The sequence below is a fragment of the Centruroides vittatus genome, unplaced genomic scaffold (genome assembly GCF_030686945.1).
Source record: "Centruroides vittatus isolate TY-2023 unplaced genomic scaffold, ASM3068694v2 contig_19, whole genome shotgun sequence".
Taxonomy (NCBI): Eukaryota; Metazoa; Arthropoda; class Arachnida; order Scorpiones; family Buthidae; genus Centruroides; species Centruroides vittatus.
In genome coordinates this window covers 5,155,993-5,444,350 of record NW_027121169.1, presented here as the reverse complement: position 1 = coordinate 5,444,350, position 288,358 = coordinate 5,155,993, and the positions used below count along the sequence as shown (strand labels likewise).

The following is a 288,358-nucleotide window of genomic DNA, read 5'->3' as shown; positions in this document are numbered from 1 at the left end:
AAAAGATCAATTCCAAGATCGATTTACGATTTAAAAAGGAACACACATTTTATGAATTAAATAAAAGAATATTTGAGAGATTAATATAAATTAATGATAGGAGATTAGTCTCTAAACAAAATTTGTCGCTTGCAAGATCCAAAAATCATGTGATTCGACCTGAGGTACCCGGATAATTCTCGGAAACGAATTCTACATTTTCAAGCTCGAGTACAAAGTTAAGACGTTGGCTTCTAAGAAATTAAGTGCGAATCGTCGATAAAACAGGAAAAAGGAATCGAAGCCCAGTCGAGTTTTTTAAATGAAAGTCTGTTGTTTATTAGAAAAAATCAAGGATAAAGTGTGCAAGAACAAGATACTTAGCTATTGGAATTGTTACTAAAATGTTTGCTCAATTTTCTTTTAATCGACTAAATTATCGATTTAAACGTTTTCGGATCTTAATTATTACCACGTGACACGTTAACACGTTACTAGTCAACTACAACCACTTAAGTTCCAATACCAAGAAGTTGAACCTCACGTTCACAAGTATATACAGTAACTCAATAGTTAAACAACACAACACACACAGTACAGTAATAATATATTTATATTCTTTTGAAATCAATTTGAAAAACAAATTTTTAAATAGAAAATAAATAATTACATAAAACACATTCACTATGTTACGTTATAATCGATAACACAGACGACATAATATAAATTTTACATCATATGCAAGTTGTTATCGAATTTCTGATAGGTTAAATGTACAGTACCATTCATCTCTCTATCACAGAGTCTGATGGGTTCGTTTATCAAGACGGAGAATCGAGTCGATACTAAATACTACAATTATTAGAAAGTGAAACGAATGTATTCGATTTCGAGACGGGTCGTAATTCATTATCAGAAAAGACACTTTAATTAAAGAAACCAAGTTTGAGAATAAGTAGTGATCAGAATCTTAAACGAATAGGAAAAGAAGTACTGTATATCTTTCTAGATATACAATACTTTTTGTCTATTTATTTAATACATTTAATGTTTAACAAGTTCCTATAGGAAAATACGAAGCAAAACTTTAACTTCTTTAATTTCAGGAAGCAAAATGCGCTTACGCAATATTGTGGCTAGCAATTTATTACGTCTTCGAACCCATACCTATACCCGTTACTTCGCTTCTTCCAGTCCTCCTTTACCCACTGATGGGAATCATGAGCACAGACGAAACTTGCAAGTTGTACTTCAAGGTAATTAATTCTTTTTCATCAACGTTAACTAAAAATTAATTTTAATGGCAATAAAAAAACAAGTTTAATCTAGGACATAATCATGATGTATATGGAAGCGCTCATATTAGCATTAGCTATCGAGTATTGCAATCTGCACAAGAGAATCGCATTGAAAGTGCTGCTGCTACTAGGAACCAGCATCAGGAGGTAAGGATCGGCAATCTATGTCTCTCGAGTTGTGTATTCAACTCGAGAGGCATGAAAATTGAGTGTAATTTTTTTTTATAGATTAATGATTGGCTTTATCTTAGTGAGCGCGCTTCTTTCCATGTGGTTGATCAATACGGCTACGACAGCCATGATGACACCCATCGTGGATGCTCTAATTATCGAACTGAAAAATAAACAGCAGAATCCTTCGCTTCCAGAGAAGAATCGCAGTTAGTATCGCTTATCTCTATATATTGCACTACGTAATTAATTTAAGATTAACCACTTAAATCTTGCACAGAAACCATTGAAAAAACGGAAGAAGAATTTCAAGAAATGTGAGTGACGATAATGAAGACATTCTAACTGGAACCCCACCTGTTTTTTAAAATTATTATATGCTTATTATAGAATCGACGAAGAGAGCAACAACAATATATACTACGAAAGACTGCGTACGTGTTTATTGCTAAGTATCGCTTACGCTTCGACTTGCGGAGGTACCGCGACGGTTATAGGTACCGGTGCAAATTTTGTCCTATTGGGATTATTAGAAGAGTAAGTGATTACCTTTACAGCGCGATTAATTGAAAACACGTTTAAGATATATGATTTCAACAGGAAATACCCGAATTCAAAACTAACCTTCTCTACTTGGTTGATGTATAATGCACCCACCATGGTTATCTGCGTTATCGCCGTCTTTATGGTTCTTCAGACTTTCTATGTTGGATGTCGGTAGGTTTTGCACCGTCCGTTTAAATTCTGTTTTAAAAATTTTGGCGTAAAATTGGCGAAAAAGTGAAGTTTCTAAAACTTAAGATCGTTTCGAGTGATCCTCGTAAATTAATGAAATCACAAAGAAGTACTTTGCGATTTGGTTTATTTGGTTACGATCTGCCGAGGAGAGATGGCTCCTGGGAGAACTTTTATGCAAAACTGGTCCCTATTTAGGTGTTACTAACGTAAAGAAAACCCGGAAACTCCACGCGAACCCATTACCAATGTTCAGTGGTTTTATCCACTCGTTCACTGGGGGCACTTCTGAAGCACTTCTAAGTGCAAAGTATTTGAAGGGAATGTATTACTTTTAACTTTAAAGCTACTCCCAGTAATTATAAATAAATTTAAATTTACTTAGTATGCAAATAAGCAACTTTCTAAGTGTCGTTTTATTATTTTTACCCGTTAAAATTAAAAGAAAAATCAAGAAAAGTTATCCTTCTACATAATACATACACCCAGCACACCAAGATAGACTGTTGGTACAAAGGAACTTAACACAATTAATTTAAGACAATCTCGAATGTTAAAAATATTTTTAAAATATTAAAAATGCGAAATGTTTAAGTGATATGTCCATTATAAATTGGTAATCGTGGTATGACACAGTTACGTTTCCACATTAAAGGAGAAAGATAGGTATGGCGTGTGTGCTCCTCCAACAAAACGAACACATCAATAACGTCTTTATGCGGTTTGTGACTCGTGACAAATTTTGATTCTAGAATTATATTTACATAGATCAATCATTCTTCAATTTTGGCAGTTATTTATTTAATTAATATTAAAATAAAACAGAAACTATATTAAACAAATCAAGAATTAACTACATTAAGTCAGCAAAACGGAACAAAGTGTTGAAGTTCTGTCTTTGGGTATCATTTAATTAAGTATTTTAAAAGAATGAGTTAAGAAAAGTAGTTGAAATAATTTACGAAACTTCGTTTTTTCCACATTCTTACGGAATTTATCGCCATATTAATCAAAGAGCATGAATTTCAATAGTTTTAAGAGTAACAAAGAAGAAGAAAGAAGACTTTCGATCGTTTTAAAGAAGAAGTACGAAGAACTCGGATCCATTTCGTAAGATATTTCTTTTCTTTTTTTTTTGGTGCATATTTATTAATTCGCTTAATTTTAATTATGTTTCGCTCAGATTTCACGAATGTGCCGTTCTCTTCATATTTGCTTCGTTGTTGATTACGTGGTTCTTTAAAAATCCGAAATTTATCGAAGGATGGTCGTCTAAACTCATACCAAATATGTAACAATCCTATTATTTATTGTAAAATTAGCTTCTAAACGTCTAGAATTGTCGATTTTATAATTTGAAAGCTAATTTTCTCGTAGCAACGTAAGCAATGCAACTCCGGGAGTAGCAGCCTGTCTTTTGCTCTTCTTGATCCCTGCAGATCCTAGAAATTTTTCCAGAAGTAAATCACTCATGAATTGGAAAACTGTAGAGAGGAAACTACCTTGGGGAGTATTGCTACTATTCGGTAGTGGTTTAGCTGTCACAGAAGGTGCTCAGGTAACTTTATTTGTCAATTTTTAACACGATGAGAGGGGATAATTTTAGTTGAATCTTAGACTTTTTCATCTAGAAATCTGGCCTATCGATCTGGATCGTCGATCAATTACGATATTTGAATGCCTTATCACCAAATGCAATCCTCGTCATCCTGTGTCTCCTTATCGCAATGATCACCGAAGTCCTGACAAACATGACGACTGCAACTTTATTCCTCCCTGTGGTCAATCAAATGGTAAATAGGACACGAGCTCTTTTAGATTCTTCACTCGAATTCTTACAAACTACTCTTTATTTAAGGCAATTGCAATCGGTGTAGATCCTCTTTTTTTCATGCTTCCGATCACCATTTGCTGCTCTTTCTCCTTCATGCTTCCTATCGGAAATCCTCCGTGCGCCATTGTCTACCAAGCAGGGGATATGAAGACTTCGGACATGGTAAAACCTCATCTAAATAGACTTTTTATGTGTAAAAAGAGTTCCTTAAATTCATAAAATTTTACAAATTAAATTCTAGATGAAACCGGGAATCTTTCTAAATATTATATGCTGTCTGATTGAAATAATAATGGTGAATACCTTAGGGAAAGCGATATTTGGATTCGATATGAAAATAAACAGTAAAGTCGATATTGCTATTTATAATAGTACTGTTGCATAGTAATGCAGTTTTTGTGTGTCCTGTGAAAATTGTTCGTTGTAATTTAAACAGAATAAAGTTTTTTTTTTTTAATTTTTGAAACACATTTATATATATTTTCTGTCTTAAGTCTGACACATTTTAACTGAAAAATACGGATTAAATAGCATAAAACCCAAAATTTCTCTTAAAAGCAATGGGTAGGGTGACGAATCCGGATGTCGACGTTAGGAGCCATTGGGGATAGATTTTTCGTAGATAGGTCTAAAATATCTTTTACTTTTTACTTTAGAAGTATCTGCCTTCTCTGTCCCTCCCGAATTCCCTTCCGCCAGTAGGAACCAAAACGATTGGAAAATATTACCGTCACTGATAATCAATTATTTCAGAAGAGGCTATTACAAAAATTATTATTATTTATTTATATTTACATTAAATGCGGCCCATCGAATGACTAGTCGGTCCTCCGAAAAAGCAATCTTATCCGCATAAAATTCCAAAAAAAAAAACAAATAAAGTAAAGATATAATTACAAAAACAAACGTAACACAACATTGGTAGCAGTGTATAAAGGTCGAACAGGTGATAGGATATATAACAGAAACAATTTTCAAACACTGTAAACATTGAGGGAGAGATAGAGATCGGCTCATAAGACAGAGTCGTTCTTAAGAATTGCGTGTGTTCGGTGGTCGTCCTCCCTAAAAAAACGTGCAATTCAATTTTTACCTCTATAACTTAACACTAGGATCAAATAAGTTATTGTTCTTCTTCGGTGACACTCGATATTAGCGTGTTAAATGTGGGCTGATTTAATTGTAAATGTCGAAAATACTAAACAGGAGAGTAGGTTTAAGAAAACTAGCTGTAGGATATGCCGAAGAAGGTATTGTTATTCATTCATTCATGTTTATTGACTGTAAAATAATTTACAATTCCCTGTACCTGCCAGAGGCGAAACCAGGGAGAAAACGTACAATTGAAATCGTTTACAACAGTGGCATGCCGTGACATTTGATGATAGGGAAGCTGTGTTTCTGTAAGAAGCCGACTTCCAGGGGCAATCAGTTAATTGCGCGTCAGTAACGGTCTAGGGTCCATTCGTACATGGGTGGTGGTTGTAGAGACAAAGACGACAAGTATCTGACAAAATCCGTTTATTTTAATATAAAATAAACATATACTATGTACAAAATAGTTTGCTTTAGGACAATCATCCGTTCGGACGTCCTGAGCGTCGATGTGGTTCTTCGATGGTCGATCGAAGGTGGCCCCGGGACAATGGCGTTGACAAGTCTGTAAGGCACGGGGACACTTCGTCAGCTGGAGTCGGGGACACGGTCTAAGTCCGAAGGGGCACGGGTTACAGGTTGGCACAATAGACGAGAAACTTTTTTTTCCTTTTTTTTTGCGCGTTGACACGCGGCGCGCCGCGTGTCAACGTTCCGAATAACCAAAACTCCGCGGCGTTTTGATTATTCGGAACGTTAACCGAGTGCCAGGTGTCCTTGATTGTCGGAGATTATATCAATCTCCGTTCTTTCTTTCATCCGTTTTGATTGGTCGTTCTCTCTCACGCTTCCGAGTGGTTGGTCCCTCGTTACTAAACGTAACGAGACTCTTACCTGGAGCGCAAGAAAAGTCAAAATCGAAGACGAATTCGATCTTCCACCGATCCTAGGACCACTTCCTTTCGCGATTTATGGTTTCTGCCTGGCAGTTTGATATAAACAATGGGTGTCCGACTACAAACGACTTTTACCTATGTTTTTTTAAACTAATAAATTTTTCTCTAAATTAACCGTTTTTTCGCGTCTTTCGTGACGGGTCAGACCTGTCCGGTACATGACATTTCCATAAAAGTTTTAAACAAATACTGCAAATGACAAAAATAAACAATTTATGTATTTTAGTTCTAAAATACAAATAATACATACATAATACAAATTGATATGATACAAACAACGATAGAAAAACTTGTTTTTTTAATTTTTTTATAAACTAACTCTATTTGGCGATCTTTTCCGCAAAGTCGTTAATTACTTTATCATAAAAGTCGCTGGTCGTCGACTCCATCAACGTATCTAAAGCTCTTTTTCTGCCGAAAGCAACGCTAGCGACCACAATTTTTCCTCCGACCGAGTGTTCCTGGCCAATGTATGAATTTGCTCCGTGGTCGAAAAACTGCGCTCAACAGACCCACCGGTAGATGGTACCGTAAATATTAACCATATCAAATCATATAATTCTTTTAATACGTCTTTGTTCGGATCGACATTAATTATAATACGTTTTATGTTTAAGAGTTACTTGTCAATATATAATAGTCCGGACACAAATATAAATATTGCGATTCACTACGTAATTTAGATAAATTAAAAAATTTCCCATAAAATTGACTTATTTATAGAATTAAAACACTCTTGGAAAAATTGTTAATAATTTTATTATTATGAAAAACATCTAAAAGTGATAAAAATTCTAAAGGTTTTGTCTGAAAATCTGTCAATATTAATTATAATTTTCTTTTAATTATACTGTAATTAAATATAACTTTGCAAAAAAAACAGTACATAAAAATAACATTGGATACTCTACTTTTTAAATCTTAAACAATTTACTTAGTCAGTGGCTAAGGGATAGAATCGTTGGAAGCGTTACACGTGTGTAGCTTCCACCAGCTAAACCGGCTGAGGTTGGTGCTCTGTAAAGCGCATGCGCCAATGCCCTCTGGTTGCTTTACACCATTCAGTTATTCTCGCCGTGGAAGCTGTCTCGGAAGCGCTTCCATTCCGCCACTGACATTCGAATATACAATAGCAATCTTATCGTTTTTTTCACATATAGAATTTTTAATAAGATACATAATGCAGTTATAATAAAATATTAATTTTAATTAATTCAAAGTACGTTAAAATATGAAAATTTATATTTTAGAAAATACAAGGGAAGGTCATTGGAAGGTGGATGCGGCGCTTCCACCGCTTCCAATGACGGCACGCCACTGGTTTACAATAAGTACATGGACGAGTACAGATGCAACAGAGTCTGTAATCACAGAAAAATGAAAGTACAGTATCCGCGCGTCAGCTTGAAGCCAGAAGAGGACGTACTCAAGAGAACAGGAGGGCAGTGCTTATGCCCGAAGTGGGGAGACTTATCCCAGCCTGAGAGGGGAAAGGCGGGCCCGCAGACCCACCTCCAGTACCCTAGGGTTAACCAAAACCCCTTCAAAGGTATCGAAGGGAAGAGAAGGACAATTGGCCCTTACCCAAAAGCCCGTTAGGTAAGTCAATTAGCTTCTCCCAGAAGAAGTTTGCAGTTGGTCATTACAGTTTTCTTTGCTATATTTTTGAAAATACGATAAATTTCCCGGTTCTTCCAAATATCGTGTAGGCCACATGGCCAATTGATGTTTATCTCGTTCAAGAGAAGACAAAGTTCATTCCTTTCACTGCTGGTAATTGGACAATCGTAAAAATAGTGGCTTGCGTCATCCCTGACCAAACAGATTGGGCAGTTCTCGTTGGTGCGATCTGTGAATCAGGCGAGATAACTCGCGAACTTTCCATGGTTGCTCAAGAATTGCGATGTGAAGTGATTAGAGATGTACTGTACCAGTCGCAGGTATTGTTATTGATGGAACTTAGTACGTCCCAAATCAAATACTGTATGCATATTTCAGAGATGATAAATGTTTTAAAGACAGTTCCAGCAAGAGTCGCCGTGTACCACGAAGTAATGCATTTCCCTGTCACCCGATTCGGTCATCACATGATAAAATGGATAAGAGCTGTTATTTTCTATTGCCAATATTTTGAGAAAATCGAAGAATTTGCTCCTGTAAAAGATTCTGATTCTGCTACATTTGGTCAAATTAAGAACTTAGTTATGGACGCTAACGTTCAGGAAGATCAGAAAAAACCAAACACCTTAAGTTGCTGAGAAAAAATTTAATAAATAACGTAGCAATCGTTTTCAGCCAAACCTGTTGGCCATCATCAGGCTAAACATATTCGAATGCAAACAAAATGGAACAAAAATTTAAATACAAATAAAATAACGGATGAAATATACATATAATAAAAAATAATAATAAATAACAAAGAAATATAAAAATATGTATAGGTTAAATAAATAAATATTAAGCCATTACATAATAATAAATTACATGAAATTCTAATAAATGCAAGATATGCAATGATAACAAAATCAAGGCATTAAATTAAGAGCTCTCAAATCTTTTAATTAAATACTTCCAAGCTGCAGGCAACCCTTCGGCATCCCTGGCATTAATGCAGGTATTATGCAATCTGCTCTTAAATATTTCAATTTTCTCGGCGCTAAACGCTAAAGTCGGTGAATGTACAGGTTTAATAATGCCTGCTTCACCCCATTTGACTATCGAGCCTTCAACCTGCCCCATCTGAGATAGAACTGTGGCGTTAGATCTTTTGCTGATGTTGTACCTGTGTTCCTTTAATCTAATCCCTAGGTTTCTATTAGTGACCCCAATGTAGTTTTTGTAAATGCCTAGTTCTTGGTTTTCATAAGGAATTTTGTACACTCCAGCATTAATACCTGCATTAATGCCAGGGATGCTGAAGGGTTGCCTTCAGCCTGGAAGTATTTAATTAAAAGATTTGAGAGCTCTTAATTTAATGCCTTGATTTTGTTATCATTGCATATCTTGCATTTATTAGAATTTCATGTAATTTATTATTATGTAATGGCTTAATATTTATTTATTTAACCTATACATATTTTTTATATTTCTTTGTTATTTATTATTATTTTTTATTATATGTATATTTCATCCGTTATTTTATTTGCATTTATATTTTTGTTCCATTTTGTTTGCATTCGAATATGTTTAGCCTGATGATGGCCAACAGGTTTGGCTGAAAACGATTGCTACGTTATTTATTAAATTTTTTCTCAGCATCATAAGGTGTTTGGTTTTTTCTGATTTACATATTGCTGAATGAGTTCATTTCAATATGTTCAGGAAGATAATATGAAGAATGTCGAATTAAACTCTTAATACAGTAGGATCCGCTTATTACGATCACTTTGGGACTTGCAACTTTTGATAACAATAATCGGCTAATAACATTAAACAGAAGATTAAAAATTTCCTTTATTGAACTCAATTTATTACAAACAATTACCGCATGAATGTCTACAATTTACATTTATCACAAACTGTACACTTAATACATTATAAGAAATATAGCATATATAAACGTGCACATAAACATATATAGCGAGTAAACAACTGTTTTCGACTCAACAGATCACAAAATTAAACTAGAGAAATCGCTACTCTTCAAGTAAAGATAAAAGGTTTGCTTCGGTTACAAGTAAGTTTCGAAGTAAAGGCCCATTTAGTACGAACTATACGGGACCATATAATCGTTTCTCTAAAGTTAATTATTATAATTGATAACGACAGCCGAGTTTGATTATAACATGGAGTTTTCTTCACTTCTATAACACTGAGAGGCCAGTTTCCCCGGGAGTCACTCCTTGGCAGATCGCCCACGTGTTCTTTGCCTTATTGCTTATTCCATCACTCCAATCAGATACGAACGATCTTTCGGAGATTGTGGAACCTTGTGAACTTGAAATTTAAATAAAACTGTGATCACGTGTTCCTCGCTCTTACGCAATCTGATATGGCCCAGTTTGTATATCAATAATCACGGTATCAGAGACGTTCTATTAACGACCTCGGTGTTTTTTTTTGATGATAACTGATTTGTAAACAATGTTTGCTACGTTATTTAATTAGAGTTAGTATAGAATGATTTAATGGATCGACAGATATACTAGTCCTTGAGCTGCCAATAGCTCTAGTGGTGTAATAAATATTTCTGCTACTTCGAGCGCTGCAATCACTTCGTGGCGTAAGTTAGGCTGGAGCATGTTAATGTTTACACATAACAGATTACTTTCCCGTTATAACTAATTCTGAGAGATATTTTGGCAATTACTTTGTTTCTTCACAATAAAATTTCTTTATCATCATGAAAAAATTATTCATATATTGATTTTAAACCCGAATCATAAATCTGTAAAATTTCAGCGATAACAATTTAAATATTTTTAAAAAATAGTTTTTATTTACATTTTGTAATTTAACAAATTGTCATACAAGATGAATTCCCACGTAGCCTAAATTAATGGAATTGTAAAAAATATCTTAGTCTCACATTAGTCTGTCACACAGACACTATTATTCTCTTGGAATTGAGAATACAGTTTTTATTTTCTAGAGAGAATACAGAACAATTTTTTATACTGCCAACATTTTAGTTTGGAATCTACGCTCTCGCGATTGTGCTTTATTTAAATGAGAATTTATAAAAATTGCCTATGATTATATCATATTTCAAAAAATTGCTAAATTTATATACAAAACAGCATGCATAATGTAAAAAATAATAAAATAAAACTTGGCACCAAGTTTACGTATAAAATCAACAAAACAAACTTTAGTTCAAGAATGCCAAAAGCTTATGTTGTCCAGTCTATGTAAATAAGTAAACTACTGTGATCAAAAAGTTTAGGAAATGTCTATCAAAAATAAAAGTTTGAGTGGTACAAGATGTTCGAGGAAGGCAGAGAAAGAATCATGCTTTGGTAGACTGGTGCTTGATGATCGTCGTTTAACAATTAGGGACATTGTTGAACGTATTCTGGCATCATTTGAGCCTTGTCAAACAATTTTGAAAGCTCATTTGGGTTTATGGTGCATCTCCCCTCCGGTAATCCCCAAAACGTTGTTTTCTTTCCAAAAACAAGTGTTCAAGAGGCCGAGGAAATGCTTTCTTGAGGCAAATCGTCTTAAAACGTATCATTACGGGTGACGAAACTTGGATCTATGCTCTTGACACCGAAATGGCTCAACAATGACTGAATCACACGGGAAAGCCGAATAGACCACGTCAAAGACAGTCAAAAATCAAGGTCGTGCCGACTGTTTTCTTCGATTGTCGTGATATTGTGCATCACGAATCCATTCCGACTGGCCAAAGATTATTATTTGAGCATTTTGCATCGTTTGCATGAAGCAATTTGTAGAAAATGACTTGATTTGTGGCGAAATAATTCGTAGATTTTGCGCAAGAACAACACACCTACTCACAATGCTCTTATGTTCTTGAATTTTTGGCCAAAAATCCAACAAATACAAGTTCTGCATTCACTCGATATTGCAGCGTGTGACGTTACCGTTTCCTGGATTATAATTTTCACTTGGTGGTCACTGTTTTGAGCCGATTGACGCCATAAAACAAAATTCGTTGCTAGTCCCGAAGGGGTTTCACAAAAATGATTTTAAAGCACGTTTCGAGGATTGGAAAGAGTATTAGTATGGGTTCATTGCAATGGGAGGAGATTACTTTGAAGCAGACAAAATGAATTTTGACGAATAACTTCAAATTTTGCATTTTATTGGATTATTCCCGAAACTTTTTGAACACGGGTATTTTTGTGAATAGCATTAACAAGTGTGAATTTTACACTAAATAAACATCTGGTAGGACCGAAAAGCTTGTAATCAGTTGGAATAATAATGGACAGTTCTCTGCATTAACAGTGGTCAGTTTATGAACAGGACAGGAATTCTCCAATTGTTTCAAATAAAGAGGACGCATTACTGTACTTCTAAATTCCGGTGGAGGTCCCGACTTTTCGTTTCTCTGTTCTATAATGTTGTTGATGACTCTGTTCAACAGTTTCCGTAGGTCTTCGGTGGCGACGTTACTTCCCTCCAACACATTTTTCAGTTCGTTCACCAACCACGATCCAGGGTGCTTTTGATTTGTGGAAGATTTCCTGAAATGCAAAAGAAAAAGTTAGATTATTAGCTTTTATCACCAAAACAATTACGGCTTTGAGCTCAAGTTCTTTAGAAATACACTGGCTGATCATTTTTAATTTGCAGACTTCTTGTTATTTACTATATCTTTTCCGGATTGTCATGCTTCCTTTACCTAAACACACTTATGCCATTGTTATAGCCACATCACATGATTTCTAAAATCCATTTTTGCAGTAATATCAAATAGTTGTTATTGTTATTCTGCAAGCCTCTTTGTTCGATGTAAACCATTTGTCATTGAAAGGTTTCTTCAGTGGCAGAAAGAAAAAGAAATTACAAGTTGCAGAAGCACAGATCTCAATCATAATATTGATGGTGTATGGTCTAGACTTATTGTGATGGAGAAATCATTTCACATTAGCAAGTTCTACACATTTTTAGAATGGCATGGTGACGTTTCATTCTGAAAATCTTATCATGCTTCCTTATTCAGGGTTGTTTCTTGATGCATGGAATGTGCAAATGCATATTTCAAGCTTTGGTCATAGCAAAATCATTTGTGAACATTAAAACCAAAAAGACTGAAGAGAAACTAGATAAAAATATGCTTTTATTCATTGCAACAAAGAAAATATTTACTTTTTAAATTCCTACTATTAGTTCACACTCTCCATATATATATATATATATATATATATCTTGTTCAAATTTTCAATCGTTAATAAAATACTTTTTATTCATCCACTCAAGTTCAAATACATTTTTTTAAACTTGTAGTGGATGACACTTGATGTTAATACAGTTTTTTCAAATATTAATTCATTAATTAAATTTAATTATTGGTTAATATTACCTGTGGTATTGAAGATGGTGACGGGGAATTTTTTCCCTAGATACTAGATGGCGACGGGGAAATTTTTTCCCCTACATTTGAGATGGTCGTGTTTCTGGTAATCTCGAATCAGATTCTCGAGTGATAATCTGGAAGCAGATTAGCAATGGATAATCTCAAAGTAGAATACCGAGTAATCTAAACGTTAGGGGGTGTACCCGTACTATCTGTCGCATTATGCAAATTAATAAATTTCCCCGTCGCCATCTAGTATCTAGGGAAAAAAATTTCCCCATTGCCATCTTCGATACCATGGGTAACATTAACCTAATTATTAATACTTTAAATAGAGTTTTAGCAGTTTGTAATGAAAATTGAAATCAACAGGCAGTAGCTCAATGGGTAAAATGCAAGGATTTCAGGTGAAGGTGACGAATGTGAGTTCAATTCTTACGAAAATCAATAATTTTTTGATAAATTTTATGCTTTGGGTTCAATTCTGACTTCTCTTTCTATTTTGCCACTTAATATTGTGATTCTGTCATATGTATATACATATTTATATTAATTGTAATTATTAAATAAAAAGTAACTAAAATAAAATTTTTCTTTGTTGACCTAAGTAGGAATTGACTTTAAAAAAATTTTTTTTATATTACTTGTTTATAATAATTATCTGAAAACTAATTTCCTTGAAACGTGCAATGTTGTTGTTCAACTTTTGTATACATTTTTAGGAATGCATTGCCTGTACTTTTTTTTCAGTAAAATGAAAACTACTTTTGTTTCTTAGAATTCATTTCAAAGAAAAAAGGAGTGTATTTATAAAACTATCATTTAAAAATTCTATTTCTTGTTCAGGAAAATAATATGATAATGTTATGAACATTATGAGTATTAGAATTGTTTTTGTAGTAATCATAACTCTAAAATATCAGATTATTTTGAACAATGTCTTGGCTAATTATTAATTAAGACCAAATTATGTTATTAAATATAATTATTAATATTAGTACCAAGATGAATGCCTGTCTGCCTATTTTCAAACCATTCTGTAATAAAAGACTGATCCAAAGTAGGACTCAAACTTTCAATTCCCCCTTTTTTTAACTCTTTCTGCCCTGTGGGCACTAAGACGGTCACTTTTAGCAAACCCATTATGGATTTGGCCAGGCCCACAATAGGGCGGCTGCGTGGCAAGGGAGGAGCCCGACATATCCAGATGGACCACCCCCACTCTAAACTTCTCTTTAAATTAATTGGTGCAGATAGGCAGAATGTCTCAACATTCCACCTATCTGAACCTATTAATTTGAAAATTGTAACAATGCAGGCCACTCATTATACCATCATCATGTCTACAGCTAGCTTCACCCCAGTATGGTATATATACCATATACTGCACATAGACATAAAGTAACTTATCAACTAACAGTGATCTCAGGAGCACAGAGAGCAAGGAATCTGTTGAAAATTTTGCAGGATAAGTACAGAATGACATGTGCTTGTGATAAACAAAAATAGGCATAGAACACATCACAGTTACGATTAATATAACTGTAACTTGAAAATTTCAAATACAAACACAAGAAATTCATAATGTCACAAGATTCTGCATGATAGAAAAACAGTGTAAGCCATTGGAATGTTGTGTGTAGGATGAAAAACAGAAATATTGATGTTTGAACAATGAGAAGTAGACTAATCAATATCCAAGACACATGTTTCTGGATAATGCAGAAAGTGGGAGAACACATGATTTGCTGAATTCTGCTAAACAGATACTTTCATACCCCAAAATTGATGTCACAGTTAGCTTCAGCTACAATGCTGTTGTCTTATCCATGAACTTGTATGGGTTTTCTGTTGCAGGTATTTGCTCACCCTCTTCCCATTGTTCAAACACCAATATCTCTTTAATAATTAAAAACAATGGGATCAGTATACTTAATAAAATACTAAAAAGAAAGATTATTCTTAGTTCTAAAACTGATGAGGTTTACGAGTTAAACGAAATGCATTTGAAATATATCAATCGTAAAGAAAAAAATGGAATAAAAAAGCTGGTAATAATAAAAGTTTAAGAGATTTGTTTCATTATTAGTTTGTCTATTCAACTTGTATTTGTTCCTCGAAGTCGAATCAAGTCAAAGTAGTTTTTACTTGTTTTAGCACTAAGAATAATCTTTGTGTTCAGTATTTTACCAATATCTCTATTGTTTTTTCTCCTACATGTCACTCGAACAGTTTATTCTGTTTTCCGCCATGCAAAATCTCAAGACATCTAATTCCCAGTGTTTGTATTGGAAAGTTTCAAGTTACAGTTACATGAACTGTAAATGTGATCCTTATTTTTGTGTATCACGAGCACATCACCCTGTACTTATCCTGCAAAAGTTTCGATGGATTCCTCACTTTCTGCACTCCTGAGATTGCCATTAGTTGGTCAAGTTATTTTATGACCACCCTGTATATTAGGAATACATAATTTTTAGTTTTGATATTTACTTACAATGGAATGACTGACATGAGAAACATCAGATATAGTTTTGGAGGGACAATGTCAGGCGAATCACTCACTATGTTGTTGTTGTCTCCTCGAGATAAATTTTCTAGAAATAAAAAAATCATTGTGAATAAAACATACATAGATAAACTTTATTTCAAATAGATCTATTTAGAATTTTAGGTTACTACTAAATCCATTCTTAATTTGAATGTCTTTTTTTATTCTTCACAAGATATTTCCTTTAGGTGGGCATTATAAAGCTAAAATAATTATCTCAAAAATAATGTAAGCAAGAGAAACTGCTCCTAGAAAAATTCCCTAGTTGAGGAAAATGAGTCTTGACATCCAGCAGTGCTAATGTTAATGAAATGATTTTTGCAACAAACAACAATAAATCTTGTTGTTCACACCAGATGAAAACCAATTATGATTTGAAATGTATCAACAAAAATATGTACATCTTGAAACTTTTATTCTTTCCAAATTTTATTGTCTTATTAGTTACATTCTTACAATAATTATAATTTTTTTTATTGTTATTTCAACATATAAAATGAAATTGGTATTTATTATAACTTTTGCATGGATTTGTTAATATAAAAATTGACCAAGTGACATATAGGTTAGCAAAATATCATGAAAGTAGATTACCATATTTTTACTCGCATATAAGACAAGATTTTTATTCATTTTTTATTGTTTCAAAAACCTAGGTCATCCTACATGATCAAGCGAAGGATTCTTTGCATTTTTGTGAACTGTATGTTCATTTCACATTTTTTTACCAGATGCTCACCCTCTGGTGTTTAAAAACAAAAGTATTTTATCTAGGTTATTTCAATTGTTCTTGTGTATTGTCAGGAGTAAAGATGAATAGCAATAGAAAAAGCAAGGCTTTTGAATTGAATTGCAAATTGAAATTCCAAAATCATGCACCTGATATAAGTTTTAATTCATTCCCACGTGAAATCAGATGATTATTTGGAAATCAGAATTCGGAGAAACTCGTAAATGTAATTAAATGTTAAGACTGGCAAAAAAGGTTCCCAATTGTATAACTTTACAAATATAACTTAACAAATTGTCGATTTTACAAGATTTTTCCTTAAAGTTTAAAATACCAGTAATTTTTGTGGAACAATGTGTGCATTTACACTCATTTGATATTTTATTTGTGATTAAACAAAATAAAATTAAATTGTATTAATAAATCTAATTTTCTTTATTTTGATCTTTTAAGTCACACCTTGTCCTATATGCGAGTAAATATGGTATTATTTAAATGACTATATTTAAGCAGTAGACAAATGGATTAGTTGAGTTAACATCTGCAAAGATAAATAATAGAGAAGTGAAATTGTTTTCTTTGTTTGATTTCTGAATTTGGTGCTTTCAAATAATATACTCAAGTTTTCAGTTTTGAAAACTTTTTCTCCAGAAAATATAAAAAACTTTATATTTTTAACTATTATAAAATGGCTAAAAGCTTATTTTTGAGGGTAGGGATGAGGTTTATAAAAAATTGTAACAAATAAAGTCATCGTTAAGTCCGACCTTACTGAAGATACAAACAACCCCCATTTGAAATTACATATACAGTAATACCTCGGTTTTTGTTGACTTTGGTTACCGTCAATTTTTTTCACAAAAAATTTGTCTCAGTTTCTGTCAGTTGCCTTGGTTGTCGTCGGCATACCCACGTAACCTCCTGCTAATTTTGCGAAAACATAGGATAGTTCACGCATTTTCCTGCTCAGTGTGGCATTGTTTCTCATTGTGTGAGCATTACTCTGTGCATCTAGCCAAACAATTCCATTGCTTTCCTTTTTTTTTTTTAGCTCCATCATGGGACCAAAGAAAGTTTCCAGAGCCAGCAAAACTTTGAATACCATGTTAAATGTTCATTTATTCTTTACATTAGTCTTTTATATTCATTTTATATTAATTTCTTATTGTTTTTAGTATTAAACATAATATTTATTCTCTATAAAATGGGTAGGTATTTTGGAGTATCTAGAACAAATTAATTGGATTTACATTGATTCATATGGAAATAACTGCCTCAGTTTTTGTCAGTTTTGGTTTTCAGACAGATTATCAACGAAAACCAAGGTATCACTGTATAATCATAGCAGGTCTTAAAACTTATTTCAATTGCAAGAATGTTGCAATCAAATATTTATGTAGAGTTATAAAATTGCACCAAGTACACCACTGCCAAGATCTAGATAAATTTTATTCTTTGAAATCATAACACTAGACAAGTTTATTACTGACACATTCTATAATGATCATTCAACAAGAAATTATAGGAAGAAATTAGGGTAGATGTACCAGTTTTGGCCAGTGTACCAGTTCTGGCCAGAAAACAAATTTAACTTAAAAATATAATCACCACATATTCAAATCTGTCCAACAAAACAAACTTTTATTGTTAACTGTTCATACAGTTAACAATAAAAATTTGTTTCATTTGTGATTATATTTTTAAGTTAAATTTGTTTTCTGGCCAGAACTGGTACTACACTGGCCAAAACTGGTACATCTACCCTATGTTGATATCTATATGTAATTTTTATGACCAGTTACTCTAGTGAAGATAATTTTCTCTTTTGTTAATTATTCAGAAAGTTGATTGAAGTTATCTTCCTTTCAGAACTAATTTTAATTTGGGGAACAGGAAGTGTTCAGTTGGGTGTCTGTTCCTGAAACTAAAATTAGCTCTGGAAGGGATACAACTTCGGCCAATTTTGGAAATATGAGAGGCTGTGCAGAGGAAACTAAACATTCCAAAAAGATTTTTTTGAAGGCATACATAAACTACTAGAGCATGCAGAAATTTGTACAGATGACAGAAAAGTGTATTTTAAAGACTGATACTACATTACATCATTTCTGTCAAAAACTTTTTATAAATTCAGTTCCTGAACTTTGTAGAAACACCTTGTACTTTATGAAGATATTTAAATTTGTATGTTGGTATTTAACTAAATAAAAGTGAAAAAGAAGTATAATCAATTGTGGTGTGTAGATGACGAAAACAAACAAAAACAAATGTTTTTGAACTCCTTCTGAGTTCTTCATCAGGTTTTTTTAACATTTCCTCATTTCCAAGACGAAGATCCTTCGAGGAAATGTTAAAAAACCTGATGAAGTATGATCAATAAGGCACAGAAAAAATATTAAGGCACATATATAACTGAATACCATAAATCACTAACTCACCGTTAATATCTACATTTTCTCGGCAGGCTTGAATAAACAGTAGTTTTGGCTTTTCTTGAAGAACATTGGTGCACATGTTATAGGCAATGTCTCCGTATACATCCAGAGGAATGTTATCCGATGTATAAATCATGTCTTTAAGGGAATAAAAACTAATGAAATTTACTCTTTTGACAAAATCACCTTCTGTTTTGTATGTTTAAGTAACATTATTAGTATGAAAAAGAAAACATTACTACTGTTTCTTCCTCTGTGTGTTAAAATACAAGTTATAAAGACATTGTAGTTGTTATAATGAAATTCCTTAAGTCTTTCAATTACTTCTATCATCTCTGTAGAAGACAGATCTCTAAACACCAATACGTCAAATCCATACTTGTGCCACAGATCAATCAGTATTTCTAGAAAATATTTTAATATTTATAATTCTAATTATATATATAATATATATATATATATATATATATATATATATATATATATATAAAACACAGGGCTGTACTGCATAGTGCCAAATTGTCAGTTGGTAATATTTTCATTAAAGTGGCTATAAAAACCCTAGTCTACTTACTTCAACATTCAGCATGAAATTGAATCACAAAGCATGCTTCAGGAAAAACAGCAAAATGTCAAGCTCTGATGGAATGGGAGTCTTGTGCACCACACACTTAACAATTTCATGACGTCATGCAGCAAGTTTGGGCAGGAAAGGAGAAACAACGTTGACAATCAAAGGCAGTTTTCTTGCAATGTCACCCAGAGTTTGCAGACTGGGAATTTTTTATTGACTGACAGAGAATTTGAGGAATTTTTGAGCGACATTTTTCTCACTTTGATCTTTTCAGTAGACTAAACCATAGAAGTTTTGACATGACAGAACATGTGAAATACTGTCTACGCATTGTGATCAAATGTGTTATTTGGAATTCTTCATTGAAGAATTATTCAAAAATGATTCCTATTTCTAAGTGACAGCTTAACATGTTACAGGAAATCCTCATTACTTCAAAATTCAAGGAACAAAATACAGTCAAACCTGTTTTTATGCGGTGGATAGGGACCGCATAAAAAAAACACATTAAAAAAATCGCATGAAACTTCACGAGTGGCTATAAAAAATAGTTTTCGCAACACAATTAAAAAAATATTTCTTTTATGCGGTCAATAGGGACCGCATAAAAAAAGTCTCACGTAGAAAATAACTCAAAACCGTACGAAATAACTAGGAATTGCTTTTTTAAACGAAATCATGATGAGGCTTGGCAGCTATTTGGAATCTCGCCAAACCTTTTGGAATCTGATTTAGAAAATACGTAAATAATACAGTATATTTACCTTCAATTTACGCTTTGAAATGAATCTTATCTTAATGGTCCAGGAATGTGAAAGCACTTTGAAGGTTTAATTAACGTAATTAAAACAGATGTAGAATTTATTGACAACAGGTGTCAGCACTTGACTGCATCGTCTTGTCTATCGTCTGTTTTACATATTTTTGTTCAGGTGGTGTTTTGTTGACTTAAAAAATAAATTATTTCATTTTTCGCATATTCATGAAATAATATTGCTATAATAAGTTCATTTATGCTATAATAAGTTTATTTAGCTATAATAAGTCAACGTGAGGCATGACAAAACGCATGAGACTAGTCGCCGACTATACCGCACAAATAAAAAATCGCACAAAAAAAGACCACATAAAAACAGGTTTGACTGTACTTGCAAATTTGAATTATTAAGTTTAAAATTATCTGTGATTTACATATATCTGTACAATATGCCAAATACCGTGTAATCAATGTAATTTATTAAGCAAATGGATTATGGATACATATACAGAACACTATTTTTGTTAATTAATAATAATATAAATAAACTGTAGATCAATGCTTCTCAAAGTGGGTGATATTACCCCTGGGGGACATTAGGCTCTGTCCCCTCCTACCTCTGTTTTATGTACACAGAACAGGGAGCATTACTACTAACAGTCACAACCAAGAGGGGCAATGATCTAAAAAGTTGAGAAGCACTGCTGTAGATAAACAGCACATGTCTGGTGAGAACCTTACAAGTTGCCAAATAAGTATTATAAAAAGTAAAGCAGATTTCTTGAAATGTAGCTTGAATTATTTTTAAAGTGGCTCAAAAAGTAGTAATTAACCCCAACATAGTTGCCTAGATCCTTATAAATATCTCAATCTGCTACTCAGCTCAGTCTTTCAACCCTGAAAACCAGTTGTATTTTATGAGATAGGAGATAAAAAGGTTAGTCCATGGACAAGGCAACACCCAAAAATGTGATACTGTAAAACAGTCATATTGACCAGAATAGAATTGTTCTTGGCCTATTATTCTCTTATAGTATGGATACACTTCAATCTAAACAAAATTAACATAGGAATATCACAGTTATCACAGGTCAGAATTTTCACTTCAAATTTCAAATAGCCTTATTTTAAAGTACCCGAATGCCTTAACATGCAAATCTCTATATCTATGGCCAGAACAATAGTAAAGTTACAAACTAACAAAATTTCAAACTATCTGAGTTTGAATTAACAAAGATTTCCTGTACTTTTGCTTTCCAGACTCCAAACTAATAAGGATATGAGCATCTGCATTAAGTAAAACTGGTGGCAATAAAGAATTTGAAGTGGTGAAAAAAATTAAAAGTTGGCAAAATGGCTGGTGATTTTTTAAAAGTTTTCAGAGTGACCCCTCTATACATACATACAAATACTTTTAAATTAATATGATACTACACTAATTCTAACATAAACAATGTTACATTTGTCAAAATGATATGATTTATTATACAGGGTGACAATAATTAACCCGTACAAAGTTTGTAGCAATGCTGCACCTGAACTTTTTTACTGTCACCAATTTACATACTATTGTTTAATTCTCCATGATTTCCTGCTTGTGTAGATGTACTTTCGATGTAATAAGGGTTAGTTCTTTATTTTTTTAATGGTGTTGAACAATGTTGTGCAATTTTGGAGCTATCCCGGCAAGGAAAGCATCAATGTGAAATTGTTCGTCTGCTCGGTGTTCCAAAAATGACAGTCTCAGATGCAGTTCGGCGATTCAAGGAGCTTGGCCACAATGATGACCGTCCCGGACGTGGAAGAAAGCGCACTGTCAACATGTCTAGGAACTGCAAGATCATCACAAAGCGAGTTGACTGACATGCGAAGGTCTCCATGAGAAAAATTGCTCGTGAGATCAGAATCAATCGCGAATCGGTGCGGTTAATGGCGAAAAAGGAACTCGTACTCAAGCCCTACAAGTTCCAAAAAGTTCAGCTCCTCACTGATGAAAACAAGTGCGTGAGACTCCAAAGATCCCGTTAACTCAAGCGTCGGGCCGCAGGTCGACAATGGGAGTGCATTCTCTTCACAGATGAGAAGCTTTTCCCCGTACAACCATCAAAACAACAGGAACTGGTCCATGGGGGCTCCCGGACGCTCAGCCGTCATCGAACATCACAAAATCCAATGTCAATCATGGTTTGGGGCAGAATTTGTGCGAGCGACAAGACACCCCTTGTTTTCATCGATCAAGGGGCCAAAATCAATCAAGATGTGCACCACTGTGACATTCTTGAGGCTGTGGTACTTCTGTGGGCTCAGCAGCATTTTGGCAGTGCGAAATGGACGTTTCAGCAGGACTCGGCGCCGACACACAGGGCGAAGAAGACTCAGGAGTGTGCAAGGCTCATTTTCCCGATTTCATCTTGTCTGCGGAATGGCCACCATACTCGCCGAATCTGAACCCAATGGACTACAGTGTGTGGTCCATTTTGGAGGCCAGGGCCTGTTCTAAGCGCCATGAAAGTTTGGAGTCGCTGAAGCAATCCTTGCGCTGGGAGTAAGACAAACTGTCTCCAGAAGAGCGCGGCCCATCGCTGAGAATTTCAAAACGCGTTTGGGGCTCTGCATCAAAGCAAAAGGGAGCCACTTTGAAACTGGCTGAATATCTGATTAATACGTAAAGTATTGTCACTGTTATATGCTGTTGTTTTGCTAATTTTAATTTCTTTAATAAATTTACGATACAAAAAACTTGTACGGGTTAATTATTGTCACCCTGTAATTTGATTTCTCAATTTTTCAAAGACAAGACCACTCTTAATCTTGGAATAATGCCTGTCCCTAAAATTTTGAGCTGCACTGTAGTCTATTTGCCAAATGAAGCCAAAATATGGACAAAGAAATATGACTGAAACCAAAACAGTTTTTTTTTGATAATCATAATAAGCAATGTTAAATGCTAAAAAATTTAAAAAGGAAGAATGAATGTGTTGTAATTATCACAAGATACAATTTGTTTAATAGAAATTAATGGTATATTTTTTCACATTATAAGCTTTATGTCTATAATCTATTACGAATAATAAATAATTATATAAGTATAATTTGGCAATTTTTCTGGTCTTCTTCACCTGAAAAGGGCTAGAAAAAACACCAAAATGAACAGCAATGCAAATATGCTTCTATAGTTACTTAAGGCCGCCACACACGTTCAGGAAATCCTTTGAGGAATAACTGTGCAGGCCTGGCCTTGAGGAAATTCAGAATTTCCTGTCGCCCACATACGAGGAGGAAAATCTCTCAGTTAAATTGTTTTATTGCCCTGTAAACAAAAGCTCTCTCCCCGATTTTAAGTCGGTGTTGTCATTTTATTGCACTTAGAAGGGTTCGATTCGTGGAAACAGTGCACGTGTTCAAATCAAACTGCCACTTTGTATTCTTTCAATTTGTCGTTCGACATCCGTTTTGTTTCTCCTGTATAAATCTTTTTTACATTATCGCAAGTACAATTTAATCTCTCAGTTCGTCAGTCGACCATGGCATCTGATGACGACGTACTGGCTATTCTTGGGTGCTTATTGGCAACGAATTGCATTAAAACTCGCAAGAAAAAACATGTGCATAGGAGTCTATGGTGTAAAGAGTGGCTTAAAAAAAGAGGATCGTATTCCCATGTGAACCTGATCTCAGAATTGAAGTTAGTACCTAAAGATTGGCACAACTATTTAAGAATGGACGAAGAAACGTATTTAAATCTATTATCATTGGTTACACCAATTATAAAAAAACAAGATACTGTAATGCGAGCAGCAATTTTTAAAAATTTCTCCAAAAATTCACGGGACATTGTTCTCACTACTCAGCGGCCTCACAACTGAACGACACGACTCCACACACGTTCCGGTCGGCCTGCGCAGTCCAAAACTGTGCAGGAAAATCAAATGGTTTTTCGTTTCTACTCCGGTGAACTGTACAGGCCGCCGAAACTGTACAGTTTTCCCCCACACACGTTCAGGAATTCCTCAAGGTCAGGCCTGCACAGACAGGAGAAACAAAACAGATGTCGAACGACAAATTGAAAGAATACAAAGTGGCAGTTTGATTTGAACACGTGCACTGTTTCCACGAATCGAACCCTTCTTTCCACGAATCGAACCCTTCTAAGTGCAATAAAATGACAACACCGACTTAAAATGGGGGAGAGAGCTTTTGTTTACAGGGCAATAAAACAATTTAACTGAGAGATTTTCCTCCTCGTATGTGGGCGACAGGAAATTCTGAATTTCCTCAAGGCCAGGCCTGCACAGTTATTCCTCAAAGAATTTCCTGAACGTGTGTGGCGGCCTTTAGTACTATTGGTATATTTTATGTTTAAATTATGTTATTTTTCTTTTGATACTATAAAGTAGACTTTTAGTTTAAAGTCTTCTAATCCACTTTGATTTTGAGTAGAAAAAAAAATGTATAAACTTACTTTCGTCCATTTTTGTACCAGTCCTTGTATCTAAGTGAGTTTTTCGTAAGATTAGCTTTTTAGGATCATACATTCCTGTCGGCTTATTAAAATTTTCAAAATTAAAGATTATGGCAAGTCCACAGGGATTCCCAACTGATGGTTGTGTTATAGGAAATGGTTCTTCTAAGAAAGAAAAAAATAAAAACAATAATATAATTAGTTTAGTATAGTTCAACTTAATATAAATCCTGCTAATTTATTCTACTTAAGTCAGGAGTGGTTTGAATGTTTTTTAAGATGCAATAATTTAATTTCTGGATTTATTTGAGTCAGAAAATGATAACTTGCAGGTTAGAGATATAGTATTGAAGTCTAATATATATTATAACTATTATATTTATATATATACTAGTGGATAAGCCCAGTGTTGCTTGTGCAAAAAGTAACCATAGCCAAGATTAAGATTATTACATTATAGCTGATTTTACCTGTTTTTACCGAGTGCAAGAATTAGATTACTCCTCTTTCCAAACGTATTAGAGAATTTTTAGATGGGTCTAAAAATATATTTCATTTTCTGCAAAAATCTGCATCTAAAATAGTACAGTAGAAGCTGAGTTTTTTAGGGTAATCCTCTTAGGGTAAATCTCTTCTTAGTGTACATTCTCGTGACGTACCCTAACTGCGTACCAAATTTTAACTTTCAACTCCTAACTGTTTGGGCTTTGTGATTATTAATATTATTATTATTATCAACCCATCTCGATTATAAGATTATATCCCGAGCTGTCCAACCCAGATATATCACATCTGGTTGAATATGCTACATTCTTACGGGAAGGCGTACACCAGTCATAGCGGTTACACTGGTTAATTTTCCACACGCACAGACTCTGGCATCCAATCGGTTACGGTGTAAATAATACTCCATATAAATGAATCTCTTGCTTACGTAAAGAATGAGTTTGCATACCTTTCCAGCCATTAGCTTGGACATAAAGTCGACGTTTGAAAATTCGATGTTTGTTTCTAAATAAAAATGTTTCCGTGGGTTTTCGTAAGCAATAATAAAATTTATCTTTGTAATGATACATAAAATCGAAACATTCTTTTCAGATTCTCGAAGAAGAAATGAACAAAATGGAAATATAAGACATAAAACTAATCACCTATAAAGAAAAAATCTTACGATGGCTGAAATATTAACCCAGATGTAGAGACCGGCTTCCCATCGACTTAACGCGTGACATTTATACTGGATTATATTCAGTCACTGTATCACTTTGACTACTCACACTTCACTGTTTGTTTTTATTCACTCACTGCACTACTTTGGAATTTTCACTTCTTTTTCGGTTCTCTTCATCACTGATAAGAAACTGATGGTCGAACCCATGACGGATCTTGCTTTATATACCCCCACCCATACAAAAAAGGCTTTGAATGGTCCACAATGTTCCAGAACATTCCACAACATTCGAGAGTGTTCTGGAATGTTCCACAATGATCTGGGATGTTCCCAAACATTCCAGAACATCCCGGAACATTCTGGACTGTTCTAGAAATTTCTAGAGGGCAAAACTTCCAGCCCTTATATCTTCAACAGCACACTCTTCAGGTAAAAACGACAACCTTTTTCATGGATGGGGATAGAGGGCTACCACCCCATATAACTCCCTTGATCATACCAGGGCTTGTTTTTGAGTTTTAGCGGCATGCACATTGTACACTTACTTTTATAATATATATTGATTAATCACTGTCTCTACTGATGGTCATCATGGTCAATAAAAATAAAATTTCTACAGTTAGTAGAAATTCTAGTTTTATTGACATGAAAATAACATATTAAAACAAATATCAAGTTAAATTGAAGTGACAAGGGGGAAATAAAAGCTTAGCTTACAAGAGGACAGCATAATGTTAGGATCTCACCAATTTTGATCAAACTTTGTGAAAATATAGTGCATCCCCAATGACTGCTGATATGTGCCAAGCAGTAAGGTGTAACACTCAAAATTAAAAAAAGAAAATTAAAGTTGAAAATTGCACAATCACTTAAAACCTTTAGAATAGCTATTATTTACAGATTGGAAATGTGCTAGTTGATCATGAAGTTGATGTTTCAAATCTTATTGGGCTGCAATTTGAAAAAGTTGTAGACCTATAAATTCCCAATGTCATCTGTCTTTCTATCTTTCCTTAATCTCAAGGACAGTGTTAGATAAATGAAATTCAAGAGCAGATATGAAAAACATAGGGATAGGAGGCCCCAATTAACTATATACAAACCTCCAATGCAAACCAGAAGTTGTGTTATTTCAATTCAAAAATTTTCCCCTGAAAGGAATTAGATAAATGACTGGCACGACTCCCCTGTTAATAGAAAAGTGTGATGTACAGGAATAAGATACTACAGTACTAATTTGAGGTAGAGAGCATATATATTAAATTAAGTAAAATTAAAAATTATAGCACAGCATGTGATGATGTCACAATAAATAATTTCTTTGTTAGTATTAATGTAATCTTTTAAAATAAAAATATATTTTTCACATTATTCTTAGTATTTTTAAATTTATTACACTTATTTAAAATTATTTTTGAATATTCATGCACATATGGGATTCATATGTAATATTTACTGTATTTATAATTTATTTGGGAAGACAATAAAATATAAAATAAAATATCATTATTCAAAACCAATTTTGTTAATAAAAAAAAAAACATTTTTATTAACATTATTCGATCTGTTTGCTCTTTGGGAGCATAATTTTGTGGATGATAATTGTTGTAGATGCATGTGAAACATTTCTTCAGTATGCGCATTGAATCAATACAGCATTTTTACAAAAACATGATTTACGTATGTCCCTGGGAAAGCAAACTTGATTAATGTTTAAAAACACTTCTCTGTCATCAACTAATTTGGAGGAGAATCACACATATATCAAATTTGAATATATTGGAGTGCTTAAGGTTTTCTCCTACCATGTTTGCAACTTTCAAAATTGACAAAGAACATTGGCTGCAATTAGACCTTGATTTTGAAGGATGCTTTCACAATACATAAAAGCATCCTTTAAACAATTTTGCAATATTGTGGTGCAGTGATTCTTCTGCAGAACAAATTTCTATGCTATTAATGTTAGCACAAGACAGTGAAGCAATATTTTCATTCTTCAGCAAATAAAGACACAATTATACACACATTTAGGTTAAACAATGACTTTGTTGCCAGAGTAAGTATGTTTGTACTGTATATGATTATACAGAATAATACTGTTAAGTAGCATTTTTAATTGCATTTAATGCATTTGAATTGTTACTTGAAATGGGTCAATTTTATTGTTTCATTACCCTGTTTTTATTGTACATTTGTAGTTTTCTAAAAATAAATCATAAAGCCTGATAAACATCATAAAGCCTGAAATTTTAGTAATATGATAAAGAACTGCCAGATTAAATTGAGCTACTTTATCACTATTATTTTATTTACAAATTATTTAGAATTTAATTAAAAATAATAGCCATAAAATAGCCCAATTTAATCCAGTAGTCATTTGGCATATTACTACATATCAGTTTTTTTTTGACAATATAATAAATTAAAAAATACCAAGAATAAAGTAAAAAGTATAGATTTTTTAATTTTATCTTTTAATTTTGAGTGTTGTGTTTTACTGCTTGGAACATGTCAGTTGTTGGGGATGCACTATATCCTCACAGAGTTTGGTCAAATCAGTAACCCCAATGCTATGCTGTCTCTATACAGCATTTTTACAAAAACATGATTTACGTATGTCCCTGGGAAAGCAAACTTGATTAATGTTATAAGTATAGTTAAGTCATCAAAATTTTCACATTCCAAAACATATATAATTAGAAGACTGATGGCAATATTTGTGATTAAATAAGCAGATTCTACTGAAAAAAAATATTCATAAAAATTCATTTTAACATGTTAATATTTTTAATTATTTGAAAATTGTTATATTAATGGAAATAATTGAACAATTTCTTAACTTAGTGTTAAATAGTTATAGTCATTTAGCTATCTAAAGAAGAAAGACCAAATGAGAGCAAGATGAGATAAAGCAGGGAAAATAATAGGATGTATTCTTCTTTCATCTTAGTACCTCAAAAGAATCTAATTATCTTTCAATATATGAGGGTGGTTTTTTTTCAAGCTCCAATGGTCCATAAAACAAAGACAAGTGTAAATAACAAAATGAATTTATTACCAAACGTTAGGTACAAACATGGTTACTTTTTGACATAATTACCGTGAAAATTGAGGCATTTCTCATGTCTGTGAACAAGCTTTTCCATCCTCTTGTTATAGAATGTTGCCGCCAGTGAATTGAAATGGCCTTAACAATGTTGTTTTGAAGATTGTCATTAGTCTCAAACCTCTGCCCTGCTAGCCACATTTTCAGTTCAGGAAAGAGGTGGAAGTCTTCACACATTAAGAAGTTCCAAGCTGGGTGAAAGTCTAAAAGGTGGAAGTCTTCATCACCTTTAAACACCCAGCATATAGTCCCGATTTAGCACCAAGCAACTTCCATCTCTTTCCTGAACAAGTGGCTAGGAGGGCAGAGGTTCGAGACTAATGACGATCTTCAAAACAACCTTAGGGACCATCTCAAGTCATTGACGGCAACATTCTATGACAAGAGGATGGAAAAGCTCATCCACAGATATGAGAAATGCCTCAATCTTCATGGTGATTATGTTGAAAAGTAACAGTGTTTGTACCTAACTTTTGGTAATAAATTCCTTTTGTTATTTATACTTGTCTTTTTTTAATGGACCATGGGATCTTAAAGGAAAGACAGCCTACATATATAATTTATAATGTCAACAGTAAAAACTAGCTATTTTATGAAATGCTAAATGCTAAACCTCTTACTTTCCTATTACTACTTCATTTTCACTTTTTACATCATCATCAAAGATTAAATTCCTTAAAAACATTAAAAGAGAAATTCTATTGTAAAAATTCTTTATATCAATAAAGCAAATATCCATAAATGTATGAATGAAAGTTAAAGAAGCATCCCTATTAATATTTTGTAAAAAGGGGGATGTTAGAGTAGTGGAATGTAGATGACTTTGTTAGGTTGAATTGAAAAAATATAAAAGTAGGGTAAAGGAATAATGGAATGAATAGTGATAGCGAATGGTACATTGACATGTGTTATAATGTGTATGCTTACTGGAGAGGACAGTTGTAAAAAAAGCATACTCTGACAACATTTTGTTTATCAAGAAATGAATGTATTTTGTAGAATATTTTGTGAAACAATTGTAAATAAAATGTAGTTTTTATATATATATTTATCTTAGGGTGTTTTAATCACATTTTTTATGTAACACTGTAAAAAATACAAGTTTTAATGGTGTTTTGTGGTTTAAAAAGTAGTAAAATTACAACCAGCTGAAGAGGACAACATTGCTTTTTGTTGTAGAAATGCACACTGGTCATTTACTTATTGTAAGTTTAATTGTTGAATAAACATAGGCTAGTATATGATAAGTTTGTTATTGATTATGTTTGAACCAAATGTTTAATTAATTATCTAAAATACAAACAAAAGGTACTTGATATATGAATATTCCAATCATTTTCATTTCTAAAGTAGAATGTGTTGTGCAGACTAATGTATTTGTATGTCTTTTTGCCAAGCAAAGAAGTATACTTATGCACTGAAACCATATGCCCAATAACTGGACCATCTATAGATATGCAAATAATGTGTGTTTGGAATGTTGTTGATACAAATTGAAAATATGAAAGCATTCTCATTTTCCACTTACATAAAAATTATTTTGTAGTCTATATTCTAAAAAGTGGTTATAATTAATAAAAAAAAAAACCTCACTCGAACACCAATACCAGTTCATATGTTCGCTCATATTACCGATGTAAACCTTGTAATATTGAATGGGTTGGTGTTTAAGTAAATTTTTTAAATTAATTCTCTTGTAAATATAATTATGAATTTTTGCACTTAATTCCAACTTCTAAGAATATTTTTATACATAAAAACATTATCTATTGTTAGTTTTATAAATTAAAAAATTATTCAAATGTCTATATATTAGTAAATTCAATTAGTAATTTATTACCAAAATAGTATCTGAATCCTTCTTCAAATATGTTGATATCTTTGTAATTAATGCTGGGTAAAGCATGTTGCAAATCTGTAATCTTCTGTTTGGTTATGTCTCTGAGCCAGATGCCAAAAAATTCTTCGGCAGCAATGCCATCCCATTCGGGACTGTGTGGAATTTCAGTCTTGTCCAATAAAGTTTTCAGAACTGCCACTTCTGAATCTTTAAGAGCTTCACATAAATTAAATAGCAGCAACCTAATTTTTTTTAAAATTTGTTATGAATTTCAAAAATACTCTGTCCTGTTTATTTTTACAAAAATAATTAATTATAAAAATTTTTACAAAGCTTGACTTAAAATAAACCTCCAATTCCTAAACAAGAGAAAAAAGGGTGATAAGTATACACTATAAAAACCTTAAATCACCAACAAAAATATGTTAATATACTTAATTTTCAGACAAACATTTTTGATCTATTACTAAGATCATCTTTGAGTCTGTTTAATGTTCCAAAAGTGGAATGTAAGAAAGAAAAATGATGTATTACAAGAAGGATAGAAAACATTTGAAACATAAATGTATAAAAATATTATATAAGCCTTACAAACCACATACAACTTAAAAAATTATTTAAATTACAAGGGAAATAGCATATACTATTTGAGTGTATGCTATTTCTTTTGATAATTAACTGTTGTTGATTATATATGTAATATTTTTGGATTTTAAGGAAAAGTCATATTTTTTTGAGTACAATTGAACTCCCAATTTCACAGACATGTTTCAGATCAAGTATGAGTATATTATGTTGAGTATAAATGAAAAGGCTTTTATACGTATTATAAAGTCGTATTTTGGCCGAAATTTTGAGATAGGTCTTTTTTAAACCAAAATATGGTATAATGTCTTTCTTTTTCTAATTTTTTGGGAATTTTGTAGCCTTTTCCATCACATTTTAAAACTGTCAGATTCTTTTCTTTTTAATTTTGTCCACCATTGCCTTGTCACAATACTAGGGGTTGGCTTGACCTCTAGAGTCAGCTTAAAATAATAAAATTTTGGCACATGTTTTTGAAAGGGAGACCTATAAGGATGGAGCCTTCACTTTTACTTTCGATAAATGCTAATTTTTTTTAAATTTTGTGTACCTTCAATTGTATATGCCCACCAGTGGCTGAGTGGATAAAAACTCCGAACACTAGTTGTTGATAGTTGGTTTGTGCCTGATGAATGGGCTGGCCACATCGAGTTTCAGGTTTTCTTCATGTTGGTAACATCTAAATAGCGGCGAGTTTCCCATAAAAGACCTCCTAGGTTGCATTCCCACCTCGGCAGATCCTCCATATGTTGTGTTGCCATGACCGAATAAAATCAAACCAATCAACTGTATACTTTCAGACAGTAACCCAACTATGTGAGAATGGTAACCATACAACTTTTTAGAAAAGTAAATGTTAAATCTCAGTTTGGAAGACTGTCAGCTGCAATTATGCACTTAGAAACTGCGGGGATTCAACTGTGTAATGCCCTCAAGATTATAGATTATACCAGGGACAGCTACATCAAGCCAATGTCCAGTAGCACAGATCACTTCTAGGAAACTTGAAAGATCTCTTTCAATGAACAAGGAGTTTTTGAATATTTACATAGGCACATGGTAATACAGTACAATCCCGAAGTTGAACAATGTTATGTATGAAAGTTTATAATTAAAACATTGTATGAGATTAAAGGAAATCTGAATTAACCTCAGTTAATGCTTATCTTCTAAAATTTTTAGTCTTTTTAGGTCATATTTTCAGTTATTTAGGCTTTAATACCTGCTTATTTTGCTGTTTTTTTGTAATCTAAAGCTTTGATTAAAATAATAGGCTGATGGTTTGGAAGTATTTCATTAAAAAATTCTTTAAAAATCTCAGCCTTAGTAATATGTTATATCTACTGTGTATGGATAACAAAGAACAATAACCTATTAGAATAAAAAGTGGAAAAAATATTGCAACTTGAACACAAACTATATGGTGTATTTTCTCAGACACATGGCAAATTTCATCACTAATTTTTCTTCAGTTGGTTCATTATTCTAAACATAATTATGTATAAAATTATATACCATAGTATGAGGCACCTATAATTTAAAGTATTACATTTTAAAGTGCAAGAGAAATTAGTTTACACCCAAATAACAATGATAACTAACAGCTAAAATTATCAGTGATGTGTTATGTAAGTGCTGATTGTAGGTTATCATAAATGGATTGCTAGATGTACAATAAGTTCTATTCTTCTTTGAAGTTAATACACCCTTTTTTCATCTCAGATTTAAAAATTTCAAGAGCTTCAAGGGTCTTAACCCATATGGACTCACCCTCAAATTAGATCAGCCAAACATACAGTGGGTTATTTTTTAGATCTCAATATTCATTTTAACATCCACATCTAGACTAACATCTACTACAAACCAAGTCACACACCATTATTTTTCTCAGCAAATTCAGGCCACCCATTTATTTATAAAATAGCAGTATTTAAACTCTTACAAGTAGAGCTTTTACTCATTGTACCTATTTTGTTAACACATTAAAAAGACAGAGTGCATTGCAACAACTCACAGTTACAGAAAAAGGCCCATTTGTAGTCTAGTCTTGCCTAAATCAATATAACATTGAAAGTACAACTATAATGACAAGAAGTCAGTTAAAGACAACCAAAGGCTCACCCATAACCTGAAGTGCATCATACTTGATTATGACTAAGATATGAACATCTTGTAGAAAGAAATAGCTGTGAACAGAGAGGCCAAGTTAGCATACAAATGTAATCAACCCCACAATACAAATGTAAGTAACCCTCAATTTACAAATTACTTGGCAATGAAAAGATGCAGTCAGCAAATATATTGGGTTGTTCAGAAAGTAATTTTGTTTTTTTTTTTTGTGGAAAAAAAAACAATTTTCTTATAATATATAAATATTTTATTGAATTATATATTGACCATTTTGGTCAAATACATGTTGCCTGGTAGTAGCATGATTCAATGTTTATAAAAGTTTTGATCTTTGCTTACAAAAAAACTGATCCAAGTGATTTTTGACATCCTCATTTGAAGTAAATGTTTTACTGTTTAAAAAATTTTGTGAAGACCAGAACAAGTAATAATCTAAGGGTGCCAGATCTGGTGAATATGATGGGTGTGGTAGCACATCCCATCCAAGTTATAATGAGTTACCAAAGTTGTATGAGATCTGGCATTACCATGGTGAAACACTATACCTTTTCTGTTGATCAATTCTAACCTTTTCTGTTTGATAGTATAATTCAATTGTCCATTTGATGGCAGTACACTTTCGAATCAATTGTGAAATTGTTTGGTAGAAGCTCAAAAAATTTCTTAAAATCCCACCAAAGAGAGCATCTCTTTCTTTAAGAACACGTGGAACCCATATATTGATCTTTGAAATGAAACCAAGTCATGTCAAGTGATCATAAACGCTTCAATTCGACAAATTTAATCTCAGCAATTTCTTGTGTTGTTATTCAGTGGTTTGCTTCAATCAATACCTTTACTTTGTCTTCATCAGCTTCAGCTGGCCTTTCAGAACATGGTGCATCTTCAATATCAAAACTGCCAGAATGAAATTTTGTGAACGAGTTTTGGCACTGTTGTTCAGTCAACACATCTTCTCCATACATGTCACTCAATTTTTTCTTTCTTGAACAGCATTTTTATATTTTGACAATAAAAAGCAAAATATGCTGAAAATGATGCTTTTGATTTTCCATATTTGATGGGATACCAAAAAAAAAAATTGCACAGAATCAAACAAAATTTTTTACAAATAAGCCATGAAATGTCAGCTGTCAAAATATATAATGACAATATGGTTTAAAATAAAACTGGCAGGAAAAATTACATCTAATTCCTCTGGTGGTAAAAAAACAAAATTACTTTCTGAACAACCCAATACATTACCAAGTACTGTACATAAAGTTCTTACAAGAGATGAGAGATTCCACACAGACTACGAGTACATACATTCAACCAAGTGATCCCATTGTAAAAGACTACCCAAACACAGGTACAAGATAGATAACAGGAAGCTAACCATAGTCCTGGCCACATATGCTTCTAATTCCAATGTACAGTACATGCTAATCTTGAAAATGCCATCCTTATGAGAAAAGCCCAGAAAATACACACATTAAGACCCCTGAAATTCTTGAAATTTTTAAATCTGAAATGAAAGGGGTGTGTTAACTTCAAAGAAAGAAAGGAACATATTGTACATCTAGCAATCCTTTCATGATAATCCAACAATCAGCACTGACATAATATATTACTGGTATTGAGAACTAATATTAAAGTATAGTGTTATGTTTGGAGAAGTTACATTAAAACATAATTAGTGAGGAATTAGCAAAACATGAGAGAAGCTGGAAAAAGTGATGTCACTCTGCTAGATGGTACTATATACATAAGTATGGTTATTTTTTGAAGTGTTTTGTGTTGGTTATATGGTTAGTTAGTCCTAACTATATTGATATGTATTTTTATGGTGGGTCCAACTCTCAACCATCCCTAAAGCCCACCCCTTCTTAACCAGTTGATGACATCTTTGCCTAAGCAAGTTTTGTTTTTTGGAGTTCAATAAATGCATTGTTTGTTCAATAAATGTTCAATAAATGTACTACATTTTAGTTACTAAGACTATAATTTTTATCATCATCTCCTAGTCTCTCAAAAGCCAGACCAGTACTGGACACGTGCAGCTAGTAAGATACAGTGAAATTCTGTTAACCTGGCTTCCAGAATGCTGGCAAACAATGAGCTGGCATGTCAAACTTGTTGTTAAGATTTATTGGTGCATTGGGTTGGTCCAGATTTAAGATTTTCATGTAAAAGTGCTATTTTTGGAAAGGGATGTGGGTTCTACTTTTAGAGTTGACAAATTTCAAGATGACATGATGTTGTGCCAATAAAACTAGTTAGTTTGTGCATGATATTTTAAGCACTTTTCCAAAGACAATAGTGCAAGGGTTTGAGGGAATGAGAAGCAGAAATATTTAGCATACTTGGAATCAACAATTATCAAGGAAACAGCTACAGTACGTTACTGTTCATGTACTTTGATAATTAGAGTATGTCTGTATTTATATGCAATAGAAGTGTACAAAGTACAAAGAAAGAATAGTGTTTTCTTGTTTCAAGCAAACCAAGGATAGGAAGAGCCCTGGAAAAATTGAAATGGTATGTTAAACAATAATAAAAAAATGGATTTGTACAAGTTTTACATGCAAAGATATGTAAAATGTATCCAGGAAATTGGAAAAGCCTGGAAAAACTTCCACTATCCAATAAGGCAGCATATTCAATAACCTGGCACCGTGTTGGTCCCAACAATGCTGGATTAATGGAATGTCACTGTAATATAATTCAAATAGATATCAGTTTCTAATATATTGGAAATAAAAATGATAAGAGATGGTACCTAATGCCTACCTGTAGTACAAAATTACTCAGCATTTCATTATTAATAGTAGCAGTAAGGTAGCCTGATTTATTATCTAACAATCATTGGTTTCATTAAAAAAAAATCATTCCTGGTCCATCATCCAAAATTACATTTACAAAAATATATTTTCACATTTTTATTTTGGATATGCTTAAAAGTCTACAAAAAAACTGGTTAATGTTACCTTAGGATCCAAAATGGCAGCCAGGGAAATTTTTCCCTACTTCGGAGACTGCGACGGGGAAAAAATTTTTACCTAGAGTCGCGACGTCGATGACGTGGAGAATTTTTCCCCGTTAGGTTTCTACCCTGCGTTCGAGGTTGCTGAGTATCCTGTAACCTCGAAACGGAGACGGTAGTGTGTAAATTTGCGACGGTAGAGGGAGCCTTTTCGTGACGTCGTGCAAGAGTAAAATCGGCGGGAAATTCGTAGGTGTGTTACGAATGAATATGCAAATGCATGATCTGTGACGTGATTTCTGGTCATTTCTGGGCAATTTTATGCAAATCGACTAGTTTCCAGTTGGAATCGTTTACTGCTGTGTTGCGACGAATTGCGTATTGGATTAATTGCTGTGTTTTTTTTCGTAACGATATTTCATTCGCACACAAATTGCTATCGTTGAATATTTATTATTATTATTTCCTCCAGTATTAGTAAGTACTGTTATTTCTTTTATAACAATTTAATCCTAAAAGTTAGAGAACCAAGTAATCAAAAATTAAGGAAAAAGCACGTTTTTTCCCTATCCTTACCTCCCCTCGTTTAGTTTATTGCCAATTGTTCGATAATGACTAGTTTTGCTGATTTGAGTTGCAACGACGAATTTTGGTCGAGATGCACTTCCTGTGATTTCTACAAGTTGATGGAAGACGACTTTTTGGAGCTAGGTTTGCCTCCTCGTATCGATAACGCATCGAATTTTGCTGTAAAATTAGGCATACAGCTGACCGAGTCCGTTTGCATTCATTGCGATGAAGATAAGAATTGCTTCATATGTCAGGTGAACGACAGATCAGAAAACACTGTGAATTGGATCGTTTATAAATACGTGAATTCCGGCAGTACGATAATAACGAATGAATGGAAAGGATATATGCATATTGATGACATAGAAGGAGTAGTGGTCGAACATAGAACTGTCAACGATTTGAAAAATTTCGTCGACCCCAAACAGGAGATCATACTCAGAATATCGAACAATCGAAAAGTGAGTAAAAAACTCCTCTTTTTGTTGTTTTTTATTGTTTATTTCGGTGAAAAAATCCGCAGAGTCTGCAGAGAAATTCAAGATGGCGGCCGGAACCGCGGCCATCTTGAATGGAGGGAAAAATTTTTTCCCCGTCGCAGTCTCCGAAGTAGGGAAAAATTTCCCTGGCCGCCATTTTGGATCCTAAGGTAACATTAACCTATAATGGCCTTGTAATTTTTTTATTTGTAGTATTATTAATGTGAACAGTATTATAGAAATGTTTTATTTTATGAATAATCCTAAATAAAATAATTAAAAAAATGCATTTCTGGAATTACTGCAGTGCTTTTTCTTACCGTACTATTTAATAACATATTATATGAAAGTGAACAATCAATGTGAGAAGGTGAACAAGTGAAAAATTTAACTAATGGATTTCATCGTTTGATGCTACATAAATAATTTAACTTACCTTCCTGAATTAATAAAACATGAGCCATTTTTCAAATTTACTTTCATCTGATGACAACATGTCTGTAAATATCTCAACAGTTTATACTTTTTTGTATAAAATAATAATTCCTTCAATAATCTATACATTTTTACAGGTTCTACTTTCAACAATAAAAACAATTCTTCAGCAGTCTGTGGGCATGGTGTCAGTTTAGGTAATATATCAATTAACAAAAAGTAAAATTTCTTAACGTCTTCAGAAATTAAGAAAGAAGAAACCTTTATAAAATTCAATTCTTCATCACAATAAGAATTTGCATCACTTTGAAGATCCATTCTGAAAAATAAAATTAAAAAATTATATGCAAATTAATATTTATAAAATTGAAGAAACTATAAAATGTAATAAGCACATAAATTCAATATATAAAAATTATTCAAAATTAATTTTTCAAAACTATGTACTGTAATTCTACATGGCAACACACAGATGAAATCACTAGCATATACTCATTTTTAGGTAAATTCAGTATATGTCATTTATATCCATATGACTCAATTAAGATGTAATACTGTCTAAAAATCTTTACTTAAAATAATGTATAAATTAGAAAAGAAAACATAGGGTAGATGTACCAGTTTTGGCCAGTGTAGTACCAGTTCTGGCCAGAAAACAAATTTAACTTAAAAATATAATCACAAATGAAACAAACTTTTATTGTTAACTATGTGAACAGTTAACAATAAAAGTTTGTTTCATTGGACATATTTGAATATGTGGTGATTATATTTCTAAGTTAAATTTGTTTTCTGGCCAGAACTGGTACACTGGCCAAAACTGGTACAGTACATCTATCCTACAAGCCATGAAAGTTGATCAGATATTCAAATTATCCACTATGAATAAGTTTGGTTAGTTATATTGGTCCAGTATCATGTTATGGTTAACTTTCCAAGTGCCCTGTGCAAGATTTTATTTTGGCTTCTCCTTTTTTGGAAAAAATAAAAAACAAATACAATGTAAAATTTGACACTGATCATTTTTTGATACCTGATTTCTGAGGCCCTTTTGTTCTTGGCCCTGTGCCTCTACACTATCAAACCTGCCTAGTTATGCCGCTATATTAGTCACTTCAGAATAGGAAACAATCTGTTCAAGAAATTAAGGGAGTAGAGGAAAAAAGTGCATAGCACAATGCATTTTTAAATTACAAATTCCATGTACCCAATGAATGTAGTTGTTATTTAAGTGCCAGTTGCATCAGTTTTAAGTCAATTACATAGCTAATCGTGCAGTTCTCCATCTTACATAAATTATCAAGCAAGCAAAAAAAGACCTTAATTTGTGTATATGTTAGGCTCAAAGACTGAAATCAGAGCGAAAAAAACGACCACAACGCATTGTGATCGTTTCAAAACGGCCACAAAGCAAAATTCATGTCATGGTTGTTTGTAAAAACGGCCACAAAGTGAAATTTGCGTTGTGGCATTTGTAAACACAGCTAAAAAGTGAAATTCACGTGGTGGTAGTTGTAAAAACAGCCACAACGCATTGTGGCTAACTCAAAATGACCACAAAGCGAAATTCGTGTCGTGGCTTTCATGATATTTTACCACTACGCATTGTGGTGATTAAGAAAAGCCATAGCTAATGCAACCACAATACGAAGGATAGGTTGTAACTTATCGACAGGTGCATTGCAAACACTTGCGGAGTTTGTATTGTGTTGATTCTTGACCAGTGCTGCCGTTTCTAGGGAATTACCTTTTCCTAGAGTAATTTCAACCTCTCAGATTAATGTTTCGGGTAGTCTTATATTTAGGGTAAATCTAGGGTAAAACTACCCTGTGTTCTGATGCTATTACTCATCATTCCATAAGTTTCGCTGGAAAAAGTTTTATCCTGAAACTATTCTGTTTCCCTATAACTGGAGGGTTTTAGGATAGGACAACAGAAGCTAAAGAAATAATGCAGATTGATGCTAGGTACATGGGTGTACACTGTACAGCTATACTTTGGTTTTCATCGATAATCCGTCCAAAACAATCGGAACCAACAATAACCAAAGTCAACGAAAACCGAGGTATTCCTGTATATTACACCAGAGTAGGATTTCACTTTTCTCAACCTTCATGCCATTGAGCCATTGGCACTCTCCACATCAGATGTAAATTAATACCTCTGATAAAGCCTAAAAATCCTATGACATTTTAGTTATTAAAATTTTCAAAAACAATAAATTAAGAATTGTTCTGATTATTATTTCACAATGATAAGCTTCTACATTCATGGAACACCAGGGATGTAAACCACACGTACAGGAACCACTTACCGGTGTTGGAAACGAAAAAACGTTAACGTTTTCGAACTTTGGAAGTTCTTCTTCAGACGATAAAAAAATGACGAACGCAGATCCAAAAATAGAATGATTATTTTTAAACCAAAATCAAATACTTCACAATACAGCTGGTTGATCGGACATGTGCATTCGGTGTGGGTAGATGACGATTAAAGATCCGTGTCGATGAGGGTCTGCCAGGTGACAGACAAATTGAGCTCTTCTTTATAGTTTATGCAGGTGGTGGCACGGCTATATTTGATAGCCTCCAACCACCTAAGGTGTTCAGGGTGAGGCGATGTGATGATGAGCCTGGCTTGGTTGAGGGTCGCCTCGATGTCAGGATCGGTCGCGTAAGTTGAGAGAGCCATAGAGTTTCTCCCATGTAGAATATCTGCATTGTGCTCACGTATTCTGATTCCCAATGATTGCTTGGTTGAACCGATATAAACAAGGTTTCTGTCACACCTGTGATCCTTAAGAGGTATAGAGTAAACTCCCGGAAGTCTGTTGGGATTGGGGGAATCCTTCCCATTACGGAGGATGTCTAAGATGGTGGGACATCTTCTGTGTGTGATCTTAATACGGCGTTTGTCGGCAATCGCCTTATATAACAAAACCATGTACGGATTATATGTGACGGGGATCCGTGTCTCATCCTCAGGTTGATTGTCGAGACGTGAGCGGATGGCGGATACACGTGCGGAGCGACAGTGACGATTAACCAATCTATTAATTAGCTTGTGGTACCCATGGATGGTCGCTAGGTGTCTGATATGTTCCAATTCGGTGGCCAGTGCTGCTGGAATGGACGAATGCGAAAACAACCTCTTAATTAACGTGTTGAAAGCGGCGGTCTTGTATTGGAAAGGGTCACATGACCCAACCGGGATGTAAAGGGAGGCCATACCAGGTTTACGGTAGACTGAAGTGTGTATAGACGATCCTTCGATGTTGATGTTTAGATCCAAGAAGTGGACCCCCGTATTGTTAGCCTGTTCTAATTCTACGGTCAAGCCATAAGGGTTGTCATGAACCGATTCTACAAATGCCGACACATCTGGTACATTTCTCCATAAGATGATTATGTCGTCAATATATCTTTTATACAAGATGATAGTAGGAAGATACTGCAGCAAGACCTTTTGCTCCAATTGTCTGATGACCATCTCGCATAAGTCTCCAGCTACTGGGCTTCCCATAGGGACTCCTCTTTTTTGTGTGTAAACTTTGTGTGTATTTACAACTTAGAAAATACTAAGGCTTTCTTTAAGAATTTAAGGGTGCTTATACTTTATTGTGAGAATATATGTATAATAAATAGTACAAAACATCTTTTTTTAAGGATATAACATAATTAACTTGTTAACAACTTGTTTGTAATGAATTACAGACAAGTTGTTAAGTAGATTCTGACAATAATGAAATTCTTTCAAAAATGCTAAAGAAAACCCTGTAATTATCTAATCTTATTGTAAAATATTTCTTACAATATTAGTGCATAGATTACAGATATTACATTTTATTATTTAATAGAAGTTCATGCTGAAATTATAAAATTATAATTTTATAACAGTGGTTCCTAAAGATCCCAAGAGAAAAGTTGTGGGAGTCATGAGAGGTTTTACACAACAAACAAAAAGCTGTATTAATGTACAATTACTTTGTATTTACAACAAAATATTAATGTGATACATGTACTTGTTTTTCAGAAACTACCTTCTCAAATCTGGGTTTTGTATTCAAAGCACACAAAATTAAATCATTTTCCAAGTCAAAGGTGATTTTTCTATTAGCATAAATAAGATATTTTGTGTCACTATTGATGCCGCCCATGCAATGGTTGGAAAGGAAAGAAGGGTTTTTTTTTTTTTTAATTCCTTGAAAATACACCAGGTAAGTTTAGTACTGAAAATCTCATACCAGTGGTTGAATTCTGTAATGGACACTGTTGTTAAGATAATTAATTTCATAGTTTCTTGCTCTTCCTTGACACTCAGGCAATTTAAATTCTGTTTTGAAAAAATGAAAAGTGAATATGAAGATCTGTTATATAGCAATGTCCTTTGGCTTAGTGAAGGTTAGTATCTTGAACAGATTTGTATCATGCCTGGAAGAAATTAAGACATTTCTTAATGAAAAAGAACAATATTTCCTGGAATTGAATGAAGACTGGCTATGCAAATTGATGTTTCTGATTGATGACTACAACACGACTCTACACCTGAATGACTTCAACATGCATTTGCAAAAGATTTCCAAACTCATGCATCCATATTTTCTTTCCTCATCAAACCTGACTTAACAGATCTAAAGATAACTCCATTTGATTTATCTCTTTTTGAGTGGATAGATATTGATAGTTTTGAAATTAAACTTATCGAATTAATATCATCAGAATTGTGGAAAATGCTTGAAGGAAACTGACTGGGAAGGATAGCTGTCATTCTCAATTGTTGGATATCTTTACCTGAAAGATTTACTTGTTTGAAGAAAATCACCTGCTCTGCTTTCAGTATTCGGCTCAACGTACTTATGTAAACAAATTTTCTCACATAGGAAAAATATTTTGAGTACAGAAAGAAGTTGTCTGACATCTGAACATTCAGAAGCCTGTATAAAGTAAAAGTGACCAATTTCACACCTCATATTAAGCAATTGAGCAAAAAGGTACAGCAACAAGATTTGCATTAATTGACCAGAAGCTCTGATTAATAATAAATAATTAATTGTATTAGAATTCTTGATATTTCCTTCTCAGTCAAACTATGTATTTTGTATTGAAAAAAATACTTGTTAAAAACATAGTAATACAATTTTTAATAAATGTGATAAAAATTAAAATTTGACAGAACATTTTCATTTCACATATGATATCTATATGTAAACATCCCAAAGCCCAAAATATTTACAATAAACCAAACAATTGCAGTGATTGATAGCCCGATTAATTATAGCAATTGTTTGATTTGTTATTCATTCTATGTATTGTAAAATATTGAATGACCAATAATATACGATCTGGTTATGAGTTTTAAAAATTTTTATATATTTAGGTAGATCCAAAACAAGTAATATAAAAAAAATTTTTTAAGTCAATTCCTACTTAGGTCAACAAAGAAAAATTTTATTCTAGTTACTTTTTATTAAATAATTACAATTAATATAAATATGTATATACATATGCTAAATATCTTATATAAGAGAAATTTTTTTTCTCATATAAAACTAAAATTAATTAATTAAATTTAATTAATGAATTAATATTTGAAAAAACTGTATTAACATCAAGTGTCATCCACTACAAGTTTAAAAAAATGTATTTGAACTTGAGTGGATGAATAAAAAGTATTTTATTAATGATTGAAAATTTGAACAAGCAAGATATATATATATATAGGGAGAGTGTGAACTAATAGTAGGAATTTAAAAAAAGGTTACAACCAGCAGCATTTGAAAAGTAATTAATGTGAAAGGAATATTTTTTCCCAAGAGTGGAGACAGATGGTACTAGTTGTCTTACAGTGGTTGTGCAAGTTCACCAAGTTCACTAACCTGTTAGAATGATTGAAATGGCCAGACGTTTAGAAAAGTGGTCTCACTTGGAGGTACGAGCTGTGATTTGTTTCTTATGGGCATCTGATGCAAATGCCCTGGCATGTTGAGTGACTGTGTCATCCTCCTGCATGACAATGTCAAGCCATGTACTGCTTGCAAAACTCAACAACTGCTGCAAAAGTTCAAGTGGGAAGTCTGGAGCCACCCAGATTTGGCATTCAGTGACTATTTCCTTTTTCTGAAAATGAAGAAACACTTATCTGAACAAGGTTCTCTTCAGTGATGTGAAAACAGCTGCCGAAAACTGGCTCAATGGGCAGGGACATGATTTCTACCAAGCTGGGTTATACATGTTCCTGCATTCAGATAAATGCCTAAATAGATTTGGTGATTATGTGGAAAAGTGATCTTAATTCCCTTTTGTATTTTCTGTCTATTATTAATAAATAATTTTTTATTACCTTTGTAACTTTTTTTTGGATCCACCCTTGTATAATTTTGAAGTCCTTTATAACCAAACTAATTTTAATACTATATATAACAAAATTGGTAGAATCATGCTAACATGGAACAACACTATAACTTTGATTCAGCACAACATTTCTGAAAAGTTGCTGACCCTTGATCTATACCATCCCACTGAAAAAATAACATTTCAAACAAAGATTTCTCTATGTGGGGTCCCACCACATATAACTGTGAAAAAAAGATCAAACACCAATATACAGTTAACATGAACTTGAACAACACTATCCTAGCAATCTATGCCAAACAACATGGCATACAGTTTGTATGGGAATATGCCAAGATAATTCAACCAACTATAAACAGTAACAATACTTGGAGATGCTGAAAATTTATACAGCACATCAAAAATAGACATATGTTAACTGCAGACAGGGACACTATCATAAGCATGGTGATCTATGTACAAACTTTGATTTTGACTTACTCTATATCAACAACTGTAATGTGTATCATTACATAACATATACATTTTTTTAAATGTTATTTTCTCATTGGTTTGTGTTAAGTTTTAAAATTTCATATTTTATTCTTTTTAACACTAAATATTTGTGTTCAGCAAATGAGTGTGTTCAATTCTGTTAACTAGTTCAATTTCTTAAATATTTCTATTTTGTAATTTAAGAGGACCTATAGAGGTTGAAAGTGTTTTTAATTCATTAAGCTCATTTGCTGCACACAAATAAAGAGTGTTTCTGTTATTTCTGTAATTCTCATCCAGTATCTACATATATCATTTGTTACAGAGTAATTTATTTCTAAGGATGCACCAATTAATTGGTAAGTAATTGGTAATCGGCCAATTCCCCGATTAACTGGTTTTAATAATAAGCCAATCTTGCATTTTAACATTTTTGTTAGAATGTTATGTATAAGGCTAGTAATAAAAAATAATAAATTTCTGTTATATATTTAATATTTATTACAGAAAAACTGAATATTAAAAAATTTTTTAGCAAAAATTATTTCTTTTATCAATACATATAAAGTATAATATAACCTATTCAAAACTATCTCTTTTATTTAAAGTTTAAACTTTAAATATATAAACAAATAAAAATTTAATATTCAAACGTTCGACTCTGTACTGGTGTGAGCAAATAATTCACATTCAACCTTTTAAAAACCAGTAATAAAAATTTGAAAACAAACGTTTTCGACCGTTAACTCAGTCTTCATCAGGTTCTAACTATTGAGATTCAAAACTGTTCCAGAACGTATTCAAATTTTCGAATAGAACCGTTGCGCATTCGTGTTACGTGTTGGCATGCGTAATACGTGTGGCGCAAAACACAACGAAATTACAATCCATATACAAACGAATTAAATGGAGCTATGGGGAACATCACCTTTGTAACAAAACTTCCAAGCTTGAGAAATGTTACACGCATCTTTAGAATTGATGCAGGTTGTGTGCAGTCCAGCCTTGTATATTTCCAGACTTTCCAGGGATCGCAGATGGTCCAATCTATGGGATATTTTAATCAATTCCGCGTTAAGATCAGCACTTATGCCCGGGGTCGAGGCATAAGCAGAGAGGGTAGTGGTGCCTCTGTTGCGGTCGATATCATATTTATGCTCGCGTAGACGCTTGTCGAGCGACCGTTTCGTTGAACCGATGTATACAAGCTCTCTTTGGAATCTGCTATCCCATAATGGATTGGTGCGTGAAGGCTCTTTTTGTAAGGGCACGGAAGGCAGCTACCTTGTAAGAGAAGGGGTCCTCCGAAACGGCAGGGATGAATAATGGAGTGTAGCATGGTTTGTAATGGACTTTAGTGAATATTGTGTTGCCATCTATTTGCATATGGATGTCTAAGAAGTTTGCATTTGTGTTGCTTATTTGGTCAAGCTTGATGTGGAGTCCATATGGGTTGTTGTTCATTGCATCGATGAATCTATTTATATTGGGCTTAGTTTTCCATAAGATAAAGATATCCGTATAAACCACACTCGTACCCAGCAGAATTCAATATACAAAAAACTTAAACCAACACCTTAATGTTCGCTGAGAGATTTATTAATTTAACTAACGTTTTCGGCTTACTCAATAAGCCATCTTCAGGTTTTAACTTTCGAAAAAGAAACAATATCGTTCCATTAATAGAATACAATTGTTTGAAAAAATTCAAATCATTAGTAACGGACAAAAAATAAAAACAGAGGATGAACATGGTAATATAAATAAATAAATATACAAAAATAAATAAAAACAAAAAAGGAAGAAAATGGTAATATAAATAAATAAATATACAAAAATAAATAAAAACAAAAAAAGAAGAACATAGTAATATAAATAAATATACAATAAAATCGTAAAAAGATACAACAAATGTAAGATAAAAAAAACGTTTTACCCGTGCCCATATATAATACTATCTATCCTAACCAGAAATACTTCACCATTAAAATATACTAGAGCTCACGTGCCTCTTATAAATTCTTAACGGCATATTTCCAAGCCGAAGGAAGACCTTCTGCGTCCCTTGCGTTAATACATTTATCTTTTATCTTGCTTCTGTAAATTTCTATCTTTTCAGCCGTTCTTGCCAAAGTTGGGGAGTGTACCTGCTTTATGATTTTCGCCTCATTCCAATGTACCAAGGATCCCTCCGCCTGCCCCATCTGGGCTAGTACTGTTGTGTTGGAACCTTTTCTAATATCGTATTTATGTTCCTTGATCCTTATTCCTAGGTTTCTAGTAGTAACCCCTACATAATCTTTATTAATACCTAATAGCTGGTTCTCGTAGGGAATCTTATACACACCCGCCTTATCTTCTTTTTTTAACTAACCCTTTATCGTTTCTAAGTATTTTATACAAATTCGGAGCTCTTTTTAAGATCACCCTTGTATCCTTAGTGTTTGCTATTTCTTTCATAATCCCTCCCAGATACTTATTGTATGTAAATTTCGTGTATCTGTAAGGCCCGTGCCTAGTGTCTTTATCATTACTGGCCTCAAATTTTCTAATAATTCCCTCAATGACTTTCCTCCTATAACCTAATGTTCCTGCTATCTGTATAATTCTTTCTATCTCTGTATCCCGGTCTATCACATTCTCACAGTATAAAAAGGCCCTTCTAACCAATGCTCTAAATGCCGCTAACTTATATTTATAAGGGTCATTAGAGCTTGCAGGGATATATAGTGGGCTATGCGTTGGTTTAATGAATACGCCAGTGGATATATGCCCTTTGCTAAATATAACATTAATGTCTAAGAAATGTACTATCCTGGAGCTTTTCTGCTCTAGCTTCAGGTTAAGGCCCTCTTCGTTCTCGTTAATTCTATCTACAAAGCTAGCAATTACTCGATTGTTCTTCCATATTATAAAAACGTCGTCTACATATCTCTTGTAGAATACTATATCCCTTTCGAAGCCCCGCAAAACCTTTTCTTCTACTTTACTAACCACAAGCTCGCAGAGGAGCCCCGAAATTGGGCTTCCCATCGGTACTCCCCTTTTTTGCTTATATACTTGGTCTTCGTACGCGAAGAAGGATTCGCAACATACTAGGTTAGCCATTTCTATAACCTCATTTCTGTGTTGTGTTAACGTTGGGTTATCTCTGAACAAGAACTCCATAAGTGCTTCTACACAGGACTCAATCTTAATAGACGGGTACAAACTTTCGTAATCTAACACAGTTCCCACTTCTTCATCCTTCAAAGCGATGCTTTGTAGCTCTTTAACTACCATAACAGGATCCTTTACCACTAATTTATTATTTTCCATCCGTGAGGAGAGGTACTCTTGTAATCTTTTTTCCAGGAAAAATGTAGGTGCTCTTCGTTTTTCCACAATAGGCCTTATTTCTTTTCCCTCTTTATGAGTTTTGGCGAAGGCAAAAGAGGGAAAAGAAATAAGGCCTATTGTGGAAAAACGAAGAGCACCTACATTTTTCCTGGAAAAAAGATTACAAGAGTACCTCTCCTCACGGATGGAAAATAATAAATTAGTGGTAAAGGATCCTGTTATGGTAGTTAAAGAGCTACAAAGCATCGCTTTGAAGGATGAAGAAGTGGGAACTGTGTTAGATTACGAAAGTTTGTACCCGTCTATTAAGATTGAGTCCTGTGTAGAAGCACTTATGGAGTTCTTGTTCAGAGATAACCCAACGTTAACACAACACAGAAATGAGGTTATAGAAATGGCTAACCTAGTATGTTGCGAATCCTTCTTCGCGTACGAAGACCAAGTATATAAGCAAAAAAGGGGAGTACCGATGGGAAGCCCAATTTCGGGGCTCCTCTGCGAGCTTGTGGTTAGTAAAGTAGAAGAAAAGGTTTTGCGGGGCTTCGAAAGGGATATAGTATTCTACAAGAGATATGTAGACGACGTTTTTATAATATGGAAGAACAATCGAGTAATTGCTAGCTTTGTAGATAGAATTAACGAGAACGAAGAGGGCCTTAACCTGAAGCTAGAGCAGAAAAGCTCCAGGATAGTACATTTCTTAGACATTAATGTTATATTTAGCAAAGGGCATATATCCACTGGCGTATTCATTAAACCAACGCATAGCCCACTATATATCCCTGCAAGCTCTAATGACCCTTATAAATATAAGTTAGCGGCATTTAGAGCATTGGTTAGAAGGGCCTTTTTATACTGTGAGAATGTGATAGACCGGGATACAGAGATAGAAAGAATTATACAGATAGCAGGAACATTAGGTTATAGGAGGAAAGTCATTGAGGGAATTATTAGAAAATTTGAGGCCAGTAATGATAAAGACACTAGGCACGGGCCTTACAGATACACGAAATTTACATACAATAAGTATCTGGGAGGGATTATGAAAGAAATAGCAAACACTAAGGATACAAGGGTGATCTTAAAAAGAGCTCCGAATTTGTATAAAATACTTAGAAACGATAAAGGGTTAGTTAAAAAAGAAGATAAGGCGGGTGTGTATAAGATTCCCTACGAGAACCAGCTATTAGGTATTAATAAAGATTATGTAGGGGTTACTACTAGAAACCTAGGAATAAGGATCAAGGAACATAAATACGATATTAGAAAAGGTTCCAACACAACAGTACTAGCCCAGATGGGGCAGGCGGAGGGATCCTTGGTACATTGGAATGAGGCGAAAATCATAAAGCAGGTACACTCCCCAACTTTGGCAAGAACGGCTGAAAAGATAGAAATTTACAGAAGCAAGATAAAAGATAAATGTATTAACGCAAGGGACGCAGAAGGTCTTCCTTCGGCTTGGAAATATGCCGTTAAGAATTTATAAGAGGCACGTGAGCTCTAGTATATTTTAATGGTGAAGTATTTCTGGTTAGGATAGATAGTATTATATATGGGCACGGGTAAAACGTTTTTTTTATCTTACATTTGTTGTATCTTTTTACGATTTTATTGTATATTTATTTATATTACTATGTTCTTCTTTTTTTGTTTTTATTTATTTTTGTATATTTATTTATTTATATTACCATTTTCTTCCTTTTTGTTTTTATTTATTTTTGTATATTTATTTATTTATATTACCATTTTCTTCCTTTTTTGTTTTTATTTATTTTTGTATATTTATTTATTTATATTACCATTTCTTCCTTTTTTGTTTTTATTTATTTTTGTATATTTATTTATTTATATTACCATGTTCATCCTCTTTGTTTTTATTTTTTGTCCGTTACTAATGATTTGAATTTTTTCAAACAATTGTATTCTATTAATGGAACGATATTGTTTCTTTTTCGAAAGTTAAAACCTGAAGATGGCTTATTGAGTAAGCCGAAAACGTTAGTTAAATTAATAAATCTCTCAGCGAACATTAAGGTGTTGGTTTAAGTTTTTTGGATAAAGAATATCATCGACGTACCTCCTATAAATATGTATATCTGAATTAAAGAGGGGTATGATTCTTTGTTCCAGTTTTCTAATGACCAACTCGCATAAATCGCCCGACAGCGGGCTGCCCATCGGAACACCACGTTTCTGCAGATATGTTTTGTCGTCGAAACGGAAAAAGGAAGTGTTGCACAGAATGTCGGCTAGTTCCAGGACTAGTTTACGGTGCGCTCCGTGTGATGTTGGTAAGAGATCTCTAATCACGCAAAAGCACGGTTGGATTTTTATCGACGGGTACAATGAAACGAAATCGAGAACAGTGATGTATGCACGGTCCATTACGTTGAGGGGTCTCAATACGTCTAATAATTCTTGTGGGTTCCTGACTGTCCATGGATAATTGTTTAAGTCGTGAATTATGCACCGCCGTGTGCGTTTGTATATGGATTGTAATTTCGTTGTGTTTTGCGCCACACGTATTACGCATGCCAACACGTAACACGAATGCGCAACGGTTCTATTCGAAAATTTGAATACGTTCTGGAACAGTTTTGAATCTCAATAGTTAGAACCTGATGAAGACCGAGTTAACGGTCGAAAACGTTTGTTTTCAAATTTTTATTACTGGTTTTTAAAAGGTTGAATGTGAATTATTTGCTCACACCAGTACAGAAGTCGAACCTTTAATAGAAGCTATGCCGGCTAAGTTATACAAAAAGATGGTTCTAGCCCTAACTAGGGCTAGGGCTAAACTGAGATTCCTTACGATGTGCAAAAACGAAGGGCTGTTCCCCATGTCCATCCAACGTATACGCCTTCCAGATGGATGTGAGTCGTTGTTACCTAAGCTTAGAATATTATGTTTAAGAAAGGCGATACGCTCAACACGCAAGACTGTATTCTCTAAGCTCAATAGCGTAATCAACGTGGAAAATCAAATACACAACCAGGATCCTGAATTACTACAGGAGATCCATACTAGGATTGTTACTTTCCAATGTAAGCTTGAAAGAAACCTCTCCAGACGTTATGAAAAGAAATTCCAGTGGATTCTTAACAAACAAAGACCGCGTGGATCACTACAACATTCATCCTTGATATGCTGGGACAACATCTCACCACCTGATTTCCTCCTCCATTCCTTAACGTATGGTCCTATGTGTGCACCACCTGGTTCCTACATACGACCGGAAAAGATCATGCCTGACGTCGAAAACCTCATTTCTGGAATGAATGACGTACACAAGGAATATTACCGATGGAAATCTGCCTTCAAGATAATAGCTGCTAACAACCGGAAACAAAAGGATACGATTTGGAAGCAGGTCACCAAATCCAAAAAATGGTTGGAAGACCATAACATAATCGTCCTCAAGGCGGACAAAAGCAAGGCTCTCGTGTTATTGAAGAAAGAAACATACACTTCCATGATGCAAACATACATCAACGACACAGAATGTGAACGCATCGATGATGGATTTGTCAACAAGCTACAAGCACGTGTGAAAAGATTTACACAAACTTGTTTAGCCAGAGAGCTGAACCTTAGCAGAGCAGTGGTACCTTCACCTGATACCCCCAGGCTATTCGCGTTCGCTAAAACGCACAAAGATACGCCATCCTTAAGACCTGTCCTTGACAAGGCAAGATCCCCCACTAGAGAGCTGGATGCGGCGGTGCACAAGCGCATAATTCACGACTTAAACAATTATCCATGGACAGTCAGGAACCCACAAGAATTATTAGACGTATTGAGACCCCTCAACGTAACGGACCGTGCATACATCACTGTTCTCGATTTCGTTTCATTGTACCCGTCGATAAAAAATCCAACCGTGCTTTTGCGCGATTAGAGATCTCTTACTAACATCGCACGGAGCGCACCGTAAACTAGTCCTGGAACTAGCCGACATTCTGTGCAACACTTCCTTTTTCCGTTTCGACGACAAAACATATCTGCAGAAACGTGGTGTTCCGATGGGCAGCCCGCTGTCGGGCGATTTATGCGAGTTGGTCATTAGAAAACTGGAACAAAGAATCATACCCCTCTTTAATTCAGATATACATATTTATAGGAGGTACGTCGATGATATCTTTATCTTATGGAAAACTAAGCCCAATATAAATAGATTCATCGATGCAATGAACAACAACCCATATGGACTCCACATCAAGCTTGACCAAATAAGCAACACAAATGCAAACTTCTTAGACATCCATATGCAAATAGATGGCAACACAATATCCACTAAAGTCCATTACAAACCATGCTACACTCCATTATTCATCCCTGCCGTTTCGGAGGACCCCTTCTCTTACAAGGTAGCTGCCTTCCGTGCCCTTACGAAAAGAGCCTTCACGCACCACTCCAGAATCGAGGACACCATATCTGCAATTAGAGAGCTTCGTATACATCGGTTCAACGAAACGGCTCGCTCGACAAGCGTCTACGCAAGCATAAATATGATATCGACCGCAACAGAGGCACCACTACCCTCTCTGCTTATGCCTCTGACCCCGGGCATAAGTGCTGATCTGCAAAACGCGGAATTGATTAAAATATCCCACCAATTGGACCATCTGCGATCCCTGGAAAGTCTGGAAATATACAAGGCTGGACTGCACACAACCTGCATCAATTCTAAAGATGCGTGTAACATTTCTCAAACTTGGAAGTTTTGTTACGAAGGTGATGTTCCCCATAGCTCCATTTTAATTTCCATTTGTATATGGATTGTAATTTTGTTGTGTTTTGCGCCACACGTATTACGCATGCCAACACGTAACACGAATGCGCAACGGTTCTATTCGAAAATTTGAATACGTTCTGGAACAGTTTTGAATCTCAATAGTTAGAACCTGATGAAGACCGAGTTAACGGTCGAAAACGTTTGTTTTCAAATTTTTATTACTGGTTTTTAAAAGGTTGAATGTGAATTAATATTTAAACTTTAAAACTCTTAAACTGTAATACAAAAACATGAAAATTTCCTCATTTTCAGGGCATAGTCTATTTCTTGCCAGCTCATAAATGTTACTTCCAGTGCTGAAAATTCTTCCACTTTCAATGGAAGATGCTGGGGCACTTAGATATTTCATAGCTATTTTGCTAAAATTAGGAAAAAGTTCTTTTGAACTTCACCACAAAAATGGATCACTTTGTATCAGGTCAGTCCATAAGTTCATGCATATTTTTATCTACAAAAAAAAGCAGCAAAAAATTTTAATTAAATTTTATTTCAATCTATAATGTATTCACCATTATTTTGTACAATTTCTTGCCATCTTAATGGTAGCTTTTTAATCCAGTCTTCGTAAAATGATTTCGGTTTTGAATCAAAATATTCAGAAATAGCCTTTTTTACATCGTTCTCATCCTCAAAAGCTTTCCCTTTTAAAAAATTCTGCAAACTGCGAAAAAAATGATAATCACTGGGAGCAATATCTGGCGAATATGGTGGATGAGGTAAAATTTCCCAGTTGTAGCTTTCAAGTTTCTGTACAGTTATTTTTGCAGCGTGTGGTCTAGCATTGTTATGCTGCAAGAGAACCTGCTTTCTGTTCACTAACAGACGGTCGATTTTTTTTCAATTTTTCATTTAAACGCTCTTAATTGCTCATAATACATTTGAGCTGTAATTGTTTGATTAGGTTCTAACAGCTCAAAGTGAATTACACCTGACATATCCCACCAAACAGACAAAAGAATTTTTTTTGGATGCAACCCACCTTTTGCAGTCGGTTTTGGCTGCTTGTCACAATCCATCCATTGTCTTTTTCTCGTCACATTATTATAGAGGATCCATTTTTTGTCTCCAGTAACCAGCCTACCAAGAAAAGGTTCTAAAGCAATGCGGGATAAAAGAGACGTGCAAATGTTTACACGTTGTTGTCGGTTAGCTATTGACAGTTCATGTGGTATCCATTTTCCTAGCTTTGAAACTTTTCTGATTTGTTGTAGGTGTCTATGAACAGTTCCATGAGATGAATTTAAACGTTCCACAATTTCATCAACTGTTAAAGATAGTTCTGCTTCAACTAGTGCAGAGAGAGCATCATCATCAAAGTCAACGGGTCTTCCAGTACAAGCCTTATCCTCCACACTAAAATCATTGTTTCTAAATCTTTCAAACCACTTCTGCACAGTCCTTGCACTAATTACAATTTGATTATGTACAGTATTTATTTTTTTGGCTGCATTTGTAGCATTCTCACCACTTAAAAATAAAAAGTATAAAACATGTCTTTTATATTCATCAGTTAAGAAAATAAACAACTGAAATGTTCACAATTCTGAACAGTATTATATGAATGAGATCCAATTCAACACTTCAGTGTAAAAATTATCACATTAGGCTGACATTTTTAACAGCAAAACAAGATTTTTCTCAAGGTCATAAAAATGTGCATGCACTTATGGACTGACCTGATATAAGAGGTAAATGTAAATATTTTTCTAATTCTTGATCAAAACGTTTGTTTGTTTGTTTCGTTTTTTCTTCCTTTTTAAAAACGTGTTCTTATTCATTTTTTTGTTTACCAGAAGCTAATTCATCAAACAAATTAGAAAAACTTACCATTAGATCCATAAACTCTTTTCTAACCTTTGTATCAGGTACTTCCTTTACTGTCCAAAAACAAACGTTTTCGGCCTCACTCGAGGTCTGCTTCAGGTTAATTGAACAAAAGAACAAATGAGAATTGGCTTCCAAATTATTTGAATTAATTCTCGAGGAACTTTCAGTTTTAAAATATATTCGAATCTAATTTTGAATATATGCATGCGCTATGTAGTGTTGCCGTTTTCGTATTCTTCGCATACATAACGCCATGCGTATGAAAGGGTGTTGCCGTCCTTAAAGTTTATGCATTTCCCTACTCGGCCGGCCCTGTATATTTCCAGGGCTTTGAGGGCCCTGATGTCATCCGTCTGAAAGGCTCTATTTATCCATCTGGCATTGGATAGGTCTACGTGAACTTCTGGATCGGTGGCGTAGGTGGATAAGGCAGTGGTGCAACGAGCATGATTTATATCGTATCTGTGCTCCTTGACTCCCTGCTGGATGGAACATTTAGTGGAGCCAATGTATACCAATTCACGCCCAAATCTGGATTAAATAAACTGACTACCCAATCTATTAGTCTGACTACTGGATTAAATAAACTGGTAGTCAGACTAGTAGATTGGGTAGCTTACCATTAGATATTATCCTCCATCTTGATCATCTCCAAAAGTAGAAGCTTCAGAATTTAATTCTTGAGATTTTGAATTATCATCTAAGCTATTGATTGTCCATCTTTTTATTTCCTTTACCATATTTTCTTTTTTTGAAATTTCATTTTGAATCTTGGATTTAATAAAGATGACAAACATTAAAGACTTGTTTTCTATATATGTTGAAAATCTTTTTTATTGAATTTTCTAGTCCTTCTATTGTGATATTAATGCCACTAAAGAAACTACTGCTCTTTGCTTTTGATAATAAGAATAATTTCAGTTTCTCTATTGTGTGAATTATTAAAGATGAGGTGGTTTCTCAGTTGCTGGCTTCCACAGTAATTTCTTTGACTGGTTTTAAAAGTAGAACAATTTTTTCAACGAGAGACCATTGATATGTGCTCAATGTAGGAATTTTATTATCCATAACATATGTGACAAGGGCTTTTTGCTGTTCCAAGTTGTGAGTAGGAACATCTTGAATTAACTTGTGTTTCTACATACCTAACTTGTCTTGCAAATCTTCCAATTTGCTTACAGCTACAGCAGAATGATTAAAATGTGTGACAATATTTCTATTAACTGTGATTATAGTCTTCACATCTTGTTGAGAAAATGTGCATTCATTTAGTGTCAGCTGCAGTGTATGTGTAAAGCATGATAATGCCTCTAAGTCGCAATTCCTGATTCCAGCTACCATATTTGCTCCAGAATCTCTCAGTACTAAGAATAATCTTATGACTTTTGTCAACTTATACTGTTCAAGAACAATGTTTATCTGTTCACTGATTTGTGTAGTTGTGTGGGAGCCTTCAAAGGAAACAATTCACAAAACAGCTCTTTCTTGATGAAAATCATCCTTCAACCAGTGAGGATGTTACATTTAAAGAAAAATTATTTGTAGTTGCTGTCCAAATATCAGCAATTACAGAAATATATTTTGCATCATCAATAGCTTTCTGAATTTTTGACTGAACTTTTTGAAATATATCAGTGATGATATTTTAAGAAAAATATTTTCTGCTGGAAATATTTTAATTAGGAAAAAATTTTTTTTAGTAATCTTTGAAATCCTAAATCTGATACAACAGAGTATGGCTGTATATCTATACTTATCATTTATCCAATCAAATAATGAACTTCTTTGGATCATTGATCACTTATATCCCACAATTTTTTCTTCTCTATTAATTGAGTTAAAGTGGCTTGTCTTTGGATATGAGTTTCTGTTGTTACTGATGAACATCCAGCTTCTTTCGTTTTGGAACTTTCTCTTTTCATCTTTTAAGTTTATTTGAAAAAGTTTTTGTGACAACATTTTTTCAGATGATTTACCATGTTTTTGATGGTAAAAGTTTAAGCATTTTTTCCACCTCTCGATATTGAAGACTGGCATAAATTAAACTTGGAAAACCTCTCATTTTTATCTTTCTTAAAAAATTCCCACGCAATGCTGGAAGCCATGAGGGATTTGGATTTGGCTACTAATTAAAATTAAAAAGTTTATCAAATTAATAATTTATCATTTTAATTTAATACATGAATCTGAAAAAGAAAAAAATAGCTTCATATTGAAAATTATTTTTATAACAAATTGTTATAAAATTATTTTTATCATATGAAATTTTATATTTTTATTAAGAAACTAGCAGGTAGGCCTGGCGTTGCTCAGGCAAAAGTAATGATAGCAAAAATTAAGATTATTACATTATAGTTAACCTTACCTGTTTTCACAGAATGGAAGAATTGGGTCCCCCTGTTTCTAGACTAATTAGAGAATTGTTAGATGGGTCTAAAAATATGTTTGATTTCCCACAAAAACTAAAAAAACTGCATCTGCATCTTGCACGTTGCTTTCTCTTAACAATTTCATTGTTACTTAACACTTCCATTGTTGATGGAAGTGTTCAGACTTAATCCTGTCCCTCTCCCCTGTCGGGAGGAATTTCGAAAAATCCCTTCTTAGTGTGCATCCTTGTGACGTACCGTAACTGTGTACCAAATTTCAACTTTCAACTCCTTACCATTTGGACTCTGCACTGATTATTATTATGTTGGGTTAAGTGAGATATACTCGGTTAACACCGGTGGCTGTGTACTATGCCGGACCAAAGTCAAGGCATAGTAACCAAAACAGAAATTAAAGAAGTGTATCAGTGTGTGTGTCTGTATTCAGGAATTTTCTCACAATATGACATGTATTCAATATGGTGGCCTTCTGTAGTGTGATGTATGTGTTTCTATTCAATTGTAATGTGCCCAGGCTTTTGTGTAGTGTGTGTGGTATCACACCTGTAGAGGAGAGAACAACAGGTACAATAAGCACCCTATCCATCCTCCACAGATGCCTTATTTCCTGGGCGAGTTCTGTGTACTTGCTAATTTTTTCAGTGCATGCGTTTTGTATATTGTGAGTGTTTGGAACGGATATGTCTATAATGTATGTGATTTTATTGTGTTTGTCAATGAGTGTGATGTCTGGTCTGTTGTGGTAAATTGTTTTATCTGTGATTATGGCTCTGTCATAGTACATTTTGTGCGTGTTGTTTTCCAATACTGTCTGTGGAATGTATTTGTAGTATGGTTCGTGGATGTCTACTAATTTGTGTTTCTTTGAAAGGTCTTGGTGTATTATATTTGCTACTTAATTATGTCTGTGCCAAGAGCTTGCAACCAGAGGTGATGTGTTGTATAGTTTCTGGCATGACGTGACATTTTCTGCATGTGTCATTCGTGAGTGTTGCATCTTTGAGTATGTGTTTTCTGTAGTTTCTAGTATTTATGACCTGATCCTGTATGGCAATCATGAATCCTTCCGTCTCCCCAAAGAGGCATCCCCAAGCTAACCAGCTGTTTGAAGTAGTTTTGTCAACAAAATCCTGGGCCAGATCATAAGGCTGCCTGCCATGGAGTGCCTTTCGAGCCCACGATTGCTTAATGATGTCTATGCTTTTTATATGTTGTGTTGTGTCCATATGATGTGAGTGTAAGTTTAATGGTGTGTTATTTGAGTCTGCTAGAGTTACTGCTTTATGTAATTGTGATGTTTCTTGTTTTTTGTAGAAAAACTCTCGCAGTGACTGTATTTGTTTGTAGTGAAGGTTAACTATGTCAATCAGGCCACGTCCGCCATCTTTACGTGGAAGGGTTAATCTTTCTGTGGCGGATTTAGGATGATGTTGTTTATGCTTAGTAAGTGTTGTTCTTGTTTTCCTTTGGAGTTGCTCAAGATCTGTGTGAGTCCAATGTATAACTCCAAAAGAATATGTGAGTACTGGGATGACATATGTGTTTATTGCTTTAACTGTGTGTTTTGCATTTAATTGTGTTCTGAGAATAGCATTTAACCTACTTTGGTATTCTTTAATTAATCTTTGCTTTATTTGTGCATGTTCTGTTAGTTTGGCCTGTTGGAATCCTAAATACTTGTAGAACTCGCCCTCTTCCATGGATTCAATAACGTCTCCATTTCCAAGTGCAAAATCTTCTTTCTTCAGGATTCCTTTTTCTATGTGAACTGTTTTGCATTTATCTAGGCCAAATTCCATTTGTATGTCCTTGGTGTATGAATGTGTGATTTGTAGGAGTTGATGAAGTTGTTTTTGTGTGGATGCATAAAGTTTTATGTCATCCATGTACATGAGATGTGACAGTGTAAACTGTGTTGTTTTTTTGTGTCTAATATTGTAACCATATTGCGTGTTGTTTAACATGTTGGATAATGGGTTCAGGGCTAAGCAGAACCAGAGAGGACTCAAGGAATCTCCTTGAAAAATTCCTCGCCTAATAAAAATTTGGTTTGTTTGTATGGAAGTGTTACTAACCCTGAGATGTAGTGTTGTTCTCCAGTGCTGCATAGTGTTTTGAAAGAATGCAATGAGTGATGGATGTATTTTGTACATGTGTAAAATATGTAGCAGCCAACTGTGTGGAACACTGTCGAATGCTTTTCTGTAGTCTATATATGCCATGTGTATGTTTCTGTGTTGTCTGTGTGCTTGCCGTAGAATGACTGAATCTATGAGTAACTGTTCTTTGCATCCCCTGTGGTTTCTACGACAACCTTTTTGTTGTTCTGTTAGAATGTCGTGTTCTTCAACATGTTTGTATATTTTGTTTGCAATACAGGATGTCAATAATTTGTAGAGTGTTGGAAGACATGTAATTGGTCTGTATTGTGTGGGGTCTGTGGTATTGTTGTTTTTAGCTTTCATGTAGGTGATGCCCTGAGTAAGAAAATTTGGCATGTCTTGTGGATTGATGATGATGCGTGTTAGATGTTTAGCTAGTTCCTGGTGCAGTGATCTAAACTTTTTGTACCAGAAATTGTGAATGTTGTCTACACCAGGTGTCTTCCAGTTGTGTGTTCTGTTAACAGTATATTGGAAATCATGTATGTTTATTTCAACACAGGGCATAGTTGGTATGTTGTGCAAGTTTCTGTTCTCCTCCTCGATCCAGCCTGCATTAGCATTGTGCGTGACAGCACTGGACCAAAGAGAAGACCAATATGTTGTGAGTTCTTCTTCTGTTGGTGTGCCACTGTGCTGTGTATCAGTGTTTGCTTTGTTATTAATTTGTCTGTAAAAGAGTTTTTCATTGTTTGTAAATAATTTATTTTGTTGTTTTCGTAGTGTACATGTTTTGTATCGTTTGAGTCTACGTGCTTTGGCAGCAAGTTTTTGTTTTAGTGTATCAATGTATTCTGTAATGCGTGTGTTGTGATGTTCATGTTTTGTGTGTGTTTTTATTTTCTTGAAAATGTTTTTGAGCTGTTTCCTTAATTTGGGTGTTATGTTGTTTTTAGTGTATTGTGTTAGCCTGCCTAATTGCTGTCTAATGTCATTTATTTGTGTTTCTATTCTTCTCTGCCAGGCAGGCTTGTGATAGAATTGTGTTTTCTGTGTATTTGTCTGTGATTGTACTTTCAGTCCATGGTGTGTCACTACTGTGACTGCCCCAGCATAAACTAATGTATGAATGTCTGCGAGTGTAGAAATTGAATGAATGTAGTCTGGTAGTAAGTGAGTGTTTACATAATTTAGTGTTTTTCCTACTTTCTTTGACGTGTTGATTTTTGGTATTCGTGGTTGTTGTGTGGGATCTGTACCTGTATATTTAGTGAGTGTTTCCTGAAATATAAGTGAGAGCGTATTAACTAAATCCAAGTCTATGTTATCAGTGATGGATGAGGAAGTGTCTGTAGTATCATTAGTGGTAATTGTTGTATGTGTGTTATTATCAATGCTTGTTGCTGGATTATCCTGACAAGTTACATGATCTTCATTAATGTTAGATGTTTCTGTCTGTTGATGTATTTGATCAGCAACCTGTTGTTTGATAAGTTCAAGTGTTGTTTGTGGAATAAGGTTGTTGTGTATAATTGTTCTTTTTTGATCAACAACCCTTTGTTCGGTGACAGTGAGATGAGGATACTGTTGTATGAATCTATGGTGTAGTTGTTGTCTGTATGCTGTCATGTTTGTTTCGAGTTTTGTGATGGTGTAATAAGTACGGATGATAAACTCGTTCATTTCTACTGTCCATTTCATCCGCTGGCGTGGTTTTCCAGCCTTTGTGGTCTGTGGATGCATTGCCACAGAAACACCAAGGCTGGGTTGGTTCCTCACATCTGTTGAGGGCATTGCAGTAGCCATGCTTGGGCCGGTGCTGCTTTCGCCACCGGTAACCAAGGGAGACTGTGACCTATTTTTCAAACGTGAGCCTCTGCCTAACCCACGAACGCGGACCTTGTTAACCCGGGTGACGTCCGAGCCGGTATCACACTTTGATCTAGTTATTACCATGATGAATATCTCCACAGAATGTGGGTGTGGTCACTCTTAGCTTCATTTCTCCCCATAGACCTTACTGGCATGGGTGTCCCTACCAGGAGCTTATGCTCCAGCCTGCATTGCCCTATGGATCAGTAAAATTACTGGGCTCTCCCACCACGACCAGGTGGTGACCACGGGAGAGTTATTATTATTATTATTATTATGTTGGGTTAAGTTAGATATACTCGGTTAACACCGGTGGCTAAGTACTATGCCGGACCAAAGTCAAGGCATAGTAACCAAAACAGAAATTAAAGAAGTGTATCAGTGTGTGTGTCTGTATTCAGGAATTTTCTCACAATATGACATGTATTCAATATAGTGGCCTTCTGTAGAGTGATGTATGTGTTTCTATTCAATTCTAATGTGCCCAGGCTTTTGTGTAGTGTGTGTGGTATGACACCTGTAGAGGAGAGAACAACAGGTACAATAAGCACCCTATCCATCCTCCACAGATGCCTTATTTCCTGGGCGAGTTCTGTGTACTTGCTAATTTTTTCAGTGCATGCGTTTTGTATATTGTGAGTGTTTGGAATGGATATGTCTATAATGTATGTGATTTTATTGTGTTTGTCAATGAGTGTGATGTCTGGTCTGTTGTGGTAAATTGTTTTATCTGTGATTATGGCTCTGTCGTAGTACATTTTGTGCGTGTTGTTTTCCAATACTGTCTGTGGAATGTATTTGTAGTATGGTTCGTGGATGTCTGCTAATTTGTGTTTCTTTGCAAGCTCTTGGTGTATTATATTTGCTACTTGGTTATGTCTGTGTAAATAATCTGTCTGTGCCAAGAGCTTGCAACCAGAGGTGATGTGTTGTATAGTTTCTGGCATGATGTGACATTTTCTGCATGTGTCATTTGTGAGTGTTGCATCTTTGAGTATGTGTTTTCTGTAGTTTTTAGTATTTATGACCTGATCCTGTATGGCAATCATGAATCCTTCCGTCTCCCCAAAGAGGCATCCCCGAGCTAACCAGCTGTTTGACGCAGTTTTGTCAACAAAATCCTGGGCCAGATCGTAAGGATGCCTGCCATGGAGTGCCTTTCGAGCCCACGATTGCTTAATGGTGTCTATGCTTTTTATATGTTGTGTTGTGTCCATATGATGTGAGTGTAAGTTTAATGGTGTGTTATTCGAGTCTGCTAGAGTTACTGCTTTATGTAATTGTGATGTTTCTTGTTTTTTGTAGAAAAACTCTCGCAGTGACTGTATTTGTTTGTAGTGAAGGTTAACTATGTCAATCAGGCCACGTCCGCCATCTTTACGTGGAAGGGTTAATCTTTCTGTGGCGGATTTAGGATGATGTTGTTTATGCTTAGTAAGTGTTGTTCTTGTTTTCCTTTGGAGTTGCTCAAGATCAGTGTGAGTCCAATGTATAACTCCAAAAGAATATGTGAGTACTGGGATGACATATGTGTTTATTGCTTTAACTGTGTGTTTTGCATTTAATTGTGTTCTGAGAATAGCATTTAACCTACTTTGGTATTCTTTAATTAATCTTTGCTTTATTTGTGTATGTTCTGTTAGTTTGGCCTGTTGGAATCCTAAATACTTGTAGAACTCGCCCTCTTCCATGGATTCAATAATGTCTCCATTTCCAAGTGCAAAATCTTCTTTCTTCAGGATTCCTTTTTCTATGTGAAGTGTTTTGCATTTATCTAGGCCAAATTTCATTTGTATGTCCTTGGTGTATGAATGTGTGATTTGTAGGAGTTGATGAAGTTGTTTTTGTGTGGATGCATAAAGTTTTATGTCATCCATGTACATGAGATGTGACAGTGTAAACTGTGTTGTTTTTTCGTGTCTGATATTGTAACCATATTGCGTGTTGTTTAACATGTTGGATAATGGGTTCAGGGCTAAGCAGAACCAGAGAGGACTCAAGGAATCTCCTTGAAAAATTCCTCGCCTAATAAAAATTTGGTTTGTTTGTATGGAAGTGTTACTAACCCTGAGATGTAGTGTTGTTCTCCAGTGCTGCATAGTGTTTTGAAAGAATGCAATGAGTGATGGATGTATTTTGTACATGTGTAGAATATGTAGCAGCCAACTGTGTGGAACACTGTCGAATGCTTTTCTGTAGTCTATATATGCCATGTGTATGTTTCTGTGTTGTCTGTGTGCTTGCCGTAGAATGACTGAATCTATGAGTAACTGTTCTTTGCATCCCCTGTGGTTTCTACGACAACCTTTTTGCTGTTCTGTTAGAATGTTGTGTTCTTCAACGTGTTTGTATATTTTGTTTGCGATACAGGATGTCAATAATTTGTAGAGTGTTGGAAGACATGTAATTGGTCTGTATTGTGTGGGGTCTGTGGTATTGTTGTTTTTAGGTTTCATGTAGGTGATGCCCTGGGTAAGAAAATTTGGCATGTCTTGTGGATTGATGATGATGTGTGTTAGATGTTTAGCTAGTTCCTGGTGCAGTGATGTAAACTTTTTGTACCAGAAATTGTGAATGTTGTCTACACCAGGTGTCTTCCAGTTGTGTGTTCTGTTAACAGTGTATTGGAAATCATGTATGTTTATTTCAGCACAGGGCATAGTTGGTATGTTGTGCAAGTTTCTGTTCTCCTCCTCAATCCAGCCTGCATCAGCATTATGCGTGACAGCACTGGACCAAAGAGAAGACCAATATGTTGTGAGTTCTTCTTCTGTTGGTGTGCCACTGTGCTGTGTAACAGTGTTTGCTTTGTTATTGATTTGTCTGTAAAAGAGTTTTTCATTGTTTGTAAATAATTTATTTTGTTGTTTTCGTAGTGTACATGTTTTGTATCGTTTGAGTCTACGTGCTTTGGCAGCAAGTTTTTGTTTTAGTGTATCAATGTATTCTGTAATGTGTGTGTTGTGATGTTCATGTTTTGTGTGTGTTTTTATTTTCTTGAAAATGTTTTTGAGCTGTTTCCTTAATTTGGGTGTTATGTTGTTTTTAGCGTATTGTGTCAGCTTGCCTAATTGCTGTCTAATGTCATTTATTTGTATTTCTATTCTTCTCTGCCAGGCAGGCTTGTGATAGAATTTTGTTTTCTGTGTGTTTGTCTGTGATTGTACTTTCAGCCCATGGTGTGTCACTACTGTGACTGCTCCAGCATAAACTAATGTATGAATGTCTGCGAGTGTAGAAATTGAATGAATGTAGTGTGGTAGTAAGTGAGTGTTTACGTAATTTAGTGTTTTTCCTACTTCCTTTGACGTGTTGATTTTTGGTATTCGTGGTCGTTGTGTGGGATCTGTGCCTGTATATTTAGTGAGTGTTTCCTGAAATATATGTGAGAGTGTATTAACTAAATCCATGTCTATGTTATCAGTGATGGATGAGGAAATGTCTGTAGTATCATTAGTGGTAATTGTTGTGTGTGTGTTATTATCAATGCTTGTTGCTGGATTATCCTGACAGGTTACATGATCTTCATTAATGTTAGATGTTTCTGTCTGTTGATGTATTTGATCAGCAACCTGTTGTTTGATAAGTTCAAGTGTTGTTTGTGGAATAAGGTTGTTGTGTATAATTGTTCTTTTTTGATCAACAACCCTTTGTTCGGTGACAGTGAGGTGAGGATACTGTTGTGTGAATCTATGGTGTAGTTGTTGTCTGTATGCTGTCATGTTTGTTTCGAGTTTTGTGATGGTGTAATAAGTACGGATGATAAACTCGTTCATTTCTACTGTCCATTTCATCCGTTGGCGTGGTTTTCCAGCCTTTGTGGTCTGTGGATGCATTGCCACAGAAACACCAAGGCTGGGTTGGTTCCTCACATCTGTTGAGGGCATTGCAGTAGCCATGCTTGGGCCGGTGCTGCTTTCGCCACCGGTAACCAAGGGAGACTGTGACCTATTTTTCGAACGTGAGCCTCTGCCTAACCCACGAACGCGGACCTTGTTAACCCGGGCGACGTCCGAGCCGGTATCACACTTTGATCTAGTTATTACCATGATGAATATCTCCACAGAATGTGGGCGTGGTCACTCTTAGCTTCATTTCTCCCCATAGACCTTACTGGCATGGGTGTCCCTACCAGGAGCTTATGCTCCAGCCTGCATTGCCCTATGGATCAGTAAAATTACTGGGCTCTCCCACCACGACCAGGTGGTGACCACGGGAGAGTTATTATTATTATTATTATTATTATTATGATCATCATCATCATCATCAACTATTCTTGATTATATATATAGATACATAATTACATGCGATAATAATCATAATATAATTAACTATTAACACTAATTGGCCGATAATGTGTGACCGATTAATCAGTAATTGGTCATTTTGCTTATCGGTGCATCCTTATTTATTTCCCATTGATTGTTAACTTTGATACGTGCGATATGTTTCATACGTTGAGGTTTAGACACATGAAACAGTGTTCTTCCTAGATCCTTTTGGCTGGCACTTTATCTGATTTTACCGATTGCCCAGTTAGTTATCTGGTGAATTGCCACATGAAAATAACAACCTTCAAAAATTATAAAGTTTCATTTCCATCTGTGAAAAAATAATGCAGAAACAAAAATCAAATACTTTCCATCCATAGCACAAGAAGAATCCAGAAAAGCAAATGAAAAAATTTTTAACTTCTGTTTTTGTGAACAGAAACAGGAAGATGATAACCAATGGATAATATATAATTCTGACGTCTGTAGATCAGTGTGGTAGACATAACAAAAGAAAGTGTTGATCACTTACATCAGTGGTTCCCAAGTGGGTGCTACCGGCCCCTGTGGGCGGTGAGTAAATCTAGGGGGCGCTGGAGGCAAGGTACTGAACGGTGACCAAAGGCAAAAGTTGGGGTCACTGACAGCCGTTCCCTTTCCTCTGTTAAATGAATAAGAGGAAACATTGCATTTAATGGTTTCGAGATGTTGAGAACAATGTACGGTAAGGGCACAAAGTGTGAGATTCATAGAAAAGTTTTCCTAAGAATATTTCCAATCCTTTCTCACACAAGAGAAAATAGGTTAAGGGCGTTAGGTATAACTTTATGGAACAAAGGGGGTGGTGGATCGAAAAAGTTTGGGAATCACTAACTTACACGAATGAGCTGTTATATACAATTATGTGTTATAAAAAATATGCATCCAAATAGTCAGTTTTCATCAAAAATCTAAAGACAACACTACACAATATTAAAATAATCTTAAAATCATTTATCATAAATCTCTAACACAGCACTATTCTTCAGTCAGAATGCCATCCGGTAGATAGTGTAAAAAGTATCAACAGCCAATATGTATTACCAGCGGTTGCTCCAAAAAAAAAAAAAAAAAAAAATTCTGTATTTTTGGGCCAAAAAGTCTTGTCACAGGCACAATAAAAACAAAGAAAACAAACCTAGCCACTCTATTGACCACGACAAACGTCACTAATCAACTGGAACCAACATAAAAAGTAAGGGTGTCGATGCATCGGAGACCATCTTCCAAGGAACAGACAACACAGTCTATCCCCACCACATTCTCGTCAAAAAGCAAGATACAGAGAAACACTAATGATACTTTGAAAAGAAAAGATAAAAACATGGTTACTAAAAGAGCAACGTTTAACAATGAACACTACATCCAAAACAAGAAACGGAAGAAAATGCAGACGGAGATATAAAAAATTTGGAAAATGCTATAAATGCTACAATATAAATGTGTATATTTATAAAGAAAACATAAATAACTAGTAGTATTAAACAGGTTTGGTTTTATTCATTTATTGCAACACAACACACGAGCAATCTGCCAACAGGGAATGCCTCACGGGCAGTATCTTATGGGAAACCGGCTCCTATTTAGGTGTTACTAATGTGAAGAAAACCTAGGAAACTCCACACAGTCAGCTTGGTGACGAGGTGCGAACCCACAATCAACTACCAGCATTCAGTGGTTTTATCCATTTGGCCACTAACGGGCATAGTGTCAAATAGTGTTGTTAAGTTATTGTCACAACATAATAACATAAGTTATAACATAATAACCATTTCTCTAACACACAACTTTATTTTTAGTCACCAAAATATTTATAAGCAGTAATTTTCTTAGAAAAAGAGCACTGCTCTGAAAAACCATAATTTAGAAGCCGTTCTTATATACACTTCAATGTTACATTTTTAATTCAAAGTAAATGAAGAAATATGTTTTTAATCAACGTCTATGATCATCACATGATAGCATCTGTTACTAAAATAAATGTATATGGTCAATATAGTAAAACTATAGTTAATTACCAATACGGCTCACGAAATGTGTCATGTGACGTTCTTTGACGTAACATCTCTGACGTATTTCCAGAGGACTTTTTGGATTGCAAAGAGTCCGAGGGCCACAGTTTGATAAACGTTACATTTGTTACAAAAATGTAAGTGAAGCAATGCTTATCAACCTGTGGTCCGCAGGCTGTTCAGAGTCATAACAGGCAGAGCCGTAACTAGGGTATGGCCAACGTAGCACCTGCCATAGGCACCAACGTGAAGGTTTCCGAATAATATGTATTCGAAATTAATAACACAAAAAAACTTCTATATTTATATAGTATTTATTATCTGTAATTTCTAGGAACATATATTTCAAAAATAAACCACCACTTTTATTTTTTTTAATAACAAAAATTAAAAAGGCGCCATTTTTATTCTTGGCCATAGGCATCCAAAATCCTAGTTACGGCACTGACAACAGATAATTGCGTTTGTAGTAATAAGACGTCGTTCCTATATCGCGTCCGGAAACGCCAAATGTAGTCACGTGACACATTTCGTATGCCTCCACCGTGCTGCTCCACGACGAAAACGAGCTTAAGTACTCCTATTGGTTTTTGCTTATACTGCTATTTATATGGGTACCAAGTAATTCTATGTGTATTGGAAATTTTTATCCAATTTGTGTCTGTTAAAACAAAAGTTAAGAAGAAAATCCGTAACGGAAAGAAACTATAGTTTATCCATAAAGATTTAATTGACAAGAATCTAGCATTAACAAATAAGTAATTTTCAAGTATTTGTCACTTAATTATAATTTAAAAAAAATACTTACTTAATAGTATATACCACTATATTAGTAAATTATACGTTAAGATGGATATTGGATCATAAAATGCAGAATAGCATTAAACTGCGATAAACGTGCAACTACTCACACATATGACAAACCGATAACCGCGACTCTGAGCCACCTAACGGTCAGCGCACATTTCTCTGTCTTTGTATTTTGGTTTTATTCCGAAAACATAAGGCCAAACTTTGTATTACAAAGCAAGAAGGCATTACATGTTTTAAATTCCCTATATGTAACGATAGATAGGAATTTTTGAAAGAAACAAGTAAGGAAAAAGAAGCTTCTGAGAAGCTTTCACATCAACATTAAAAGATTTGCAAAGTAAGGAACACATGCTGTATGAAATTTTGCTATTTCAATTTGTTTTTGTCTTCCGCTAGATTTGTTTGTTTGTTAAGTTAGGGCAACGCAACACTTGGGCGATCTGCCTATAGGGGAATACCTTCCGGGAGGTCTTTTAAGGAAAACTGGCCCTATTTAGGCGTTACAGACGGAGAAAACCCGGAAAACTCCACGTGGCCAGCCCGTCCAAACGATGGCTGAGCGGTCAAGGTTCGCAGCCTGCCGCCTTGGGGGACCCGGGATCGAATCCAGACGGGTCGAAAAAATCCTCAGGAATTTTTCGGGGGGTGGTGCATCCGGATACGTCGGTTTCCGTCCCTCACCACCCGGCCGCCCCATTGTGGGCCTGGCCGAACCCATAATGGGCTTGCTATAAGAGGCCCTCTTAGTGCCCACTGGGCGGAAAGAGTTACAAAAAAAAAAAAAAAAAAAAAAAAAAAAAAAAAAAAAAAAGGTGCGAACCCACGAACCGAACTCCCAGTGTGCAGGGTACGAAGACCGCTTGGCCACTGGTGGGCGCCGCTAGATTTGTCTGAAGTAAAGTCTTGAATACAGCCAGGGGCGTATCTACGTAGGGACTAGTAGGGCTGAAGCCCTGGAACCCTAAGTGTCAATGGCCCACAAAAATTGAATTATTATCATAAATTTTTAATACTTTTCCATTACAACGAGCACTTATCGTATAGCAAAAAATAGTTAATATTAATATAATAATAATAATAAAATAATTTATAGTATTATTTGTATTAACAAAAAATGAGCCCCATTGGACTTCAATAAGCCCTAGGCCAACGGCCGGATGGCCGAGCGGTCAAAATGGCAGCATACCACTCTGGGGGACCCGAGATCGAATCCGAACGGGTCGAATAATCCCAGGAATTTTTCGAGGGGTGGTCCGTTCGGATATGTCGGGCCCCGTCCCTCACCACCCGGTCGCCCCATTGTGGGCCCGGCCGAACCCATAATGGGCCTTCTAAAGGAGGCCCTCTTAGTGCCCACAGGGCGGAAAGAGTTAAAAAATAAAAATAAAAATAATAAGCCCTAGGCCCCGAAAAATCTAGATCTGCCCCTGAATACAGCATTCTGCATGTGATGACCCATCAGAGGAAATGTTTTGAAGGTAATAAATTTTACTACTTTTTGGGATGAGACATTGCTTCAAGTTTTGCCGATTTTTACAGAGGAAAACATCGTAGAAAGTGAAGCAGGTAGTACATCTGCAGAACTTCAAAGGACACCACTACGACAAAAGAATAAGGAAAATTGCTGGCATTCAGGCAAGCCAGAGCCCAGCTATTGTTTCTTTTAACACTCTAAGAAAAATAGTGGTGAGAAAAAACTGAGGTATTAAAAAGCAGAATATAAAGTACCAACGTAAGGCTACATCTTTCACAAAACATTTAGAAAGCCTAATGAAGAGCTATTTGAAATTACAACTGACTATCTAATGCAGAACATTCGTGGCTCAATGAAACATTTTATCTCGAGGCAGCTATTTTCAGAAGGCGAGGCAAAAAACATTTGACAGATGAGATGAAAACATTTGCAATATGCCGTGTTTCCAACTATACCATGGCGGTCCAAAATGTTACAGAATTTTATCTTCTCTGTGCCAAATGCCATCTGTCAGGACACTGAAACGGTTCCTTTCCAAATTACATGTTTAACCTGGATGTGCGGTATTTCTCAGGTACGTGAAAGCCTGAAAACAAGGCTGGACAAACTGCCAATTGCAGAAAGATATGCTACATTAGCATTTGATGAAATGAAAATTAAGGGATTTATTCGGTTTAATTCCACAAGGGATGAGTTTGATTGTTTTGAAGATTTGGGTATCTTTGGAAAGGGGTGTAAACTTGCATCGCACGCTTTACTTTTTATGCTGTCTGGTATTAAATCACGTTAGAGGCAACTAGTTGCATACTTTTTAACCACGGGTACATTGAGTCCGAAAAGGGGTCCACCTACGTTGAGGAAATCCCTTGAAAAATAACTGCAGGCCTGGCCATGAGGAATTCCTGTTATTGTGTGGGGAAAACTGTACAATTTGGGCGAACTATACAAGCCACCGGAGTAGAAACGAAAATCCATTTGATTTTCCTGCACAGTTTTAGACTGCGCAGGCCGACCGTAACATGGTGTGCTGTCGTTTCCGTTCAGTTGTGAGGCCGCTGAGTGAAAACAATGTCCCGTGAATGTTTAGAAGAATTTTTAAAGATTTACGAAAGTAAATCATATCTTTGGCATGTTAAAAGTAAAGATTATCATGACAGAAGCAAAAAAGAAGTTGCCTATTTACGTTTAATTAATTTGAATAGTTGAATAGTTTAATTAATTGAAAAATTGAAGGACATTGAGCCAAATGCTAACAAAGAAAGTGTTGTAAAAAATTAACATCAGAAGTGCATATAGGAAGGAAATTAAGAAAATCAAAACATTAGTCAAGTCAGGATCAAGAACTGATGAATTATATGAACCAAAGTTGTTGTATTTCAGATGATTAAAGTAAGCTTAAATTTTAACAATAGAATATTACGTAAAATTAAGTAATTTATTTAGTTGTCTGTATTTTAAATTTAAATTAGGTTTTTAGATGACCAAGACACTCCTCGAAGCAGTCGCTCTAACATAGATAATGATGATGATACTGACATTGGGGTATTTAATAATTTGTTTTTTAATATAATACTTATATTTGTATCTTTTGTGTCATAAGAAAAAGAAAAACAAATTGAAACATAAATATTGTTAAATAAATTAGTATGCCATTATTCATATAAGTACCGGTATATATGCTGAGTTAAAAGTACAATGTTTTTATTATTTTAATGGTAATACAGTTTTCAGTTCAATTACAACGTTGATAATGTTTAAACAAATTTCAATTGCCGTGGAATTTGGTCATTTACAAAATAATCCATAAGTTCTCTCACTTTTTTGCCAAAAAACTCGTGTTTCCTGGGATTACTTCGGATAATCGCACCATTTTTGAATCTTCTGTATTATATCCTAAAATAGTAGTTTCAACATCAGTATTTTTGTGATCGGAACATTCTGGAAGAGAAAAAGACTGGCACTGATTTCATTAAAAAGTTGTGAAAAACGCAAGTAGCCATTACAACTGATTCAACTTTATGTGGCTGTAAATTAATTGCCGTGTGAAATACAGTAGAGCATCGATTATCCGACTTAATTGGGGACTGGGGTTGGTCGGATAACTGAAAAGTCGGATAACCGAAAAGTCTGAAAAAAATACATTATTAGTATAGTGTATTAGGCCTGGTTTAAATACTAGCCTCTCTTTAATGGTCGAGCCAGTGCTGCCAGCTAAAACATGCAAAAATTTAACAAAAATAATATTAAAGTAGCCAAGACATAACCAAATATTGTAGCGCCACATCACTAGCGGACATTTGAATTTGCCGACTAGAACGCGGTCGGTTAACCGATAAGTCGTTAACCGTTAATCGGAAGTCGGATAATCGATGCTCTACTGTATTCGAAATCGTGATGCAAATATACCAAACGCGTTCTCAACAATGCGTCTTGCTTTATCTTTATGAAGGACTTCGTAAATGGCATCACATCTTTCAGGTATGATGTATCCAAGGGTTGAGGTAATATTACTATTGAAAATTTGAGACCTTCAAAACTTCTGCCTGTTCCAAATACCTTAAGGTCGCTGTAAGGCTCTCAAGGGGTAAAATTTCTGCTCGCATTACAGTATCTTGTTTTTTTTTTTTATGATTGATGTAACCAATGATAGCAGATTTAAATACTTTTCTTCGTCCATTCTCAAATAGTTGTGCCAATCTTTAGGCACTAACTTCAATTTTGAGATCAGATTCACATGGGAATACGATCGTCTTTTTTTAGCCACTCTACGACATAGACTTCTAAGCACATGTTTTTTCCCGCGAGTTTCAATACAATTTGTTGACAATGAACATCCAAGACAGCCGTTGTCATCAGATGCCATGGCCGATTTTCCTCCTTGTGTATGGGCGATAGGAAATTCTGAATTTCCTCAAGGCCAGGCCTGCGCAGTTATTCCTCAAAGGATTTCCTCAACGTGTGTGGGCCTCTTAACAAGGTCCAGTTTTCCATTCAAATTCCTTCCTGGAGAGCTCTTCTTTGGCAGATTGCCTATGTGCTGCATTGCCACATCCCATATCCCTAAACCAACAAACTAACCATCTGGATCGATTGTCTTTTTTCTATACTATTATTCTAAGTCCCGAAGCAGCTTCTAGATTAAAATTTGGCCATTAGTTACTTATTAATTATGTTGTGTAATCGATTATTACATGTATCCAGTTGTGTTCGTTGACACATTTGAAATCGACGAAACGTGATTGTGATTATTATTCGTGACATTGGCCCAGGACGGAAACGTATCGAAATTAAACAAATAAGAACCCAGTGTGTTAATAAAGGCATATTCGATACCACAACAGATGAAGTTCAGAAAGAATCCGGCTTTCATCTGGAAGATAAAAGAAATTTATTAAAATATAAAATAATTTTCAGTATATTTTTATATACTTCTGTTCGGTTCGCAGCCATATGAAATAACTTCTCTGTATACACGCTATCTCGATTACACGATAGTAATAGTCAATAGTTAGGGTAGGCAGAATATGGTAGTTGCCCTATATCGTGGGTTCGACCAGGTCCACAATGTAGGCAGTCGAGTACCGAGGTACATAGCGCTACGTATACAGAACGGATCGCCTATAAAACATTATATACAATTTTTACTAATACAGTAGAGCATTGTTTGTCCGAATCGATTGGGGACTGGGGTTGTTCGGATAACCGATTATGTACGAAAAAATATATTAACCTATCCCATGTTGGAATTCTCTGTTGTGTGTCGCTTCGCGTTGGATTTTCGTCGATTTTAAACCTAACGAAAATTTTTATAATAATAGTCGAGGCTATCGTATCGTTAAAAATTATTTATTTATTTTGTACAAACAAAATAAATATATTGAAAAATATAAAAACAAAAAAAATATAGTTTAGAAATTAATCTAGTATCAAAAAACGTTCGATTCAGCACGACACATCCGACTGGATAGCTTTCGGTTAACCGACGTTTTCGGTTAATTGACTTTCGGATAAACGACGCTCTACTGTATTTTATATTTGGCGGTCGGATAACCTAGCAGGGAGTTAAGCAAAGGGAACTCCATCGCTCCAGCGGATCCAGGATCGAATCTGGACATGCCGAACAACCCGGGAATTTTTCGGAGGTGATCAATCCGGATATATCAGGACATCCATCCGTCCATTGTTGCTCTGGCCAACCCATAAAGGACTTGCTAAAAACTTCTTAGTGCCCACAGGTCGGAAATAATTAAGAAAATTTATATTTACACAAGGGAATCATAGTTACCATATCGAAAGTGGTCATGGTGCTGCTATCAAAGACGATGGCATTGGAGGGATTTCCGACGGGTAACATAAAGGCAAAAGAACACACGATGGTCACGGGTAGTAAGAAATATAAAGGATGAATGACAAACGCCACTGCCTGAAAATACACAGAATTATACCCAGTTAATTCTCAGCTAGTTAAAATAAAAACTTAATTATGCCTGAAAATCACAGGACTGTAGATTGTATCTAAATTCAGATTCTCACAGAAAGTACAGTACGTACAAATACTTCTCTAAATAAATGAGTATTGATATATATAAACTAGCTTTCTGAACGTATTAAATTAACTTAGTATAAAGCAAAATCTATTCGATGGAATATAAATTAAATGTTATTTAAATAACATGTATCCAAACTTTAGTGTCAGCATTTGTTCTGCCTCTAAATTTGACACTAAATCGAGAGTCGCGCTAAAACTGAAGTACTTCGGTTTGAAAGTCACTCGATTTGCTGAAAGTAATGTTACTTGCAATACAAAATCATAACTCATTAAGTAATTCACATCATAAAGTCTGTTCACACTCATCTGAAACTGAATCATGGGGATATTTGCACATCTTCAATCGGATTCAGCAGCCGTTGCTACAGGTTAAAAAATCATTTTTTAAAAAGGTAAAATGTTTGAATTATCAAACGCTAGACGAATTTCAATATTAATATAGGGATAAATTTCCTTACCATCTCATTGATAACCGGAAGAACTATCGTGGTAATAGACATATTGCTGACAACTTCCGTTAAAATCGATACTATAAACATTAATATAAGTAGTATCAGTTTAGGAGAAAGAAAATTTAGATGGCTGAGCTGGCTTCCAATCCATGAAGATAATCCTGATTTCTTGAAAAATAATGTGCATTATTAAAATTATTTAATTCGAATTTGTGATGTACTGAAATCAAAATACTTTAGATGCTTCGGCCACTGCAAATCCACTTCCTAACAACAAAAGAATACCCCAAGGTATCTTCTTTTGAGCGGTTTTCCAGTCCAAGAGTGGAGGACTGGTCATATCTCTTGGATTTGATGGTATTACGAACAGGAAAAGACAAATAGCAATGGCTGGTGTAGCGCTTCTAATTCCTCTATAAAATTATATTAGGATTTAAAGACTAATTATTAATGATATAGTCAGTAAAGTCTAGTGTATCAACTTACGATCCGTAAGGAAAGAAATAAGACCATCCTGTTATGAATTGCGGTTTACGAAAGAACCATAAAAATACTAATATTATAAATAGACTAAGAACTGCAATTTCGTGAAATCTAAAAGACAAATCATTATAATCTTTAAAATATTCAATATTATTTAAATTAAAATAATATTTGTAAGGTTCATTAACGATACATACGTAATACTTCCCAATTCCTCGTATGATTTTTGAATCACGTTTTTGATGATACTTCTCGCGGCTTTATCAGTAATCTTACTATTAAAGAAACTAATTGTTAAACAAGAAAATGACAAATAGATTTTTAATAATTATTTATTTACCAACATCCAACGAACATAATTTGTAGAATAATCCAAGATAAAATGACGCATACGATCATGGCGGGTGCATTGTAGAACAACCAAGATGCAAACGTCAATTCGATTGATGTGGGGTAGGTACTGTGGCATTGACAAATCAATACATTAAATTATGTTAACAGTCGATAATTTATAATGGAACTTACTCTTCCATGAATCCTTTAAGAACTAAATTTGGGCCGGAACCTATAAGAGATCCCGTTCCTCCACAATTTGCTGCATACGCTACGCTCAAGAATAACGCTTTGCTCAACGTTTCATAATTCATATTTTTGTTATTATCAATTGAATTTTCGGAGCTGGGAACAAAGAAACATATTTAAAATAATTAAAAAATATTAGAAATTGTTTTAATTTCCAAAGAATGTACAGTACCTTTGATTTAATGTGTTAGGAATCGCAACTGTAATTGAAGATTCATTCCTGTTCTGCATTTGAATGCAAATCGCTAGAATATTTATACAAAAATTGTACTTTATGGTAAATTTCATATAATATTTTACAATTAATTCAATATACTCGCAGATCTGTAATACGAAAGGACAAAATATTACCTAATGAAGCTAAATAAATTTAATTCACACGTGCATTACAGAGTCATTCCGTTGCTCTATAAAATCAAATTATAGAGAAATTTAGATTTGCTTAAATACAGGATAATCCAAGACATACATAGTTTGAGATAATCTTCGATATCTAGTTCTATAAACAAATAAATAACATCTTATCTTTGCCGAGAAACGCATTTATTTTAATAACAAACGTTTTCAGCCAGATTTACAGGCCATCCTCAGGTTTCGAACGCAATTGGAACTAAAACATTCCATTAATAGAATACGAAATTCAAATTACAAAATTAAATAACCAACGGAATAACATAAAAACAAAATTAAAATTAAAAATAAAATAATACAGGGAGTAACATAAAAACAGAACAAAAAATATGTACATAGAATTAAGAAATTCAATTAATATAACTTCTCTAATGAAATCATTAACTTAAACTTCACTCGTGACTACCGGTACATATAAAGTCTAATCCAGCAACTTCAACCTTTAAATTTCCGGTACAAACGACGAAAATTAACAGAAGTTGGTTATACGGCAATTAGAGAGGGATGTCGTTCCCATGTTTACACCTGACATTATTTTGTACCGTAGGTACGTGGATGACGTGATTATCATATGGAAGGGCGAGCCGAAGGTCGATGATTTTTTGCACATCGTAAATAACAACCCGTTTGGTCTAACGCTCAAGCTTGATCAAATATCGGACACCAGAGTGCATTTTTTAGACGTCTCCATTCAGCTCGATATAAACAATATTGAAACGCGGGTGTACTACAAACCCGGCTACCTACCTATGTACATACCCGCTAGGTCGGAGGATCCGTACCCTTATAAAATTGCGGCGTTCAGGGCGTTAGTAAATAGGGCATTCACCCATAATACTAAAAGGGAAGACACGATCGCAGAGCTAAAACACATTGAAGACATTGCCACTAGCCATGGATACAAAAGTAGCCTTATCCGCAATTTAGCTCGTAAGTGTTGTAATATAAACACAGCGCATCACACCTCCGCAGGGCGAAGTGATCCTAACTCGAGCCCCGACCAGCACACGGTTGTACTATACAACAAAGACCTCCATTCCTTGTACAGGGAAATAGCGCTAAGGAAGGGCACCAAGTTAGCGTACACGAGAACGCCATCTATCTATTCGCTTCTCAGAAACGCCAAGGACAAACCGAGCATTTTAAGGGCACCGGGCGTTTATAGTATCCCGTTAAGAGACCACAGATTCCAAAGGGACCTAGTATATATTGGTTCTACCAAGAGATCCCTCCAAAAAAGGGTTTCTGAACATAAGAATGACGTTGCCAAAAAAAGGCACACCACCGCCCTGTCGACGTATGCCACGGACCCCGATGTAAAAGCGGACTTCGATAACGCCACCCTCATTAAGAAGTCGTTCAAAACGGACCACATTAGGGCATTGGAGACCCTGGAGATTTACAGAGCTACCAAATCGGGGAAATGCATTAATTACAAAGACAGCAACGTTTTATCGTACGCGTGGCGATACATCTCGGAGGTCAATCCACGATGGTAGACATGGTTTTATTTCCTGCATTGATATTTTGCGACGTTACGTTAGTAGACTCAGGTCTATTATATCAATCTTATGTTTTGCATCGTCATCGCACGCTGGAGATGTTCGATTTTTGAACTTCAAAAGAGTTCTATTCTCATGACATTCCATTAACGAACCTGAAGAAGATCTCGATGGAGATTCGAAAACGTTAGTTTTTTCTGTTAATTTTCGTCGTTTGTACCGGAAATTTAAAGGTTGAAGTTGCTGGATTAGATCATTAACTTAACTGGTTAGAGCTCTTAGTGATTTTTAGCCATAAATTTCCATGCAGAGGGAAGACTTTCTGCATCCCTCGCATTTAAACATTCTTCCTGTAGTTTACTCCTATAAATCTGAATATTTTCAGCTGTCATCGCCAAAGATGGGGAATATAAAGATGTGATGGGCTGCGTCATTCCATTTGACTACGGAACCTTGTGTTTGCGCCATTTGGGACAAGATTGTAGTATTAGATTGCATTATTATTATATGATACTATAAAATAATGCATGTATATCAATGAATATATTTTTGTATTGTTTATATACCTAACAAATAATTTTTAAGTTGGTTCAGTGTGTAGAGGTGCTGTCCATAAATTACATAGCTCAGATAAGGTTGGGTGATTATGCAGGTAATTATCATGATGCGTTACAACGAGATGGGGTGCTTACAGAAACATTATGTAATACTATGGTGGCAATCCTTGGATAGATTCATTTTTGTTTTTGAAGTGTTGCATAAAGAATCATACTATTTATGCCACTGCTTTGTATGTTATACACGTAACGTTCCGTAAAATTAATAAAATACCGTAACGCTCAGTACTCCATACCGCGTATTATTTCTTACTATAGTAGTTTACAACCGAAGTGTTGCGAAATATTGCCGAGTAGCGCCATAACACTACTTATGTAATACTAAAAAGTACGAAAAGTGCAGTAACTCTACATTAATAAAGTGGGAGCTGCATGAAACGAATTGCCGAGTTGGAGGTGCCGCTATTAAAATTACTTATTGTGAAGCTCCACACAGGTACAGTACTTTAAACAGAGTTATCTAGTGGTAGATATTGGCGGCCGGATGGCCGAGCGGTCAAGGTTAGCAGCCTACCGCCCTGGGGGACCCGGGATCGAATCCGGACGGGTCGAGAAATCCCCAGGAATTTTTCGGGGGGTGGTCCGTCCGGATATGTCAGTCCCCATCCCTCACCACCCGGCCGCCCCATTGTGGGCCTGGCCGAACCCATAATGGGCTTGCTATAAGAGGCCCTCTTAGTGCTCACTGGGCGGAAAGAGTTACAAAAAAAAAAAAAGTGGTAGATATTGTAAATAAAATTTTTCTTACAATGTTTGTATTTTAAAAGAAATTCCAATGTCATTCTGAATGAATCTTATCCGTTCCAAGTGAAAATTTACTGAAATTTTGTGCTTGAAGTTTGGATCATTCCGAAGAATTAATAAATGTTTAAAATTATTTTTTAAATTTGTTTACTGAATTAATTATCTATTTAAACGAATAAAAAGGTGTCTCTGAAATAGGAACACGAAAATTATTCCTCAAGCTATTCTTAGAAGAAGAAATTCTTGAGCAGTAATTTCAAGAAATATAACTTGGTAATCTTTCCGATATTAGAATTATTTCTAAAGATTTATCAAATGATTCGTGGATCTTTCCGCATTAAACTTATCTTTTTAGAAATTTTCTTTTGGGAAGATCCACGAATAGTCGTTATTTAAAAATTTTTATATTACTTATTAATAATACCGAACAGGGCCGGATTTACATAAGGGCATTTGGGGCCTGTGCCCAGGGCCCTCACAAAATAGAAGCCCCCACAAAACTAAAAAAAAAATTATGTTTAAACATAATTTTTTTTCTATTACCGCGACAGCCTAGTGTGGCCTAATCATGAGGGCAACAGGCAGAGAAAACGAAACCCGGGAAAAAAACCTATGAAACATTGGAAAATTTCGGAAAAAATTTCACATAGGTATTTTTCAGTTAAATTACAATAATTAGTTTTACGCAATAAAATATATGTATGTTTACAATAACCTTATTTTAAAATGAAATTTACAACTTCCTAGTTCGAATCTAATTGAAAGTACAGTATTTTGTGTAAACTTTCTAAATCATCAAATTTGCCTACTCTTAAAGGGGAGACCCCCACCGAATTTGTGCCCAGGGCCCCTGGATTGGTAAATCCGGCCCTGATACCGAATACAAAAATTACTTGAATTTTCCTCTTTATCTTGATGATAGCTTTCGTTTTTCGCGTAATTTTCCAATTCAGCCATAACAGCTTCAACGATAAGCACCATCATAGCGGTTGTTGCGGTATTGGAGATCCACATGGATAGGAACATGGTCGTTATCATGAATCCCAACATTAGCCTGAAAGATTCATTTATTATTGCATATTTATCAAGATTTGTACTCCAATACTCACCAAACACTTACCATCTGACTCCGGTGCCCACAGTTAGAAGGACTTTCAGAGCAATCCTCTTATGTAAATTGCAGTGTTCTACGGCAGATGCGATAGTTAGACCACCGAGATACATCATGATTGTATCCTAATTTGTTTAAATAATTAGTTAACGACACATTAGTATTATATTTATAAAATTAGAAAGCATATCTAGATATTAATAAAATTTATACTTTCATGTAGGGTGTACATGTTTCCGGTGTACTTAACACTCCTAAAAGAGGGAAGAGAACAACCGGTATGAGGGCCGTTACGGTGAGAGGGAGAACTTCTGTCATATAATACATTGCCATGACAGCGATGACGTAACCACATTTCGCTTCCTGTAAAATTATAGTTTAAAATATTCCATGCTATTAATATAGCAGTAAGATAGCTCGAGAAAACTATAAAAATTTGTATGACTACAACTGGTCTCACGATAGATATAACAAAAAACACTTAATAGATTCTATAATGTTCGACGAAAATTGTTCTTCGTTAGTCTGTCTTAACGGCGATTGGTTGAAAAAATAAATTTACGCTGCGATCTAATTCAAATTTTCTTTTGAAAATAATTATTATTTAATAACTCAATAAAATAGCTTACTTTATTCAATTTTTATTTATTTATTTTTCTAACGAACATAGTAATAGTGTTAAATTATTTTTATGATATTTACATTTTAATATTTTATGATAAAATGTTTTTGTCAATAAACCCGATTGTTTGTCTACGTAAAATTGTTGCGTTCTATATATACGAGTTTATACTCTGCCAGCTTTTCATATACGAGGGGTGTTCAAAAAGTATCGGACCTTTATTTTACCCGTGTAAACCAATGACGCGCGGGAGGCCTCCTTCGGTGGAGATGTGGAGGGGACAGTCATGCGCAGTCCTGAATTTTTTCCCGCCCGCAGGAAGCGTCAGTCGCTGGCAGTCGGCCTATGAGTGAGGACATGTAGTGATCGCTCGTCGGATTCCATTAAGTTGGAAAATGACTGAACAACATGAGCAGCGATATTGCATTAAATTTTGCCAAAAGCTTGGCGATACCCAAGCGGAAACCATTCGCAAGATTCAACACGCTTTCGGGGACGATGCCATGAGCAACACACGGATAAAGGAATGGTACAACCACTTCAAAGATGACCGCACATCTGTGGACAGCGAACCGCATTCAGGCAGACCCTCAACAAGCCGAAATGAGACTGTCATTGAGCAAGTGCGGACTTTGGTCATGGTGGACCGTCGTATCACAGTCAGAGAACTTGCGAATGAGACAGGAGCACATCAGTGGACAGAAGCACTGATGTGCGGCCATCTTTGAAGCGGTTGTGCCATTCTTTATCCGTGTGTTGCTCATGGCATCGTCCCCGAAAGCGTGTTGAATCTTGCGAATGGTTTTCGCTTGGGTATCGCCAAGCTTTTGGCAAAATTTGATGCAATATCGCTGCTCATGTTGTTCAGTCATTTTCCAACTTAATGGAATCCGACGAGCGATCACTACACGTCCTCACTCATAGGCCGACTGCCAGCGACTGACGCTTCCTGCGGGCGAGGAAAAAATTCAGGACTGCGCATGACTGTCTCCTCCACATCTCCACCGAAGGAAGCCTCCCGCGCGTCATTGGTTTACGCGGGAAAAATAAAGTTCCGATACTTTTTGAATACCCCTCGTATACCACTGTACCTCAATTAAAAGAGCTTTGAAAGACATATTTAAGGAGTTGACAACGACAAGAGCGAAGAAAGGAAACAGTAAAATCACTATACAGTGCTTGAAATTCAAATGCAAAGTGAAACATGAAAAATGTAATTAAACAATGTAGCGGAGTGTAGATGTTACAGTGAAAACCAGTTTTTAGTTAGAACGCGTTTTAACTAGTTGAAACTAGTTTATACTGGATGTCTTTGTTATAACTAGAATTTACTGCTAGTCAAAAATGAATTTGAGTTAAAACTAGTTTTAACTAGACAAAACGGGTTTTAACAAAGACATCCAGTATAAACTAGTTTCAACTAAAAACGGGTAATACAGTATAAACTAGTTTCAACTAAAAACGGGTTTTGATTGTATCATAGATAACAATATGACGCTAATGATAGCAGGCGAAGACTGAAGAAATGGGTTTCTGTCTTATTATGAATTAAGATTTAACTCCTGTACGAATGCATCAACAGTTCCCAGGAAAACAAATAAAGGGAGAAGAAGATCAAGAAAGAAGGAGCACAAATACTTTACGTAATCATACACGATTATATCTTTTTTCATAAACAACGTTTTGTATGATGTCGTATGCCCATCAAGTTTTATTTTATCAAATTAATACAGAAACTGCATATTTTAATTGCAAAATCAACAACCCACAAGTAATTATAATCTATTTTTAATCAAATGAATTCTCAATATTGTTTGACTGACACGGATGTAGCAAAAATGAAATTTCTGAGAACAATTTGTTTAAAGTCACCTTCGAAATAAAGCATTTTTGTTCCTTTCATTAAGAAACAAAAAGAAGTAAAAGAAAATTTTAATGTTTCTAATGAATTTATAATAATAAAAAAATTTAACGAAGAGTTGCGTAACTTTTTCGGCAACACTATTTAAAAACTTCATATTTTACTAAAACATTAGAAATTCCTAGTAAACCAAAATTGGGGTCGTAATGCGACATCGCTTACGTTAAAACACAACTCGGTCGCATCTAAAAATAGAATCGATTGTTATAAAGTTTGTTGACTTATTTAGTAATTTATAACGCAAATTGTAATTGTTCTGTAGTTGTAAATTTAATATATGACGTTGTTGTAAGGGAAAGTTTCTTTTGTACCAGGAAATTTGTCTAGAAAAAGAATAAGCTATTTCTATTGTAGTATTTCACAAGGTTTTCCAACTAGGAGCGAGTCGTATTTATTTACTTCCCCTTCATAAGTGAAGTTTTCATTAATTTTTTCGAGAATCATTACTAAACACGCGACATCATTTTATCAAACTCGAGATTGCTGAATAATAACAATTAAAAAGAGATTTAATTTACATAATAATAAACTTTTTTAAAGTTTCGAATTCATTTTTATTATAAATTTCCTTCTAAGTTTTCTATGAACGGAGGTTTTTTCTGATGGACCGGTATCATACTTTGAGAAATCCTTCTTTACACAAATTCTAAGAAAGTTTTTCCAGTTTTAAAGGTCAAATTTAAAATAAATGCGCAGGAAAATACGTCTAAATATTCTGTAAATTATTTTTTACTGCAGTTAATCGTACACAATTTAAATCTGTACTTCCGTTATTCGTTTTTCTAATTTTAAGAGTAAAAATAGTAAATGCAATTTTTTAGTTGTTAAATTTCTTATCATTTAGAACATTGGATTGCATAACGAATTGCAAACTTTAGAAAATCCAGGTGAGTAAATTAATAAATAGGCTAACTTGCATCTCTCTCGCCCTTAATGGCGAGGATTCATTATATAAATTCTATGTAATGAAATTGGTATATGCTCTCGTACGAGATAAAATGACATATCAAGTAATTAAATGCAATTATTGTATACATAAATTACTGAGAATTTTATATGATAAATCCAAAAAAATCCTGCAACCAGCTGCATAACTTTCCCAGCAAGAAAATTTAAAAATTGTGGTGAAGCTATGTGTTACGATATTTTATTTAAAAGTTTATATTATTAATTATTATAAAATGACAAAAAGCTTTATTTTCTGGGTGAAGATGGGTTTTATAAAAAAATTGTAAATGTTAATAACCAGTAAAATTGTCATTAAGTCTGACCATACTAATGACATGTACTCATGACCTTCTCTATCTTCCCACCCGATTGACCTTTAACTATCAAAATTTAACAGCATCGATCCCCTAATACAGCGGTTCCCAATCTTTTTTTTTTTTTTTTTTTTTTTTTGACCAGGGACCACTTTGATTTCATTGTTGTTAGCAAGGACCACAAGGTTTAAGAAAAATAAACCGTGTCAATCTAAAAATAAACTTTAATCAAAACTGTTAACATAAGTAATCGTTAAACGCAAGAGTAACATGCTTTAACAGTACTATTATAATAGAAAACATAACATTTTTAGTAAAAATTAAATTCAGTTTGTATCAATGTGGGAATAATAATTTAAAACGAATAAAAGTTTTAAATCTTTCGCGGACCATATTTTAGCTCTTGCGGACCACTGATGGTCCGCGGACCACTGGTTCGGAACCGCTGCCCTAATACATAAAGCTCCTTGCAAAATTTCAGAAATTTTTGAAAAAAACACACAGGAATTATTAAGCTTTAAAGTGGATGAACAAAATTGTGCTCTTCACAGACAAACATCCATACATACAGTAAATACGTCCAATTTTTTGCATTTTTCGACGTTTCCCAACATTTTTCGACATTTTTCGTTTCAAAAATGTGAAACTCTTGGGAATGGTCATTTTTTGACCGATCGCATTTTTTGACCGATCGATTCCTCTGTTGTATATAACAGCCAGGAAAGTAAAAATAATAGTTATATTTCAGTAATTTCCGCAACTATTGAACTATTTAAAAAGTTCGTTCAACTCACTTTAGTTCCAGCGAGGAGAGGAAGAGGAAGGAAAATGAAAGGAGTTATCAACACCAGCATTCTCCACGGGATAGTTTTCAACAAAAAACGGACAGAGTCGAGCATTTTGTCTCTTGTGTCTAACTATTCTTAAACAATACAAGTCAGTCGCTATCGCTGCGTGCCTACTAAATACAACAAAACCGGTTCGTTCTATTGCAAATACATGTGCAATATTACTTAACACGTAAAGAATATTACGATGATAATTATTAAGCTTTATATAATATAATATGTAATTAATTTATGCATCGAATTATATAGGTCAAAGTGGAATGGTTGGTCTTCGAGTAAGAGTGAAAGACAGTTTATTTAATACCTTAGAGTTTATCAAACCGATCCTCTGCTTTTCCTCAAAGATAAACTCTAATCTTTTCATTTTGTGCTAAGCTTATTTTTTCGCATTTATGGATGTTAATGTGTGTGTATGTGTGTGTGGAGGGGGCACGCTTTTGTTCACCCACTTTGAAGCTTAATGAAAAAAAGATTAATTAAACGGGATTCATACACAAGAGCGGAGAAATTTGGCGTGTTGTATGTCTCATACAATATGCAAAAATTTTGAAAATTTAAAATGATTTCCGGAAATTAGCGCTGTTTTGCCGCAGCGGCATAATTTATAACTAATGCTCGCTTTCGCATACGAACCGCTGCGAATGAACAAAACGAACACTTAATTGTTGTTTGCATTGTATTATGAGACACAAACTAAGATAGAACGTAATTGATCAAAAAGATTTAGTTTACATTCCTCAAACATACATGGTATTTTTATGACATGGAGGAAATTTTACTCGTCGTTATTAAACAATTGATCTTTCTTATCCGATTCGTTGGATCGCAATCCAGTTGATCCTAGATGGTGTTTGTATATGCGGATAGAGATTGAACAGATCGCTGTAGTTCGTTTGTATACGCAATTTGAAGCATATTCTTCGGTCAGTTTGATTTCAAAAGTATAGAGGAGAGCGGGGCTAGTTGTCACAGTGCAAATATCGTCTACCTGGTATATAATCAAAACTGAATGGTCACATTATCTAAGAATAGGTTCATTTACCACTCGCCTACATCATTATAAAATCCGAATAATATCCGTTGCATTGTTCTCCGTTAATTAGCGGTTAAAAGATTTTCAGCAAGTCGCGTAAATTTTGATACATTACGTCTTGTGCAGTTTGAAAACTTGCAATTAGAAAAAGGTGAGTAACAACTGTATTTCCTATTAGATGGGTCTTAATGTATATATACTGTACATTATGAGCAATCGAATTTTCTATTTTGAAATTAGAAACTATGAACCTATTTGTTAAGGAAGTTCATTTGGGGCAAATTGTCACACATCGAACGGGGTAACTTGTCACTAAGACTGACTCATCAGAAGAGAAAGAAAAGACTTTCTGTTTGGTTTGTGGTGAGAGTTTGGTCTCACGATCTATGTAGAGATGTAAATCCATATTATGTTTGTCACAACTGTGACTCTGAAGACAATATGTAAAAATTCGAGTTACTTGCCTTTCGCAGAATAAATAATAGTAAATTAGTAATCTATTATTATTATTATTTTTTTTTTTTTATAGAATTGGCACGAGTAAATGTCATATTACGCATAATTTAACATAAGCAAAACAAACTCATAAAATGTGAGAACTTAGACTACATATACCCTGTGACAATATACCCCTTACTCTTTGACAACATACCCCGTCTAGGGGTATGTTGTCACAGGGTAACACAGTTTCTAAAATAATTAATAACTATGACAAAAATTATTGAATGTTTATATATTTATAGATATAAACCAAATCAAAAGATATGTAGGTGTATACATTTTCAATTAAAACTAAATAAATTGATATTACAGACCCTAAAACTAGAAATGACTAAAAATTGTGACAAGTAGCCCCGGTCTCCTCTATGGCAACCTCAGAAGTTAAGGTATTTTCGACTCCTAACAAATTGGCAGTTTGTATGCCAATGTAAAATTATTTATACAAATGAGAAGAAAAACTGGAAAACTACCTTTGGCAAGGGGTGAACGCGCAACTAATGACCGGTGTTCGGAGGCTTTATCTATTCGGCTACTGGCAGTACCTGCGATACATGGATAAATGATATTGTAATCTTCTACGTCCGTAAGATTCTGTTAGCATAAGTGTATTCTTTTTGGATTAGTCTTGTTCTTTGGAATGTTTGTTTAGAAGAGCAATAAAGGCCGGACATTTTGCAAACATTTCATTTTTTTATTTTGTGACAAAGAGTAGGCGTACTTTTTTTATTACATAAATACTTAATATAGAATTTATGCCATTTCGTCATTTTTCATCATCATCGTCATGTCATTAATTTAAAATATGAAAATATATTCCAAATTTTTATCATTCAACCGTATCAATGCTGCTCTTATTTAAAAGATTAAATACTTAAATCGTTACATAACTCATCTATTGGGTCATCTAAGAACAGAACTTTGGGATAGACCAGGGGTTCCCAATCTTTTTTATACTGCGACTCCCTTTACAGGCTGTAATTTTTTTGTGACGCCCTTCTAAAAGAAGATACTTACGTGTAGCTCTAGCAGATATTAAAATTACTTTATTATTCAAAGAAAACTCCAAAGAATATAGAATCTTAATAATTATTATTTATTAGAAAACATAACAGTACAATTAATGAGAAGGATGAGCTTGCTTTTCTGAGCATAATTTTTTAAATTGAGGCTGAAGTTTTAAAATGGCTACTCTTCTTTGTACTCTTTCCTGAGTCTTCGACACGTTTTCTATTTATTTGAATAAAGTTGTCCATTTTACGATGCATAAATTAAATACAACACACTTGAAATTAAAACACTGATTTATGAACGCTTATAATCGACGAAAACAAAAGACTGAACGAAAGAACAAGAAAATGGAAGAACGGGGTGATGAGACGCACGCGCCGTGCACTCACTCATTACGTCGCGTGCAGGCGACCTGTGGGTATCATCTCCCCTACGATAGCGCCGCGACGCCCCAGGGCGTCGCGTCGCACAGTTTGGGAAGCCCTGGGATAGATAATAAACAACTACCAGGAAGCGGTTAATACAGAATATATCGGCTTAATATTGTGCTTAATATATAGAAGATAATAAACGAGAGAGACAAAAGATGGGCTTGGATCGTTGCCGCGGCGACCTTTGTTACTAGCTTCACTTCTGTCAGATTTGTCAGATCGAAGGGTGTTTTATACGTTTACTTTATGCTTAATCTGGGACTGGATAGAACGCATTCGGCATTGCCACTCAGCATAATGTCAGCAATAATGAATTTATCAGGTAATTTTTATTTCGATTATACTTCATAAGAATGTTTTCAAATTACAGCGTTCTGTAATTTACGCCAGTGCTTTGCTTCTGGTGATCGCGAGTAAAAACTTGCGCGAATGAAGATTGTTCCACAGAAATATACGCCTACAGTTTACAGCTACAGGATAAAGATAAGTATAGACATTGGCGTGCCGTGACATTTGATGATAGGGAAGCTGTGTTTCTGTAAGAAGCCGATTTCCAGGGGCAATCAGTTAATTGCGCGTCAGTGATGGCCTAGGGTCCATTCGTATGTGCGTGGTGGCGGAAGAGAAAGACGACAAGTATCTGATAAAAACCGTTTATTTTAACATAAAATAAACACACTATGTACAAAATAGTTTGCTTTAGGACAATCAGCCGTTCGGACATTCTGGGCGTCGATGTGGTTCTTCGATGGTCGATCGAAGGTGGCCCCGGGACAGTGGCGTTGACAAGTCTGTAAGGCACGGGAAGACTTCGTTCGTTGGAGTCGGGGACACAGTCTAAGTCCGAAGTGGCACGGGTTACAGATTGGCACAATAGACGAGAAACTGTTTTTTTTTTGTTATTTTTTGCGCGTTGACACACGGCGTTTTGGTTATTCGGAACGTTAACCGAGTGCCAGGTGTCCTCGATTATCAGAGATTATATCAATCTCCGTTCTTTCTTTCATCCATTTTGATTGAAGGAGAACGTCCTTCAATCACGCTTCCCGGGTCGCAATCTTAACCCGCCGCTCTGAGAAGAGGGCGTCGTGTCGCGATTTGAACAAGTGTCGTTTTTTTCTGCTCCTGCTTGAATAGTGTTTATTCAGTAAATGTTGTGAGTACAGTGAAACTATTTATATCATCGGATGCGTCTCGACAAGAAGAGTCGATTGGTCCCAAATTTCGGGCCCTAGCTCCTTGAGTCCGAAGGTTACGACCGGAAGAAAAGTGACTCTTCCGAGATCGGTTATCCGGAAGACGTGACACGCTAAACCGGAAAGGAAACCGGATTCAGTTACTTCTGCACCACGTGAGTACTGTGTGAAAATTTGGGTGTTCTAGGCCCACCAGTTTTAGTGTAATAACACGGTCGTTGAACTCAGCGGATCTAACGGTTATTCCAACAGATTTAAAGCCGTTACTGGAGTGACGTCATCGATTCTAACTTTGTAATTGCTTCTTCTGTCAACTACTGTGTAATCTTCTGTATTAGTGTTAAGTTAATTTTAGATAATTTTAGTACTATCTTTTCCTTCTGTGCTGCTGGGTGTTTTACCTGACAGTACAGAAATTGTGGAACATAAGTTCAACTGTCCAGTACTTCCCTTCAGTTTGGGAGGCATTAGGTATACACAAACACACTTCTGGGGTTTTCAATGGTGGAAAAGCAGTGTAATAAGGTGTCAGTTGTTTTAGGACCCATTCCTGAAGAGGAGTTGAGGAAGGATTTCGCTCTGGAGACAGCACATTCGGAGACCACATCCTCTTTTCCCATAGAATATGATCTTCTTAAACAGGCAGATGATTTTCTGAGGAAGGTGTTAGATCTTTGCCCAGCGCATACCAGTAGTACTATCAAGGTACAACACCGGGCAGAAATAAGAGAGTATGTTGCGAAAATGCATGGTCACCTGTACCAAATGCACGGAATTCTTGGAGAACTGAGAAGAAATAGAGAAAAAATTGGAGGAAATGCAGAATACAGCAAGTTGCGGAAAACAATGGGCTATCTGGTAGACTTTATAAATCCTATGCTCAAGTGGTTAAATCTAATAACAATGCAAGCAATACGACTAAGACAATTACACAATCGCTTTCCACTAAGCTTCTTAATGAAGGGGTTGGTGGCAGTCATGCTGTCTTAGTTTATCCGGCATCAGGTGAACAAGACGAACAAACAGACATCCATCCCATAGTTACTACCATTCTGTCGGAAATCCGGCCGTCAGATATAGGCATTAAAGTAAAGGGTGTGAGAAGAATTCGAAATGAAGGGGCCTGCTTCCAGGTGGGAGATGACAAGGATGGTGAAAAATTACGTGCGGCAATCGAAAATATAACAACAATCAAAGACAAGATTAGATGCCATGTCTCAGAGGGTAGACGACCACGTATGATTCTCTTAAATGTACCATATTCTGTAGAGTCAGAACAACTTATGAACACAATGTTCAACCAAAACGACATATGGGAAGGTATCAGTAAAGACGAACTTCTAAATTCTTGTCGAATTAGTACATCAATAGAGAAAGGCAAGGTCAGAGATAACTGTCGCCATATAGTGTTGTCGGTAAAACCCTCCATCAGAAACTTACTGATTCAGCATAAACATATCGCCTTGGAATGGGCTAATGTTAAAGTAGATGATTACGTACCTATTATTAGGTGTTTCCGATGCGCAGGATATAACCACATGGCTAAGGACTGCACTGAACATACCCATTGCAGTCATTGTACTAAGGACCATAAATTCGCAGAATGCAGCGAGAAACAAAATACTCCTTGCTGCATAAATTGCATGCGTTTCAATAGAGGACAGCCAATGGCAAAGAGAATTCCAACGAATCATAACGCCTATGATAGAAAATGCCCCACACTACAGAAATTAAGGAATCAAAGAATTAGACAGACAAACTATGGGGTCTAATACAACAGGAAATCATACTCAGAATTCATATCCATCTGTTACTAATGCTCCCTTCAATCAAAACAATAATATCACCGTTGTTCAATTGAATGCAGAAAAATGCAAGGCAGCCTCTTCCTTGCTGATTAAGACTGTGGAGGAAAAAAGGGCAGATATAATAGTTCTACAAGAACCGTACACAATTTCTGGCTGCATTGTTCGCTTTGGAGGCTGGAAAGTCTTCCCTCCTAACAATTTGTATGATAGGCCTAAAACTGGGATTTTATCCCCGAACAAAGATATAAATATGGACTTCTGCCCATTATTCAGCACTGACTGTATTACGACTGTTCAGATAACTTATATGAATAGACACTTATTCATTACTTCAGCTTACAGCTCTCCTTATGAAGATATTCAAGACATTCTGCAAAAACTAGACAACATTAGTCACAAAATTAATAACTCTCCTTGGATTCTTGCGGGAGACTTCAATGCTAAGTCGCCTACGTGGTTCAGTCCGATTGAAGATATAAGAGGCAGAATTCTAATAGATTTCCTATCAAGCCATGACATGGTTTCATGTAACTCGAGCGACCTGCCAACTTTCTTCACAGACAGAGGAGAGAGTTGGGTGGACATTTGTGCGGCTAATAGACTTGCTCTCAGCCACATGAACAGCTGCGAAACTCTCGAGGAAGTTAGTGCTAGCGATCATCGCTACATTGTGTGGAAACTTGTCAACACCCCACTATTAAGATCTGAAAAGTATATTAAAGGTCACACTGACTGGGATGTATTCAAAAATTGGTTTAGCGATCTGTGGGCATCTCAAGAGATTTATGACATTACGGACATTGATTCTTTGGCCGAGCACCTTAATACTTCCATTATCGAAGCGTACCACTTATCTACGAAATTTAAGCAGATTAACAGGAAAGGGGCTCATTGGTGGAATGAGGACCTCGCCGAACAGAGACGGAAAACACGTAAATTACAAAAGAGGTTCCGGATAGAGACAGACCCAGACAGGAAAGCGCAAAAAAGACAAGAATACCTAAGTAGCTTTAACAAGTATAAAACGGATATAAATAAAGCACGCACCAAAGCATGGCAAGATTTCTGCACCAGAGTCAGTAAACAAAATGTGTGGAGCGAGCCCTATTATGTTGTACGCAAACAGAAATCTGGCAACGAAATACCGGCCAACATAGTGAAAACGGATGGTACTTACACACAAGACTACAATGAAACTATGAACTATATGTTAGACACACACTTCCCTATTGATTGTGAGGAAGAGGACAATAGTAACCAAGAAAGGATTAGGAATGAAACCTCTAACCCTCCTACCACGGACGAGGATCGACGATTCACCTTTAACGAAGTTCAGAGGGCGATCAAGACTATTAAAAAGAAGAAGGCACCTGGGATTGATGGGGTGACCCCAGAGATGCTTAAGCATGCATTCAACTCTGTGCCAATGGCATTTGTGTACACATTCAACAAGTGTCTGGAAAAGGGACACTTCCCGAAAATATGGAAACAAGCGTCTATTAAATTCATACCCAAACCGGGTTCTGACTCGCATTTTAAACCGAACCATTATAGGCCCATAAGTCTTTTGTCTGTACCCGGAAAGGTTCTGGATGGGTTACTTATGGATAGAATTAATTATTACCTATACCAAAATAAATGGATGCATAATGGTCAATTTGGATTTGTCAAGGGCCGCTCTACCTATCATGCAATCCACTCTCTTATACATTTCATCAAACAGGCCTGGAGTCGCAACGAACATGCTCTCATCATTTCAATAGACTACCGCAATGCATTTAACACCATATGGTGGCCATCGATTTTCAATCAGTTAAAAGAAGCTAAATGCCCTAGAAATCTTTATGTAACTCTTCAGAGCTATTTGTCGGAAAGAACTGCGGGTGTGTATCACAAAAGGGCAGATATTATCCGTTCAATTAATAGAGGATGTCCACAGGGCTCGAAGTCAGGCCCGGGCCTGTGGAACATAGTTTATAATGACTTACTTAAGTTGAATGAGAATAACTGCAATCAATGGAAGTTACAGGGTTATGCCGATGATACGGTGCTTATGATCTCAAATAAGAACGGCAAAAGACTCCAAGAAAAGGCCAATGCAATACTAAACAAGATATATGCATGGAGTAAAGAAAACAAACTCGAAATAAACTACGATAAATGCGAGAACATGGTCCTCACAAAAGGGAAACAGCTGCAAAAAGCCTTTAATATTACTATGAATGGTAACAGAATTAAAAATGTAAAAGTTATAAAGTACCTAGGACTAATGATCGATCAAAGCCTCACTTGGACGAAACATATTGACTATGTTGCAGGCAAAGTTAGAAAAACCACTAACGCTTTGCTTAGTTTGGCCCACAGAGATTGGGGCTTTAACGAGAGGGCAATAAGGATGCTTAACAAGGCCTGTATTGAGCCTGTCATTTTATATGGTGCCCCGTTCTGGGGGGAGAGAGTAGACATAATAAATATTAAACGTAAGTTACAGGCAATGCATAGACCATTATTGCTTCGGCTCTGCAGAGCGTATAGGACCACTTCAAATGCAGCACTGCAGGTTTTAGCGGGTATCATGCCCTTACATCTCAAAGTCAAAATACTGACATGGACCTGGACTTTAGACAACATTTTGATCACAACAGAAAATCTTAACAAACTGACTAAATATGCCGACATTGGTTGCCTGCCCAACCTTGATTGGGATCTCCTCAATACCTTCGAGCAAGAAGGAAATTTCAAAGAAAAGACCAATTATGCTCACCCTGCAAGGAACAAGAATGTGTTTATCACAGATATGTATGATAATCCATTCCCTATGCACTTTATTTTCACAGACGGGTCGAAGAGTGGGGAGAATGTTGGAGCTTCCTTTGTCCACTCAATTCATGGCAATGCCGACTTTAAGTACACAGCTGGTTTTAAATTGGCCAACTATTGTACCGTGCCTGAAGCAGAGTTGTTTGCCATATATCGGGCGCTGGTATATATTCGAGACCTTAAAAATCATAAGGGACACGTACGAATTTGCACCGATAGTCAAACTGCATTACAAAAGATTATTGGGTATAAGAAACAGTGCCATACGACCAATCTTATACATGAAGTCTTACAAGATGTGAGGAACTTCAAGGTAAGCTTCTCTTGGATTAGGGGACATAGCGGAGTGCAAGGGAACGAACAGGCCGATAGAATAGCAAAACAACATGCCAAGAAAACAGGGGAGATCATCTATCCTCAGCTTACTTACAACAATATCAGGACTTTGATTGAGAACACTGCTACGCTTCTTTGGCAGGCCGAATGGTGCAAGGGTGAAACAGGAAGAGTCACGTTTGAATTTCTTCCTAATGTTCTGGAGAGACTTCGCACGAAACACTTAGAGTTAAATAGTGCCATAACGCAAACACTCACCGGCCACGGAAACTTTAAATACTATTTACATAGGTTCGGGCACAGCGAGGATGACATTTGTGAGTGCGATGGATCTTCTGTTCAAAACGTGGAACATTTCATTTTTCAGTGCAATATGTACGACAGGAACAGAACAAGGCTCATCTACAAGACTCTGAAACATGGTCATAATTGGCCATGCCCTTTAAGGTGCCTAGTATCTAATGGTGAACTATTTAAGGAACTTACTACATTCATTACAGAAACAAGAGCATTGGAGCCAAGCTTCACATGAAAGAACTGCTTCAACTTTCGTTGTGTTTTAAGTACTGTTTTGTGCTTCAACCTTCGTGCACACATTATAATTGTATCGTGTACTGTTCATTTTCAATAACTCCTAGTCAGAGTTAAGCGGTGCCTTGTTTTCTTTTGTATACAACACTGTATGTACAATTTATTATTGTTTCTCTTAGAGTGTATCTGCAATGTGTAACAGCAAGCAGTCGTTTATCCTTGCTTTGTATGTAATTGCTGTGTGATCTATGACTGCAAATGACTGTAAATATCTGTATCATATTTACTGCAGGCATAAGTTTGTAGGGTTATATTTTGTGTATTTTTAGGATTTGTTCAAACGGCCCAGTGCCGCATGTACATAATTTATGTTTTTTTTTTATAAAATCGGCAAGGCGCCCATGTAACCTTCCCTTTTCACCCACTTTCCTATCCCCTTTCTTTCCCCTTCGTCTTCGTCTTTACTCAACTTTTCTTCATTTTCACACTCAGGCAATACCCATGAGTAGTCCTGAGTTTTCACCCATCTTTATTTAAAATAAAAATAAAAATAAAATCACGCTTCCCGAGTGGTTGGTCCCTGGTTACTAAACGTAACGAGACTCTTATCTGGAGAGTGAGAAAAGTCAAAATCGAAGACGAATTCGATCTTCCACCGATCATAGGACGACTTCCTTCCGCGATTTATGGTTTCTGCCTGGCAGTTTGATATAAACAATGGGTGTCCGTCTACAAACGACTTTTACCTATGTTTTTTTAAACTAATAAATTTTTTCTAAATTAACCGTTTTTTCGCGTCTTTCGTGACGGGTTAGACCTGTCCGGTACATCACATTTCCATAAAAGTTTTAAACAAATACTGGAAATGATAAAAATAAACAATTTATGTATTTTAGTTCTAAAATACAAATAATACATACATAATACAAATTTATATGATACAAACAATGATAGAAAAACTTGTTTTTTTAATTTTTTATAAACTAACTCTATTCGACGATTTTTTCCGCAAAGTCGTTAATTACTTTATCATAAAAGTCGTTGGTCGTCGATTCCATCAACGTATTTAAAAGCACTTTTTCTATCGAAAGCAACGCTAGCGACGACAATTTTTCCTCCGACCGAGTGTTCCTGGCCAATGTATGAATTCGCTCCGTGGTCGAAAAACTGCGCTCAACAGATCCATGGTAGATGGTACCGTAAAAATTAATGATATTAAATTATATAATTCTTTTAGTACGTCTTTGTTCGGATCGACATTAATTATAATACTTTTTATGTCTAAGAGTTACTTGTCAACTTGTCAGTTACTTGCCACAGTAACCGTAATCGAGTAAAATTTATGAGAAATTAATGCACCAACAAGAAAAATCTTTCGTTCGACTAGAACTTGAATCACTTTTAATTTCATTACTGGCCTTGGCCATGGGCAGCCACAGAAAATTTTCCAGGAGGACTTGAAGTCAAGTAATTACATCAATAAATTTAATATTTTAATTTTTGGGTTTTTTTACAAGTAGAATATACAATACAGTATTGTATCAATATAAAAAGACAGACAAAGCGTTCCATGGTTCAGGGTGTAAGGTTACACACGATCATTTTTACGAGTATAATTTGTGGAATATTTTACTCAATTCCAGGAGTGGGCAGATGCCCCCTTTTCCCCTCTGTGGATGTCCATTGTCTTGGTCCATTGGTTCTGTAAATATGCAACATTCTGTAAGTTAAATAATAACGGATTGCCGCAACCAATAAATAATAATAATTATTGGTTACGGCAACCCGACAAGTGGACGATCTTCTGAGGGGATGTCTCCCGGGAGGACTTCTATAGAAAAGTGATTCTATTTAGGTGTTACAAACGCGAAGAAACCCAGAAAACTCTTGGTTGGTCAGGTACAAATCTATGACCAACTACCAGTGTTCAGTGCTTTTATTCACTCAGCCATTGGTGGCACAACACACGATTGTGTCATACGATTGTCTATTAACGAAATGATTTTTCGTTTCAAGTTTATATCTCGTTTAACTAACTCATTGCTAAAATTTTAGTTGTAATTCGTTTGCATTTGTATAGTAATCCACCAGTAAATGTTTCGCATTTTTAAAATAAATATTTTTTATATAAAAATTCTATATGACACATTTTTCACATTCCCGATAGATTGTGATGTTATATTCACCGAAGAAACCCTGTTATAGTCAGGGCGAAATGCATTTGGTTTTATTTTTCTCAATTACTAGGAGTTCTTGACTGCATTTTGATTGTTTTGCATGTTAATTAGTACAATAACAAACTAATTTATTCCTTCGGTGATTTAAATCCTTTAGCACGTTCATATTTAATTTTTCCGTGCCTGTAATTGTTTAAATGTGAATAAAGTATTTATAAGTACGTTTTTATATCTACTTATCACGAAAATAACTTTACCAGAAACAAAATATCTTAAATAAGATTTTTTATTAAAAATCTCTCTAATATACAACCGAATTAAGATAAACTGGACGTGGAATTCGTTAGCGTTGACATCGAGAAATAAATGGAAGATCGAGTTTCGTTGGCCCACGAAGGAAAAGTGTCGAAGTAGAATAAATAAGATCCTAAAGTGTTAATAAAAGCGAATTCGATAGCGCAACACAAGAATTTCAAAAGAACTCCGGCTTTCATCTATAAAATAAAAATTAAATTGTTAATATTTTGCGAGTTGTATTTCAAGTTATCAATGTAATACGACTGTCACAAATTTATATTTTAATAATTGAAACAATAGAAATACACAGCGTGTTTCGTGAAATCCGCAGTTACCACGTTGCTTAAGTTAATTGAACATTTTGAGAAAAGCATCGGCATTCAACAATAGGGGCAGGATTCTTAAACTAAAAATGTCGACGGATTAACCTGCCGTGTTATATTATTTTGTTTTCTGGTCACATTTGCATTTAAAACGCAGTATTCATATCCTCTTGGGATGCCGAGTGTCGTATATGACACACAATTTTCCTTCCAAAGAATGAAAAGCAGTTCTTCTTTTTTGCTTGCTAAACATTTATGTTAGTTATTCCTTTCTTCACTAGAGTTTAATGAATCTTATTAGACCACATGCATCCCACTGTGATAGAGATGAAGGAAAATATAAGTGATTGTCTGAGCACATGGTTTTGGAAGTGATCACAAGTATGACTGTTTCATGTAAGTATTCATTTTTCTCTATTACTATCTATTATAATCTTACAATCTAAACGTATTTTTGTTCAGGAGACTTTTAAGATTATATAAGAGTATTGTTTAAAACTTATATTAATAACAGTATTTCATAAGATGAGCTAACTTTCGAATGTGTAGTATATGACACATTGGTTCTTAGTGTTACAATAATTACATTACAGCCTATGAACTGTTTTCATATTGGCAAGTTATTTACTTTTATAGTTATTTTGTCATTTAGTCAGCAATATGTATTCTATCATTTATTTTAATTTTTTATTAAATTAATTTATTAATAAAAATGATTATTTATTTTTATTAATAAATTAATAAATTAATTTCTGTGATTTGTTTTTGTATAGTTATTTATGTGGTCTGCAGGATTCTGTTTGTTAAGAATTTATAAATTATTAATATCATAAATCTATATTAAAACTAAATCATTGACATTTATTATAAATTTTTCAGTGACAACAAATGAAATAAGGGAGGAACATGATAGGACACTTGATATTGATAGAAATTTGTGTGGACTGGAAGGCTGGTCCAGTGATGAAGACAGTGACCAAACATTTAAACCAGTCAGAACATTTATCAACCAAACTGTCCTGAAGAATGTAAGTCATTAGATGATATATTTGACGATGATGAAAATGATGCTTCAGCTATGTAAATAGAGGAAGATTTCTTGACATCAGTGCAGTAACAAACTTCACCATGGCTCCATACAAATAGATTTAAGCCCTTGCTACCAGCTGCTGAATTTCAGGAAGAACCCTGAAAGGGTAAGAAGTGTGAGTCTAAAGAATATTTCTTGAATTATATTCCTGAGAATCTCTTTGATGTCATTGCTTGATGATGACATGCACAAATCAAATATCACTGATTCACCTGGAAAAACTTTTGAACTTTACTGCTGATGAAATGAAAACAATTTTTGGATAGCCTGCAGAAGAGATAGCAGAGCAATAAAAAAAGAGGAAGAAAAACACACTTCAATATTTAAAATTTAAAGTAAAAGTGTCAAAATGGCTATTACATTCAGATAGTACAGAAAATAAAAAAATGAACAGTGAAGATGACAAAGAAAAGGAAAATAATAAAAAATACTCCAACTTTACATCCCAGAAAAATACAATGCAAAAGTGGAGCAAAACACATACCAGAAATCATTGCAAATGGCAAAAATCACTGCTGCCAAATGCACTGATATAAAAGTGTATGAGCTACAGTGTACTGTATCAAATGCAAAATCCATCTGTGCCTTGTGACAAATAAAAATTGCTTCAAAGCATGTCATATGTAAATATAAAATGTCAATTATTGTACAAAAACAGTCAAATAAACCATTTTTACATGAACAGGACAGTTTGCATTTTGTACAGGTAGAGATCCATTGTGTCATATATGACACATACCATTTTTTAATGACCGAAAACAAAAAAATTTAAAAAATGATAATTTAATAACAAGTGACACCCAAAGGTCAATAATATAACAAAACTTCAATTAAAAAAAAGTTTTTTTTAGTAGTGGATCTCAAGAGGATATATGCAATAGCTGCTTTGGGTATGAGAATCTTGCCCCATTTGTTGAGGGCTGACGCTTCTACTCAAGACGAAAGAACACGCTGTACATACTAGGATTAAATTATAATGAAATTAATGAATAAAATGAAGAGACGAATGCAGATTAATCAAGTGAATATTGAGATTCTTCTCATTTTTATCTAATTTCAAAGTTCAAACTGTCAAGTGAAAGTCACGACGTGGTCCTCACGGATTTCAATAAGCCTCGCTAAAAACCTTAATTAAACAAAGTAAGAAAAAGTGCTTCTGAGATGTTTGCAAGAAAAGCAAAGTTAAATATCCGGAACAACGTGTGAATAAAGTTTCTCAGAATCTTTCATCGAAGATCACGTGGTTCGACAGCAGAGTGCTATACTTACACTTGCTGGTTCACTTCTCGATGAATACATTATTTTTCAAATCAATGCCATTTTTATATAAAATAATTGTAAATTATATGGTTAATAGAAAATAATAAAACCAAGAATAATAAAAATCGCAGACTAAATACAGATTAATAAATTCTAACATGAATTCATTGAAGAATGTTGAATAAACTGAATTCAGTGAAAAATTTTAAAAAACTGGATTGAATGAAATATAATTAAAGAATAATGATGAAAAGATAATTAAATCGAATAAATACATTAATATGAAATATAAATTAATTCGAATAAAAACTAATGAAACATCATAAAGTGAGTGGAGGCGGCAGCGCCGCTAGCTGTTTGAGCGCCCGTGTGCAATACCGATTATGCCGCCCGTTTAACTACTACTACTTACGCTGAGCTTGCCAGCAATACCAATTTGCCGCCCGCGTGCGGTGCACGCCTTGCACGCCCGCTTACGGCGGGCCTGAGTGGAGGGCAGAGGCGTAGCGTGGGTGTCAGCCACTCGGGGCGGAGGAAAATTTCGCCCCCTTAAATAAAATATTGGGAATCCCTACAAGTCAGTACAGACGGTGTTGTCAATCGCTACAACGAGCAAGATGTCATTATTATACATTCATTTAAAGAAAGGGGATTCCGCAGAATAAGTAATCAGTAAAATAAGTAATCAGTAAAGAAAGGGGATTCGTCACAGAATAAGTAATAAAAATTCCGTGCTCATTTCAATCGGTCCGAATCGTAGGTGTGACAAAAATATGAAATGAAATGGTTCAAATTTTGACAAGATATTATTATTATTTATTATGAAAAAATACCGCCCCTTAAGAACGCCACCCCTGCCGCCCCCACTACGCTGCGACACTGGTGGAGGGAAATGAACTGAATCAAAAATAACGAAATACTGTACACTAAAATCATCACTCAACACTTTCGGCTGCTAAGACAGATTTATTTGCTTATAAACTAATATTTTCACAGCCTAATGTATAGGTGATATATTCTGGACCATCATTACAAACTGTTTCAAAATCAAATACAATAAATATTGAATATTATAACATCAACTTTTAAATATTTAAACATAAACATCAATTTCCAATGATTCCAACATAAAATTAACATAAAAATTTATTGATGAATATTTTAAAAATTATGTTATCTCAAAATCTTGTAGCTTGATTATTAAGCATATTTGTAATTTTGGTTGTCGGAACGTAGTGACGACTAATACTTGACACTTCGTGCATTCCTTGTCAACAAAATAACTCTGGAATGAGTTGTCCGATCTTGATGAAATTTTCTTGGACGACTCATCATCACTCAAGGACGAACAGATCAAAATTTCAACTTTCAAAAATGATCCGTTTTTGTAAAACTGAAGATAGGGGTTTTTCTTCAGTATGGATCATTTTTGAGAGTTGAAATTTTAATCAGTTCGTCCCTGAGTTATGGTGAGTCGTCCTAGAAAATTTCATCAAGATCGGACAACTCATTCTAGAGTTATAATGTTGACAATGAATGCATGAAGTCAAGTGTTAGTCGCTTCCTGCACGCACGTGTAGAAGCGTCATCTAGTGGTCAGAAAATATGACAAGCATTAAAACAGTAATTTTGAAAGGTAAATATTATCGCTAACTAGATACACAACAAATATAAAGAATATTTATAGAATAATAAGTTTTAAAAAGTTTTCTTTTTAAAACGTGGAGCAGCAGCGAGCAATATTGATGGCTTTACGATCCATTCTCTCCTTCGTCTACCTATCGTTAGTACGAAATTTCGATCTCTAAATGAAGAAGCTGCACAGAAATTCCAGATTGAGATGAAGTCGCTCAAATTCATCATCATCGATGAAATGTCAATGATTGGTGCAAGAATGTTTTCCATGATCGAGAGAAGATTGAGGAAGATGAGCCCCGAGAAAGATGAGCCGTTTGGTGGATTCTTTATCTATTTGTTTGGTGATTTTCGTCAGCTTCCTCCTGTTAAAAATACTCCTCTCTACTCGAGTGTTTTTTACAATGTAATGTCCCAACAAGGTAGGGACCCTATTGGGACATTACATTACATTCGCATTTGATTCTTTTGAGAAGTTCATTGAACTTAGTAATTCTCATAGACAAAATAGCGCAGATAGTTCCTTCACAGATGTCTTACAACATCTAGCTTCGGGTAATTTCTCTGATACAGAGCTGAACATTCTGACGACAAGAAATCGAGCCTCTTTATCTAGAGATGAACTTGATCAGTTCCAAACGGCAGTAGAGCTATATCCAACAAACCAGCAAGTTAAACAAAGCAACGAAGACTATTTACAGTCAACTGGATGCCCTCTTGCTTATATAGCATCCGAAAACACTCCAGATATTGCCCCGCCTTCGTCCAAAGATGACTCAGCTCTCGGTCTCTCCAAATATTTGAATCTCTCAGTTAATGCCAGAATCATGCTGAGAGTCAACGTATGGGTGCAAGGAGGTCTCGTCAATGGTTCACTAGGAACTATACGCTACATTATATATGCTCCTAATGCTCGCCCTCCAGCTCTTCCTCTGTTTATTTTAGTAGAATTCGATAGCTATCAGGGACCTTTCATCTATGGTAATCTGTTTCCAATAATCCCCATAACACGCTCTTCGAACGATGGCAGTATATTGCGATTTCGTAGAGTTTCCACTTACCTTAGCATACTCTATGACTATACATAAATTACAGGGATTAACTCTTCCAAAAATCAAAATAGATATAGGGAAAAAAGAGACAGCTATCGGCAGTGGCATAGCGTGGGTGTCAGCCGCCCGGGGTGGAGGAAAATTTCGCCGCCCCCCTTATTTAGGTATTTCAATTTAAAAGACTAAAATATACAGTAATTCTAAAGAACCTTTCGGCAAGAACAATCATCATTTTTGTGTATTGTACATGTTACAAATAAAAACATCATGTATATATGTTTTAGAACATAATAATCACATTTATTACAAAAATTTTTACAAGATATTATTATTATTTATTGTGAAATTTTGCCGCCCCCTAAAAGTGCCGCCCGGGGCGGGCCGCCCTGCCGCCCCCACTACGCTACGCCACTGGCTATCGGTCTTACCTACGTCACATTGAGTCGAGTGAAAAAAATAACTGCCTCAGTATTTTTAAAGAGTCATAATAAAGATCGCTACGAGTCAATCTGTAAATCCAAGGCCCGTAACGATAGTCAGAATTTCATGAGACGTTGGCATAGCAATTAATTAATGGCTTATTTTGACCTTATATTTGTACCTTTAAATGATCCAATAGAAATCAAATATATTGTTGAGAACGAATGATTCTTTGTTTCCCCCCCTGATAATCTAGAAAATAAAGATGCGAGCAGCTTCGTTCCGACTACACGCTGATACAACGTTACTTAACTAGTTAAATTATGTCTTACCATATCAAAAGACGTCATGGCACCGCTGTCGAAAATGATGGCATTGGAGGGGTTTCCAACCGGGAGCATGAAAGCAAAGGAACATACGATCGTCACGGGTAATAAAAAATACAGAGGATGAATAGAGATGGCCACAGCCTGTAAATACGTTATTCTATTTTAAGAAAATTTTCTCCAGAGAAATATTATATGAACTTTCAATATATTAACAAATATAATATAATTTGATAATAATAATTGTCATTGTACTTCTTCGTCCAGATATATAGAGTAGCACCTTCCTTTATAGCCAGACATTTGCCAACAATATCGAATCGTCATTGATTCACGTGACTGGCATCCGTCTTGGCACTTACGAAACCTTCATTTCACTTTGTAAGCATGTTAGGTATTGAGAATATCACACTGTTGGCATAATATATATGGCTGCCGTAATCAGCGAACCAACGATAAATTATTTGGCGGAATAACAACAAGAGAAAAAGAAACATTTAGTTTCACGTAATAGGAAGAAAACATTGGATAATTTATGCTTATTCAGAAATTTGTGAGGCAACGTTACGTGTAATTGAGTTTTCATTTAGTGCTATGTGATTTCGTTAAATTAATTCTTACCATAAAAAGAATTGATTTAGTGTAAAAATTAATGGCCCGCACTATTGCTAATACGGCTCTTAATTATCCTGCATACCCACTTTTATAACTTTTTCCGCTTTGTCGACACTGTTTTAACAAGCCCACTATGGGTTCGACAGGCCCACAATGGGACGGCCGGGTGGTAAGGGACGGTGCCCGACATATTTCGGGGATGGTCCGTCCCTGAAAAATTCCTGGGGATTTTTCGATCCGTCCGGATTCGATCCCGGGTCTCCCAAAGTGGTAGGCTGCCGCCTTGACTGCTCGGCTATCCGGCATACCCACTAATGTAATTGCCTACGCGTTTCCGTTAGTTATGTCATTATCCCGTTTCGACATTTACTCTGATTTTATTTTGTGCACAGGTTTATTCGTATACGGCAACGCCACACATGAACGATCTTCCGAGGGAAATGCCTCCCGGGAGGTCTTTCATTGGCCCCTATTTAGGTGTTACAAACGTGAAAAAACCCGGATAACTCCACGAGGCCAGCCCGTTGGCGAAGTACGAACCCACGACTAACTACTAGTGTTGCGTTAAAGCCTGTCTAAAGGCAATGGATAAGTCCATACATTCGGTAATCTGGTATTCTCGCTAATCTAGTGTATTTGTAATTAAATTTTGCATAACCATTTCGAATTCTTTCGTAGTATATGATGTATGTATGTCAGATTTTATTTAACATAAAATTGATGTCAATCATTCTCTTCTTCATTTAAAAATTCATAAATTTAATAAAAATACTTTTCTAAAACTTTATATCAATAGTACGATATACACGAAATGGTAACAATTAATTACTGAATCTTTTGAAATTTTTCTGTGCAAACATAAAATTTAACACAAAACTTACTGCATAAATTAAGTAGTCTTATACGTTACTCATAAAGTGACCGTAAGCAAAATTTCCTTATGAGCGACTTTAGAAGAATGGTTTGAAGGAATACGGCATTGCAACATGTGGGCAATCTGTCAACGGGAAACTCCCGAGAGGACTTTCTATTGTAAATTGGTGTCGACTTGACCAATGAAATTGTGCCATTTCGTACCGTCCGACTTCGTTCGTACATTGCACGATAAACGTGACAATGGTAGGCTGAAATAACCACTCTTTATATGGTTTTCAGTTTAATGTTCTTATAGTATAGTATTTGATTTATATAACTACGAAGGTTATCTTACGTAAGAGTTTATCACTCCAAGTAACTAAAGATAATCTTTGTAGTTACATAAATCAAGTGCTATAATGTAATATTATAGATCAGGGGTGGGCAAGCAAGAGTTCAGTGGGAGCCTAAATGTAAGTTTTGCAAAATGCATGGGAGCCGCAGTCCTGTACTGTCATGGCGGATAGTATGGTAAGGCGCGCGATTTTATTATATAATATAAATATAATATAAAACAAATATTGAATTATTTTTAATAAACATATTTTCACAAAATTATAAAAATAAAATTGTAAAAACAATAATAAAAAACAGAAATTAACACTTTCAGCAAGAGCTGCATGTAACTCAAAAAGAGCCGCATTTGCCCATGTCTGTTATAGATGGTTAGAAGTACGAAATAATCTATTAGATCATTTCGTACTTTCAATCTTAATAGTGTTGTTTTTTGCCCTGGCAACGCAGGGCTCATCTGCTAGTAATAAAACAAAATTTTAAAAAATATATATTTTAAAACGTTTATATTTGTTTTTGTAAGTCTCAACGCTTGGAAGAAATAATTTAAAAAAATTAAAACAGTTTCGAGTCGGAATGAATTGTAGCGATGTTACTAATGCCGTCGATTCCTAAATAATTCGATACAATACTAAAAAATAAATGTAAAAATTTAAATATTTCGTTGACGTTTTGAAGAGTATTTCTTTTGTTCGTTTGTATTTTACTGTGAAATAACAAAGGTGTGACAAAATTCAATGCGTAAGAAATATAACGACGTTGACGTTAGCGCCATCTGCCGAGAAGTTACTAACATTTTCTTACTTAACGCTTGGAAAAAGTTAAAATACTCATTCTTTCATATCTTTAAGAAATATTCGATAACTCGGCGTATTATTTCGAATGGCTTTACAGTTTACGAAACTGTTTAAAACTTTTGCGAAGAGAGAAATATAACTACAATGACACCAGAGAGACGAAAGCATTACTGTCAAAATGATGACCTTATTGGAAGTATTTTTATACCAGGTCTACGGAGAAAGTTAAGTTTTTAAGCCATGCTGACGATGTTAGTTTTTTTGCTACAAACAACTACTCTTTAGAGAGAATAAATGGGATACTAAATGTTTTTAATATATTGACCGGTATGAAAATCAATTTGAGTAAAAGTAAATTATTAAAACTCTATGGTAATGTAGATAGTGTCAACCTGAATTATGAAAGGGTAGAAAGTATGAAGATTCTCGGTATATGGATTGGGAAAAATGCAGATAGTAAAAACGTTGAATTGATGTATGGTAAAATCGAAAGTGCGTTAAGTGAATGGGGAAATAAATGGCTATATCTGCCTGAAAGAGTAGCAGTTGTAAATAGATTGGTAATTCCCAGAATTATATACTTATTATATGCTACTTATCTGAAAACGGAAGACACTAAGAAGCTGGAAAAACCGATTTTTAACTTTATTTGGAAAAATACTTTCGAACCCGTTAGTAGGAAGATAATGAAAAGTTATATTGTAAACGGTGGTTGGAATGTTAAAGATTTAAAGACGTTCGAATGCTCTTTAAGAATGTCAATGTTTATAAATAGCTTAAGGCAAAAAGACCACCCTTTGTTTCATGTATTGATATATATTCTAGGCCCAATGACAAAAAGAATAACGAAAATGGAAGGACAACATCCCTTCATTGTTAATAATAATAAGAGGTATCGAAAATGGAGGGGGAGATAAAAAATATTCTAGATGAAAATGATAAAATAGATGAAAATAATTGTAAAATAGGACCAAATATAATATATAAATATCTGTTCAAACAATGCATTAGCGAAAGTGTGAAAGATAAGTATGTAAACTGGATTGCTATATGGAAAAATATTAATATACTACCATCTGAATGGAGAGAGACTTCGTGGAGAATTCTACTGAATGTAGTAATGACGGGAGATTATCTACGGAGATACCATAGGCGTCGTAATGCTCGATGCTCTATTTGTGGAAGGGATGAAACAATTATCCATGCTTTTTATGAATGTAACCCTGCGAGATCGGTGTGGTCATGGGTAAATCGTATCTGTAAGGTAAAACTAGAGTGGACCAATATTAAGTATCAAATTAATTATAAAATAAGAAACCAAAGTTCTTATCTGATAAATTGGATAGTTGGGCTGACGAAAAGACATTTATGGAAAGCCAGATGTCTGGCAATTTTCGATAAAAGAAAAATTAGCTCTAGGATAATAATTAAAAAAATAAGAGAAGAAGCGAAGCTAAAACTTAAGTATGATAATGAGACCTTAAGCGAAAATGAGTGGAAGAAATATTACAAGGGGACGGAAGATTATATATGGAGACGTGATGGTGAGGAGTTCATCTTTAATGATGAATGACAAAAAGTCTCATGACTATCTGCTTTTCTTAGGGTTAACCCTAGCACTCCACGATGGAGTTTGTTAGCTTGGGTTATGTAAATGTTAATAATGCAATACTAATGTACAGACCTTTTACCTTATAACGGTAAATGTAAATAGTTATTATGAATAAGAATGTATAGACCTAATCGATGTATATGTGTTTCTTATGCTGTCGGATATGCTATGTATGAAAATAGATGATTGTTATCATCTAAATGATGTATATATTTAAACTTTAATAAAACTTTACTAAAGATTACCGTGGAGGGGAGCACTACAATGAGCCTATAGGTAATTTTTGAAATCCTGCTTTATGCGGGATGATTTATAAGTCAAAAAGCAGTTCAGTTAACGTAGAAGCAGAATTTAACGAGTCACGCTATGGGCAGGTTTCTTTATGCAGCGCTCGAGAAGCGCTTTATAGTGAACACTCCTTACCCCGTTTCTAAATGCAGCGCTGCAATGTAGCGAACCGCTTCTAAACGTTTGCTGCAAGAGGTCGCTGCAGCAAAGATAAAGCAGCTTTTACGTCCGCTACACGTGTAAGGCCGCGACTCCACTAGCCGTAAAACAGCCGTAAAACCTCTCTCCGTAAAAGCTTTTAATCACGTGACCTATTTGCGTTTGCGCTCGGATTGCGGTGGAGGTCCGGCTAGCGAAGCTTTTTACGGCGACAGTACTATTACGGTGTATACGTGATATATCGATATAAAGACAATAATTATATTCTACGAGTTTTCTCTATACTATAATTACAAATATAGTAAAAGTAATATCTTTACTTTCATATATTGACTTTTATTATTACATTATTAAGATAATATACAGCATTTATAAGCTTAGCTTTTTTATTATATACTCCTCTAAATTGAAGGATTTTCCTTTGACCGTTCATATCGCGTGTTTTAGGCATCCATTATTATAATCGGGATACCTCTTGTCGTAGATACATAAATACTTTCGGATGTTTTCGATAAATCTTTCCAGATCTTCTAGAGTACCCACGAGAGAACGTACACAAAAGCTCGTTTTCCGCCATTTTCGCAGCGTGTCATGATGACCTAGATTCAACTGACTTCTGATTGGTGGATGGTACCGGTTTACGGTCGTATTCACTTCGAAAGTTGAACACTGCTCAACTCGCTTTTACGTTGGTTTTACGACCTGCTCAGGCGTAAAATATCATGGTCACGTGATTAAAAGCTTTTACGGCGAGGGGTTTACGGCCCTTTTACGGCTAGTGGAGTCGCGGCCTAACGCAAAATCAAAACGGACGCTTGTGTGTATAACAGTGGCGTAGAGTAGTGGGGGAGGCAGGGGCGGCATTTTTTCACAATAAATAATAATATCTTGTAAAAATTTGAACCATTTCATTTCATACTTTTGTCACATTTACGATTCGGACCGATTGAAACGAGCACGGAATTTTTCATTATTTATTCTGTAACGAAACTGGGGAATCCCCTTTCTTTAAATGAATATATAATAATGACATCTTGCTCATTGTAGCGACTGACAACACCGTCTGTACTGACTTGTAGGGATTCCCCGTATTTTATTTAAGGGGGCGGCGAAATTTTCCTTTGCCCCGGGCGGCTGACATCCACGCTACGCCACTGGTGTATAATACGATATTATGCTGTGAAAATAAAAAAGTCGAAGTGACTGTTGATAAAAATATTATGGAAACATTAAGAAGGATTAAATTTTATAAAATGACTCTGAAAGTTATCTAAAGAATAATTATATTTAAAATATAGTATTTTCTTAATAATTATGCAACGAATATTCGGTTAGTATTCGGTATTCGGCCATTTTTCGCTATTCGGCCGAATACCTAAAAACTGGAGTAAGAAATAACAAAAACACAGTAAATTAAATCTAAATATCAAAATGATTAATGTTATCAGGTTAGTGTTGTTTGTTTATATTTATTTATAACTTATAACCTGCACAAAATAAAAAACATGTATTCACAATTTATAATTACAAAGATCAGCATACGTACACACCTATTCGTTCGAGAATCGTCGCACATCTGAGGGTCTGACCCTGCCTATTCTTCTTTTTAAGCGCTCGTCTTTCCTCTTCCCTTTCTCTTTCCTCTGTCGCTCTAGTCAGGACCGGATTTACATAAGGGCATTTGGGGCCTGTGCCCAGGGCCCCCACAAAATAGGGGCCCCCACAAAACTAAAAAAATTATGTTTAAACATAATTTTTTTTTCTATTACCGCGACAGTCTAGTGTGGCCTAATCATGAGGTCCACAGGCAGAGAAAACCAAACCCGGGAAAAAAATTTCACATAGGTATTTTTCAGTTAAATTAAAATAATTAGTTTTACACAATAAAATATATGTATGTTTACAATAACCTTATTTTTAAATGAAATTTACAACTTCCTAGTTGAAATCTATTTGAAAGTGCAGTATTTTGTGTACATTTTCTAAATCATCAAATTTGCTTACTCTTAAAGGGGGCCCCCACCGTATTTGTGCCCAGGGCCCCTTGATTGTTAAATCTGGCACTGGCTCTAGTCCACGTATGCCTATGCATATATCATAATGTGCGCGCACGATACTTTCGATTCGTCACTTTTCTGTCGTAGATTTCCCATTTTACAATTACGTGACTCATAGCCTGGTGATAACGGAGAAAAGAGGCAGATAACTGTGACTTATACCGGCGTCCTATGATTTAACAGATTCGAGACAGCTTGGCAGCCTGAACGGCCTCAGGCTTTCGCCCATTCACGCTAAGTGACTTTCATTACAAGCATTTAGCTTTCCGAAGTCTATGAGAACAATTATTTGGCATTGACGGCCACGAATTTCGCGCCAATAAGCTGCCTCGACTTGTTCGATTATGTTATCAACTCAATTTCATATTTATTTTCAAATTTTCACTTCGCGGTCCTTCTCTATTCTTTTTCCGTTATTTACATGTGTAGGTCATTTCATTGTTATCCACATTTGATATCATCACTTATCACATACTGCCATGACGCTCTTGTCTGTCCGCTACGACTATCAAGAATTAACGCGATTGGCGAAGCGTAGTGACAGCCGGCCAATAAAGAGCAGGGTCCTTGCCATAATGCGGTTTGCGCGCCAATTTTCGTACCTGCGTTAATCAAGCCGAATATTTGGTATTCGGTCTGAGGACGAATATACTAATCGTCGCAACACTAATAATTATACATCTCCTATCTCTACTTTGTTCACATTTTCGGAAAGAGAAATGTTCAATTTTTTATATCTCTTTATTTAAATATTATAGTTCTTTAACTAAAGCGCTACTTTCAGCTGTAACTCTGAAATTAAAGAATAGATTATGGCATCCATGTTTAGCTCGAGAGGAAAGCGTTTCTAAACTATGATGCAGCGACGTGTAGCCATAGCTGCTCTTGACGTCATTTTCGCTACACTCTCGCTACATAAAGAAACGCGGCCTATTGCTTATTTTATTTAACTGTTACCTACGTCATAGCTCTGGCAATGACAAACAAAATGTCCAACATCTGCAGTGGGATTACGAGCGATATAGTTCTCGCAGAAGAAAACGTGCACAAGCGAGAAGCGAGAAATCTCGCTGGCGTGAGGGAATTTCTGGTTCTCGCACATATCTGACAGGGTTTGATATTTATCGCGTCTCGCCATATATTTTCGCTCGCTCGCGTGCGACGTGAACTGTTTCCCGGGATCCCGGGATATAATTAATTATTTTTAAGATATAAAATATATCTTGAAATCGAATAATATAATTATTTTTCATTTTTTAAAGTAATTTAATACGTTTTACAACCTCCAAAATCATAATATTAATACAGTAATACTGTGTAAAATATATATTAAAAACTACCTTTGAATTATGTAGAAATTTTCACAAATAGAAAAAATTTATTAAAGTTTGTTGGAAACTGCTCACAAAAACACAAATGCCTTTGAATCGGGTTGAAAATTTAAAGAAAAAAAAATAAACTTCGATCGAACTTCTAATTTAGAAGGTAATTTTCATTTTTTAAATAAAACATATTATAAAAATTTACAATAATATTCTGTCTTAAGATTTCAAAAGGCAAAGATGCTCCGATCACTCGATCTGCTTCTTATTGTAGTTATAAAAAGTCCTGTTACCAAGAATGCCCTTTCCTATTCAATTGAAGTGGGTGGAATCGTCTTTAATGAATTTAAGAGAAGACGGATGTTGTGCGTTTTTCACCCGTAGCCTCGAAGATTTCTAGTCCGTTTTCGCGATGCATTGCAGTATTTTTTTTTTTTTTTTTTTTGCTCTCTAGTTTTCTTGATTTGTCTTCCTCGGCTGCTTTAATAGACACATCAAGCTTACAGCCCGATAATTCGGCAGTTCGTTTCGCTTTAATAATCAGGTTTATGAAGAAAAACTTCATACTTGCATACTTCGTACTCGTTTGTATCCTTGCCCAATTTTCACAACCTGGCATAATGCAGTTATTGAAGCTACTGCGCATGGTTAAAAATTAAGACAGCATAAGCACAATTATTCCAGATATTACAGGTTCTGACAAGTAAAGAATTTTACAGTCCTGCCACAAATAGGCTACATATTGATTATTGACAATCTGCTAAACGGCCGGATGGCCGAGCGGTCAAGGTGGCAGCCTACCGCTCTGGGGGACCCGGGATCGAATCCGAACGGGTCGAAAATCCCCAGGAATTTTTCGGGGGTGGTCCGTTCGGATATGTCGGGCCCCGTCCCTCACCACCCGGTCGCCCCATTGTGGGCCTGGCCGAACCCATAATGGGCCTTCTAAAAGATGCCCTCTTAGTGCCCACAGGGCGGAAAGAGTTAAAAAAAACAAAAAAAGACAATCTGCTATTATTGACAATCTGCTCAAGCAAAAATTTAAAAAACTAATAAACAGGCTCAAAATGTATTCTTAAGAACACTGAGAGAGGTTTTTTTTAATTATTATATTAAGCCCGCTATTGAATTCGGCCGGGTCGCCATTTTAAAAAAATATAAATCTACAATTTCTTCAAATTGCAGCTCAATAATTTTCTTATAAACACGCTATTTACGAGAATATATTTCCCACATAGTTTATACAATCTGTTGCAAAAATATAAACACTTTATTATTACATACAAAAATGCGAGAATTGCTTTTAAGATTTTTTTAATTTAAACAAGTCATACGAAGTCTTTCGGATGTTAAGGTTAGCAACTTCAATTTCGAGCCTGTCTAACACGGATCACTTTTCAAATATTAAGAGTAGACGGGTATTAATTAGTAGTCGTTGATTATCCTCTCTTCGGGAGAAGGTCAATAACTACTTTTGGTCAAATTACTTCAACTCCCTTATGCAAGAGTCTTCTTATCGGACGTGCGGTATGGTGACATTCGAATAGGAAAATTACATAATATAAAGGTTACCAGCCAGCACAAAATATGTTTTAAGCAGTTTTTGAGGGTGCCGAGTTTAAATATTGGGTCTGGTTTTTGTGAAATTTGATTGGTTGGCAAATTACCATTTGATATTCGGCTGTGAATGCTATAGTTTCGTAGAGTTAAATTTTTTCAGATATATTTTTTCCTAATGTTAAGATATATTTTCAATTGGTGTCTATTTGACCAATGAATTTGTACCATTTCATACCATCCCGAGTATCGTGATAAACGTGATTGTAGGCTAAAGTAACCAAACTGTTTATTCAATTCAATTTCAATTCAATTATTTATTTTAAGGTGCAAACGCACATACCCTGGCCCCGCTTTATAGTATTACCAAACTGTTTATATGGTTTTCGTTTTAATGTTTGTTACATTATAGTCAGTGGCGTAGCGTGGGTGTCAGCCGCCCGGGGCGGAAGAAAATTTCGCCGCCCCCTTATTTAGGTATCTCAATTTAAAAGACTAAAATATACAGTAATTCTAAAGAACTTTTCAGCAATAACAATCATCATTATTGTGTATTGTACAGGTTCAAATTTTTACAAGATATTATTTATTGTGAAATTTTGCCGCTCCCTAAAAGTGCCGCCCGGGGCGGGCCGCCCCTGCTGCCCCCACTACGCTACACTACTGATTATAGTGTTTGATTTATTTAACAGCGAAGGTTACGTTACATAACGGTTTATCGCACCGAGTTACCATTTTAAAATTCTTTATTCCTTTACCGTATACAATTTAAAGAATTTTTAAAATGTGTTAGAGTGGGCACTCTGTGTGAGAAACTTCTACATAAGATAACGTTTGTACATATAAATCAAATACTATAATGTAATATAATAGATGGGTTAGAAGTATGAAATCCAATTATCTTAATCTTTGCTGTTGTTATTTTTTGCCCGGGCAACGCCGGGTTCATCTGCTAGTTTCGAATATTTTATTTGAAAGATAATTGTTTTCCTAGTTAGTGCTCAAAATTTCAAGATTTTCTATAATACGGTTGCCGAAATAACCTGTAAGCAATCAAAAATCGCCAAAAAAAGCTATATTTTCTTTTCTTTATCCGGTACTGCAGATGCTCCCAGAGAAAAAACTACAGGGTCTAGAAAGCTTAAATTTTAAACTTCTCTCATTATCAGTGAGGTGCCGAGGAAACTTCCGGGTCGATGGATCAAAGTCCACAGGGGTTTCCCATAAACCTATTTCAGTTTTATGGCTTAACCTAACATGATGATAATTTAAAATATATTTAGACAAACATAGACGACGTCATTGTTTCTATGTTCTCGTCATCAACCATTATTCTTTCTAAACATCAAAGTTCACTACGATTTTCTCCACGGTGATTTTGCAAAATTTTATGATTATAGGCCTAAAGTAACAGATAAATTGATTATCTATATTCATGCCGTTTTTTTCAAGAAGACTTTGTAGATTGCTATTTTCTCTGGGTATTTTGGTCGATGCAGTTCCGGTGTAGGTCTATTAGTCACAAACGACAAGACCTTCTGTTCCATCTATATGGAGGTAGCCCAATGTAGTAATCACGGAAGAAACCGTACGATTTTCTCATTGCTTAGAAATGAAAAAGACCCCATTGAGTGCCTTGGCAAAAACACCTGGAAAGAGTAGAAATCTACAAAGCCTTCGGGAGAGGAAAGGCAGTTCGAAGAGACAGTCTCTATTTCATCAGCCTGGAGAGCGCTATTTGAGCTAGCCTAATCCAATGCATGGTATCTGACAGGCGCAACTTTGCGCGTTCGATCTAAATTTTTAAAAAGATTTTGTTCTAAGATTTTAAATTTTAACTTTTTGTTCTACCGTTCATGTTCTATCATCAATCAAACCTGTAGATGTTAATTGCAAAGTGGGCATTACACTTGTCTGTTCAAAAAAATAAGGAATGATATTCAAACGAAACAATGTAAAAAATTGCGCCAAGTAAAAATTTATGACAATTGAGACGACAAATCAAAATTTTTCTTAGAAGTTTTTCTTTGGTAAAGATAAGTTTGGTGCTTTGAGGAGAAATGTAGAAAAGAATAATACAAACAAAAAATCTTGTGGGTACCGCATGGAAGTTTTCCTATGGGAAGCTTAGCTTCACCATGGGAAAACTCCTAAGTAAAATTGTGACTGTCCTCTAAATTGTCATAAGTTTTTACTTGGCACAATTTTTTACATTTCAGTTGGTTTTGTTTGAATTACTAACTTCTTGAGAAACTTTAACTGCAAATGTACAGTACGTATGATAGAAATGCAAATACACACGGTACGTAAAATCTTAATTCTTAAATTTGAAAATGTATTGTTAATTAGTTTTTAATTGATTTTCAGATATTATAAGCAATTAAAAATAGTTAGCCTTTTCTTTAATTGTCGCTATTTGTTATGGCTTTCAGAATTGAAAGCTCTATAAAATCTGAGTGTCAGTGAAGTTATAGTGAAGATTTAGGTTTTATATTGTTTTTTTCTATTACGTAATTTTGTTAAGAGGGAGGAAAATTTTTCTTACCATTTCATTAATAACAGGAAGAACTATTGTAGTAATGGACATGTTGCTTACTATCTCTGTTAAAGCTGACGTTACAAAAACTAATATGAGTAACACAACTTGAGGAGACAGAGAACGAAGATAGATAAGTTGACTTCCTAACCAAGTGGAAAGTCCCGATTTCTTAAAAAAAAATTACCAGGCTCTATAATATTATAACAAAATTGACATGTTTTAACGATTTTAAAAATTGAAATTACCTTAGAAGCTTCGGCCACAGTAAATCCACTTCCTAGCAGCAGCAGAATGCCCCAAGGTATCTTCTTTTGAGCAGTTTTCCAGTCTAAAAGTGAAGGGCTGGTCTTCATACTACTTGGTTTTGCTGGTATTACGAACAGAAAAAGGCACACGGCAATGGCTGGAGTAGCATCTCTTATTCCTCTATAAAAAGCATGATCACATATAATGAATCATCTAATGAATAATATATCTTATGAAATAGAAATTAAGAAATTATCTTGCTTACGATCCATAGGGAAATAAAGAAGACCATCCGGTGATAAACTGTGGTTCTCTCAAGAACCACAAAAATACTAATATTGTAAAGAGACTAAGAACTGCAATTTCGTGAAAACTGAAAGATAAATTTGTTACAGATTTAAAACACTGTAATCTAATTAAAACAACTCATTTGCAAAAGAGATCTCGTATATTTACCTAATACTTCCTAATTCTTTATACGATTTTTGAATTACATTTTTAATTACATTCTGTGCATCTTTATCGGTAGTGGTACTATCAAATAAAGTAAATGAACATGAAAATTTAAATTTAATGTCTAGACCAGAGGTGAGCAACCCTTGGTACACGTGCCATTGAAAAACTCCAAGAAAATTTTTTTATCACAGATATGGAGATTTTGACACGCACACTTAAAGAGCCCTGTTGCCCACTCCTGTTATAGACTTTAATTTGACTTACCAACATCCAACGAACATAATTTGTAGAATAATCCAAGATAAAATGACGCATACAATCATGGCGGGTGCATTGTAGAACAACCAAGATGCGAACGTCAGTTCGATTGATTTGGGATAGGTACTGCGGCATTGACAAATCAATACATTAAATTATGTTAACGGTAGATAATTTATAATGGAACTTACTCTTCCATGAATCCTTTAAGAACTAAGTTTGGTCCAGAACCAATAAGAGATCCCGTTCCTCCACAATTTGCTGCGTAAGCTACGCTCAAGAGCAATGCCTTGTTTAATGTTTTGTAATTAATTTCTTTTCTGTTTGTGGGAGAATCTTCTGAACTAAAAATTCTATTTTTAGTTATAACTAATTGAAATAATTTTCATGTTTCATTTTCCAAAAAAAAAAAAATTACCTTTGAACTAATGTGTTAGGAATGATAGCTATTGTATTTACAGATTCTTTCCTGTTCTGTGTTGGAATGTTAAGCACTAGAATATTGAATTAAGAAAGATTAACATACAAAATATTACTTTTGGAATTAAGAACTTTTAAAAAATTGGACAAGTAAAGACTAGTTTTCCATAGGAAGTCCCTAATCTAATCAAAATTATGTACAGGTTCTTATTCCTAAATTTTGAATCTATTTATTGGCTATTGTTAAAGTAAGGTAATTCTTATATGTAAACTTAATAACTTGCGAACAGATTCAACGATTAAAATTGAAATTAATGTAAGGCATATATTATGCATTGAACAACATGTAACATACATTGTTATTTCGAATTTCAATTAACATCTGAAATCAATCATTCCTGTTGAAAGTACCTAAACTGACAATGGTGCTTTTTCATTCTTTATCGATAAAGCGAACATTCTTAATCTTGTGGATTTTTAAGCACACTTTTTGCAAGTATGTATTTAAATGAATATCAAAATATTAAAACGTATAACTTTCATAACAATTTTAATATCAATAAATATCAATAACTTGTAATACATTCCGCAAATTCTACATTTATCATTTTATAATTATTTAATTACAAAAAATTAAAGAACCTACCAACATTCTCGTCTTTACTGCGAAAGCACTTTTCGTTTTCTGCGTGTTTTCTCAGTTCGTCCATAACAGCTTCGACAATGGGTACCATCATGGCAGTTGTTGCGGTATTCGATATCCACATGGATAGAAACATAGTCGTTATCATGAATCCCAACATTAGCCTGGAAGATTTTATTCGATTATTTAGTTCTAAGTACCGCCTCTTACTCGAATATACCTACCATCTGACACCGGTTCCTATTGTTAAAAGAACTTTTAGAGCAATTCTTTTATGCAAATTGCAATGTTCTACTGCTGCTGCTATAGTTAAGCCCCCGACATACATCATGATTGTGTCCTTGAAAATGTTAATAAAAATGTATTAAGAATATTTAAAATCACAGTTCGTAATTTAGAATCGTATACAAATAGTTATTTTTAAGTAAAAAAAATCAAATAATTGTGAAATAAATATTCAAAAGTGTTTATGTATAGTACGTATATTTTATTATTGGGAATTTTTATAATATACTTATGAAATTATAATTATTTTCTCGTAAACATCAATAGGATACATCACATTTTAATTACTCTTTTTAGCTATTTCAGTTTATATCTACAGCTATGTAACCGAACAATTCTTTATGATAATTTGTTACGCTTCGTTTGGTCAATGTATCAAACAATGACATCGAATTCTGTGAGCTGTGACGTATTACAAAAGATTGCATGTGATTCAGATAGTTGAAAATTTATATAAGTGGATTAACATGTAAAGTATGAAATTATAGGGTAGCATCATGCATATGTACACCTATCCCTCGATTTACACGGAAGATAGGTTCCTGAGAAAAACGTGTAAATCGAATTTGTATCTTTTTGAATGTAAAATCGTGTAAATCGAAAAGTATGCAAAAATCGCATAATTTCGTTGTTTATTAATTATGAATTTTTTTCAATTTTTTAAAGGTACATAAATCAAACAAAAATATTGAAAGGCAAAAAAATATATTCTTTTATTAATTAAATACAAAGTACAAAGGAACAAAAAATAAAATCGGAAAGATTCATAAAAATGTAATGTAATTGTGTAATGTAATGTAATGTAATGTAATGTAAAAAATGTAATTAAAAATAATGTAATCGTTTGTTACTTATGAATATGAAAAATTAAAATTTTCTGGTTTAAAACTATGTGCAACGAATGCAACTTCGTGCGTATGGGGGAGTACCCTATATCGGTTTATCGGTTACTATTTGACGAATTGAAATAAAACTGTCACCTAGTATCCTAAATATCAACTATAACATATAATTAAGGTGGATTGGAATATAGATGTAGATTAGAGTTAAAAATTGTTCTTTTTGATCATAGCCAGTTTATTTTCTACATATATTTTTTAAACCGTGTAAAAGCGAAAACGTGTAAAAAAAGTACCGTGTAAAACGAGGGATAGGTGTACTATATTTGTTTAATTATCAGTGTACAAGTAGCATCCTACTGGTAATTTGAATCTGTCACAGCAACTAGGCGACACTGATCTTGCAGTCGCATGATGTAGAAAATTACAGTGTGACATCAATGGGGGAGAGAAAGGAGGGTAAACGGTGGTTCGGATAATTGAACTTAGGTTAATCGGCGTTCGGATTATTGGACATACTAAGAAATATAAAACATGATCATGTACTTCATAGACAGGGTAAAAGCAAAGATTTCTTCTGTAAATTAGAGTGTTTTTGAAACATGACAACGAGTTTTTATAAAAGTTTATCAAAGAAAATATAAATGTATGTGTAATTTATCTAGAAGATGGCCACGAATTCAGAAAAGTGTACCTAGTAATTACAATGCTGTAAAATGCTGTAATGCTGTAAAATGTGAATAAATGTTCAAAAATCTCATGCTTATAGTGAGAAATCTTATGCTAAAATATTTATACTTTCATGTAAGGTGTGCACGTTTCTGCAGTAGTAAGCACTCCCAGAAGAGGAAAGAGAACCACTGGAATAAGAGCAGTTACAGCCAACGGAAGAGGCTCTGTCATAAAATAAATCGCCATAATACTGATGACATATCCACATTTTGATTCCTAAAAACAATTAAAAATTGAAATATTTATACTTTAAGTTTACAATTGCATATTTTATATTCGAAGCATTTCAAGAAATGAATTAATTGCATATTTTATATTCGAAGCATTTTATGAATTAATTAAATATTTAATTAAAAGTTTTAGTTTATGATATTATTTAATAAACTAATTTTTGAAATAAAAGTTATTCCTATTAAATCTTATTCTTATAATTTTTCAGTAAAAGTTATACATTTTATATTATATTTTATAGATAACAATTAATCTGAGGATTACTCGTATCTTAAAAAATATTATATATATATATATAATATGATTAATATTTTAAAAAATCAAGCGAGTTGCCTAACGTTCCCTGCTGTTATGAGATTTTATTTAAAAAATAACTTTTATATAATTAATTATAATAAATAAATAAAATTGTTTATGGCACTATCTGTTGTGAGATTTTGTTATAAAAAACTTTTTATATATTGATTATTATAAAATGACAAAAACTTAATTTTGAGGGTAAGTGACAAGTTTTATTTTTAAAAAAATTGTAAATGCTAATGACGCGTACAACCTTTATTAATTTCGACTCCTCTGGAGATATGACCCCCTTCATCCCTCCACTCTCTCGACCTTTAACCATCAAATTTAATAACATCAATGTTAATATTTACAAATGCAAAATTTCATTTTTTAATATTCACCCCATTCATGTGTTAAACAAAATAGACCCCAAACACTTACACATACATACACCCATGAATTTTTTTTCCTATTGTTTTGAGTTTTCTGGGGTTCAGGGGTCTGAAAACATGGAGAAAAGCAAAAATCCGGAAGGCCAAATTTGACACGATTCCAATACTTTCAGTTGTTACGTATGTATAACAGCCTAGAAGTAAAACAGTGTAACTTAATAAATAATTCATTTTCGTGATAGTAAACGCTTCGTGTGTATGTAACCTCTCCAGTGTATGTAACAATTATTCTTACCTTTAATATATTTATTTAAAATGAATGAAATACAGTTAATGAAAAATTTTATTTATTTCCGTCATCGATCGCTTACAATGATCATTTAGCTCATTGTAATATATATATTGTAGTGCTCCTCAACTAATGTATCTATTATATTACGTCAATAACAATACAATCAATACAATCAATAACGTCGCAACTTGACAAATCAAATACAGTAATTTCAGTTTTTGTGGACCTCTCAAAGGCATTCGACGGCTTGAATCTAGCACTTTTGGAACGTAAACTACAAACTGTCGGTCTAAGAGGAATTCCTCTAAGCTGGTTAAAATCATATTTGTTAAACAGAACTTACTTCGTTAAAATTGGACAGACTATTTCTAGCTCTTTTAAGACGAATAAGGGCGTTCTTCAGGGTTCAATTTTGGGTCCACTACTTTTTAATATATATATTAACGATTTGTTCTAATCATATATCAAATGATAATATACTGATGTTCGCAGACGATTTAGTGATAACTTATTCTCATTCGAAATATTAAAATCCTTCAGAAGGATTTAAATCGTATTTTAAAAATTCTAAATAGTTATATGGAAAATAATGGCTTAGTAATTAACAAAAATAAAACAAAGTTCCTCTGTTTTGCAAATAGGAACAAAATAATCAATTTACACCACCTAAAAATTGAAATAAACGATAAAAATATAGAAAAAGTAAACGCCATCAAGTTCTTAGGAATAACTTTTGACGACAATCTGCGCTGGAACAAACATATAGATGACGTTTCTCTATCCTTGGCAAAATATACTGGGTTAATTAAGAAAATTCAAGTCTTTTTAAGTACAGTACATCACTATTAAAACGGTTGTACCATACTTGTATTGAATCCAGAATTTTATATGGTATTGTTATATGGGGAACCGCATCTTTATACGCAGTTAATTAACTCCAGATGGCACAAAATCGATACATGCGTTCAATTCACAATTTAAATTTTAAGGAATTAGTATCTGAACTTTATCGTACCGACAACATTAACAGGATTAATGAAATTTATAATAATCAAGTTCTCTTGGAGGGCTATAAATATATAAAAGGCATTAAGAAAAACAGCTTTCTTGGAATTGGTATATAAGAATGTGGTAGATCAACACGAAACGCTCGTACAATTTGTGAATATTGCCTTCCAATTATTAAACTAGAGGTGGGGAGATCTGCTCCGATCTTTCAACTAATCTTTTATTGTAATGGTCTGCGTAATAATTTACAAAACACATTAAGTTATGAAATCTTCAAAAAAAAAAAAAATGTAAAAAAAAAGAAAAAACTTTAAGCCACGGTGATAATTTGTATTCTATTAATTCTTTAGACTTGAGAGATAGAACCTATCTTACTTCTCCTCTCAGCTCGCGACTTGTTTTTGTTTTACCTTTTCTTTTGTTGGTTTTGTTTTTAGATGCTTGTAAAAGGCCAATTTGGCCTTAGCGTCTTTTTGAAATATATAAAAATAAAAATAAATAAATAAATATTATCCTGTAATTGTAACATAGATTTCGGTTAATCCGCATCGCATTTTCTAAATCGTCGGGTTATCGTGTTTGTTTGTAAACATTCTGTTTGTCTCGTACCACTTGGATAGTAGTGTCCCATGACTCGTGATTAGGGAACCGGCGTCACGTATTCGTCATATGGAGCCTCGAATGGCGGGAAAGTATAAAGGTAACCTCGCACCAAGTGAGGACAACGTTTTTTGCCTGCTTTCCTAAATGACCAAGAACTTGGGATCACCGGAGCAATTAGGAAGAAGAGGTAAGAGTCGGAAAGGAAGGGTGAAGGAAATAGAAGAAGCGACCCACTATGGAGTTTGAAATCCACTTGCATCGACATCAGAACGTTAAGAAATTGAGCGAATTAATCGATATTAAGGAAGGACATAACCAGATTAACCTACATATTAGATTATTTTCTTGAGAATCAAAAGGTGGACTCTTAACGGGAACGTCGCACACAGTACTGCTATAATAATCATTGGGGTTGTCATTAACTCATGTCCTTAAGTGGATCAGCATATGTCGATCGACCTAGTACATATTTGTAATTAATTTCTTATTGATATGTTGTTAGCTTGTACTCGTGTATTAGATACCCTTGAGATTAAGCGTCAGTAACCTCCGAATTGTCGCGTAACAGTAACAATTAAGTTAATTCACGTGAGTTTCTATGTGTATATGATCATTAGTATTATAAAGTTTGTTGATAACCATTCAGTAAGGTGTGTTCTAATTGTAAGGTGTGTTCTAATTGTAAGGTTCCTCGTATATCCTTACCGCAAACCTAAGTCTGTATACTTCGGTAGTCACACAGGCACTACAAAATATTACAATGAGCTAAATGTGATCTGATGCCAATCATTAACGAATACGTATAATTAACATACTGTAGTAAATTATTGGTTGTAATTGCTCACATTATTGGGATGCTTTAAAGATTACATGCGCTTAGTTCATTGATTGGCTGAACTCGAAAAACGTAACTAAGTATTTTGAAAACGTGAATAGGCGTTACATTTCTTCTCGATTATAATTACGTAATCAACATTTCCGCCAATTACGCACGGTGTTTGTTTTCGGCTTCCAACCAATCAGTGATAAGAATGTAATTCATTATTATCGTGTTCATACTTGACATAATTATCCGCTCTGACTAGAAAAAATTGTGTCAAGTATGTTTCTAATGCATTCGTGTCTAAGTAATTTGTACATATCTTTTAAAAGGTCTGAACAAATTGTACAAAAAGCTGTAATTTGAGAAACTAGGAACTCCTTTTATAGAAAATAATGATCTTGTTAGATTGGTGCTCTGTAATGGCGAATTCATCCAGTGATTCTTCAGGGAAGAAGACTTCAAATTCCTGATGATTTCCGAATTACAAAAAGACATACTTCAAGTTATTTTTTATGCTAATCTTCCACTTTCGCTCTCTAGATTCAGCAGAATATTAATTCGTTCAAGGGCTTTGGAACGTCCAACTAGAAAATGTCTTCCTCGATACGGAAACACTCGATGATTCGCTTATTGTATACAAAATAGTGGAATATGTCATCGAATAACATTGATTACGATGCCACTTAATGTCACATTATACAATTGAACTGGTTGGAACAAACTTTCAAGGATTTTTCTTGAATATTCTTAAAGTTTTTATTCTAGTGGATGGAATATTTCGGGCATTATTCTAATGAGCACGAGAAAAGTACGATAAATATTACTTTCCATGCTGTTATATTTTAATATATAACAGAGGAAAAGTAAGGCGATCGGTCAAAAAAAGACCCCCTCCCTAAGATTTTTGCATTTTTGGACTTAGAAACGTCGAGAAATGAAAAAAATGTGTTTTTTTTTTTGTATGTATGGATGTTAGTGTATGGGGGGCACGATTTTGTTCAACCTCTTTGAAGCTTGATAACTCTTGTGCTTTTTGTCGAAAATTTCTGAAATTTTGCAGGATGGTTTGTGTATTTGGGCGATTGATGCTGTTAAATTTTGGTAGTTAAAGATCGAGAGGATGTGGAGATATAGGGAATCGTGTGTCGTATCGCGAGCGAGTCGGACTTAATGAAGAGGTTATACGTTATTAGCATTTGCATTTTTTTTATTCTGCTTTCAATAATACCTTATGCTCTATGTTTGTATTTAAGAATGTTACACGCCACTTCATTTAATACCTCTGTTCAAATACTCATAAAAGCATAATTTCGATTGTTTTAATTTTTAAAATATTACAATATATAGTAGTACATAAATTATTTTTATTTCTTTTTATAACTATGTAAAAGACTTATTGTTATTTCTAATGGATTTATTATCACAAATAGAAAGTATTTGAATAGAAATTTAGATATAAAATATTAAAAATTTTCCTTGTGTAAGAGAACAAGTTCTATTTAATGATGCTGTTTGGAAAGAGAACATGCACCCTGTAGTTCGTGAGATCCTCCTATTGGATGATTTTTAATTGATAGAAATACGTCAATATGACGCAAATTTTGCATTTTTACTACTCCGGCTATTATATAACAAAGAGGAAAAGTATGGCAATAGATCAAAAAGTGGTCCCCAACATTTTTACATCTTTGGACTTAGAAAGCCTTGAAACGTCGAGAAATGCCAAAAAAAAGAAAAAAAAATTCTATTTGGATGTTTGTGTGAGGGGCACGATTTTTTTCACCCAATTTGGAGTTTCATAACTCCTGTGCTTTTTGTCAAAAATTTCTAAAATTTTGCAAATTTTGCTCGATCTTTAACACCAGAATGTTATTCAATTCTGGTGTTAAAGATCGAGTCTTGTGAAAGTTGAGGAGAGGTCTTGTGTCATATCTCGAGTGGATTCGGACTTATTGAAGATTTTACTCGTTATTTATAATGATTAATAATATAAAAGTTTTCTTTAGTAAAATAAATATAACAGATGGCGCCATACGCAATTTTAAGTGTTTTTGCCGGGAAATTTACGCAACTCGTTGCTGGAGTTTTTTTGTAAGAGCATGAAAATGACGTTAAACTGACGTCATTTTCACGCTCTCTTAAAAAAATATACATAATGGACATGCCTGTAGCCAGCAAAACAGATACAGTAAACAGCAAACGACATTTAAATTTAAAATAAATCGATAGACAAAAGGTAATGGAGGTCTGTCCGTTTTATAACTAGTTCACAGAAGTAATAATTTTCATTCTAAAAAAAAGTAATTTCCTTTCAGCTATTCACATAATTCTATAACCTTGAATAACTTATATTAAAATTCTCTTAACATATTCATTTATATTTCTTTCCTAATTATTATAATTGTGGTATAGGTGTCGAAAATTTGAATTTTAACGACCTACGAGAGTTTCTCAACAGGTGGATCGCGACTTTCCTGTGTTTTTTTCTATATTGTCGCGGCCTTCTGGTATACTAAAACGGGGTTGTCGATTTAAAATATTATGAAATATTGACCTAGGCCATAAATCATTCTTGTCAACGTGCAGTTTGTATAAGTAGACAATATGGCAAATTTTAATGATTAGGAATTTATACTGTTTTTAAATTATTTATTTTGATTTTAAGTCTATTTATAATAATAGAAGAATTTAAATATATATTAAAATAAACAATAGACCTGCTCGTAGAAATATTACCCGTAATAATAATAATACAGTAACTATCCCTAAGTTCCAAATTTCTGTAATAAATTCGGCATTATGAAAGAGTTGTTTACGGAAAATCTATGTTGTACACTGTGGTTTCTACTCCTCTTCCTCTTCCTCTGTGTCTCAGATACAGAGAAAGAGGAAAATTATATGGGTATTGCAAATTTTAAAGCAATTCCTTTTATTAGAGGTACTGAAATTAAAGAGTTTTACTGTATATATTTGCCTTCTATATCCACTAATTTCTTAGAATTTTCAATACAGATATTGTTATATATATATAATTAAATTGTTACATAATATAATATTTAATTGTATTAATTATAAGGCAGTCTAATCATGCATACGACTTACCTTAGTTTCTATGCAAAGAACAAGAGGAAGAAGAGCCAAAGGAACAATTATCAGCACTAAAGTTCTCCAAGGAACAGCTTTACGGTCGAACATTCTAGCGAAAATAATATTCTTAACCATTACAATGTAGTACCTGTCTGGCAACTAACCACTCACGGACGTCGACTCATACCAAAGCAATTGTTACGACGAATCGTAAATATTATATAGGCTACTTTTCAATATTATTCAATGACGCGGTCTAATGTTAATTCGATAACTTTAGTATTTTTACGTAAATTTTAATGCGTTGCCTCATCCAAAACAGAAATAAATTTTACGTGTTCGGAATTAAATTAAAAAATTAAATATAAATATTAAGCAGAAAAACAATACAAAAGCATTGTACGTAACTCGGAATTTACTTCATAATCGAATTTTAATTCTTACCATTTTAGAATATTTGATGTTTGATCTCTCAGAATTCAGATTAAGTTTAAAACTACCGCTTTGTACTAATGTAAAAAACGTTTTATATTATTAATTAGTATAATATGGAAGAAAAAGCGTTACTATGAGGATAAAGATGAGTTTTATAGAAATTTGTAAATGCTAATAACGAGTAGTCATTTATAAGTCCTCACTCACTCGATCTTTAACTAACCAAATTTAATAGCATCGACTCCCCAATATACAAACTCCCTGCAAAATTTCAGGAGTTTTCACAGAAAGCACAGGAGTCATTAAGTTTCAGATTGAGAGAACAAAATCGTGCCTTCCTCCACACAAACATCCATAAATACAGAGAAAACCTGAAATTTTATATAACAGCAGGAAAAGTAATAACTTGGAAGCACACATTTTTATATTTAAAAACATTTAAAAGTGATTTGATGAGATACGACAAAGCAACACATGGTGATCTGTCAAGAGGAGGATGTCTCCCAGGAGGACTTTCAGTGGCAGACTGGCCTGTATTTAGGTGTTAAACATATGAAAAAAACCCGGAAAACTCCACGTTTGTCAAGCGCGAACAAGTACCAGTAATTTTGTTCTAGCGTTCAAACTGTTCGGTGGTTTTATCCATCCGGTCCAATTTACCAACACCTTTGTAATAGATGGACACCCATAAATTTAATTAAATAATTTTGATAATTATTTATTACTCGTGGGGCTCGCAGCTGCTGATACGGAGAAGACTCCGTATCAACAGCTGCGAGGTGAACATTTACTTGCTTAATGAATGACTAAGAGAAATACAGTATAAAGCAAAGTACTTAACAGATTTAAAGTATTCTAAAATTGAAATCCTGTTACTGGAATGCAATTAAATATTGAAAATGATAGAGAGAATCGTGTGAAGATCCTCAACTTAAAACCAGATTAAATTCGAGTGCCTTCAAAGAAAAAGCGTTACTCTGAGGTTCAAAGAGATGCACTAGAGAAATATGAGAGACCATCGCGAATTTATACATTTTTACTTTCCTGGATGTTATATATCAGAGGGAAAGTATAGCATCAAATGATCAAGAGACCTCGAAACGTCAAAAAATGCAAAAAAAAAAAAAAAAATTCGATTTTTTCGGTATGAATGGATGTTTTTTCCGTATGTATGGATTCTGTGTGTGTGGGGGCACCATTATATCCACCCAGTTTGAAATTTAATAACTCTTATGCATTTTATCGAAAATTTCTAAAATTTTTCAGGGAGGTTTGCGTGTTAAGCGGAAACGTTTCTAGCAATTTTCAGGAAAATCGGACCATTGATTCGGGAGATATTAAGCGGGTAAAACCATATCTGAAGAAAGCTTCCGAGTTATGAAATTTGTTTTACTCGTACAAATTTTTAGTTTACCTAAAAGTAAATGTATCTGTTTCGAAAATCTTTTCAAAAATCGCCTCAATCCCAATATTAGCGTTTTTCTTTTTATAACTTTTGTTAGAACAAACAAATTAAGTTATAACTTTTCAATACCATATATATTAATAAAATAGCTTTAAGATATTGATATTGGCGGTGTAACTCAATCCCCTACCTAGTTCCAGGGTAAATATATATATATATATTTTAAAAAAACTAATTTTTTATGAAATACTTTGAGATAAACTTTTTGTTATTAACCCCTAGAAAATCTTCCCGGAAGACGTCGGATTGTCATAAACAATAAACCAAATCATTTGGACCAAAGTTTCGTTTTTAAAAAGATTACAGAGAAGGAATTCAACGTATATCTTCCTCCCTTGCTTGCCATACACCTGTTTACACTTCATTAACGGGTCAACTACTCAATCATTTTACAAAACTATAAATTAAATGTTCACCTTATTTTGACCTAAATCGATTTTAATTCCAACCATTTTTAACTCCTTACATTATTCGTGTCGAGGTCGAATATTACGAAATTTTTTAAATATCATTTATCACTTTTATATTTACCGTTCGATGAATTTTGTTTTAGAAAAGAATAAATAAATATTATTATTATTTTAATTCAAAATTTATATTTGTCATAAGTGTATATTTTAATCTTTTTATTTATTTCGGTAAAAACATGTACTGTCAGCAGAATTTGAAAATTTTGCCAAGTAATTTCATTTCTTGGTGATGACGAAACTGTTTCGTAAGTTGAAATTTGAATTTCTATTAGTTTACTTATTATAATTTATTTTAATTATTTCTTTCAAGTACATTGTTTGAAGTAAAATCAATACAAAGATGAAGGTGAATTGAAAGAAAAAAATTTAATTTAATTTAATGGAAGACGTCGAGTACTATAGGAACACTCATACGTTTTTATTGCAGCATTGACTACTCAGGAAGGTCTTCTGAATACCCTCCTTTCAGAGAATCCAAAGTTTTTAAGTATAAATTTATGCAGTTGGAATATAAAGACAGAATATATTGGTTTATTTGTTTACGGCAACACGACATATGGGCGATCTGCCGAGGAGGGGTACCACCAGAGAGGACTTTCTATCGAAAACTGGCTCCTGTTTAGGTGTTACAAACGTATCTAAATTAACTATCAGTGTTCGGTGGTTTTATCCATTCGCCACTGGCGAGAAAAATATAAACAAGGACACTCGTACATTGGGACACTTTGGGCACCCCTTTGTCGTCGGATTGCCCTTCAATCTCCAATGGAGCTCTGAGGTTTCATTTTACTTTAAAATTTGTTACACATTTTTATCACAGAAAATCTTTTTAATCAATTAACCGAAAATTTGTTTTAAAGGATCGTGATTGTTCGGTCGAGTACCGAGGTACAGTTCCATTGTATTGATTATATAGACTATTTTGATATACGCGGTAGCATCGAAGATTTAATTAACTTGCATTTATATATATATTATATACAGTATATTTTATAAAACGTACTGTACATGTATTCTTCTTTTTTAGTTGTGCCTCTAATAGTCTGCTGACGCCGCTGGCAAGATAAGATATAAATATAACATTTTAGTATAAAGTAGGAATATAACAGATATTATGGCGAGATAATATTATCAAATCATGCAGGCTTGACTACTCATTCACTAGTCTTTATGTTAAGTGATATATTTACAAGGTGGAAACAGACTATTGCACACTTTTATACTAGCAACGATGGTTCTGTTTTAAAAAATATAATTCTTGATATTGTCGGAACGAAGTGACGACTAATATTTGACTTCATGCATTCCTTCAGCTCGCACCTTTATTTTCTAGATTATGAGGGAAAAAAGAAACAAAGAATCATTCGTTCTCAACAATATATTTGATTTCTATTGGATCATTTAAAGGTACAAATATAAGGTCAGAATAAGCCATTAATTAATTGCTATGCCAACGTCTCACGAAATTCTGTCTATCACTATGGGCCTTGGACTTACAGATTGACTCGTAGCGATCTTTATTGTAACTCTTTAAAAATACTGAGTCAGTTATTTTTTTCACTCGACTCAATGTAACATAGGTAAGACCGATAGCTGTCTCTTTTTTCCCTATATCTATTTTGATTTTTGGAAGAGTTAATCCCTGTGATTTATGTATAGTCATCGAGTATGCTAAGGTAAGGGGAAACTGTCTACGAGATCGCAATATACTGCCATCGTTCGAAGAGCGTGTTATGGGGATTATTGGAAACAGATTACCATAGATGAAAGGTCCCTGATAGCTATCGAATTCCACTAAAATAAACAGAGGAAGAGCTGGAGGGCGAGCATTAGGAGCATATATAATGTAGCGTATAGTTCCTAGTGAACCATTGACGAGACCTCCTTGCACCCATAAGTTGACTCTCAGCATGATTCTGGCATTAACTGAGAGATTCAAATACTTGGAGAGACCAAGAGCTGAGTCATCTTTGGACGAAGGCGGGGCAATATCTGGAGTGTTTTCAGATGCTATATAAGCAAGAGGGCATCCAGTTGACTGCAAGTAGTCTTCGTTGCTTTGTTTAACTTGCTCGTTTGTTGGATATAGCTCTACTGCCGTTTGGAACTGATCAAGTTCATCTCTGGATAAATAGGCTCGATTTCTTGTCGTCAGAATGTTCAGATCTGTATCAGAGAAATCACCCGAAGCTAGATGTTGTAAGACATCTGTGAAGGAACTATCTGCGCTATTTTGTCTATGAGAATTACTAAGTTCAATGAACTTCTCAAAAGAATCAAATGCAAATGTAATGTAATGTCCCAACAGGGTCCCTACCTTGTTGGGACATTACATTGTAAAAAACACTCGAGTAGAGAGGAGTATCTTTAACAGGAGGAAGCTGACGAAAATCACCAAACAAATAGATAAAGAATCCACCAAACGGCTCATCTTTCTCGGGGTTTATCTCCCTCAATCTTCTCTCGATCATGTAAAGCATTCTTGCACCAATCATTGACATTTCATCGATGATGATGAATTTGAGCGACTTCATCTCAATCTGGAATCTCTGTGCAGCTTCTCCATTTAGAGATCGAAATTTCGTACTAACGATAGGAAGACGAAGGAGAGAATGGATCGTAAAGCCATCAATATTGATCGCTGCTGCTCCACGTTTTAAAAAGAAAACTTTTTTAAACTTATTATTCTATAAAGATTCTTTATATTTGTTGTGTATCTAGTTAGCGATAACATTTACCTTTCAAAATTACCGTTTTAATGCTTGTCATATTTTCCGACCACTAGATGACGCTTCTACACGTGCGTGCAGGAAGCGACTAACACTTGACTTCATGCATTCCTTGTCAACATAATAACTCTAGAATGAGTTGTCCGATCTTGATGAAATTTTCTAGGACGACTCACCATCACTCAAGGATGAACTGATTAAAATTTCAACTCTCAAAAATGATCCATACTGAAGAAAAACCCCTATCTCCAGTTCTACAAAAACGGATCATTTTTGAAAGTTGAAATTTTAATCAGTTCATCCTTGAGTGATGGTGAGTCGTCGTAGAAAATTTCATCAAGATCGGACAACTCATTCCAGAGTTATTTTGTTGACAAGGAATGCACGAAGTCAAGTATTAGTCGTCACTACGTTCCGACAATTTATACCTGATCGTACTGAAATGTTTGCTTTCTCTCGATAATCTGGAGCACTGGCAACAAGGCTGGCATGAATTTAATTTGTTTTCCTGGTATGGACGCACCTGCCAGGATGACCAAAGAGTAGAATGCAGACAAAATTTTCAATGATAACTGTAAAATGGTAAAGTTTAACAGATTGTACCACATCCGTCGCGTGGATTACCAAGAGTATATACTTTTATAATAGGTAGAGTTCGAAAAGGCTACTTGAATACGCGTTAATACCGATGTGAATGTTGGCCGGATGGCCGAGCGGTCAAGGTGGCAGCCTATCGCTTCGGAGGACCCAGAATCGAATCCGAACGGATGGAAAAATTCTCAGGAATTTTTTGGGAGTTGGTCCGTCCGGATATGTCGGACCACGTCACTCACTAGCCAGCCACCCCATTGTGAGTCCGGCCGAATCCATAATGGGCTTTCTAAAAGAATTCAATGGGTTTCCTAAAAGAGACTACCTTAATGCCCACAGGGTGGAAAGAGATTTTAAAAAAAGCTACTTGAATGTCATACAAGAAAATATGTCCTTTTCTTCTCCAACCATACCATAAAACTCTTTGATTACACCAGGACACGTAACTGTAAGAAAGTCACCATAAAAAATATTTTAAGAATGTAGCGTTCTGTTTTTGGGGTGCTCTTGGATTCTGTAACACATTGAAGCACTTCACACGTACTTTACCGAAGAAAAGCAAGAGTAAATGTTTCATTATTTTGTCGAAATAAATTGTTTTGCTATCGGAAGTGGTTGCGATATAAACATATAATTAAAATGTCTTTAGTTTCTTAATTTTCTTTGCAGAATATTTAAGCCAAGGCCTATGATAAAGTCGTAACGCAATTGCATGTCATCATTGTTTTATGCAAGAGCTGTTATACTCTCCTACACTGTAAAGATTTTATTTAAACGTAATTTATATAGCGATTATACTAAAATAATTCTATTAAAGTTTATTATGTTTTTTAAAAGCGATCAAACGAAATTGCTAAAATGACATATTGCTGTATTAACAAGCAATCGCGCCAAGATAAGCGCTATAATAAAATAAAGATAATAAAATTGTCATATAATATAAATTAATTTTTATTTTTAAATTTGAAATTAGATTATTTACAAATTATAATTATAAACAATAACAAACTTTGCAGTTTGTTAGAAATTCAAAACGATGTTAATTCGAATTTAATTATCACGTTGTCTACCGTCGAGAATCAGTAAAATATTTTTGATTGTCCGATAAAATTTATAATAAATCAATAATAATTAAAAGCTTTTAAATGTTTATACTTTTATAAAAAAAAAATTCAGCAACAATGAAAAAAAAACAAAAACAAAAATAAACAAAACAAAAAAATCAATATATTGTATGTTTTTAACCCCTAGAGGGCAGTATAATAGCAAATGCAACTGTACCGCCATCTAGAGATAAAAATATTAAATTATATTTCCAAAATTAAATTTTAATATAAAGTACTGTAATAACAACAACAATAAAAATATATTATAATATAAAATTTTATTTAAATTATATAATAACAAAAATTAGTTCAAATGTTACTGATAAAATGATGAAAATTAAGAACGAAATAGACAAATTAATTTTTAAATTAAAAAAAAAAAAAATTAAAATAATAGCAATAGTAAAAGTAAAAATGAATTAACTGTTTCTATTCAAACATTTAATTGTTGGCAACGTAATTATTTGTGCAAGTTTCTATAAAAAAAGAGGAAGTAATAAAAAGAAAACCTTATAAAAATTCGAGTCTTTGAAACTTTCCAATAAAACTTGTGTAGCGAATCTTATAAATTACTTTACATTTTCACGGTCTGATAATGTCAAAGAAAAGATTTATTGTTGTTATTTGTTTCTTTTCGACATTTGAAAATTATCATTTCTAAACAAATTACATTCTAAAAATATTTTTACATGTTTAATTACAAATTTTAGATATTTTTAAACTATAAAAATTGTCACATTTCATACATAAATATGTATTAAATAATTTAAAATAAATATAAAAATGTAAGCATTATATTTTTAAAAAAATTTTTATATAAAAATCTTTAATAAAAGCCCTTTTTTTAGGTTTTTATGCAGCTGCTTACGTTAAATTTACATTTAAAAATTATAATGCATTACATTAATGTGATTTACTGAGAAACGTTTTAATTTTTTCTTATTTAATCAGAAATTTTAAGTATTTTTCTGCATAGATGCGCTTAACAACTGCTCTAGATTTATGTGATATAAATTGATCTTTCAGTGCAATTTATATTCTTAATGTACAGAATAGAATTTTAATTTACGGTTTACACTTTTATTTATTTATAAAATTCTCTCAAATTATTTTAAATTTATAAAAATAAGGGAAGCTATCGCCTGACATAGTTAAGATATAGTCCTATATGATGATTACGTGATGTTAATTCGAACTTAATGTAGCCTCTTATAGCTTGGAGAAGTTTATAACTAATTTTTCGGCCAAATTACTAATCAAAAATGACGAAAATATTGTTATGATTCTTTATATCGCTCTAGAATTAATCGAGCAATGCTTAAAGAAGTGAGTATCAGCAACACTAGACACATATTTGCGGAGCGAAGAGGAGTTTGAACCAGTTTTTCCGACCAAAAACTGAGAGTAAAATATATTAAAACATTCAAATTTTATCAAAATTTCTTCGTATTAACGTTTTTAAAACTTCAAAACAACGTATTTACATTTTAAAAATAAGATAATTGCTCGGTATTTCCGGCATTGAGAAAGTCACGATCTCGGTTCGTAATGCTTTTAATTACTCGAAAAGTAGTTTAAAAAATAAATTTACTCGGAAATAAAATAGAAAATAAAAGAAATTTTCTAAAAATTTACTCGAATTAAGTCTTATTTTATTTTATTTTTTTTATTCTTCTGTTTAAAGAAAGTTGTAAAACTTCCGTTCGGACTCGTTTTTCTAGTTATTTTCTACTTTTCTCACAGCTCCGAAGGAATGCAGAAAAACAAAACAAGAAGAAAATCAACATAGGTAAATACAACAGATTAAGATTAAACCAATTTAATTAAGCTTTATATTTAATTTTACTCGATTTAAACCATTAATTCGAATTAAAAGTCGCTGTTAGTTGAAAAAAATGGCTGCAATGACGTGAAAAAATCGATTTATTTCGGCATAAGAGAGCCGTTTAGGGAATTAGAAACTGTTAAACGAAGTTAATTGTATTATTTAATCGGCGAATAAAAGCGTTATTTCGAGGGTGAAAATAACTCGTCCCCGTTTATTGTGAAAATGCTATCAAACCCGTTTAAAACCAAAACATTACTCCTACTGACGTCACGTTCGGAGCATGCGCAACGAGTTAAAAGGATAAGAAAACAAAATGGCGACGTGTTGACTGTTGAGAAATCTCTCTCGGACTACTTAGAGCGTCTAAAAGAATGTATATTTGTTGCTGTTAAGTAATTATCAGCAATTATTTGTAGTTTAAGCTACGTTATTTGTGTATAAGAAGCGGTCAATTCGACGTACAGTACATGGCTCTTGTTACAGTACAAAGGACTCAAGCGGTAAGTTGTACTTGTCAACATTGAACTCGATAGAGGGCAGATTTTATGCCCCTTTCTATTATTTCTTTATCGATTTTAAGCCAATGAAATAAACAAATGGAGTTTACGTCACCAATTACAACGTTAAAACCTCACTCTTAATTACAAATAATATTTATAACCCAGTTTATGCTGATTTGATTTAATGCCAAATTCTCTGGAATTTGCCTTGAAATTTTCACCTTTATCTTAATTTCCTTACTTTTTTTTATGCAGAAATTACATTATAAGTGTCTTTTATGTACATATTTTAATGTTTGAGTTTCAGTTAACTTTTTAAGTGATGATTATTGATTGGGGGATTGCTGATCTGTTGAATGTGTGAATTTGATGTGCCAAATGTCTTGCGTCTGTGTTAATTTGTCTATGGCGTGTTCGGCAATGGACAAATCAGAATGGGCAACGCTGAGCTGCGACGCACGACGTTTGTAGAAAATGTTGATGCAAAAGGCCATTTATGCAGCGAATAACAAAATATGCAATGTGTAGGAGTATGCAAAGCTGTGTAACGAATGTTATTGAGATACACAATGGCTGCGTTCGACAGTTCCAAAGCCGTTGAGTATTTTTCTGTCAAACGCCCTCTATGGTAGCATTCTTTCAGAACGTGTTTGGTATTTTGACATCACATTTGGTAGTGTCTTTTGTTTACTCTATCTATTGCTACCCGAAACTGATCGATGAGGCTTTTTGTTTTGATGCGACATCACTTATCGTTCGGCAGATCCGGGACGGCTACATAACGGTTACTGATTTTCTCAGTTACAACTGTTGAATCTGCTAAATGCAACCAATGTCCTGTGGTCTGATGAAATTTTTCTCAGAACAGTGTTTTTCAATCATCGGTCTGAGTAAAAATTTCATCAGACCGCAGAAAAATTGACCGTACTGAGGCCGATGCAATTGATTATGGATGGCATTTAAATAGTAATCTAGAGTTACTGTATATAACAATGTATAGTAACTCTAGATAAACACATTTAAGCCTAATGAATAAGCATAATTCATACTCTCATATGATCCACATAAAATTATCCATAATTTAACCGGTCCGTGATGAGAAAAAGGTCGAAAAACACTGATTTAGAATACAGAGTGGAGTTTTCTTATGGTTTGTGATACAATGTAGTGGTTATTTTGAATATGTGAAGTTATATAGTCAAATATAGCTATGGTGCATAGATAAAATATTAATGGTAAATATGTACGACTCAGATATAACAGATTTAAATCATACGAGGGTATATATATATAACTTAAAACTTATAAAATGTTGGATTTTTAAATATTCAGAATCTTTAATATTGCATTTTGCTACACTTGTTAAATGAATAAGATTAATAAAATGCTAAAAAATATGTTAAAACTTAACTGTTAATTAGAAGAATATAAATATGATTTGTAATATTTGATATATGCCAAATATTTTTTACATTCGTAACTTTGTTTACACTTTTCATTGTATAGCTGAGTACTATAATTTGTAGATGAAATGTTAAAGGTGATAGAAGTTGTATGTTGTTAAGTAGAATTGAAAAGTCTTTTTATAAATAGGTTTGGCCACTTATAGAGTGCAGTTTAATTTATTTGTTTATTCTGTATGAAAAATTGTCAAAATTTTATTCATTTTGTTAATTTTAAAAGGGATTTATAATTACTGAGTGCTAGAGTCATAAAGGTTTGGAATAACTTGAGTTTCCTAATTGGAAAGTTATGTTTAGATTGATTCAGTCATTTCCATATTATATATCTTTTTCTATTTGAAATGTATTGATTTTGAATAATGCTTTGCTTTTTTTCTATTTTAACTTCGATTAATTCTTTGTGTCATGATGGATACTTTTAAATAATTAATTTTTTATGTATTCATGTAGGTAGATGATACAAGAGTCCATAAATCACTTTTTATTATAAAATTTATACATTGTATTCATGATTAACTTCAGCAAAGAGACAGCTTTACATGAGATAACAGATTAATTATGTACAATTAGCTCCTCTTATTTTTATTTATATTCTAAGTTGTTCAAATTTAGATTTAGAAATCTGATACAAATACAATAAAAAAGTCAACAGAAATTAAAACTTAATGTTTAAAAATTATCTGTTTTATATCATTGATTACTTATATTTGCATAAGTTCCAGGCCTGACTTAAATAGCTTTCAAAAGGAAGAAATTATTTTTAGAAGTCACTTTTTATTATTTAAAAGTTTTATTGGCAATACTCATGCTCATTTTTTAATTTGCAGTTAGTCGTTTTTATTTAGACAATATATCAAAACGTATTTACAATAAGTGAATAATTCTTGACCTTTTATCATTTGCACAATGTTGATTTGAGGTTACACATATATACTAGATTATATATACTTCAAGAACTTTGACATTATTTAAAATAGCATCATTGCTTTGCAGTATATAATTCATTCTTATTTTTATTGATTATTAAAATTAAAATAGGTTCAAAGATAGGCTACAAAAATGTGAGAGAAATTTCTACAACAAAAAATAGTTTGGAAAATAGATTAATAATCTGGAAAAATGTTTAATAATTTGTTTTCCCCCTGAAAAATGATTTTTTATGTCACTAAATGGCACGAATACCGCACTTTGATAAATGCCGACTTAACCGATTCTAGTTCCGCCAGATCAAACTATTGTCAGTTATTATTACCACTTTTTAATTTTGTATAAGAAGAAAAGCAAAATAATTATAATTTTTTTGAATGGTATAAAAATAACTCTAATTTGATAAAGTATTTATTTGGAAAAATCTTTTACTTTATTGATGTATTTTTGTTTTTTTGTTGCTGTAATGTAAAGTTGATAACATGAAGCTGATTGATATTATATGAATTTTAATCTCTGTTAATATAAGTTTTTAAAGTTTTTAGGTGAAAATATTTAAATATAAATGTTTGTTTGCCTTTGTTTCTCTATTTCTCTTTAGAAAATTGTCAATGAACTAAATTCTATGTTACTACTATAAAATTTTGTTAATTTGCTTGGATTTGAGCAATTAGCATTTTTTAATTAATAAATTCATTATTAATTATGAGATTCTGAGTTAATATATTTTGAAGTGAAACTTCAAGCTGAATATTGCATACAAATCAAAAAAGTTATATTTATTGACTTTTCACATGAAAAGTAATTTATTTATAAATGTAGTGATGCCATAAATGCATATTTATTCATTTTTATTATAAACTGGGCAGAAGTATGCTTGTTTATCTTACTTAAAATGCATTTATATATTTAAAACTTGAAGCTCATTTAATGTATAGTAGAAAATTCAGAATTAGCTGTATAAATTATAGTATAAAATATATGTAAATTACTATTAACTTATTCACAAAAAAAGTGAAATATCATTAAATACAAATTAATAAATTAAATTTTTATGAATCAGGTGATATAAATTTTTAAATGATGATGATAATTAATACTTTACTATTTACTTTATAACAAGATAAAATTAAATCATAAAAGTAAAATTTCCTGTCTGTATTTACTTGTCTCATTTTTTTTAACCTGTTGGTTGTATTGATTTTTCTCTTTACAGATAATTTTCTTATTTATTTTAAAATGCAAATTAATCTAAAATTTATGGCATTTTAGGAATTAAACATACATTTTTTACTTCCTCTTTGAATTTTAAAAAATGTGGAGTTATTTTTTAAGTATGTAAATTGATTTCTGTATATTCTTACTTGAAATAAAATAGAAAAATTGTACACTGTATAATTTTTAGATTTATTGAGATGTTTACACTTCTGAACTTCCTATTGGATGTTCAAATATAAATTTTTTTGGGTATATTTACAAGTTTGAAGGAAAAGTTAAAGAATTTTTGCAACTATTCTCTATTTTATTGATTGATTGGGAAACTTACCAATAATTTATTAGAGTAATTTGATACTACAGATACTATGCACAATCTTTTTCGATAAGATTTATATTATAATGTAACTAAATTTAATTAAATTTCAAAAATTCAATAAAAGAATGGCTGGAAGTAAGTTTTGAAGTTGCAGTCCTTGCATACTGGATTATTACGTTACCATTTACTCAATCCAAACACCCCAAATTAGACGTTTCCAAAGTTTAAGAATTTAGACTAACATTATGGTACTATTGCAGTTAATTATTTTTGTTGTAGTTACAAATCTGATGAAATACAAACAGAATAGAACTTATAAATTCACATTGGAAAATTTGAAAGATTTTAAAAGAAATTTTAATACATTTTTTTCTTTGTATGCTTTGGAGATGTTTACAGAATTTTTTTCTGTTATTTAATTTAATGTTGTTGACGAAGATTTCAGGTTTATGTACTAAAACTCATTATAAAATGAAAACATTAGTACAAATTTGTTAATACTTATTAAATTAATTGTTTTTGTGCAAATCTAAATTTAGATGTAAATTTGATATGCTGTTAATATGGTAACACAATATGTTGCATTTTAATAAAATGATGAATCTGCATCTGCTTAAGCAAACTGGTTGGGTTGATGTGAATTCCTTCATGCCAGCATCCAGGTAATAACACATTTAAGATATATAAACTTTTTAATACGTTGTTATTTTCTTAATTTTGTTATTTTATGAAACTATTTTTAAACCGTATTGTGTCACAGATTTATTTATTTACATTTAAAGCATTTTATACATTAGATGTGCCAGTTTCTCTCTGACTTATTGGTTTCTGTTTTGGTATCATACCAAAATATACAAATATTTATGTTAAATATTTAAATGTAGGTAAAACAGGTAATATTTTTATTTGTTTAAGTAAAAGTATTACCTGTTTTATCTTTAAAAACTTGAGTTTTTTGTTTTTTTAATATTATGCAGTTTTATGTAGTTACTAGTCAAATTTAGTTCTGCATTATTTGTATTATATAATATTTTAAGTAAATATTTTTGATGAGTATACTTGCATAGATCCATAGACATAATAAACAATAATTGTTTAGTTTCAAGGATAAAAATTGCATGATCAAATTACATACTTTTGTTAAAAATTGTGAGAGACAGGAAAAAAATTTAATAATCAATAGCTTGTATGCAGATAAATATTTGCTGTTATTTTCTTTATGATTTATTATAAGATTTAAGATGCAAAATAAAAAAAAATTAGCTGAAATTATATTTTATTTGTTTATTGTAATTTTAACTATCAAATTTTATTTGTAATGTCAAATTCTATCAGAGTAATATTTCTCAAATGACATTTTTTAATTATTTTTTTGAATTTTAGTACAATACTTGTTTTGGAATTTGAATTAAATAAAATTCTATACAAAATAATAATCTCTAAAGTTTTAATTTTAAAAATTTAAATAAGTAATAAATCTATTAAATAATTTCAAAAAACAAATTGTTATATTTTCTTATTATTCCAAAATTCTGTCAATAAGTTGTTATAACAATAGAAACTGTACTGTGTTTTTGATGTATCTTGTTGAATTTAAGGACAATTGCTAAAGTGAGTTTAAGTTTTGATTGTAGTTGATAGGTAGATAGATAAAGCTGCAGATTAGAGGAAATGTTTTGTTCCAAAATGTCTCATGATATATGGTCTAATAACATATGTAAGAGGAAGACAAATTAAAAGCACATTGTAAAGGGTTTTCTGCTAGGAGTGCTCGAAGTTTGACAGTGTATAGTGGCCATGTTAGTGAAGCTACAGCTGTCAAATTTGGAGGTTATAGTAATTAATGTTGGACAAATCGTAATGGAAAATTACAGTGTTGAGCAACCTGTGCAAATCATTAAACTTTACTATCAAAAGGAGTGCTCAGTTCGAGCTTTATGATTTTTACGGTGCACACAATTGTTGTGTTGAGTCGACTATTCATCATTTGATGGACAAATTTGAATCAACTGGTTCAGTAAACAAACAACAATCGTATGTCATTGAAACATGAGGTCTGCAGGAAACATTGCTGCAGTGAATGAGTGTGCAGGATAACGCAAGACAATCACTTCCTTGTCATGCCCAAGAACTTGGCCTTTCGCAGACCTCAACTTAATGAATTTTGCATCGGGACTTGGGCCTGTTACTGTATAAAATTCAATTGACCCAGGAACTGAAGGTAAATGACCATAGGCAGCATTGAGCATTCGCTGACTGGGCTCTGGAGCAGTTGAAAGTGGACCCCAATTTTGGATGGAAAATTATCTTCAGTGATGAGGTCCATTCTTGGATGAATGACTATGTCAACAAGCAAAATTGTCACATTTGGGGAGATAACAATCCACATGAGAGCCATCAGTTGCAAATGCATCCAGAAAAAGTCACTGTTTAGTGTAGATTTTGGTCTGGCAGAGTCATTGGCCCGTACTTCTTCTAAAATGAAGCTGGCATCACCATAACTGTCACGGCAAGAGGTACAGGTCGATAACCAATTTTTTGTGGCCTAAATTGGAAGATATGGATCTCAACGACATGTGGTTTCAATAAGACGTCACTACCTGCCATACAGCACAAATTCGACAGCATGGTTATCTCGTGTTTTGGTGACATCAACTGGCGACTGAGATTGTGTGATTTAACACCATTAGACTTTTTCTTGTAGGGCTCTGTTAAATCATGGATCTATGCAAATAAGCTGCAGATCACTGATGCCTTAGAAGTCAACATAACAATGCCATCAATGATAATAAGCCTGATTTATGCAGTCGAGTCATCAAAAATTGGACCTCTCAGATACATGCCACCCAGTGAAGCCATGGTGACCATTTGGCTGATATTATATTCTGTACATAATGTAATCAAATACTCTTTCAAGTAAAAAAATAAAATTAATGATATCTCATACATGACTTGTTTTATTTAAAGTTTGATTTATTTAAAATTTGAAGTTTGAGCACACTTAATGGAAAACCCTACAGAAGAATTCTAATTTGTTTTAATTGAATTTAGCAATAATTTTAAATGATAGTTTCTGGGATTGTTGATGAGATTGTTTGTAGGAAAAAAGAATTGCTGTTTTTTCAGAATTAGTAAAGATTTCTAATGGAGTGGCAACTAGTAATTGTATAGATCAAGGGTCACTAAGCTTTTTTCACAGATGGCCACATAGCTAAGAGTATGATGAGTGCAAGCCATATAATCATTTTGTTCAATACAGCACACTGAATACACAAACACGATTGCTGCAGCAAGCTTGTAATCACTTTCCTTAGAAACTTTATTGAAGGTACTTATAGAAAAAGTGCTCTGATATCCAAAGTTGCAAAAAGTCACCAAATTTTTTATTTCTCTAATTTATCTAAAAATTTTATTACTGTCAGATATAAAAATCAGATTGGACCAATTTTGGCATTTTTACTTACACTTATTTTAATTTTTTTACATAGTAAGTTTATCTACAATCTATGATATAAATCAGGAATGGGCAACCTGCGGCCCTCGGGCCGCATGGGCCCGCATTCATATGTTTTGCGGCCCGCGACGCATAAAATGTGAATAAATATATCAATTTCCCAGCTTAAGGAAGTATACAACAAAATTCAAACGTTATTTTTACAACTTATGTATGTGAATAGTTTTTCCCGCAATGAATTTAGTAAAAATTAAAACAAGAAACCGGCTAACAGACACATCGAAACTAATTTAAAACTAGCAGTGACGAATATTTAACCAAATATTTTTAATATATTACGTTTACATCAGTTCCAGAAGATAAATTAAGTATACCTATGCTAATTTATAATTATATACGAATAAATAATTCTGATTTACCAACATTTTTTTTTCTCTCTCTCTCTTGTATGCGACCTGCATCAGTTTAAAAGGCTTAAAATGCGGCCCTTACATAGAAAAAGGTTGCCCATCCTCGATATAAATAATTATATTTTAGCTCATTTGTGGCACAGTACGGCAATGGACCAGATAAACTGACCTCATGGGCTGTAGTTTGATGACCCCTGGTATGGATCAATAAGATATTTACTTCACCTAGAAAGATTATAATGCATAATGAATTTCTTAACTCTTTTATCTTGATGAAACTATTGATAGAAATGATGATAATTTTCTTTTCATGAGTCATCATATGTTTGTTTCTTTTTAACATTGCATTGCATAGTTTGAGAATCAAGTTTATACAGTGAAACTCATTTATCTTGACATCAGTAGGATCAAGTCATTTATGTTGACATAATTGGTCTATCAAACTCATTTTTGCTACTTTAAAAAATTATATCAGATGTTTCCAATGTAATTTTTATGATTATTTTGTAATAAATAGTACACAAAGTTAACAAAAATTTTTTTATTTTAAAAAGAAAAAAATCAGACATAATTAAAATATATTTTGAATACCGTATTTTACAGTAATTAAGAAGCATTTTTTGTTAAAATGGACTAAGAAATTTGCCGTATGTTTTATATATGAAGCTGAAATTTCCCAATTTTCCATAGGCTAATGAATTCCCCAAACTTCAGCAGACTAGAATTTACTGAATTTGTGATATTGAAATTCTGAAGTTAGTCTTGTTTTAGTTTCTTCTTTCTCAATACAATCTGCTAGTCATTTTCATTTCTGTCGAAAAACTCTTAATGAAATACCTTAAGGATGAACTAGCTGTGGTTACTCAACCCTATTAATCAATGCACCTTAAAAATGGGTAAATTTTTAAAAACATTGACATTTTTGACCCCTTTCCTTCTGTCTTACAAGCTTTCATTATTTTTATTTCATCCACTGCTGTCATAGCCTACCTCCCTTTCATGTTTATTCTGCTGGAATCTATTCAATCTTCATTACTTACCAACACTGAAACTTTCAGCTTTCAAGGTGTAAAGATGGCCCATTAACCAAGTCAAAAACATTAGGTTAAAGGGTGAACAGCATATTGATTAATTTGGCTGAAATTCCTTAATCAGGGGTTGTGCTGCATAGTACCAAAATTGCCAGTTGGTGATAAAAATGTAATACTGGTGATAGCAATGGCAATAAAAACTCTAGTTTGCTTATTTTGACATTCAGCATGAAATTGAATCACAAAGCACCCTCTTCTTACTGCTAACAAGAAGAGAGCCAAACATTTGGGTCTCTGATTCAAACAAAACCTGGTGAGCACGTAGCCTTAAACACAAACAGCTCCTTCTCCAAATAATAGGATCCACTTCTCAAGCATTTCCGAAAAATGGGCCTCTGAAAATTTAGTGTTTAGCTTATAAGTCTGAAAGTTTCATGTCTCTAAGTGATGATAGCTGAGTGGTCTGGTGATGTAACAAATGATTTTAGTCTGTAGTTCTTTAGTTTAGTCTGTCTAGGTTCAAGAAATGCACCTTTATAAACTTAAATATTTCATTGTTTATTTGTTTTGTTACTTTTAAATATATTTATTGAAAATGTATGAAACAAACCATACAAATAATAATGATCATTTCGGTGATGTGCAACAATGGTCTGGTAATACCCACTTTAATATTGAGATTATACAAGAACCCATCATCATGGTCTATTCTCCCCTTACTCCTATCACTAATTGTAAGTATATCTGTCCTATTTGTTCTATGTCCATTTTTCCTTCTCTTCCTTATTCTGATTGCTTACTCTTGCTCATATGTACCCTGTCGTCATTATGATTTATCTTTCTCTTTTTGGCTTCTGAGGAAGTGGGCTTGCATCTCTATCTTCCAGGCTCTAGAATGGATGTAATATTCTAAGATAGTATTTCTAAGCAGGGCTGCTACTAATCACTGCAAGGATCATAATAAACTACTAAAAATGGCAGCAAATTACTAAAAATTAAGCCACAAACTGAGAACAAATGAGTTTCTCATGTCTGAAAATTTATGTAATTTTTTGTTTGTATTTTTTCTATATGGAAAACTTAAAAGCTTAGCTTGTAGCGCTTTTAGTTTGTATTTATGCAGAAATATTGATTTTTCTAACATTTAAAATTAACAACATAGTAAAAATATCAGTGAAATTTTAAATAATTGTATTGGATCAATATATTTTGTATAATTAATTAAATGTGAATATTTCATATGCACTTAGATCAAATAGATTCAGATAATGCTGATAAACTAGAATATATCTCTGAACTGACTTTTGTATGTTTCTTATCCATAATCTTTGTTAACTAATAGATAAAAATTGATCAAAAGCCACTGTTTTATATAAAAAAAACTGTCAGTAAATAAATTAACAAATTATTTAACACTGTTTATATAGAAATGTCACACTGTCCCACTTGCACTATTCCTGTATCACCAAATTATCATCAGCAAGGTTGTTTCAAATCTTAAATTTAATCATTACCTAATGATTAGATGAATCTACTGTACATCATTAACACTCCCTAATGTTATTTTTATTTTATCTCTAGCAGAAAACTGATATTTTACCATGATAAATGATTTGCATAATATTGATATAAATAATAAAATGTAATTGGATACTCATTAATGAATTAATATTTCATTACTAATAATATAATTACATTCTTTATCAGCAGTAATTATATTACTTACAGCTTATTAAAATATCATATAAAACATTTTCTAAAAATGAATTTTATATGTTACAAAACAATTGTAACTATATTAAATATCTTATATTTTTTAATTTTTCTATTTAAATGTTATTTTATTTTACTTAGATCAGTATAATAATGCAAAAAAATAGCTTTGATTAATTAATTCTGTTTGGGTTCATTGTGATTTATGATTATCTGTGTGAAGTAATTAAGAAAATCTGATTGCACAAGTATTAATTAATTAATTAATTTTATCTGTATTATTGTATCTACTTAGTGAATGATTATCTTGTAATGAATATTCTTCATTCTGTAACAGTGATGAAACTATAAGAATTAATTTCTTAAATTTCATTCAGGACATTCATGAATGAATTATGAGTGTAATTCATTCAATTTTATTGATTAAAGATTATTAATATGCTTTCATATAGAGCTACATGTTTACCTGTGTGGGAATGCCGGGAGGTAGGACGGAGTCGGACCTCCTTTTTTTCGGCAAACAGGTCAGCAAGACCCACCCTGCTGTCAAGGATGGCAAAATTTTTATGATATCCCGACTCGTCGGGATTGGGTAATTAATTGTCAGGTCGAGTGGAGGAAGTGTGTGGGTTCGTCGATAAGGTTAAGGTGATATTCGAAATAACGAGCCAGGATAAAACAGATAACGAGTTATTTGGATAGATAACCTAATACAGAGAATCTACACATCCCATCCCTAATTGCGTGGGAGAGAGAGTTCACAAATGTTGGGGGAATCATACCTCATCTTCTGATGTATTGACAACAATCGTAGGACTGATCGGTCGGTGAAAGGAGGGTCGGTCGTTCTTCGGCTCTGGCGGTGGGCGGAAGGATCGGGCTTGGCGGCTCGTGGTCGGTGGCTCCGGCGTCTTCAGGTTGGCCTTCAATTTGGATTCGGATTTGCTGGAACGTTTATCGTCTTCGGACGTTTAGTTACTACCGTTCTTAGATATCTCCCCCCTTTATATACTCCCAGTCTCGTCCGCTGCGATCACCAATTGCGACGGAGGATGATGAGTCGATCTCCATGACTCAGAAGTCGAATCCGGAGAGGAGGGAAGCGAGTTCGACGGCGGAAGGCTGCACATCCTTTGAATCTTGATCGCTATCTCCCGAGGGGGTTTGAACAATAAAATTTTGAAAATCGGACTGGCCGGTTTAACCCGGTCCTCACACTTGTAATGTGGATTTCCCAACTCTGAAATTACTTAGGTATGCCACTGCAAATTAGATAAGTGATAAGATATGTATTGCAAAGTTCTGAAATGCATTCTACTAAAATAAGAAAACATAAATTAAAATTCCAGAATACAGGTATCCCTCATACAACATGGCATTCCTACAACATGGTTTGAGAATTGGGGAAATCTTCCAAACAACATGGTTTTGCTCTAACACAGTTTTTCATATAGCATGGATTTGCATAACATGGCACATTTTTGGAACCTAACTACTGTGTTATTTGGGGTACTGTGTTACTGTAATTACCATATTTTTGTGCATATACTCTGCAGAAAATTGCTAAAACAAAAATAAAACCTTTTCATAACCCACCCTACCTATGTATATTATCTATGAAGGCAGCCATTGCTTTGTAGATATGGCTGCACTTTAAAATTGGTATATAACCTGCCTAATTGCACAACACACACACTTTTCAATTGTGTTTTAAGTACAGATAAACTATGGATTATATGTATCAAAATACAATAGTTTGGTTCTGAAGAAGAAAAATTGTCACTAGTAATTCTTCCATCAACTGTCTCTTGACATTGTCAACTCCATTAATGTTATATTCAGTCACTTATATATAATATTTTGTTTATTTCCAGTTGTATTTTTATTTTCATTTTATTTTTACCTTTAGCCAATGATTAAAAGTTAAAATATCATTAATTTTCAAACCTCATTATATATTCTAATAAATTTCTGAAACTTGTTCTATGTTCAGATCCGTTTAGTTTTCGAATTTGCTATATTTGATCTGATGATGAGACGGGACAATCTCAATTAAATGTTTTATTTTATTGGAATTAGAACAGATTTACTCCTTAAATTACATATCCCATATCTAAGTATATTCTTCTATCAATATGTCAATAATTCTGTAAGTTCAGATAATTAGTTAGGTTTATTTTATAACTTAATTTATAATAATAAACAAGAATATTTTTCCTTTAGAAATATTTGTGTAAAGGTAGTATTCACAATTCTACAAAGCTGGTGATAATCTTCAAATGTAAGTTTGATGATGATCAGTTTCTGTGAGTAATTTAATTATATGGAATCAGTTTTTTTGTATCCATTAATTTTCACATTTGCTTGATCTGTTGCATAGACCCTTTAAATTTAAGAATTTTTTAGCATATTTTCTACAATCTAATATTAAACTTTAAAAGAACATTAAAAGATAGTTTACAGTTGTCATTTATATAGTGGAAAGATAAAAATGGTTGTTTCACATTTTATATTTACTCTTGGTACAAGAAATTAGAAATTAGTATCAATATACAGTAAAAATTCTCTAACTCAAACATATGTAACATGAATATTTCTTTAACTTAAAGAAAATGAGGCACTTGGTAGGTCTCAATGGAATAACATGAGGATTTAACATCTTCAACTTGAATTTCTTAAATCAAATTTTCTCAAAGTCATAGTTTTTCATGGTCTCTGACACTGATTTGTTACATTTGACTTTCCCAACTCAAATTTTAATATTTATTCTATCCAAAGTGATCCTAATTATTGGATTTCATGAAATTTTCAAACAGTTAGTTCTATCTACTCCCCAGCATCAATTTTCAGACAACATTCCAGTCCAAAGTGAAAGTCCTCTCATTCTATCTCAACAAGATGTACCTGCAAAACTGTTCAAATCCATTAGTTACATTGAACATTTTGCTGAAAGGTATTACCCAGACTGTTTAAAACAAACAAAAAAAAACTATCAAAAATTCTTTATATAATGCAAAAGAGGTAAAAGTACAAATCTATTCAGAAATGTCATTTTTTACTCTATTGTTTTCTGACTTGAATCATCCGTAACTCAAAGTTTTTCTTGCTTCTTGGAGCTTCGAGTTAGAGAAGTTTTATTGTAGTACCTTGACTTTTTTACTGATTGACAATTAGTAAACACACAGTTACTTTTACATGTTGTTTCTAGCAGTGATATTTAATAAACATTAGATAAATGGAAGAAAACAAATGCTTTTGGTTGCTTTAGTGGCCCAGTATTAGAAGTAGCAAATAAAAGCATCTGTGTGTTTGTGTGTGTGTTGAACTGTTCCAGCTTTTAGGAGTTATCTTTGACAATTAGTAAGCTGATAGACTGTCCTGGGATGCAAAATAAGGTAACTCAATGTAGATTATATATGAATTAATTTTTTTTCTAATTTATACTGTGCATATTTTTATAGTTCTTTTAAAGAGGGGTGGAAATCTTTTGTCTCAATCAGACTTTTCCTAATGTAGCTAAGATAATTAAATAGTTGTATATTGTAAAAAGTAATTGAAGAATAAAATAATAAAACAACATACCTAAAACAATGTAAATTATGCTTTTATAATAATAATTTTTTTTGTTATTCAACAAACATTTCACTTTTTATTTATGGAAATTCATAGTTACTTTTGAGCTAGCTTACATACAACTATGTTCATTATCACTTTTAAATTCATTCTTCTACTTTAAAATTGTTATTATCTGTTAGAAATTCTTTTTGCTAAACAAGAATTTCTATAAATTGCTTTTATGAATATTTCTGGTATTTTCACTGTCACTCTATGAGAAATTTATTACTGACATTATTATTCCTTGATGCTTTTATCTAATGGAGTGCCTATGTTTAAATAGAATTGAATTCCTGTAGAGTTTAATAACAAAATGTGACGTAACATCTTTGCCAGATTTTAGGTGTATTTTATTTATTGAAATTTTTTTAAGTGTCCGAAATTCCAGTTAAAGCTCAGAATTACAAGTTAAATGCTACTAGAAACCTTAAATTAGCAGTTTTTGGTAAGCAAATAATTTTAGCTGCTTTAAGCAGTCATTGATATGACTTCTTACAATGTCTTCTGCATGTATGATTGTTTAAATTTTTGAATTGAAACAATCATGTCTGCATTATTGAATATAAGTTTCATTTATTCAGTTTTGTTAAATTTATAAAGCACCATGTGTCTGAAGATGATCTAGAAAGTGTAACCTTTCATATCAATTTTATGACAACTACTTAAAGTAGCTGAAGCATTTATTTATGAAAAACTGCTGACGATTAAATGAATTTTCTAGAATTCATTACTTTCAGATTAATATTAAAAATTATAAGAAAACTTATGCTTTATTGGAATGAAATGCTTAAATGTTTCCAAGCCTTGCTAACACCTTTTCATAAATGTTAATTATTCTAAAATACATTTTTATGTTTTGGAACAGTAAAGAGTTTTGGAATAAATAATGATGCTAAAGATTAGCTCGCAAGGCTCAAAAGAGCTTGAGTTATAAATATTTAAAGATTTTGTTTTAGTAAAATATAGTTTTCTTAAATGTTTCTGATTTCATGAAATTCATCTTGCATTTTGACCCACATTCATATTATTTTTTTTATAGGGCATGCTTATCTTACATTTGCTTTGTTTTAATATAGTTTGAAAATTGAAATGTAAAATGATATGAAAATTTAGAAAATTTATTGACTTGCTACTTAATATAAATGGAAGTTTGAATATACTTTATATTTACCTGACTTCATACTTTTTGCTTTTGCAATATTTAAATTGACATCTTACATTTTTATCATTATAATTACGGCAATCAGGACTTCATTACTTCTTTCTCCACTTCTCATTTCTGACATTAAGGAAAATGAATTGCATAAAGTTGGCAAATTTCATTTAATAAAATTATTAGTTTTATAACTATACTAAAGACTTTGGTTCCAATTATTTCCAGAATATTTAAAAAATAATTTTTTAATATCTGCTAGCTAAAGGATTTAATAGTTTAAACAACAATGGATATTTAACTAATGAATAAGTTTACAATGATAACTGATATGCAAGTTTTTAAGTGTGAAATCATAAAGAACTTTGGTAAATTGAAGATTATTCATATATATTTTTATTTTAAAAATTTTAATCTCAACACTTTGCAATATTATTTCTGTTGAAGTCTAAAATAACAGATTTACATATTTGAAACTTTTAATATATTTAATATATATAAGTTTCCTCTTTTAGTTTCTATCATACTGTTAAAAGTTGAAGTCTGGTACAGTATTACAGATTCTGCTTTATTTTTTAAAAAAGTTCATTTCATTTAATTTTTGTTGTGTAAATCTATTGTTTGTATAAGGGTGGATCAAATGAAAACAGAATACAGTCATACCTCGGTACTTGAACGTTTCGGAGCCCGAACAAATCGGTACTCGACCAAAAATTTCGAAAAAAAAAATGCCCCTGTTCCCGAACAAAATTTTGGTACTCAAACGGGAAAGCCCGCCAAGTCGACGCCGACGCCACGGCGGCGGCGTCAGTTACGAGACAGTCCAGTTAGGCCTAAATTTATTTAAATTATTTAATTAAAATTCCAATTATTAAATTTAGCAAGAGATGGCGCTTAACGCCTAACTCTAGTACCAAATTATCTTAAATTATTAATATTACTATAGCCATTTGCTAGCCCGATAATACGGCAGTTGTTGGTCGTTACGAGACAGTCATTGTTTGGCATGCACATTAACTTACGCTGTGCTATATTTTTTGAATTAGCATCCTTTTCTTTTGATTTATTAGCCCTTAAACATGGGTCCCAAGAAGAATAAAAGTGAAAGTGGTCAAGTGAAAAGGAAAACAGTGAGAACAACAATCGAACTGAAAAAAGAAATCATTGCTAAACACGAAAATGGAGTGCGTGTTTCGGATCTTGCTGTCAAATATTCTATGGCTAAGTCGACGATATCGACTATTTTAAAGAATAAAGAAACAATAAAAAACATACTAGCGAATCAACTGGGGATTGGAACGCATTAATCTATTTTACATTATTTGTAATGGGAAAAAATGATTTGGAGTTCGAACATATTGGTACTCGAACCTCTTTCTGGAACGGATTATGTTAGAGTACCAAGGTACCACTGTAGTAGCCATTATTTATTTTCAAATGCAATCACCAAAATTACACAAGCATTTGTCTCACAGTTGCACCAAGCGGTGAATATCTCGTTCATAGAAAGAGTTTGGCTGAGATTGAAACCAGTTTCAAACAGTGTCCATGACTTCACTGTCCAATTGAAAATGCTTTTTTTAATGGACCAAAGATGTGAAAGTCACATGGTGAAAGGTCGGGGCTGTATTATAGTGGGTGTTCCAACACACTCCACCGAAACTTCGCAAGCATGCTCAGTGTGCAAGTGGCTGTATGTTGCCGCGCATTGTCATGGAGCAAAAGCACTCCAGAGAACGACATTCTTGGCCGCTTGGCTTTGATTGCTGCACACAAACGTTCCAGGGTACCACGTTGCTCTTCTTTAGTTGCAAACATGGCACAGACTGATTGCCTGCTGGATGACACTCTTGGCTGACTGCCAGCTAATACCACGTGGTTGCGCGCACTTACCAAGGGTGAGTCCATTCCTCAATAGGATTTCTCCTTTTTAATCTTCTGAAACTGTGTTGTCTTAAATTCTTTGATTCACTAACAGAAGTTGTGTTACCATTTCAACACTTGGCGGTATTTCATCTTTATTTAGTTGAAATACTGCAAGTGTTGAAATGGTAACACACCTTGTGTTAGTGAATCAAAGGGTTTCTCCTCTTTCACCTTCCGCTCTACATCTACACACAGTTTTGTTACACTTGCACACATACACCGAATTACACCGTTTTCATTTGATCCATCCATATAATATCCAGGAGGAATGGCATTGGACAGAGTTAATTTTGTCAAGTTCTATAGAGGAAGGTCAACATTAATATGCATGTACTTTTTGTCACCGTGAAAGTTGAAGGCCAACATTTTTGAGATATTTCGTTTTTTTACTTTATGTGATTTAAATATTTTAGAATGATCATTAATACAAAATGTGAATAACATTAATTTGTTTTATATCGAGATATTTTGTAATTACTGAAGAAATTTGTAAGATATTGAGAAAATTTGTTTATTTCTTGCTAAAATTTAATTAATCTGATACAGTATATATTTTAGATTTGTGTAATATTTCATGTAAAGTTTGTCTTTTTTTTTTGTTTTAGATGTTGATAGTTCTTTTATATAAACTGGTATTTTAAATTTTTTAAATCAATATGCATGCATAATTAGTAGAATTTATTGTTAATATAGAATCATGGAAGTTAAAAATAATATTTTCACTTCCAAAATCACATACTAAAGTACTAGTTTACAACTGTAAAAACATATTCTTGAAATATAGGTTGAGCATCATTTATAAGTATAGATTTTTAATTTTTTCACATATGAACAAATTATATAATAAATTTTTCTCAGGAGGAAATTTGATCTTTATCTGATTGTTTGTTGATTATGATCTTGTAGCCTATAATGACTTTTCTCTATTACAGACTATAAGGAATCAAAAATTATAATTAATGAATAATTATAATGAAATTACAATTACAAGTATTTTCAATATTTGGAAATCCTTTGTTGTACATTGCTATATGCAACTATCCCTTGCTTAATGTGGGATTTAATTAAACACAAAATTAATTGCTAGAATCCCTTTATATACGTGGCAGATGTTTTAATTAATGTGGCTATACCGGCTGTCTTTACTTAACATGGATACTCTATTTGATTAACCTGATTTTGATATATATGGTAGCATCGAGGGATTAATTAACCACATTAATCAAGGGATACCTGTACTATACTGTATTTTGAGCTCATTTTCTGTAATAATAAATTTAGCAGTTTAACCTACTAAAGCTCTGTAAAACTTCTGGTTAGAGTTGATCATAATAAATTACTGTACTATATATTTATCGTGTTCACATTATCAGAAAAAACATCCTGCTCAGATTTTTGTAAACTCAAATAAGTTTCATCCCTTTGGTCTCATTTAGTTAGAGTTTTTACTATAAACAAGTAATTGCTATTGTTTAAAAAACTTCTGCAGAGTAGGCTAGGTGCTGGGAATGAATTTATAGAATAAAGGGGGAAGTAGCTGAAAAAGTTTTGGAACCACTGATATATAAAATACTTCTTTTGACAATATTGTTTGATGTTTTACTATCCTTCATCAATAGTTGTTCAAATGCTGTGATATGAAAGATGACATCTTGCTACAAAAGGAAAGAAACTTAAACTTATAGACTATTTTTATTAATTAACAGTTAAAATGAAAGAATATATTGAGGTACTATAACTAGTTAAATAAGTGTATAAAATCAAATCTGATTTCTTAGGGATTTAATTTTTTTCTTTGAACTCAAATATTTTCATTTATTTGATTTTATTAGAGACTGCTGTTTATTTGAATCTTAGTTTTATCTTTAGAACAACAGGTGGTTTGTGCATTAAATTTATTATTTGAATTTAGTTTTTATTAATATCAAGTAATTATGTGGTTATAAAATTCTATGTTCTATCTCCATAACCTCTCTTATTGTATATAAACTACATCAAAAAACCAATAAGTTAGCTTTTTCTTTCTTCTGCTTTTATATTAGACATTTTTATAGAATTAATATATTTTATGGTTTGACTTTTGTATTAGTTACAAGACACTACAAATATGCTCTAGCAGTGCAGAAAACATTTGTAATTTTAAAATCAAATGCTTATCAGAAGTTTTTATGCTGATCAAATTTAATATTTTTGAATATATTAACTTTTAATGTTAAGAATTTTATGTAATAAATTCATTTAAATAAATTACTTTTGTATAATTAAATACACAATTTCTATACTACATGTCTATTTTTAAAAATGTATTATTGTTTTTAAATTGTTTAACTAATAGTTATATACAAAATTTCTTTCAATTGTAAATATTCATAAAAAATAAAAAGTATTAAAAGAATTTAATAAGAAAAATTTCTGTGAAGTTGTTATTTAAGTAGTTAGTTCAATAACACATCAAGGACAAATTTCAGAAAATAATCATGTTTGCTGTTTTCTTTTTTCCATTCTGTTGAACATATATTTGAAGTATTAAGGTCATATTTAAAAAGGTAAAAGTTTTCACATTTAATATCAACTGTTAACTTTCCTTTATTTGAACTCTCTGTCCTCATTGCTTAAAGGAAAGATTTTTTTTTTTTTTTTTTTTGCTATCGATCATCATTTTCAGAATATAAACAAATATATACTGAATATTAAATCATTCCTTTTATTTAGTAATTTGATATATTGCAGTATTTAGTATTTTAAGTTTTAAAATTTTATTTATTATTGTTTTAACTTTTGTTTAGTGAAGCTATTGACTTTAAAGTGATTAGTAAATTAATAGTTGAATTGAATTACTATTTAAAGGCTCTTTAGTGTTTGTGTAATCTTAAATTTTAAGCATTTTATAATTTTATGTCATTTGAAATTATCTATTATGGAGAAAAATTTAGTTAATACATTTTTATTTTTATTTAAATAACCTCTATAAAAGTACACATATAAACATACATAGTTAATTTGACAGTCAGATAGTTGAAATGGCAAATTGTATGCCTATTACTCTGAGGGATTTATGATCAAATTCATGTCATAAACTCAGGTTGATGTTGCTTGGATGTGTCTGGTCCATTTTCTGCTATTGGGCATGCTGTTGTGAAGCTGAAAGAAGCTGTAATAAATATGATAAATATATCCTACAAGCACTAAAAAGTTCTTTTTATGTTTGTAGGATATAGTAAGATAAAAAATAAGTTATGTTGAAATGCTTTAAAATTATATACTTCATCATATGTTTACATATTTACTTGCAACTGAAGATAAACTATAAGATTTAAATCTACAAAATTAATAAATAAATAAATTATGAACATTCAAAAATCATCAATAAATAATAACTTTTGAATGTTCATAATTTATTTATTTAGTAATTTTGTAGATTTAAATCTTATAGTTTATCTTCACAATAAAAACTTTGTCAAAATTAAAAAATTGGACATTTTCAAGAATTCTCATTTTTTTTAGTATAAACATTTTTGAAATATTTTTATGGCTTCATTGTTGACATATGCTTTGTTTCCTAAGAATTTATCTAAAGATGAAATTTAAAGAACTTAAAATTTTAGAATTAAAAATTATAATGAAAAATAAAATTAGGGATAATAACAAAATCGTTGGAAATCAAATTATTGTTTGTGTCAGAATTTATAAAATTCTGACACAAACAATAATTTCAATTCTTAGAACAATTGAAGTACATAGCCTCATGTTTGAACTCAAAAATCTGTGCTATTAAAACTTAATATTAAAACCTGTGTTTCTTGTTTTTAAGCAATAATTTTAAAAGTTACTTTAAATTGATATAGTGGTGAAATAATTTTGGAACAACTCAAATACAATCAATAAAATTTACATAATTACATTAGTTTACAAATTTAATAAACTTATAATGATCAGATATATACTACACTTTCATGCATATAACCCATGAGTTACCTGTGTTTAAAACAATTTGACAGAAGGATGTGGGTTATACAGTGGGTGGGTTATATGCCAATTTTAAATTGCAATTACAAACTTGCACCTATGATGCAATAACTACTTGTATAGGCACATAGTATATGGTGGATGGATTATATGAAGGTTTTATTTTTAGTTTAGCAATTTTCTGTGAGGTATATGCCATCATTAGTTACATGTATGAAAATATGGTAATTGATAAAATGTTTAGATGAGTTATGGGTAAATTTTAAAATTATCGATACAGAGATTTACATAAATTAAGTCAACTACTTTTATAAAATTACAATATACTGAACATAAAATTTTGAAAAGCAACAGAATTTTCATAGTTGTTTTAATTAATGTGGAATTTGTACAGTAGATTTGTTTACGACCACCTGCTTTTACAGTCAGTTTAAATTTGCTGTTATTGACTATGTGAAATGCTGCATTTTTTCTTGGCCATCTCTATATAGTATATTTAAAACTATATTTTCAAAAATGTAATTCAGTTTATGGTTCTTGAACTCATGGGAAATAGGACAGTTTATTTTATTACAACGTGCTTAATGACAATTTTTAAGAACCAGCCAGGTAATAAAGACAGAAGGAACTACTGTGTACTTTTTATTGTTCAATTTTATTAATACTGAATGCCACAAGTTTAATTTATCTATTTTGCTTCTATATATTATTAAATGAGTAGCACTATAGGCTAGTTTCTTACAGAACATGTATGAAAAAATCCTAAGTTAATATGAATTACATTAGCTAATCCTTTTCATTTAAAATAGTTTTCACTTTTTGAACTAGCTTAGTTTAAAAAATTAAAACAATTTTAATTTTTTAAACTAAGCTAGAAGGAATTGAGTAACAGTTTTTAAACTAACTTAGAAGGAATTGAGTAATAGTTCGTTTTTCTTGAAACTGTAGTTATTTGCAGTTAGTTTGATTCTACTCATCAGTGGCCAAATGGATAAAACCATTGAATGCTGGTAGTTCGTTGTAAATTTGCATTTCATCAATGGACTGGCTGCATGGAGTTTTCGCATAGAAATCCCTTCCAGGTGGTATTCCTCTTCCAGACTACTCGTATATTGTATAGCTTTATCCCATCAACCAAATCCAGTTTATTTTTTAACTTGAATTGTTTGCTTGTGATAAATCTGATGGTGGAAAGCAATATTCTGAAAACATTTGTCCTAATTAAAAGTATTTTAATCTAGTATTAAAAACACTAAACGTATAAATCAGCAAAAGAACTACACACACAGAACCATTCATAGTGTGATAACGAAACATCAAAAAAACAGAAAAAAAAAACAAAACGTTTCAAACCCCTTCTGGGCTCTGCATCAGGTTCTTAACCATTCCTAGATGGATATTTGATTAACGAATGCTGTTTAAATAACAGTTCAATCGTAAGTTCAAAATGATTTTAAAATTTTTAATCGTTTCAAATTTTTATAATGAATGCAAACATAATAAATACCTTCTATAACCGATAACCGGAATGAAATATTTATAAACTGGCAAACGTTTTTGCTGCCCCTCCTGGGCTCTTCCTCAGGCCAATTTTTGCTGTAACTGGATCCGCACCACCCAACATCAAGAACATCTGAGAACTTTGGAAACGATGGAAATTTTCAAGGCTAATCGCACAACAACATGCGTCAATTTCAAAGAGGAAATGAATCTCTCTACAGCTTGGCAATTTTTATTGGAAGAAATGAAAATTGGAATAAATAGTTAAATGTTACACATAATTAGCATAGGATGCGCACATCGTTTTCCCAACGAAAAAAAGAAATTTTAAAGGTTTAGAATGGCACGCAGTTGCCGCACGTACTCGAACTTTTAGAAGCGGAACATGTTCCATTTATTCAAAGCATTCGATTATCGAATCCAGTTACAGCAAAAATTGGCCTGAGAAGAGCCCAGGAGGGGCAGTGAAAATGTTTGCCAGTTTATAAATATTTCACGCCGGTTATCGGTTATAGAAGGTATTTATTTTGTTTATACAACCCGGTGTGGGAGAAGCTTTAGAATGCAAACATTTTTGCTCGTGTTGAACTGGGCATCATCAGAAAAACTAATCACCAAATGCCAAAACAAATGGGGGCACATCAGTTGACAACTGATGTGCCCCCATTTGTTTCGGCATTTGGTGATTAGTTTTTCTGATGATGCCCAGTCCAACACGGGCAAAAATATTTGCACTTGTTAAAAAATTTGCTGATTTATACATTTAGTGTTTTTAATTCTAATTTAACTAATTCTAAGTGGCAATTTTCTTTTAATCTAGTATTTTATAAGATGGATTTTTTCCCATTCTAATGATTTATTTTTCAACTACCATATTTTCAATTATACGAGCGCTAAGGTGGCTTTTCTTTTTCGCTAGACTTATTATACCATCAATAAAAAAAAGAGGACAAACTTTAGAAAAACTTTTTATTTCTTTGAGTATGCATTTCAGAAAATTATGTCCCTTTTCAATTTTTGTGTTACAACTATATAGGGAAAATTACATACAGGTTAGCATAAATTTATTGTAATGTTACAAAATTGTAAAGATTATTAGAAAACTTACATGGTTTATGAGGAATTGCAGGAATTGTGCAGGAATTGTGACAATAGATAAAATATGGATGGCGATTATTGATTAACATGTATAAGCTAAAATAATGATTAAATTGGAAATGATTTACAAAAAGGAAAAACAAACAACATAGATGTAAAAAGTTTTGAACTTACTGCAAACATGACAGCATGGTACCCTAATATACATGACACAGTGCTGAGTTAAGATAATAAAATTTGGGAAACCTTGATCTTGGTTACGGTAAGAACAATAGGAAAAACCCTTTGGAACAACCAGTATGATGAAGTGAAGGTGTTAAAATACTGTTAAAATAGGAACATAAGAAAATTGTTTTAATTTACAGTAGAGTTTTACACGATGGAATGGTCTACAAATTGTAAGTGGTAGAGTTAACAGGATGCATCAGAAAGGCGTCATCTTGAGGTGGGGGAGATAGTGGGTGGGATGGTCTTAAGGGAAGGCAGGGTCGAAAAAAGGGGTTTTTTGAGGGATTTGGGAAATGTAGAAGAGTGAAGAGTGAAGGGGGAAGTGGAAGTGAGACGTATGAGCACCCTGCTGGGTACCGTTCGGAAACGATGCACAGAGTTAACGAGAATCTGCCGTACTTTAACACATTATTTAACCACTATCGCCATCCCCTTCTTGGCTTCTCTTGGTCAGGTATGGGTACCAAGTTTCACGTAGCTTTTTGACCAATATTATTATTCATCACACTGTTTTTGTTTTTAAGTATCTCAAGATGTCTATACCATCTTCTTTTTGCATATGTAATTACTTTTTGACAATTTTTACAGGTTCCTTTATGATTTGGCAACCTTCGTTGTTACAATGAACAGTAACAACTGAGTTACAATTATTATATTTAATTGCGGATATGTGTTCTTTAAACTGGGTCTTCAGATTTCTGCCAGTTTCACCTATATAAGATTTGGAAATAGTGCAGTTGCAACTGAGTTTATAAATTATGTTATTTTGGTCACATATATTATTATTATTATGTTGGTTTATCTTGTAATTCAAGTTATCTTGTGTTTGCAGTAAGTTCAAAACTTTTTACATCTATGTTGTTTGTTTTTCCCTTTTGTAAATCATTTCCAACTTAATCATTATTTTAGTTTATACGTGTTAATCAATAATTGCCATCCCTATTTTATCTATTGTTACAACTCCTGCATTTCTCATAATCCATGTAAGTTTTCTAATGATTCTTTTATAATTTTGTAACATTACAATAAATTTATGCTAACCTGTATGTAATTTTCCCTATATAGTTGTGACACAAGAATTGAAAAGGGACATAATTGTCTGAAATGCATACTCAAAGAAATGAGAAGTTTTTCTAAAGTTTGTCCTCTTTTTTATTGATGGTATAAGTCTAGTGAAAAAGAAAAGCTACCTTAGCGCTTGTATAATTGAACACAAGACTAGACAATAAAGCGTATCGCATAATACCATATGTTTGTGCTTATAATCTATGGGTTATCTGTGATTAAAAGACAGATTTAAAGTAGTGTGGGCTGTATGTTAATTGTAATTAGGAACTTGTACCTATGAAATAATAGCTGATTTTGTAAGTATGGCGTGTAGAAGAGTAAGTTATGTGAAGGTTTTATTTTTGTTTCAGTAACTTTGTGGGCTATGTGCATTAAAATATTGTAGTTTCAAAATTTATTAAAATTATAAAATTTCTAAAATGAGATATTATGGCATAAACTCAAGAAATAGATATAATTAAATATTTGGAAGAATTGATATAATCATAAGTTTTAGATGTGGTTAAATTAACATTTAATCATTTCAAATTAAAATGGAAAATTGTTTAGTATATGAAGAATACTATATTATTGGTTACAGATGAAAGCATTGTTATATTGTTTCATTTAATGATGTCAACCTGGAATTGATATTACATAATATAACTGAATATTGCTGAATTAATTTGTAATTCATAAATAGCACAGAAAAAATTTTGATAATGTTCAATTAGTTGAAAATCTTCATGAAGTTTCTAACTATATCTACAAATAAGACAAATATTATGAAAATAAAGAAAATTTTATTGAAGGCAACTGAATATTTGATATGATTTAAGCATTGTGAATATTTTAAATGATTAACTTTAGTTTAAATAATTTAAATACTTAAACTAAAATGGATTAATTGGTTCCAACATAAAATAGGTTTATACCTATTTGTTATTGTTTACTCTAGTAAATGTTCTTTTTGATGGTTTTGTACTGTAAATTCTTGCCAAACTGTACTGTAATTGCACAATCAGCAGTCATCATCTCAAGTTTTATGAGTTGGCAAAAGGAAGGTATTTTCTATTTCCTTTCATTTATTACTTTAGGGTAAAGACCAGACAAAAGATCTCCTCCCGTTCTGTCAGATTCATTGAAAATTATGGATTTCTTCTTTTTGAGATCAAGAATGTTAATTTTTATTACAAAAGTTACAAAAAAATATTATTAGTATGAATACTTTTAATTAGATGAGTAAATCAGTTCTGAAATGTGATTAAAAAATTTGACTATAATATGAATTGACAAACATTAATTTGTTGTCCGTAAGAAATTATGTGCATTTTAATTCTAGAAGAAAACTTTATCTCTAAGTTAGAAAACAAAGATATCCTTTATTAATTTTTATTCAGAAAACCAAGATTATATAAGAAAAAAGAGATATTTTCATTCTAGATTAGATTATCATCGACTTAATTCAAATTTGAAGATCATTCTAAAATGAAAAACAAGATCAAACTTAAAATTTAAATGATTAAAGTTAAAAATAGTGCACACATCCCATTTAGTAAATGCTTATCTGAAGTGTATTGCACATGTATGAATTTTATCTTATTTCTTGTCACAACTTTTTAATAATTTTAAAAAGTTATGACAAGAAATTAAACATTTAATCACTTTAATCACTATTGTGATTAAACTAACATTTAATCACAATAGGTCTGTCCCACCTTACTTTGACATTTTTCTTTAAGACTCACTGGGTGAGCACTGTGTTGTTATGTGAATATTTAGTGCAGGAATCATAATGCTCTTTAACTGTAGTAGTTAGTGATCTATACATTTATCCAACATATACAAAATTTTATTGTCCCTTGTCTATTAGTGTAATTGCATATACTCCTGTTTTCTTTATACATTTATCTTACTCTGCATAATGATAGTCAGTTTCTTTGTGGTGATGTGTATGTCCTAGCAAATAGCAAAATTACTAGTGGCATCCTAGCAAATAGCAAAATTACTGTGACTATGGCCTTTCCTGTAACTACAAGCCTAGAAGTTAAATTCATCAGTTTTACTTATTTCACTTTTCACACAACTTCTAACTAGTCTATTTACCATCTTTTTTGGGAAGCCATGAAATAATGCCAATTAGTCCACTAAATTTTTTCCTGTCTTTCATGTGCCAGCAAAGATGAGTGCAAAGACTGCCTTGGCTATTATGTTCTGAAGGCAGCTAATTTGTGGCTGAGTCAGTCAACTTCCAGTGTATATATGAATTTACACTTTCATATTTTCCGAAAACTTTAATGTGATAATTGGCTTCTGATATAAATATGACAAGGTATAGGAAATTAACACTATTATCATTCATTTGGTCTATTTCTATTACTATTCCTACAGCATTGTTTTTTATGAGATCTAAGAAACAACTGAGTGAACTACCATCTTTTAAAATAATTAGTAAATCATCAATGTACAGTACCTTCATATAAATTTGATATTATGTATAAACTTGTTGATTACATGAGCTTCCACACATGAAATCTCCCACTGCTATAATCTCTACAGATGGATGAATCCATAGTTATATTTATTTCTTGCATATAACACTTACCATACCACTTGAAGTGTAGTTAGAAAGGATTAGATCAATATAGTCTGCCATTATTTTGTATTTATCAATACTTAATAATGACCAAAATTAAAAATTGCACATGTGCCATTTTTAACTTCGGTCATTACTTTGGTTATTGGTCATTATCCTTGTTTTTGATTTTAGCAAATTCAATAAACTACCATACAAGATCTTTGCAATTTGCACATTTCTACACAGCATACAATTTAGGATTTCTGCCTATTTCTTTGTAAGGAGCAAGGCGAAATCCTAAATCATATGCTGTGTAGAAATTTAGTGAATTCAGTCTAAGTCTAAGGTGCTGATTATCTAACCCATAATGAGAACATTTTCCTTTTTGGCTGCAATTTGAAAACATTGTATACCTATAAATTCCCACTGTTGTCTTTTCTTAATCTCAAGAACGAAATTAGATAGATGAAATTAGATAGATGAAATTCGAGACCAGATACAGAAACCTTAGGGGCAGGAGGCCTCAATTAACTATATACAAACTTCTGATACAAACTGGAAATCAGTTATTTAAATTCAAAACTTTTCCCTGAAAGCAGATAATAGACGACCAGAATGACTCTATTTTTAAAGGAAAAGTATGATGTACAGGGGCAATATGCTACTGATTTGAGATGGAGGGCATATATTTTAAATTAAATTAATTAAAAATATGATCAAAATTGCAGCCCGGCATTGTGACGAACTCACAATAAATAATTGTTTGTTTTTAATTCTTATGTAATCTTGATTTCCTGAATAAGTAATAATAAAAGATATTTTTGTTTTATTAATATAGAGCCATATGTTTGGAATTTAGTTGAGCTCTAAATTACAGTTTTGTAATTCTGTTTCAGATTAATGCTTTGAAATTTCAAATTTTGAGAATGAATTACCAAAAACTTTGATAGAGAGGATGTAAATTACAAAACTGGCAAAGATGGATAAAAATAGTAGTAGTAATTTATATCAGATTAATATTATATTTTTTAAATTTTAAACTATTTTCAGATTTGCAAATTTGTGTCTAAATTTAAATTTTAACTATGTTGTCATTGTTTTGAAAATTCTTAATTTCTGCTGTCAATTCATAAAACAGAATGGTTTTCATTTCTAAAATTTTTATTATTAATGGAAATTGGATTTAAAAAAAAATGCAATATAGACAATTTATCTAAAGCAGCAGTCACCACTGTGGAGATATTTGGACATTGATCAATTCAAAGTTATGCAAAGTATTATGAAAGAAATGCAAAATGCTCATTGGGGTTTTCTTTATTCAAATCTAAAATTAAATATGAAATGACTGTCATCAATAAATAATAATGTCAATAAATCAATAAATAATCAACAATAAATAATGTGAGTGTGATTGTAATCCTTTGTGGAAATGAGCCTAGAATTCATAGACTTATTTCAAATAAGCAGCAACAAACTTCACACTAATTTGTTATAGTTTTAAACAAGTGCATTTCATATTGATAAAGTAAAAAAATTTTTATGATCATTATTCTATAGATGTTTGTATCATTTAAAAAAATTCATGATAGAGGTCCTCGGGATTCAAAATTGTGAGTTTAGTGGTCCATGAAGTCAGAAAGGTTGGCGGCCATTGCTTTAAAGGAAGGTTTGTGAGACAAGAGCCACTCCATGAAGAACTCTTGACTTCAGAGAATGAAGGAATTTCTATTCTGCAAGCATATTATCATTGCCAAAACAATGTTGATATGCTTACAGTGGGAGAAGTGTCACTGTATGGAGAGATACCACATAGAGAAAACAGGACATAAATTGGGACTATATAACACACAGTTCTATTGTCATTACTGAAATTCCAGATAGAAGTTGAACCACCCTTGCATATATGTGATTAATTTTAGTATGATAACAAAGATACTAAAAAGTAAATAACCAGCTGTGCTTTCTTGAGTTGCAAAAAATTGTAATGAGAAATCAATACTAACATTTACTATTACCCCACTCAATTGTATATCTAAAAAATTGTTACACTTCAAAATCCATTAATATTATATTCTAAGTGTCTAAATTATAGAATAGATAATAAATTAATATCGATAATTCAAATTTACAATGAATAATAAAAAGTTTATAAAATACAAGAAATTTGATTGTAAAGAATGCCACATTTATCATTTATATATTAAAAGTTACTGTGTTGACAAAGTTGATCTGGTATCCTTATAGCTAATTTTGCAATATGTAGGTCTAACACAGGGGTCTCAAACTCAAATGCAGCAAAGGGCACATTCAAATAAATGTATGTCAGATGCAGGCTGTATTCATTATTATTTGGTAAACCAAAACATAGTGTAAACTAAAAAAAGGCTTTAACAAAGTTCCTTTTGTTACCAGGCCTTTACAACTTATGTAAACAGAAGTTTGAATTGTTTGTTTTAATCCTAACAAGATGTTTTTCACTTTTTATTTCATTTAATGGTCATCATTTCCCCATACAGGGATCACAGTCATCCTTGTTTTGCTAATGCACCACAAGGAGAACGTTTTATTTATTTAAACTTCAATAAAATCAAACATACATAATAGCTCACATAGTAAAATTAAATATAAACACTTAGGAATATTTATAAGATTCATGTCTTAATTATACATGACATTTCTGACAACTTGTCGGTATATGGACAAAAGAAGATGACCAGTCTCTTTAGCCCTTACATCGGGAATCTCTTTGTGGAGTTCTTTAACTCCTTACTGAGATTTTTGTCACATATTAGCTAGATTATAGAGTTTAGAAAACATTGATTTTTAGGAAAGAAATCATCAAGGCTGAGGGCTGGATAGGAAGCCTTAATGGGCCTTATCCGACTTGCAAGCCGCCAGTTTGCAACCCCTGGTCTAACATCTCGGTGAAATTTTATTTTCTCTTCCAATAGGATGTTTTCTTAGTTCACTGATGTTCATTGTTACTGTTTTTTTTTTAATGACTTGAAACCGTGTTGCGCTTGATTCTTGTTGACTACGAACACAATATAGTGCTTTCGACGATCACTTGGCTTTTCTTCTCCCTGTTATTTAGTTGAACTAAATAAACAGGGAGAAGAAAAGCCAAGTGATCATCGAAAGCACTATATTGTGTTCGTAGTTAACTGTTCTTTTTCCTATCTGTTGATATCTCACCCTTCTTGTTTCTTATTTTCTCTTAGTGTCACTATATTTTTTTAAATCTATTTCCATGCCAGTAACAAACTTCTGCAACTTCCTTATTTAACATTTTATTTTCACAAATTTATATTATTTTAATTTTTTTCTGTATTTTCTGATTTTTAACCTTTCTAAAATCTTCACATAACTCTATTTTACTCTGTCATTTATTTTCCATTTCTCTTTTGCTAACAATATAAATCTTATCTTCTGTTTTTTTAACTAATTGTATGTTTCTTGATTCTATCTCATAAAGCTCATATTTTGCTACTTATGTTCTTATAAAGCATTATTTTTATCAGAAAAAGATGAAGAGATTCTGAGTTTAGGCATTCCATTTTGGAAGGATATGCAAGTTAAAAGCAAAATATTTGGTTTTAAATGAGAATTAAAACTGTATACATAACTCTATTTCCTAAATTTAAATTTTTGAAAATATTCCGTGCCCCAGATTTCAGTGTTCTTAGGCCTCTGTGGATTGGCTACTTACCAGTTTACTTGGACTTGTCTAAATGTTTCAGTGTGAAAATTTATAGGGATATATCTACATTTCATTTTCAGTTTTATTTTCATATTTACAAATACTTTGTTTGCTAATTGTTATGTACAAATATTCTTCAATGAATTTTAAAAATACTCCAAAAATTGTTCGCAAGCTTTTGGGCCCTGCCCTAATAAATAGTAAACTACGTTGTCACCAACAGGTCAGAAACAGTAAACTAAACAAACTGGTTAATCAAGATGCAAAGAGGGTGAATTACAGAATAGGAGATACTTTGGTACAACTGGTTCTGTTACATGAAAGAGTTAAATTACTTTTTGAAACTGTCTGACTGTTTAAGTTTCTAAGAGATATATATTCTACAGGCTTCTAATTTAGTTGAGATGTTTAAATTAATTTTTGCTCAGACCATTTTTATAATTGTGAAATTTCATGATCTATATATGAGTTTTTTCACAAGTTACAAATGAAAAATAACAATAAACTCCATATAAGTTAAAACAAAATAATATGATTATAACAAACAAATATTTCATTTAATCGAAATCTGTTGTTTATTTGATGATGATTTTTCTTTATAACATTTGTAATTAGAGGCATTGAAGACTTTTCATGACAGCTGTAGGATCCTGCTTTCACATGCAAAGTTTTTAAATCTATCAAAATGTTTTTTATAATTTACAAAAAGCCAATACTTTTTAAACATTCAATGTGGCTACCTTGAATTTGTTGCACTAACACACAGGTTTGCCATTGCTGATATATCATATAAAATATAAATGATGATAAATTTAACATATAGTTCAAAAGTGGAAGTTGGATTGGTTGTTTATTGTTATGCATTTTAACTGAAAATAGTTGCTTGAAATTGTAAATGAATACATCTTACACATTTTTCCAGCAATTAAATTTAATTAAAAGTAATGTTTTTAGCCTGATTGACAAGCATTCTTCAAGTTTTTAAATAGATATTCTGTTTTTAAGATATTTCATGGTGGTGTATTCATTGTCTTCATATACTGTGGAAGTTCCAGCTTTGACTATTAATGTTTTTTTATATACAGGGTGGGCCAATGAAAATGAAACGGCAGAGTGTTCGTGTTCGTCCAAGCAAATCGCTCGGACAGGTCGATTTTATTCTCGAGGGGACATCTTATGCAATAAAGTTTTTGCAAATCTGAATATTAACTAAACAAACATTTTTTTTCAAAATAAATGTTTTTTAGTTAATACAAAATAAATGAGTTTTTAAAATTTATTGTTGTCTGTTGTATTCAGAATCGCAAAAACTTTATTGCAAAAGATGTCCCCTCAAGAATAAAATCGACCTGTCTGAGCGATTTGCTTGGACGAACACGAACACTCTGCCGTTTCGTTTTTGTTGGCCCACCCTGTATAACAACTGTATTTTAATGTTTAAAGTCATAAAACCACATACCTTAAATGTTTTTAGAGTACTCTTTTCATCATTAGATGATATATTTGAACAAGATTTTTGCTACTTGTTTGAATGTAGCTTCTGTTGATGTAGCAAAAGCATCTTAAAAAACATTTACTTTATGTATTTTGTGGTTTCAGACTTTGAGAATAACCTTTAATTGATGTTTAATGATATGTTTTTGGTTTAGTCAGACAGATATTACTTAGGGAGTAAACTTCTTTAATTTCCTATTTAAACATTTTTTAAGTTATAACATTTGTTTTTAGAATAACAATTTGACAAAGCTTATTAATGATGATATTAAAATAAGAGATGTAAGACAATCTTCCTTTATTTAAGAAGTGTATGTGTAACTCTAAATTCAATCCTTGATTTCTTTGATGTTAATTATCTTTTCCAGCAGGTTTTATTGTTGCTGTTTTTTATTGAGATGAAGGAAATCTCTCATTTGAATAGATAATTAAAAGAGTTTTTTCAAGCATTTTCAATTTTATTTTGTGTAAAACTAGCAAAGAATGTCCAGCATTGCTTAGGAATTCAGGGAGGGGGTTAAGTGGTTCTTGTTATAGAGTAGCATGTTTCCTACAGGGTGGCAGAGAGTAACTATGCAAAATTTGGTACAAATTCAAAGGGTTTAGCAATTTGTGAGGATGAAATCAGGGACTCCATTTTATGGTTCAAATTATACAAAATATTCTTCACTTAAATAGTAAATGATCAGTCTGTTTGTATCATTTGTTTTTCTGTTTGTTGCTATGAATAAACCAGACAAATCATAGTATCAACTAAGAATGGCTAGGAATAAAAAGTATTTTATTTTTTTAAGATAATGAAAAATATTAGGGATATAGTTATGATGTTCAGTTTTCCTAATTCAATTGGATTTTAGCAGCTTTCTCTATTCTTTATTTCTTTATTCTTTATTCAACTTTGTTCCAGTCACATAAGTTAAGAAACACTTGTGTGACTGGAATAAAAAAACATCTAATGACACTATAGATACTTACAAAGTTTTAATCTGAAATTTAACTGTAAAATATTTATTTATGATGTATTTAGTGGTAAATATATGTTATATTAAAAACACATAGTATATGCTTATAAGTATGCTGCCATGGACCATAAGCTTGTGTCAGCATTCACTTGCAAGTTTGTGACTGGCTCATAACTTGAATTCATAGAATTTTATTTTAGTAGAAACCATCAGAAGAAATAAAAGATTCTTGCCTCTTAATATGTAAATGTTTAAAAGTAGAATTATAAATTTGACCAGTTTTACATTTGAAAAAAAAATCAACTGTATGTACGAACATGCCATAAAGAACAAATCAGTTATTCTTCTATCAATACATGTAGCATGTGAAGTAGAGCAAACTGTTACTGTAAAACCAATAATTATAAAATACAGGCACTCCTCACTTTATGACCTATCTGCTTAACGACCAATCGAGTTTCGACCTGCAATTCGGGGAATGCCCTTTCTCAGCTTGAGTGTTGGTCAGTGGCGAATGGTGACATGCGCACTAAGTGTACTATAAAAGGGAAATAGTGTACTGTAATAGTCTTTTTATAAATAAATTTGAAGTTTGTTGCATAATTTGTATAATTTTACAACGATCCTATATTCCCGGCGCAAGCTCCTCGCTTATCAACCAATTTGCTTAACGATGTAGTTGTCGAAACGGAACTCGGTCGTAAAGTGAGGAGTATCTGTACTACAAACAAGCCAAAAGAGGCATCAACACAATGGTTGTTAGCTGAATATACAGTAAAGCTTAAAACAAATTGTTGGCCCTTAGCATTTTTTTTACAATAAGATTGATGTAGCTGCTTTGTGTGCATATATAATACATATGGAGCACAATCCAAAACTTTGATTGATCAATAATGAAGATATATTTCAACATTGAAATAGCATATTGTGTAAAAGATATTTCAATATTGAAATATATCCTCTCCACAAACATTGAAATATATATGTTGTTAAAGTTTCAATGTTTATTTTTTTTACATATAATTTACTTGAATTAGAATAAAGATTTATGAATAGAAAATAAGTTTGTATTGAATCTAACTCTGAATTTTGCTTAAATATTTTAAAAAATTTCCTTTATTTGAAACTGTATAATGATGATGCATAATGAGAAGACACACTTAAGAATATTTTTGTCATTCGTTATTTTGAAAATTCCTGATAACAGTTTAATGCTGAAGAATTAATAACATACTTAGCATCTTCAACATGGACCTACATACAGATAAAAATATAAATATCTGCATATTTATCACAGATAATTGGTGATTTCTTTAAGAGAGAATTTGTTTGATTAATTTTCAATATTTTTATTTTTAATAAAAAGTTTTTTAGAAATAAGAATATTTATGACAAATAAGTTTTCACTTTTGACAGTGAGTTTATGTAAAATCATGACTATCGAGCACACATTTATCATAATAATGCAAGGAAAATAATTATGCCATCTAATGATAAAAATTAGAGTAATTCTAATTAAATGTAAATATGTTTCATGTTGCAGTTGTAGCAACTGATTTTATTACTTTGATTATAGTAATATGCTGTATTTACTCGCTTATAAGACGACTTTGCAAATAGGATGAGGTGTGACTTTAAAGATCAAAACAAAGGAAATTAGATTTATTAATACGAAATAAATTTGTTTAATCACAAGTAAAATATCAAATGAATGTAAATGCACACATTGTCTGCAAAAATTACTGGCATTTTAAACTTTAAGGGAAAATCTTGTAAAATCGACAACATAATGTGTTTGTGTAAAACTGGATAATCGGAAATTTTTTTGCCAATTCTTAACAGTCGAATCCACTCTCCATCAATTACACTGATGAGTTTCTCTGAATTCTGATTTGTGAATATCTGTTTTCATGTGGGAATGGATTAAAACTTATATTGGGCTCCCATGTGATTTTGGAATTTCAATCTGGAATTCAATTCAAAAGCTTTGCTTAATAATAAATTAAGAAATAAACAAATTTGAAAGATTACTGAAACAAACATTTTAACCTCATGTCATTTTTATTTAATTATAGTTTAAGAATTATCTCTAGTTAAAGGAATGTTTCAAGTGTTTGTCAAAATGAACCTATCTTGATCACTTTCTGTGGCAGAGATTAACAAATTTTCAATTGAGTTAAGCTGTTTTGAATTTGATGAATATTCCTAAGTTAATATTAGTTCATACTAATGAATATTGAATGGAAAGCTAGTGTTCTTGCAAAGCTATGAAAGAAAATTTAATGGAAAAAACTCATCATAATAGATTCCAAATATCATTTCTGAAAAATCAAAGAATCCTCAACAGTGTTAATACAAGTCAAATTTCAATAACAACATATTGAGCATATAAACATTTTATAACAAGAAAATTCTAGAATAATGAACAATTTTTTTGTCTTTGGACAAACTTAATAAATTGCATAAGTCAAATCTCATTTTAATGACATCAATAATCCAGTATAAAGAACATTATTTTAATTTTAAGCAAAAATTTAACTGTTTTAAGAAGAAAAACTCAAATAAGTTATATTTGTTTTACAGCTATGTACGAGGTTAATGAATTATATTCCATTGTTTTCAAATACAATAGATTCTATATAATTGTTTCTAACAGGACAATATTTGTTTTTTATTTCACAGATTTTGTCATAAATTATATAAGATTTAAATAGAATAAAATGTAAAACTATTGAATAGATATGTATGAAATATAGTTAATACTAAAAAATAATTTTTATTTGTTAAATCATAAAGTAAATTTGCAAAATTAAGTAATCATTTGAGTATTTCTGCTTTAAATCAATGTTGTTTAGAAAAAGTTTAACTTAACACAAAATAAATGCTTTAAATCCTTTTTAATGCATTGCTTTTGGAAATATTAGATTTAAATTCATTTTAGAAAAATAGGATATATTTATTGCTTATTCATTTACCTCATGATGACCATTTAAGACAGTTGAAAATGTTTGTTTGCCTATTAAAGTGTTTTTTTTTAATTTATTTGAAATGCATCCAGTTGTATGAGCTGTTTATTTTTTTATTCATTTACATTATAGAAAAATAACTAAAATTTTGAAAAATAACAGTTCTGTTCTATTCTTACGGCAACATACATTGGATATAAACTTTAAACCAAGTAAATGAATTAGATGCTGAAAATGTTTCTAAATTTTATCTTAATTTGATTTCATATCATGATGTCATTTATACATTATCATAACCAAATGAACTCTTCTTGATAGGCTATAATGAGATGGAATCTGTGTGAGAAGTTTGAGCATAGTTTTTGACATAATTATCATCAAAATATATTACTGAAAAAAAATCTATGTATAAATCTAATATATAATAAAAATATCTATCTATACATGGTTATAAATGTATAAAATTGATTTTGGGTATTTAAGATATTTATAAACAAACAGCATGTACAGTATATTTTAAATAATTTATTAATAAATGTGTAAAAATACAATATTTATATTAATTTAAAATATTGAAATTTAAAAGCTGAATAATAACTTTTTAAATCATTACAATCAGATTGAATTGCAGCTTTTTTTTTTTTTTTTTTTTTTTTTTTTCGAATTATTTAAGATCAATTTAAAACACAGAATGATGATAATAACACTCATACTAATGATAAATAACTTGCATTAGGAAATTGCAAAGTCACCTTACAAAATATTATGTATTTTATTTGAAAATGTCTGTGATGAAAATTAACAGCTAAAGAAATAATCTGATTTAAACAGAAAAATCTATTTGAGATTTTACTTTTATTGTCAAACTGAACTTTATATAAACACACATTTTTATGTTTAAACTTAAAAGTGTGAATGAAAATGTTTTAAGAGCTTATAGTTTAGCTTAGTTGAGCATTTTTGGATTTGTTTACCTACATTCATGGATGAATTCTTCAAAACAATATATAACTACAGACTAAAACTTGAAAATGCAATATTGAAAATGTATACTATTCTGAAAATTCCAATTTTGTGAATAATTATAATTGTTGTAGAATTTACTACTAATGATGGGCAAGTTGAAAGAGCTTAGGTTCTAAAATATTGTAAAGTCTGTTAAAAACAGTACTTTAAACAATATGTATGAATTAATATTAATATGTTCTGTATATTACTTTATCTAAATCAGGGCTTCTTAAACTATGGGTTGTGACCCCATTTGGGGTTGCAAGATTTTAATGCAAAATATTGAAAATAATTTGTGAGAGTTTGAAAATGGCGTGCTTTAATTTTATATTTTTGTATGTTTTTAAACAAATTCTAAAACTATATTTTTTCATATGTATATATATTGTTACCTAATCAATAAATCATCACAAAATATTTATATATCTTTATTTTATATTTTTTTTTTTGGGTTGCAAAAAAAATCACAATCGTAAATGGGGTCGTGAATTAAAAAAGTTTAAGAAGCCCTGATCTAAATAATGCAACATATAGGATTTAAAATAAAGAAATGTATAAAAAATAAAATAAAACAAAGTAATATTAATGTAAACAATGTAATAGTATATTTAAAATAAATGTTTAACAATATCACACAAAGGTGCAAGTACTTTTTAACAAGAAACAGTTCCATTATCTTCAGGCATAGAACTTCAAAATTAGAATGATTTTTCTGGACAGTTAAGCAGATGACATCAAATAGAATTATATTCTATGTTGTATGGGTGCTGTATAATATTGATAGATTCAAAACTCACTTTAATCCTAATAGGTTGAAGTATCTTGTAAAAAACTTTTTTCTGACTAAAGCTTATCTGAAAACTTCTGTTTTTTTTAACAGTAAGAGTTTTTTAAATGTTACAATTCAAATTTTTTGCTATTATTTTATTTATTAAATTTTAAAATATTTTTGAATTATAATGTCAATCTACTGTTAAAGCAAATATCTCATTTAACTGATTAATAATTTTAAACATTTTCAAAAATATATAACATTGTTTTTATAAACTTCATTTAGAATTTTGAATATTAAATGAGTTGTAAAGTTTATTTAGGAATGAGATTTGATTTTATTTAAAAATTAAATTATTTATTATACATGAATCGAAAATAAGAGTGAAAGTTTAAGTCAGTTTTATAGTAGAAGATTTAATATTTATGAAAATCAATACCTGAATGGATTTTTCTTGTTATTTATTTTATACTTAAAATACAATGCAAAGTGTTTCATTACGACAATATTCATCCATCCATTCACCTTTGTATGGGCACTTTGCTTCCATATAGGAGTGCTGTATTTGGCAAAGGAAAAAACAAGGGCAAGAGCTGATGTTTTTATGGTGTTACTTTCCATACAATTAAATAAATAAATATGTAGAATGGAAAAGTTTATTTTATAGAATTTATAAGGAACAAAAAAAATGGTCTTCACTCGTAATATTTCTGAGAATTTACTTATACAGCCTGTAAAATATACCATGCTCCTTCAAGTTATGTATTTAAGAAATCACTATATCAGTACTTTTTTTTGGAGTTAACTAATTTTAACAGTTATTTTATATTTAACATTTTCAGTCTTGGCCATAATGAAAGGTTTTCAATTTTTAGCAGTATTTTATTTTCTCTTAGCAAACTTAATGTAACTGTTCTAAAGAACATAAAGTTGATTATTTTTGATATAAATTCATTCTCCAGATAGAACAGTACTAAAAATTGAAAATCTTGGAAATGTGAAAATGTTTAAATTAATATTGAAGTTAAGTAGTCTTGGAAAATGTTGATAAAATAATTTATGATAAATTCATAATACAAATATACTCTTTATTAAAGATAATGATATTATCTGCAGCAATAAAATTGTGAAAACTTGAGGAGTATGTAATAAGTCATTCTTAAAAACAGGAAGTTTCTAATCATCATAAAATTACAAATTAAATGATTTGACATAAATTGCTTAATGGAGCTTTAGTAAGATTTTAATAATAATGCAAATATTTTATATTGTTACAAGGACGTCACTGGGAATCCCTGAAGAAAACCTTGAGAAAAGTTGAAAAGCCTGATTTATTATTATAATATACCTAAAGCTCTTTTAAGTAGTTTTTGTTGAATTTTTTTTATTTGAAGTGTATGATTTTTTTTGGTTGAATGACTCTTTAAAATCTGCCTGGTGTTGGCAATTATTACAGTAGATATTCTTGTTGTGTTGTACTAATAAGATTAGTAAGATGTCAGAGAACTCAAATATTTAAAATATTAAATTTAATAAAGATTTTTTTTGACCCAGAAATTGCTAAAATTGTATATTTGGATATAATTATATTTGATGACTTTTTGGTATTTAATTAATTTTACATTTGATTTTAAAATCATTAAGTAAAGATATTATTATTTTAATATTTGATATAATTTTATTACTCAAGAATAATAGTAATATAAATTTGAATTAGAGTTAATGTCAAAACATTAATTTCACTTATTGTAAAATAAAAAGTACTAAAATGATCATCAAAAAGTCATATGGATAAAATTGATAATGTATACAAAGGAAATTTAGAATTCTAATGGATTCTTAATGACCATATTTGTAATGAAAGACATCAAAAGTAATTTCTAAAATTTTGAAAGTTGCAAAGGAAATGAATTTAGTTTTAATGAAAGAAATTCATTCTTTTTTACAAACTGTAGGGATGTTTTTGTGTCTCAACCAGTTTTCATTTAACAAAAACAATTTCTGTTACAGCATTTTTATGTCCTTTCATCTTCTGGTTTTGTTATCTAAACAAAACAACTTGTCATTTAGCATCTTGGTCAAAGAAATTAATATGTTGTTGATAATGTAATCTTTTAAACAAAGCATTCATCATGAAATATTATAAACTGGAAATGATGACATAAAATATAACCAAAGAACCTGCATCTGATCAGCTACAGAAAACATACCTTATGCTTATGCACTATTATATATCACAAATAATAGTAATTAAACAAATTCAATGCAATTTTAAATTTCTTAATGGAAAAACTTATTTTGAATGTAAAAAATTGAATTTAGAATATAAATATATATCAATCAATAAATAAATCTTTTAATAATAATAAATTGGTTAAACAAATTTTGTTTATTATTTGCATTTGTAATATTCCATTAAAACTTCATTCACTAATTAGTTGGTTGCATTATAGAATTGTTTACAATTTTATTAAAATGAAAAACACCAGTTTGTTGGTTTTTTTTCAGTTTTAGTCATTTTTCAGTAATGCAGTGAAATATGGTTTTATTCTGTTTTGCATAATTATAGTCTATTGAATTGTAACTTTCAGTATAAGAAATGCATCAAAGCCGTCAGTAGAAATTGTGTGCCATTTGTAAGGTTATTTTTATCACCATCATAGATTTCTGGTTTTATAGTCAATTGAATGATGATTATTCTGTAAAAGTGTGAATTTTTGAAACTAGAATTGATTTTATCATTGTTCAGTATGTAGCCTTCAGTGGATAAAAGAGAGACTCTCACTAGAATATATAATATAGTTCACATATTACCATACAACAAATTTTCATATCCACCTTATTCTCGCTGAGAAATGTTTATATCATCGCAAACATTTTCAACCTAAATTTTATAGGTCATCAGATTTAATACTGTATTTGAACATTTTTTAAATGGAATATTTTACAATGGAACATTCAAACACACATAATTTAAATATATAAATTTAAAATACATAAGGTGAATACGAAAATTTGTTAACTAGTTCTAACTGCTGAGTATGATTTTGATTGTTACTATACAATATTACAAATTAAAGAGAAACAAATTCAAACTGAAAAAATGTAAATATAAATCTGGTGTTCCATTCTAAGTGGAACACACATAACTGACCTGAAGCAGGACAGTCAAGCTGTTTGAAAGCATTTGTTGTTTTTAAGATATTACTGGAATAAAACAAAGGTTACTGAAGTGATTTATAACATTACAAATTTTGAAAATTGAAAAATTTTTTTTCTCGTTTTCTTCCTTCGTGCTATAGCAGAAATCTCTGTTGGGACTAGCTATTTATTCTGTTTAGCATCTTTATATTTCTTTCTTGATCACTCTCTTTAAAGTTATAACTTTTAATTAGTAAGAATGTGAAAGAGGATGACCAGTTGAAAATAATGATAAAATATGTTTAAAAGTATTGAGAGAAAATAATATAAAATTATTTTAATATTTTTGTAATTTTGACTTATAAAATTATTTAAAAATATATTTGAAAAGTGTGGACCTATAATATTATGACAAAAATTAGAATGTTATAGTTTTTAATTAATTTATTTATTTAATTATATTTTTTCTGATTAGAATGTCATTCATTATCATGTGCTTAATACAAAAATGTGTGTAATTATAACAACTGTGATACAGATGTGGAGAAATGTAAAATCATCAATTGGATATACTGTGTGTGTTTTTACTTGCATAATCATCCACATTTGAGAAATAATTGTGTGGTTTCTGTAGCATTTACAATATGAATTTTATTGTCATTTATTAAATTAAACATGCAAAATAATGCCAAAATGCAATATTAATGAAGAATGAACACAATTAACAATAAAGAGAAAAACTTCTACATCAGGAAAACAAAAAAAATTGGATCAAATTTCCAATGATCAAAAATTTCACTAAACTTTACAAAACTAGCCCCAAATATGCTGCTAGGTGAACTAAATTGAGTCAATAGCTGCTGAAAATTTTGAAACGTGCTGTACTTATAGTAGCAACAATTTAAAATTATATGTTTTCAAACATCATTTCTTAGAAAGTGCTCAATAACAAATTTAATAAAACAAATTTTGAAGTTTTAATAACTTATATAAAACATAATTATTAAACAGAGAGAAAACATCCATAAACCAAATATAACAAATATAACTAAGTTGTTGAATTGTAATAAAATGATAATTACTGGTAGATGGCACAAATCATTGACCTTTGGAAAATTGATCAAAGGTCAGCAGTTCAAATCCATCATTTGACAGTTGCCATTTTTGTATTTTTTATAGTTTTCTTGTACTTTTTATATTTGACTGATTAGACAATCATCATTTTTATTATATATAATTATTACATAAATTTAGATTTATTGATCATTTTTGACAGTTTTTTTTATTTAAAGAAGTTTTAAATAGTTGTTGTTGTTGTTATAAATAAGTTTCATATAACATTTTATTAGTTTTGAAAGTTGATTTATTAAAAATTTTTATTTGTATCCATACATATTACATATAAGATATGATGAAATCTTGTACTAAGTTAAAAATAATAATAATAATAGTAATAATAAAATGATCTTAATGTAGAATACTAATGTGTTGTTAAATATAATAATATACCCTGAAAAGAATGACAAAGTTTATTCTTTTAGTTGTTATATTTTTATTTATGTTGGTTCTTTAAGAATTTTAAATTATAAAAATGTAATATTTGCATTTATAACAGCTGTTCTGTTAGAAGAGTGGATAATAATTTCAAATTTATTCATTTATTTTCAAATTTACTTACAGGAGCATTCTACAAGAACTTTTGGTAAATGCCTCCTTAACAGTAACTCCTGTTAAAAACTAAGAAATTAGAACTATTAATACAAACACTAAAATTACAATTTTTGTTTTTTCTACTCTACTTATTGAGACTATAATCCACATGAAATTTTAAATATAGTATATTGTTACAAAACAGAAGTTAGTTTACGTTTATCTTTTCTTTGTAAAATAAACAACCATTCAAACTTCAGCATAAATTCTTTAATATTAAGAACGTTTTCAAACGCATTAAGCGTCCATCATCAGTTACTTCTTTAAATCAAATATGAAATTCGAACAAATATTACGTAAATTAACGATACGATTACAGTAAACAAATAAAATAAAATAATCCAGGATTATCGTAATTTACAAATTATGCCAATATTTCATAAAATAAAATAAAAATAAAACAAAAAATAAATAAAACAAAAAACCAACACTAGGTTTAAATCAATGCCGGATTATCGCAGTATTTTACAATTACTCTCCCAGTTACTTACCAATTACAAGTACCACACCCAGATCTTGGAATTAGCGGACTTGATATGTCACACATCTTTCTTTGGCTTCGAGGACAAAACTTATATACAGGGGTGGGGAGTACCGATGGGTAGCCCTATGTCTTATATACTCTGCGAATTGGTACTCCGCAATCTAGAAAGCAGTATTCTCCCGGTAGTAGAGCATGATATTTTATTATACTTGAGATACGTGGACGACATCTTTATCTTGTGGAAGGACAATCGCAACATCAAACATTTTATAGATTTAATGAATTGTAACCCTTATGGTTTAACTCTAGAGTTGGAACAGCAAAGTTATAACAGTGTTAATTTCTTGGATCTCACTATAACATGTGTAGGAGGGGAAATCTGCACCAATGTTTATTGCAAACCGACATCAATCCCAATCGTTATCCCTAGGAACTCCGCAGACCCTGGGCATACCAAGATGGCGATATTTCGCTCTTGGATACAGAGGGCATGCACACATTGCACAGATGTTTCTGATACAATTAAAGAACTACAATACATCTGAACAACGGCTTTGCAGCATGGCTACAGAGGAGAAAAAATAGATGCTCTCATCAAGAAAGATCATAACCGAACGCATGGGAGGAATAGAAACCAACCAAGAGAAAAAGTGATCCTCGATTACATTCCTTTTCTTAAGCTGTTGGTTAAGAGGATTTCCAAAAGTAAGAATTTGCAAATCGTTTATCAACGCAATCCCACTATATACAAGCTTTTAAGAAATGATAAGATGAAGTATGAGCGTAACTCCCTAACAGGAATATACTCGATACCATTAAGGGATCATAGGTTCGATTCTAAATTAGTATATATAGGGGCAACATTGAGGAATTTAAAAAAGAAGATTAATGAACACAAGCAGTCGGTGGAAAAATCGGTTGATAGTACAGTCCAACACTAAAACCAACACTAGGTTTAAATCTAGTTTGTTGAAATGCCAATTATGCCAAGCAGCAGGGCATTGCGGTCTTTTGGGACCTATCATCAGGTCTACTAGATCGAAACACGCGATAAAGTTTTTTGAAAATTGGAAATCCACAGAGCGCAGAGAAGTACACAATGCATCAATTATAGGGACGCTGATGGGCTTTCCACCACTTGGAAATCTGTGTGTGACAGTTTGGACTAATTGTAGAATTAAGATAATCCTAGAACTGTTGTTGGTCTTGTTTTATGTTTTTGGGCTTTCTAGCCCTTGGAAGTCTTAAGTGACAGATGAGAGCAATTGTAAAATACTGCAATAATCCGGGATTGATTTAAACCTAGTGTTGGTTTTTTGTTTTATTTATTTTTTTGTTTTATTTTTATTTTTTGTTTTATTTTTATTTTATGAAATATTGGCATAATTTGTAAATTACGATAATCCTGGATTATTTTATTTTATTTGTTTACTGTAATCGTATCGTTAATTTACGTAATATTTGTTCGAATTTCATATTTGATTTAAAGAAGTAACTGATGATGGACGCTTAATGCGTTTGAAAACGTTCTTAATATTAAAGAATTTATGCTGAAGTTTGAATGGTTGTTTATTTTATGATATTGTCTCTTCAGTAAGCAAGTATATTTTTATCTTTTCTTTGATTTCTTAGTAAGACTTTGAGTCGTTTTTAAAATAACTAAAATGTTATCTCAACCCATCTCAAGTCCTCTATATGAATACAGGTGACCTCTCAATTATACAACTCTAATGGAACCAATGAAAAAAGTCGTATAAGCGAGAGAGTTGTACAAAAGAAAGATTAACCAACTTGAATGAAAAATGTTAAAAATATAACTGTAATCTTTCAGTATTGATTACCACAGTTAAAAGCATTATTTCTTTTAAATTCAAAATATAAGTTAAATCTGACAACATTGGTACCTATATCACCCAGAAATTAATGTGCATATCCAAGTTTTACCTCAAAAGTCAGCCTGCGGAGCCAAAAGTACAATACTGTATTTTTCTTTGTTAAAAACTCCATAGGTCAGAAACTGGAAATAGGTGGATTTTGGAAATTTCATTGGCCACCCAAAGGTTAGTTTGACATAGATAGAATACATGTCAGAGAAGGTCAGTGTCAAAATTTGAAAAATATCCATGTAAATAATTGTGGACTGACACAAAATTCTTACCAAAGTTATTAGTCAGTACATACCCAATAACAGCTTTAGGGGAATTAATAATTGTCTGGACATACATGACAATGGTTGCTAAAAAGTTATGACATTGTTTTATCCAAACATATAACCATGTGTTTTATCCAAACATATTCTCTTTCTAAAAACAGATATTATGTCCAGTATAATAATCCTTGTTGCTATCTTATCTTCCTGGGCACCTGTTTGACTTGTTGCAAAATGACCCCGCTCTGTTCTTGTGATTGACGATCATAACAGTAAAGTGAGGAACAAATACATTAGTCTGAAACATTTGTAGAGTGTAGAACCAAGAGTCATTCAAATGAGAGATTTTAGACATTATATTCCATAGGCTTAAGCCAGGAACAGTGAAAAACATCTCATAACTTAGATAGTTGCTTAAATAAGAAGTATAAGTGAGAGGTCACTGTAAATACAAATTTTAAAGACAGTTAATAAAATTGTAATTGTAGGTTTACATTTATTGTACTTTGATTAGTAAATACAGTTTTAAAAGAATTTAAAATGTTTTATTATATAATGTTAAAAGTATATTCAATAAATAGGTCTAACTTGAAAATATTACATGTTAACCTAATCTATATATATATAATCGTGACAAGTTGATGATGAGGATGATGATGATGATAATCTCTCCCGTGGTCACCACCTGGTCGTGGTGGGAAAGCCCAGTAGTTTTACTGATCCATAGGACAATGCAGGCTGGAGCACAAGCTCCTGGTAGGGACACCCATGCCAGTAAGGTCTATGGGGAGAAATGAAGCTAAGAGTGACCATGCCCGCATTCCATGGAGATATTTATTATGGTAATAACCAGATCAAAGTGTGATATCGGCTCGGACGTCGCCTGGGTTAACAAGGTCGCGTTCGTGGGTTAGGCAGAGGCTCACGTTCGAAAAATAGGCCACAGTCTCCCTTGGTTACCGGTGGCGAAAGCAGCACCGGCCCAAGCATGGCTACTGCAATGCCTTCAACAGATGAGAGGAACCAACCCAGCCTTGGTGTTTCTGTGGCAATGCATCCACAGACCACAAAGGCTGGAAAACTACGCCAACGGATGAAATGGACAGTAGAAATGAACGAGTTTATCATCCATACTTACTACACCATCACAAAACTCGAAACAAACATGACAGCATACAGACAACTACACCATAGATTCACACAACAGTATCCTCATCTCACTGTCACCGAACAAAGGGTTGTTGATCAAAAAAGAACAATTATACATAGCAACCTTATTCCACAAACAACACTTGAACTTATCAAACAACAGGTTGCTGATCAAATACATCAACAGACAGAAACATCTAACATTAATGAAGATCATGTAACCTGTCAGGATAATCCAGCAACAAGCATTGATAATAATACACATACAACAATTACCACTAATGATACTCAGACACTTCCTCCTCCATCACTGATAACATAGACATGGATTTAGTTAATACGCTCTCACTTATATTTCAGGAAACACTCACTAAATATACAGGCACAGATCCCACACAACGACCACGAATACCAAAAATCAACACGTCAAAAGAAGTAGGAAAAACACTAAATTATGTAAACACTCACTTACTACCAGACTACATTCATTCAATTTCTACACTCGCAGACATTCATACATTAGTTTATGCTGGGGCAGTCACAGTAGTGACACACCATGGACTGAAAGTACAATCACAGACAAATACACAGAAAACAAAATTCTATCACAAGCCTGCCTGGCAGAGAAGAATAGAAATACAAATAAATAACATTAGACAGCAATTAGGCAGGCTGACACAATACACTAAAAACAACATAACACCCAAATTAAGGAATCAGCTCAAAAACATTTTCAAGAAAATAAAAACACACACAAAACACGAACATCACAACACACGCATTACAGAATACATCAATACACTAAAACAAAAACTTGCTGCCAAAGCACGTAGACTCAAACGATACAAAACATGTACACTACGAAAACAACAAAATAAATTATTTACAAACAATGAAAAACTCTTTTACAGACAAATTAATAACAAAGCAAACACTGATATACAGCACAGTGGCACACCAACAGAAGAAGAACTCACAACATATTGGTCTTCTCTTTGGTCCAGTGCTGTCACGCACAATGCTTATGCAGGCTGGATCGAGGAGGAGAACAGAAACTTGCACAACATACCAACTATGCCCTGTGCTGAAATAAACATACATGATTTCCAATACACTGTTAACAGAACACACAACTGGAAGACACCTGGTGTAGACAACATTCACAATTTCTGGTACAAAAAGTTTACATCACTGCACCAGAACTAGCTAAATACCTAACACACATCATCATCAATCCACAAGACATGCCAAATTTTCTTACTCAGGGCATCACCTACATGAAACCTAAAAACAACAATACCACAGACCCCACACAATACAGACCAATTACATGTCTTCTAACACTCTACAAATTATTGACATCCTGTATCGCAAACAAAATATACAAACATGTTGAAGAACACGACATTCTAACAGAACAACAAAAAGGTTGCCGTAGAAATCACAGGGGATGCAAAGAACAGTTACTCATAGATTCAGTCATTCTACGGCAAGCACACAAACAACACAGAAACATACACATGGCATATATAGACTACAGAAAAGCATTCGACAGTGTTCCACACAGTTGGCTGCTACATATTCTACACATGTACAAAATACATCCATCACTCATTGCATTCTTTCAAAACACTATGCAGCACTGGAGAACAACACTACATCTCAGGGTTAGTAACACTTGCATACAAACAAACCAAATTTTTATTAGGCGAGGAATTTTTCAAGGAGATTCCTTGAGTCCTCTCTGGTTCTGCTTAGCCCTGAACCCATTATCCAACATGTTAAACAACACGCAATATGGTTACAATATCAGACACGAAAAAACAACACAGTTTACACTGTCACATCTCATGTACATGGATGACATAAAACTTTATGCATCCACACAAAAACAACTTCATCAACTCCTACAAATCACACATTCATACACCAAGGACATACAAATGGAATTTGGCCTAGATAAATGCAAAACACTTCACATAGAAAAAGGAATCCTGAAGAAGGAAAATTTTGCACTTGGAAATGGAGACATTATTGAATCCATGGAAGAAGGCGAGTTCTACAAGTATTTAGGATTCCAACAGGCCAAACTAACAGAACATGCACAAATAAAGCAAAGATTAATTAAAGAATACCAAAGGAAAACAAGAACAACACTTACTAAGCATAAACATCATCATCCTAAATCCGCCACAGAAAGATTAACCCTTCCACGTAAAGATGGCGGACGTGGCCTGATTGACATAGTTAACCTTCACTACAAACAAATACAGTCACTGCGAGAGTTTTTCTACAAAAAACAAGAAACATCACAATTACATAAAGCAATAACTCTAGCAGACTCAAATAACACACCATTAAACTTACACTCACATCATATGGACACAACACAACATATAAAAAGCATAGACATCATTAAGCAATCGTAGGCTCGAAAGGCACTCCATGGCAGGCATCCTTATGATCTGGCCCAGGATTTTGTTGACAAAACTGCGTCAAACAGCTGGTTAGCTTGGGGATGCCTCTTTGGGGAGACGGAAGGATTCATGATTGCCATACAGGATCAGGTCATAAATACTAAAAACTACAGAAAACACATACTCAAAGATGCAACACTCACGAATGACACATGCAGAAAATGTCACGTCATGCCAGAAACTATACAACACATCACCTCTGGTTGCAAGCTCTTGGCACAGACATAATTAAGTAGCAAATATAATACACCAAGACCTTTCAAAGAAACACAAATTAGTAGACATCCACGAACCATACTACAAATACATTCCACAGACAGTATTGGAAAACAACACGCACAAAATGTACTATGACAGAGCCATAATCACAGATAAAACAATTTACCACAACAGACCAGACATCACACTCATTGACAAACACAATAAAATCACATACATTATAGACATATCCGTTCCAAACACTCACAATATACAAAACGCATGCACTGAAAAAATTAGCAAGTACACAGAACTCGCCCAGGAAATAAGGCATCTGTGGAGGATGGATAGGGTGCTTATTGTACCTGTTGTTCTCTCCTCTACAGGTGTCATACCACACACACTACACAAAAGCCTGGGCACATTACAATTGAATAGAAACACATACATCACACTACCAGAAGGCCACTATATCGAATACATGTCATATTGCGAGAAAATTCCTGAATACAGACCCACACACTGATACACTTTTTTAATTTCTGTTTTGGTTACTATGCCTTGACTTTGGTCCGGCATAGTACACAGCCACCGGTGTTAACTGAGTATATCTCACTTAACCCAACATAATAATAATAATAATAATCAGCGCAGAGCCCAAACGGTTAGGAGTTGAACATTGAAATTTGGTACACAGTTAGGGTATGTCACGAGAATGCACACTAAGAAGGGATTTTTCGAAATTCCTCTCCACGGGGGAGGGACGGGATTAAGTCTTAACACTTCCATCGTTGATGGAAGTGTTAAGAGAAAGTGATGTGCAAGACGCAGATGCAGTTTTTTTCATTTTTGTGGAAAATCGAAATATCTTTAGACCCACCTAAAAATTCTCTGATTAGTCTGGAAACAGGGGAACCCAACTCTTGCATTCTGTGAAAAGGTTGACTATAACGTAATAATCTTAATCTTCACTATCGTTACTTTTGCCCGAGCAACTCCGGGCCTATCTGCTAGTATATTAATAAATCTAAATTGAATTTTCATCTATATGACTTTTTGTCTGTTTGAGTATCACATGAGAATGACTGAACTGATTTCTGTACATATATTCAGGATAGTCCTGGGAAGAATATAGGCTACTTTTAAATTCACATTTCTGTTCGAGTATCACATGAGATCAGCTGACTCCTACTCAAACTACAGAATGTAATTAGGGTAAATTTTAATGTAAAATTGTTTTTTGGACTTATATCATAATTTTATTATAAGTACTGTACATATTTTTCCTGATTAGCAGATATGGAAATTCACATTTATAAAGTGTTATAATAGATTTTTTAATATGCATAAATTATTCTTTTTATTGAACCTTAAACTGTAATTATGTTGTTGTATTGTGAAGTTGTTTGCTTGGCTATTTTTGTTTTAATTTCTAATTATTCTCTTTACAGTTTGTTATTCTATTACTATTATTAATCATTATTATATCCATCATTTTTGTTTTATTATCATTTACTATACAATACCAGAGAGGTCAAATTGTTTCAATGTTGCTGTGACATTTTAATTTGTTTTGTAGCTTTTATTTTTGTTTAAAATCTCTTGGAAGTTTGTTACTATATCATTATTACATGGTATAATAATGTATTCATTATTTCATAACACATTTAAATTTTTTTATATGTTGAGAGTTTGAACTGTTGTTATTTGATTATGGTTTGAGGAGATTCAGATAACAAATTTATTTGAAAATATGTATTTTTTAATGTAATTTATAATGATTTAAATAGTGTATAATCATTGTAAATTATATATATATATATATATATATATGTACTTTTAATGCAATTTTTATATAATTTTTTTTATTATCTTAATAATAATATTACCTCTGTTATATGAAATATTTCAAATTAATTTTTGAATTATTTACGTCACATGGACAATGAAATTGTTAGACTAATTTCTTGAAATATTGATTATAAAACTAATTTGTTTTAAATTTGGCTATATGTTGGAATGGATTCTACAATTAAAATCCAGATCTGATTTTCATTAAAAGTTTAATTTGTTGCTGTAATTAACTCAATCAAATATTTATTATTTTGTAACACATTATCTCTTTGTTAAGAGTGTAACTTACTGAATTGCAGTTGTATATAATAATAGTTTCCAAAGAATTTGTAATATTACAACATTTCTCTTCTTTCAATTTATTAATTTAATTGTCATCAAAGTTTTTGAATGAATATCATTTTACGAAGGCTATTTTTTAAATAAGGTTCGTTTTTTAATAAGAAGAAAAATACTGTAAATATCGTTAAAATATATTTTTTTCTATATTCTACATACTTTTTGTTTAAACATTTGTCATACCGCTCAACAATTTTTTGAATTCCGACTTCAAAGAAATCTTCCGCCTGTCAAGAAGCCCAATCCACGACTGCAGTTTTCACTTCTTCTTCGTCATTGAAATGTTGACCACCAAGGAACTCCTTTAAGTATCGAAACAAGTGAAAATCACTGGATGCAAGGTCTGGACTGTGTGGATGATCGTATAGAGTCAAAACGATAAAGCACTGTTTAATCTTTTTGTTTTGTGATCGTCAGAAAGCAGTCTTGGAACGCACCGAGAAAACAATTTTCGATAATTCAGTTTCTCCGAAACAATGGTATACAAAACTGATCTTGAAATTTGTGGAAATTCAATTGATAACGTTGAAATCGTGAATCGTCGGTCCTCTCGAATTTTGTTATCCACATCACGAATCAAATCTTCAGAAATCAGAGAAGGTCGGCCAGGGCGTGGCTCATCATGCACATTAACTCGCCCATCCTTGAACATTCTTACCCATTTTCGAACTTTACTGTCACTCATAGCATTATCACCGTAAACTTCACAAATCTGATGGTGAATTTCCGCTGCTGCCAAGTTTCTTGCATTCAAGAATCGAATAACAGATCGTATCTCACAGTCGGCGGAAGACTCAATTTTCTTAAACATTTTAAACTTCTACAGCTCAGCATACAGACAGACGATATGGCTGCAAATGGCATCAAAACGCGCACCAAGCTCGCTCGGAGCAGAAGTGTATGCATACTGCCGTGATTGCGCATTATTCTCACTTTCATTCACAAACGGACCTTATTTAAAAAATAGCCCTCGTATATATATTTGTTTTTTTTTATGTTTGAACTTTATTTCTTCATCGAAAATAATAGAATGCAAAATTACACAAATGTATTGGAAAAATGCATTCTTATTATGATGATATTATCTATTAAATAATTAAACAATAAAAAAATCTTAAAATAACATATATGTTAGAATATTATATGCGTTATTTTTTATATTTTGTGATAATTAGCTTAATAAAAGATTTCTACAGTTTTGTTCTGTTACTATATCTCTCTCATCTAATTAAATTTGTAATATCTTAATGAAATTGTTTGTAATGGGCTGACACATAATTCTTAGAATTTGCTTTTATATTCATATGCAGACGCAAATAATTTTTATGTTTATTTTCTACTATTTTGTTTTTATAGTTAATCAAAAATTTAAATAGATAACTTGTATTTCAATAGCATAATTTAGAATTATGTTTTTTCTTAAATTTAATCAGTTCAATGTAATAAAAATAATTTAACATTCTGCTGAATTTAAGAAAGAAATAGTTAATGTTGTGAATAAAAACGACTGAAATACTGAAAAATTAACATAGTTCTATCATTATTTTTATCTTTACAATTTTATAGCAATACATAATCTACATGTCATTAGTTATTCTTCTTCATACCCTGTATTAGTTAAATGATCTCAAGCTTTAAACAAAATTCTACTTCTGTAATTATTAATATTTTGTTACATTGATGTAATTTAATTCTAATATAGGAACTGATTCTTGGAAATGAAATTCCCACATATAGCATTATATCAACATTCTAACAGCACTCAGTATTAATATAATTATCATTAGTCTAATTATTGACTTTAATAAATTATGTAATACCTATTTTTGTGCTTTAAGAATGTTCTCTTAATTATAAAATTTTATTTCCTTCTGGTGATAATTATATTACTAGCAATCTTTATCTGTATTTGGGATATTTTGAAAGTTTTTATAACCTACTGTTTAAAAATTCCAAATTTAATTTTGTATTGCTAATGATCTACTTATAAATATATAACTAAACCAGAAGTTTAATATATTCCAAGATAGGTTAATGAAAAATAAATGTACTGTACTTATTTATTTGTTTAAATGACTTTCGGTTTCTTCAAATTGCTAGGTTTTCTGAGAATATCCATGGATTCTTATCTTGTTACTCTGGTTTGAAGGGCAAAAATTAGGCATTTGTTTTTTTAATAAACAGTATATGTTATAGTTTGTAGCAGTTTGAATTTTGATATTATTTATTTTACTTGTATCATATTACAGATTACTATAAATAAAAAATTAAAAAACAAATAACAATGTAAATTAAAACATAGTTTAGAGAATTTGTTTAGTCTGTATTGTAGATAAAATTACAAAAATTTTTGTATGTAAATCTAAATTTTGTTGTAGTTCGTAGTAAAATTCTTTTGAGTAAACATGATTTGGATTATAAGAAAATTTACTCTTGTAATTTTTCTTAAAGATATAAAAAAATTAAAGCATCTTGCTGTTCTTTAAAATTAAAAAGAATGCTTCAAACTAGATTTATTACTAGGATTTTATATAATCTAAATGACAGAAAGTATGTGATGGATTGATGCAATTGAACTTTGGCAAATAAACTTTACAAATTAGAAAAACTCTTAAGACATGTTCCTTCAACGAGTTCATAAATGAAGGAAGAATATATAGGGTACTTATAAAGTCAAAGAACTTCATATTCTCTACCTTTTGTGTGCACCTTACAGTAGTCAAACCAGCCTTACTAGTATTCAGACAATATCTTCATGTACTAGAGTAACTTTTTTACTTCCCAAATCATTTTGTTTTAAAATTTTAATCATTTTCAAAAGGCAAGAAAGCAACATTTCAAATGCTGGCGTAAGAGTAAATCTGACAATTTTTTTAATATTGAATTAAATTTTTTACATTTAATATTGCATTATTTGTATAAGTTATTAAATATCATTTTATAGTTATATATGATATATAAATAAACTGTCTTCAGGGCATAGTTTATTTCATGTATAAACGTTGACATTCTCATTGTGTTGATGCTAGCTAGTAATGTCACTGGTTTCTAATTTGTTTTTAGTAGTAGATGTAGGAAATCGTTCAGAACTGTTATGGTTATTGTGATTTGTGAATAATTTTCTATTACCTTTTGTATCAATGTTATATAAAATACATATATATATCTAATATTGATAAATATAAATAAATTATTTATAAATGTTTTTATCAATATCTTTTCTCTTATTTTTAGATTCATTTTTTTAAATGAAGAAATTACAGATTTATATCATTCTTAACTTGTATACCTATCTGAGAATATATAAATAAGTATCTAAAAATAAATGTAACATATAAAACTGCATTAAACTTATCATAAAAACAAGTTCAATTTTAGTTTATCGGCTACAAACATTTTTTTCCCTCTCTAGTCTTGCTTTCATTAGTGTGTTTGAAAATAAAATATACTTAAGACAGCTATATTTGAAATTATAAACAAAAATTCATCATTACAACTAATGTGAAGTTATATTTAAAAAAGTTAGAGTATAGTTTTATGATTAATGATAGAATTATATTTATAAAGGTAAGGTACACTAACATTATCATGATCATAAAGAATATATAGATCTATGTTCACACCTATCAATGATTTATCAATCTGCCATATAATATCACATACAGCTTTTTATAGTTAAGGTTGGTATGGTGCTAATAAAAAGTGGTCAGGTGTCATTTGTGTTTCTTGGTAAGAGATTATACAGTCCATTAGCCTATCTGAAAACGTGTAGGTTAAGTTAACTCATATTTGACCATATATTCTGTTCAGAATTAAATTCTAGAAGTGTTTCAAATATTTAGAATCTGAGAAATTTCTTTTAAAAAGATGTTACTACAAAAAACCAAATCTGCTAATATGTAGTTTTCTAGTACTTAGTATGGTATTAATGTAATGAAGACAAGACCCATTTTTAGATCTTGAACTATTACAATTTAGGTCACAAGATCAAAATGTGTGTTTAACAAGCATAAAGTTTACTTTGTTATAGTGTAATTTGTTTGATACCTTTAAGTAGTTTAATTGGGCTTTAAGTCAAATTTTTCAATAAAACAATAAAGAAATGTTGCAGATCATTAAATTCACACACAAATCTTGAGTTTCTCACCTCTCTAACTTCACATTTATAGAAAATGTGCACACACAAGTGCTGTAAAAACATCATTTACAAGTATTTAATATGTTATACTTGTAAGTAATGTTCTTACAATTAATATCAAAAATAACAATTTAAACACGTTTGATGTGTGTGAAATTAAAACATAACAACATTAAATCCACTTATTTCATAATCATAAACTCTCTTATCAACCTGTTTTGGAACTATAATTGTTCCATTTTAAGATATACAATTAAAGTATTTACCATTAAAGTGTAAAAACAAAAATTATATATTTAATTAGTAAAAAATTAAATTAAAAAACTAATTTAGGAAGGCGGATACTTCACGTTTTAGTTAAATGCTTCGGTGAGAAAATATCTTGGAAATTCTGGAGTAACCTTGAACTCTGTTCACCTGTTAAATATAAATCCTACAAAACAATTAAGTTAATTAGATTATATTAATTTTCTAGATCGATTTATTAAACCAGATTTAAGATTATTTAGCATGTATATATATATATATATACTAATAAACTGGATGCGATTCATTTCAAATGTTATACTATCAGCATTCTGAAAATAGAACAAGTTTGGCAAGTGTGATTACCACCAACATGCAGTACATATAAAAGTGAAGTGTTTTTCTAATTTTGATTTTTGAATATTTTGTCTTAAAGCATGAATTTTCTCATTTGATGAATTACTTAATTTGTTAAATCAAGTTTACCATATATGACTTAAAAAATGATGTACTGTACTATACATTGAATTTTTTTGACAGTTTGTTCCAGTTTTATCTTGTTTATTTTTAAAATAATAATTTAGAATATTCGATTTGGCTATTGCTGCAGAAATATTATATAAAACATTTCTGCGGCAGTAGGAATTTGTTCCTATTTGTTAGGAAATGCCGTTGCACCATTTTTTTTCTTCCTCTGTTTAAAATGTTAATAGCCTTTAAATCAGGAAATAGGTAAATATCAGTTTTTAACATCAGTAGAAAATAAAATTTATCTTTTATGCTCGGTTGGGTTAGTTTCTACTCTTTTCTTTCCAAACCTTTTTTTTCCCCTTCTTTTATCTTCACAGATAATCAGTCAAGAAACAGGACTTTTAATAATGAGAAAATTGGATGAACTTTCCTTATTTAATGGTACACGGAATTAAATAATTGTCTAGATTATAAGAGATCAAACCGGAGCAGCCTTTATTTTTATTTATTTATTTTTTTGTCTTGAGATAAGTGTCATGTACTGGCAGCATGAATGACAGCTCTCTGTTGGCATTTTATTTCTCCATGTTTGTAGGTTGGACTGGCTGGATGTGCTTAGTTTGCAAAATAAGTGCGTGGGGATGATTCTATATTTATACATATTGTTCTTTTAAGTGGGTAGATTTGGTCGTCTGGCATGTACATATATTTATATATAGTATATATATGTATGTGTTTTTTTTAAAGGTGGGATTGTCTTATTAGGGCAGTGGAACTGTGTCATGTTTTTTAAAAGTTCTAGAAATGTTTATGCAAGAGGGAGGATAAGACTGGAGATGAATTTTAAAAAAAATCTGTAAAGTACCTGCCAAAATTTTAAAGTGTACAGTACTTGCTACAGATAAGTGGGGGAGATTGTTCTAGGTGATTATTTATTTATAATTTATTTTTTAATATAAATTCGCGGTGATGGACTGTTTGCTTATATAATTTATCTAGTCTTATCACATTATGAAATAAGATACAATGTTTGTTTCGCGAGTTAACACGATACTTCTGATGATATAATTTTATCCCCGTATATAGTAAAGCTAACGAGAGTGGGCGATACCATGTTATTTTATACATATATATATATATATACACACACACATTAGTGTTTTTATAGCATAACTGTGATAATTACAATCGCGTAAACGTTAAATAAAGTGTGTAATAACATCTGTCTTGACACAAAGAACATTTACACAAGATACGTTTACTTCCTGGCTGGTGGAAGTCGCACATCTTCCTATTTCCTGTTTGATATGATGTTACTCCCTCCCAATGACTCCAAAATTGGAAGAAAAATCACTTAAGCGTGATGTTTTTTTCGGTCGCTAGAAGTTTTTATTCGTTCCTTTTTCCCGAGTTATACGACTTTTATCAGATTTAAATACGAAAACTCGACCTTTTATGGCGCACAATTTTGTAGCCGTGTATAAATATAACAGTTAGGAATGTTATATAAATTTAAAAAGAATTCTGTAAGATAATGATCTTACAGAATTCTTTCGAGATGCAAACCGTATAGATGCATACCGAAATGTAGAAGCCCGTTAGACGAGAATTTGAAGGGAAGTCGTCACAGAAGTACTTGTTACTAAATTAGGAAAAATGCTTTATCGAAATAATCTCTTAACAAATTGCGTGATATTCGAGCGTAAAGACGTAAATGCAAACAATCTAAATCGGGTTCTTAACGTAGGACACACGTGTGAATTATGTAATTAGGTTACTCCCGTATACTTAAAACCTTGATTCGTGATGATGTAGAAAACAATATTAATGGGTTAGAAGTTATCATTAAGGTTTTTTTCGAGTCGTGTTTTTAATTACGAACCTAATAATATAGTTTTATTATTATTATTATGAGTTCGACTGGTTTTTCACGTATTCTGTTCGCATGACGTATTTTTCCACTCGCTGCTGCTGCTGCAGATTGCGGCTTCTGTATGTGATGACAATAGTTGCGAGGGAATTTCGACTGCAGTGTGTTGGCTCTTTGCCATCTTACTTATGTTAACGGTGGGATAACTAACTTAAGGTGTTGGGAGTCGAGTAGCATCGGTGGAGAGGATGAAAAATGTCATTTAAAAATTACTATCTAGCCAGTAGTTCGCGAAGGTTCTGTTTACAAAATTCGTGCTGCTCCAAAATACGATTTCGGGTGTTTTTTCCTTTTCCCTACGATTGCTGCCGATTAGTCGAACAGATGTTTTGGAAGTTTATTGGTTTTAGAATTTTGTTTAAAGAGAGATTCCAATTTATGATCCCTCTTCCTTTCAGAAAGGATTTAAAAAAATCGCGAAGATTCAGACTGCGATTTATTGTAAAGAATCGTTTCGATTATTTGTTTTTATAATCTACATTTAGAAAGCTCTCTTTTTGAATTCTTCTGTTGGAAATCGTTTGTTCTTTTTCATCTGTACGGAATCGTCACAGTAACTTGCCTTAAAGTGTCTCGCTTTCTACACTTTGTAGGAGATTCTAGTTGATAAAGATCATAAAAAAGAGGGCAATACAATATGGAATGGTGCATGACTCATAATGATTCATCCGTCTTTAGTTAACCGTGACTTAAATTAAATTGTATAAGTGTGTGATATAATTTCCATTAATTTAACCGCAACCTCGGGACTTCCCTCCCCCCTCTGTTTAGTCTGTTTTTATGAAATTCTTGTTACGAAAGAATTAATTTCGGTGGCGAAACACTGCAGAGATTTCTATCTTATAAATTGGTTTTTCTCTTATTTTCAAGTTTAGCTTCCCTGATCTTTGATTTTTCTGCAAGTTAATGTTTTATTTTCCACCCTGATGCATCATCAGATGAGAATCTTCGCGTTGGAGACATAGTTCGTCGGTCATAAAATTTAATTAAATATTATTACATAAATTATCTTCAATTCTCAATAATTGGTACTACATTTAACTCGAATATATGCGGCAGTTGAAATAAATTAAGTTGTTCTTTTGTTATTCAGCGATGGAATGAGATTTACACACGTTTTTATGCAAATTAATCCGCTCTTTGTGACGTTTTCGCATACGTTTCACTTTTGTCGAGACCTAAAATTCACGGTTTAACATTGGACGAGAGACACATTCGAAACGAAGGAACGAGAACAATTTTAAAATTAGGTCGTTCAGAGTAGTTGATCGCTAAGTACTTTCCGTCATTCTTAAATGTGTTTAAAATGATTGTAATGCTCTCACTCTTCTGTCTTAGTCGAGCGAATCAGTTTCGCTACCCATTCATCTGGCCGAATTTCACCTTCATTATTTTCAAAACCGTTACACCACGACCGATCTCGACAATCGTTCAGACAGATAAAAATCCAAGTCTTCAGACAATGGTAGACAATACCGGAGAAGTTTCCTCGTTTCAGGGTTATCCCAGGGCGTAGTCGGAGCGATCGCTTTTATATGAAGCGAATCTGAACCCTTAAGCGACTCCACCCCAACGACGAGACGATAAATTTGCACTGTCTTCCGCTCCTCTCGACCCTTCCGCGCTGTGTACTAAGTAGGAAATCTAATATTAGTGTTTATCCGAGATGGGTCAGTCTAGTTTATCAATCTTTTCGCCTCCTCTCGGAACTTCGTACCATACTAGAATGGGAGGGCCGAACGTGATGAAATTAAAGATAATAGCCGGAGGCCATCTTCTCCATTCACCCTTTTATAGTTCGACTACTTAAAGGGTAATTCTATAACAGCTCTGTCTTGGAAGTGTATTATGTATCGGATGCGTAGGCCCCTACGTAACAAACTCGTTCCGTGGGTGGTTACCCTCCAAAACTGGACAGTTCACTCGTCCGTAACAATTAACACGTAGTGCGGATTGCTTTTCTTTGTTTAATAAGTGTCATTATGATTTTCTAGGGGGCGGAGACTAGAAAATTGTGCAAAGAAGTCGATGCCCTCGACTGGCATTCGCTATCTGCTAATAAATAACCACGACTTCGCGCTTTAAGAACCTCCGGACCGACTGGTTTCGCGCGTTAGTGCCATCTAGTAACGCGTAACGTCATTACCGTAACATTTCTCGAAACGTTCCTAATGTCACGCCGTACGTAACTTTCTCGCTTTTAATAATACGCAAGAATTAATGAAGGTGTTTTTTTTTTTATTATTGCAATTCGTGAAAATTTCCCGAGGTGTGCCACAGTTGGAAGGACCTAATTCTCGAACTTAAACGGAATTAAATAGTTACAATTCCCCTGAGCTACATACACAATAAGCCTCGAGAACCACCGGAAGTGGAGTTTGCCCCAAAATTTGGATCCTTCGAGTTACGTAGTTCTCCGACGCGAAGAAAGTACGCGATTTCTGAACGTCTCGAACTTCCTTACTTTTGCTCGATTTATGTGAAAATTTGGGTCACCTCCAGTTTTGATATATAAATAATTTTACGAGTGCATCCGAGCCTTTTGTTGTGTTCATCCAAGTATGATTATTGTTTTCTTTTTTTTATTTTTCTTTTCTGACGGTTGCATGACCGGTCATGCCGGTCAACACGCTACGATCCGAAAGAAATCTAGTAATTAGCGATGCTCTTATTAGTCTCACCTAAATTGCAAATTTCTGACATAGATATTGACCTCGAGTGTATTATTTCTTTTTTCCCCCTTGGTCCATCCCATTAGCGCGTTTTTACCGATAATTAAAAGATGTTTGCGGTTGTTTGCAGAAGTGCAGCCTTTGTGCGAGGATTGAAAACGCGGATAGGTGCAGAGGTGGTAGTTAATTCCTATTAGAAACGTTTAGTTTTGTACAGGAGTGTACGGAAGAGTACAATAAGTTCATTCTCGTGTAGAATCGCAACCTCTTACGCGTTATCTCCAAATGTGACAATGTAGTGTTTTTGGAATCGCATCAAAAACCGAATTTGGCAATATTTTTTTCGTTACGATTTCTCGGTGTGACATTTTTAGTCTATTTTGGATCGACCATTCCGGTGTTTAGTCGAGTTCGCTCGTATTTGTTTCTGGCAAAATCTCTCTCTCTCGACCTAAATATCATAATCTCTTCCACTTCTTTTTTATTATTATTTTAATCGTGCCTTTGTTACGAAATGCGCTTACAGAACATTTCAATCATTACGTATTGCATTATTTACCATATTTTGGCTCATTAGAAACGTTTGGAACCTATTAAAGGCGTGGAAAACTACGATAAGTCGCTGAATCGGACTGCGTAGTGTGTTTATAAAAGCCTATTTTTTCGGTTAGGAAAACATCGAAACGATTGAATTCTGTTTACCGTGCGTAACCCAGTGTAAACTTTCATTTTCTGGCAATAATTCAGAGATTCGGTATCGGCTTTTTGTTCTGCTTTGAACGACGGGGACGAGCACCTTCGACACAAAAGCAATATCTTCGGTTCTCGCGCACGTTCCATTTTTTTGTTTCTCACCGGAAGTGACGCCGGTTTAGACACCGCTTTTAAACAAAACAAGCGAAGGTAAGAAGGTACTGCGGGAAAACAAAAGAGAAAAGAAAAAAAAAGAAGAAGGGGGAAAAAATGGAGCAGAACCGTCCCACTCTCTCCGTAACGGATGGCCGATTTTTACGTTAATTCGGGTAAAAACGGTTCGAGTAGTATTCCGAACTTTATTGTTTCGGGCCATTACGGTCGACGGTAACAAAGGAAAGAATAGATGATGGTGTTCGGCGTAGGCATGGCCGAGTTTACGTCGTCATTTTCGACGCTTTTAAGGGTTATCCGCCTAAGGAAAGGGATCGAACGAGCGACCGAAACGTGGGGGTGACAGATTCGAAATCCTACACTGGCCGCGACCTTCGACCCCCTCGCTACGTAAATAAATCCGTAGCGAATTATAAATAAATTCCAAGCTACCAGGTTACGTCGGAAAGGATAGTTTGCAGCTTTTGTTAAAAGGTGGTTGGGAGAAATCCTAACTGCGCACCTTTCGCAGGAAGTTTGATTCCTTAACCTTAATGCGACAGACCTTCATAATTCGCGCGTGACTAGAAAGAAAGAAATAAAGGGGAAAGCGACGTCGTCGATCGAACTAAATTTAGTTTGGAGGAAAGTGAACTACTGTTTATTATGATTTTAACAGTTTCTTTGTTGCTTTACACTCCATTCTATTTATAAACATTAATTTATAAGTTGCGCAAGATCCAGTCGTAAGTCGAAGTCTTCTAGGAATTCGGTTCTCTCCGCGTGGAAGTCTATCGCGACGCGACACTAAAAGAAAACCTGTTAGACGCGTGCGAAAACAATACAAAGACAAGACTGCGCGTGAATTGTTTGAAAAAAGAAGTGCCAACTCGCTGTCGGTTATCGTTCCGATTACGAAGATCTCACTTAGCTGGGATCTTCGCGTTTTAATTAGGAACCCAGGGGGGAGGATTTTGCGGCGGAGACGCAAATACAAAGGAGAAAGGCGGCGAGTGCGTGCCGATTCGGTAACGTCGACCTTCCAGTCAGAAAGGGAAGGACCCGGGTTCGACGCCGTCGGACGCTACCTCGGGAGGTGCCGCTCGAAAGGTGCCACCGGCCGAACGACGGCGCAGTCTCCGTGACGTCACGCCAGTACCGGTCCCGCGCGCCGGCGAAGAGCTTACCGTTAAACCCCGTTCGACCGCCGAGACGCGTCGACGGGAGGAGAATCGCGCGCCATGCTGATCGTTCTGACACCGAGCGCGCCGTCGTCTCCGTCCAAACGCCGCGCACCCCGATGGAAAAGGCGAAAGAGGAGCGTCGGTGCCCTTCCCCTCCGTTCCCTCAGGGACAGGAGGAAGTGCCGGACAAAGGTAAGAGGTCCCTTCCGTCTGTGGCCGGGGTCGCGAGTCGCGCCCGGTCCTCCGATTAATTAAATAATACGGGGTCGCGCGTCCCGAACGGCTGGAAATCCGTCGACCACCGACGGAAATTTCTGTCCGTTTTAGAATGGACTAATTCCGATCGACGGGTTTGGGGGCCAGCGAGTGGGCCGGGTCCGAGAGATAAGTTGCGGGAGGGAAGGGAGGAGAAGGGCCGACAAGGTGGAGGCCAAGCGCGAGAAACTTTCCCATGGTCGGACGAAAGAGACGGGAGAAGTCCGGAAAAGGAAGCGGTGTGTCGCGTGTCCGATATTCGGACCAAACTACGGCGGTAAAACGGGTGGTCTCCCTGTCCGTCGGAAGAAGGGACCGAGTGTCGGGCATTTAGCAAAAGTGATGGACGTTTGTCTCGTTGCAGGACGAGACCGAAGGATCAGACAACAAAGAGGAAGGAGAAGCGAAGAATTGCTCCGTGGTGCAACGAAGGTGAGTCCTCCGACGACGCGTTCCTTCCCGCTCCGTCGTCGTTGCTTCCCCCCCGTTTTTCTGCTCCCGAAACGACGACGCCGACGAGAGCGTAATACTTTTCTTACTCGCGTTTGTAATCGCTTCCGCCGCCGGATGGCGGGCTTTTGGCCTTCGATTCCGTCGTCTCCCTACCTTAATTAACTGTCGTTATTGTTTTTCTTCGCGCCGCGGCCCCGAGCGTGGGGGGATTCCGGAAGTTACTTCGATCCGCATTTTCTCGTTTTCCTCGGCCCGGATCGCGGCGTTTCGGGTCGTGTGCCGTAACGTCCGGGGTTAAGGACGAAATTGGCCGACGCGGGTGGAAAAACGTAACTAGATCGCGACCCGACGAATGTGGGTCGAATGGTTTCTTTCTTTCATTTATTAATAGACGAAATATCGACGGGATTTCTCGGTATTTTCTTCCGTTTACGCGGTATTTTCGGCGCCGCCGAGCGCCAGCGAAAGAGAGCGGATTAGCGCGCGCACTTCTCTTCGGCCCGCGAGGGGGCGGAAGTTCGGAGCCCGTAACGACGGGATGGGAAGAGAAAGTAAACCGGATCCTCCGCTCCCGGCCCCGATTTCGACGACACGGAAAACGACGGCCGCGTAACGAAAGGAAATTTCTGCGCCCGGGGTCGTCGACCCTCTCGCACGCCATCACGCGGCTTCGCGCTCTTCCTGCGTATGGCGGTGGGGAAGAATGGGAGGAGTAAAGTGCCCGAATCGAACGTGTGGTTTACGTACGAACGGAATTAAAAGACGGCACCGCATCGGGTCCGTCGTTCGCCGCTTTCGCGCGCCCAACCGGCGACGGAGGGTCTGCGACCGAGTTCTTTCCGCCGCCGACCGGTCCGACTTCCGGTCGCGTTGCCCGGGCGACCGCGTCGACGGTATTGGCAAACTCGGGGCGTGCCCGAAGGGCCGGATGTCCCCGGCATTTCTACCCGTTTTCCGGGAATTTCCAAGTAATCGATTCGTCGGCGATTAATCGAGACGGCCCCTCCCCTTCGACCGTCTTCCCATCGGGAAATCTATAAACGTCGGAGGGAGACGGGTCGATCCGTCTGCCGCCGACTTCCGGGTATCGATTCGGGTGTTAAAATTCCCGTCGATCTCTCCCCAACGGCTAGTAGTCCCATCGACGAGATCAGCCAATCACCTTGCGGATCGAAGTTTGTGGTGAGACCGAGTTACGTTTTATCCCGTAATTCGTCTCTAATGGAAAGTATTTAAATCTTCTTTCCGAAATGTCGATTGGAAAACCCTTGCCGATCGACGTTAATGCGTATCTACTCCTAAAGGTCGATTCGTATTAACAAAAAGAAATAATTTATGTTGGTTTGAAATAATAAAATACGTGAAAGATCGACGATTATAAGCAATTTTGAAAGTGGAACCTTTGGTATATACGTACTAAAGGTTTTGCCTAGCTGATGACGTATATGCTGTGTTAATAAAATCTTTGTTTACATATACCATATGGCACGTGAACGCAAGTACTGTCTTGTTAATTTATGATGATTCTTACTTAAGTTATTTTTTTCCTGCCTTGGTGTTTTATCGTTACGTGGCAGGTCCCCGGCACTCCGGGTGCTTCCCGGTTTGTGTCGGAGGCTATCAAGACATTTAACGCATTGGGCCTGGTGAAATCCGCGCTGTGTTACTTTGTCAAGTGGCCGTCGTGTTTGTATTTGTGTTATTTTGTCCGTAAAAAATGGATGGCCCAGGATGACATTTTGTGCCCCTCTATTGTGGCACTTAATGTGTTAAAACGACCTTGGATGTTAAATTGGAATGGTTAAGTTCGGAAACTATTGTGTGGTGCGACCATTCCTGCTAGTGTTTTGTCTTATCTATGCACGTTTGTAGCTTTTACTGTACCTTACACCAAATCGAACGAATGGTACTAAACATTTTTGCCTTCTGTCTTCAGAACAGCTTATGGTCACCAATCTTTTGCATATTTTATTTCAAACCACTGTAAACTTAAAATATTATTATGAGTTATTTTGTTATGTAGAAATATTCGTAGTGGGCATTTGAGAATCTATATGTTAAAATTCAGACTTTTCCATTTGCTTGTATAAATAAATAAATAAATAAATAAATTTTGTTTGTATGATGGAATCCTGCTTGTCCAGATAAATTGAAATTAATGGGGCATTGAAATTAAAGTCTAAAATTCCATACCGAAAATGCTTTTTAATGGCTGAAAATAAACTTATGAGCTTTACTGACTCGGAAATGGTAATGATGTTAAAATTACATATGTAAGAACATAAAATTTACTTGGTACATACATTATGTATTTTTATTCTTATAAATGTAAGATTGCTGTATAGATATAGTATGTATTAAAGTCATAAACAATGTTTTGATGACCTCGTAAATGTCACAAAAAGTAATTTTTCCACAAGTCTGTAAGAATTTGAATAGAAATGACTATCCGAACTGACCCAGATATTCCACAAATCTAGTTAAATGGGTTTTGATTCGATTAAAAATGAATTATTGAATAAATTGTTGCATTACTCTTAAAATGTAATGCAAATAACTACTTACGTTGGTCCTGCCTCTTAAACTTTCATTTGTAAAGTGATTGGCTTGTGTTGTTCGGAAGCTAGCCGTCCGTGCTGCAGAGCGGGTGATGACATGGTAATTTAAAGTTTTCTTAAAAATTTTATTTATTGTTTTTTCAGCTTCAATGAATGCTACTTTGTGGTCAAAGGTGCCGCCATAGTCTTGCCTCACGACGAGTGCATGCACGTTTATAGGAAGAATAGAAACAACGGAGGTAAGTGCGTTTGTTTTCTAGAGGTTTTGGGGAAGGTTAAACTCTTAACTAGTGAATATCTTTTGCAGCTGGTGACATACAGCGGCATCTCCAGTCCATGTTCTACCTTTTACGCTCTTCGGACACGCTGAGAATGGTACGCATCCCCCTTGATTTCTCTTCTTACTTTCTCAGAAGTGTTTTTAAATGTAATTTAACTCTGACAGGCAGTGAAGCTGGAGAGTGTGCATGCCGGAAGAACGAGGTATCTGGTAGTGGTGTCCTGCGTGGGTCGTCAGGACACCGAGGAGAGCTGTCTTCTGGGTGTTGACTGCAATGTCGAGACCACTGTTGGCCTGGTGCTGCCCGTCTGGGCTGACACTTCCATCACGCTGGACGGAGATGGGTAAGTACATTCTTCACGTGGGCGCCGGTTTCAAATTCCAGGTGAGAATTAAAATTTTGCTTTTTATTTTTTATTTTTTAGTGGCTTCAGCATCAGTTCCACTGGAAGACACCACATCTTTAAGCCAGTGTCAGTCCAGGCCATGTGGTACGTATTTTTCTATTGCTTTCTGGTTTCTGGAGGGAGGAAAGAAAGAACCAGAGACGATTGGGTCCATGCATGCTTCTGTTTGTCTGTCTTCACATGCTGGGGCCAACATCATCCAGATCCAGAGCAGATTGAGATTGTGTGCACCGTCTGGTGGAGGTCTGCTCAAAATCAATTGGCAGTCATTTTATCACCGTCAAGAAAATTGCTCTGAAATGGGGAAGGCAGCAAGAGAAGAGCTCGTCCTCCAGTTTGTCAGTTCAGCTAGATGTGCTGAACAGTCCTGGGATATTTGTGGAACATTGCAAGAACTGTGTGGCCTCTGCAGCAGAGCTCAAAATTCCCAGGGCTAAAGATCTGATTGGTTTTTCTACCATTTCTGTGCCTGTGAGAATCTCATCTTGTGTTCTTACCTGATTGTATCATTCTTCTGCTTGTTTCTGCTCTCTTGCTGCTTTCCAGACTCACTGCAATGTGACTTGGTTGAATACTCCATCTTAGTGGATGGTGCAGGCAAAACTTCTCATTAGGTAAATGAAATGGATATGTCACAATTACCTGAATGTTTATGGAAGGTTTATTTTTTGACCAGGTAAAAGGAGAAAGTAATGGCTACAGGTAGTAAGTATCTTGCAGAAGTTTGAACATTTCACCTGTGGTGCCCATGTTGCTTGGTTTCAGAGTGTGACTCGATAGGGACACTGCTAAGTGGTTTTCAACTTCTTCCAGTCTGAGTCCAAGTTTGTGGCAGCTGTCCAGTCTCCATGGGCATTTGCTCTTTTTATTTTCTCAGAACCTTTGGTTTAATGATACCCAATAAATTAAGCCATTTACTTTCAAGACACACTGAGAATGAAGGTAATTTATTAGATGATGATCGGTATCGATTCTTTGGCATTTCTGTGGGATGTTTTTATGCTTTCCAGGGAATTGTTCCATTTGTTGAGAATGACATAGACCTTTGATTTTGTGCATTTAGTTTCAAAATACAGTAGAAACTTGTCATTCTGACACCCAATAATCTGAAATGTTTGGTAATCTAGCATTCTCTAAAAAGTAGCTGATAATCCAGAATTATTTGATGATAATCTGGCACACTAGTATTTTGCAAATTAGAATTTGTATGAATGCATAATGTGCTAAAGAGTTCAATCAGTAATGCTTTCCTTGATGTTTTTGCAGGTTTTAAATTGTTAAATGTTATAGTTATGCATTGTATTGACTTTGAACTAATCAAATGTAAAGAGATTCAGCATATAATATAAAATGTATGATGTCTGTGACATTCAGATCATGTATAATGTATACTTTATCAAATTTTGGGAAAATATAAAAATATCTGATTTATATACTATTTTTGATTACCTGGATTTCTAGTTCCATAGCTGCTGGATTAATTAGCTTTTATGTATAAATTTAAAATTTGATAGAGACACGTGCATCTCATAAACATTTTCCTTTGATTTCAGGTCTGCCCTCCAGACATTGCACAAGGCCAGTGCTAGGGCTCGAGAGTACAACTATTATGCTGGAGGAGGAACTCACCAGTGGATTGAAAACTATGAGAAGCGAATCGAGTCTGACCGCTCTTGCCTTAATGAATGGCATGTGACTGTTTTTATTGTCTTCCCCTATTTTTATTGTTTTGTAAAGCCCAAATTGTTTTTTAGGCATGCCATGGATGATCTGGTATCCCGAAGGCCCCTCTCTCCTGACACCGTGCGTTCGGAGTGAGTATCAAAATCTTGTGTGCAATAAAGGATAATTATGCTAATCAGAACAGAAATTATGAAAATCTGAATTTTGATATAATTTAAATTTAATTTATATTTGATAAATTAAAAGCAATTTTCAAATGTAAAGCATTTTAATTTGATAGAATAATTAAGAGATAATTTTTGAATTTAAATGTTGCATCATTTTTATAAAATGAAATCATAAACATATATATATTTTTTTCTATGAAGACCAACAGAGAGGGACAACACAGAGAAGCTTATCCGTACAAAACTTAAAGAGTTGATGATGTCTGTAGATTTAGACGAAGTGACTAGTAAATATGTAAGTGATGCCATCTTTTCATTTATGTCATTGTTTACGAGCTCTAAAAACTAAAACGAAAATTTTTTAAAGATTCGTAACAGATTAGAAGAAGAACTGGACATGAATCTCAATGAATACAAATCGTTTATTGATCAAGAAATGCTAACCATACTCGGACAGATGGATGCTCCCACGGAAATCTTTGAATATCTTTATTTGGGATCTGAGTGGAATGCATCCAATCTAGAAGAATTAAAATTCAATGGGTGAGCAAGCATTATTAGATATTCAGAAAGTTTTACTTATAAAAGTTGTCAAGTGTGAGAGAGTGCTAAATTATGCAATAAATTATAGAAGATTGCAGAATTTAGGAAAATTAGCTTCTAAATTAAGAGATTTATTGAATGTCCATGCATGTAATCCACAGAAAAACTTGTTAGAACAAAAATAAAACCTCTGCATGGCCCACCTCACCATAAACCCTACTTCTATGGGAGTGGGCATTGCTTCACAGGCACGAATTCATAATTGCAATTTAAAATTGGCATCTAACGCTCATCCTTTAAAAAGGACGAGAGTTAGATGCCAAGTTTAAATTGCCCCTCTTAAATACAGATAACCCACAGGTTATAAATACAACAATAGGATGATTATCAGAACAGGAGTGTTTGGTCTATATTGTATTGCACAGTAAAGTATTAAGTGTGCATAATAATACAGACTAAATCTACTTATAATATTCCAAATGTTATTTGTCTTGGAATTTGTTTTAAGTGCTTGATATAAGTCTTATAAGTTGTTTTTTTTTAGGAATGTAACTAACATGTTGGACATCATTTCCCATTGAACTAATATGTTACATGGAAAATATGTTCCAGATTGACTAAAAAATTCAAATTTATTTGGATATGTTTAGTAAATACTTATTGTATTGCAAAGTAAGCTGTAATATAGTAGAGTCCTGGCAACTGTATTCTCAATAACTTGACATTCCATAAAATATACCATGTCATCCAAAACAAAGTACACGTAATTTAATTTTTACATCTATAACTTCTTAACCTTAGGGTCAAATAAGTTATTTGACAACACACAAGTGAAACTTGATGATAACATAAATTCTACATGTTAACAAAGAACATAACCCTTTCTCCAAGGTGCCACTCCAAAATTCCATGATGCAAATGTCACTAACTCAAAAGAAACCACTAAATAACCAATATTTTTATAAATTAAAATTTAACTATGAATAGAAATAGTCACTAATGGTATATAGTTAATGTGTATATGAATTTGCACATATATGAAAATATATGTGCAAATTCTTTATGAAAATTTTGCATCTAGACTAGCATCATCACTACATTGTTGTACATTAAACAAATTTGTTAATTTAGTGGAATTCCGCTATGGTTGGCAATATGCTTCCACCAATGAAAAGATGGTCAAATTTGATCTGCGTTTTAACACAATCTCATTTCTCTCACTTACCATTAACACGGAGATCTGTAAAACTCATCATTTTCTGTATCTCGTCACCTTCTTAGTCCACATTAAGTCAAGTTTGCAGGACTCTACAGTATAATTTATTGTAACTGCACTATGAAAGCGTTAATGAAACATAAAAAGTAATAAAAATTAAATCTTGTAAGAAAATAGTGTGGTCCATAAATTTTGAGATAGTAATTATAAAAAAACCAAAACAGACAAAAGATGTTGCATATTTTTTTAATTCAAAGTACAATCTGTTAGGGTGTATGCAGGATTTAGTGCAGTCATACAATTTTTGATAGGATAAAATAACTGATAACTGTAACGAAATGAATATTGCATATTTATTATGTTGTAACATACCACACGATCAAACTGAGTAAATGGGTCACACTGAGTAATTCCTGTGATTTAATGAAAGAGAGAGAATTACAAAAAAAAAAAAAAATTGAAAAATAACACTTATGTACACAAAAATCCACAACAATATTTATTAGAGTAAAAAATTACAAAAAACATGGCTGGCGTTATTACATTTAATAATATAAAAAAATATAATACGACGTGACAAAGTTAAAACTTTGTTTCTTGTCCTTCTTTTCGCCGTTTTACACTATCAACAGTCCTCAAGTCCTCACAGTCCCTCGGAGACGACCTTTCTTTTGAGGCTACTGCCTCCGTGAGAAAATGCAGAGTAGGTAAAGCGTCCTCTGGTGTTGTCGCCACAGTAATAATATTAGCATTTTCGCACGGAAGGCAGTACCTCAAAAGAAAGGTCGTCTCCGAGGGACTGTGAGGACTTGAGGACTGTTGATGGTGTAAAACGGCGGAAAGAAGGACAAGAAACAAAGTTTTAACTTTGTCACGTCGTATTATATTTTTTTATATTATTAAATATTTATTAGGTTGAATTATATATATATATTTCAAATATTCAAACAAGTCAAAATCAGTTTTGTACAAGAAAGAAAAACAATCAATAAAAAGAAATTATTTTTCTCAACTCAGAATGTACAATTAATTAAATCTCCACCAGTATTAACTAAATTCAAAAAGAATACACCTCTTACGAGTTAATTGCTTTATCAAAAACAATGCCAGACAATTCAGTCCAAAGCAGATGGCCTTCACTCTTCGGGAGCTACATACTTCTCTGTTGAATGGGTGTGTTGTCTTTTATCTTGCTTACAAGTGTAATGTTGCACTATTCTATTTACATATTTTCAGCATTACAGGATCAGACATGTATGCAAGTGAACATTTCAATTTTGAATTTAGTTTATCGTTGGGGTTTTGGGAGTTTTCCTTCTTTAAAAATGTAATAAAATGTCCCCAATAAACAAAATAATAATCACTAAAAATAACACCTAAAACGTAAAATAATGATTGGACTTCGACTTTTTACACCACTATAGTTTTATGTTATTTTAATTTACATTGCAACAGCAAATATTTTTGTTTCTAATGTCACAAAACAAATTTATTCGGTAGAAAGATTTTCAAATTCCTTGACACTACTAAAACTCGATGGGACTATTCTTGAAATTCTGCATTTTATGTGATGATTCTAAATTATGTAACTTCATAATGTATCCAACTGATACCCAAACATTTCAGAAATAAATAATTAAAATTCAATTGTGATTATTTAAAAACCAACAAGATGACAATACCACCTATTGCTAGTCTAAATTATGTAATTAATTAATTAATTACATAATTTAGACTAGCAATAGGTGGTATTGTCATCTTGTTGGTTTAATTAATTAGTACTAAATTACCTAATCTTGTTGAAATTTTCTGGCCTATCTTGAATAAGTGCCAGCGTGGTCTTTTGAATTTATTTGCAAGTAGAACTATTTTCTGCCATTTTACTCTTGTATTTTGCCCTATTTTCCTCGTCTGGTCGTATTTCCTGGCTACAAAGCAACTTATTTCTTTATTCTGTCTCCAAAGATTCCCGGTGTCATTCTGGTTTATTTCACCTGTTTAGTTTCAGAAACTGAATCGTTAACATTTTAACTGTCAGTTGGTGCTACATTGTCCCAATATGTCACTGATGCAATTTTGTGTCTTTCAGACACTGGACGTTTTTGATAAATTGACCATACATTATTTTTTGAATGTCATTTATTACTACCCGGAAGTAATAAAAAAATTCCCTAACTTTATTTTTAGAGTGGGACATATTTTGAATGTGACCAGAGAAATAGATAATTTCTTCCCTGGCATGTTTGACTATTCAAACATTCGCGTCTACGACGACGAGACGACACAGATGCTGCAGTACTGGGACAAAACTTACAAATATATTGCCAAAGTCAAGTGAGTTAAAGATTTAAATTATAAAATTATTTTGATGTTAAATGCAAACTCAATTATTTGTTTATTTTTATTTACAGGAATAAAGGTTCTAAAGTATTGGTTCACTGCAAGATGGGTATCAGCAGGTCTGCATCTGTGGTGATAGCGTATGTCATGAAGGCCTACGACTGGAATTTAGACAAAGCTCTAGAGTTCGTCAAAAATAAAAGAAATTGCATTAAGCCAAATTCTGGATTTTTAAAACAGTTAGAAATATATCAAGGAATTTTAGATGCCAGGTATGTTTGTTTTTAATAATTAATATATTTACCGAACCAGTTAAAATAGAACAATTTGTTCATTTGATAGCAAACAGAGACATAACAGTCTCTGGCGTTCTAAATCCGAAACAAATCTGAAATCTCCTGAGAAACCAAAAAAGGGTAGAAGAAAAGAAGAGAAAAAATTCAGAAATTGTAAAAAAGACGAGTGTACGTACTTAGTTATTCCCGGAGGTGCCACTAGACCCAAATCCTGGTCTCCGGATGATGCCACTGCTGACATGCTGTTTTCCATTCAGACACCCATGAGGGAATTTCATACAGGTAAGAAAAGTGCTTTAATGTAATTATTAATATTCAGATAAACAAATAAATTGCAGTATAGTCTTAAGCATAGTCCAAAAGCCTTTTTTTTTTTTTTTTCCATTAAAAGGTTTTATCATCACTAACTTAAAAACGTCCTTGCCATCTTTTATCAATACCCTATTAACTTGGAACCAGTCTGATTAAACACATTCTGATGCCAGAAGCAACAGAGTTAGTCTTTTTGTTTTTCCTGATGTATAATACTACTGAATGTGATTCACATAACATGAATAAGCTTAAGTAGCATATAACCCCCATCACTACATACTGTATGCTTAGAATGTGTTGTCTCAAATATTCTGTTGTTTCTTCAAATGTTTTGTTTTGTTTCCTTTGCATTCATTGTGAATTTAAAGATAAAATAATTAAGACATTACAAACAGTAAAAATGGAATATTTGAGACAGAACCTCTTAACATCTTATTCTATGGTGATATGGTGTTTTAATGCCCCCCTTAGGAGCTTAATATAAAGTACATAGTAAAAAAGTCGGAAGCAAATTTGTCACTAGTGGAATCGGTGGATGTTGGAGTTGTCCATTCTTACCAACTCCGACATCCACCGATTCCACTAGTGACAAATTTGCTTCTGACCCCACGACCTCAATGGTGTTGGATCCAATGTTAGATATCGCTAAAATATATTTTGAGATTTTTCCAAAATTCCAAATGACATTAGTTTTAATTTGAAGTTTCAAGAGCTTTTGACAATAGATATATTCACCAATTAACCTAATCGTTTTCTGTGGCCTTGAAATGTGTGTGTTAATTCTGCAAAAAACAAAACCCTATTGTATTTCCATCTTTTGCATATAAAATAGGCTTCTCATTTTACAACTGATATAAATTTTTGTTGCTTTAACAAAATGCCACATTTAGGTGCCATATCTATTGTTGGTCGTCTCAACATAAAGTTATGTTATATTTTCTGTGTGGAATCTGTGTTAATGCCAGATGTATAGGAAATTGGAATTCAGTTGAAGAGGATTTCCAGAAATTGATTTTCACTGGTATGCAAGTTGTTTTAGAAAAATGGGAATACTTAAAGATAAATCTAAGCTCCTTACCTTACCTTAGAGTTGATATCACAGCATTGGGTAAAAAACATATTTCTTATGAATGGTCTATATAAAAAACTTTACTGATAACCAAACTGGAAAATTGAAAGTAAACCCAAAAAAGTTTGACTTATTCATAAATCTGCTTATATAGTATGACAATTTTCCTTTTACCTAGACCTTTGGCATATCTGGTCTGCTTTGTCTTCGCCTGGCCCTCATTCCCTTCTTTCAGGGCATTGTTCTCCATTCCTCGTTAATTTAATTCACAAATCGAACTTCGTTCTTTCCAGTAACTTCCAGTTTTATGTGGAACATAGAATCCTGCTATGAAGATTAATGGAATTTATTTTTATGGATGGGTATAGGCTTTGAAAATCCATAACAGACCCAACTTCTTCATCAAGTAAACTTAATTCCTGTAACTCTTCTACTACATTCATTGGGTTTTTGTGAGTGGGTCAATGAAAAAATTGGTAAAAATGTAGACAGAAGGGTTAAAAAAACTTGTAAGAACTCCATTAAACTCCATATTAACCTTAAAGGAGCCCATAACCAGGAATGCCAAGATTATTTACATTTGCAAAAATATATAAGGAAAGAGGTTAGACCTGTAGTTGAGAAATGTAGAGGACCCACATACATTTTCGAAAAACGTTTATAGATTCATTTCGGATGAACTAGGCAACAATGTTCTCATTGCACAAAACCTGACGAATGTAGTAAAAGAATTACAGGAATTTAGTTTACTTGATGAAGAAGTTGGGTCTGTTACGGATTTTGAAAACCTATACCCATCTGTAAAAATAGAATTCTTTCTTTCCTTTTCCAATCATGGTCTATTTGTCTCATTCTGGTTGGCAGACTCATCTAGCAGACTGAAGGTGCTTGAGCATGGCCCACAAACGTGTTTGGTGCATCACTTATAAACTATAAAAATGGCCTGCTTTTAGTACATGTGGAATATATAAAAAGTATCCATGATTCATCTACCCAGGAGTCTGGGTACTGCAACTCTAAATGGTGACACTTAGAGGAGACGGTTAAGCAAGATGGAGATCGCAAAGGGTAACCAAGGCAAAACAAAACTGTAGCAACAGTTGACGGTTGATCCTAGACTTCTGGCAGAAAAATGCTCAAATGCCAAAATTATCAAATTTTCCAAGTGCAACAGATGACATTCCTTGGACATTAAAATATTTGTAGTTAATTTTGTTGTATTCGATTGTACAATATTAGAGTATGCAAAGCCATCACTTTTGAATTGCATATGTAGGAAGTATGCCCGATAGCATAGATTAAAATCATACATTTGGAAGGAAAGAAGACACCCATGGCATCACTGATTCTGATTTTTAATCTTGTGTTTTTAAGGAAAGTTTTAATTTTGACCACCAAGTAGCCTACAGAAATGTTGGTTGTCAAAAGTTTGTATTCTGGAACATTGTTAAAAAAAAGGGATCACCATTTATTCACTTTCAGGCTATTTTAAAATTGATAATTGTCTATAACAGAGTAGATTTTTAAACCAAAAATTCATTTCACAAAAAATGTTAGTGTAATTTAGTCAACTCTGCTAGAGTGTTTGGTTTTAAAATGTAAATACATTTGTATGTTATGTGTATTTTTTGGATATGGTTAAACAACATTTAAATATATCATTTGGGTCATTTTAGGTAATTAAAAGATGAGGTGATTTTTGTAATCAATCTGTTAGGTCCTTCTTTAAAAAAATTCTCACTTGTTCTTTTTTTTGATACAACAGAATAGTCTTATTCTGACATTGTAACATTTAACACAATTGATATCTATAATCATATGACTGATATTTATTTCTTTTTTATTTTAGATGATTATTATAAAGGCAACAGAAAAGAGAGATATGTGAGAAGATACGGTACAGATTTGGAATTTTATAACGGTGCGGAGAACAAGATGATGAGTGCTGAAGAGTGTCTGCAAGGCTCTCCGAAGTCTGACTCTGATGTCACGGAGTTGGCTCTCGGAGCAGAAAATGGCATGGCGCCTGGAGCAGATGGAGGAATCCACAGGGTGTCTTCCATCAAAGACAGAATTAACAAATTGGAGTCGCAGGTGCACACTCTTCCCGCTGTTTCGAAAGTACTTAAACCAGAACCCATCAACAAATGCGGTCTGGTGTTAAATCTGGCCAATCATTTCGAATGTGGAAATTCTAAACCCGGAACGCCTTCTCCAGTGGACGAGGGACTGACCATGAAGAGTGTCGAAAATAGTTTGGAACAGGACGTCCAGGGCGTGGAACCGATAGTGTCTCAGATGAAACCGCCCATCGCAAAACATCAGGCCGTGCTGATCAAACCGGGTCCCTGGCCTGACGGCAGTGGCGAAAAGTCCATTCCAACGGACGGCACCTCTCAGGTTTCCGAACTGGAAAGTGGCCGACAGCAAGACGAGAATCGGTCCGAAGCAAAAGAAAACTTAATGAGTTCGTCCTTAATACATTCTTTCCTGGAAAAGAATCCTGATCAATTAGATGGTGTCGCTTCCGACAATTTAATGCAAAAATCTTTTGCCCCTATTAGCAATGCAGTTAAATCAAATGCTTTAGAAATAAATCAAGACATGAACATTCATGCATCCAAGCATTCTAGTCATTTGGGTGCAAACATATTAAAGAAAAATAGTAGTGTCGTTGAAGCACCGGTTTCCAATGTCATCCACTCTGACTCGTTCTGTTATAGTGGAGAAACAAAAACTACGGTAAATACGTGCCACGTTCCGCATCAAATATCCCAGATGTCAGTACAGTACCCTCTTATGCAAGAAACTGTATCGAGTAAATGTACTTGCAGCGAACCGGTTGGTATTATTTCCCAAACAAAGTATGTAGAAACATCCCAGATTACTTTATCCACTGATAACTGTTCACCACAGAATGAAATCTATAACAAGGAAGCTATACCATGGACACCCGGAACTGTTCTAAGAACAAAGCAGCAATTAGAAGAACAGAATATGAAAAAAACTTGTGACTCAAGTTTTCCCATGCTTTCTCAGTCCACACCATCGACACCCCCCGAAGTCTGTCCAGAGACGGACGAAACAGTTAAGTGCGTTCAGAGATCGAACAGTTTACGTAGCGAACACAGGCCTTCTTCCTTGTACAGTGGTAAATATTATCCGTTACCAGCTCTGGCGGGCCCCAGACCCTTTAAGACTCCCAAGGGAAGAGTTACATCGCCGGAACCGAATAACAGAACTGGAATTATTCACAGTGTCAGTTCGCCATCAGTCGTCGAAGCAGTCAACGATGTGATCTGTGGAACACAAGAAATTCTTAACAGTGCCATTCAGTCTCTACCGTCGGAGAGATGTAGCGTCTCTCTGGCAGGTAAAACTAATACTAAATTGCAATCTGATATAGATATATTGGAATTTAGTAACATTAATATAAATAATAATTACAGTACAAATCAAAGAACGGATAAAGGATTGACCGATAATCCTTTACCGGGAACTGTTAAGCAACAAAAAGAACTATTAGAAAATTTGCATGTGAAGTCAATGACTGGAGAGGAATATAAAACAAGTAAAGAACAAATGAAATTAATCAAAGAATACGGGAAGAGTCTAGTCAGTGGGATTCAATCTTTGGAAACGGAAGAGAAAGATTCAGGAATGGTAAAACGTCTGACGAAAGAATTAGAAGCTAAGTCTGGATCCTCTTCCCACAAGAGAGAGCGGATCGTCATACTGAATAAAGACGGAGAAGAAATAGATGCGGTACCCAAAGGAGAAGATCCGTGCGAACGCATATCCACCAGTACTCCGTCGTCACCCACCATAGACTGCAGGTCCAGGCTATGTACGGTGGGTTGTGATGCAAAATTTCGTTCGAAACCCACATTTGTAAGTACACACAAATATCATGTAAACAGTTCGGATAGGGTGCAAGCTGAAGACAAACAGTTGCCACCTCCTCCCGCTCCTCACCGGAAGGCTAGTTTGGATTTAGAACGGTTAAAAATTCCCCTCTGGGGCCACTCGGGTCGGCCAAGCAATCGGACGGTTTTGCCAAATTCCAGACTCTTTCCTGAGATGCTGGCCAACATACAAAATCTTCCAAAACTGCCGAGATCGCTCTCCTCGAATGGTCTCCAGAAGAGCATGATACAGATCACTCGGCAATTGACCCGAACCACTTCTAGCGAGAATGTGTCTAACCTAGAAGACGTTAAGATGCTTTCACCTGCAGGATCGCCACCTCTGTTAAAATCCATCCCCGTTTCAGTTCCACCTCCGCCACCCGGTCCACCCAGAAAAGTGCGAAAACAGCAGGGAAAGAGTCACCCCCTAACAAAACTTTCGGCCAAACAGAGGCACGCTAATCCCCTATACAATACCATGTGATGTAAATGGATAAATATTTAGAATTTAAAGAATGTCACGTTGGCTTGTTATCTATCCACTGCTTCACTATTCCGTTGCAAGTGGTGGTTAATTTGATATAAGAAATGCCTAGCATGTGTTAAGGTAATAATGTTGACAATATCTTTTTTGGCCAGAAATATATAAAGAAAAGCAATGTTCCTTGTTTCACCTAAACATCGTGTATAGGATAACTTTCCAGTTGCCATTAAAAGACTGTAACGCGTTACGCTATTGACACGCACAAGCAATTGGACAGTGGCATTGTCTTCTCGTACAACAGATTATTGCTGACTGACCTTCTTGTTTTGTACATGAAAAAAAATCAAACGGTTACTGTCTACACGATTTCTGTATACTTTATTTTAATTATGTAAAAAAAAAACATACTATTTAATAAATGTAATTTTTATAATGTGATTCCGGGTTAGCAATTCTCTACTTGTACAGCACGTGTACAGAAGTAATTTTTGCCAGTCGTCAGACGACAGTGCCACTGCCATTTTTAGTTGAAGTTTTTGCCGGAAGCGTGTGCAATTTTCGGCTGCAACCTTCATTCCTCCACTCTCGTATGAAATTTAGCTGTTTGCCAGAGCAGTCCAGTTTTTGTAGCCTTAGAAACGAGGGACCAGCCATTCTACGTAATAAATAAATCTAGTCCGTAGGGGAAGCAGTCTCTGTTATATAAACTCTATTCCAAACACCAGTCTATCAGTTAACCGGCAGCTGGAAATTGGACACAAGTACGTCAAAAAATGCCTACGCGCATCAAGCTTCATCGTAACTGAAAACACGCTGCATCGGTTTACTTTAAAATGCCGGGCTTCTAAGTTTAGAGGAAATAATCTTAGAATCCCACTACTTTCTTTATTAGTGCCGAAAATGGACCCGAGCTCTGGCAGGCGACATCCCACAGAGCATCTAGACTCTCTGGGGAAGACAACCGGAATCGGTTACATATTGCCTTAAAAGAAAGCATTTTTCGTTTTGAGTACAATTGTAAATACATGGCACGGGACGCCAAGTCTCGCCAACCCGTTAAAAATGCCTTTGTCGTCAACATAATTTGGCAGTGTCAAATATACTGCACAATACAGGTGATTATGCATGAAAATAAAGGTTTCCATAGAACTTTTTGCCGTAAATTTTTTATATAACAAAAGTGCTCACTTTACAATTTAATTTATGTACAAATTATCATTTCTTTTCAAAGGACAGATGAGCGGCATGGGTTTGGGTCAGATAAATCTTGCAGGATATAGAGAGCCTAAAATAAAGAAAAATTGCTACTGTAAATAGGAAAAGACAAACATCTTAAATCAAAAATAATTCTAATGTAGGAAACAAGTAGTGCCACATTTATTACAGTTAACAAGTTTTGACCTAGCCATTATTCTTTTCCTACAAAGGATCAAGTTTACCTTGCTGCACGCATTGATAACCAAAACCAAATGGCTGATGAATTTACACTTTAAAATGATGTTTGATCTTATGTGTTTTAAGCAGAAATAGTATCAAAGAATATTTGATTATTTGGAATGTATACATTATGGCTGTTTCTATAAAACCTTAAAGAGAATGCCAAGACAGTTTGTGGTCACTTTTTTAACAGTCACAATACAATGCTTTAAGGTTGTTTTCAGTTTAAGAAATTCAAGGTGAGTAAATATGCATAATTAAATTAGTTTTGCAATTCTTGTGTTTGTAAGAACTATTAGTGATGCACAATTATACAAAGCCCTACTTGCTTCTAGACATCGTAGCCAGGGGCGGATCTAGGTTTTTTGGGGCCTAGGGCTTACTGAAGTCCAATGGAGTCCCATTTTTTAATAATAATAATTTATAGTAATATTATTTGTATTATAACTATTTTTTACTATATGATAAGTGCTCATTGTTCATAAATTTTTAATACTTTTTCATTATGATAATTCAATTTTTGTGGGACTTGAGCCCATTATAATTCCTATGTAGATCTGCCCCTAATTTTAGTGAATTATAGTTGACTTCTTGCTAATTCTTGTCCAAGCAAATGCCCACATTCTAGTCTTCCTTGATGTGTGTGTTTTATCACACACACATTTGCCATTTTAGCCAATTGCTTGCATGATGCATTGTAGTATGTAAATAACTCTGAAATGCATTCTGGTCATTTTTTATTCTGCTCACAGAGACTAACAGAGATTAATTATAAGGCATCAATTGTGATGGCTACATGTCAAAAATCTACAAGAAAATGCCATGTTGTGATGCATCAGTTTTCAGACATTGGTAAATGCACAGATACCTGATATAATATGGCATTTACTTAGCATTGAAACCTTTTGCTTCATTGTGATGTTGAGACTGAACTTTGCTGTGATCCCTTCAAATAACAAAAATTTCTGTACTTGTTATTTAAACATCAGACAAAGTAGGGATATAACTTCACTGATTTGTTAATGACCAAATATAGAAGTGATGTATCTTTTTATTTTACCGTGTGTTATTTAAGTCTAATTCGGCTTAAAACAGCTGCTTTTGACAACCTGGGGAATTAAAATACAGTCTAGAGACCAGATTGACGAGTGTCATTAGTATCAGATTGTTAAAATATCTTCTATAAATTTTCAACAAACTGTGTAATTTGTGAATTGAGATAGTTAAATATTCATCGATAACCTGAACTATCTTTATCTAAAGAGAATCCACTCTGTTGTATATAATGATGCCTGGTTATGACAAATTTTGTTATATGATAAGTGGCAATACAATGCTTTCATGAATCCAGACACAGATTCCCATCCTGATATATCTGCTAATGTTCAAATTACGTTAGAGAATAGAACATGCATTCATGAAAATTGTTCTATGTATATCATTACACAAAGATGTGTCTATATCCTTGCACAATAGGTGATTCTCATAGAGAACAAAACATCATGATTTCAAAAATCACTTTCAAAATTAACTTTTTTTTTATACCTCTGTCATTAAAATAATTTTGTTGGATATTGTTATTTTTATTTGTTACATACACACCTAAGGAACAGATTAATCAGAATATTTACTTCCAATATCAATGTTGTTGAATATATTCTTATTTGAAATAACTTTGCTTCTTCAATATTGTATTCCAAGATAACTTGTCAGTTTCTTGATGATTCTGTTCTTTTATCAAATTCAACCATTCCAACAGCTGTAAAATTTTGTTGATAAGGAAGATATGAAGTAAAAATGGCAACACGTCAGATGTCAGCCATGATTTGGAATCTGGCTTGCCATTTATAAAGAATCTGTCAATCTAAAGAAAATAACTGATAATCCTAACTGTGCAAATTCTGCCTTTGGTTTTTATGTTACATCAGTGCTTTTTGCATCATCTCCTTAATACAGTTGTCACATTAACAAAGTAAGATGACCAAATTACAGTAAAACTCCAAATATTCAAATAATTCAAATCTTGGGATGTCTGCATTAAAGGATTTTTATTGGGATAGAAACAAATAACTAACAGGCTGTTTAAAATAGTCATGTGCAAATAAACACAATTTATTTTATACATGGTTGGAGGAATGTTCTTAATTTTGAACAAAATGAAAATAATGATTTATCACCACAAATACTCTTCATTTTTGGCAGGAAAAGTGGAAAGTTTGGAAATATGACAAATCATGAAATATCTAATATACCATTCTACTCTAATGGGTTAAAAATATTGTATTAATTGGTATCTGTAATTGAAAAATTGAATAATACCCCTATTGGATATTAGGCAATTCACCTAAACAGATAAAACTGTATATAATTATCACTACAACTACTTAAAATCCATAATTTTGGAGATAACATTTCTGTCACAAAACTTCTACCAAAGACAAAAGGATGTATTTTTTCCTTTCTATTACCATTTGTTTAACAAGGAAGCAGGTATGTCTTGTTTCAAAAACTATTGAAATTTTATTCATTAGATACCTGAAACTCTATACTTAATAATCAACTAGTTAAAGTGTTTTAAATGAATTAGAATAGAAAAACTAACAAGGAAAGCCAATGAAATATTTAAATTAATGAAAACAGATAATACAAGTTTTTTCTTCCTTGTCATTGTTTTTGGATTTTAGCTTTTAAGATTGTCACCATGTTTTGTTTTTTAGGTTAATCTTTGTATTTAGTAAAGTTTAATAACACTTATATAAAAAAAATGTTTAAATAAACTTTTTTAACTGCAGGTAAGTAATCATTCATAAAAATGACGAAGTAAATACAGCAGTATTTCTTCCAAACTGGAAAAAATCACTTGGTACTTGAGTGAACAAATGCAACTCACTAGAACAAATTACAGTAGAGCATCATTTATCCGAAAGTCAATCAACCGAAAGCTTTCCAGTCGGATTGTGTCGTGTTGAATTGAATGTTTTTGATACTAGATCAACTTCTAAAGTATAATTTTGTTTGTACAAAATAATTTTTAATGATACAATAGCCATGATTATTATTATAAAAATTTTTGTTAGACTTAAAATCGACGAAAATTCAATGCAAAGCGTCACGCAACGGAGAAAAATTTCAACATCAGATAGGTTAATATATTTTTTCATACATAATCAGTTATCTGAAAAATAAGTTATCCGGATAAACGACGCTCTATGTATTGATTAATAATCTATGGATGATAAAAATATTAAAAAATGGAGACATTACTGAAATTTCTGGTCAAGATTAACAAACAGCCAGACATTGTCCTCTTCAATTCAAACAAAACTTGGCAAACACAAAAAGTTTTCCTTGTTCAAATAATAGGACCCATTTCTCAAGCATTTCCAAAAACCGGGCCTCTGAAAATTGAGTTGTCAACTGGAGAGACTTCCATCTGGCAATAGTCAAAAATAAGATTGACTGTACATAGCCGAGCTTTATGAAATAACTAAGATGCATAAGAACTCCAGAGTACAATACAAGATTGATGAAGAGGCTACATCTGGAGGCCATACAGTTATTCGCTTGCCTTCCTATCGTTGCGAATTTAATCCCGTTGAATTAATATGGGCTTGGTTAAAAGCATACATCGTTTGACATAGAACCACATTCAAATTGATGGATGTAAAAAGTTAGTGGACAATGCTTTTGCATTCACAATTGATGAATTGTTGCTATCCAATTTTCTTTATCGCATAGAAAAACTATGGAAGAATATAGGGAATCCACTGGCCAACTGGACAACACTGGAAAAAACTAGTAATTAATACATCAGAAAGCGATGACGATGATCCTAGTCCACTATTGGATAACATTTATTATATTAAATATATTGCCATATAAAAAAATTTTACTACTGTTTTATGAAAAATTAACACAATTAATGGAAAAGTCATGCTGCCATCTAGTGAGAGAAAATAAAATTCACATATTGCCTGACATTAAGTGAAAAGTGCCAAGATCATTGGGGAGTGTGCTGATTGGTTTAACTGAATCATCATCATGCATGACGTTGCTCTCAAGCTAATTCTTTCTATAGACATTATTATATAATACACACAATGATTTTTCATTTCAAAAGACAAAAATACTTCAAGTTGTTAGCTAGTAATGATTAACTCAACTCAAAACAGAAAACTGCGACATATCCAGCTCTTAAGAATTAGTGTCTATGCTATTGAGAATGTTACAGTATACTTTTATTACATTTTTGCAAGTTAAATGAGAAGGCAAAGAGAATAAAAAAATATATTTTAATTATGTTCCATGAGCAAACTACTAAAATCAATGGAATAGTGGATTACATTTTTCCATTTAAGATGAAATTTTTAAAAAATCAAGATTTAAACCCAAAGGATATGCATTTGTAGACTGGAATGTAGCTACTATGCTAACTACTCTTGTGAAAACGTTTGTGCTAGACTGTGTAAACCCATAATTTAAAATTGGATCTTTCAAGAAGGAAAAAACTGTTTAGATTTAAGAATTTTTGACTATTACATACAGTAGTATAATTTCATATCAACTTTTGTCTTTCATCAGGTTTACTTTTAAAACAAATTGAAAATTTCAATATTTAAATCTGTGGGCAAATTTTGGACAACATGCATGCTTACTTGAATTTAAAAAAATATAGAATAATGGAGATGACACTGCTTAAATATTGTGTACAGGATTTTGTTTTAACACTGTGGAAATCCTATGTTTTACAAGGGATGCTCGTGTGCATATCATCTGAAATTCTTCTTAGAAAAAACAAACAAATCAGCTACAGAGGGTATCAATGATAATTTCTCTTACTTGGAAATAGTATTCTCTCATCTATTGTTGGAACAAATGTATCAAACCCTTTGATAGCCAACTGTACCCTCTATTCTCCTTCAACTTCATTTTGAAGAAAACTTAGCAAATGATCACAATGAGTTTGTGGACATTACTCAGTTACAAGAATGGTCTTGAATTGTTACTTCTCTAGACCTATGATGAGGTGACCAAAGTCTTTCCCAAGCACAAAGTGTCTTGTCTGGTAAAGATGAGTCAACAAGTAGATATAACATTGCTGCATACTTATCTCTTGCAACTCTTAACGTTTCTAATGTTCATTATTTTGTTTTCTTAGAACATTTTCTTTAGCTGAATTTCTTTTCTGTAATAGTAGAGAAAGATGATCTCAAACATAATTTCAGAACTTCAATAAGTAATTCTTCTCTCCCAAAATGGACTTGCAATTGACTTACAGCCTTGCTGTAGCTCTCTCCATTAGAGGGAAAAGTTTTAATTAATTCATCAGCTGATGTTCCCTTCTCCATAGCTTGAGATAAACAGGCAATTTTATCGACTGTCAAAATTTCTATTTTTATCAATTTTCTGGAACTGTGCCCACATTTGATGGTAATATGAAGAAATGATTAGGATTCTGGGGAATTTTAACTTTTGCAAAATTCATTATTGTGTTATCCAAACTGATGTGTTACTTGTCTGTAGCAATGAAGGAACAGGCATATTAAATTGAATGGAATTCAATTTAGTATGCCTGTTCCTGTTTTTGTTTTGAGTGTAAAATGAGTAGTCTTAAACTTTCCACCTATCAATGTGTTTCCAATTCATCTATTTCTTGCTCAATAATATCATCATCATCCTCAGTTTCTGTGAACAGTATTTCTCTAATTTGGTCTTCAATCATTAGGCCTAATCAAACAAAAATCAAAATTGATGCTAACTTTATAATTTTTTCACTATCCAATAACTCAGCTTCTTTCTGACACTCATTGCATGCTTTTGTAAACAACCTTCTATGCTACTTCTGAACCACTTTTAATCTCTCCATGTTTAAAATAAATAAAACTCATTTTTGCAGCCAAATCCTGTCATAGATGCCAGTTGTTAGATTTTACTATCACCTTTTGATCAGCTCTCAAAATTTGAACACACCAAAAAAAAACTTATTTGTTTTAAAGAAAAAAGTATATTAATCAGAAACATAAAATGGAAGAATACATCCACATTCACACAGTTAACAAAAGATCAGTCCTCAACTCTCAAGAAAAAATTTTGTTTTACACAACACTGTTCTTGACTTTTTTTTTTTTATCATCTGCTCCTTTCTTCTGACAAGTTAATCATATATATTTATATATGTATATATCTATATATATGTCCAAACGTGCTATTAAATTAAGAATCAAGGAAATTAATATTGCTATACAAAATTTATGACATCCAGTGAATTCAGTGTTGCTGGCACTTTGATATTTCTGACCCTACTTGCTAAAGTATGTTGCATTTCACTTTTAACTACTAGATTAGACTAAATAGTAAACAGTGATCAAACTGTTGAGAGTCAAGGATTATGATAACATAATCTCATGCCAAGGATGGATGCCCCAGGCTACAAACCAATAATTTGGCTTATGAACTTGTCTTTGTTAATATGTGATCATATGCAGTAGCTGCAATTTTCACTAAAATAACTTATTTAGCAGTGCTTCCATGATATCCACATGTTATCCATCTTTACTGTAAAAATTTCAATCAAATTTTTTTTTTCTTTCAAAGGCTCTCAAAAAAACTGCTGCCTTAAACATGTGATCACATCCAATTTTTACTTGTTGTCACATGCATTAGATGACACCAGAGTGGAAAATTACCATCAAATGATGTCATGGAGGTTTCTCATGATTGCTGCAAGATATAGGCATGACATAATGATGTGGTCTGCAAGTCACTGTGACCTTACAACAATTTAAATATTTTCATGGCTTTATTTTGTGTCAGAAAAATAATTTTCTGGGCCTGAGAAACACCTTAGCCTCTCATCATTTATTTTCAGCTGAACTCATTCACATTAGCCTACGCCACCACAAAATTTAAGGGTTCCTATAGGACAGCGGTTCCCAACCTTTTTTTTTTGACCAGGGACCATAAGGTTTAAGAAAAATAAACTTTAATCAAAACTTTTAACATAAGTAATCGTTAAACTCAAGAGTAACATGCATTAACAGTACTATTATAATAGAAAACGTAATATTTTTAGTAAAAATTAAATTCAGTTTGTATCAATGTGGGAATAATAATTTAAAATGAATAAAAGTTTTAAATCTTATGTGGACCACTGGTGGGGAACCGCTGCTATAGGAGAAGGATCATGTATATTCTGTAAACAAAACAACATATGACAGGATTTTTCAGAATCAACAAATTTGGGGAATGGCAGTTACATGTGAATAATCAGTAGAAAATTGTTGCCTTTTGCATATATGATACACTAAATGTATTTGATTTTGTCTCTGTTAATAATACTACAAATAATGACAATTGCATATTTATTGAAGTTCTCTCATATGCATACCACATCATAAATACATTTATGAGCAGACTTATGTAAGAAAAAAAAATACAAAAACTCACCTCATTTGCAGAATCATCCCTATGATGCAGTAATAAAAGAGTGTTGATTAACGAAGGCACATTAATATTACTCCATATGAATTTTCTGTTACATGATGCTAGAAATTAAAAGTAGAGTTCCATTCAAAGTTTAATGTCATAATTACATATGTCTAAGGACTGTATTTTGCTTACCAAAAACATTCCGTAAAAGCCATAAAATTTCTTTTCTGATATGACGAAATGAAGAAGTAAGTAATTCAGAGAGACAATCTTCAAAATATTTATGACTGAGAATTTCAGTAGAAAAAGTGTCATCAGAAGACGTTAAATTTCCCAAGATTCTCACGATTGTAGTAATAATCTAAAAAAGTAAAATTTGTAGTTTAAAGAAAGTAATAACTTTTTAGAAATTAATAACTTTTGTTAATTACTTACTGATACATTTTTGAACTGATCTAAACAGAAGAACTTCAAATGATTCAGAGCAATTAGATGAATGGCTTCTTTATGAAAATATTGTTTGCAGGACTCAATGCTATAACAGTTAGCAAAAGTTTTTGATAACTGTAAAACTTATGTAATAAAATTGATAATTTTACTTACTGTGCTGTGAAATGAAAAAGTATGTTGTAGATATCGTGAAGTAAACTTTGACTGGATAATTTACTTAATAGTAGTTTTGAAATAATGGTTAAAATGCCCTCCTTAGTCAGTTTTCTAAAAATATTAAAAACACATAACTGATTTATATTAATTCCAATAATGACTTATTTTTTGAAGATTTCTGAGATTTTACTCTGCATTTTCTTAAATAATTATTGTATTATTTTACAATTAATACACAAATGAGACAAATATTAATAACATCAGAAAAGTATAATGAATTAAAGAAAGAAAACATTCAAAATCAATATTCTGTGAGTATGAGAAAACAAAAGTTTTTTTTTTGTAAGCTTTTATAATTATCAATTGATCTACTAAATATCTTTTTTAAAAGAACAATTTGCATTATAAAGATGATGTTAAATAAGATTTATCTACACTTTTTTGTGACTGCAGAATAACATATCAGAGACCTTAGCATTTGACTGTAGATGTTACCAAGACTCTTATATGTTCTCTTAGAGCTAAAAAATCAATGTTATGTAGCAGACAAATGCTTTTTCAATGAAGTCCTATAATAAGTCAGAATAATTATTAGATTTGAATTGCTACCATTCTGTATGAAAACATTCAAATATGCATTTCATGGAAGAGGAAAATTAAAGATTTATGAGCACAAAAATGATCTATATGTAAGAATTCTACATTGCGATATTCATATTCTTAAGGTTCTGAAATGAGGAATTTATTTGATTCTTGTGAAACCATGTTGTAGTTTATGTTGTTCTATACTGACACAATGAAGTGACTTCTTTCAAACACTCGGCAGGTTATTCATCTTTTTATTCAGTTAGAACACTAGTTACAAATTGCGTTTCAGGCATTCGCCCCTCTTCAGCTAATATGATAAATTTACATGTGCATACGTGAATTAAACATATGAAACATCACATAATTAAAAGAAACATACCTTAAAAGTACAAATTATGAACCTACAGACAGCAAGGTAAGAGACTGACAGGTAGCGAACTTGGTGACAGGACATTCGAACTTGACGAACTTCAAGTTCGTCAAGTTCCAATAGATACAGAGATGAGGAAAAATAATATGAAACTTGCCCCAAAATATAAAAATTTATTCTCTAGATTGAAGGCTAAACAAAGTAAGGGAAAACAAAAAATAAATAAAGAGGAAATGAAAAATATTGCATATAAAATACCTTGTACATGCAAAAACAATAGTTTTTATATAGGCGAGACTAAACAAACTTAAAATACATGTTAAAGAGCATATATCTGATTTGAAATATCACAGACTAAATTCAGTATTCCATGACCACTGCGTAATGAATAACTGCAACATTGACAGATCGAATATACAGATCTTACACAAAGAAAAGAAGGCATATCATAGAAAGTTTAAAGAGTGTGTCGAGATAATTAAAAATAATCATCAGAATTGTATAAACAAAAATTTAAGTATTAAAATTTGCGAAAACTGGATAAAAATATTATAAATATGTTAAGAGATTACTGGATATTATTGTACATTAATTACAAGTGCTTAATGTTTTTTATATTTCAATATATTAATTGTAAAAATATGGATGTATTTTAGGTGATGATTAATATTATAAAAAATTAAGCATGTATCCAAAATATTCTATTGCTGTATACCAATATATATGCAAATTGGCAGACTGGATTGTGCTGTTGGGATTGTTGTGTACGAGACCTATCTGAACGAACCACAACACTCATTGTGTAAATCTGAATCACGATTTAAGATATAAATCATAGGTTAACTAAATCTCATCATGTTTAAATGTTATGCCGTCAAGCTCGCTACATGTCAAATCACCTTACTCTTCACTCGTTCCATAGAATTGGATATAGTTTACTACGTTTCTTGCCTGTATGTTCATATTTACAATTTTAAGGTATGTTCCTTTTAATTATGTAATATCTAAGGGATGTTTAATTCGTGTATGCATATTTCTCAGGTCAATCATCAGTGTTAACTATCAATGTTCAATGTTTGGAATATCAAAATTATAAATATCTTAATGTATTATAGGGGAATATTAATTTGGTATCAATTTTTTGTGTTTGTGGATAATTTTATTGTATATTTGGATCTGTTTACCGATATTTATATAAATTAGTGAACCAGATTGCGTTGTTGTAACAGATGTACGGGAGCTGTGTCTGTAAATACTACAATAGTTATTGTGCAATGTTAGATGGCGAATTAGGATATAAATTACAGGTAAAACACTAGCTGTTATAATTTGTTTATAAAACTGCCTTTTTTTTTATATGAATATCACTGTTATAAAATTAAAGTTCATCAAGTTCAAATGTCCTGTCACCAAGTTCGCTACCTGTCAGTCTCTTACCTTGCTGTCTGTAGGTTCGTAATTTGTACTTTTAAGGTATGTTTCTTTTAATTATGTGATGTTTCATATGTTTAATTCACGTATGCACATGTAAATTTTTTCATATTTGTTTTTAATGTTTAGTTAGCTGAAGAGGGGCGAATGCCTGAAACGCAATTTGTAACTAGCATTTAACTGAATAAAAAGATAAATAACTTGCCAAGTGTTTGAAAGAAGTCACTTCATTGTATCAGTACAGGAATTTATTTACAAATGTTTGAAGAAAAAGATTTGACTTGTGATTTTCAAAAAGCATAAGACCAATATTTTACTTTATATTCAGAGTGCAATCAAATCTCTTAAAATATGAAGATTTTCAGTAACTGTTGGGAATGCAAAACTAAAGTGAGTATCGATGTCGTAAACTGTATGTGGACTGGCAACACCCTGCTAAGAAAGCACGAGGCAGGAAGAAACCTGTTGTTCGGTTGGCGCCAAATTATGGATGTATCAACAAGTTTATATATAGTCTTAGATTAAAATAAAATTCAGTTCTAAGTTAAAGGATTGCCTCATTATTGTCCCAACAGTATCCAAATTCTAAAATTTTAAATAACTTAAAAATACCCTTGTGTCTTCTAAAAAATTATTCATTGCCCACTTCTATTCATACAGATTGGTGACAGTTATAACTGTAGAGTAAGCAGATTCTTAATTATTAGGTTGCAATTTAAAAAAATTTTAAAACTAAATTCCCACTGTCATCTGTCTGTCTTTCTTAACCTTGAGAACAGAGTTTGTTAGATGAAAGACAAGACCAGATATGGAAATCTTAGGGACAGGAAGTTGATTAACTAAACGTGACTTCCAGTTTGCATTGGAAGTTTGTATTTCAATTTAAAAATTTTTCCCTGAAAGGTGTTAGATAGATGATTGGCACAACTATTGTTAAAGGAAAAGTATGATGTACAGAAGCAAGCCACTACTAATTTGAGGTGGAGAGCATATATTTTAAGTTAAATAAATCAAAAATATGATTAAAATTGCAACCCGACATTGTCACAATGCCAGGCTGCTTGTTATACATACAAAATTTGTCTGAAAGATTGAACAATTATTTATGTGCTATATAAAATAAATTCAAATGCTATACAATGTCTAAGTGACTAAGTTATTTTATCAGCAATTAATTATATATTAACTCTACTTTTAACAAGTGAAAACATTACTATCATACATTACATAAAAATAACAAAGTTATAGGAATTTGTTTTGTTTTTGTATATTTATGTCCTCTGAGCATTTAAGGTCTTTCCATTTCTGGATCCTTTTTCCATGATCATTGTGGGAGCAACCAAATGGTGAGGGATAGGGCCCGATGCATTCAGGAGAACTGCTCATGAAAAATTCCTGGATTGCTTGTTCCAGGTCTCCCAGGGTGGCAGGCTGATGCCTTAAGAGACAGCCATACGGCCGTTACTTATATGATGAAAATCAGCTGTTTTTAAGTACAGTTATAAGGATTTTTAAGACAAATTTTTGATACAGAATTCAAGTTCTAATTATTACTTTTTCAAAATTATGTAAACAAATACATCAGAATAGCTGTGAATGTTAATAATTAATACTATATACTGTGTATTTCATTTAATAATTTCAGAGGCGTAAGTGAGAAAATATTCTTATCATTATCATCATCATGTAACTCAATGTAAATGTATTAAAATTTACAAACTGTGGATATATCTCAGAACTATAAAATATAAACTATTAATAATAATGGTTTATATTTTATAATTCTGACCACAACAATAAATATACTTTCCATTTTATAATAATAATAAAGATATAAAGTAAAAAGTATATTTGTTATTGCATTTAATAAAAAGATAAATAAAATTAATATTTTGTAAGTTAATAAAACTTACTCTATGTCATTTTTATTAAGATATCTACTGAAGTTTTGAAGAACAAATAAACATGATCTTACAATTTGCTGATGGGATGACTGTAATAAATGAAAAAAACCAAACATTAATATATCATAAAAAATTTCGTTTCTGATAAATCAAAAATAGTAAATTATTTATATTTGTATTGACAAAATACTAACATCTTAAATGATAGAAAAATAATGCAAGATATTACTTCTATTTTATTAGATTGTGAGTTCAAATCTTGCTTTGGACATGGATATTGTTGTTTGGGATATTCTAAAGCTATTATGGCACTGCACACAAAAGAAACTAAAAATAACTATACAGTTTATTACACCATCTAAATAACTCTTACATCTTTATCTATATTATTTTATACATATGATAGTTATCATAACATCCTTAATATTATGTTTTATGCAAATTATACTTTCGGTGTCAAAAAAATGGTTCCAAAAAGTTGAAATAGGGTAAAAATTAATGTATCTGCTGGTATTATGGTTTAAATTATATTTTAAATAACAACTTATTTCTGAAAATATTAAATTTTAAATCAAATATAAATTACATTAAACTGCAACAAAAATCTACATTATTAACACTTCTAATTTTAAACTATGGAATTAAAATTGATTTAATTTTAACAGTAAATTTTCAAAATATTGAGTTTAAAATTAAAACAATTAATAGATTAATATATATATAGGTATTTTAACTTTCATTGAATTAACTGTTGATCAAGTATATCATTTCAATATGAATAAGAACATTAGAACAAAACTTTCAATAATTTGATTATTTGCTATTATTTTGATTTAGTTACAAGTTATTTTTTAAGCATACTAAAGAGATATTAATAAAATTAACAGTTTGACAGATGATAAAGGAAGCAGAAAATTAAAATTTAAAATTGTAATGTAACAAATATATTAAGAATATGAAATATCAACAAAATTTTCATTTCACCAATATATTAAGATATTTATAAAATTAGAACTGATATATTATCCTATTCCTGCAGCTTAATCTACCATTATTGATAGTCCATACAATGTTCTAGAAGTTTGTTTCAAAATTTTATGTATTATCTGCCCTTGCATACTGTCTGTAGACTAGACAGTCAGTCAAATAATCTTTATTCTGTGGCACCGCTGAGCACAGCCAGGCAGAAATACAAAAAGTACATAGTAGATACATGCCGTTAGTCATACAAGGGATACAATAAAATGGCAGAGAAAAGGGAAATAAAATAAAATAAAATAAATAACATAAATGAATTAAAATAAAAAAGAATAAAAATTAAATAAATGATTAAAAAAAAATAAAAGTGCACTATAACTAAAATAAAATTACTGTACATCAAAGTCTAAATGCTGTAATAGCAGAGCAAGGCATGTAAAAACATTGGCATCAAGGCTAGAGTGAATCGGATCACAAGAGAGCAGGTCAACGGATCCCACATCTAATGGAGTAGAGTGCAACAAATTTCTTTAACAAGTTAAAGTTGCTGTTGTTTTGTAGAAAAAAATCAGGCTTTACTGGCCAGTCTAGATTGCTTATATTGGCATGCTGCATGCACTGATGCCTAATGTCATCCAGCATAGGACAGTTGTATAAATAGTGCATGACACCGTCCCGCACCCCACAGAGCTGACAGCAGTCAGAATTAGAATGGTGAAACCTTTTCAGGTAAGCACGAAAGCGCCCGTGTTCAGTCAAAAATTGGACTAAATCATGTGTGGGTTGAATCCATTTGCTTTGAATACGTTCCTTGACCTTTGGGATAAAACGTCTTGTTATGTGTTGTTCTGGGATCTTGTCCCAATCCAGTTGCCAGGTCTCCAAGGCATTGTCCCAGATAAGGTATTTAAGTCTTGACTTAGGAATGAGATTGTAGGCAGGAGGGGTATCAGGATTAGGCGTTGCGTTTCGTGCCAGAAAGTCAGCCCGTTCATTACCCGGAATGCCGCTGTGTCCTTTGATCCAATTGATGGCATATTTGTTAAAAGACGTAGAAGCTGCAGCGAAGATGTCGTTCGCAACAGGGTGAGTGTTATCTTTATTCCCCAAAACAGCAACAGTCGCAGCACTGTCTGTGAAGATGTTTATCAGTTTGTTCACAAAGTTAGTGTTGCACCAGTTGATTGCCATCAGCACAGCAAAGATCTGTAGACTAGACAGAAAGATCAGTTGCTGGTGATGACATAACTCAATTTCACTGTCCCCCAGTAACTGGAAATTCTAAAAAGACCTGTGTCTCATTAGCATGTGACAAGTTACTGGAATCAATGTTGTCAATGTTATAAAATTTTTGAATCTTGATCTTAGACAAAAATCTCACAAGAAAAAAAAAAAAAGAGACTTATTTTTTCAATCAATTGGAATTTACATTTTAAGGAATATTTATTATTAGGTAAATTATAATTGCTGTTTTATGATGAGTTCTGAAATGCTGAAATGCTTATATGAAGCTGTTACTAAAAGTCTAGTTGTTAGCAAACTTGAAGAAAATGCACTATGAGGATGCTGATGAAGGGATTCTTTAACAACAGATGCATCACAACCAGACAACAACAGTAATGAATCTGATGATTCCAACTGTTCTTAAAAAATGTAAAATGAATGTAAAAGTGATTTCAAATAAAATAGTTGTTGGTATCAGAAAGAGTTTTCAATTTAATTTTTTTGTATATCTTGACAATACAGTTTTGTAACAAATATTCCATCACCTTGGGAATAAGCTATATATGTTCTTTATTTTAATTTATATTAGATTATGAGTTCTGATATGTATAAGTAAAATCTAAATAGCTCTGTTACATTGTAAAATGAATTTGTGAGGATTTTCAATGAACTGACCATTTTTTTAAAATTAAATGCAATGTAGACAATTGCTCTAAAGCAGCAGTCACCAACCAGTGGTCTGTGGAGAAATCTTGATATTGATCAACTCATGGTATTACAAAATAAATGTAAAATGCTTGGTTGCTTCTTCTCACTCATTGGAGCGTTATTTATTCAAATCTAAAACTAAACACAAAATGACTGTCATCAATAAATAATAATGTCAATAAATCAACAAATAATCAACAATAAATAATGTTGTGTGTGATTGTGTCCTTTGTGGAAAAGATCCAAGAATCCATAAACTTATTTCAAACAAGAAGCAACAAACTTTACACTAATTTGTTATAATTAAACAAGTGAATTTAAAATTAATACAGTAAAATGGAACTTTTGTGATCATTCTCCCATAGATGTTTATATCATTTTAAATTTTAAAAAAAATTCACGAGTAGTCTGCAGGATTCAAAATTGAGTTTAGTGGTCCATGAGGTCAGAAAAGTTGGCAACTGCTGATCTAAAGCTTGAAATCTTCAAATCAACTAATGTATAAATATTATTATATTTAGTGATCAAATAAAAAGTTTTCTCCTCACAAGTAGACTGGGAGCATAAACTAACCATACTTGTTATTGATCTGCTAGTCTGTAAGAAATATTTAAATCTCAAATACAAATACTTGAGTCTATATTTATTATACTCAAGTATAACATTTTAAACTCTAAATAGATAACTGGGTTATTGTATGCCATCAGTTTATCTTTGCAAGAAAAGTTTTCATTTGATCATTATATAGAAATGACAGTTATAAAATGTAAAAACACTAGCCACCATGTAATGTTATAAAATTAACAACATAACTGTCTTTTGAGCATTGAACACAAGACCGTGCTATTTATCAAACACCTGGCTTTTGCCATCTTTATTAGTCGAGACGAGGTCTTATTTCACTCGTTTCGGACATTTTGCCCCTCTTCAGCCAACTAATAGAAAATAATATACAGTATTCTAAATCATACAATATACACCAATAAATTGTATAGAAATTATCTTGAGACATACCGTTAATTCCTTGAACTCAAGGGTGCGCGTGTACAGCACAAGTTCGCATGTCAAATTTACTGTGACAAATGTACAGAATCTATGTACAGCTGATTAAAATATAAAATTTTTTAAAAAGTATATAAACATACAAGCTTATTCTGCTATAAATTTCGGTGTATTAAACATATCTGATATTAGGTCTTACTTTTTGAATTGAACGCAACAAATCTCTTATCTTCTTATTGACGAACTTCATTTTAATTCTGTCTTGATATAACACTAAATTCAGAAACTTATTACTTTAATCAAGAAACTTATTTTTTATGTGGTACGTCACTCATTATTGCACTACTGTTTGTTAACTATTTGCATATTCGGTTGGTTGTGAAGATCTGAATTTACATAATTATCTTCATAGCCAAAAGTAGCTAAACTAATCCAAAAATTCTTCCGTAGCCAAAATTAGCCAAACAAACTTCAAATTTTTCACAAAATTCTTAAAAAATGTTTTATATTTTATAACTATAATATTCACAACCAGTTCTCGTTTATATTTACACTTAAATTTTTATTTAGACAATTCTTGGAATTTATGATAGCTACGCTCTCTTCAAATTTCCTATTATAAGCATTCTTTTCTTTATATAAAATTTTTGCACCATCTTGGTTTATGTTACAATTGTTAAGTAGGCAGTGATCATGAAATACAGAATGTAAATGATTATATTTTAAGTCAGCAACATGTTCTTTTAATCTGATATTTAGCTTACGTTTTGTTTCTCCAATGTAAATACTAGCATTATTACAAGTGCATAGAATTTCATAAACAACATTCTTTGTTTCTTTTACCTCTCTTCTATTTTGCTGTATACCGTTTTAATTTTTTAACCGGAATTTCAGTTTTTCATATTTGGGTGCGAGTTTTATGTCGACTTTTCACAATTCTTTATTAATCTCTTCATATAAGCCTTTCACATATGGGAAACTAATATATCTTATACTTGAGCCTTGTTTTTCTTTTCGTTGTTCGTCATCATTACTATTTATTTTATCACTTATTTCCTTTTCCCATTTTGTAATTATGTGATTTGGGTATCCATTTAATATAAATTTGTTTTTTAGTTCCTGTATATGTTTGGACATATTACTTGACTTGCTAATTCTATTTTTGATTTTATCATATTACATTGTAAAGACGTTTTGTTTAATATGTGAGGGTATATTGGAGTTGTATTTAATAGTCGTGCTAACGGTACAAGGTTTTTTAAAAGGTTCAAATTCAACACTGTTTGCATTCCTTGTGATTTTAACGTCCAATGTATCAACTAATAAAGGTGGAAAAAGCCAGGTGTTTGATAAATAACACGGTCTTGTGTTCAATGCTCAATATACAGTAAAAACACGGTTTCAAGAACATTTAAACATAACTGTCTATTGACATTATGGTTTCTGTAATGATAGTCAGTTGTGTTGTTAATTTTGTGTAGAAATGACTTTTTGATACTTTTACATTAAACAACAATCAAATAGATTGTATCTTAATTAGAAAGTTAATTGAATATTAATGATTAATTAATTGAAATTAATTGAACTCTCACTTGTAATAATGGAATTATAGTAAATAATAGACCCTGACGTTTAAGTAGTGTGCAGCAAATTTCACAATCATATGCCATATTTCCAATACATATAGATGAATATTCCTAAAATGAAAAAAAAGCAAATTTATTACTTATATATTAAATATTAATATATAAGTGATATATATATTACTTACATATTATTACTTATATATAAAATACTTTCATTTCAATTATATAAAAATATTTTCATAATGATTTTAATATATAATTAAGTATTTTAGTAGTTTGATAAAGTTAAAAACTTAATTGATAAATTCAATCATCTTACAATCCAAAACAAATTACAGAATTTCATTTAAAAATGGTATTGATCTCCAATAAATTGTAATTAAATTATAGTATCTCCTCATTATATTGCACATATTTCCAATCTCCGTGACAGCTTGCTTTTTTGTGGGTTATATTTCATACAATGGTAGTTTTTTAGGTAATATTTCTTTGCCAGTAAAAATTTAATGGCAACCAATTTTTAAAAAATTATTAGCTAAAATGCTTTTATATTTGGAAGACCAAAGAAATGCACGATACAGGTATCCTTTGTACAACACAGCACTTCTACAATATGATTTTGCTCTAACACAGTTCAAGAATTTGGGAAATCTTCTGTTCAGAATTTCATAACTTTTAAGTGCAAACTCCATTATTCAATATTTTTTATTCAAATAAGCATGCATGTTATTTCAAATTTGCCCATACATTTTAAAATATTGAAATTTTCAATTTATTTTATGCCTTTCATCTGGTTTAATGAAAACTGAGAGGAAAGCAAGACAAGGAAGAAAAAACTTGCATTATCAATCAAGTGTCGTTGTTGCTTTCAGACTTTAGCCCTTAAGACTGTCACTGTGTTTTGTTTTTATAGATTAATCTTCATATTTAGTAAAGGTTTTTTTAACATTTTTAGATAAGTGTTATTAACCTTTGACTGTAGGTAAGCAATCATCCATAAAAATGACAAATGAAATACAGTGGTATCTTGGTATTCGAACTGTCCCCAACACAAACAATTTGGTATTCAAACACAAATTCTGAAAAAAAAATTTGCTCATTCCTCAATTAAACAAACATGACCATCTAGAACAAATTATTGATTAATAACTTATTTTTATTTCATCATACATAAAAATTTTTTATGGTAAAAATAAAAAAGTGAAGATGTTGCTGATATTTCTGATCAAGATCAACAGTAAAGCTCAGATGATGACAATACTTTGTAAAAAGAATAATCTAAAGCAGCAGTTGACAACCAGTGTGGAGAAATTTGGACATTGACCAACTCAAGGTTACATGAAGTATTATCAAAGAAATACAAAATGCTTGGTTGCTTTTTGTTTAACCAAAATTAATATTAATACATAATACAGTATTTTTAATTACAATTGTTATGTTGTTATTGATTGGAAAGAAATTATTGATTGCTTTAATAAACATATTTCTCTTAATAATGAAAAACAATAATATACAGTAGAGTGTCGTTTATCCGAATCAATGGGGACTGGAGTTGTTCAGATAACTTATTTTTCTGTTAACCAATTATGTATGAAAAAATATATTAACCTATCTGATGTTGAAACTTTTCTCCGTTGCTTGTCGCTTTGCGTTGAATTTTCGTTGATTTTAAGCCTGACGAAAATTTTTATAATAATAATCATGGCTACTGTATCATTCAAAATTATTTCTTTATTTTGTACAAACGAAATAAATATATTGAAAAATATAAAAACAAAAAATTATACTTTAGAAGTTAATCTAGTATCAAAAACGTTCAATTCGGCATGACACCAACTGGAAAGCTTTTGATTAACTGACATTTTGATTGATCGGCTTTCGGATAAACGACACTCTACTGTACTTTTGTTAACTTTTGGAACCTAACTCCATGTTTTGTATTAGTCCTTTGTTTCGCATAGCACAGATTTGCATAACATGCACTTTTTCAGAATGTAGCAACAATGTTATACAAGGGATACCTGTATATCCAAATGAAAAATATAGCAAGGAGTTACTCTAATCATCAATAAAGTTAAATACAATAATTTCTTACCATCAATAAAATGTTCACATTATTAAACACTGTTGAAAACTCCATTGTACGAATCTTAAAATCTACGACTTAAAACATAACTGAACAACCAGTATTTGATTAGCTACACTAAAGGATATCTTATGCTAACATAGTATAAGAATATACAGATAAATAAAAATATATGCACTTTTATGCCAATAATTATAAAAACATAAATGATACTGTCTTTCAGTGTTAAGATATTTTAATGATAACAAAAATTAGCAGGTACTTTTAACATTGCATTGATGTCTTCCTTAGGCAATATAGAATGTATTAAGAATACTGTTAGAATGTTACAAATGATAAGGAACATGCATTTGAATGTAAAAATAATGGAAATAATACTGATATTACAATGACATAAAAAGGGCAAATAGTGTTGATGTATTGAATACATTATGTATACAGTACAAAAACAATTACAATTAAAAAGGTAATAAAAGTAAAGTAGATAATTGTAGGCAATTGTTATTGTAAATACAATAAATAATTGTACTATAATAGTAGATATTTAGTAGAAAATAGTAGATAACCTATTTTGAAAATGCCTCCGAGAAAAGGAGTGTTAATTGTCCAAAAGTGTGCAGAAGCAAACAGAAAAAATATTATCAAAAAACTCCACAAAATTAATAGGCATAAATGTATTATATATAAGCTAATAGAAATCTAAATGTAATAGTTGATTATGTATAAGTATTTTTAAATATAAAAATAAATTCAAAGTTACACAAAAATCTTTTATCTTTGTCCTATTTTACTTAAGTAACACTGAGTACATAAGCTAGTTATTTATAAAAGAAAAAAAATTTTTGTTTTAAAAGATAAATAACAAAAACATATTCTTAAATTATGCTTAATTAACCAATTTTTATCTTTCTTTTATTTAGAATCAAATGCAATTACAGTAGAGAGTCGTTAATCGGAACGCCGGTAATTGGCATGATTTTCAGTCGGACTGTGTCATGCTGAATCAAACGTTTTTGATACTAGATTTACTTCTAAAGTATAATTTTCATGTTTTTATATTCTTCAATATATTTATTTTGTTTGTACAAAATGCAGAAATAATTTTTAACGATACGATAGCCTCGATTATTATTATAAAAATTTTCGTTAGGCTTAAAATCGACGAAAATTCAACACGAAGCGACACGCAACGGAGAAAAATTCAACACGAAGCGACACACAACTGAGAAAAATTTGAACATCGGACAGGTTAATATATTTTTTCGTACATAATTGGTAATTGGAACAAATGACTAATCGGAACCACCCCAGTCCCAATTGATTCCGATTTTCAACTCTCTACTGTATATCAGTTAAAAAATTATTCATTCATAATACATTTTTATTACATGTAGAAATTCTATAAATTTAAACAAAAATAATTATGAATATAAGAAACAAATTTATTGGCAATATGTTTCCAAAATAAAACTTATTTTGCATTAATAATTTTAAACTGAAAAATCACACTGTATTATAATAAGAAAATTATAAATGAATTTAGTGTAAAATAGAATTTTTTGAAAAATATTGGATTTTGACTATTCCATTGATTTTATTTCATAAAGATCTGATTTATTTTTGTACTGAAAGAAAACATATTGTTAGAAAATCTACAGTTCTAATCAGGGTCAACGTTCTCTTAAAACAAAGCCCTGATGTAAATAATTTTTCTGAGACCACAAAAAATTTCTGATGATAAAAAAAGCTCAACATATTTTCACTAAAAATAACAACAAAGTAAATAAACAATAAACAAAAATTGTATTCCAGGAGACTTATCATTGTATTATTTCTAATATTGTGTAATCAATTGCTCAAAACTGGGTTTAATTAATAAACAAAATGGCTGATATCAATTTCCAACACAAATTTATCAAAGTAAATGTTTTCAACTGTATTAAACTGGCATTAAAGCTGTGAGAAAAAAATGCTGCTATAAACTTTCAAGATATAGATTCCTTTCCCCCACTTGGAAGTCATTCTACAATATTTAATCTTACAACCCTCTCCGCTTCCCTCTCTCTTTCTTACGTCACCCCTCTTACCACGTGAACAACAGTACCCTTGTTAACAGCAGGGAAAGTCAGTTAGGATAAAGATGCCTTTAACACAGTCAAAAACATTTGATTTCTGATAAATTTTTGCTGGAAATCAGTTTCAGTCATTTTATTTATTCCAATATTGTATTTTGAGTTTGAATGGGCAAATTGATGAGTATTATTATTATAATTTATAAATATGCTCATCCAAAATATAAAACAGGAATTAACTTTAAATTAGTAATAAATTTTTCTAATAAAATGATATCTACAGAGTTTTTATACAAACTTACTTGAACAATAATATTATTTCCATTTAAGAATGTTATCAGATAGGGTGCAATTTTGTTAATTACTTTTACTGTCACTTCATGAGAAGAAAAACAAAGATTAGTACAACAACCAATAGCTTCCAGCAATTTCTCAACATCTGGTCCAATCAGAAATTCTTTTAGCATATGTAGTGATCCCTCGATACTGTAAAAAATATTTACTATATTTATAATTTTATAAAACATACCATAAAACAACGAACAAAATTATTTATGTCAAATTTTAATTCTATTATGAATTTTATGTAATTATATCTGATTTACTCAATAATAAACTTATTATAAGAAAATAGACTTGTATCTTAATATATTTCTAATATCTTAAACTTTCTTTTAATTTACTTTTTATATTTCTTTAAATTATATAATATTTTTTATATTATATAATTTAATAAAATTAATACAAACTTCCTTTATTTTAAATAATTATATATAATATTGTAATAAAATAGCAAATATCATAACAACAATAAAATTTATAATAATTGTATCATAAACTTAAATAATAAAAAAGCAGTTTAAAGTTATAAATAAAGCTCAAATCATCTAAAAACCTAGATGTCTTAGCTCTAATTATAAGATAATTATTCTAATTCAAATAATGACATTTTAAGTTTATTTAATAATACTTGTTTAATTCACTTCTCTTCTTATATTCAATAACCTAAGTATGCTTCTTAGGTTATTCAATCGGTTATTTATCGGGTTTAGTGGATGTTTATTTTGACAAATAAACATCCACTAAACCCGATAAAATATAATATAATATGAATACACAGCCACTGCTGTTAAGAACGGGTTACAACTAGTAGTGCCATCTCTTGCACCAACCAGTAATTAAATTTAATTCTAGCTATTAATTTAGAATAAACTGGAAGAAAAGAATTGGCCCGAAGTGGGACTCAAACCTGCAACTCCCGCTTACCGTGCGGACATGTTGCCAGTTACGCTGCCCGGACCTTCGTTCCATTCTCCTCTCCCAGCACATACAAGCCGTTATAACCCATTCTTAACGGCAGTGAGTGTGTATTTATATTGTTTTTGAATTAATCAACTTCATTTATAGTTTCACTCTATATTATTCTGATAGAAATGAAGTTTCTATTAACATGTACAGTGAACATCACGCTGACAACTGTACCAACACAAGGAGAAAAACTCACATAAAAGGCGTATAGGAATGTTTTATTTTCCTGCGAGCGTTTTCGACACAGTGATGAATGTCGTCTTTAGGCAGATAAGGAACAAAACATTTTTTCGAATGGATTTTTAAATTAGAACATAAATGTTTAGAATATTAATAACTTTTAGAATAGACAGTTTTAAAAGCTTAAATTTGAAAAATTGCATAACATCTATGTGCATGTGCTTTAATACACGGAGAAGGTGGAGGATGTGGGGACAGTGGAGAAATGCAGTTAATTATAATGTTTTAATAGCTTATACAAGCTGATCCAAATTCCAGGAAACTCAAGGATGGGAGAGTTGTATGGGATAATAAATGGTGAAAATGGCCTCCCAAATGCATATCAGACCCCTTTCACCATAGTACCTAAGCAACTCCATACAGTCCCAAAGCAGGGTTGGGTGATGCTGTAACACCATCTTGAACAACTCTGTGTCACACCTTCCCATCGCAACAGAATGTTGGTGTTCAGATATATGGCTAGACAGCATTCTGGTGGTAGCCCCTATGTAGCAGGTGGGTACCCCAGTTGCTGTATTCTCTAATGGATAGAATACACATCCAACTTTTCCAAGATCGAAATTGCATCCGTGTCATTGCACAAGAACTCCGTAAACTTGGGTGTGGAGCAATCTGAAGACGACGTTTATAACTGCATCAAAAGCGCTTGCAGGAAAATAAAACATTCCTTAATGCCTTTTATGTGAGTTTTTCTCCTTGTGTTAGAAGTTTTGATTATATCATTGTATATAAGTTCCATTTTTTCTATTAAAATTCAAAATCTGTTCTCATTGCACATTCAGATAAGATTAGAGATTCTACTTATACAAATATTTATTGTGTTTTTTGGATATTAATTTTTGTAGTTCTTTATATAATACTTCCTATGTAATATTTCTTGATTTTCTTCATCTAACAAGAATAATGCCTACTGTTTTAAAATTTATGTAGCATTTTACTTTTGGAACATTTTTCAGCCATCTAAGTTTAAAATTCCTAACAATGATCTTTCTATATTTTACTTTATGATCTACTTGGTTCACTTTCTTCTAAATCTTGCTACAGACTAGTTTTAATTTTACACTGCAGTTCCATTAAAAGACTAGTCACTCAAACAAAAAACAGATTGAAAAAATGTTTATACAAAAGAATCTGACCTATCCTCAATTGTTTCTTTTACATCTATATAATGTATCATATAGATATTAAAGAAAAGCAAAAAATCTTAATGAATCATCAAATAAAAAAGTGAATTTAGGAATGCATATAATTTTCTTTCTAATATGTCTTAATGTCATCAACAAAAAAAATCCTCAATATAACTTTCCACTAAATAAAAATATCAGAAAAGGTTGAAGAGGCTGTATTGGACTTTATATGTACCAGTAATCACGGGTGAAGATTGTCTTTATATCAGAAAACATCAAATATTGAATAGAAAATAGTAAAAGAATAGTAGAAATGCAGAGTAGGCCTATATGTTAAAAGAGAAGAAATAAAATATGTGCACAAAGATCAAGATTATATACTCTTATCAGAGTTACAGAATACAGACATCCTCTACTTAAAAATGTTCAACTTATGAACTTTCAGACTTACAAATAATTTGACCATACATCTAAAATCTAAATTTCACACATATTCTGAAGTTCTCTTGCCAGTTATGGGGTGACATTGAAGTCAGCCTTTGGCCAGTAATAAATAATTAATGTGAATTTATTTCTACTGCATATCATCATTTTTTTGTTTTTACATGAATTTTGACATTCCATCATCACAAGTAATGAGGTGGTGTTAAAGTAAAAGCATTTTTCACTTTTGAAATTTTTATAAAATTTGGCAATTAGTGCTTCAAAAATGCATCCAAAACATAATAGTAAATCTAATAGTGGAGATAAATGCAAGAAGTGTGGCTCTATGACCATGGAAAATAAACTTTTCATTATAAAACTAATTATGTTAGGAGAAAAAAAAACAGTGTTCAAAACACCCGCTAATAAGCAGTAGCGAGCAGGTAAATGGGCATAATGTATTCTATTAAGTACATTAAAGGATTGAACACTAACAATACATGATTACTCTGTGTACAAAGGTACTTTCTAGGTTAGTTTTTGACTCACAATAAAACCTCAGAAACCTAACCTGTTCATACATAGAGCATCTATGGTTATATTTAATAAAAACTTTATAATTCAGGAAAGTTGCTAATTCAAAGACAAAAAAAAAATTAATTACAATAATTCACATCATTATTTGAATAGTAATATATTTTACTGAAATTAAAACAGATAGTTTATGTCCACTGTGTTGTAAGAATCTATGTAATCTACTGAATGCAAACTTCAAAAATTTCCTTAAGAGACGTAAAACTTATAGTATTTACAAAAATTCAAAATCATTAAATTTACATCAATTGACCATTTGGTATATTATTGTACATTAAATATTATATTAAGTATCTGTACTCTTAATTACATATTTTGTTGGTCATTTCGTTATTTATTTATATAAGATCTGAAGAGAGACAACATCCTCAAAAATTTTAAACATGTAAATAAGTTTATGACTTCTTAGAAAGAGCTTTTTTTTATATAAAAAAAAAAAGTCAAATCTAGAAAGTTATAAGAATTTTAATAGTTACCAAGTAAACTATAGCAAATTAAATCTTATTAATCTAAAATTAAAAACTGAATAACTTAACTACAGGAACAAGAAATATGCCAAATTCATTATTTTTTCTTTTTTTTTCAAAGTAAAAAATTTTTAAATAATGAAGATATTTGCAGAAAAAAAACTTCTATAAATGTTCTAAAAACACCTTCACATTTTTATTCTTTTATATATTATGTTGTAATTTCTCATGTTTAAAAACAGGAAAGTATTTCATAAAATTGAAAAATTCAATTAAATCTGACTTATTACTTTTTCCTTCCAATAATATACCATATTTTACAGCATACAAGATGTAACTTTTGCTTACAAAGAAATAGAAAAAAAATAGCCCTGTGCCTTACAAGTGGTGATCGCCTACAAGTTAATGAATTTCCCTAACAGCCTTCAGTAGGCTACAGTTAAACACACTAAAATACTTTTTCCTAAGTATTCTGTGCTGAAATGAAAGTGAATCTTATATGCTATAAAATACAATACATAACAATTATTAGCACCAGTAGATTTATAAATAAATCATTTAAAGAAATATTAAAAAATTATTACACCTCATAAAGGCTTGGATATATTTTTCACCTCTTTCAAGATTTCTTTTTATAACTCTTAAAACATTTACATCAATGTTAGATGAATTCATCATTTCAATTATTTGTATAAACTGCAAAAATCAAAATAAAAACTGCATTATATAACCAACTCAAAATTTCCCTTAACATAAAAATTATAAATAAAGATATCAATAACAATTTTGTTTTCATTTAAATTATTATTATTTATTTAAATTAAATTTCTTATTATGCTACATTAAAAATTTTATATGCAATATAATGGATTAAATCAAATATTGCAAAATGAATAAAATTATTTTGTACAACAAATATAATTTGATTAATTTATTTAAAATTTTACATGAACATATCAGGCCTACTTTGAAAACTTTTACTTGATATAACAACAGAAATATGTTTAAGAGGTTTCAAATAATTTTAAATAAATTTTATAACTAAGATTAACATAGTTCATATTTGTAAACAGTATAAATTTACATATTTTTATATATCATTTCATATTTTTAAAATATTTTATTTACTTGAAACAAAATTTTATTGCTTTCTGAAATACTTGGCAACTAATCATTTTTTTATAAAACAAATAAAAATAAATGACCTTGTTTCCTTTATTCTTCTTTCTAAAAGTAATCATTCTTGTTTAAAGAGAGTTGTAATAATAAACAACTTTCATGTCTGATTCCATATATATTATAAAGAACTCATTTTTATTAAATCAAACTGAACTACAAAAAACATTTTGAATGCTAAAATTTAAGAAATCATGAAAGTTTTCACATTGCAATTATATAAACTGTTTTATAAGCAAAAATCTAAATGAAAAAATAACAACTATGCAGAAAATGAAAGGAACAAGATTAAAACTGTTCTAGTAACTATAAATAAATATTCTCAATTTGCAAATAAAATTTTTCAAGCAATTATTATATGCATATGTAACTTATCTATATATAAAAAATACCATATAATGTTCTGTTAAGAATAAACAAAAGCAATAAAGAAGCAAGAGTAAAATTCATCAGTTATACATATCAGAAAATATGAAACAAGAAATGAATTTATTTATTTTTAAAAAGGTATATGTCATATTGAATAAATTTTCAAGAAAATGCAATAGACCGTTTAGCACCCAAACCATATAATTTTTTTAAAAAATCTTATTGGCCAACTATAAACTGATATAACATTGAAAAGTGAATAAGTTAGATGCAAATCTAACTTTTTATTGTGTTTCAATAAAAATAAAAAAATTAGATTTGCATCTAACTTATACATCATACTTTTCCGTTAGCAATGGAGTCAAGCTGGTCATCTAGCTAACTCCTTTCAGGGAAAAAGTTTTAAATTAAAATAAAGTTTTCCATATCTGGTCTTGACATTCATCTATCTAACTCCACTTTCAAAATTAAGGAAAAACAGTGGGAATTTACAGGTCCACAATTTTTTCAAATTGCAGCCCAAAAAACTGTACAAAATTTTGAAAAATTAAAAATTTGCAAGATAAATTTCCAATAAGAGTAAAAATTCATTTCCAGGCAAGCACTGATGGGCAAGCTAAATTTAATGGTGAAATTGTGGCTATTAATGAAGAAGACTGCAATCAATGAAGGAATGGAACATTGAAATGGATTTGCAGTTGAAACTGGTTTATTCTTTAAGTGTACACCCAATAGAACACTTATTTTAAAAAATGATCAATGCTTTGGTAAAAAACAGAGCAAAGAAACAATTACTGTATTAATTAGAGCAAATATGACAGGAAGTGAAAAGTTGAAACTGTTAATATTTGGAAAAAGCAAAACTCCATGATGTTTCAAACGGATGAAGTCTGTTGAAGTGGAGTATCATTTTAATAAGAAAGCATGGATGACTAGTCAGATTTTTGATTATTTGTTATTAAAACTAGACAAACAAATGAGAAGAGAATGTAGAAAAATTACATTAGTTGTAGATAACTGTCTAGTATATCTTTCTTTAGTCGCAAAAAGTCTTAAAAGTATGGAGTTGTTCTTTTTCCTCCAAATTTAACATCTAAATTTCAGCCAATGGATCATGGCATAATCAAAAACCTTAAATTCCATTATTGTAAGATAGTTTTAATGACAATCAATAGAGTTGAAAACAATATGGCTGACAAAATTAATTTAAAAGAATGCATTTCTAAGATATCAAAAGTCATGACTCATAAAGTGACTGAAACCACTATGAAAAAATTGTTTTTCCAAAGCAGAATTTAATGAAAAATGGTGAATGGGATGAAACAAATGAATTACCACTATCAAATTTATAAAAATCATGGAAAGCATTATGCCAATTCAATAAAATTATCACCAATACTACGCTGGATGATTATCTCAACATTGACAAAGACTTCATTATCACTAAGTATCCTACTGATGAAGAAATTTTATGAGTTAAAAAGTAACCAAACAATCCAAGATAAGAAAGTTTATAGTGAAAAATCCATAAAAAAACCAACAAATGTATATTTGTATATTAAAACCAAACAATTGCCAAATTATATTAGGCCTTATTACTACTACTACTACTATTAATTAAATGCTAAGTAATTTGGAACTAATGCAGGCATTAAGCACCATCTCTTGAAATTATTCTTATTAAATTCAGCAAGATACAGTGCCTAACTCCTGCCTCTAATGCCAAATTACTTGGTAATTACTGTAATTAATAATAGTAGTAGTAATATAACCCAATATAATTTGGCAATTGTTTGGCATTTCAAATTATTTGTAGTGGACTACAACATTATGAAAATGTGCCCAGGAGTATTTTTAATACTCTAATAAGTATGAAGCGTATTACAAAGACAGAACACTTGAATTGTTTAGTGCAATAAAAATTTTTTATGAAAATATAGTTAAACTAACTTGTATTTTAACACACAAATGTAAAATTACATAAAATTAACATTATGTTTATAGTAAATTATCACTGTATATTACATTTATACTAATTTAAATTATGTAAAATAATGAAAAAATTGTATTAAAATAATGCTCTATTTACCAAAAAGTATTATTTCTGTATAACAGAATTTTCCTATAGCAAATTTTTTTTCATGATTTAGTGACTGTTAGGCCTACATATCAGTTTGACTGTTTTTATATTATCCAATTTCTTTCAAAATACAATATATACAGTAGAACCTTGTTAAGAAGTTTTCAAAGCGACCACTCTAAAAACAACTTAGGTGAGAAAACCTTTTATGCAGGATTTGTAAAAAAATGATTTTTTATCTGTATTAATTTTATTTCAATATCAAGGTAACATAACATAGCATAGTGTAACATAGTAGGATAGTAAGATGCAATGACTACAGCAGAGGATGAAGTAACTGGTATCAATATAAAATGTCAATAGTTAATGGACAGCACCAAATAGAGAGTATGATCAAAACAATAAAACTCCAGTCAATTTAGCAACCACCTCAGGTGTACAAGTGTTTGATATATAATATGGGGTGAACATCTGGAGTTACTTTACTAAAAATTTAATCTATATATATATATAATACTACTTGTCCTGACTGACTGATTCATCATTGCCCAGAGCAAACCGCTGAACCTAAAGAGGTGAAATTTGGTACACAGTTACATCATGGAAATGCACACTAAGAATGGATTTTTCGAAATTCCCTGAGGGGGGGAGAGCATTAGGTCTTAACCAGAAAAATGGCTTTTACTCTGCTATTTTAGATGAGATTTTTTGTTTTTAACTGCATTTTAGTAGGGTACGCCATGGAAATGCACACTAAGAAGGGATTTTTCAAAATTCCCCCACGGGGAGAGAGAGAGAGCATTAAGTCTTAACCGGAAGAACGACTTCTACTGTACTATTTCAGATGCAATTTTTTGTTTCTGATGGTAATAACTTAATTTCCAAACGTACAATATTTATGTATTACAATTTTTTAACCAAATATTCAAACCATTTAAATTTGAATTTGTTATTACATATTTGTTCAATTATAGTGTGGCCGTCTAAACCTTTTGCCTTTGGGTAGGATTATCTTTTCCTCGAAAATAAGTAGAACAAAAGACGGTGGGGGGCCCTGGGGCCAAACGGACAGAGAAAGAGTCACTTTTGGTGAAAACCTCAAAGAAGCAGGGAGAGAAAAAGAGTGCTCCAGACCTCAAGAAAGACGATCTGAAACTGAGAGGTGCCAAAGAAGTTAGAAAGAAAAAACAGACTATGGACAGAAAACCTTGAGGACAAATGACAAAGTCAGGAATAGCTGAAAGGTCTACAATAAGAAGAGGGTCACAAATAAAGGAGAGTTTCGAAGTGGTGTCCTATCCAAGAGTACGTCGCTATGAAAAACCGCGGGTATTTCTATTCCTTTTGCTTTTTTTCCATTTTCCTTAATTGTAGAAAGTTATTAGTATAAGCTGACACCCGCATTTGATTGTCACACGTGTGAGAATTTTATATATTTAGATTGTTATAAATTAAATAATTACTATGGTGTCTGAAATAACGTCGGCCACGATTTTACTTTGTTTTTTTAAAAAGTACAGTGGACCCCAATATAATGCGCATGTCGGGCGGAAAACAACAGCCACGTTATACCGAGCAACACACTGTAACGCGGTTCAACTCTTTACTTTAGCAATAATTCAAGCTTTTCTTTCACACTGTAAGCTTTTCTTTTACTCATCATGCATACAATAATTAAACACTATTCAAAATACATGCAGGAACTCAATACATACACAATTACTCAATGTGCAGTAACAATAAAATGCGCTACTCACTAACATTGCACGGACCTGTATAAACGTGTTTGAGCTTATCGCGTCGTGAACATCGCCCACACTATAACCGAGTGCGCGGTATAGTGAGCAGCGTATAACAAGGGTCCACTGTATTATTGTGATAGTGGCGAAAACACCAGAGGACGTCTTACCATTTTTGCATGTTTGTTGCGGAGGCAGTTGCCTAAAAGGGAAGGTCATCTCCATAATTTTTGTAATTTCTGATGGACTACTGATGGTGTGCAACAACAAAGGTTTTATCTTTGTGAATGCTCCATATTTTTACATTTTATTATTTATTTAAATTTAGGGAGTTTCAGATAACGTCATTTATGTTTCAAAAAAAATTAAATTCAGATTTATCGTATCTCAGAATCCCATATTTGAAACTTGAATTTAGGTGCATTAGCAGTCCATAGTTTAAAACACACAAAAATCAGTAATTTTACCAAATTAGTAACAACTAATAATTGAGAACCTTAGTGAAGTACTGAGGGAGAGTTATTTCTATCAAATTGCAAAATCCAAGTGGGTGAAGCCGACGGTAACAGCTAGTGGTTTTATAAGTGATAAAGTTATGGTGAGGAAAAAAATTATGATTTGTCTCCACACAAACTCTTTAAATGGGTATATTTACCCATTTAAGGAGTTTATGTTGGAGACAAATCATAATTGGTCCCATCAATGATATTTCATTGATGGGACCAATATTTTGGAATTTCTTATATAAAAAAAGTTGTTATGCAGGGAATTTTAACACACAACTTATGATGTAAATGCCAGGACCAGAGAAATTGGACTTCTTATGAAAAAGAATCTCTTCGGCAAGAACTTCTTAAAGAGGTTCTACTGTATTTTTTTATAATTAGTAAAAGTAACTTTTAATCATAACTAAAAATTTATAAAGTAACAGTTGAGTTAGTAATGATGTTTAAAAATACAGTGGGTGATTGGTTAATGAACATAATCCATTCCATGACTTTGTTTGCTATCCGAATTGCTTGTTAACCGATTATCAATTTACCGTAGGTTTGTGTGGGAATTTGATTAATTCATTCTGGAGACTCCAAAAAATAAAAAATATATACTTTCTTACTATGTTTATTTATATGTAATGATAAAAATACATATATACACAGTCTTGCATTTTTATTAGTTATGTTTTTTTCTGTTTATGGGGGTTAAGGAATCTATCCAATGTCAATTGCTTTTCTCTCTTCTTCAGGATTTTCATAAGTAATTAATAGCATTGTAATTGTAGAGATCCCCAAGCCTATAAACCTCAACCTGGTTTGTATGCCATTCTAAGACCATTGATCTGACCTCCCCCACTTCTTCAAAAGATCTTAGTTAATAGCAGATATCGGCATTAATCCTCTTTTTCATAATAAAACATATCTTGCCGAGTTTCTTGGTGTTCTTCATTCAAGTGTTCTTGGCGTTCTTCTGTCGTCAGATCTGTTTCAGTTCCATTATGAGCTCTTCAATGTTCTTTATTTCTCAGATGTAATTTTTGTTATTCCTTTAGCTGCTCGAGTCTTCTTGATTATATTGTATCTTTCTTAGATAAGATTGAACTTCGCCCTACTGTAGATTTGTTCAAGCCATACTGCCCAGCAACGTCAGACATCTTCTGCCCACATCTACCTCTGCTATTATACTCTCACCTTTCGAAAATAAAAACCGACGCAAAACTTAACGAGTGCTCGCCAACAGTCTCGCGAATACTATAAAAGAATTGTTTCTGTCAGAAAAATAAAAGACTAGAATTATAAGGGAGTATTTCAAAGTTTGAGGAATACTATCTGATCAGTATATACTGGGTTGAGCACTGATGTTGACGTCTCCTGCGCTCCAAAAAGTTTCGAATTGTTACCTGAAGACAAGGGAAAATCAATCGGTATTTGCTATTTTCGTTGCTTTTTTTTATGTTTGTTCAGTGAAGTGTTTGTTATCTGAACATGTGTTCATTGTCTGATCATAAAAATCATTTGCAAAAGTGTTTATCATCTGATCTGTTCATTAACTGATCACCCACCGTATTAGAACAATTTAGCTGTTGTTCAACTGAATTGTTTAATTCTAAATAAATATAGGCTGCGTTCTTTATGCAGCGAGAGTGTAGTGAAAATAATGTCATGAGCAGCTGTTGCTACACGTCGCTGCAACATAATTTAGAAATGCTTTCCGCTCGAGCTAAACGTGAATGCCGTAATCTATCCTTCGATTCCACAGTTATAGCCAAAAGTAGTGTTTTAGTTAAGGAACTACAATATTTAAATAAAAAGAGATAAAAAGTTAAGCATTTCTCTTTCTGAAAATGTGAACGAAGTAGAGAGATTGGAGATATATAATTATATTTAAAATATAGTATTTTCTTATTCTTTAGACAACTTTCAGAGTCATTTTATAAAATTTAATCCTTCTTAATGTTTCCATAATATTTTTATCAAGTCACTTCGACTTTTTTATTTTCGCAGCATAATATTGTATTACACACACACGCGTCCATTTTGCTTTAAACGTGTAGTGGATGTAAAAGCTGCTTTATCTTTGCTGCAGTGACCTCTTGCAGCAAACGTTTAGAAATGGTTTACTACATTGCAGCGCTGCATTTAGAAACAGATTTCAGAGTGTTCGCTGTAAAGCACTTCTCGAGTGCTGCATAAAGAAAAAAAAAACAAATTTCTGTTATTACTATGGCACGGCCATAGTAATAACAGAAATTTGTTTTTTGAACAAGCAATTTTGTGACATCATCACAATGCCGGGCTGCAATTTTTAATATTTTTATAACTGATTTAATTTAAAATATATGCTCTCCACCCCAAATTAGTAGTGGCTTGCCCATGTACATCATACTTTTCCTTTAACAACATGCCAGTCATCTATCTAACACCTTTCAAGGAAAAATTTTGAATTGAAATAACATCACTTCTGGGTTTACATCAGAAGTTCATATAAAGTTAATCGAGGCCTCCTGCCCCTAAGGTTTCCATATCTGGTCTCATCTTTGTAGATTAATGAAAAAAAGACAGACTGATGGACTACAGTGGGAATTTATGTCTACAAGTTTTTAAAATTGCAGCCCAATTATTAACTCATGAAAAATATAAAAATTTATTTTCTAAAATTTTAACTGTCTATAATAAATGAAAAGTGAAATATAAATGAGTTATTCCTTGAAATATTAATAATAACTAATTAAATTTATTATACTTAAAAATATTAAATTGTTAATTGTAAAAATGTAAAAATTAAATGTTTATATTCTCACTCTTCCAACTGACATCTATACAGCTAATTTGCATCCATTCTGCTTCTTCAAGGATTAAATTTGGTCTTCTTTTTCTGTGTATCTCATGTCTTCTTTGTCGGCGTATATCTTTTAAGAAAAACAAATATATGCAGCTACAATATTTTTATGCTCCACTAATATAAAAATGTAATATCTTTCACAAACTGTTATAAACATAAAGACATATTCAAAAAATCATCTTTCAACACAAAATTTCAATTCAAGCAGTTTATTTGCTTGTTGCTATCTTGAAAAATAGAATATTTCAAAACACCATCTTTGAAAAAATTCTAATAATCTCTGAAGATAATCATTAATATGTTTATTACAGTTAATGATGACTAGGGCCTGTATGTATATGTATATATTTATATATAATATTAAAAATTACAAAAATATGTATATTCACATTTTTCTCAAAATAGTGATCTTGCAATGCATATACCAGATATGGGCAAATGCGGCTCTTTTTGAGTTACATGCGGCTCTTGCTGAAAGTGTTAATTTCTTTTTTTTTATTATTTTTATTACAATTTTATTTTTATAATTTTGTGAAAATATGTTTATTAAAAAAATTCAATATTTGTTTTATATTATATAATAAAATCGCGTGCCTTACCATACTATTCGCCACCACAGTACAGAACTGCGGCTCCCATGCATTTTGCAAAACGTACATTTCAGCTCCCACTGAACTCTTGCTTGCCCACCCCTGACATATGCCATGGAAACCAATACAAAGCAGCTGCAGGACAAACTACAGCTGTGCTACAATCCACCAAATAAAAAACTGGCCAGTTTTGTGGAAGCTGGATAATTGGTCTGTTACTGTACTATTTTTTAATTAAAAAATTTTTTTGATTCTTCCCTCTGTGGGCACTAAGAAAACTTTTTATCAAGGCCATTATGAGGGTTCAATCAGGCACACAATGGATCAGCCTGGTGGTAAAGGATAGGGCCAGACCTCCCCTGAAAAATTCCTGGGGTTTTCAACCCATCCATATTCAATTCCAGGTCCCACTTAAAAAAAAATTAAAGAATTTTAATCTAATTTATAACATCAAAACAAAAAATTTAACAAAAGAAATATTCTATCTTGAGGAAACCGTGTTTTGTATTTTCGTTTCTTTTCTTTTCTTTCGAAGACACAATGTAGTGACGTAAACTTAAACACTGGGCGAATTTTTCATCCTTTTTATTCGGTTGGCCAAACCAACCGAATAAAAAGGATGAAAAATTCGCCAGTGTTTAAGTTTACGTCACTACATTGTGTCTTCGAAAGAAAAGAAAAGAAAAGAAATATTACTACTATAAGTAACACAAAAAAACCTTTCAAACTTTGTTTCTAGCAATTTAATCACTAAGTACAAACGTTTTTGGCTGTTTTGAATGGCCTTCTTCAAGTACAATAAGGTCGGTTTACCGACCTTATTGTATCAGGTCAGTCCATAAGTCCATGAGCATTTTTATGACCTTGAGAAAAATCTTGTTTTGCTGTTAAAAATGTCAGTCTAATGTGATAATTTTTACACTGAAGTGTTAAATTGGATCTCATTCATATAATATTGGGTTGTTGGGAAAGTTCGTAGCAATTTTTAAGAGAAATAAAAGAAATTGTTTTAAAACTAAAAATATACTTTTATTCCATTATGTATGCACCATTGTTTTTAATGACGTGTTGCCATCTATGGGGCAGCTTCATGATACCCTCTTCATAGAACTTTCCAGTTTTTCCCGCGAAAAACTGATCCACGTGGTTTTTGCAAGCTTCCAAAGTATCAAAGTTTTTATCATGAAGGGAATTTTGTAGAGAATGGAACAAATGGTAGTCCGACGGGGCAAGGTCGGGTGAGTAAGGGGGTGGGGTAAAACATCCCAGCCTAGTTCCAATAATTTTTGGCGTGTTCGTAAAGACGTGTGAGGTCTGGCATTATCTTGGTGAAATACAATGCCTTTTCTATTGGCCAGTTCTAGACGTTTTTCTTTAATTGCCATGTTCAGCTTATCCAATTGGGAACAATACTTATCAGAATCAATTGTTTGATTCTGTGGAAGCAGCTTGTAGTACAGGATTCCTTTCCAATCCCACCATACAGTGAACATGACCTTCTTTGGATGAAGACCGGCCTTTGGAGTTTTTAATGGTGATTCATTTTTCTTACACCATGATCATTTTCGGCTGATGTTATAAATGATCCACTTTTCATCACCTGTCACTAAACGCTTCAGAAAAGGGTAATTTTCATTTCGTCTTTCAAGAGAATCACAAATGGAGATGCGATCCAGTAAGTTTTTTCCGTTAACCTGTCAGCTGCGCACTCGATAATCCGAAACAACACCGCTGTTGCGTACAGGTTTTGTGGTTTTTAAAGTGGTTTTTCAATTTGCGATATCGCGCTTAAAAAATGTAGTAGGTATAATCTGTTTTCAGTTTTCTATTACGTACATATTATACTTTACGATTGTTAACTTTAAAATATTATGTACGTTTAAAAAAATTAATAAAATTTTAGATTTTAAAATATTTAAAAAATCGTTTTTTTTATAAATTTTCCATTGATTTCTTACATACGTTACTTAGACATGTATATTTTCTGTCAAATAAAAAAACTGCAGCTTTCTAAATCAACGTAGAGAAATAATACGGTCTATAGATTATAACGCCGATCGGCGTGGGGGGTGGTTGCCTTTCTAAATTTAGGTTAATACACTTTTATTACTGATGATGTGTATTTGATTCTATTTATACATTATTTAATTTATTGTTCTAATAGCAGACTATAATAAGCGATTATTACTTTATTATATTAACGACTATACATGTATATCTTATGTATTACAGAAGTACCATTATAACCAGAAGTACTTTGTTTTTTGAAAGATTTATGGTTGAATGGCTTAAAAAACAAGCTTATTTGTTAAATAGGATAAATATACATAAAAATTTATTAAATTCATGCTAAAAATAGATAAGAATAACGATTTATAATTCTTTGTTTACGTTTGTAGCTGACAATGTAGCTCAAAGTTGGTATAACTTTTCCCAAGAAAGTTCCCATCCCACAAACCCAAGTCAATGCTTATTGGTCAAAGGATAGTCATTTAGCTATAGTATACCAATTAGAACTTAACGGGCATGCTAACTAGGATTATATTGTCAAATGAACAAAAGAAAGGTCTTCCATAGACTTAACATGGAATGGAGGAGTTTTGTGTTTAAATTTAAAAATACGGGGTAGTAACAAATATCTTTTTCGTTGAAACAAACTTAGTCTATGTAGATAAAAGCTAATCAGTGCTTAAATCGCCACCAACTAGTTAATTACGAAAGTAAATTGACAGTTACTCCAACTGGAGTACTCCGCAACAGTTTAATGAAAACCGGTTACTCCAATAGCAGTACTCCGCAAACAACTGGTTAAGTCGTGAGGTATCCAAATGTCATAACGATTCACATATCCAAGCTTCTTTAGATGTTGAAATACAGTACTGTTTGATGACTTCACTATGTCTGCAATCTCTCGAGTTGTGTAATGAGGGTTTTCATCCAATAATGCTTTGATTTGGTCCTCTTCAATAACAGGAGGTCTTCCTGAGCGAGGAGCATCTTCAAGGCTGAAATTACCCGTTTTAAACTTTGCAAACCACTTTCGAACAGTTGATTCTGATACAGCACTCCCACCATAAACATCACATAACTTTTTTGCTGTTTGTACAGCATTTTTGCCTTTACGAAAAAAGAAAAAAAAAAAAACAAGTGTTGATAATGCACGTTGTTCGTATCCATTTTTTTGCAATGAGACAAATTAAACGCTATTTGAATAATCTTAACAATTTTTTTGTAACGGATGTGTCTCAAGGTCATTTATCGTAATATTCATTGGTTTGTACAATTCTGATCATTTTTGCGTCAATCAGTGTCTCAAGTGTCGGCTATCAAAAATCGCTACAAACTTTCCAAACAACCCAATACTGTTCAGAATTGTGAACATTTCAGTTGTTTATTTTCGTTAAAATGGAAGTAACTGATGAATATAAAAGACATGTTTTATACTTTTTATTTTTAAGTGGTGAGAATGCTACAAATGCAGCCAAAAAAATAAATACTGTACATAATCAAATTGTAATTAGTGCAAGGACTGCACAGAAGTGGTTTGAAAGATTTAGAAACAATGATTTTAGTGTGGAGGATAAGGCTTGTACTGGAAGACCCGTTGACTTTGATGATGATGCTCTCTATGCACTAGTTGAAGCAGAACCATCTTTAACAGTTGATGAAATTGTGAAATGTTTAAATTCATCCCATGGAACTGTTCATAGACACCTACAACAAATCAGAAAAGTTTCAAAGCTAGGAAAATGGATACCACATAAACTGTCAATAGCTAACCGACAACAACGTGTAAACATTTGCACGTCTCTTTTATCCCGCATTGCTTTAGAACCTTTTCTTGGTAGGCTGGTTACTGGAGACAAAAAATGGATCCTCTATAATAATGTGACAAGAAAAAGACAATGGATGGATCGCGACAAGTAGCCAAAACCGACTGCAAAAGGTGGGCTGCATCCAAAAAAAATCCTTTTGTCTGTTTGGTGGAATATGTCAGGTGTAATTCACTTTGAGCTGTTAGAACCTAATCAAACAATTACAGCTCAAATGTATTGTGAGCAATCAGAGCGTTTAAATGAAAAATTGAAAAACAATCGACCGTCATTAGTGAACAGAAAGCGGGTTCTTTTGCAGCATAACAATGCCAGACCACACGCTGCAAAAATAACTGTACAGAAACTTAAAAGCTACAACCTGGAAATTTTACCTCATCCACCATATTCGCCAGATATTGCTCCCAGTGATTATCATCTTTTTCGCAGGTTGCAGAATTTTTTAAAAGGGGAAAACTTTTGAGGATGAGAACAATGTAAAAAAGGCTATTTCTGAATATTTTGATTGAAAACCGAAATCATTTTACGAAGACGGGATTAAAAGGCTACCATCAAGATGGCAAGAAATTGTACAAAATAATGGTGAATACATTATAGATTGAAATAAAATTTAATTAGAATTTTTTGCTGCTTTTTTTGTAGATAAAAATACACACGAACTTATGGACTGACCTGATACCTGAATCATAGTGGACAAAGCAATGTCACCTACTAGATTTTTATAAAATGCATTACACAACCCAATTTGGGCCAACGATCAAAATTCGAGCATCATTAATTTCACCTGTCAATCACAATTAATCTTTTTTCTTTTTCTTTTCTTTAACTCTTTCCATCCTGCAGGCCCTACGGGCTTGCCATAAGAGGCCCTCTTATGGCAAGCCCATTATGGGTTCGGTCAGACCCACGACGGGGCAGCCAGGTGGCAAGAAGAAGGGCCCGACATATCTGAACCCACCACCCCCGAAAAATTTCCAGGAATTTTTCAACCCGTCCGGATTCGAACCCGATTCCCTCAGAGCAGTAGGATGCCACCTCGACCTCTCGGCCGTGATCACAATTAATCAGTCGGCATTATATTGATTCTTAGTACAATTTCCATGGACGAAAATTCCTGTTAACAGAACATTTTAAAAAACAAATCAGTTTATATCAGGCATGGGCAAATGCGGCTCTTTTTGAGTTACATGCAGCTCTTGCTGAAAGTGTTATCTTTCCCAGCCTTACCATACTATCTGCCACAACAGTACAGAACTGTGGCTCCCATGCATTTTGCAAAACCTACATTTCGGCAACCACTGAACTCTTGCTTGCCCACCTCTGGTTTATATGAAATATTACTTGAAAATAACACAATAAACTGGATTGAATCATTTAATTATACAACTTTCTGTTGTATATTCTTAAACGACTCGATCAAATTGGATTACAGTTGTTCATTTGAAGATTGATCTAAAAGTCCATTTAAATAACTAAAACTAAACTACATTGGAAAAGCATTGAACATTTAATCAAGGCAATTGATAAATTGACTTACTTTCTTGTTGTATTCTCATTTTGATTCTAACACTGACTAAATTTAATCCAAAATCTTTCATTTTAATCGATATAAATAATTAAATCCCATTTCTTACTTCACATTTTTATCAAATTTTGGTATTACGAACGACGAATTTTGATGGCAGACGATTGAAAAGTTCGTCTGTTTTTATCAAGGATCATCGATCGCTCTCTCTTACTCGTTCATTTTTAAATTACGTAATAATATTAAGAATTTAATTCTTTTATAATTGTCGTTTGATAATAATACGCACTCGCTTATTTGATACTTCTTCGATTACATCACGCATAATTATTAACTTTACAGTAAACCAGGCGTAATACGATCATAAAGTTACCCTCGTTGCTGCCTCTGTTTCTCTTGATAGTCGTTAGATGTCGCTTTTCTAAAGTCCGTATTGTTTTATTTATTTTTTAATCTGATTTTTTACTATAAAAAATTTAGTTTGTTTTTTTATAAAAATTTATGGGAGAAAAACAAGTATAAATTAATTTTAAATATTATAAGAATAATTAATATTATTTATATTATATAAATTATAGAATAATAAAAAATTTGTTTAATAATAATATGAAATATAGTGACGGCCGGATGGCCGAGCGGTCAAGGTAATCTTATCGCTCTGGGGGACCCGGGTTTGAATCCGGACGGGTCAAAAACATCTAGGAATTTTTCGCGTGATAATCCGACCGGATATGTCCTGCACCGTTGTGGGCCTGGCCGAACCCATAATGGGCTTGCTAAAAGCGGCCTCTTAGTGCCCACAGAGCGGAAATAGTTGATGGGACCATTAAGGTGTACTTCTCAATAGTCGAAATCAGCTAAGTCGGTCAATTCGATCGCATCCACGAACCGGATTTGCGTGTCGTCGAATTTTCGTTTCTCGTGCAGAGGAAAAGTTTTGTGACAATACGCCATATTAATGTATATATTAGATATAAGTTTAGTTTTAAGTTTCTATCTTCATTGTTCTTCCTTTTCTTTTCTCGAATTTTCTATTAACATTTATTCCTGTGGGTGTGGTAACCCTTTCCACGAACCACGTTAACAATGGGAAGTGGAGTCCCTGAAACTACTAGAAGTTTAGAACGATAAGGTTCATTCTTGGGTCAGACACTCGGTGAAGGTAGACGTGCGAAAGTTACGCTTGTGCTCGTCGTCTAGAAGGACAATGGAGACGAAGGTAGCCTACAGAAAGAGAAAGGACTCCCGCTAACGTAAAGAGAGAGAGACAACGTTCCTTGTATAAGGAGAATCCCCGAAGCTATTCTTCCTTTCCTTTTTAGTTTATAATTTAGTGTATATTAGTCGTAAGATTACAAGTCCGTCTTTTCTTATTTGTCGCGAACGCGTTTTTTTGTTCTGTATTCGCTCGATTCCTCGCCCCAGTTTGGGATATTGTATAACATTGAGTTGGAATCCGAAAGAATTCTGTATATTGCTACTCACGTGAAAAACAAAAAATAAATAATTGTTGTTATTTTTTTTCTTTTTTTTTGTACTGCCTCTCGTGGACTATTGTACACCAGCGTGACTATCACAGTCTAAATGCCAATATCACGAGTTTATTGACAGATAGTTACAACTCTATATACAGGTAACCCCATATAACACGGGAGTTACGTTCCAAAAAATTGCCGTGTTATACGAAACAAAGAACTAGTGCGAAAAGGGGGGTTAGGTTCCAAAAATTAAAAAATATGCTGTTAAATCCTTCTTTAAATCGTATTTATTATTCACAAGTCGAAGGCCGGATGCAGGCAGGCATCGGGGCATACAAAATTACAAATAAAAATAATAATATACTGAATATTATACTGTAAAAATATAAAATAAATATAAAATAATTTATATTGTTAATTTAAATAAATGTAAATAGTAGCCAGGGCGCCCCTGGTGACCATTTTTGGGATACAGTGATAGAATCCGGTTTTTCAGCTTTATATAGTAGATTTTTTTCATGGGTAAAATACTTATTTATTATTTAAGTAAGTATTTTACCAGAAGATTATTCATCCTATATGATGATCTCAGCATGAGCATCATCAACTGGTAACAGTTTTTATTACATTTCATGTTGTACTGTAAGAGTGTTTTACCTAATTCCCGAACCGTGTTAGAGTGAACTCGTGTTATACGGGGGATGTTCTTAATTCTCGAACCGTGTTAGAGTGAATCCGTGCTATAGAAGTGCCGTGTTATACGGGGTTACCTGTACCAGACATGGGCAAATGCGGCTCTTGCTGAAAGTGTTAATTTCTGTTTTTTATTTTTATTTTTATAATTTTGTGAAAATATGTTTACAGTATTTTAAAAATTCATATTTGTTTTATATTATACTAGCAGACCCGGCCACGCGTTGTTTTGGCTCAAAATGTATCTATTATAAGTGTATAACACTTCCCCGTGGGGGGAATTTTAAAAAATCCCTTACATTCTGTTGACGTACCCTATCAAAACGCAATCAAAAACACAAAATACCCGCATCTAAAATAGTTTAATAGGAGCCGAGTTCTTCACGGTAAGCCTTAATGCTGTCCCTCTCCCCCAGTGGGGGGAATTTCGACATGTATATTATATAAAAACACGTGCGTATTTGAATGCAACGTTGTGTCAAAATTTCAAAGGAATCAGTAGGAACAAACAAACGTTATATTTTATTTATATAGATAGATAGAAAATGATCTGCTTTAGTCCATTCTCACAGAAAAGCATAATGCCTCACAGAAAAGCAAACTTAGGTCGTCGGAGTTAGAGCCATCTGTTGGACATAAAAGCCTTAATCCTAGGTGATATCTTTTAATTTATACGAATGTTTAACGGAATAATATACAGCCTATGTCTACCCTGAAGGTCCATTCTAAATATTGGTGAAAGAATTTTTGAAATCGGATGAGTAGTTTCGGAGATTACCTGTTACATCCAAACTTAAAAACATTTCCTCTTTATAATATTAGTATAGATTTATATTATATAATAAAATCGCCTGCCTTACCATACTATCTGCCACGACAGTACAGAACTGCGACTCCCATGCATTTTGCAAAACCTACATTTCGGCTCCCACTGAACTCTTGCTTGCCCACCCCTGCTATATACAGAAGCTCATAACAACGTCAATAGTGGAGACAGTGGTCGGAGCACACGAGATGGATGTCCGAACTGGAGTACGTCGATTCAAAAAGTGATTAGCCTCGACCCTGACGTCACGCCGGTTGGGGACGGTGGTCAGGCGCAGTGTTGCCGACCTCCGCAGAGTAAAAAAAAGCCACAATTTCATAAATATAAATACCTGCAATATTTAACTTAATAGTTAAAGGTTATATAGGTATATAGCCTAATGATAACTGTGTCATACATCATCTGTTTACACTTCTAGGAATTGTAACCAGATGACGAATAAACAGTTAATAATATGGAAATTCACGACTGACCAAAGGAATAGACGCGTGGAGTTTTCAGAGTTTCTTCAAGTGTCGAACACCTAAATAGAGTTAATTTCGCGTAGAAAGTCCTCCCGTGAGGCTTTCCCTTTTTGCAGATTGTTCACGCGTTGCGTTGCCTTATCCCATCAATTTATTTCCAAGGAAATTTTCTCTTTCCATCCTGTAATGATATAAAAAATGAGGTGATTAGTAATAATGAAATGGCAAACAATAAAGATTATTATGTAAATCAGTCAAATTATGATCAAAATTTCCCCATTCGTCTATAATTTCACCGAAATTATAGAGTTCTGCTTTTAACAACAGAACAATTTTCTAGAAAATTAATGTTCTAATTACATTATTTAAAATGTTATTGAACTCCCCAAAAATCGTGAATAACCGCAGAAGTACGACATTAATCTGAAAATATGAACTGGTCCTTCAATTTATAATACAGAGCTAATTCGAGGGTCTAATGATTTGTGGATAAAATGTAATAGTGGGAGAGTTTCGAAATTATTTTTAAGCCGTATCCAAGGCTCCGTTGCAGATCCAGGAACAAATCTCGAGACGATCTTTAATATATTCAGACACATAAATGCAGTGTCCCCCAGAGAACGGAGAGCTGTTAATGCCAAGACCATTTTGGGACTCGCTTTCGGAGACTCTTCTTATACAAATAACGTAATGATTTTGAAGTAGAAAAATAATTCAATGTAGATGTTAACACATGGCCAAAGCTATTTCATTACTTGGAAAAATCATAAAAACAAACAATTTATTTAATTTTTCCTCTTCTGATGAGCTTCACTAAAGCTCATAGACTCCGGGGCTGCCCTGGATGCACCCTCCTCATGTAGAGCCTGCATAAATAGACTTCGAAATAGTTTTTAATGAGGCCCGTTTTCATAAACAGTATATCAATAAATATGATTTTAGTTTTCTTTCATTTATTTCCGATTATTTCCATCCATGTTCAAAAAAAAAAAAAAAAAAACATCGAACACGTTCGAAAAATATTTACGTTTTGTTTGTTTGTTTACGGCGTAATGAAACACGTGGACAATCTGCCGAGGAAAGAGTACCTCCCAGAAAACTGGCCCATATTTAAGAGTTAGATACGTAAAAAATACCCTGAAAACTCCAGCAATTTGTTAGTTTTTTCCCCTTTCCTCCATACTTTTGTCTGCAAACAGCTATAATGCATTCTCCAAAATATTGTATTTGTCCTGCTTGTTATGCTTAATTTTGAGATGATTTTTATTATATTAATATTATTTTGATTGGTTTTATTTATACGGTTTAGGGGTTTCGAAATGAACTATTTTATCATAGAGGTCTGTTGGTGTTGATGTAAAGATTATTTTTTCGGAGAAATGTTATTTTGTAGCATTTTACTGTTTCTATTAGTATGTATAGATTACATTTGTCTGTAAGCTCTCTGTTTACCAATATTTGGCTGGTAGCATTTTCGTATTTCCCGATATTAGTTTTAATACTCTACTCAACTATCGTCGTTACAGGAAGTGAAATTTCCAAAGATTTATAAACTAAACAGTCAATTTTCAGAAGCCCGTTTTCCATAAACGCTTGGGAAGTGGGTTATATGTTATAGGTCTAATATATATAATAGGAAAAGTATGGCAATCGGTCAAAAAATGATCCCGCAAAGACTTTTACACTTTTGGACACTGGGCATATAAAAACATCGATAAATACAAAAAATTTGGGGCATTTATTTCTGTATATATGGATATTATTGTGCTCGCGTGTGTGTGTGGAGAGAGCACAATTTTGTTCACCCACTTAATAACTCCTGTGCCTTCTGTCAAAAATTTCTGAAATTTTGCAGGGAGGTTTGTGTATTAGGGGGCATTGATGCTAATAAATTTTGGTAGTTAAAGATAAAAGGAATGGGGAGATAGAGGATGTATCTCGAGTGGGGTCTGACTTAACGATTTTATTTGTTATTATCATTTACAATTTTTTAATAAAATTCGTCTCTAACCTCAAAATTAAACCTAGTTTCATTTTATAATAATTAAATAATACAAACTGTTTTTAATAAAATATCGTAATAGATGGCGCCACCCGCAATTTTAAATTATTTTGCCGATAAAGTTACACAACTCGTTGCTGGATTTCTTAAAGTATATTTTCATAGTTCTGTCCGGACGAATTTAGTTGAATGATACGAAAACATCTCTTAGTGACGCCACTTTAAAAATCTGAGAAGCGTGACGTTTATATGAACAACGAGCAATTATTTATTGTGACACTGCCACAATGCCGGGTTGCAATTTTAAATAATATTTTTAATTTATTTAATTTAAATTATATGTTCTCCACCTGAAATTAGTAGTGTCTTCTCCCTGTACATAATACGTTTTCCTGTTAGCAATAGGGTCGTGCCGGTCTTTTATCTAACTCCTCTCAGGGAAAATTTTTGAATTGAAATAACGTCACTTCCGGTTTGCATCTGAAGTTCGTATATAGTTACTCGGGGCCTTCTGCCCCTAAGATTTCCAAGCTTTGGGCCTGACCGAACCCACGATGGGTACGGAAAAAAGGCGCTTTTAGTGTGCACAGGCCGGAAAAAATACCGAAGACTGTATCAAGATTATTAAAACGTGTGAGAAAAGTAGGTTTTAAAGTACAGAACCGAATATGAAATTTAAAAGTTATACTTTTACAAATTAATTTATGATACATAATGGCCCATTGTGAACTGCTTTTCAAGTATCGAAGACGAAGGATCACATTTTTAACAATTTTTATGAAGTTTTTTAAAATAATAAAGTGTTTGAATAAGACAGCAATTTAGTCTTTACAATAATTAACTGATTTTTGTGCCACCCTGTATATATCTTCGGACAGACACCTAATGTACAGTACATTATTAATTTTTACTTTCCGGCTGTTATAGCGCCTATATAACAGAGGGAAAGTATGGTGATCGGTCAAAAATGACCCCCCACCAAATTTATTTTTATATTTTTGGACTCAAGGCCTTGAAATGTCGAGAAATACAGGAAAAACCCAACTTTTTTGCATGTAAGAATGTTTGTGTGTGTGTGTGTGTGTGTGTGTGGGAGAGCACCTCTTTGAAGCCTAACAACTCTTGTGCCTTTTTGTCGAAAATTTCTGAAATTTTACAGGAAAATTTGGGTATTGGAGGATTGATGCTATTAAATTTTGCTAGTTAAAAGTCAATAGAGTGAGAAGACAGAGTGGGATTACATGTCGTAACTCGAGTAAGGCCGGATTTAATAAAGATTTTACACATCAGCATTTACAATATATTTTTTTTTTTTATATATATATATAAAATTTGTCTCTACCCTCAAAATTAAGCTATTTGCCGTTACCTGAATTGCGTGTGGCGCATCTATTAATGGAGCCACACGCAATTTTTTACCCGGGAAAGTTACGCCACTCGTTGCTGGAAATTTTTTATATAAGAATCGAATCAATGTATGTACTGCACGTGCAGTACATATAATTTTTACAATTGAATTAAAATTACAATTGATTTAAAATTGAAACTAAACTGTATAAGAGGTACTGTACGCTCTGAGAAATAAAGGGACGCCATTTTAGATATAAAAAATTGCACATAGTCATTCTAAATAATTATACTATTATCAAATTTTATGTTTATATGTGTTAATTCGTATGTATATGTTACTGTGAAAGACCGTTATCTGGCAAATGTCGAATGTCAGCATTCACATAATCGCTTGGTGTATGCACCGGTACCAAATATTTTGCTAAATATCATTATCTCTCACTTACACCGGCAAATGTCGACATTCAGCATTACATTCTAAATCATTAAAGAAAATAATACCAATGATAAACTTACACATAAATTATGTGGTTAACGTTATACAATCTTATTTATTGTAACAACTTAAACTGTTATGACACTTTGAATTGTATGAGAGTTCCTTGGTTTTACAACTGCATTTAGTCGTGGAACACTTCTTTTTACAATTACAGAGTGTATAGCCTTGCCCTCCACTTCTCGAATTAGTTGCAGCTGCTTCTCTTAGCGACATTTCTTGAGAAGAAGTCTCATGTATGAAAAGTAACTTTTCTTTACAAATTACGATCTGATTATGGGTATAAAGCTGCTTGATGGTACTATTTTTGTTGCTAGTTTATAAAAGTCGGAGTCTTCTATTCCAAAAACATTATATTCGTACGGTATCACCAATTTGAGCAGGAGGAAATTTTCTTTTTGAGGTTCGTAACATTTTCGTTACTTACAGTAGAAGATTCTCTTTCGCAGCCGCTCTTCTTATAGAAATAAACTCGTGTTGTTCAGTCATGGCTTGATACGAAGACGTGGTAGGTTGCAGCTCCTCTTTAATATTTTACTCTGGAATATGGTTTTCGGTATCAAACTTTTTTCAAAAGTGTTAACAAATTCTTCGAGCTGTTCTTCGGTTCAATATTTGCGATTTGCTCGCCAGGCAAAGATGACGATGCTATGCCTCTTTTTGGTTTAACACCAAAAAGGGCTTTATAAGGACTTTGGCGTATTCCTTCGTGGTATGTTGTGTTCTTGGCAAATTGAACTAAGGGCAAACCATCTGACCATTTATTTGTATCGTTATCATTCATCCATGCAGTTAACATATTCTGTATATCCCGATTGGCTCTTTCAACTGAGCTTTGTGTTTGACTATGACGAGGCTTTCCGTTAACTATCTTAACATCTTTCCACATAGCGTATAGTTCGGATATGACTCGATTACTGAATTCCCTACCATTATCTCAATGCAATATAAGCTGGGGATCAAATGTTAAAATATTTGAAGAAAGTGATATGCTACTTCTTCAGCTGTCTTAATTTTTAAAGATCGTAACTGGGCAAATTTCGTTAAATGGTCTTGATATACTATTATGAACTCGCCATCCTCGTGCGACTTCGGGTCTATCATCGACTTCACAGATTGAGTTTAACCCCAAACTGACCATTGGTTTTACAAGAATAGCCTACTTTCTAGGTGCACTATGTTTCATTTGACATTTGTTTACATAAATTTAAATACAACATTGCAACTACATATGTAATATTTTTGTATTTAACTTGCAATTCTTTAAGCATACGTGTTCTTTCACCATGGCCTATTCTGATGCGAGTTTCGAATAGTATACTGAACAATTCATTATTAGTGACATACGACTCACGACTTACATTAATTGTATTACAAAAATGAATGAATATAAGATTAGTATCGTACTCACGTGTCATTGTCTAGACTCTAGAGAGTGGTCATAAATGACCTTAGGTGTAATTTAAAATTGCGTAGTATGCAAACGTAAATGAATGAATGAATGGAATTGTTAAAGCACCTCAATTTACATCTGTAGCTTCGAGAGTGGATTGACGTCATCAAAGTCGGTGGTTCTCATCCGTTAACTGTTCTTCCTAACGAAAAGAAGAGAAGCCCTTTGGGGATGTCAGGATCCCCATTGTGAGTGGTGACCCTCATACTACGGACGAAAAATGGGGCGAGGATCCTCCTGTAAGTAAAAAACTGAAGTGAAATATCTATTATAATCATTTATGTTACTTAACATTATAAGAGTCGCGGCGAGTCGCTTAGCACGTTAATGAAATACATCATCACAGTGTCATCATTGTCTTATGAATAATAATTACAATTTGTAGATAAACATAAATTATCTTGACCTCAATTTTATAATTTCTACTCATTAATCGAGAAGAGACGTTGCCATCGTCATCGTGAAGACATAACCCGCATCTATTTGAACGTTTAAGTGCGAATTACGTGAAGGATAATCGTAATTATCAGAGTCATTTCTTCGCTCCAGATTTAACCTGTTTGTTTACCCGTTCCGCTTCAAACTGGATAAGTTTTGCTAGAATGAAAGGAAAACTTCAACATATTTTTAAATACGTTCTAGTTAAGTAATTATTATAAACAAAATAAAAAATTTAGAGCACTCGATAACCGATCAAGATTTTTTTAAAATTAAATTGTCTCTATGTTTTTCTATATATAAGAATATATTATACATCTGAAAAAGTTTCATCAATTTATTTGTAGATTTAGCGGATTAACGAACAGACGAGCGACAAAAACAATGCAAAATTCCGACTTTTAACTATATATGGTCTATACTAAAAGAATATTATTTAGTTATGGAAGAACGTTGGAATATTGCTAAATGAACCATCAAAAATTGCTTACAAAGCTAATTATTATAATTTTCTGCAAGAATTACCTTAAAATGATACCTAAATATAGAACATACAACAAAATTTCACCATGTCACTTCAAACTCGTAAAGGAAAACACGGAAATATTTCACTTATGAAGTTAAAAAGCTGTTATAAATGAAATTTTTAATATTTTTATACCCATTATTTGTAAAAATATCGATTTTCTGGACTAAAATTTCGTAAAAAATTAATTTAAAAAATTATATCTTCACGCCGAATCCTACATGTTAGCGAAGTTTTAAACTTTAAAGTAAATGAATACAGCATGACGTTCAAACTTCCTTAAGTTATAAACAATATACTTAAGTACTTAAATTATGCAATAACAATTAGAATTCTATAGATTTTAAATATATAAAAAAGAAAATAATAATTTAAACATTGCCAACTATCGATGCGTGACTACTACGCTCTTAAAAACAATCGGATATGGCTATTTTTGAATACATTTTTCCTTTGTAATGAGCCTGAGTGGCAGTTTATGTTCCGTCGCTTCAAATATTACCAATTTTCTTTCGATACAGTAAAATTAAATTAATGTAAAATGTAAAAAAAAGAACCCTCATATTGTTCATTCGACCTTATTCAGAGTGACCTCGGGTGTTAAACGAAATTAAAAATTTCGTTCAAGACCTTGAGATATGCGCACCTTTCTTTCAAATCTGGTCTACGTATCCTTGCAAGAACTAGCTTTAAAAAGCTCCAGAAATTGGGTTAAAGGTCATAATTTATAAACCATATTGTAACAGAAATTGGATCCGAAATACGGGATCATCAAATCTCGGTATCCTGGTAAAGACCACCTTTAAAATAAGGTACGAAAAATTAGGTTAAAGACTAAACATACACCATGAATAGGGTGTTAAACACCCATTTGTACTTACGATACTCTTTTCAAGTGGAACTAAATGAGAATTTCGCAACAATAGAGGTAGCAAATTTCTCTAAAAATAGAAAAGAATTAAAGAAAAATGATGACTACGTTGAAAAATTTACGAGTATGTAAAAATTTTGTAGGTGAAATTTCCTTATTATACAGGAAAATACGAATATTGTCATTTGAAGAATATAAAAGTTTGTAATGGCTTTAACCTAGTTTCAGTTTTGCTAACATAAGTACACAATTACTCCCCCTTAGGTCTATGTAAACTTCGGGTAAGCTGTAATTATTTCCTCCCCCTCTCGGCAATGACTAGTCGTTTCGGTAAATCACTGTTACGATTGCAATTCGCCAGTTCTTTGGTGCGACTGTCAGTTATCGAGTGCGAGTGTCGACGAAGGTCAAACGTGACGCACATTAATCTTATCGATACTTTACAGCGAGATGAACAAGAACATTGATCGAGGATGGGCATGGATCGTAGCTGTAGCGAGTTTTTGTACTATGTTTACTTCCCTTGGGGTCTTTCGATCCACCAGTGTCATCTATGTGGCTCTAGTTGACGTTTTAAATATCAGTAGAGAAAATGCTGCTTGGCCATTCACTTTGGCAGCATCCCTGCTATCTATTTTAGGTAAGTACTTGTAAAACATTCAATTAAATATAGTTTAAACTATAATTCAGAAACGTGCAAAGGTTATATTTTAACTGAAGGATGAACTTTGTACCTCCGACTACAAAGGGAACCATTTAACGTCTTGCAATTATTCCGAGCCGAAATTTATTCAGTTATTCTTTATTATAATAATTAAATTTAGATAATAAATCGTTTTAAAATATTAATTTGTAACGTTTTTCAAGTTAGCAACGAGCAAGTATGCTTCTTGAACTTGAATCCGAACTTCGTGTTGAAAGAAATCTGTTTACTTAGCTTTCTAAGAATAGTCATATGGTCTATCATAGCAAAAATCTTTACGTAATTATAAAACTGTAGATAAACTCATTAATTATTCATTATGATTAATTATTTGGCTCGCTTTTATCAGATTTTTATGAAAGTCTTAAACAAAATGAAATGCTTATCAAAGTGAAATTATTTTTTATGCACTTTAAAACACCCGTACAGACTTTTTAATAATGTTAAATAAAGGATTATAGTTATAAGAATATATATTTTTCACTTTTAGGTGTATTCGTGGGAATTCTTGCTGAGTATTTTTCGATTAGGACACTCGTTTTTTATGGCACTCTTCTGTCGTCTATCGGAGTAGCACTATGCTATACAGCCAATAATATCGTATTAATAGTAGTCTATTTTGGAATTATCTTTGGTAAGTTAACCACTAAAACCCCTAAAATTAAATTCAGTTAATTAAATATATGAAATTCTAGTAGTTCATAAGACAAATTTGAATATTGCTCAATATATCGTTTATGCGCTGGTTTTATTTGTGATTAATTTAAAGAACTTTTTAAAAATTTTCGGTGAAGAAATATGCTTAAATTAATGATTCCCAACATTTTCATGCTATATAGGTCTCATTTTACCATGATAAGAGGTTGCAATACTTAAAAATATGGCTTGCAATTTTGAGGGATTAGCGAGCCACATTTTAAAAAACTATGGTTTAAATGTAATATAGGGCCTAGAAAGCTTAAAAATGTGAAGTAAATATTATAAAAAGTTTAGATAAGATATGTAAAATTTGAAAAATTCTCTAATTACAAAAAAAATATTATCATCATCGTTATTTAAATATAATTACAACCATTCATGAGGAAAAAACATGTAATTTTTAATTTATCTCGTTATTTTGAAGAAAATCAAATAAGCGTAAAATGATGATTAAAAAATACGTTTTAAATGAAAAATTACCAGATTTAAAAATAATTTAATTAATAATTTTAAAATACTTCGAATATTTGAAGTTCTCACATGACTCACATTACGCTTAATTACAGTAAAACATGCATAATTCATTCAACAATTCGGTAAAATTCAATTATTCATTTTTTATTTTATCAAATTTAAGATTTTTAATGATTTCAATCCAGCTTTCTCCAATTTTAATGAAGAAAAAAAGGATGGAAATTGCTTCAGGCAATACGTGAGAAACATTAAGATACGAAAATGTGGTCCAGTTTCTCGTTTTGTATTCAAGACGGGAAGCAATTAGTATCCTTGACTTTTCAATAAAATATCAATCTACTTGGTTACTCAATAGATATTAATAAAACAATGCAGTTGGGAATTTAAAATATAAACCGCATATTGTGGAAAAGTTGCAAAATTTTCAGATTTTCTTCGTTAAAAAACTAAATAAAATTGGCTTACAATATGGGTGACTCAAAATTTTATTTACATGGAAAAAGGGTGCACTTTATATGTAGTCACCTCCAAGTTGCAGAAGTTATATTCTGTGATTTAGAAGTGACTCCTTATAAAGTGCCTGAATGACCTTACTTGAGATGTTCACACAGTAAAGTCTTTTAAGTGGTCTGTGTTTTGCATGGAGACTCCCCCATTGAATCACCCTATAAAATCAATTTACATATTATGTGATTTAAAACACTCGTTTATACTAATTTGCGTACGTTTTATTTCAGGAATAGGGTCCGGATTAGCCAAAAATTCCAACGTCATAGCAATTAACCAGTACTTTGTTAAATACAGAACCATGGCAACTGGCCTTTCACTCGCGGGTTCTTCTATAGGATCTTTCGTCTTGCCACCTCTAACAGAATATTTAATGATCGAGTACGGTTTAAGAGGAAGTTTCCTGTTATTAAGTTCTGTACTAGTGCAGAGTTTAGTGACGGCTATGTTATTCAGACCCATTAAGCAAAGCGCAAAACGTAATCGCGTAGAGATGGAGGACGTTGCAGTAGATGGGCCCGAATCGGAGAAGATGTTAAACACCAAAGAGGAGTCGAAGTTTCTTAAAATAATGAAAATGCTCTATCAGCTGTTCAAAATACCCATTTTTTATGTAATTATATCGACCTTTTCTTTCAACATGTTTTGCTTCATTACCTATCAAACTGTGGTCGTCGACTATGCCTCTGATCGTTCCATAGCAGTTACCAGGGGTGTTTTTATCGTATCGGTTTTCTCATTTTCTGATTTATGCAGTAGGTTAGCTTGTGGGTGGATTACAGATTTAGGTTTCATGAAAAGAAAAAATTTAGTGGTCGTGTGCTGTTTCGGAATGGGAATATTCTTCTTTTGTGTACCCCATTTTTCTAGTTTTACAATGATGCTCGTCATTGCGCTTTGTTTAGGCATCTTCACTGGTTGTCTGGTCGTTAACAGCTATGTGCTTTTCACAGAATATCTTGGTTTAACTAGGTTACCATTATCTTTGGGTTTAGGCAATACATTTTTTGGATTAATAAATTTTGCGGCCCCCCTTTTAATAGGTAAGTGTTACATTTTATAATTCGATTATCATCATCATTATCTAGAAATTTCATGATTAATGTTTATATTTTCAGGATATTTTAGAGACATCAAAGGAAGTTACGATCCAATATTTTACTATTAGGAGGAATGGAAATATTCCTTGGTTTATGCTGGATTATAGAACCTTTTTAGTCGATGAAAATAAAATTTATAATTAATTTTACATCATATTTTATCTATAAAAACTGTTTTTTTTAATGTTATTTCTTAATTATAGCGCCGCGAGCTGCACTTCGAGAGGTAAACAATTTTCTTAAAATTTTTAATTAATAAATGAAAGTGATAAAATAATTAAAATTTAAAAATATTCCCATTCCATTATAAAATCGATGTAAAGTTCATTAAAAAGGCACGAAGGAATCTCTCAATTTGTCCTAATTTTATGCTTGACCTATTTGGAAATAACGTTAACGATAAACACGATCGAGTCCCGATTCTCATACAAACTGGAATGTTCTTGCAACTGTTCCACTTAAACGAGTGGCTTCTTTATTATAATTTCCCTTATTGTTTAAATATGTAAAACACGAAAAAAAACAGCGCGAAACATATCATAGATTTGTAAATTCATCATAAAAATTTACACGCAATTTCAATATCTAAAAACACACCATATCTTGGGAGCCATCGATCATATATGACATTGATACGACGAAGAATTTTAATAAAGACATTCCTTCGTTATATGTGTATTAAAAAGCATTAAAAGCTGACACCATTACAAAGATGAAGCAATCGCCTGGGTCATCTGTAAATATTTAGAAAGGAAAAGTACAAAGATCGTATGTAAAAGGTAGCAGACAGTCTGGAGTTGTGTGCTTTGGTGAATGTCATGGCAAGGAAAAACGATACAGATTCCAGAGATGGAGGGTGGGCGTGGGTTGTTGCCATTGCTTGTTTTGTCACCAATTTTATTTCTGTTGGATTTCTTAGATCGGGGAGTGTACTTTATGTTTCGTTTACACAAATTCTGGGATTAAGTCGAGTTCAATCGGCATGGCCGTTAAGTCTGATGGCTTCGGTGATGCATTTATCAGGTAACTTTTATATACAAATTACGCAGTGTTAAATTATTATAACGATTAATAAATAATACTTTCAGGGCCCATATTTTCCTGTTTAATTCAATATCTCACCATTCGAAAATTGGTTATGATCGGTAGTGTTCTTTCGGCTTCTGGATGCATTCTTTGCTATTTTTCATTACATTTTATCTCTCTTATCTTGTTTTTGGGAATTGTTAACGGTAAGTTTTTCGAAAATTTCTTCAACAATTTTTTAAATTTTATAATTGAAAATGTTTTTAGGTTTAGGTAATGGTCTCATCTACACTTTCAACCCGGTTATCATCAATATGCATTTTAATAAATATAAAACAACAGCAATGGGAATATTTAGAGGCGGTGCTTCGGTTGGATCTTTTGTTCTCCCACCTTTACTAGAAATTCTAATTACTAATTACGGTTTGAAGGGATGCTTCTTACTCTTGGGTGGTGTTTTGATGCAGGGTATAGCCGCAGCTTGTTTGTATCGTCAGCCTAAGAGCGTAGAAGAATCGCAGAAGACTGTCGACGATAAAGAAAACAAATGGAAGACCTTGAGAACCGCTGCAGAAGTTGGAAAAGATCCCATATTTTTGATCATTTCTATTAGCTTTGCCATATTCTTTTTGTTTATAAATATCTACGGGACAGTAATTGTCGATTTTGCAGTTGATAGAGAAGTGAGTACCACGTCTTCAGTGTTTCTAGTTTCAGCTTATGCCCTATCAGATATGTGTGGACGATTCGGATCAGGATGGATTGTGGATTTAGGAATCATGAAGAGAGTAAACGTTGTGGTCTTATGTTTCTTATCCATGGGGTGTCTACTATGTGTACTACCTCAATTATGGAGTTACACGGTGATGATGGTTTTATCATCCATTCTTGGATTTCTTTCCGGATGCACGATTATTCAAGAATCAGTTTTCTTATCCGAATATCTAGGTATAAATAAATTACCAGCTGCAGTCGGTTTGAGTAATTTTATTACTGGATTGGTGGTATTGCTGGTTCAAGCACCAATAACAGGCAAGTACTGTACATAAATTTAAATTATTACTTAATAATAACATTTCGAAATATAAGAAGATAAACATTTTATTTTCATGAAACTATTTCAAAAATATTCCCAAGTTATATATAAATTATCTTGTAATATAGGATTTGGTTTGGTTTGACGGGTTTGGTTTAACCTAACACAGGGAAAATGTCCCTGTTTAGGTGTTAGACACGCAAAAAAACGGGAATTATCTTACAGGAAGTGAATAAAGGATTCTTAGCGAATAATACTATTTACCAATCATAATCAGGTAGCAAGTTGATGACTAATTTGTCAAATTGTGTTTTTATTACGTAACTGCCACTGTATGACGTCAGAATATGTAATTATTCTTGAAAGAGACAACGTAATTTACTCTACACAACGTAAATAGTGGAAAGTTTTATGTTTATGGTTAAAGTATTCCATTAGATAAGTTATAAATACTTTATTTTAATATTCCGGAAACAAACTTTTACGAATAAAATGATTTTAAAACTTTTACAAGAATAAAATTATTAAAAGAAGTAAGCAGCTTTTCCAACTGGTCGATCATGGGTCCCTGAAATGTATTTGGAGATAAGAAAACACTCTTACCTTTGGGTCTTCCCTTAATTTACGTTTGACCTCGATATAGTGTACTTTTGAAGTTGATTTGCCACGTGACTCTCTCCACCCGATACCAATATTTCTGGATATTGTCAAGGACTTTCAGCACATTAAACAGGTCACCAAATATAAAATCTGATTGAGAAATAAATATTTTAGATGTTAAAATGCATTACTTTTGACTACCTCTATAATTTTTCTACGTAAATCCTCTTATATGGTATGTAATTGAATATCTTATATATCTATTTAAAATGAAAATTTGATGTAAATGCGCTGAAAAGTGATATCGTTCGATTAAATTTGAAATTGTATCATTTAAAATTTCATTGTTATTGAATACTTAAATAATAATTTTTTTAATACGTTTATTCGTCAACAGATGACACTAGCGTGTGTCCGTCTAATTTTCTTTAAACTTTATTTTTATTAGCCTATTGTTCTTTTAGTTTCAAAATTTGCTTATTGTAATCTAAAACATTCAGGAAAAAAATATTAATTTGGTATAGAAAACCACGAGATGAATTGAACACCATATGAACCGCAAACACTATATGGGTAGTTTATTTGGTTACGTCAACACGAGTGACTGTCTTCTGAGAGGACTTTTATAGGAAACTGGCCCGTATATGTGTGTTATTAATGTGAAGAAAGCCCGGAAAACTCCATAGTGCAAGCCCGTTGGCAGGCCCGAATTCGCGACAAACTACTGTTCAGTGTTTTATCTACCCGGCCACTGATGGGTGTAACACTATTTTACAATATAAACTATTACAGAACAGTCTTGTCTAAGGCGGGAATTGCATGTCAGTGGGTACCACAGAATTTGCTCCAGTAAGAGTTCTAGACGATTGTCTGAACACTTATGCCCTACACTTTTCTACATTAAAATGCAATAAACTAAGTCCGAATTATTCTAGCCCACCAGTAGCCGAGTGGATAAACCACTGAACTCTCTTTCGCGCCTGGCTAACGGACTGGCCACGTTGAGACCCCACCTAAATAGGGGTCAGTTTTCCACAAAAGTTCTTTCGGGAGCATCCTCCATTGGAACATGCGGCACGTGGCAAATAAACCAAACCAATCCATTTTACTTTTCCGGCTGTTATATATAACAGAGGGAAAGTATGGCGATCGGTCAAAAATTGACTCCACAAGACTTTTAAATTTTTGGACTTAAAACACCTTGAAACGTCGAGAAATGCAAAAAAAAAAAAAAAAAAAAAAATTTGGGAGTAATTTCTGTGTTAGTGTGTGGGGGGCACGATTTTGTTCATCCTCTTTACAGCTTAATAACTCCTGTGTTTTTTGTCGAAAATTTCTGAAATTTTACAGGGAGGTTTATTTTTTAGGGAGATTAATTCTATTAAAATTTAGTGGTTAAATGTCGACGAGGTGGGGAGATAATGGGGATCGCGTGTATCTCCAGTAGGGTCGGACTTAATGACGACTTTACTCGTTATTAGCATTTACAATTTTTTTTTTTTTTATAAAACTCATCCCTACCCTCAAAATTAAGCCTTTTGCCATTTTATGACAGTTAAAAATATAAATGTTTTTAAATAAAATATGATAACAGATGGCGCCACCAAAATTTTAAATGTTTCCAGGAAAGTTAAGCTACTCGTTGCTATTTTATTTAAAAAAGTAATTCTTCAAACATATAATTATAATTTCTTAGGTCTTGTTATATTTATATACGTACCTGTAACTCTGTATAAGGTTTTATAATATAATTGCCGTGTTTCCCAGAAAATAAGATCGGATCTTATATTAATTTTTGCCCCAAAAGACGCATTACATCTTATTAGATCTTCCCTCTGAAAATAGTGAAGAGTGGAAAAATCCATTCTTTTCTGTTAATAGTGGATTTTTCCTGGTTTTCTTCACGTGTCTAACACATAAACAGGAGCCACTTTCCCATATAGGCCTATATACTCCCCACTGGGAGTTGTCTTCTCTTGGGAGATTGCTCATGTATTGCGTTGTGTTACACTGTCAATCCGATCAAATTTTGATTAAACCCGTATATAAATTAAAAATTATTCTCGTTTTTAATTTATTTATGAATAAAATAGTGCTAAACGCAATTAAATTATTTATGTAATAATGGATGAGTATTTATCTGTACAACAATTCGTGTCGGTACAGATCCACGTTTGACCAACCCTATTGAGAATCGGTCCTCTTTCAGATAGATAAAACTTGAGAAAAAATTGATAATTACTGTTGAAAATTTGTTTTTAATTTATGTTATTTGGATGGATTTATCTTTTTTTTACACTTATTTTTGTGTGGGGACTATTTTTATATAGTTTATTAAACTCTAAGTTTATATTATTATCTGTAAGTCTAGTTTTTTTACGTGTTTATCAAATTAAATTAAAGTTTATGTGATGACACTTTATCAATTAGATACGAACATGAAATAAACTTAAACTTAAAAGGAAGCTTGAAATTCGGTTTTCAATTGTAAAAAAATGCTATATTTGTGTGAAATGTTAGTTTTATATATAAATTTATTATACAGTTTCATGTAGCCTATAAGTATACTTTAAAATTTAATGCATTTAAAGAACAATTATAATTTAAGCCCATGCACTTAGGGTTGATAGATTACAGCATCACAATCTGCCAACGAGTAATGCCCACCGAAGAACCTTCTATGGGACTCTAAATTGGACCCTATTTAGGTATTAGACACGTTAAAATCCAGACCAATCTGTTACGATATTTTATTAAAGAATCTTTTTATACTATTAATAATTATTACAGAATAGCAAATAGTTAAATTTTGAGGGTAGAGACGACTTAAAACAAGAAAATAAACTGAAAATGCTAACAACTAGTAGAATCTTCGTTAAGTCCTACTCTACTCGAGATATGACACACGACCCTTCTCTATAACCCCACCTTGAGTGAGACCTTTAAAAGATTTCGGTATTCTGAAGGATGTATATAAAAGGAAAGTCCTCCTTGTAGCAAACTGTAGATCCTTAAGATATCGTATAATCTAAGTGTATTAATGTGGATTAAAATAATTTAATATAAAATGAATTTTTAATAATAACTTAAATCTTTTTATTACAGGACACTTTAGAGAAAAGATCGGAAGATATGATTATTTATTTTATCTCTTAGCTTCGCTTTTGTTTGGTTGCGCATTTCTGTGGATATTGGAACCTCTTATACAAAGAATTCGTGATAAAAATGTTCAGTGTGATACAAAACTGTAAATATCCAAGAAAATTTATTAATTCAATCATTTTTTAAGTTATTTTTTTATATTAAATAAACGTAACCAGTTACACGTTGCTGCTTTTGATTTTTAAAAGAATTAAATTATGTTTATTTTATAAAGCTTTTCTGAAATTTTCCTTACTTTCTTAACATTTATTCCATAAATATCTATTTTTTTAAAACATATTTCAAAAGAATATTCAGTCATCTTTCGGGCTCACCAGTGCTTGGATAAAACCACTAGACACTGATGGTCGTGGATTCGTACCCTAGAGTAATTTCTATTAATGGACAATATAAGACACTACTAATTTTGCTTTATTCTGTGTGAGATGAAGCGATTTGTCAGGTAAGTGCTTCCAGGGAGAGCAATCAATGGTAAACTGGCTCCCTATTTCGCGAAGTAAACACCTGAAAACCTCAAATTTGGAAATGAAAGCGAAATCGTTGGAATTCTTTATAGACATGACGAAATGTAGTTTCAGGAGTGTGCATTTTGGAAGCTAGAAGTTTGTAACTGCAGAAGATTATTTTGTAGCTTGGTATAAGAGTTTCTGAATAATTTGTAGTAAGATGATTGATACAGATTCATTTCAATATTTATTGTATTTCATATAATCCATTGTTATGCTTATAAATTTACAAAAATGGGATATACTACAGATTACTCTCTATGGAATTTCGGGATTTTAAGTATATATGTGAACTGAGGGGACCGAGACGAGTTCAACGATACCCTACTTTTGGACCGGAGACGAAAAATAAAAAAGTTATCATACTTTTTTCGGCGATCGCGCGATGATCGGGAGTCGCGTCTCTCTCTCCACTAAGCCTATCGCGTGTTTAACAGGCAGTCCGACCATATATACTTCAAGAGGCAGATGTTGATCTACGAGCACTCTGATCGTCTGCAGTTGGAGTTAAGTCCTTTTCGCACACTCTCGCGGTTGGCTAGTATTATGCGCCGCTATCGCGGCTTGTCCAACAAACCTAACCTATCCCACCGGGAGATGACCGTCACCGCTAGGCGACGGAAAAATCTTAAATGGACTGTGAAAGGCAAGAAATCGTAAATATGATAACTTTGTTATTTTTTGTCTCCGGTCCAAAAATAGGGTATCGTTGAACTCGTCTCGGTCCTCTGAGTTCAAATATATACTCAAAGTCCCGAAATTCCATAGGGAGTAATCTATAGTAAAGCTCAAAAACGTTTCGTAAATATTTTCTTATCATTTCAAATTGTCTTAAAATTTATTTTAAATACGTGTGACAAATTCGTAAGAGACAAAGTATCGACATAAATATTTACATATTTGAAAAAACTTTGAGTTGTTTGACTTTCCTGGCAATATTTAAAATTTTATACCGCCATCTGTTATGATATTTTATTTTAAAATTTTTATATTTTTAATTATTATAAAATAGCAAAAAACTTAATTTTGAGGATAGAGATGGATTTTAAAAAAATTTGTAAATGCTATTTTAACGAGTAAAATCGTCATTTTAGTTAAACCTTACTCGAGATATGACACTACTCCCTTTATCTCCCTACCCCTTCGATCTTTAATGACCAAACTTTAATAGCATCAATCCTCCTAATAAACAAACCTCCCTGCAAAATTTCAGGAAATTTCGACAAAACGCACAGAAGTTATGAAGCTTCGAAGAGGGTGAACAAAATCGTGTCCCCCACACCAGAGCCGTAACTAGAGTATGGCAATGTGGCCCCCGCCATAGGTGCTGATTTAATAAAGGCGTCAACGAGAAGGTTTCGGAATAATATGTATTCGAAATTAATAACACAAAAAAATTTTTATATTTATATAGTACAGTAGAGCATCGATTATCCAACTCAATTGGGGAGGCCGGATGGCGCGAGCGGTAAAAGGTGGCAGCCTACCGCTCTGGGGGACCCGGGATCGAATCCGAACGGGTCGAATAATCCCCAGGAATTTTTCGGGGGGTGGTCCGTTCGAATATGTCGGGCCCCGTCCCTCACCACCCGGTCGCCCCATTGTGGGCCTGGCCGAACCCATAATGGGCCTACTAAAAGAGGCCCTCTTAGTGCCCACAGGGTGAAAAGAGTTAAAAAAAAAAAAAAAAAAAAAAAACTCAATTGGGGACTGGGATTGTCGGATAACTGAAAAAACGGATAACCGAAAAGTATGAAAAAATACATTATTAGTATATTAGTATATCCCATATAATTTGTATGTTAGTATATCGCTATTAACCTACTTCGCGTTGAATTTTCATCGATGTTAAGCTTAACAAAATTTTTTTTAAAATAATAATCGTCGCTATTGTATCGTTAAAAATTATTTTTATTTTCCACGAAATAAAGACAAAATAAAAAATTAAGCATGGTTTAAATACTGGCCTCCCTTTCATGGTCGAGCCAGTGTTGCCAGCTAAAACACGCAGACATTTAACAAAAATAATATTAAAGTATTCAAGACATAGCCAAATATTGTAGCGCCACATCACTAGCGGACATTTAAATTTGCCGACTAGAACGCGGTCGGTTAATCGGGGTCGGATAATCGTTGCTCTGCTGTATTTTGAATGTCATTAGATAATTTTTTTACAATAGCATTTTTGTAGAATAAAATTATTATTTTTTAATAATAAAAATTAAAAAGGCGCCATTTTTATTCTTGGCCATAGACGTCCAAAATCCTAGTTACTGCTCTGCCCCACACACACTAACATCCGTACATACAGAAAGTACCCCTGAAGTTTTTTTTTTCTTTGCATTTCTCGACGTTTTAAGGTCCACTGACTCCAAAAATGTAAAGTCGTGGAGGATCATTTTTTGACCTCTCGCTATACGTTTTCTCTGTTATATATTAATATAACAGAGCAGGGAAAGAAAACTAAGTCATAAACGAGCAGGATCCTTTTAGGCCTGGGTAAGTGCCCTAGTTACCCGGCTTTAAACGGCGGTACTGCCTGTTTGACATTAAGAAAGGTCAAGAATTTTCGAGAAGAGCTCAAGAAGCAATCTTGAGACAACTCATCGATTAATACAAGTAAATGTAATGTAATACAAGTAAATTAAATGTTTATTTTAACAAAATAGAAATGTGAACGGCTATAAAAGAAACTTAAATATAGCAGACAGTCTAATAAAAGAAAATCCAATAAGATTGTTAATTCAAAAAACATTATTCAAAGGCTCAGAGAAATGCTTTCTAAATCTGATGCTAAAATGATAGAAAATACCTTTAATGGACTTCTTCGTCATATCTTAAAACATCAGCTTTTTGGTAATGTAGGCAATGAATATCCATAAGAAGTTATCACCCTTCAACAGAAGAAATTAAAGTTTATGCATTTCTTGATGCAGCTCGTATGTTGAAATTGATGAGGAATCTTTTGGCTGATCTTAAAGTTCTAAAAATGGGTGAGAATGATGACAGAATTATTAAATGGCAATATTTTATTCAGTTATATCACTTACAGAATAAAGAAGATCTTCGTGTCTCAATTAAACTAAAATTGTATCATATTGAATGGTGGAGAAAAGATAAATATAGCAGCACAGACATTAAGTAGATCTGTAAATAATCTATGTATATAATCGAGACGAGTTGATAATAATAATAATAATAATAATCAGCGCAGAGCGCAAACGGTTAGGAGTTGAAAGTTGAAATTTGGTACAGAGTTAGGGTACGTCACGAGAATGCACACTAATTAGAAGAGATTTTTCGAAATTCCTCCCCACGGGAGAGAGGGACAGGAATAAGGCTTAACACTTCCATCAACAATGGAAGTGTTAAGTAACAATGGAAGTGTTAAGTAACAATGGAAATGTTAAGTAACAATGGATGTGTCAAGTAACAATGGAATTCGCTTGTGCCAGTAAATATAGGTGGCGTATGAGTCGACCAAAATGGCTGCCACAAAGGGTATAACGTGCTTGACAACGTACGAGAGTTACTTGTGTGTTGTCTTTTTAATAACTTTTCTCTCTGTAGTCAAAACGTTTTATTCGCATTTGTATCCGACATTAATCCTAGTTGATTTCGTAGTCGTTTATGTCACGATGATTACACTTTGTGACATTTTAGAATATGTGGCTGATCGAAAAAGATGTCTTACAAAAGGAGAGAAAATACTAAAACTGGTAACTTCACATCTATCCAGCTTTTTCTCAGCAAACAATTTACTACAGTTTCACCACAGCTAATTTTGCTGAGCTTAAAATTTTTCTATACAAATGTTTTCACTCTATCTAATATAGGCCATCGTCAGGTTTAATATTATAAATGTTCCAAAATAGAACGTATCGTTTTCGAATATTTTACATATTTAAAATTCAAAAAATAATTTAACTTTAAAATAAATTGAAAGAAGTGTGTATATTAAATAAATAAATAAACAAATAAAACACAGAAAACAAAGCTAAGTAGAAAGAAATGATTTAAGGGTTTTTAAATGCCATTCTTTTTTCTATTATATATTTCCACGCTGTTGGAAGCGCATTAGCATCCATAGCATTTAGGCAACGGTTTTTCATTTCACTTCTATAAATTTCCACCTTTTCCATCTCCAACGCAATGGATGGAGAGTGCACCGTTTAAATGACTTTAGCCATTTTCCATTTTACAATCGCTCCTTCAGTCTGTGCCATAATTGCTAATAGTGTTGTGTCCTTTGTCAAAATTGTATGTATGTTCTCGCAGACGTACCGCCAGGTTTCTTCTAGTCACACCCACATAATCTTTTTCGATTCCTAACTGTTGATTTTCAAATGGAATTTTATATACCCCAGCTTTACCTTCCTTTTTCACGCTGTCTTTATCGTTCCGTAGCAAGCTACAGATATTAGGTGCTCTTTTATAGATCATTCTCGATTTTTATAAAAAAAAAAGAGCATTTGATACAATGTTGGCAAACGACACAACATAATATTATCAATTATAGCACAGACTGAAGGAACGATTGTAAAATGGAAAGAGGCTAAAGTCATTTAAACGGTGCACTCTCCATCCATTGCGTTGGAGATGGAAAAGGTGGAAATTTATAGAAGTGAAATGAAAAACAGTTGCCTAAATGCTATGGATGCTAATGCGCTTCCAACAGCGTGGAAATATATAAAAGAAAAAAGAATGGCATTTAAAAACCCTTAAATCATTTCTTTCTACTTAGCTTTGTTTTCTATGTTTTATTTGTTTATTTATTTATTTATTTATTTAATATACACACTTCTTTCAATTTATTTTAAAGTTAAATTATTTTTTGAATTTTAAATATGTAAAATATTCGAAAACGGTACGTTCCATTTTGGAACATTTATAATATTAAACCTGACGATGGCCTATATTAGATAGGTGAACACTTTCTATTCTAACAAACTACTTTATACCCATAGCAGCCGCCTCACTTATGTAGTTCGCGCTAATACCACTAGGTGTCAGATCTATCGTTGGCACAAGCGAATTGTAAAGAGAAAGCAACATACAAGACGCAGATACAGTTTTTTTCGTTTTTATGGGAAATCGAACATATTTTTAGACCATTCTAAAAATTCTCTAATTAATCCAGAAACAGGGGGACCCAATTCTTGCATTCTTTGAAAACGGGTAAAGTTAACTATAACGTAATTATCTTAATCTTCGCTATCATTACTTTTGTCCGAGCAACGCCGGGCCTATCTGCTAGTGCTTTTATATTTGTAAAAAAAATTGCATAGAAAGCTTTAATACGAGGTGCATTCAAGTTATAACACGTTCGATTTTTTTCCCCTCAGGACTAAAGACATAGAAACATGCAGTTTGTTTTAAAATACGCGTGCACTCGTTGTGAATGCGTGACAGAGATGGAAGAACTGTACGGCGCACAGAATTCTAGCGGTAGCGGCGAGAGTACGGACTGTTTTTGATACTTAAAATGGCGACATTTTCATTACAAAAACAGCGTGTAATCATTTGTTTTCTCCATTTGAGTGGTGTGACACCTATTTAAATTCATCGCCAGTTCAGCGAGTCATGTGATGGTGTCATGGATGTGTCTAATGTGCGTTCGTGGGTGCGACAGTTCAAAGAAGGCAGAACGTCGTGTGACAACAAACCAAGATAATCTCGGCCTCGCACCAGCTGGTCTGAGGATATGATCGAGCGAGTGGAGAAAGTTATTTTGGAGGATCGCCGAATGAGTGTGGGACACATCGCCTCCAAAGTAGGCATTTCCGTAGGATCTGTGCACACAATCCTGCATGAAGACCTGAAAATGCGAAAAGTGTCCTTCAGGTGGGGTGCCACGAATGCTAGACGACCACAAGGCTGCGAACGTGGCATGTTGCCATGCAATGTTGACACCATCACCACATGTCTCACTCAACTGGCGATGAATTTGAATCGGTGTCACACCACTCAAATGGAGAAACGAATGATTACACGCTGTTCTTGTAATGAAAACGTCGCCATTTTAAGTATCAAAAACAATCCGCACTCTCGCCGCTAACGCTAGAGTTCTGTGTACCGTACATTCTGCCATCTCTGTCACGCATTCACAACAAGTGCACGCGTATTTTAAAACAAACCGCATGTTTCTATCTGTTTTCAGTCCTGAGAAAAAAAATCGAAAGTGTTATAACTTGAATGCACCTCGTAATGTTGTTGCAACTGCTGAATTCACGTTGAAAATAAATAATATATTTGACCCGCTTAATTCTTGTCACCCAGTGAGGAGATGGACAGAGTCCAGTCACAAACAGAAACAAACCAATGTTTGAAAATTATTAATAAAGAAATTGATTATTTCAGTAAACTGAATGATTGTAAAAACTGTACACTTAAAAAAGATTCCAATAATTGGTCTAATAATTGATTTAAAAAGTATAGAAAAAATAGCAAATCAACATGTTTGAAGTGAATTTTTTATAATTCGTATTAACTATATGTGTCAAATGGAAAGTATTAAGATCGGAGATGCACAATTAAGACAAATGTTTACAAAAATGTTTATATTTGAAGGACAGTGATACACATCATTATTTTTTAAATATGATATACAGTATGTGTAATATATTTTGCATTGCACTGTAAAACTATATGCTTAATATCTAATGTATTGTCGATATGTGTATATTAAAATTAATTTTTATTATTTAATAAAATTATTATAATTTTTCACTTGTAAAATTTTTCTAAAAATCTAGAAAATTTTGCCCAAAACGCCATTATCAAACTTACAAGATGGCGGCGCTCAACGTTCGACGTTCACGTTTTAGAAATTAAAACTTGGGCCGCAACTTCTCTACTATGTCCATTTTCAGACTTAGCAATAATTTTTAAAAATCTCTATTGTTGTTTTAACAGCTTACGTTTTTTGCTGTTTTTCTTCAGTGCACTTTGTTGGAGCTATTGGAACTTGAGATTTTGAAAATAATCAACGCGAGAAACAAAAAACGCATGACCACCGCACAAAGCAGACTGATTAATTACAGCTAGCTGACACATGTTGCCAACTCAAAATTCAAATTTATAAGTAGACATTTTAATAAAAATTGGCTGTTGTATAGATTACTTTCGGTGAAATTTTGGAATTTTGAATCATCTGAACTGAGGGGACCGAGACGAGTTCAACGGTACCCTACATTTGGACCGGAGACGAAAAATAACAAAGTTATCATATTTACGATTTCTTGCCTTTCACAATGCATTCTACGCCATTTTAGTTAGTTTTCCACTAAGCGGCGCTGCTTGTAGTTCTGTATACATTTCCTTTTTTTCTTTGTTCAAGAACTACCGTGAATCAATAACTAATGACGTTAAACATCGGGCGGCCTGCCGGCGGCTCCACTCCAGGAGGAGTCCGTAGAGAGCACGAACAGTCGAACGCCACCTAGTGGAAAACTAACTCTAAAATGGTGTAGAGTGCATTGCGAAAGGCAAGAAATCGTAAATATGATAACTTTGTTATTTTTCGTCTCCGGTCCAAATGTAGGGTACCGTTGAACTCGTCTCGGTCCCCTCAGTTCAGATGTATATTCAAAAGTCCAGAAATTTCACCGAAAGTAATCTATACAACAGCCAATTTGTATTAAAATGTCTACTTATAAATTTGAATTTTGAGTTGGCGAACATGTGTCAGCTAGCTGTAATTAATCAGTCTGCTTTGTGCGGTGGTCATGCGCTTTTCTGTTACTCGCGTTGATTAGTTTCAAAATTGGTGTTTGGAAAGTCAGTGGAATCATGCTCGACATTCCAAACGCCATTGCCAAACTTTAGGCTTACAGGAAAGCGGCGCTGAACGTCCGACGTACACGTTTTCGCGTTAAAAACTTCGGTCTCAACCTCGCTATTATTTCCATTAAAATTGTTTGATTTTTTATATCTAGATAACATTATAAAAAAGGCTAAGACATTATAATTTAGGTAATTTGCATAGCTAGATTGTTCATAAATTCACTAAATCTAGCAAAAATTATTAATAGCTAAATTGGCAACATAAGTAACACCGCTGGCTGACGGTGCGGGCGTGTGATTGTAGCGCCACTGCCGGTGTTGGGAATGGCGAAGAATACAGACGAATATGGGGCGAAAAAAGATCATCAAAATGTGACGAATATCGAATATTACGAATATAGAGGTTTCACGATATTTTTTAACACTCAGTAATATAAGTAAAACTTTAACTTGTGGGAGGAAACTAATAATCTAAACAAGTTACGTCTTATTTGATTGATTTATAAAAGTATTTTTATGTTGTATTTCTGAAATAAATGCTCTGTTCATTAAAAGAAAAATCCAGAAACGAGTTGCTTAACTTTTCCGGCAACATTTGGTGGCGTCATCTGTTACCACCATCTGTTACGAAATTTTATTATTAAAGACTTTATATTTTAATTATTATAAAATAGAAAAAAGCTTAATTTTAAAGGTAGGGATGGATTTTATAAAAAAATTATAAACGCTAAGAACGAGTAAAATCGTCATTAAGTTACACCTTACTCAAGATATGACACAGCCCCTTTTATCTCCCCACCCTTTCGATCTTTAATCACCAAACTTTTATAGCATCGATTCTCCTAATAAACAAACATCCCTGCAAAATTTCAGGAAATTTCGACAAAATGCACAGGAGTTATTAAGCTTCAAAGAGAGTGAACAAAATCGTGTCCCCCCACACACTAACACCATACATACAGAAAATATCCCTAAAGTTTTCTGCATTTCTCGACGTTTCAAGGTCCCCTGACTCCAAAAATGTAAAATTCTTGGGGGGGGGGTCATTTCTGACTGATCGCCATACCTTCCCTCCGTTGTAGGCTATATAACAGCAGGGAAAGTAAGAAAACGGCTTTATATTTCTAAGAAACATTTTAATATAATTATCATCAAATAATGCAATATAGATAGGCCTATATAATTTTTAATAATATACATAGTTTCCATTTGCTGATCGAGTTGTAACGCTAAATACTCAGCCGCCATCTTGTCGTGATGCTCGTATTAGTTTACCAGACCATTTAGGATACTGTAAGACTTACGAGAATACTTACAATATCGCAAATGATGTTTTGTAAATTGTGAGAGACCGGCCTTAACGAAATTTGGAGAGAAAATTCATTTTTCATCTTTCGAAAGTTTTTCGAACTTTATTACTGGATCGCATCTCTCTCCCCGGAGTCGTTTCCTTTCCCAGGAACTCATTGAATGTGTCATTGGGAACTAATCGCTGAAATTCACGACTGGTGAAAAAGGATAACGTGATATGGAGTATAAAAAGGAGTGACTCAAGAACAAGGGTCGTCAAGAGTTCGCGAGCGCATCGAAATAAGTGCCCTGAAAAAAAAGGAGAGGTATCGTCATCAAGGATTATACTCTGTGTTTTGACACCTTCGAACTTCCCGGATATCCATTTCTCCATTCAGTTTTCCAGTTATTCATTATTATATCCGACCGCCATCAAGAAAAAGGGAAATTTAACGCCTTCCCAACTGACCGAACAAACGACAAATCAGCGATCCGGAAGTCCGCACAATTTAGTGCATCCAAGGTATATATATCAACTCGTGGTTTTTTGTAAACTCTCTCTCTCGATCGTTATTCGATAGCATATAGCTATGTATTTCTTTTTTATTGAATTAAATCGGTTATTTTAGTTGTTAATCTTGTATCCGAGTGACTCACTTCCAATCCGTCTCTCAACCCTCCTCCATCCTGAATTCGACCCTCCGCGCACGTGACCGCTCGCACGAATTCCGAATTTGCGGCCATCAAGGTTTGTGTGTTTATTCTAGAAGACACAGTGGTGTCTGTCCTAACAAGGCGCTAAAGAGGTGCCGAGGTGCGACCCTCTGGTCGCAAATACAACGAATGCAACTTACGAGGATTTTTGTCGTAAGTTATGATACGAGTGTTTTGTGAACCCGGGCCCCAGTCTATAGTACAAAGCCAAATTTGTCTCCATATTTCGTTTCTTTCTTTACAAAATTTCCTCATGTACTGAATGCAGGCGCTAAAATGGTTTCCAAAGATCACGTGACGTAGAGTAAACCAATCATAGGTTGCGTTCAACAGATTCAACAGTTTCAATTGAACACATGTAGTGTGTGGGCGCAGCCATCTTTGTACACTTGTATAACTGAACAAAGATGGCTGAGCCCATATACTATCAAAAAGTACCGTAAATAAATTCCGGTAATAACCGTGACGTCACACTCAATGTGTTCGGTAGTACCGCTACTATAGAAGGCGTTCGGCAGAAAAAAAAATCAGTTGTTCTGAAACAATTGAATATTTTTCTGCCGAAAGATCAACGAGCCAGCCATATGGAATTTTTCAGGTTTACTTCATGTGTTTGGCACGTGAAGAAAACCTGAAAAAGGACCAGTTTCCCATAGAAAGTCCTATCGGGAAACACCTCTCGGCAGGTCGTCTGTGTGTTACACTGCCGTATCCATCAAACCAGACCTAAATTAAATCTTACCAGACAAAAAATTATTAATAGTTATTAAATGTTAAAAATTATTAAAATTATCCTTTAAAAAAGACATTTTGGGTGTGTTTGAATAGAGGAAAAAACACTTTTAACAGTTAAAACCGAAGTACAAGTCCATATGATATATAAAAAAGATGACGTATTGTGAATTTAAAAAAAAATACTGCAAGATAATTAGTATACACGTAGGACCAGTTTTAAGTGATTAGGGTCAATTTAGTGGCACATGGAATGCCAAAGCCGAGAATTAAATATTCACGTTTAATTCAAAACATTAATTTAAATCGATTCTGTACCAACGGATGGCGACAGATGAATAACCTTAATCTTGTATATTAATCATAGAGTTACGTTAATAAGGATGGATATATTTTCATAACTATCTCGCCAACAATATAAATTATTTGTTTTAAAATGCGATGAAAAGTAATTTAAAAAGTAAATACAATAAAAAGTATAACTGATGGAACTATTCGAATGGAGAAGGTCGTTGACAGTTAGCACAGTTTATGGCATATGGTGCTAAATCAAAGTACCTCAACCCAGGGCCGGATTATCGAATAGGGAAAGTAGGCAAATGTCTAGGGCCCGTAATTCGGAGGGGCCCGGCTTCAGTGCAGAAGATTTCTGTTTCAAAACGAGTTAAAAATTATGTAAGAAATTCGATAGGACAGAAAAGGCTGTATTTAACAATTCCTACTAAGCTCCGCTCGACTAGCCGTTGCCTAAAAAAAAAAAAGGTCAACAGTCACCCGTGCGTCAGAAGTAATGTGCTGTACGCCACGAGATCTTTTCTAAATCTAAACTTATACGTCGTGACATCGCATATTCGATATAGCGT

The 288,358-nt window shown here is 32.9% G+C and overlaps 11 protein-coding genes across 13 annotated transcripts in view; 5 read left to right on the top strand and 6 right to left on the bottom strand.

Annotated features, from left to right (window-relative positions):
- Nucleotides 1–4,491, top strand: part of LOC136970277 (Na(+)/citrate cotransporter-like) — a 5,378-nt gene extending 887 nt beyond the window's left edge. The window contains exons 2-13 of the mRNA XM_067264698.1: nucleotides 1,086–1,235; nucleotides 1,309–1,424; nucleotides 1,506–1,657; nucleotides 1,729–1,765; nucleotides 1,839–1,985; nucleotides 2,049–2,165; nucleotides 3,216–3,293; nucleotides 3,367–3,474; nucleotides 3,561–3,741; nucleotides 3,815–3,976; nucleotides 4,042–4,179; nucleotides 4,259–4,491. Of these exons, the coding sequence (XP_067120799.1) occupies nucleotides 1,086–1,235; nucleotides 1,309–1,424; nucleotides 1,506–1,657; nucleotides 1,729–1,765; nucleotides 1,839–1,985; nucleotides 2,049–2,165; nucleotides 3,216–3,293; nucleotides 3,367–3,474; nucleotides 3,561–3,741; nucleotides 3,815–3,976; nucleotides 4,042–4,179; nucleotides 4,259–4,402 (1,530 nt within the window). The 3' untranslated portion in view covers nucleotides 4,403–4,491. The remainder of the gene's footprint in view (nucleotides 1–1,085; nucleotides 1,236–1,308; nucleotides 1,425–1,505; nucleotides 1,658–1,728; nucleotides 1,766–1,838; nucleotides 1,986–2,048; nucleotides 2,166–3,215; nucleotides 3,294–3,366; nucleotides 3,475–3,560; nucleotides 3,742–3,814; nucleotides 3,977–4,041; nucleotides 4,180–4,258) is intronic.
- Nucleotides 4,492–10,484: 5,993 nt separating this feature from the next.
- LOC136970190 (caspase-8-like) lies at nucleotides 10,485–68,209 on the bottom strand. The gene is made up of 8 exons (XM_067264611.1): nucleotides 68,131–68,209; nucleotides 37,848–38,165; nucleotides 30,683–30,924; nucleotides 24,566–24,730; nucleotides 19,012–19,176; nucleotides 18,776–18,910; nucleotides 15,554–15,653; nucleotides 10,485–12,223 (listed from the first exon to the last, which is right to left on the bottom strand). The coding sequence occupies exons 2-8, from the start codon at nucleotides 38,162–38,164 to the stop codon at nucleotides 11,905–11,907; spliced, it is 1,443 nt and encodes a 480-aa protein (XP_067120712.1). The 5' UTR covers nucleotide 38,165; nucleotides 68,131–68,209; the 3' UTR covers nucleotides 10,485–11,904.
- LOC136970242 (uncharacterized) lies at nucleotides 40,338–41,369 on the bottom strand. The gene has a single exon (XM_067264667.1). The coding sequence runs from the start codon at nucleotides 41,367–41,369 to the stop codon at nucleotides 40,338–40,340; it is 1,032 nt and encodes a 343-aa protein (XP_067120768.1).
- Nucleotides 47,024–47,989, bottom strand: LOC136970241 (uncharacterized). Its single transcript, XM_067264666.1, has one exon. The coding sequence runs from the start codon at nucleotides 47,987–47,989 to the stop codon at nucleotides 47,024–47,026; it is 966 nt and encodes a 321-aa protein (XP_067120767.1).
- LOC136970240 (uncharacterized) lies at nucleotides 48,195–49,499 on the top strand. Its single transcript, XM_067264665.1, has one exon. The coding sequence runs from the start codon at nucleotides 48,195–48,197 to the stop codon at nucleotides 49,497–49,499; it is 1,305 nt and encodes a 434-aa protein (XP_067120766.1).
- LOC136970239 (uncharacterized) lies at nucleotides 51,217–53,730 on the top strand. The gene is made up of 3 exons (XM_067264664.1): nucleotides 51,217–51,869; nucleotides 51,913–52,748; nucleotides 53,711–53,730. The coding sequence occupies exons 1-3, from the start codon at nucleotides 51,217–51,219 to the stop codon at nucleotides 53,728–53,730; spliced, it is 1,509 nt and encodes a 502-aa protein (XP_067120765.1).
- Nucleotides 68,210–72,415: 4,206 nt separating the features above from the next.
- Nucleotides 72,416–84,792, bottom strand: LOC136970170 (Na(+)/citrate cotransporter-like). Its single transcript, XM_067264580.1, has 13 exons — nucleotides 84,660–84,792; nucleotides 80,274–80,423; nucleotides 80,070–80,185; nucleotides 79,843–80,003; nucleotides 75,848–75,920; nucleotides 75,619–75,771; nucleotides 75,434–75,553; nucleotides 75,291–75,368; nucleotides 75,097–75,204; nucleotides 74,846–75,023; nucleotides 74,617–74,778; nucleotides 73,895–74,032; nucleotides 72,416–72,979 (listed from the first exon to the last, which is right to left on the bottom strand). The coding sequence occupies exons 1-13, from the start codon at nucleotides 84,762–84,764 to the stop codon at nucleotides 72,797–72,799; spliced, it is 1,725 nt and encodes a 574-aa protein (XP_067120681.1). The 5' UTR covers nucleotides 84,765–84,792; the 3' UTR covers nucleotides 72,416–72,796.
- Nucleotides 84,793–96,822: 12,030 nt separating this feature from the next.
- Nucleotides 96,823–125,888, bottom strand: LOC136970169 (Na(+)/citrate cotransporter-like). The gene is made up of 13 exons (XM_067264579.1): nucleotides 125,725–125,888; nucleotides 119,058–119,207; nucleotides 117,360–117,475; nucleotides 117,139–117,299; nucleotides 116,491–116,566; nucleotides 116,264–116,416; nucleotides 116,079–116,198; nucleotides 115,815–115,892; nucleotides 115,624–115,731; nucleotides 115,358–115,538; nucleotides 115,119–115,280; nucleotides 102,964–103,101; nucleotides 96,823–97,048 (listed from the first exon to the last, which is right to left on the bottom strand). Exons 1-13 carry the CDS (start codon nucleotides 125,842–125,844, stop codon nucleotides 96,872–96,874), a joined length of 1,740 nt encoding a protein of 579 aa, XP_067120680.1. The 5' UTR covers nucleotides 125,845–125,888; the 3' UTR covers nucleotides 96,823–96,871.
- Nucleotides 125,889–134,644: 8,756 nt separating this feature from the next.
- Nucleotides 134,645–214,775, top strand: ssh (Protein phosphatase Slingshot). Of its 2 annotated transcripts, none has more exons than XM_067264600.1 (14): nucleotides 134,645–134,833; nucleotides 198,986–199,053; nucleotides 201,777–201,871; nucleotides 201,940–202,007; nucleotides 202,078–202,256; nucleotides 202,338–202,403; nucleotides 203,873–204,007; nucleotides 204,074–204,133; nucleotides 204,371–204,464; nucleotides 204,537–204,712; nucleotides 208,116–208,262; nucleotides 208,340–208,540; nucleotides 208,611–208,846; nucleotides 211,795–214,775. In XM_067264600.1, the coding sequence occupies exons 1-14, from the start codon at nucleotides 134,801–134,803 to the stop codon at nucleotides 214,335–214,337; spliced, it is 4,101 nt and encodes a 1,366-aa protein (XP_067120701.1). In that variant the 5' UTR covers nucleotides 134,645–134,800; the 3' UTR covers nucleotides 214,338–214,775. The 2 variants fall into 2 exon arrangements, with proteins under 2 accessions (XP_067120701.1, XP_067120700.1); XM_067264599.1 differs by lacking the exon at nucleotides 134,645–134,833 and adding an exon at nucleotides 198,389–198,558.
- Nucleotides 214,776–215,487: 712 nt separating this feature from the next.
- On the bottom strand, nucleotides 215,488–256,930 carry LOC136970195 (importin subunit alpha-7-like). 2 transcript variants are annotated; one of them, XM_067264617.1, is made up of 11 exons: nucleotides 256,577–256,930; nucleotides 250,589–250,683; nucleotides 242,503–242,612; nucleotides 238,060–238,243; nucleotides 233,606–233,710; nucleotides 228,111–228,190; nucleotides 223,806–223,919; nucleotides 223,638–223,737; nucleotides 223,395–223,563; nucleotides 223,221–223,318; nucleotides 215,488–215,622 (listed from the first exon to the last, which is right to left on the bottom strand). In XM_067264617.1, the coding sequence occupies exons 1-11, from the start codon at nucleotides 256,635–256,637 to the stop codon at nucleotides 215,563–215,565; spliced, it is 1,176 nt and encodes a 391-aa protein (XP_067120718.1). In that variant the 5' UTR covers nucleotides 256,638–256,930; the 3' UTR covers nucleotides 215,488–215,562. The 2 variants fall into 2 exon arrangements, with proteins under 2 accessions (XP_067120718.1, XP_067120719.1); XM_067264618.1 differs by having other exon boundaries at nucleotides 250,576–250,683; nucleotides 256,577–256,929.
- A 10,486-nt stretch (nucleotides 256,931–267,416) lies between these two features.
- LOC136970217 (uncharacterized) lies at nucleotides 267,417–276,631 on the top strand. The gene is made up of 8 exons (XM_067264645.1): nucleotides 267,417–267,801; nucleotides 268,355–268,498; nucleotides 269,775–270,587; nucleotides 270,848–270,870; nucleotides 271,424–271,667; nucleotides 271,733–271,876; nucleotides 271,938–272,702; nucleotides 276,412–276,631. Exons 1-8 carry the CDS (start codon nucleotides 267,612–267,614, stop codon nucleotides 276,555–276,557), a joined length of 2,469 nt encoding a protein of 822 aa, XP_067120746.1. The 5' UTR covers nucleotides 267,417–267,611; the 3' UTR covers nucleotides 276,558–276,631.
- The last annotated feature ends 11,727 nt before the right edge of the window (nucleotides 276,632–288,358 follow it).

What these genes read in the sequence shown, in the direction of transcription:
- LOC136970217 (XM_067264645.1), top strand. Translation starts at nt 267,612, where the DNA reads ATGAACAAGAACATTGATCGAGGATGGGCATGGATCGTAGCTGTAGCG. An exon ending in CTATTTTGGAATTATCTTTG is followed by an intron (nt 268,499 to 269,774) that starts GTAAGTTAACCA and finishes GTTTTATTTCAG; the next exon opens with GAATAGGGTCCGGATTAGCC. An exon ending in GGTTCAAGCACCAATAACAG is followed by an intron (nt 272,703 to 276,411) that starts GCAAGTACTGTA and finishes TTTTTATTACAG; the next exon opens with GACACTTTAGAGAAAAGATC.
- ssh (XM_067264599.1), top strand. Translation starts at nt 198,424, where the DNA reads ATGCTGATCGTTCTGACACCGAGCGCGCCGTCGTCTCCGTCCAAACGC. An exon ending in GAAGAATTAAAATTCAATGG is followed by an intron (nt 204,713 to 208,115) that starts GTGAGCAAGCAT and finishes CTTTATTTTTAG; the next exon opens with AGTGGGACATATTTTGAATG. An exon ending in CAAGGAATTTTAGATGCCAG is followed by an intron (nt 208,541 to 208,610) that starts GTATGTTTGTTT and finishes TTCATTTGATAG; the next exon opens with CAAACAGAGACATAACAGTC.
- LOC136970240 (XM_067264665.1), top strand. Translation starts at nt 48,195, where the DNA reads ATGGAAAATAATAAATTAGTGGTAAAGGATCCTGTTATGGTAGTTAAA.
- LOC136970169 (XM_067264579.1), bottom strand. Translation starts at nt 125,844, where the DNA reads ATGGTTAAGAATATTATTTTCGCTAGAATGTTCGACCGTAAAGCTGTT. An exon ending in ATAGGAACCGGTGTCAGATG is followed by an intron (nt 117,300 to 117,359) that starts GTAGGTATATTC and finishes AAAATCTTCCAG; the next exon opens with GCTAATGTTGGGATTCATGA. An exon ending in CTGTGGCCGAAGCTTCTAAG is followed by an intron (nt 115,281 to 115,357) that starts GTAATTTCAATT and finishes TTTTTTTTTAAG; the next exon opens with AAATCGGGACTTTCCACTTG.
- LOC136970170 (XM_067264580.1), bottom strand. Translation starts at nt 84,764, where the DNA reads ATGCTCGACTCTGTCCGTTTTTTGTTGAAAACTATCCCGTGGAGAATG. An exon ending in CTTAAAGGATTCATGGAAGA is followed by an intron (nt 75,554 to 75,618) that starts GTAAGTTCCATT and finishes TCAATGCCACAG; the next exon opens with TACCTACCCCACATCAATCG. An exon ending in TTCCGGTTATCAATGAGATG is followed by an intron (nt 74,033 to 74,616) that starts GTAAGGAAATTT and finishes GTGTATTTTCAG; the next exon opens with GCAGTGGCGTTTGTCATTCA.
- LOC136970242 (XM_067264667.1), bottom strand. Translation starts at nt 41,369, where the DNA reads ATGGGAAGCCCAGTAGCTGGAGACTTATGCGAGATGGTCATCAGACAA.
- LOC136970195 (XM_067264617.1), bottom strand. Translation starts at nt 256,637, where the DNA reads ATGAAAGATTTTGGATTAAATTTAGTCAGTGTTAGAATCAAAATGAGA. An exon ending in CTTTTTCATTTCACAGCACA is followed by an intron (nt 223,738 to 223,805) that starts GTAAGTAAAATT and finishes TAACTGTTATAG; the next exon opens with CATTGAGTCCTGCAAACAAT. An exon ending in ATCAGTTCAAAAATGTATCA is followed by an intron (nt 223,564 to 223,637) that starts GTAAGTAATTAA and finishes TTACTTTTTTAG; the next exon opens with ATTATTACTACAATCGTGAG.
- LOC136970239 (XM_067264664.1), top strand. Translation starts at nt 51,217, where the DNA reads ATGTGTGCACCACCTGGTTCCTACATACGACCGGAAAAGATCATGCCT. An exon ending in GTTCTCGATTTCGTTTCATT is followed by an intron (nt 51,870 to 51,912) that starts GTACCCGTCGAT and finishes TTGCGCGATTAG; the next exon opens with AGATCTCTTACTAACATCGC. An exon ending in TTGGAAGTTTTGTTACGAAG is followed by an intron (nt 52,749 to 53,710) that starts GTGATGTTCCCC and finishes TTGTTTGATTAG; the next exon opens with GTTCTAACAGCTCAAAGTGA.
- LOC136970190 (XM_067264611.1), bottom strand. Translation starts at nt 38,164, where the DNA reads ATGGATCTTCAAAGTGATGCAAATTCTTATTGTGATGAAGAATTGAAT. An exon ending in AGAAAATGTAGATATTAACG is followed by an intron (nt 15,654 to 18,775) that starts GTGAGTTAGTGA and finishes TTTTATTTCTAG; the next exon opens with AAAATTTATCTCGAGGAGAC. An exon ending in CTCATGTCAGTCATTCCATT is followed by an intron (nt 12,224 to 15,553) that starts GTAAGTAAATAT and finishes TTTGCATTTCAG; the next exon opens with GAAATCTTCCACAAATCAAA.
- LOC136970241 (XM_067264666.1), bottom strand. Translation starts at nt 47,989, where the DNA reads ATGGAAAATAATAAATTAGTGGTAAAGGATCCTGTTATGGTAGTTAAA.